The following is a 288,358-nucleotide window of genomic DNA, read 5'->3' as shown; positions in this document are numbered from 1 at the left end:
CAGCCCACCGCTAGACACAAACCAGACACACCACAGCCATACCAGGTCCCCGTCCACCACCACCGGGAGCTATACCCATCTAGCCTACCCAAACCCACAGGAGCCTCAGAAACAAACCACAAAAAAGGGAAAGCAAAAAGTAGAAAGAGAACAATGAAAGCCGGACATGACCGTAAGGGTCGGGGAGACCCTGGTAATGCCCCCCCGAATCCAGGGTCGGGGTAACCCTCCATCGGAGAACTGTCCCACAGAGTACCTGAGGTGGTAGAGCCCCCCGGCTCCCACGGGCTGCTGTTGAGGGGGCCTAAGCCGCAGAGGAGCTGTCCACTCGGCTTGATTCAGTCACCTGGGCCACCGAGGCCAAAGCATCTCCCCTTTCACTCTGGCTCGCCGCTGGGGATGGACCTTCTGCTGCGCCATGTCGGGCCACTCTCTGCCAAGCTGGAGACCGGGAACGGCGACGTCTTCTTGGTGAGGCGCTGGCGTCCGCCGACGCAGATGTTTCCTCCATTCCGAGCAAATCCCTGGCGGCCGCCACCGTTCGCACTTGCACCAGTCTATTTTGCCACCGGAAGATAAGTCGAAACGGGTGACCCCAGGAGTAGGACACCCCATGCTCCCTCAGGAAGGCCGTGATCGGGCGAAAGTCCCGTCGCTTTTGCAGGGTGGAGGCCGCCAGGTCTTGGAAAAGTTGAGGGCTGTGCCCACGAAAAAGCAAATTGTTAGTGTCTCTCGCCTTCCGCAGGATCGCCTCCTTCAGCTGAAAGTCGTGGACACAAACCAAGATGTCCAGAGGCGGCGAGCGTGCGCAACGCGGCAGGCCCACCCGGTGTACTCTGTCCATCTTGACGTCATTGCGATCGTCCTCCGCCAAAATGTGCAAAAAGAGAGCCTCCACATATTCCCGCAGGTTTCCACCGTCTCCATCCCAGGGCACCGCTCGTATTCGGATGTTATTGCGACGGGACCGGTTTTCCAAGTCCTCGCAGTGGGTCTGGAGGTCCAGATTCTGCTCGCGAAGCTGGAGCAAGTCTTGCTGTAGCTGATGGACATCCCCACTGAGGCCCAAGTCGTGGTCCTCCAAGGTCGCTACACGCTCGCCGATGCCGTCTACATCACGGCGGACCTCACGGAGATCGGAGGCTAATTGTGCTTTCAGCTCCGTGATATCCTCCTTGATGGAGGAAAAAAGCTCGATCAGGAAGGCCTTCGTGACCAGGTCATCAGCGTCGTCTTTGGTCGGCGACTTGCTAGGACCGGGAGGCGATCCAGATGCCCCCTCACCGGGACCATCCTTCCCCGGTTTATTCAGGCGATTCCTCGTCGACATGATGCGACGCCTCAGCTCAGATGGTGAGAGGCAAGATGGCACCACCTTCTCCGCCCGTTCGTCGTCTGCGCTGTCCAGCAAAGCTCCAGACAGGCCGGGGCCTCCTCGTCACCTCCGCTCGGCGACAACCGCCAGCTAGGACGGCGGAATCACAGGCAGGCTCGTCACAGGCCCAGTGGGGGGACTCGCACAGAAGCGCTTCACTCTGCCACTTGCCAGAGTCCAGAGTCCCCTCTTGCGAAGAGTCGATGCCGACCAGACAAAGCCCCGTAGGCCTCTCCGATGCTCGTGCGTCACCAAAGTAACACCTCGGCTAAGTCCGCCGTCCCGTGTCGTAGCTAGACGGGAGAAGGGACAAACCAATGCTAGACGCCTCAGCGAACCCAGGAGAGACAAAAGCCGGGGCTGAAATCGGCCCAATGCCGCTAAACAAAGCTATGAAGGGCTCGGGGTGCCGTAGGAGCTCGCAGGCACGTCTTACTCCGTCGCCATCTTGGCCACGCCCCCTGAAGCATATTTTCAATATATCAAATGCCCGACCCAATGTAATCCTGGGCGATTTCGCCGCCCATGAATATTGTCCCTTATGTACCATTCTCTCGGATTCTATTCCCCCAATTCATTCTCAGATTATTACATATAATATCACGCAGGGTGACTTGTGCTTTTTCTTGACTTGTGATCCTAATGCAATTACTGAATGTGTAAAGCTGAAGCTTAAAGCCTCCACTTCTTTTTCGACTCATGAACGATTGCTGTGCTCACGAAGACCCCCAAAATCATGTGCTTCCGTTAAAAATAACATGACCTGTAAAAGTATAGTAGTTGCCCCTAGCCATTACCGTACAATGTTGTTACCTTCTGGTTGGTTGTTTTCATGCGGCAACACCTCTTGGCCCTATATTCCTGCAAATATTTCCGGAGGCCCGTGTGCCATCACCAGACTGTGTTTATTAATGTTTTCCTCACATCCTAATACCTATTCCCGTGTAGTTCGTGATGCTATGTTGTTACATGAGGACTGTGACTCTTCTCTACATCTTTATTCTAAATCGGAATACCTTAGTTTAGCTATTTCCATTATTGGTGTCCCGGCATTGGCTGTTTATAATGCCAAATCCATCGGGAAAATGGCCTGTTGGATGGTAAAATCAATTAATCATACTTCTACAATTTTATCTGATATGCTATTAGATGCCCAGGGTGAACGCAGAGCAATTCTGCAAAACTGTGCAGCCATCGACTATCTTTTGTTAAAGCATGGACACGACTGTTCTGACTTTGAAGGTCTTTGCTGCTTCAATTTGTCTGACCACACGAAATCAATTCAGGCCCATATTGACAAACTCCATGATTTGACTACAGAGGTTAGAAAGCACATTGATCAGGGTTGGTTTGACTGGCTCTTCAAGTGGTTACCTGACTTACATTCCCTACGACAGATATTAGGGGGTGTTATAATTTCTATTTGTATTTTAGTAGCTATTTGCTGCTTTATTCAGTGCATTACTTCTCTACTCCAATACTATAGATTTGGCAAGAGGAATAGATCAGTTAGTTTTGTTTCTTATTATTCTTCCACAGATGTTAGTTCCATATAGAGAATGATTAATAGACTGGAGTCAAGGGTGAAGTGTTCTGACTGACTTTTTCGGCCCTCCTTTGAGGGAGAATGATTGGAGGTGACTCCAGCCTATTATCCTTCTAGTGCAGGGATTCGAACTATAAACAGGGCCTATTCATAAGGCACAGTAATGCGCTTTCGTACCCTTTTCCTTAGATCAGGGCTTATAAACTTAAGCTAGGGGATAGATTCATTAGTATTAGTGATAATCCGTCCTTTTGCAAGAGTGTTAGTATACCTTCTATGGAGTTATGCTTATTTCGGGCCTTGTAGGCCTCAAACGGGAGAGACTCCATCTTGCTTTCTGCCCCGGCAGCTTGAGATGCTTCTAGGCCAAGTGTAATGTTTTAGTTTCGATGTGTTGTTCGCTTGGAGAGAACCGGCTCAGGCTGGCCCTTATCGAAAGACTGTAATTTTCTCCACTCCGAAGACACAACATCAGGCTGGCCAGCTGGGAACGTGTCCTTGGTACGGGGAGGTACAAGAATTTGGTTGGCGGCAGGTTACTGGCCGTAACTTTCCATGAAAGGACAAGCTTTCATATTAGCGAAAGCGTGAGGCAGTGAATGAGTCAGTCTGTAGGCGGCAGCTAGCCGTTAGCATCAATGCCATTAATTATTTCCAGGCAGACAGTCGCCATTTTGAAGCCAGAGAAAGATCATGAAGCTGATACTCTCTGAGAAAGATTGAGGAGGAGAGAGGAATAGTGCAGAGTGATCGGAGACAGAGAGAGACAGCAGCTAATAAAGAGGAAGGTTCCAGTGACTTGGAGGGAAGCGGAGGAGACAGAGCATAGCGGTGCAGACGTGTACCCGTGACTGCCGAGGTGTGATTCCGAGACGAGCCAAGGCACAGACGAGAAGGGAACCTAGATGACTGTCGAACCCCGACTTTGTGCTCATAAGGTGACCTCTGCCCCACTTTGCATAGTGTGCACATTCTAACCTTTCACTTTTCTGCGCAGGATATATGTTATAGTATAGTGCTGTGTTTATAATCATTGTAAAAAAATACCCTAGTTCTTAGTGAACCAACATGTGCCTTGTATTCTTGTTCAATCAGGGTAACCTGGCCTTCTAGTCAGACATCGTTTTCATGAACGGATGTAAATCCCGGTCAGGTAAGAGGTGACTGAATAATGAGGGAGAGAGGGACCATTTGATGCTGAGAGCAGAAGGTACATGATTCAATTTGGAAATTTGTGCTAATTTCTGTTATTGTAGTGTCACCCCGAGTAGCCAATGAGAGATTCCTTCCAAAGGTATTCATAGGAGAGTGATCGTCGTTGGTAAGCGACGTTAATGAGAACACTGGGGTGGATACCAGTGTCTAGATCCGCCGGATTGCGGATCGGGCTGTGAGTGAGAGAACACTGGGGTGGATACCAGTGTCTAGGTCCGCCGGATTGTGGACCGGATTGGAAGGAAGAGAGCACTAGGGCTCCAGCCTAGTGTGTAGGCACGCCGGATTGCGTGTCGAGTGAGCACTGATGGTGATCAGTGTGTAATGGTAAATAATCAGAACTGCCCCAGGGTAGATTAGTCTGGGCCCAAGTTGCCGTGAGACTAGCTGGTATGAGTGGGATATTGTAGAAAACCTATGCGTGCGTATAGCTATTTCCCCATCCTTAGGTACGAGATATAAATATATATATGTACATACCTATTGTAAATAGGTTCTAAGGAGGGAGGTGATTACGTTCCGACTGGGTTGGAGGTGCTCTGAGAAGCTGATCCCATCTGGTTCGAGAATCCGGTCGTTACACCCTCTCTCTCTCTCTCTCTCCCTCTTGCACTCCCCTCTCTCTCGCTCTCTCTCTCTTGCACCCCCTCTCTCGCCCTCTCCCCCTTCCCTCTCTCTCTTGCACTCCTCTCTCTCTCCCCCTTCCCTCTCTCTCTTGCACTCCCCTCTCTCTCTCCCTTCCCTCTCTCTCTTGCACTACCCTCTCTCTCCCTCTTCCCTCTCTCTCTTGCACTCCCCTCTCTCTCCCCTTCCCTCTCTCTCTTGCACTCCCCTCTCTCTCTCTCTCCCTTCCCTCTCTCTTGCACCCCTCTCTCTTGCACTCCCCTCTATCTTGCACGCCCCCTCTCTCTCCCTCTCTCGCACTCCCCTCTCTCCCTCCCCCTTCCCTCTCTCTTTCACTCCCTCTCTCTCTCCTTCCCCTCTCTCTCTCCTCCTTCCCTCTCTCTCTCTTGCACTCCCCTCTCTCTCTCTCCCTTCTCTCTCTCTCTCTTGCACCCCTCTCTCTCTTGCACTCCCCTCTCTCCCTCTCTCTTGCACTCCCCTCTCTCTCTTGCACTCCCCTCTCTCTCCTCTCCCCCTCTCTCTCTTGCACTCCCCTCTCTCGTCCCCTTCCCTCTCTCGTCCCCTTCCCTCTCTCTCTTGCACTCCTCTCTCTCTCCCCCTTCCCTCTCTCTCTTGCACTCCTCTCTCTCTCTCCCTTCCCTCTCTCTTGCACTCCCCTCTCTCTCTCCCTTCCCTCTCTCTCTTGCACTCCCCTCTTTCTCCCTTCCCTCTCTCTCTTGCACCCCCTCTCTCTTGCACTCCCCTTTCTCTCTCCCTCTTGCACGCCCTCCTCTCTCTCCCTCTGTCTCTTGCACTCCCCTCTCTCCTTCCCCCTTCCCTCTCTCTTGCACTCACCTCTCTCTCCTTCCCCCTCTCTCTTGCACTCCCCCTTCCCTCCCCCTTCCCTCTCTCTCTCTTGCACTCCCCTCTCTCTCCCTTCCCTCTCTCTCCCTTCCCTCTCTCTCTTGCACCCCCTCTCTCTCCCCTTCCCTCTCTCTTGCACCCCCTCTCTCTTCCCCTTCCCTCTCTCTCTTGCACTCCCCTCTCTCTCCCTCTTCCCTCTGTCGTATTCACTAGCTTAAATAAATACACCGAGTCGGAGACTCTGCATGAACATGTTACTTTATTCCCTGCCAGCCTCGCACTGGCTTACAGGCTATATCCCCTTCCTGTATCCTACTTCCTGTTCCTTCTTCCTGCTCGCCTGTCCTGTCCTAAAGCAAAGTCAGGCGAGACGACGTGACATCTCCCCTGTTTCAAAAAGTCTTGCTCCTACTACATTTCTTCAACCAGTCGTCGAGGTTTCCTTTTTAGACGTTGAGGACGTTTCTCTCGCCCTGACGTTTGACTCTGGTGGCTTGTGACTTCTATTGTTCGTGCAGGACTGTGGGGACATTGGTCACTGCTGTCATTTTGGTTGTGAGACTCACTTGAGGTTTGACTTGACGATGTCTCACGCTGGGTGTTCCGATTGCATCTTTTGAAATGCGAGATATTCCTCGTTATTTGTTTGTGGTCGGCCTTGGCCGTGATCATGGTTCCTTTCTTTTTGATGACTTGGAAGGGAATGTCGAGATATCGAATGTCTGGCTTGGCGCGCCGATCACTTCGGACAATCACCCAATCTCCTTCTTGGATGTTAGTGTCTTTGGCATGCCTACGCTGATCCGCGTATGTCTTCATTTTGTGTTTATTTTTGTGATCTATCTCGACTAGTGTGTCGTGGTCAACGGTGACATGTCGTTGTCGAGGTGTGGTGTCCACCATAGGTAATCGGGTTCGAGGTGTCCTTCCTAGCATCACAGTGGCTGGGCACTGGTTGGTGGTGCTGTGTGGTGTGTTTCGGTATGCTCTTAGCACTTCGTTTAGTGTCTGTTGAACATCTCTGTGGGTCAGTTCTGTCTGTTGAATCGCCTTTTTGAGTGTTCCCATAAATCGTTCCACCATGCCATTTGCCTGTGGCCATAATGGAGTGATTTTCTTATGTTTGAAGTTAAGATGGGTTGCAAAGTTTGCGAATTCATGGCCATTGAATGGCGGTCCATTGTCTGTGTTTACTCGCAAAGGAATGCCCCATGCTGCAAAGATTTCATCAAGCACCGGAATTACTGTCGTTGCTCGAGTGGATGTTATTAGATGTGCAAAGGGGAATCGTGAGTATTCATCCATGATGACGATGATATATTGTCCTGATTGCAGTGGTCCGAAGAAATCAACTGCTACTTGCTGCCATACTCCTTCCGGTAGGTCCGACATTTGTAGCGGTGCTGGGGGCTCTTCCCGACTGACCACCTGGCATGTCATACAGTCTTTCAGGGTTGTTTTTACCATGTGATCAAGTGTGGGGAACCACACGCGTTCTCTCAAGGCTTTTGTGGTTGCGTTGATGCCTCTGTGGCCCTCATGTGCCAAATTGATGACTCCTTGGCGCAGTTTGAGTGGAATCACGATCCTCCCCCCTCGCAAGAGAAGGCCGTTGTCACTAATGGAGAGTTCGTCACGCACGCGTTGGAACGCGGCGATGTCTTGACGCAAGTGGTCAGAGTCTTGCGGTGAATGTTTCTTGTCCCTCCAGGAGTTCGTGCGGATGCGAGTCATTACAGCTTGTATGAGTGGGTAGAGCGTGGATGCTTCCCTTATGGCTTCAATAGGAACCGTGGGTGGACATGCCGTGTCAACGACAAAGTGAAGGTATTCGTCAGCCACAGATAGTGCAGTCCGAGCTCCGGCTAGTGGATGGCGCGACATGAAATCAGCTGGGTTTTCAGCTTTTCCGGGTTTGTGGATGATTGTGAAAATATAGTCTTGCAGGCGCAGGCCCCACCGTTCGATGCGCGGCGGCATCTTTGCGTTAGGGTTTCCGAAGATGGTGATGAGGGCCTGATGGTCCGTGATGATCGTGAAGTGCTTGCCGTAGACGAAAAGGTGGAAGTGTTCGCAGGCCCACACCACAGCCAGGCTTTCTTTCTCTGGTTGGGAGTATGCTTTTTCAGTGTCCGTGAGGCTGTGGCTTGCGTACGCAATGATGTGACGTTGATCCGAGTTTTCGCGATATTGGGCCAGGATGGCGCCCAGGCCCACTGGGCTGGCGTCAACTGTGATTTCCGTTTTTTTCTTTGTGTCAAAGTATGCCAGATTTATGGCGGACCCAACAGCTTGTTTGATGATGGTAAATGCTTGTTGGCATGATTCAGTCCATTCAGATGGTTGGCCCTGGCGAGTGAGTTCACGTAAAGGGTAGCTGATTGTGGCGTAATCGCGAATGTAACGCGCACAGTAACTTGCCATTCCGAGGAAGGAACGACGGTCGCTCACATCTAGGGGTGTTGGGGTGTCAGCAAGTGCCGCTACCTTCTCAGGATCTGGTCTCATCCCCTCTTTGGAAAAAATATGTCCATAGAACTTCAGGGTGTCCTTGTGGAACTCACATTTACTGGCGTTGAGAGTCAGGTTTGCGGTCAACAACGCGTGGCAGACCAGGTCCAGTGCCGTGTCATGTTCAGTTTGATCTTTGCCGAACACTAGCAGGTCGTCACTATAATTGAAGGCGTTGGGGATGCCTTGTATGACCCGTCTGATGGCCTCCTGGAAGATCTCGGCGGCCGAGGAGATGCCGAAATTCAGGCGTTTATAACGAAATAGACCTTGGTGCGTAGTGAACGTTGTGATGTATCTCGATTTGTCATGAAGCTCCAGCTGGTGGTAACCTTTATTGAGGTCGAGTTTGGAGAATACAGTGGCGCCATTCAGCTTCGTGATCATATCGCTGATGTGTGGCCCAGGATGGCGCTCCCGCTCAATGGCGGTGTAGGGCGCGCGCATGTCGACGCACAGTCGGACTTTGTTGTCTTGTCCTTTCTTGGGAACCACCACGACTGGTGACACCCATGGCGTGGGTCCTGACGTGCGTTCAATGATGTCTGTCTGGAGTAGGTCTTGTAACTCATCATCAACGGCTTGTTGGAGGTGGAATGGCACCTTCCTGTTATATTGAGCGATAGGCGTCACCTTCTCATTGATGTGGAGTTTTACTTTGAAGTGGTTTAGTTTCCCGAGACCTTTGAAGAGGTTTGGGAATTTTGCTACGATGTCGGGAGCATCTTCAGTCATGTAGAGGAGTTCTACCAACTTGAGTCTTTCTGCCGTGGGTAGGCTGAGTAGGCAGTCTGCTACATCTGGTCCCTCTACCACATGGATGTATGCATCGACCGTCCGGTCTTTGAATGTAAGGGTGGTGTGAAACCGGCCTAAGCACGGTAGAGGTTTGCGTGACATCCACGTGAAAATGCGGACGGCGGCAGGTTCCAGTTTGGGTCTTTGCTTCATGTTGTAGTATTCAAGGGCGCAGATGTAGTTTAGCGAAGCTCCTGAGTCCAGAACAAATTTTGCAGGATATTCTCCTATCAGGATGTCCAGCTTCGGGTATCTTTTTAGGCGGTCGGGATCCGATACCATGCAGATGTATTCATCGCTGTCCTGAGATGTTGGGGTGCGTGATGAGGATGACTCACTGGATGTGTCTCTGCGTGACCGGTAGGATTCTGTCGTTTGGTGCCTGGTTCGGTGAATGCTCTCAGAGCGACCTCTTGACTGACTAGAGTAGGCTGACTGGACGCTGGAGTTTGATGAGCTGGAGGAACGTCTTTCCCTCCCTTTTATGGCTCTCACGTGGTGACGTGTGTCACGGCCTTTGGTCGAAGATCTGTGAGTTGACTGCTTGGCTTGACATGCTATCTCGAAGTGATTGTCTCTCCCGCAGCGATGGCACCGCTGACCAATTGCTGGACATTGTCCTGATTGCGGGTATTCTTGTCCACATCTGTAGCAGGTGGGCGCTGACTTGGTAGACCTGGAGTGTCGTGAGCTTCCTTTGGAGGGCGTCTTTCGGGAGTTATGAGATTTATAGGATTTAGACGTCGGTTTGGTCGACTTAGATGATCTGTGTGTCTGGACTTGCAGTGCATGGTCCTTCTGGTCAGATTTGTGCGTTCCCATTCGTTTGGCATAATCTTCCGCTTGATCATTTATCCGTGTTAGCTCCTCGATTTCCTCTAAGGTATATGGTTTCTTTAGAAGCCTCCGGCGGAGAGTCTCGGAATGACATCCACAAATGATGCGGAGTCTCAATGCGTCTTCTGTCTTGAAGTTGTCAAAGTCACAGTATCGTGCTAGTCTCCTTATATGCATGATGAAGTCACTCATGCACTCATCCTTTTCTTGAGTTGCTAGATTAAATATGTGTCTTTCGTAATCCACGTTGCGTTTGTGGAGGAATCGTCTATCAAGAGCGATTTTTACTTCTTCATAGGTAACGGTCGCTGCGTTGGGTAATTCTTTGATGATCTGCGCAATGTCCGGACCTATCAGGTTCCTCAGCGCCACTAGTTTTTGCTTGGGGTCCTGCACCAGGGAGCCTATCATATAGTCCTCGAAATCCTCACTCCAACTCTTCCACGTTGGACCCATACTGTTACCTGGCGTCAGTGGTAGTGGCTGTGGTTGGCGCATGAATGAGGCTCCAATGGGGTTGTTGGCCATGGTAGGTGCGTCGCCCGGATTGGATGGTCCTCCTGTATTTGCTTGTGGGGCTGGACCTGTTGTGTCGCTCCCACCAGACAAGCTTCTTGCACTCCCCTCTCCGCCCTCTCTCTTGCATTCCCCTCTCTCTTGCACTCCCCTCTCTCTCTCTCTCTCTCTCTCTCTCTCCCTCTTGCACTCCCCTCTCTCTCCCTCTCTCTCTCTTGCACCCCCTCTCTGGCCCACTCCCCCTTCCCTCTCTCTCTGGCACTCCTCTCTTTCTCCCCCTTCCCTCTCTCTTGCACTCCCCTCTCTCTCTCCCTTCCCTCTCTCTCTTGCACTCCCCTCTCTCTCCCCTTCCCTCTCTCTCTTGCACTCCCCTCTCTCTCTCTCTCCCTTCCCTCTCTCTTGCACCCCTCTCTCTTGCACTCACCTCTCTCTTGCACGCCCCCCTCTCTCTCCCTCTCTCGCACTCCCCTCTCTCCCTCCCCCTTCCCTCACTCTTTCACTTTCCTCTCTCTCTCCTTTCCCTCTCTCTTGCACTCCCCCTCTCTACTCCTTCCCTCTCTCTCTCTTGCACTCTCTCTCTCTCTCTCTCTTCCCTCTCTCTCTTGCACCCCCTCTCTCTCCCCTTCCCTCTCTCTTGCACCCCCCTCTCTCTCCTCCTTTCCTCCCTCTCTTGCACTCTTCTATCTCTCCCTTCCTTCTCTCTTCTGCACTCCCCTCTCTCCCCCTCCCTCTCTCTCCGCCTTCCCTCTCTCTCTTGCACTCCCCTCTCTCTCCCTCTTCCCTCTCTCTTGCACTCCACTCTCCGCCCTCTCTCTTGCACTCCCCTCTCTCTCCCCCTCTCTCTTGCACTCCCCCCTCTCTCTCTCTCTCTCTCTCCCTCTTGCATTCCCCTCTCTCTCCCTCTCTCTCTTGCATCCCCTCTCTCGCCCTCTCCCCCTTGCACTCCCCTCTCTCTCTTGCATCCCCCTCTCTCTCTCTTGCACCCCCTCTCTCCCCCTTACCTTTCTCTCTTGAACTCTGCTCTCTCTCCCCCTTCCCTCTCTCTTGCACTCCCCTATCTCTCCCTTCTCTCTCTCTTGCACCCCTCTCTCTCTCCCTTCCATCTCTCTCTTGCACTCCCCTCTCTCTCCCTCTCCCCCTCTCCCTCTTGCACTCCCCTCTCTCTCCCCTTCCCTCTCTCTTGCACTTCCCTCTCTCTCTCTCCACTATCTCTCCCCTCTCTCTCTCTTGCACCCCTCTCTCTCTCCCTTCCATCTCTCTCTTGCACCTCCCTCTCTCTCCCTCTCCCCCTCTCTCTCTTGCACTCCCCTCTCTCTCTTGCACTCCCCTCTCTCCCTCTCTCTTGCACTCCCCTCTCTCTCCTCTCCCCCTCTCTCTCTTGCACTCCCCTCTCTCGTCCCCTTCCCTCTCTCTCTTGCACTCCTCTCTCTCTCCCCCTTCCCTCTCTCTCTCTTGCACTCCCCTCTCTCTCGCTCCCTTTCCTCTCTCTTGCACTCCCCTCTCTCTCTCCCTTCCCTCTCTCTCTTGCACTCCCCTCTCTCTCCCCTTCCCTCTCTCTCTTGCACTCCCCTCTCTCTTTCTCCCTTCCCTCTCTCTCTTGCACCCCCTCTCTCTTGCAGTCCCCTTTCTCTCTCCCTCTTGCACGCCCCCTCTCTCTCCCTCTGTCTCTTGCACTCCCCCTTCCCTCCCCCTTCCCTCTCTCTCTCTCTTGCACTCCCTTCTCTCTCTCTCCCTTCCCTCTCTCTCTTACACCCCTCTCTCTCCCCTTCCCGCTCTCGCTTGCACTCCCCTCTCTCTCCCTTCCTTCTCTCTCTTGCACTCCCCTCTCTCTCCCCCTTTCCTCTCTCTCCCCCTTCCCTCTCTCTTTTTCACTCCCCTCTCTCTCCCTCTCGCCCTCTCTCTTGTACTCCCCTCTCTCTCCCCTCTCTCTTGCACTCCCCTCTCTCTCTCTCTCTCTCTCTCTCTCTCTCTCTCTCTTGCACTCCCCTCTCTCTCTTGCACCCCCTCTTTCTCCCTCTCCCCCTTGCACTCCCCTCTCTCTTGCACCCCCTCTCTCCCCTCTCTCTCTTGCATCCCCTCTCTCCCCTTCCCTTTCTCTCTTGCACCCCCCTCTCTCTCCCCTTCCCTCTCTCTTTTGAACTCTGCTCTCTCTCCCCCTTCCCTCTCTCTCTTGCACTCCCCTATCTCTCCCTTCCCTCTCTCTGTTGCACTCCCCTCTCTCTCCCTCTCCCCCTCTCTCTCTTGTTTGAAGTGTCACTCACATTCTAATCACCCCACAATATATATCGAGAGGGGCAGTGTTTCTGCCTTCTTCAGCCATTGCCTTACTTAATGTCAATGAACCCACACCACACAATTACACTCTACAGAACACAACATACACTCCACACAATACCACTCAGTGCCACATAATTATATTGTACATAATTACACTGCGCTCAACGCAACATACACTCCAAATACCACTGAGTGCCACATAATTACACACCACATAATTACACTCTACCGTATGCAACACACACTCCGCACAATACCACTCAGTGCCACATACTTATATGCTACATAATTACAATGCAACATACACTCCAAACAATACCACTCAGTGCCACATAATTACACACCACATAATTACACTGCACTCAACGCAACATACACTCCAAATACCACTCAGTGCCACATAATTTTATGCTACATCTTTACACTGCGCTCAACGCAACATACACTCCAAATACCACTCAGTGCCACATAATTACACGCCACATAATTACTCTATGGGTCAAATATGTTCTCTCAATGTTTCAAGCTTTATTACAAATGTCACAAAAAGGTGTTAATTTTTCACTTCTGTTCTTGGATTTTCGTCACAATAAAATACACTGAACATAATCTTCATAAAAGTTATTTACAAAAGTTTACGCTATTGCCATTATAAATTACAATAACTTTTATTTCAGTATTAATTATTGATAAAAAATAAAAGCCATTGTTATATCAATACATCGAAGTCACGTAAATACAACACATATTGCATTACAAATGCTATAGGTGTCACATTTGCGAAAGTTAACTATTGGCATTGTAAATGACAAAGCTATTAAGTTCGCTATTTTCAAAACCAACACATAAATTAAAAAATTGTCATTTACAATACCAATAGCTCAAACTTTCCTAATGCGAGACCTATTGCATTGCAAATGCTTGTTGTAAAAATGTGATGTTTTAAGGAAAATGTTGGGGGAAAAATATGTTAACTATATCTGTTGTTGAAATGTATATGGGCTAGAGCATAGAGTACCATCAAATGAAGGCTGTGTTTTCGGTAATATATAGAGCAGAGGTATGGTTTCCGTCTGCTTACATGAAACTTCTAAGAATAGAGAGCAAGATTTGGAAAGTATTTTGGGGCCTGAGGTAGGGAGCACCATCCAATGTGGTTTATCACAAATTTAATTCTCTCCACGGCTGCTAACGCACTGCTAACACACTACAAACTAAATTTTCTAATGATAATAAAACGTTTATTGCCTCATTAGGTTCTCCATGAAAGTTGTGACTCGTATCAGTCTCTTTTTGACCACTCCCTCGGAAACCTCTGTCATCTGACACTTGTTTGCACAAATGCGCAGGATAGTGTGACTGTGACTGACAGCAGACGCCTGAACGGACCCTCCACTGTCAAACACAGCATGATGTTAAGCACCTGGCAATTATTCAAATGAGCCCGGCTGAATAGCTCAGCTAGGGCTCAGATCAGGGATACCGAAGTGGCGCCTTGGCTGCCAGAGACACCTTCCACTCCAGCTCACCAGCACTCACAGCTAATAGTCCTACCTTTTCATGAGTACCGGTACTCTCCTCAGCATAAGAGAAGTCCTGGTATACAGAGTGATAAATCGAAGAAGTGCTGGTACTCAGTACCGGTGAGTACCGGACCATTTAAAGCATTGGCGGTGGTGGTGGTGGATGTGGTTGTGGTGGTGGACGTGGTTGTGGTGGTGGACGTGGTGTGGTGGTGGACGTGGTGGTGGTGGACGTGGTGGTGGTGGTGGTGGACGTGGTGGTGGTGGTGGATGTGGAGGACGTGGTTGGTGGTGGTGGACGTGGTGATGGACGTGGTGGTGGACGTGGTTGTGTGGTGGTGGTGGTGGATGTGATCGTGGTGGTGGTTGTGGTGCTGGTGGACGTGGTGATGGTCGATGTGGTGGTGGTTGTGGTGGTGGTGAACGTGGTGGTGGTGGACCAGGTGGTGGACGTGGTGGACAACTATTGGGTAGGAGGGTGCTGGCAGAATGCGGAAGGAGAGGTGGATCTTGAAGGGGGCACATGGGAGAGCAGAAAGAGGCCGAATATTAGAAACAAAAAACGACGACTAGATAGAACACGAAACATATTTAACGGGGTGGTCCCTTCTTATAGCGCATGTGAATGTTCCTTAGCACCCTGTTTTTAGTAAACATGGGGACCATGGGGAGATTAATTTATTAATCATGCATGATGATCGCGTGCGATTAATTGATTAATCACACATGATGATCGTGTGCGGAAGCTAGTGTTACAACATTTGGCTCCTCATGTAGGTAAATAGTATTTACCGATTCGTAAATACCGAATTTTACCAATTCGGTATTTACGAATAGGTAAATGCTATGTAGCTAAAAAATCGGTAAGAAATACCGAATCGTGAAGATTCGGTATTTACCGAATCGTTAATTACCGAATCGGTATTTGCCATTCATTCCTATGGGCCTAGAGGCCCATAGGAATGAATGTCAATTACAGAATTGGAAAATACCGATTCGTTATTTACCGAATCGGTAAATATGTCCCCTACATAGGAAAAGGCTTTTACCAGTCGGTAACGGCCGATTTTGACCGTTACCGACCGGTTAAAGCCTACCTACATCTGGTCCTTAGTCATCTAAACGTCAACAAATTAGGTACAAGGCTACATCTCACAGGAGTGTGGAAAAGCAGTTTTTCCCTCGATATCATCAAACACTGCTTGGCGTTAGTCGCCTCTAATTCACTTGGTTATTAGCTAGTCAAATAAAGAGGCAGGCGCTGGAACTGAAAAGCAAAGAACAGGTTTATTGCTCCAGAGGAGAGCACGTCGCTTCGGACACACAGCATGTCTTCAGGAGATGCTCTGACAACTTCTCCGCTGCTCAGTCTTTTATACAGTATACAGTTGGTTTATTGGTGGTAAAACATCCTAGGAATCCCCGCCTTAAGCTATTTCCCACACAAATACAACAGCTGTTGGCCCTCCCTCCCAAGTCTAACAGATGATCGATATCTTGCAGCTGACCATTCCGAGTCCTGCCGTGAGGGGGGCAATAAACTATGTCTGCAGGGGTCAGTTAGTGCCTGAGACCGGACTGAGTGCCCAGGTGCAAGGAAGGAGGTTATCAGGAGGTCTTGCTCATGTGCAGAGGATGAAAGGGCAAATGGGTTTAGGGCGGGAAGTGGCTCCGGGGCTTTGTCACGAGGATAAGGTTTTATGACCTCAGTGCGTTTGGTCATGCTTAGTCAGGGTGCTGGGGATGATTGCGAGGTCGGGGTGAATCATAGGTGACTAGCAGTGAATGAAATGGCTGCGATATCTAAAATGGTTGCTGCTTACGCGCACGCAAAGGCTCTGGTTAGGCAAGATGGCGCTGGCAATGTTTCACGATCTTCACTTTGCTTTTAACAGTGGCTGTGGCAAACATAAATGAACGCCGCTTATGTATACCTAAAAATTATCGTTTTCCACAGTCCCCAGTTTTTCTCATAAGTTAGTTCATTTCTGTTCATATCTGTTGTGATGATGTGTAAGTGGACATTATTATACACAAAAGCTAAGTATACAGCTGGGCTGGCCATTGCGATCTTTGGTAGCCTATATGTTTTACAGGCAGATGAAAACAATTCTGCTGTTAACACAAACAGTTTTGTAACAAGCGGGGAGACAGGGCATACAAAATGACATTTGTCGTATCATACGTTTAGACCGAGAGATGAGCATAATTCCTAGATGATGCAGTAAATTCGATCTAATACAAAAATGTTATCATACAAGTTGCTCTGGTAGGATAAGGACCATAAAGTGCATTATTTGAGGCCTAGACCCCATGGGTATCCAAACTCAAAGCATATTCATGAGGACAACTGGTATTCTACAATTATCATTATACACAGTTTACTGTTTCTTCTATATTTCTTCGTTTGTCATTCATACACAGTAAAAGCGACCGATGTAAGGTATCAAAGGGAAATCTTTTTCTTGTCCAATTGGGGCATAATCTATACGAAGTGATTGGGAGAGAAATTCAACCTAATTCAAGTGATGGTCAGGGAATGATAATGTTCAAAAGGTTTTTCTTTCCAGTGTCTTTTACAATGAGCCATTACTGGTAGGCTCCCATTGTTCTCTTCTTTCGTTGGCACTGTTGAGCACCGGCGGTGGAGCTATGCGTCCAGCTCTGATCCAGATTCCGCGTTGCAGGGCATGGCTGTTCTTGCTCTCGGACCACAGTTCTTTTTGCCCTGTTCCCTAACTAATCTATCATAGGTACCTTAGACAGGGTACCCGCACCCTATTCTTGATCCGTGTAGTCCATCCCTACTAACCCTATTCTATCTTTGTGCTGTGTTTCTTCATCAAGTCAATTACAAAAACCCCATAGGAAAAGGGGGCGGTGTTTGGGGAGGTCAAAGGAAGAGAGGGTGGAGTGGGATCAGATCTGAAATGGACCAAGGGGGGCAGACATTTCACGCAAGTGAGCCCACCAATTAGGCTCAATGGGCTGGGACTTCCGGCACAGGTGGATCAACAGGTTGGGGGCTTCTGGACAGCCCTTCATTCTTCAATTTTCCTTGTTGGGAATGGTGCCTCGTCCAGCATCTCTTTGCTCTGCGGCTCCACCTTGGTCGTGTTCATAGGTGTCCCATGATCTGCAGCCAGGCTGTACGTCGCGTCCGACCCCTCTCTTCCGAAGACTGTATGATATTTTCAATCTAGTAATAAGTATAAGACAATTTTTAGAGAACTGACAGGGGAAGACGTTTACGCAATTCAATTTCTCTCCCAACCCCAAGTATCTGGGGAAACATTTATTGGTTACTCAAAAATGACGATAGCATGGATACCCTCAATCTTTACATCTGTGCATATTATTTACTCATGAACCATTACTGTTGTGCTGGTCTGCAAGCATTTCTATAAATTTCCACCATACTTTTTATCTTTGGTGTCCATTCCTTTTATGTTCGTGATTGTGGCAAGAAATCTAATATCTATCAGTTATATAGTCTGTCAAATTCGAACCGACTCCTCTGACATAGACTTGTCGTTATAAACTGAATTCTGTTGAGCTATATTTTCTTCAAGGTCTGCTAACTACAAAAAGTGTGATGTTCTATTGTCATGGGCATACAGGTACCTTCCTAGCTATTGTTTACCATAAAGTACACAGGCTAAGCATTGTTCCATCCTGTCAATGTTTTAGCTTTAGTACCCATTCAGCAGGGCTTACTACAACATTCCTTTTACTTAAGTTCAAATCATTTTTTTAAACATTTTTCTCATTTCTACGATATCCTTTTCAACCTAGTTACTTCACTAGTCAATGAAGGACTTGTAATGTCGTTACAACTCGTATGTAGGGTGACCAGAATTCTAAAACCAAAATAACCAAGGTCATTTCACAAAATTGGGAGAAGGACTACTATGTTTCTTCGGGCGACGAGCGCGCTCCTTAGCAGAGAGCTACAGAACAGTCATCAAGAACATACATAAGTTGTGATTTTTAAATGTGGCGGTTTGCCTGCTAATCAAATTGTTTCCTGGGGACAACGGCTAACTATCCCTGTTGCGTAGAACGAGAAAAACACCTCCCACCAATTTTTGACGATTTTCTTTAAAAACCGGGACATGAGCTACATTTCTTGAAATGTTTCTGGGACAGCTGGTACAAAACTGGGACCATCCTGGCAAAACGGGGACGTTTTGGTCACTCTACTTATGTGCAATGTGTGTGGTAACATGAACGATGATGGCGTTGCTACTAAGGTATCTACAACAAAACGCCACTGACATATGGTTCCCTTTTTAAGGGCCAGATTAGGGGACATCAGTTGTCTTACCCGTCCTCTCATTTTCAGCCAATTAAATTCCATCATTTTTCACAGAAAGGAGGGGTATTAACATGGCAAAATATGGTATTTCATCTCTGTCAATTTGTTCAAACACTGTCGTGTTTAAAGCCAATTAGACGTGTACCGGTGAGGTACAGTGTCGTCATTTAATTCAAAAGCAATTCACAGCATTCTTGTGAAGTGAACTGCTAAAGGTGAGTCCACCCAGTTGTCATATGGAATTGATCCCAGCATGGTCATTCCTGGACTGTGTAGGTAAGCTCACAGAGAGAGAGAGAGAGAGAGAGTGCACAACAATAGGCTACTCAGTACACGTACAACATAGAGAGGTATAGGACGATTTTCATATTAACACCTTGGCTGCTAATGGTTTTCCCCTCCTGTGCTGAGCCTCGTCGAACCCCATTGTTCATGACGAGCTCAGCTCGTCATAAGCACAGCTCCACTGTGCCTCATGACGAGCTGAGCTCGTCATGAGCAGCGAAGGGGTTTAACACACAAGCCAAAGAAAAACATGAATGCATAGTTTACATACACACAAATACCGAATAGGACGTGAGAGTACAGACACCAAGTACAAAAACCGAAGACAAAACACAGAGTTATTTTTGGACAAAGGGACTTTTTCATGCACGTTGCGCATCTCAAAATTTAATTCAATTTTTACTCAGGGTCAGGCTCCTTCTTTCTCTCCTTCCTGACAGTCGATCATTTAGGCAGGCGACATATTTTGAAAATACTTACTCCTTTTAATTGGTCGGACACAAGCCCAGTCGCACTGATACTCACTGTGGGGTCCCCCAACATCTAGCAACGATAGTCCAAGTTGAGGTAAAGGAGGGATGCCAGTCGGACGTGCAACTGTATAATTCTTATCTTTCTATGTAGATGGAAGAAGAAGGGGTAAATCTAAAACACGACAATATCTCTAACTTCTGGGTGGAGGAGGATTTTGATGAATCCCAACCCGGGGGACTCATCACTTCTCTATTTGGTCAGTACATAAACCAACTCACTGATGCGGATTACTTTGGTCTAAAAGCGTTCCTAGAAAAGGTCGCACACTTGGGATATCGGTTGGAGTCGGGCTCGTTGTACTGCAATAATCCTTCAAGCCCCTGATGTAGACTACCCTCCCATTCACTGGCTTCAGAGAGACACGTTTCTAGTAAGGAATGTGCGATATTTTTAAAAAAAAGGGGCTGTTCGTCTTTCGCATGTGGGCACCATGTTCAGGCCTCCTTTCTCGCAACCTATTGACCGCTCGATCAACCCCTCAGTCATACAAAAGCGTTCTCAGCTCGATTCAGGCGCACATGACACACACGCATTCATACTATACAAATCAGGATACATACGCATTCATGCTATACAAATCTTTCACGCCTCCAGAGACAGCCTCTGCATACAACGTACTACCTTACAGTACTAGCCCATTTTTCGCGTGGAATACAGTGCGTTTAGGCCTTCTCCATTCTTCAGCTGAAACTCCGGTGTAAACTAATAGAAAAAGAAAGGAGGGGGAGGGGGCAGCATTTAAAGCACATCAACATGTGTTAAAACTAAAATATTTTTACTTACCATGTATCTGACTTATTTCCTGGGATGCAGTTCTTGGTATCTCGGCATTGGTGCACAGAGGAACTGTTAGTGCGGTAAAGGTATTCGAGTGCGGGATTGCGGACCACGTATGGAGAAAGGGGTCAGATGCCAGAGGTACTCAGTATTGAGGGGGGTGATGGATCAAATGCTTTCACTAAAGAAAAACGATCTACAGTGGCCTGGGGCTGTTCGTATTCGCGAAGCAGGGAAACTATAGGAGGTGGCGAGTTTCATTGGGTACATTTGTGTTTCCAATGGTATGCATTTTTGCTACACGGTAAGACCACTAACAGACTTGTCTAATGTCTGCATGGAGATCAGTTTTGCGGGCGGTTGGGGGACACAGCGCAGCTCTAGTTTGATAACGCGGGGGCACAGCTGTGTTAGATAATCACAGATTCGTAATTGCCACGGCTGGCAGACCTGTTACATGGGGTCCATAAACACGGACTAGGCCATGCCTGAAATGTTTGCGTAAGGCATACTAATCTATAATACACAAAAGAAGATGTGCCTTTCTAAAAACCGGTAATATTTTGCCTGACTGCTAAAATACAGTGCCTAGAAATGTTTTCCATATATAATCTAAACAGATGACCGCTGCTTTAAGAGGTTACAAGAGCTTAAAACAGAGCACGATTTTCCTAAAAATGTTCATTCTAATCATATAACTTGTGCAAGGACATCAAACGATAACATTTAAAACGAGCTTTCTGGCGATGTTTTTCGAACCCTGGCTGTGGCCATGCGGGCAAATATGTTTAGAGAAGATTCTTTCTTTCCTTCTTACGTAATACGGTTATATCTCATTTCTGCCTAATGTTAGACTGGGTGGCATTCCCCTGGTGAGGCTCAGGAGCGTTTGAAAAACTCCTCCGAAACATGTGGGGGGCAAAACAAAGATTACGATGTTTAGGACTCCAAAGACCAGCATGCACTTCGGGTTCATAGCTAACCAATTTCAGGCTAATCTACTTCCTTGGGAATCTTACAACCGTAATATAAACTAAAAATTCCTAACGTGAAAAAAGGCGCGTTTTTGCTCCTCCAAGGGAGCTGCGAAGTAAAAGAGGTTCGATCTACTGTCCTCTTCATTGATATATCTAAATGTCAGGTCTTTACCGATTGCTTACGTTGTGGGAGTGCAAAATAAAAAATATCTTGACTATTCTTTTGACGTTGTTTCTGCGTACTGTGTCTTTTTGACTTTTTCTTTAGAAGCGAGTTACTCATTTTATAGGCCATTTAAATTCGAGTTTCTTCTTTGCATATTTGTTCCACAATGAGTCAAATATTAGGGGACCAATACCATACTTTTTATTCGGCGAACGATCCAAGCTCAAACAACCATCTTCCAATAACTTCAGAAAAGACAGGCATGATGGATATCAGTCAAAACAAAGCTCTCAATTAATCCTAAATGCAGACAAGAAGTCTGCATTATCTGTCCTTTATTATTTGCAAATAGTAACCATTGTTCAAAAACTACCAATCAATCAATATTTTACGAAGCTAATTCCATGTTTCTTGTGAAGGGCTATTCCCAGCACTTCCATTTTAGCGGGGTCGAAAGATCCCATCAGTGGCCTACTGATTTTCTCGATTTTTCCTAGTGAGTTTTATGCCATAGTTTGCTATAAGCTACAGCGATTAATCCGTATTTCACATACATGTCCTTTTTAGGTCTTGTAGAGAGACCTAATGCAGTCAAACCACAAAGCTGACTTCACGATGAGGATTTGTAGAAGTGCACGTGCTCGTGAACGCGCTTCTATCCCCCTGCCTTGCTCTTCAAAGGCTCCCCTTACTATTTGCTCCTGCGTCCCCGCCCACTGCTTCACACTTCACGGCCGCCAGGCCGTGACTCGCATTTCTGTCCAGCCATCTGTTCCCCAGCTCCAGCACCTCCCTTCTCTCTACCCGCACACAGCCTCCCTCGGATTTCTCCTCCCCCTCCCCAGCCAGCTCCCCCAGGCCGTGTTCCCACCCACCTTTCCTCCTCTCTGTCCCTCTCTCTCGTATATCCAGCGCAGAATCCACGACTGTCACGTCAGTGCCTGCCACATTAGGCATTCCACCACATATCCGTGTTACGAGAAACCATGTCAATTTTTGAATAAGTTGCATTGTAAATGCTTGTTCACACCTGCGAGCTGTCTGTTTAGATACATGTGGGCCAGCGAATCCTGCTCAGAGAGCTGTAAAGCCAGCAGGTTTAGTTTGTCATAGTGGAATTGTATCTGAATTCATAAATGGTAGTGTTTCCTGCCATGCGTGTTCTCACGGAATACATTTTTAAATATGCATGGTTTCATTTCATCCTTTATTATGAGGAATCCAGTCTACCAGATGAGTCGTTCTGGGATACATGTTACTGAAAACGCCACTTTGACAACAGGATTGTAAAAGAAAGAAGGAAACGTGGTGTGGTGTTTCAGTACTTTTTGCTAAAACAATGAACTTCGACCCTGCCACTTAAGAACTCTGCATGTTGCTCACTCCCATCATGCAGTGAAGCAGCGTGTGTTTCCCCCCCACTCGCTTAGGAAGAACACTTGACACTTCTGCCCCTGCTTAGTGATAGTGATGTAGGTTTTACTAGAAATACATTTCCCATGTGATTTTTACCAGCACATAGTTTTCTAGGACCGTCTGTTAGAAGAGCTGCTTTGATGCTTTTTCTAATTATGTTCTTTGATTCAGTGGCTTGCCTTCAGGACTATTAAACTGTTAAGGAATGTGGCCATTGACAGAAGATGCAACTGATATTGGATAGATGCACAGCAATATTTTTGATCAGAGTTGAATTTGGGTTGAGAAGCGTTTTTTGGTTATTTTATGGTGCTCCGCAAGGAGGCGTCGAGGGCCCACCGACGTCGGACTAAATATTTGAAAATGTGAGGCTAGCCTCACATTTTCAAACATTGACAGAAGATGCCATACAGATTCATCTCAGTCATAATAGCAGTAGTCATGTGTTCCTGTATTGTCCATTTCATATGAAGCAGCCGTATTGCTCATGCTCCCTCCCAGAAAAAAAACAAGATCGAGGCTTGCTTTGATCTCTCTCCCCCACATCAACCGCTAGTGAAAGTCAGTGTTTTTGTAATTAATCATGGCATCATAATAACTACATGAGCCCAATGTCTTCTTGCCACAACTATATAATCAGACTGATAAGACTGGTAATGATTCTTGCTGCCTTTATTTGGGAAAAAAAGTGATCATCCTCAGCCTTTCTGTGTAATACTTTGGATTTGATGTTACAGTTTAAATCGCTTTATTGGCATTTTCATATGAAGATGGCAACAGGTAGAGCGCAGCACTACTGAGTCCCGGCCTCTGTCTCATCTCGGACCCCGACCATTGCCGGAGACTCGACCTCCGGCGCACTCACCCGCCTGTCACCTTGAGTCAGAGCGCACTCTGCTGTCACCGTCCCTGCACTCTCGTCTCAGTGTCAGACCTCTCTTACTCTCGTCTCAGTGTCAGACCACTCTCACTCTCGTCTCAGTGTCAGACCTCTCTTACTCTCGTCTCAGTGTCAGAACTCTCTCAATCTCGTCTCAGTGTGTGTCAGACCTCCCCCCTTACTCTCCGCTCTCATCTCAGTGTCAGACCTCTCTCCCCTCTCACTCTCTGCTCCCTCTTCCCTCTCACTCTCCGCTCCGTCTCCCCTCTCACTCTCCACTCCCTCTTCCCTCTCACTCTCCACGCTCTCTTCCCTCTCTCCGCTCTCTCTTCCCTCTCACTCTCCACTCTCTCTCCCCGCTCACTCTCCACTCTCTCCTCCCCTCTCTCTCCCCTCTCACTCTCCGCTCTCTCTCCCCTCTCACTCTCCACTCTCTCTCCCCTCTGACTCTCCGCTCTCTCTCCCCTCCCACTCTCCACTCTCTCTCCCCTCTCACTCTCCACTCTCTCTTCCCTCTCACTCTCCGCTCTCTCTTCCCCCTCTCCGCTCTCTCTCCCCTGTCTAGGCTGCTCTCTGACTGTCTCCAGTGGCCTCTGTCTGTCTCTGGTCACCCCTCCTCACCATCACACACCCTTACATCCACTCACCCTCACACCCTCACCCTCACCCACCCTCACACCCTCACCCACCCTCACACCCCCTCACCCTCACACCCCCTCACCCTCACTCATCCTCACCCCCTTACCCCCTCATCCTCACACACCCTCACTCACCCTCACACCCTCACCCCCTCACAACCCTCTCACCCTCACTCACCCTCACACCCCCTCACCCTCACACCCTCACCCTCACACACCATTACCCACACCCTGTCACCCTCACACCATCACCCCCTCACCCCCTCATCCTCACACCCCCTCACTCACCCTCACACACCCTCACCCTCACACCCCTCACACACCCTCACACACCCTCACCCACCCTCACACACCCTCACACACCCTCACCCACCCTCACACCCCCTCACCCTCACACCCCCTCACCCTCACACCCTCACTCACCCTCACACACCTTCACTCACCCTCACACCCCCTCACTCACCCTCACACACCTTCACACACCCACTCACCCTCACACACCCTTAACCTCACCCCCTCACCCTCACACACCCTCAGTCACCCTCATACCCTCACACCCCTAACCCTCACCCTCACCCACCCTCACACACCCTCACACCCCCTCACTCACCATCACCCTCACACCCCCTCACACACCCACTCATCGTCACCCTCACACCCCCTCATCCTCACACCCCTCACCCTCACACCCCTCACCCTCACACCCCCTCACCCTCACACCTCCTCACCATCACATACCCTCACATCCTCTCACCCTCACACACCCTCACACACCCTCACTCACCCTCACCCACCCTCACACCCTCACCCACCCTCACAACCCCTCACCCTCACACCCTCACACCCTCACACCCCCTCACTCACCCTCACCCCCTCATCCTCACACACCCTCACACCCTCACCCCCCTCACAACCCTCTCACCCTCACCCACCCTCACCCTCAGTCACCCTCACACCCCCTCACCCCCCTCACCCTCACCATCACACAACCTCACTCACCCTCACACACCCTCACTCACCCTCACACCCCCTCATACCCCCTCACTCACCCTCTCCCACCCTCACACACCGTCACACCCCCTCACACACCCACTCACCCTCACACACCCTCACCCTCACACCCCCTCACCCCCTCACCCACCCTCACGACCCTCTCACCCTCACACACCCTCACACCCCCTAACCCTCACACACCCTCACTCACCCTCACACACCCTCACTAGCATAGCATAACAAAACCTAGCATAGCATAGCAAAACATAGCATAGCATAACAAAACAAAACATAGGATTGCAAAACCAAACCTAGCATAACAAAACAAGAAATAGCATAACAAAACACAACAAAACATAGCATAACAAAACATAACGAGAGGCAAGATGGCGGCCGCTTGAGTGGCCGGTGCAGAGCTGTTGCGGCGAGGACGCTAATTTGGATGAAACCCTTGGTATAGCGTACTGTAGAGTAACCCACCAGTTTAATACAGGATAAAGGCTCATGCATGCCTTGCATACCTTGTGTCGAGGCGTTTTGGCGCTGGAGTGGAGTAATGTGGCTGACCCACGCACGGCTCGGGTCTTCGAGGCAGCGTCTAAGGGCTGTGCTGCGGGCGCTGAAAGCTGTCATTCTCAGCTGCTTCGAGCCGAGAGGTGGGCGGAATCAACTGCCGATTCGAAAACAGCTGTGGAGTTCGACTCGCCGTCGGCGGAGTCGGGAGAGGAAGCAGAAACCCTTCTACACCGGCAGCTGCGGTCGGGCTGATTATTGGCAGCAGAGGTGGCGCCTGCACGAAATGGCTCCCAAACAAAACCTCAGTTCGAAATCGGGCAATGCCAGGAAAAAGGCTCCAGGGGATGAGGCGGAGACTGAAATAACTGACTTAACGAGCGGAGAAGAGCTTTCCTCACAAGACCAGCAAAGAAAGAGACAGCAGGGTGCCCCCAAAACCCGATTGGCTACCACTACTGTTCTGGATATGCTGGTAAGGAGAAGGGGCAGAAGGTTTTGGGAGAAAGTGCTCCTTTGGTTGAGCATGATATACCAGGGAACCTTGTCGCACCCCATATTACCCAAGTACCTGTGGGAGTACCCGTGGAAGGAATGCCCATTGAAGTAGGTTGTGTAAAGGAGATGCTACCTAGTAGTAATAAAAATCTTGAGACCTTGAGTGATAGAGAGACTAGATCTGCGGGAGTAGAAGGTCTACCTGGCTCATTAGAAGTCCTGTTAGAACCCCCAGTTTCTGAAACTGAAGATGTGATTGATGGGGCAACAGCGGGAGCCACTGGTGAAAAGGAGCGTGAGCCCAGTGAGGCTTTCTTTTCGGTCTCTGATGGCGGGGGTGAGTGGTCAGAAGAGGATGAAGGACATAGCTCTTGTGAAGAGACAGATACTGACCCAGGGAGTGATATGCCAGCCACTGCCTTGAAAACTAAGAAGGCTGCCTGGGGACAAGAGCAAGCGCAAAGAAAATTAAGTTGGGACCACTCTTCCACCCAGCCTTTAATAGGTAGTCCCCTGTTGGAACAGACACAACTATCCCTGTTAGAGTCTATATACCAAGAGATTTTTGCTCACAGAGAGGAGACGCGCCAGGATAGTCGGAAATCGCAGGCTGCAATGAGGAAAATGCAGGGAGTGGTGCGGAAACTCTCTAAAGCCTGTGCCACTACAGGAGACAGAGTGTCAAACCTGGAGGAGCGTGTGGTGGCAACAGAAACTGAGGTGGCAGGTGCTGTATCCAAGGTCGATGCTCAATGCTCTCAGGTGATAGATATACAGTGGAAGCTGGAAGAGATGGAAAATAGGCTTCGAAGAAACAATCTGAGAGTTTTGGGAATTCCGGAGGGGGCCGAAGGATCGGACATAAGGGCTTATATCATCAAGCTGTTTCAACAAGCCTTCCCTGAGCTATCTAGCTGGGACTGGCCTAAAGAGCTACAAAGAGTGCACCGATTTCCCTTCAATCTAAGAAGGAACGCCAAGGAAGGGTATAAACCCAGGGCAGTACTGATTTTTCTGGGTAATTTTGTCCTTCGACAGGCGATTGCGGATAAGGCGAGACCTGATGCCAGGAGAAATGTAGATGGGGTGTCGTTCTTTGTCCGTCCGGACGTTTACCACGTAACTGTGGAAAGACGTTGGCGTCTTAGGGGGTTGATAAAACCCTTTCAGGATAAGAAACTTCAAGCCTATTTGATTAACCCTGCACAGTTAAAAGTAATTAACGAAGGGAAAACGCTGTACTTTTCCTCAGAAGTGAAGGCTAAGGAGTATCTAGACAGTCTGGGCAAATAAATCCAGATAAACTGACATCTTAACTAGTTCACAAATTCGTATAAGGGTATAATAGGCATAAATTAATGCATTGTTAGATCACTGGTAAGGGTTCTCAGTGCACAAAACTTTTTAATGTACTTTTTGTTTTTCTTTTTGGGTTTCTTTGGTCTTTAGGTACTTGAAAGGTATTTCTAGCCATCCTCGGTGTAAACTATGCACTTCCATCACATGCACAGACTAGATCTGTGCGCCTCACAGAGTGGGGGGTGGGGGGGAGAGGTGGAGAGCTCGGGGAGCAGGGGGGGCTGGGGGTTTGGGGTGGAGGGGCGCAGAAGGTCAAAAATGTAAAATGGGAATATAAAATGCATTACTGTTTTGATTGGTTTGTCCGGACAAAAAGAGCAGACAATCAAGGGTAATAGAACTAAGCAACAGGGCTCACAGGGACGTCAAACCTATAGTCAGGATGATAGACTGTAATATCTGTACATTGAATGTGGGTGGCCTAAATGACTGGAGAAAGAGACAAAGACTGGTCCACTTTGTTAAATTTAATAAGATAGATGCACTCTGTCTCCAGGAGACGCATCTCTCTTGGGCGAAGAGGCACCTTCTGTTCTTAAATGGTTTTGATCTAGTTGCCTGCTCCTCACAATCTACAATGATCAGGGGGGTTGCCATTTTGGTTAGGAAATCCCTGGGCGCTGTCAAAAGGGTGAAGGCAGATAGCTATGGGAGATGGGCCATCTCAGAGCTGGAAATTGGCCTAACTTTATGTGTAATTTATGGCTCTAACGGAGATGACCCAGAGATTTTTGATTTTTTGGAGATTGAATTAGCCGGCTGGCCGGGACCTCTAATAGTTTGTGGAGATCTAAATATCTCTGCTAACTGGGGCGATAATGCAAAGTATGTTGGTCGAAAACCTAGGGTTTTTAGGGCAATCAAGGCACTTATGGGATCGTTGGCTTTAACCGATGTTTGGGGCACTAAAGAACCACAAAATTCTGGCTTTACATACTTCTCGAATCCAGCCCGGAAGCATTCCAAATTGGACTATTTGTTTATTTCCTCTTCAGAAATCAATAGAGTTACCATCACTAGGCTACCGAGGGTGCTGTCGGATCACAACCCTTTGGTAATCTTGTATAAAAGGGTTGGTGGTCAAAGAATGAAATCCTCCTGGACCTTTGAGAGGAGATTATTGGCAGGTCCAAGATTTGTAGCCCATATGTAGAGCGGGTCGGAAGCATTTTTTGATGCTAATAGATATAGCGCCTCCCGTAATATAGTATGGGAATCTTTCAAAGCGGCTTTGAGAGGCGAGACCATTAGTTTTTGAGTAAAACTGAAAAAGGAAGATAGGTTGTAGGAAACCAAACTGTTGGAGAGATTATCAAATATTGAAGAAGAGCATGTCAAGATTATAGCATCGGGCGGGGATGGAAGCAATAGTTATAATGCCCTCTCTGCTATTAAGTCAGAACTAGAGAAATTGATCACTCAAAAGGCGTTAGGGGAATATCAAGCCACTAGAACCAACCGTTATGAATCAGGCGAACATGCCGGTAGAGCTCTTGCTCTCCGTTTAAGACAAGAGAGGTCCAAAAATGTAATCTCAAAATAGTGGAAAGGGTTAAAGAATATACTAAAGCTAAAGAGATTCTACATGTTTTTAAAGAATTCTATCAGAGATTATACGATGAGGAGAATAGGGACGGTGAACAGCAAGACAGTATGGAAGATTCAGGACCGCGCCTTGATACCTTATTACAAGAAGAATTAGACAAGGATATTACCCAACTGGAGATTAAGACTGCCCTACATGATTTGGCCTCAGGGAAGGCTGCAGGTCCTGACGGCATTCCCTTGGAGGTTTATAAATGCATAGAATCGGAAATCATTATTCTCCTTGTAGATCTTTTTAATGGGATTGTTTGTTCTGGCCAGACTCCGGATTCTTGGAAAGAGATGAACATTATTATATTCCATAAAAAGGGAAACCCATTGAGAATCCGGGGTCATACAGACCTATCTCGCTTATCAACTCTGATACTAAGCTATATTCTAAGATTTGGGCTTTGAGGTTGGGCAGGATCATAGGTGGTCTCGTTTCCCCGTGGCAGCATGGGTTCGTCCCCGGACGTGGCACGACGGATCATACCAGCAGAGCTATAGCTTTATTTGATGCCCATGCTGCCACGGGAGGGGAGATGGCCATGATCCTGCTCGACGCAGAGAAGGCTTTTGACCGGGTGGTTTGGAGCTACCTTTGGGATATCTTAGCAGGAAGAGGGTTTGGACAGAAAACCATAAGAGCACTCAGGGCTATGTACCAAGATCCAGTTGCTAGTGCGACGATTAAGGGTGAGAAATCGAATCTGTTTTCTATAAAGAGAGGAACCCGTCAGGGATGCCCGTGCTCCCCGATTCTTTTTTCCCTTTATATTGATCCGCTAATTCAGGCCATATTAGGGTGTCCGAGGTTAAGACCAGTGGTTTTTAATGGATATGAAAATAAAGTTTTAGCTTACGCGGATGATATTGCAGTATTCTCATCCGATCCCCAGCTGGCTATGGAGGTCCTGTCAGATCTGACAAAAACATTTGGTGCTAGGTCAGGGTACCTATTAAATGAAGCGAAGACCCAGATCATTTGCACAAAAAATATTGTGAAAGTTGATTCTAGATTTGTGGACGCAGCAGTATATCTAGGGGTGACAATCAATGCCACTGTAGATAAAATTGTGGAAGATAATTTTACACCACTTATTAAATCAATCAAATCCGATTTGAGAAGGTGGGACGGGTGAATGCTGTCAAAATGACAATATTCCCTAAAGTATTATATTTATTTCGAGCCATACCATTATTTCTCGAGGAGAAAATAATTACGGATCTAGAATCAATGTTTATCAAATGTATTTGGCAATTTGGGAAGGTAGGACGGTCCACTAATTTGTTGTCCCTCCCGAAAGAGGGTGGGTTTGGCTCTCCCTAATTTAAAGTTGTATCATTGGACCTGCCTTCTGACCCAAATGACTGTGCTTTTCCAGCCAGAGACATATCTTAATGACTTAACCTTAGAAATTGAGCGTCCTCCTTCTATATTCAAGTTATTGTTAGGAAGGAGGGCGCTGGGGCTAATGCTATGTGAAACTGACCGTAGATTTTACAAGAAGGCAAGGTATAAGATTATTGATGGTGTCCGGCGAAACTATTTGCATGGGGGGTTAGGACCAACGATATGTGTCCAAGGTGTGGGGATGGTCAAGCAGACCTATTACATATGTTTTTTAATTGCAACCTTTTAACCCCGGTTAAGAACGAGATTGAAAATTTTTGGGAGGGGCTGCTAGGTCATAAGATCGATCTATCCCCTACCTTAATGATCTTGGGCACGGATTCCAATTTAAAACTGGGAAGAGGAAGAAGCTTTGATTTTTATATCCGTGGCTGTGCTTAGGCTTTTAATTTCGGCAGGGAGGAATGATGCTGCGGCTCCCTCCTTCCAAATGTGGCTATCTAGGCTGCTTGGAATTCAAAATATTGAGTCCTGCCTATATGAACAAAAGGGATTAAAAACACGGGAGTTTGGAAGAAGGCTCTGGGCTCCTGTCATAGACTGGAGGAAGTATAAGTTGTAATAGCATAGATGAAATTTTGTCATTTTATGGGCTGTTATCACCCTGATTATCCTTTTCAGATCAAACTTTTATGAATTGTAAATAAGATGAATTTGGTCCTGTCGTATTGTGTTGTCAGAATATGTATGTATTGTCGTATTATCCATTGATTGTATACTTGTGATGAGTCTGACTTTTTAGGAACTGCTGCTTTTACCTCTGGATTTTATCAGTATTGTTTTCTATTCATTGTAATTGCACTTATATTCCCAATAAAAAATAGGGGGAAAAAACCCCATAACAAAGCATAGTAAAAAAAAACATAGCATAACAATACACAACAAAATATATCATAAGATAAAACATAGCATAACAAAACAAACCATTGCATAACAAAACATAGCAAAACACAAAGCATAGTATAACAAAACACAGCATACATAACAAAACTTAGCATAACAAAGCATATCAAAACATAACATTACTTACCATAACAAAACACAACAAAACATAGCATAACAAAACACAACATAGCATAGCATAACAAAACAAAGCTTAGCATAGCATAACAAAACATAGCATAGCATAGCATAACAAAACATAGCATAACAAAACATAGCATAGCAAAAGAAAGCATAGCATAATAAAACACAACAAAACATTGCATAGCATAACAAAACATAGCATAGCATAACAAAGCATAGCATAGCATAGCAAAACACAACAAAACATAGCATAACAAAACATAGCATAGCATAACAAAACAAAGCATAGGATAGCAAAACTAAACATAGCATAGCATTGCAAAAAAAGCATAGGATAGCAAAACAAACCATAACATAACAACACATAGCATAACAAAACATATCAAAACACAACAAAACATAGCATAGCTTAACAAAACACAGCATAGCATAACAAAACACAGCATAGCATAACAAAACAAGGCTTAGCATAGCATAACAAAACATAGCATAACATAGCATAACAAAACATAGCATAGTAAAACTAAGCATAGCATAATAAAACACAACAAAACTTTGCATAGCATAACTTTTATATATGGCTGATGGCAGAGCCCTGGGGCACACCATGCAGGACCGGGGAGAAGGGGGATTGAAAAAGGGGCATAGAAACCGCCTGCTGCCTGCCCTGCAAAAAAGAGTCGAACCAACTCAGAGCCGAGTCTCTCACCCCTGTCTCAAACAACCGCCTTAACAAGATCTTATGATTAACCGGGTCAAAGGCGGCAGACATATCAAGCAGAATCAAAAAAGAAGCCTGATTTCTGTCTGCATAACAATAACAAAACATAGCATAGCATAACAAAGCATAGCATAGCAAAACACAATACTACTCAGTGCCACATAATTATATGCTACATAATTACACTGCACTCAATGCAACATACTCTCCAAATACCACTCAGTGCCACATAATTACACACCACATAATTACACTCTAATGAATTCAACACATTCCGCACAATACCACTCAGCGCCACATAATTACATGCCACATAATTACACTGCACTGAATGCAACATACACTCCTAATGCCACTCAGTGCCACATAATTACACTCCACACAATACCACTCAGTGCCACATAATTATGTTACATAATTACACTACACTCAATGCAACATACACTCCAAACAATACCACTCAGTGCCACATAATTACACGCCACATAATTACAGTGCACTCAATGCAACATGCACTCCAAATACCACTCTGTACTACATAATTACACGCCACATAATTTCATGCCACATAATTACACTGCACTGAATGCAACATACAATCCAAATACCACTCAGTGCCACATAGTTATATGCCACATAATTACACTGCACTCAATGCAACATACACTCCAAATACCACTCAGTGTCACATAATTACACTGCACTCAATGCAACATACACTCCAAAGACCACTCAGTGCCACACAATTACACACCACATAATTACTCTGCTGAATGCAACACACACTCCATACCACTCAGTGCCACATAATTACATGCAACATAATTAAACAGCACTCAATGCAACATACATTCCAAATACCACTCAGTGCCACATAATTACACGCCACATAATTACACTCTACTGAATGCAACACACACTCCACACAATACCAGTCAGTGTCACATAATTATATGCTACATAATCACACTGCACTCAATGCAACATACACTCCAAATACCACTCAGTGCCACATAGTTACACGCCACATAATTACACTGCACTCAATGCAACATACACTCCAAATACCTCTCAGTGCCACATAGTTACACGCCACATAATTAAACAGCACTCAATGCAACATACACTCCAAATACCACTCAATGCCACATAATTACACGCCACATAATTACACTTTACTGTTCTGAATGCAACACACACTCCACACAATACCACTCAGTGCCACATAATTATATGCTACATAATTACACTGCACTCAATGCACATACACTCCACACAGTGACACAAAATCACACGCCACACAATTACACTCTACTGAATACAACATACACTCCACACAATACCACTCGGCGCCACATAATTAAATGCTACATAATTACACTGCACTCAATGCAACATACACTCCAAACAATACCACACAGTGCCACATATTTACACGCCACACAATTACACTCTACTGAATACAACATACACTCCACACAATACCACTCAGTGCCACATAATTACACGCCATATAATTCCATGCTTCTCAATGCAACGTAAATACACTCCACATAATACCACTCAGTGCCATATAATTACACACCTCATACTTACACTGCTCAATGCAACATAAATACACTCGATCTGTCTATCTATCTATCGCCCTAACTCTCTGTCTATCTATCTCTCTCACTCTATCTATCTATCTATCTTTTGCCCTCACTCACTCTATCTATCGATCTATAGGCCCTCACTCTACCTATCGCCCTCCCTCTATCTATTGCCCTCCCTCGATCTATCTATCGCCCTCCATCGATCTATCTATCGCGCTCCCTCGATCTATCTATCGCCCTCCCTTGATCTATCTATCGCCCTCCCTCGATCTATCTATCGCCCTCCCTCTATCTATCTATCGCCCTCCCTCTATCTATCTATCGCCCTCCCTCTATATATCGCCCTCCCTCTATCTATCGCCCTCCGTCTATCTATCGCCCTCCCTCTATCTATCGCCCATACTCTATCTATATATCGCCCATACTCAGTCTATCTATCTATCTCTCTCACTCACTCTTTCTATCTATCGCCCTCACTCACTCTATCTATCTATCGCCCTCACTCTATCTATCTATCGCCCTCACTCTATCTATCGCCCTCTCTCTGTCTATCTATCACACTCACTCTATCTATCCCTTCACCACAGCATCACTCAGCACCACCACAGCTTCACTCAGGGGAAATACAACATTACTAGGCGCTACCACAGCATCACTGAATGCCACAGCATCCCTCGTCGCCGCCACAACATCACTCAGTACCACCACAGCATCAATCTGTGCAACCAATCAACAACAACTGGTTCAAATATGTTCTCTATTTCACTTCTGTGGTTGGATTTTCGTCACAATAAAATACAATTAACAAAATCTTCACAAAAATTATTTACAAATGTTTAAGCTATTGCCATTATAAATTACAATAACTTTTATTTAAGTATTCATTATTAAAAATGTAAAAACCATTGTTATTTGTAATATCAATACATCTAAGTCACGTAAATACAACACATATTGCATTACAAATGCTATAGGTTTCACATTAGCAACATTTAAAACTATTGGCATTGTAAAGGACAAAGCTATTAATTTCGCTATTTTCAAAACCAACACATAAATAAAAAATGTGTCATTTACAATACCAATAGCTCAAACTTTCCTAATGCGAGACCTATTGCATTGCAAATGCTTGTTATTAGGGGTGCCCTCCGGTGGAGCCGGATGACTGACCTCTAATAAACGGTCCGGGCTGAACCAATTATCAATCAGTGGGGAGAAGATAGGCATGACGTATTAGCGGTCAATAAAAAATCTCAAACAATTGTGGACAAAAGTCTGCACTACCTACCCTTCGCTGTCTGCAAAGAGAGAGAAAATATTTCTATTCTTTGTTGTTTGCAAGCAGGGAATATCTCAAAAAATATTCTAAGAACCAAAAAGAGTGTAATACCAGTATTCAATCCAAACAATTCCAATACAAACAATCAATCAATCAGACGGATAAACCATCCTACCAATCAGACGTATAAACGTCCTACTTAACCTTACCCGGACCACATGGACAGTTCTTCGCCTTCCCCTTCCAGCGCCCGATCATCCTCTTACTCCAATTTTACAGCAGCACTCCTGTGGGATCCCAGTCAGGACCGCAGGTCACTCGAGAGAGGTCCGTTCGGAACCGGTGAAGTTTGGATGATCGGCAGCCAGACGAGGGTCTTTTTCAGTCAGGTGCACTTTCCCGATCGTTGCAGTCGTTCACTCCGTCGTTAGGACCTCTCTACCGGACCCACGTGTCGCTGACGGGCCCCGTGTTGGGACGGAAATTGTGGAAAAGCAGTTTTTCCCTCAATATCATCAAACACTGCTTGGCGTTAGTCGCCTCTAATTCACTTGATTATTAGCTAGTCAAATAAAGAGGCAGGCGCTGGAACTGAAAAGCAAAGAACCGGTTTATTGCTCCAGAGGAGAGCACGTCGCTTCAGACACACAGAATGTCTTCAGGAGATGCTCTGACAACTTCTCCGCTGCTCAGTCTTTTATACAGTATACAGTTGGTTTATTGGTGGTAAAACATCCTAGGAATCCCCGCCTTAAGCTACTTCCCACACAAATACAACAGCTGTCCTCCCCCCTCCCAAGTCTAACAGATGATCGATATCTTGCAGCTAGACATTCCGACAGAATCTGTAAATGCGTGGGATCGGTCAGATCTGAGGGTTCGCGCTAGTGATTAGATCAGACTTCTTTGTTAGTGCTACAAGTCCTGCCGTGTGGGGGGCAATAAACTATGTCTGCAGGGGTCGGTTAGTGCCTGAGACCGGACTGAGTGGCCAGGTGCAAGGAAGGAGGTTATCAGGAGGCCTTGCTCATGTGCAGAGGATGAAAGGGCAAATGGGTTTAGGGCGGGAAGTGGCTCCGGGGCTTTGTCACGAGGGCAAGGTTTTATGACCTCAGTGCGTTTGATCATGCTTAGTCAGGGTGCTGGGGATGTTTGCGAGGTCGGGGTGAATCATAGGTGACTAGCAGTGAATGAAATGGCTGAGATATCTAAAATGGTTGCCTCTTACGCGCACGCAAAGGCTCTGGTTAGGCAAGATGGCACGGGCAATGTTTCACGATCTTCTCTTTGCTTTTAAGAGTGGCTGTGGCGAACATAAATGAACGCCGCTTATGTATACCTAAAAATTATCGTTTTCCACAGGAGGTGAGGGAAGACCACTGCTTTCACTTTCAAGCACTCGCACTCATGCTTGCGTCGGCATCCACCTTGCGGGAGCAAGCAGCGGCGCGGCCACGTTAATTACAAACAGCACCAGGCCACTCTTTTACTGCAATCTGATTTGGGTCACTTATCACATTTGGTAAATTTCTGTTATGTCATGGTCAGTTTAAATGTCACCACCATGCAAATTATCATGTTTGACTTTGCAACCCGTTCCCTCCCCTATATATGAAACAAGTTGTCTTTCAGCTAAACAAAGCTCAATAAAGCCCCTCATGATGTCTTTAAAATCCCTACAAGTATCCTGTTCACCCAACTTCTCCAAGAGCATTACACATTGCACCTTGTCTGGAGTCCTACATTCTGAGAGCGTCCAGTTCCTCTGGTACTTAAAGCCTACATATGCATCTTCAAGATTTATAGTGCTTGAGTTACTAGGATCTCTCCGAAGAAACGCCTGCCATTCCAGCTTAAGGCCACACTCTTCTCCTTGTTCTAAAAAAGCACTCCCAAAGCATGTGGAAGGGACCAAGAAAACAAATTGTAATCACACAAAGGCCCGCTATGCAAAAACGCTCTCATGGACACCCAGTTCTTCCACGGCACTTTTTTGCAGTGTATATATTACAAAATATATGTTGCCTCTTGCTTCACATCTCACTCATAATGTACTACATTTGCTTTAATGGCATTTCAACTCATGTCTCTACTTATGGAACATATTAATACGTGTTTTGCTATTAATATGCATTTTTGGAGGAAGCACTGATTAATGAGAGGCAAATACAATGAACAGAGCTACAAGATACAGGGCATGTCTCACAGAAACTTCCCATAGAGGCCCACTCCTGCTGAGATTGATCTTGCTCCAGCTGAGCTAGCAGATCTATCAACATGGGTCTTCATGAGCCAGACTTTCACTATCCTCTTTCAGCCATTGACTGAGCCCAATCACTGACCCCCAGACAGTCTAGTTCACAGCATATCTTGACATGCCTTGATTTAGGAAACAGTTTTATTCCCATCATTTCATAGATGCCAACATGAGAGACATAAATACTTTGAGAAAGAAAGGAGACGCACAGTATGCATTATTCAATACCTCTCAGAAGCTACCATTCAACACCGTGGCAGGTAGCAGCATTGCTTCTGCTATTGAGCTTGGACCACCCCATTCCTAATTGGTGACAATGTGGAATTGGAGCATTGGCTGTTGCGCCCACTGAGAATAAGGTCAGTGCACCAGCTGTGTCAAGGAATGTAAGTAACAATGTTGGGCCTCACATCAGATGGGAGTTTCACTGTTGGAACCCAGAGACCCTCTTTTCCTGTGATTGCTGGCCAGAAATCCCTTATTTAGAAGTCAAAAGCTACAAATAGCAAAGATCAGGGGGTTCAGAGGATCACTGCATCCTCATCACTTGTGCCATCCCTCTCACAAGGGATGCACAAGGTAAAACGAAAATGCTATTTACACTGTAAGCATCTGTTCACACGCATAGCATACTCCTCCTAATGTTGGATTGGGGCATTTGCATGTTGTTTTTCGTCGAAGAATTCTTTTGAGTGACCAGATATAATGTGACTTGTCCTCTCAGTGTATCTTGCATATGGGCACTGACTCCATCTTCAATTGTTTATTGCACCCCGGGTGACAGTTGATATGGAGTGTGAATGGAGTGTGAATGAAAGGTATTGTGCAACAAGCACAATGTACACGGAAATAATGATAAGTGGAAGATGATCTGCATAACGCATACACCTCACAGGAGTGAATCTACAGCACTACACACTACGAACAAATGCTTAGAGGGTAAGTAGCGTTTTCTTGTAGCATGTGTGGCTGTAAATGTACTTGCTTAGCAAAGTCTTTATAACAATTCAGTCAAATCCTACTTTGAAGAATAGAGTTGACCTAACACACTGGAGTAGTCGAGGCAGGTTACCAATCACCACCAGGATTGACAGCTAGATTCTAGATTAGTAGTAGCCAAGAATGGTTGCAGTAAAGATACATATCTGGAAGAGTGTAAGTATTCTTTCTGCAGGTAGGAATATGAGAAAGTGGATTATTAGTTGGGGGTTGGGGTTTGGGGGGGTGGAAGGGTCAAAAACATAAAACAATAAGCCCCCCCACTCTAATTTAATGAAAATAGTATACATTTTACTTAACAAATAGAAACAAAACAACAAAAATCTGATGTGGGGAAAAGGAGATTTAGCAGTTAATTTTCTAGTGTATCTTGTTGCGCTGGGCGGGGTAAATTCAAAAGTTAAGACCAACAGTGATGGAGCAAGGTCAGATATAGGGATCAAGTTCGTCCTGGTTAAAAGTTTAACTTCTGACTTAGTCCTTTGTCTAGAGGATTTTTTTCATTGGCGGGCAGGCTACCGGCTGAATCCTTTGGAGGAGTGCTGATCAGCGTTGGTCCCAATGAAATCCTCATTGTTCGAACTTAGAAACTTTTCTGAAAGTCAAGCTGCTTTCAGCGGGGCAAAGCAGCACATTGAGTCCAAACGTCAACACGATATCAGTGGCAGTCTATGGTAGCCCCTGGTTCTTTTAAGAAAAAACTTTTAAGTGCAAACTTTTGCAATCTTGTGGGGGAGAGAGCAAACTCTACCACCAGCCAAGGGTCCAGGACCTTTTCGGCACTACTTGGTGAATTAGGACTCAATCTCCTAGAAGCCACTGGCAGGGTCCAGGGCAAACCCAGTTGGAACTGGTCAGCTGGGCTCTTTGTTGTATGCGTCCTGCAGCTTTTGTGTTCTTGGAGCATAACAGGAGGCTAGCTAACTAGCCCTTGGAGTCCACTCTTCTGTCCTGGGTTCATGTGAAGGCAGGTACAGGCCTTGAGCTTTCTCTCCACAGGTAAAACATCAGGCTCAGTCCTTCTTCTGAGCTCAAGTCCTTTGGTTCAGCCAGTGTAGTCCTTCAGTCTTCCTGAGGCCCAGCAGTGTTCTGAGGCTGGTATACGGGTGTACCACTTATGCCAGTCTCAAGTTTGTGAGTGGAGAGGATTCCCTAACCAATGAGGATACCATTCCTACTGGTAACCCCACCCAGCCATGAATCACTTCCTGGGGGATTGGCACTAAACAATCCAACTGTGCATTCTGCCCAATCCAAGAAGTCAAAATATTGACTGCTTGGGTGAGAGCTATGGGCACACCCCTCAGGTGTGGCTTGGGAAATGAGGAACTCCTTTACAAAACCAGTTCTGAGATGGAGCTTCTCCCCCACTGGCATTGATCCCACTCTGGCTACTTTGACAATGCAGGGTTGAAGTTACATTTGCCTGTGACGCAGAATGGGCGTGGGCGGGTGCAGAAGGACTTGCCTTCGGTGCATCCACAGCGCGATCCTTCTTTTAAGGGTAGTGCTCTTTCGTACTATATAAAACTTTATAAATAAAAATTACACTCCTAGGTTGTCAAGAAAGCAGTCGATCCTAAGATGGTCAGCCTAGGAAGTAAAATGTCAAACCAGATCAGCGCTCTCTCCGCAAATTGAAGAAGTGGACTGGAAAGTATCTGATGAGTAAAGAATGTCCCTTGAGCCCGAGTAAAATCCACCCAATTTCCAAAATTGCAATACAACGAAGGTTAGTTAAATCAATCAATTTTTAACAGTTTTAAAATTGTATTCAAATGAATTAATTCAAGTCAATCTGTACATACAGCTAAAATGCATATGCAGAGCTCAGTATTACTAATAAGTTAAAATACAGCCTGTACTAAATACACAATAAAACAGTAAGTAATCAAACTGTAAACCCGACTGTCAGCAAAATAATAGGGCTTGTCAATTACTATTTCTCTAGCATTTTTACACTTAACAGACCGTAAACAAATGAAACAATCCAACAGGCAAGTGGAATCAAAGTAGGGAAAACAAAAATAGCATAAGATAAGGAGGCTCACCCTATTTCTGTTAAACAAACAGTACAGAGCAGCCACCATTCAAAAAGAAACGAATTTTAGACAACATACAATATGAAAATCTGGAGACTTCCGGAAATCTCTTTAAATTCGTTTCCTCCACATTGAATCCCACCCATTAGGACACTAATCTTCTTCTTACTTTGACCTTAGGTGAATAACTAATTATTTTATTCATCGAGAAAATTGAGATTGTTAGAGAGAGGATGGCTACGACTGTTAAAGAGATCCCCTTCTCAGATTTTCTATAGAAAGTAGCAGTGACTGGATCTGGCAGATATTCTCACTAGAAAGAGTTTTTGTAGATGAAGCCTTATAGACTCTCAAACCTACAGACTGTTGAACCACCAGCATAGCTTCTAAAAAAATATCCAATCCTTTTACCCTCCTTGACTGCAAATCTGGTCCTCCTATCCTTTTGCCAGAGGTTTACCCCAGCATTATTCAATAGTCTTTCTACTGAAAAAAACGAATGTTGATCATTCCCTTCTATCAAATGTTAGACCCATTTCCATTCACACGTCTGATTTAAGGAACATCTAGAAGTTCTTCAGTGGTTATCACCCATCCGGTCAGGATTCTGGCCTAGGTCTGGAGCTCAGACCGCCCTTTCATGTTTCTGTCCAATAGGGTGTAGAGCAGGCATCTCCGAGTAGCTCTCCAGTTACCTGTAAGTAGGTCTCATGTCTACATCCCAGCCCACTACATGTGAAGCTTTTACTTGTCTGAAATAATATATGTACACCAAAAATGAACTGAATTCGAGACAAAATTGTGCATATTGTTAAAACGTATAAGCTGAACTTTTTCACACAAAAAAGTTTGAGATTCCAAAATATATTTAAAGCTGATATTTTGATATTTGAGTGATAAATAATGGGGCGTTGGGGAGACTTGTTACTAATATCATTACCTATGTGCCAAGGACATTGCATTAGCATAGATCGCCATCTAGTGTTGGGTCTGGATGTTTGCACTTTGTTGTTCTTCGAAGAAGTCTTTCCAGTCATGAGGTAGGTGACTTCCTTTCGGTTATGTATATGTTATATGTTAAAAACTAGGCACAGGACGGAAAATAAGGGGTCCCCTGCAACTAAGCCATAAAGACGTGTACGCTGTCAAGAAAAACAATAAAAATATACTTTTAAAAAAATGATAGTGCGCATAGGCATCGACTCCATCCTTAGATTGTTTTGCCGTAGAGGGTGATGATGGAGTTAGTAGGAGTAGTAAAAGAGATGTCCTTGTATAAGGTATCTAAGTAAGATGGTACTGCAACAGGTAAAGGTACCCGGGGAGGCAGGTGGGTGCATATGATTCTACAGCTCTATATGCCACAAACAGATCCATACTGGGTAGGTAGCATTTTCTGTTCGAGGCATATGAGCTATAGACTACACAGCAGTTATCTCCCAAAGCGGTGGCTAACTTGTAGCTGTTACAGTAGTTTGAAATAGTGTTCGTAAAACTGCCAGGCCCACACTAAATTGTTGTCTTGCTAACAGATCTACACAATAGTGTTGTGTGAGTGTGTGTGGTGTAGACCATGTTGCAGCCCTACAGATGTAATCTAAAGAGTATATTCCCTAAGAATGCCATAAACGCCCCTAGTTTGCGTGTAGAGTGTGCTCTGGGGGTAACTGTTAATGTGCGCTTAGCTTTAATGTAACACATTTGAATACACTTAACTATCCACCGTGCAATACCCGCTTTTGATATGGGATTGTCTTTATATGGTGGCGCAAAAGCAACAAAAAGTTGTTTGGTTTTCCTTAAGGGTTTTGTCCTTTCTATGTAGTATAGTAATGCTCTTTTGACATCTAATGTGTGAAGAGCACGCTGTGCCACTGAGTCTGGTTGAGGGAAGAATACAGGCAACTCAATCAATCAATCAATCAATCAATCAGAGCATTTGTAAAGCGCACTACTCATCCGTGAGGGTCTCAAGGCGTTGGGAGGAGGGGGAATGCTGCTACTGCTCGAATAGCCAGGTCTTGAGTAGTCTCCTGAAGGTTAGCACGTCCTGGGTCTGCCATAGGAGGATGGGGAGGGTGTTCTAGGTCTAGGCGGCGATGTGGGTGAGCGTCCTGCTGCCGGAGGTCGCTCTTAAGATGCGGGGGACAGTGGAGAGGGCAAGGTCGGCGGAGCGGAGCTGGCCGTTGGAGGTGTAGAAGGTGAGTCGTCTGTTGAGGTATGCCTGTCCGGTGTTGTGGAGTGCCTTGTGTGCGTGGGTGAGGAGTTTGAAGGTGATCCTCTTGTTGACGGGAAGCCAGTGCAGGTCTCTCAGGTGGGATGTGATGTGGCTGCGGCAAGGGATGTCAAGGATCAAGCGTGCAGAGGCGTTCTGTATGCATTGCAGTTGTTTCAGGAGTTTGTCCGAGGCTCCAGCGTAGAGGGCGTTTCCGTAATCCGACCTGCTGTTAACAAGGGCCTGGGTGACCGTTCTTCTTGTTTCGATGGGAATCCACTTGTAGATTTTGCGGAGCATGCGGAGGGTGTTGAAGCAGGAGGACGAGACGGCGTTGACCTGCTTTGTCATGGAGAGAGTAGAGTCGAGGATGAACCCCAGGTTGCGTGCGTGGTCTGTGGGTGTTAGTGCTGTTCCCAGTGCGGTTGGCCACCAGGAGTCGTCCCAGGCCGAGGGGGTGGAGCCAAGGATGAGGACTTCTGTCTTGTCCGAGTTCAGCTTCAGACGGCTGTTCTTCATCCACTCGGCAACGGCTTTCATGTCTTCGTGGAGGTTGGTTTTGGCGGTGAGGGTGTCCTTGGTGAGGGAGAGGATCAGCTGGGTGTCATCTGCGTAGGAGATGATGTTTAGGTCGTGCAGTTGGGCGACGTGGGTGAGCGGTGCCATGTAGATGTTGAACAATGTCGGGCTGAGGGATGAGCCCTGGGGTACACCACAGATGATCTCGGTGGCTTCGGAACGGAACCGGGGGAGGCGAACGCTCTGGGTTCTGCCAGAGAGGAAGGAGGTGGTCCATTCCAGAGCCTTGTCTCAGATCCCAGCGTTGTGGAGGCGTGTGCGTAGTGTGCGGTGGCAGACAGTGTCGAAGACGGCTGACAGGTCCACGAGGATGAAGGCCGTGGTTTCACGGTTGTCCCGAAGGGCCCTGATGTCATCAGTGGCGGCGATGAGGGCAGTTTCTATGCTGTGGTTGCTGCGGAACCCGGACTGGGACGGGTCCAGGATGCTGTTCTCCTCGAGGTACCGGGTCAGTTGTCTGTTGACGGTCTTCTCGATGACCTTCGCGGTGCGTGGAGATGGGTCGGAAGTTCTTGAGGTCTTTAGAGTCAGCCTTGGGTTTTTTGAGTAAGGCGTTGATCTCAGTATGCTTCTAGCTCTCCGGGAAGGTCGCTTTCTCGAAGGAGATGTTGATGGCTTTGTGTAGATGGGTTGCGATGGTGGCGCTGGCTTTGTTTAAGATGTGGTGTGGACATGGGTCTGAGGGAGAGCCGGAGTGGATGGTGGTAATGATTTTGTTGGTGTTGTCGTCGTTTATGTTGGTCCAGGAGAGCAGGGGATTGGTGCAGATGGTGGCTGTGGGGTCGGAGGTCTCAGTGGCTGTTAGGCGGTCATGGCGTTGAAGCTGTTGCGATCTTGCGATGGAAGAAGCAGGCAAGGGATTCGCACTGGTCTTGCGAAGGTGGAATGTCGTTGGTTTTGGGGCTGGGGTTGGAGAGTTCCTTCACAATGTTAAAGATCTCTTTGCTGTTGTGTGCGTAGTTGTCTAGGCAGTCTTTGAAGGAGGCCCCTTTTGGTGGATCTGATGAGGTGATGGTGTCTGCGGGTGGCGTTCTTGTGAGCTGCGTAACTGTCCGGTGTCTGTTCACTGTGCCATTTCTTCTCTAGTTTTTGGCAGGTTTGCTTGGAGGCCTGGAGGTCCTCGTGAACCAGCTGGCTTTCTTGTTGGTGTGTCTGCTGGAGGGTTTCTTGATCAGGCGAGAGTGTTGGCGCAGTCGTCGATCCACTGTCTGAGGTTGCGGGCGACGGTGTTGGTGGGGTTGGCAGGTGGGCTCCAGGCATGGGTGGTGGTTAGCTGGAATTTGCTCCAGCGGCAATGAGGGATCTGTTGGGTGCGGTGGTAGGTTTCTGGAAGGTGAAGTAGATGCAGCAATGGTCGGTCCAATGGAGTTCGGTGGTATGGCTGAAGGAGACGTGGGAGCTTACGGAGAAGATGGGATCAAGCGTGTGGCCAGCAGAGTGGGTGGGTGTTGTGACAAGCTGTCTGAGTCCGAGGTTGGCGAGGTTGTCAGTCAAGGTGGTGGAGTTGGTGTCCTCAAGGTGGAAGTTCAGGTCCCCGAGGAGGATGTAGTCTGTAGAGGCGAGGGCGTGTGTACTGACGATGGAGTCGCTAAACTGTGGCTGGGGTCCGGGGGGGTCTGTAGACGAGGGTTCCTCTGAGGGTGGTATTGGGAACGGTATGAATCTGGAAGTGCAGGTGTTCGGCGGTGCTGTGGGTGTCGTCGGTGCTGGTCGAGACTCTGAGAGTGTTCCTGTGGACGATGGCGATTCCTCCTCCTGTTCCAGTGGAGCGGTCCCTGCGGGTGATCTTGTAGCCGTCTGGGATGGCTATGGCGATGTCGGGTGCTGAGGAGGGGGTTCATCCAGGTCTCCGTCAGGAAAGCGACGTCTGAGGAGGTTGAGTCGAGTAGGTCCCAGAGCTCGACGTCGTGTTTGCTGGTGGAGCGGGTGTTGAGTAGAATGCATCTGACGTTGTTGCGTTCTTTCACGGTGGGTGGGTTGGCGGGTCGGATGCTGATGAAGCTGCAGTTCCGGCAGCAGAAGGGTCCTTGGGTGTGTTTCGGGGTGGCCAGGAAGCAGGTGTGTGATCGCCCGGTGTTGTGTGCGTGGAGGGTGCTAGCATCATTGCTATGACAGGCATTCGTGGGGGCCAGGGGTTCCGGCGCAGGGTGCGGTCAAGGCGCGCCAGATGCATGCCCGCTGCCCGCGGACCCGCATGGCTGCACTATGAGGGAGGTGGGAGGGGGGAGCAGCTGGGAAGAGGGAGTGGGGCAGCGAATGGGCGAGCAGGGGGGCGGGGCCGCAGGGACAAAAGTGGCGGGAAACGGGTGGAAGCAGAATACAGAAGGCAAAAAAAGGGACACAATCAGGAAAAAACAACAGGGAAAATAACAGTGCAAGAAAATACAGGAACAGAGCAGTGGCGAAATACCAAAAATAAACAGTACCAGGCAGGGCACAGATACAGCCGGCAGAACGAGTGCAGAGAGCAGCGGGCCTCGAACTGCCAGCAGCTGGGATTGAGGGCATGACACACAGGTGGTGCTGTACGGCGTGGGGAGCAGCCTAGCCTGTAACCAGGGTCAAGGGTCCCTCTTCTCACTGCACAAAGGCCACCATATAAGGGAGGTGGGAGGGAAGAGCAGCTGGGAGGCGGGAGCGGGGCGGCGAATGGGCGAGCAGGGGGGACGCAAGGGCGGGAAACAGGTGGAAGCGAGATACAGAAGCTAAAAAAAGGTACACAATCAGGAAAAAACAGGGAAGAAAACAGTGCAAGAAAATACAGGAACAGAGTAGTGGCAAAATACATAGAATAAACAGTACCAGGCCGGGCACAGATACAACCGGCAGAACGAGCGCAGAGAGCAGCAGGCCTCTAACTGCCAGCAGCGGCAGCAGCGGGGCTTGGGGGGCACGACACACAGATGGTGCTGTGCGGCATGGGGAGCGGCCTAGCCTGTAACCAGGGTCAAGGGTCGCAACTCAACAGACTGGTTGATGTGAAAGGCAGAGACAACTTTGAGTAACAATTTAGGATTAGTCCTAAGTACCACTATGTTTTTGTGTATTTGCAAAAATGGCTCTTGTATAGTTAGTGCCTAGAGCTCACCCACTCTTCTTAGAGACGTGATGACGATAAGGAAGGCTACCTTCCATGTGAGAAATTGTAGTTCAGATTTGTGCAGTGGCTCAAAGGGTGGGTCCATGAATCTTGTAAGAACTATGTGCAGGTTCCACACCGGAGAGGGTGGAAGGGTGGAAGTCTAGGAGGAATGATTCTTTTAAGTCCTTCCATGAAAGCTTTAATAGCGGGCACTCTAAACAGAGACAAGTGCTTTCTGTTTTGCAGGTATGCAGCTATTGCAGCAAGATGTACGTGTATAGATGTATACACTAAATTAGAATGCTGTAGGTGTAACAAATAACAAATTATGTTTTGTATAGAAGCATCTAGTGGATTGATTTGATTGTTGTAACAATAAACTACAAATCTCTTCCACTTTTCTGCACAGCATGCTCTTGTGGTAGGGCGTCTAGCCTCTTTGATAACATTCATGCAGTCTGGCGAAAGATTGAGGTAGTCAAACTCTATGACTTGAGGTGCCAGATCACATGGTTGAGATGACTTGGATCTGGATGTCTTATCTCCCCATTGTTCTGAGTGAGAAACCAGGACGAAAGGTTTCGTTTTTTGTGAGGAACTATTGATAGTTCCAACAGGGTTGTGAAGGAGTAGTTTCTTACCTGTAACTCCTGTTCTGTTGTAGGGGTATCTCTGTTATAGTCGTTATCTAGCGAATAATCCCACCCATTTGTGTGGACCCCGGAGCAATCGAAATAGTCTCTTAAGTTGTCTTCTTCTACAGTCCTGCATTGACACTTAAGAGAAAATCAAAGACAAATAATGCCGCCTAAAACTACAAGGCTATTGTTTTATACATCAAAATTCCACAAGTTGACCATGCACACCAAAAACAATGTAATGAACACAATATTAGTGCTTAGTAGACATTTGTCTTGTGACGAAGATGGAATCCAATAGTTCTCCCAAGAAAGTTCCAAGTCAATTTTCTTCTTTATTCTTTCTTTTATTATTCAAAATTTGCAGATAAAAACAATAGCCAACGCGTTTCGTCCAAAACCGGACTTCTTCAGGGCTACATTTAAAAGAGATACAAAAGTATATATAAACATGTGTATAAATACAAGAGTACGTGCGCAGATCGATGAAACATACAATTTAAGCACAAAGAGAACATTTATAATGCACCAGATATTTTTGAGATATACATTATTTGAAAAAAGGACTTGGATCAGATGTGTCTTCATTCCAGGGAGAACATATATTGTAACCAAAGAAATTCAAGAGACCAAATAAAGTGCTTTATATAATAAATATTAGTCACCTAACCATTAAAAAAAGGTTAAAAAAGAAAGTGAATACGAAAATCTTACTTAATTAAGCATATAAATATCTACAGTGTAGCTATTGGATCACAAAATGGTCTTAAATACCTTAACACAATGTATCTTTATACAACGCGTCCCATCCGTCTTGATAGTTGTATATCCAATGGGGCTCTATAAGTAAATATATCCATGTTTCAATGATATGAGCATAGGCATATTGGAATCCTTTTTAAGAAGGGCCATTTGTATCTTCGAAACTTTAAACATGTTTTAATGAGAGAAGAATCATTGTCTAATTGTTATGCCTAACCTGTTGTGCTATTTATAAGATTATGCTTTAAAAAACAATAGAATGGCAGAAAGAGCCTCCCTATTTAAAACACCAAATTTTTTCAGGGTTTGAACAATGTTAGAAGTTACAGAGATAAATAATAAACACTTACTTTAATTATATTGTTGGCGGGTTATGCAAATTTTATACCGTCGGTTCGTTATATTTCAATCAGGAGGAAGAAGAATAGAGTATATGCCTGAAAGAGGGATTTATGGAATATTAAAGTGAAAAGTGAAAGACCATATGTGTTGTAAGTAGAAACGACCATTATTATTGAAAAAGCAGTGATTGTAGGACAGAATTACTGTTCTACACTTATCATAACTGTAGTCAAAAGTTAGGCATACATGATGTTAGGCAAGTTATCAAAGTTCGAGAATTCAATTGAATGAAGATCACCATAAGAATTGTCTCCTCCTTAAAGTTAATTAAACATTTGGTATTTCGAAAAAATGGAGATAATTCGTGCAGACTAAACATCCTTAGTCTTACACTGTCAGATACTGAAAAAATCACGTCATATGTTATAGATAAAGGGAAAGGGGAGATGACCGCTAGTTTGGACTTGTTGCCGTATAGCCGGTCCACTTTAAAATGAGTACAGTTATAATGCAGAATTAGCGATGGTAAGGTATCTACATAAACATTATATCAATGAAAGATATATCACAAAGAGCTATCCTATAATGCACATGAAATGCACAAGTAAAACGGCAAAAAAATGTCGAGTTTGACGACTACGTAATGTGATAGTTGAAAAATAACTTCAAGAGGGTTTCAAAATAAACCAAGTACGAACCTATCTGACAGGTTCAAAAAGACAAGCAAAAGTGACCGCCATCTTAGAGTGTTAAGACGCATGGCCAGTCCCCTATGTTAAACGCTACACAATAAAAGATTTTTAGATTGAACCCTCAGGGATTGAATAACCAAAGAAGGATTACATGAAAAAGTCGTCTAAATAGACAACTGGAATCCCCATATAGCGTATTCCTTAAAACTCACCATGTATCCGGCGTCGCCGTTTCGTACGTGTGCGGTCGTCTGGTCTGCTGGTATGTTCTGAAGGCTTTTTTAGTTGTTTCCAATTAGTGATGTTAATTGACAATTACATAATTTCGGAGGATATATATAGCCTCCCTGGAATGCCTTCAGAACATACCAGCAGACCAGACGACCGCACACGTACGAAACGGCGACGCCGGATACATGGTGAGTTTTAAGGAATACGCTATATGGGGATTCCAGTTGTCTATTTAGACGACTTTTTCATGTAATCCTTCTTTGGTTATTCAATGCCTGAGGGTTCAATCTAAAAATCTTTTATTGTGTAGCGTTTAACATAGGGGACTGGCCATGCGTCTTAACACTCTAAGATGGCGGTCACTTTTGCTTGTCTTTTTTAACCTGTCAGATAGGTTCGTACTTGGTTTATTTTGAAACCCTCTTGAAGTTATTTTTCAACTATCACATTACATAGTCGTCGAACTCGACATTTTTTTGCCGTTTTACTTGTGCATTTCATGTGCATTATAGGATAGCTCTTTGTGATATATCTTTCATTGATATAATGTTTATGTAGATACCTTACCATCGCTAATTCTGCATTATAACTGTACTCATTTTAAAGTGGACCGGCTATACGGCAACAAGTCCAAACTAGCGGTCATCTCCCCTTTCCCTTTATCTATAACATATGACGTGATTTTTTCAGTATCTGACAGTGTAAGACTAAGGATGTTTAGTCTGCACGAATTATCTCCATTTTTTCGAAATACCAAATGTTTAATTAACTTTAAGGAGGAAACAATTCTTATGGTGATCTTCATTCAATTGAATTCTCGAACTTTGATAACTTGCCTAACATCATGTATGCCTAACTTTTGACTACAGTTATGATAAGTGTAGAACAGTAATTCTGTCCTACAATCATTGCTTTTTCAATAATAATGGTCGTTTCTACTTACAACACATATGGTCTTTCACTTTTCACTTTAATATTCCATAAATCCCTCTTTCAGGCATATACTCTATTCTTCTTCCTCCTGATTGAAATATAACGAACGGATGGTATAAAATTTGCATAACCCGCCAACAATATAATTAAAGTAAGTGTTTATTATTTATCTCTGTAACTTCTAACATTGTTCAAACCCTGAAAAAATTTGGTGTTTTAAATAGGGAGGCTCTTTCTGCCATTCTATTGTTTTTTAAAGCATAATCTTATAAATAGCACAACAGGTTAGGCATAACAATTAGACAATGATTCTTCTCTCATTAAAACATGTTTAAAGTTTCGAAGATACAAATGGCCTTTCTTAAAAAGGATTCCAATATGCCTATGCTCATATCATTGAAACATGGATATATTTACTTATAGAACCCCATTGGATATACAACTATCAATACGGATGGGACGCGTTGTATAAAGATACATTGTGTTAAGGTATTTAAGACCATTTTGTGATCCAATAGCTACACTGTAGATATTTATATGCTTAATTAAGTAAGATTTTCGTATTCACTTTCTTTTTTAACCTTTTTTTAATGGTTAGGTGACTAATATTTATTATATAAAGCACTTTTTTTGGTCTCTTGAATTTCTTTGGTTACAATATATGTTCTCCCTGGAATGAAGACACATCTGATCCAAGTCCTTTTTTCAAATAATGTATATCTCAAAAATGTCTGGTGCATTATAAATGTTCTCTTTGTGCTTAAATTGTATGTTTCATCGATCTGCGCACGTACTCTTGTATTTATACACATGTTTATATATACTTTTGTATCTCTTTGAAATGTAGCCCTGAAGAAGTCCGGTTTTGGACGAAACGCGTTGGCTATTGTTTTTATCTGCAAATTTTGAATAATAAAAGAAAGAATAAAGAAGAAAATTGACTTGGAACTTTCTTGGGAGAACTATTGGATTCCATCTTTGTCACAAGACAAATGTCTACTAAGCACTAATATTGTGTTCATTACATTGTTTTTGGTGTGCATGGTCAACTTGTGGAGTTTTGATGTATAAAACAAATGCCTTTTTGTTTTATGTTGGGATCTAGGGGATTGTATCCCAGACCATTTGCACCCACATTACAAAAACAGTAGGAACTTGACCCTCGGTGCGGCCTTAGCAGCCTCATTCCCCTTTTCTGCTTGAATACTATATTTTGGGCTAGCCTGCACGTAAGTGTCATCCTATAAAATTTATTGCTTATACTGTCCATCTAAAAACAAAAATGTTTGAGGACAACAGAGAGGAGTTATTATGTGATCTCTTTAACAAGGATAAAACCACTGCTCGACCTCCAGCTCCCCCGATCCAAAGGGATAGTCTTAAAAATAAGTTTATCCGACTTGAAAAACTGCGCAAACAAGAGCTCGCCAAATGGTGGGATGGTGCGACACTTAAAAAATACTTAGAGAATAAACGCATCCCCAGAGGGCTTCGCATTCTCATTTTTCCAAATTATGAGGATCTAGAATTGGACCTCTTGGGCGAGTGGGAAGAAGGTTTACATGCCGCATCATTTAAAATGATGGATATTTTGGTTCGCAATGCTGAAAGGAGAGGCAAAAAAATAAGGGAAGAGATACTGGCACTAGAAAAAGAAATTAGTGAAATGAATTTACCTGATTTGACCCAAAAAAACTATGAGATCTTAAAAAAGGAATTGACTAGTTACCAATTATACATCAAGGGTAAGAAACAACAAAAAATAGAGCGAGACCGTGGGGACTATGAAAGGGGCCGTATATTTACCTTTGCACGTAAATTTGATGATGTAGCCCCAAGAAATACTACAGCCCCTAGTACTGTAATACGCACACCAAGTATATCATCAAGCAGCACGTCTATTTCCTCCATTTCCTCAATTGAAACTGACCCAGGGGAGGGAACTAGCACTGCCACCTCTAACCCAATCCCAGAGTCTGATTTTTTAAAGGAGGTACAGAGGTACCGCCTGGGGAACAACAAAAAAAGGGCACAAAACGAAGAACCAGGCGGGGTGGCCAGAAACACAAGATCCACAACAAAGGCAAAAATGGGAAACAACCAATAGGCCAATGTAATAAGATTGTGAACCATGAAATGGACAGGACTATGGAAAATGACAAAAGCAATAATGTCAGTGTGATTAATTTGTCTTCTAGAACTTTTTCTGATTCAGAAATGTCTATTCTGCAAAAAGGTTTGAACTTTTGTGTAACTGAAAAACAGATGTTGGATAAAGTACATGTTGATCTTTTTCGTTTCACCCGCAATTTGAAATTAAAAAAATACTTTGCTGAGCAACCATATGTACGTGTTCCTATTCAATCTGTAAAGAATGTTTCAGAATTTACCATTGCTGAAGTTGATACTTCCTACACGATTGCAACGTTAGACGAACATGATGTGGTGGGTGATTTGATCATGCATGCCCGAAATCTTGATATCTATGAGGACACGACTATAGATAGTGGCTTAAAAAAACGTTCAAAATTTATACCCCCTAGCTCCAAAACTGCCATCGATGAGTTCTCTGTTAGAGTGACACAGGACCTTTACAGATTAGAAGACATGCATTATCCTAATAACAAATGCAAACATCCCTATAACATCAGCAAATCTGATAAACTGTTTCTACAGACCATACGTGATGATTCGTCCCTGGTAGTTCGTGAGGCTGACAAGGGCGGCAATATTGTCATAATGGATTTCATGGATTTTTCCAATGAAATAAAAAAGCAGCTGAGTGACATTGCTTGTTATACTCTGTTACGTAAAAATTAAGCATGGGCGGAAAATCCGTTTCGCTCGCGGATTTTGCGGATTTTCGGTAAATTCGCAATCCGCGAGATTCGCGAATCTCCCGCAAAATCCGCAAATCCGCGAGCAGCGGATTTTGCTCGCACTGTTCGCACTGTTCGCGTGAGTTCGCGGCTTCCCAGTACAACTTTGCGCCCGCGAATAAGTGCAAAATTGCAGAAATACGATCTTAGCAAAACTGAAACTACTTACCAGGTTCAAAAGTTCAGGCTCATAATTAGTAGCCATTTCCTGTAGTGCTTCCTGAGGGGCCCCTCCAGAGTTCAGTTGCCAGTTGCAACTATTATGTGACCCTGCTCTGAACCTCAGAATAGTTACACATATGCCACAAAGGTCCTGAATTACAGCTAAGGGAGACAAGCAGGAGCCAGGCTAGAAGTTCAAATCCATTAATCAGCCCCTAATTCATTATTGTCAGTTGGGGCAGGGCAGGTGTTGTAACTAATTTTGCAACAATGAAAGCACTTAGCAAGTGCAAAAGATCACTAATCAGGAAGCACTAAGGAAGCAGGTGCCAGCTAAAAAAATATTCTGTGACACATTAATCAGCCCCAAATTAATTCAGGTCACTTGAGGCAGGGAAGGTGTGCTTGCGTTGCCACAATAATGTACACTGACTGGACAACCAGAGGGTGCTGTGATGAAACAGAGGGTGGCATGGGTGGGCCAGAGGGTGGCATGAGTAGTCAGAGAGTGGCAGTGGTGACAGAGAGTGGCAGTGATGAAGAAGAGTGTCCCAAACAGGCTGGACACGTAGAAACAACAAGTTCGCGAAACTTGCGACCCGACAGGTAAGTTCGCAATTTGCGACATTGTACAAAACCCTCGCGAACTGGCAGAAACCCGCGCAAACACAAAAAAAATCCGCAAATTCGCGAGAATTCGCGGATTTTGCGGATTGCGAGTTCGCAAATCCGCAAAATTCGCGAACGCGAGATTCGCAAAATTCGCCCATGCTTAGTAAAAATCCCATTAAAGATGTTGAGTGTAAGATCAACTCGAGACTAGTTGAATGGAGGGAATCAGGACTGATATCTGAACCAGAATACAGATATTTGAGGGCAGACAACTCACGTTTTCCATGCATCTATGCCTTCCCAAAGTGCACAAGGGCGGTGCGTTTCCTCCTGGAAGACCCATTATATCGGGTAACGGAGGTCCAACTGAACACCTGGCTGAATACATAGATTCCTTTCTCCAACCGTTTGTACGGAACCTGCCTTCATACTTACAGGATAGCAGGGAACTTCTCTGCAAACTAGAGGATGTAATTTGGGAGGATGAACTTTTCACATTCGTAACTATGGACGTGGAAAGTTTATATACCTGTATAGAACTGGAGAATGGGATGAGATCTCTAAAGTATTTTCTTTTCAAACGAAATGCGTGTCACCTTGAACACACCCAGATGTTGTTAGCCATGGCCGAATTGATTTTGACACACAATGTCTTTCTACATGAGGACAATTGGTACTTACAGACACAGGGGACTGCCATGGGCTCCAGGTTTGCTCCATCTTATGCAAACCTTTTTATGGGTCTGTTTGAGATGGAGCATGCCTGGGGTCATGGAGCAAGTCAATGGATGGATGACATAATTTTTTATGTACGTGACATTGATGATATTTTCCTAATTTGGAAGGGTAGTACTGATGGCTTGACTAATTACTTTCATTTTCTTAATAGTAATGATCGCAATATTAAGCTCACTATGAACTTCTCTCAAAGGGAAATTGTGTTTCTTGACTTACATCTCTATATAAAAGAAGGTACCATTCAGAGCAATATGTACAAAAAACCAACTTCCTGCAACAGCATACTTCATGCGGACAGTTGTCACCCCAGAAACACTATAGTGGCGATCCCCTATGGCGAGATGATACGTGCTCGCCGCAATTGCAGTGTAGATGCCAACTTTGAAAACACCATAGAAAGAATGAAGAATGACTTTTTGGCGAGGGGTTATGTTGAGAAAGATGTTGCCAGGGCAGAAAGCAAGATTAGAAAAAAGAAACGCTGTGAAACCTTGCTTAAACAACCCAAAAAGAACACCAGTGTATCCCTTAATCAATGTGCTTTCATAACTGAATACGGAATGTATAGCAATCATATCTATAACATCTTAAGGAAGCACTGGCATCTCTTGAAATCAGACATACTACCGACAGGCAGCATTCCTGATAAACCTAAGGTGGTTTATAAAAAGGGTAGAACAATTAAGAACATTCTCTGCCCTAGTTATGTAGATCCCCCAAAGAAAAGTGGCTCTGCATGGCTTACAGAGAAACCAGCTGGCTTCTTTGTATGCGGTAACTGTACAGTGTGTGAATATGGCATAAACAAATTGGTTGACTACAGCTATAATAGCTTGAGGACACATAGGGTCACTTCTTTCATAAACTGCAATACAACTTTTGTAGTTTACGTAATTATTTGCCATTGCAACATGATCTATGTTGGTAGCAGTACCAGGTGTTTAAAAACACGTATTCAAGAACACATTAGAAACATCAAAAACAATGATATTCGTAGCCCAGTGGCACAACACATTTCACAAAACCACCCTGATGAAAAAGAAATCAAATTCCATGCAATTGATAGGGTGGCGCCAGGAAAACGTGGTGGTGACAGGATCACGTGTCTCAGACAACTTGAGGCCCGTTGGATATGTAGATTGAGAGCTGTAGATCAGGGATTAAATGTGAATAATGAATTCCATCATTTTTTTATAGATCACTTAACCCCTTCTTAATTCTCTGAATTGTCCTTGCAAAATTATTGCTGACCTAGGAGTTCCTTTGACGGTCTCTTATAAATACATCAGAGACTCTCCTTGTATTTGACTGGGTTGTTATCTCTACATAAGACTTTTTTCAGCTGTCTTTAGTTTCATTTTTTGTCTAAATTAATAATACAGAGTAGGATCTTTGTGTAATGATTGAAATATTCTTCTTAAGAAAACGTATCTTCCCACACGATTGTCCTAGCATCACACTTGTATAATCGATGTGAGCATCGTTGTGAGCACTCCTTTAAATCAGCACTTGACCTTTTTGGTTATTATCCCGCAAATCTATTGCTTAGTGACTAGTGAACATTCAACTTGTGACGTGTGATCACAGCATCGTGATTTCACATTTAGACGGCTGTAAGACAAATGAGCCCGGTTGGTGACTAAGACTATATTTGCGATGTGCGGTCATATCGCTCTGACATCGCTTACATATGAGTGCAAATAAATGAGATGGTTCTTAATTCCTAATGATTTAAATAACGCTAACGAATTCTGGGCATTCTATAAAAAATGTGAAAATATTCACATGCGCTTTAAATTTACCCTAAATATAAACCAGACACTTGTGAGTAACTGTAAGTCCAAGTACGTTATACTTGATGCCTACTTACTATGTATTACTGGCATCTCATCCCAATTTTTACTAGCACAAGATGTCCGCTCGTATGAATGCCCTATGCGGCTTCGGTATATGTGGCTTACCTTCTATATATATTCTACAATAAGGCCTTTCTAGTCTGAGTTCACTTAATGAATAGGACGCTTTTCGCCTGCGACAATCTTTAATCACACTATTAGCCTTCGAACACTCCTGCATTCTTGCAGAAATGACTAAAAAGCCTTATCTTTTATTCAACCTCGGGATCCCTTCCGTGATTCTTTTACTAGACTAAGATGGCGGCCAAGTCTACATTGACTTTCACGTTATCAGGGATTGCCCGCTTTTTTAGTTGTTTCCAATTAATGATGTTAATTGACAATTACATAATTTCGGAGGATATATATAGCCTCCCTCGAATGCCTTCAGAACATACCATGGAACAGAGAAGGTTTTGGATCCTACGTCTACCCAGCCCGGATCTCAACAACAGAGTAAACAGAACAAGGTGGCTGGATAGGGAAAATTCATATCATGAGTAACAGCAACGCAGTCAATATGTACTACGTAACCACAGTCTTATGTACCAAAGCAAATTTATTTTCTTTTTATCTGGTTTTTCAAAATTTCAAAAACACAAGGGCAAACCAAAGACTGTCACGACAGTGAATTCATGGGTACAATATCTACACATATACAAAAGTACAAATATACAGTATTTACAAAATGAATGAAGCACAACGAATAAGGACAAATAGAAATGACACACCAAAAACAATGAAGTAATTCAGTATTCAAAAATTAATTGCATTTATATACAGTGAAAAATTTGTGCAAGAAGCAAGGGTACAACCAGTCCATAGGAATATGAAACCAAGGGACAGGCGGGGACAGATGGAATGGGACGCCTGCCTGCCTGACAAAACTGTGGTTCAATGTTTATATTGGGTTGCACAACTAGGATCCCAAGTGGTGGACAATTTCTTTTCCTAGATGCACCCTTTTGAGTAACCACAGGGTGGAAGTGTCGACGCGTTTCGAACCGGAGTATTAAAGGTTCTCTTCAGGACGGGGACTGGGAACAGTGAGTCTGTAACAATATACAGAATAGGTGTCAGGGTTGTATACCATAGTATTGTAACAAACAACAGTGACTCCACACAGTGAAGTGGACTTTTACCTGCACGTGGCAAGGAGTATGCCGTGGTGTCGGTAATTCGCAAAGGAATGGTTGTTTCTGGAAAGACATATACAAAGGGTGCTTAGCACACTGGTCCATTAAGGAATATTAGGAAATCTAGGCTAGTACATGTCACCTAAGGCCATGAATAATGATAGCTCATACCTGTGGTTAGCCGAGTGTAATTCTTGTTGATATGTTGCCCGCCGCGCGGTACAAACTCGGAAGGGAAAACGGCTCACATTGTAACTGTATTGTCTTTGAAAGGCTGGAGAGTACACATCAAATTGGGTATGCAAGGTTAGCCGGATTTTTTAAGTAAACCGGTTGTGGCGATTGCGGGACAGAGTGGCAATTCCTACCTTGGTACGTAGCTTTAGTGGAATAGGGCGTCTGATCACAGAAGCCAATTTTGAGCCGGCGGGCGGTGTCTCAGTGAGCCGGGACCTGCATTTAAACAAAGCGAGTGTATTTTTGAGAAAGCGTTCCCGTTAGGCGGGAGCCACAGCGGTATAGCGCTTAACACGGGTTGCAGAAAACCTGCAGCACACTTACTTGTTTCGGAGGATTCAATCTCTCTCAGCCGAGTAAACACACAGTCTATCAGTGTGTCGCGAAGCTCAGCCCGAGTATTTGGAAACTACCGGGTCGGTTGGCTGGTGGGAGTGTCTGGGGGCGGGGTTAGTAGAGCATCATGGTACATGTAGTTTGGGCCTATTTTTGTGGACAATGGAGTATATCAGACTCCCAAAATGAGTGTTGCATTGGACTTTGATGGCGCCTAACAGCCACTAAAGGCTCACGGGTGCAGCTATAAACCCGAACTCAGTCCTACCATGGCATAGATCTTTGCTTACAAGGCTAGAGCTACAATCATGTGTACAACATAATTACTAGGCACTATACATCGACACAATCATGGCATGGTAAATTGAAAGTACAATAGATCCTTCCTAATGAGAGCAGAGTGCCAAGAAAGGTTGAAAAAGCAGCGGGAGTTTGTTCAGTATGTCAGAAGTAGGAGAAAGAGAATTCTAGACAGCAGCATAGCCAAACTCAGCCGGGCAATTAAATTGTAGTTCATAGACTAGAAGTTTCAGACATTTCATTCAAGCCTGTGTTGGATGTGTCAAACTTCAAAATGAGGTACGCTTCTTTCTGGGACAGGCGGAGATCGGGGTCTCCACTGCCACCCCTGATGACTGTCAGGACTGTCCATCTAATGTCTTGACTGGAATGTTTCTTTTGTGAAAAATGTACAAGTGGAGCTGTCATGGTTTTAATGTTGATTCTTGAGCGATGTTGGATGATACGCTGGCGGACCTCCTGCGTAGTTTTGCAGATGTACAGCATGTTGCATGGGCATTGGATGGCGTACACGGCGTATTTGGTTTTACAGTTTGTATGTTCATTGTGACGCCAGAACTTCTTCCCATCTGTGAAGAGTGACCCCTCTATTGTAAGTTCGCAGACGGAACATGTCCCACATTTGCGGTGCCCCGTGACTGGGTTTGCTCCAAAGATTGTATTTTGAAGATCCCTTTTCGGTGGAGGTCTGGTAGATGTTATCATTTGCCCAATGCTCCTGTTCTTTTTGAGAGCAAAGAGAGGGGCACCTATGTCAGGTATTTGTGTGTCTTCTTTATACACACAAATACCTCAACAAGACGGATTGGATGTCATGGAACTCTACCTGGAGGGTCGACCCCGTCCCCACAGGGTGCCCACAGAACTCATAATCTCTCTGGCAACAGTGGCCCTCAAGAAAAATTTCTTCACTTTTGAGGATGAAATGTTCTTACAAATTAAAGGCTCGGCAATGGGCTGTCCCTTTGCCCCCGAAATGGCCATTTTGTTTATGGGCCAGTTCGAAGAAAAATTCGTTCTGAACAACAACCCCTACAGAGACTTCATTGGACAATGGCTCCGATTTATAGATGATGTGTGGTGCGTGTGGAATGGTACATCTATATAATTGGAAGAATTTCATGTGTGGCTGAACAACAGAAGCCCGGATATCAAATTCAGTTTAAGTTACCATGAAAAAACTCTCCCGTTTTTGGATGTTGAAATTTCAGTCAAAGATAATGTGTTGTCATGTTCTCTGTACCAGAAAAAGACGGACAAGAACAATGCTCTTCATTACAAGAGCTACCACCCGCGAAGCCTAAGGGACAATCTCCCTTATGGCCAATACCTCCGTGTGAGACGCAACTGCACCACCATCGAGCAGTTTGAACTACATGGTCAAGGCCTGACTTCCAAGCTACAGGAACGTGGCTATCCCCAGAAACTTTTGAAACACTCTATGAAGAGAGCGAGATGGACACCCAGGGAATATCTCCTTGAAAAAAGATCCAAACCTGCGACGGATAGGATGGTTTGTGTTTCCACCTTTGGCCCCCACACCAACCAACTGCAAAAAATTATCAGGAGAAGTTGGCATCTGGTCAGGGAAATTCTAAAGACACACAAATACCTGACATAGGTGCCCCTCTCTTTGCTCTCAAAAAGAACAGGAGCATTGGGCAAATGATAACATCTACCAGACCTCCACCGAAAAGGGATCTTCAAAATACAATCTTTGGAGCAAACCCAGTCACGGGGCACCGCAAATGTGGGACATGTTCCGTCTGCGAACTTACAATAGAGGGGTCACTCTTCACAGATGGGAAGAAGTTCTGGCGTCACAATGAACATACAAACTGTAAAACCAAATACGCCGTGTACGCCATCCAATGCCCATGCAACATGCTGTACATCTGCAAAACTACGCAGGAGGTCCGCCAGCGTATCATCCAACATCGCTCAAGAATCAACATTAAAACCATGACAGCTCCACTTGTACATTTTTCACAAAAGAAACATTCCAGTCAAGACATTAGATGGACAGTCCTGACAGTCATCAGGGGTGGCAGTGGAGACCCCGATCTCCGCCTGTCCCAGAAAGAAGCGTACCTCATTTTGAAGTTTGACACATCCAACACAGGCTTGAATGAAATGTCTGAAACTTCTAGTCTATGAACTACAATTTAATTGCCCGGCTGAGTTTGGCTATGCTGCTGTCTAGAATTCTCTTTCTCCTACTTCTGACATACTGAACAAACTCCCGCTGCTTTTTCAACCTTTCTTGGCACTCTGCTCTCATTAGGAAGGATCTATTGTACTTTCAATTTACCATGCCATGATTGTGTCGATGTATAGTGCCTAGTAATTATGTTGTACACATGATTGTAGCTCTAGCCTTGTAAGCAAAGATCTATGCCATGGTAGGACTGAGTTCGGGTTTATAGCTGCACCCGTGAGCCTTTAGTGGCTGTTAGGCGCCATCAAAGTCCAATGCGACACTCATTTTGGGAGTCTGATATACTCCATTGTCCACAAAAATAGGCCCAAACTACATGTACCATGATGCTCTACTAACCCCGCCCCCAGACACTCCCACCAGCCAACCGACCCGGTAGTTTCCAAATACTCGGGCTGAGCTTCGCGACACACTGATAGACTGTGTGTTTACTCGGCTGAGAGAGATTGAATCCTCCGAAACAAGTAAGTGTGCTGCAGGTTTTCTGCAACCCGTGTTAAGCGCTATACCGCTGTGGCTCCCGCCTAACGGGAACGCTTTCTCAAAAATACACTCGCTTTGTTTAATGCAGGTCCCGGCTCACTGAGACACCGCCCGCCGTCTCAAAATTGGCTTCTGTGATCAGACGCCCTATTCCACTAAAGCTACGTACCAAGGTAGGAATTGCCACTCTGTCCCGCAATCGCCACAACGGGTTTACTTAAAAAATCCGGCTAACCTTGCATACCCAATTTGATGTGTCCTCTCCAGCCTTTCAAAGACAATACAGTTACAATGTGAGCCGTTTTCCCTTGCGAGTTTGTACCGCGCGGCGGGCAACATATCAACAAGAATTACATATCAACAAGAATTACACTCGGCTAACCACAGGTATGAGCTATCATTATTCATGGCCTTAGGTGACATGTACTAGCCTAGATTTCCTAATATTCCTTAATGGACCAGTGTGCTAAGCACCCTTTGTATATGTCTTTCCAGAAACAACCATTACTTTGCGAATTACCGACACCACGGCATACTCCTTGCCACGTGCAGGTAAAAGTCCACTTCACTGTGTGGAGTCACTGTTGTTTGTTACAATACTATGGTATACAACCCTGACACCTATTCTGTATATTGTTACAGACTCACTGTTCCCAGTCCCCGTCCTGAAGAGAACCTTTAATACTCCGGTTCGAAACGCGTCGACACTTCCACCCTGTGGTTACTCAAAAGGGTGCATCTAGGAAAAGAAATTGTCCACCACTTGGGATCCTAGTTGTGCAACCCAATATAAACATTGAACCACAGTTTTGTCAGGCAGGCAGGCGTCCCATTCCATCTGTCCCCGCCTGCCCCTTGGTTTCATATTCCTATGGACTGGTTGTACCCTTGCTTCTTGCACGAATTTTTCACTGTATATAAATGCAATTAATTTTTGAATACTGAATTACTTCATTGTTTTTGGTGTGTCATTTCTATTTGTCCTTATTCGTTGTGCTTCATTCATTTTGTCAATACTGTATATTTGTACTTTTGTATATGTGTAGATATTGTACCCATGAATTCACTGTCGTGACAGTCTTTGGTTTGCCCTTGTGTTTTTGAAATTTTGAAAAACCAGATAAAAAGAAAATAAATTTGCTTTGGTACATAAGACTGTGGTTACGTAGTACATATTGACTGCGTTGCTGTTACTCATGATATGAATTTTCCCTATCCAGCCACCTTGTTCTGTTTACTCTGTTGTTCAGAACATACCAGCAGACCAGACGACCGCACACATACGAAAAGGCGACACCGGATACATGGTGAGTTTTAGGGAATACGCTATATGGGGATTCCAGTTGTCTATTTAGATGACTTTTTCATGTAATCCTTCTTTGGTTATTCAATCCCTGAGGGTTCAATCTAAAAATCTTTTATTGTGTAGCGTTTAACATAGGGGACTGGCCATGCATCTTAACACTCTAAGATGGCGGTCACTTTTGCTTGTCTTTTTGAACCTGTCAGATAGGTTCGTACTTGGTTTATTTTGAAACCCTCTTGAAGTTATTTTTCAACTATCACATTACATAGTCGTCAAACTCAACATTTTTTTGCCGTTTTACTTGTGCATTTTCATGTGCATTATAGGATAGCTCTTTGTGATATATCTTTCATTGATATAATGTTTATGTAGATACCTTACCATCGCTAATTCTGCATTATAACTGTACTCATTTTAAAGTGGACCGGCTATACGGCAACAAGTCCAAACTAGCGGTCATCTCCCCTTTCCCTTTATCTATAACATATGACGTGATTTTTTCAGTATCTGACAGTGTAAGACTAAGGATGTTTAGTCTGCACGAATCATCTCCATTTTTTCGAAATACCAAATGTTTAATTAACTTTAAGGAGGAGACAATTCTTATGGTGATCTTCATTCAATTGAATTCTCGAACTTTGATAACTTGCCTAACATCATGTATGCCTAACTTTTGACTACAGTTATGATAAGTGTAGAACAGTAATTCTGTCCTACAATCACTGCTTTTTCAATAATAATGGTCGTTTCTACTTACAACACATATGGTCTTTCACTTTTCACTTTAATATTCCATAAATCCCTCTTTCAGGCATATACTCTATTCTTCTTCCTCCTGATTGAAATATAACGAACGGACGGTATAAAATTTGCATAACCCGCCAACAATATAATTAAAGTAAGTGTTTATTATTTATCTCTGTAACTTCTAACATTGTTCAAACCCTGAAAAAATTTGGTGTTTTAAATAGGGAGGCTCTTTCTGCCATTCTATTGTTTTTTAAAGCATAATCTTATAAATAGCACAACAGGTTAGGCATAACAATTAGACAATGATTCTTCTCTCATTAAAACATGTTTAAAGTTTCGAAGATACAAATGGCCCTTCTTAAAAAGGATTCCAATATGCCTATGCTCATATCATTGAAACATGGATATATTTATTTATAGAACCCCATTGGATATACAACTATCAAGACGGATGGGACGCGTTGTATAAAGATACATTGTGTTAAGGTATTTAAGACCATTTTGTGATCCAATAGCTACACTGTAGATATTTATATGCTTAATTAAGTAAGATTTTCGTATTCACTTTCTTTTTTAACCTTTTTTTAATGGTTAGGTGACTAATATTTATTATATAAAGCACTTTTTTTGGTCTCTTGAATTTCTTTGGTTACAATATATGTTCTCCCTGGAATGAAGACACATCTGATCCAAGTCCTTTTTTCAAATAATGTATATCTCAAAAATGTCTGGTGCATTATAAATGTTCTCTTTGTGCTTAAATTGTATGTTTCATCGATCTGCGCACGTACTCTTGTATTTATACACATGTTTATATATACTTTTGTATCTCTTTTAAATGTAGCCCTGAAGAAGTCCGGTTTCGGACGAAACGCGTTGGCTATTGTTTTTATCTGCAAATTTTGAATAATAAAAGAAAGAATAAAGAAGAAAATTGACTTGGAACTTTCTTGGGAGAACTATTGGATTCCATCTTTGTCACAAGACAAATGTCTACTAAGCACTAATATTGTGTTCATTACATTGTTTTTGGTGTGCATGGTCAACTTGTGGAATTTTGATGTATAAAACAAATGCCTTTTTGTTTTATGTTGGGATCTAGGGGATTGTATCCCAGACCATTTGCACCCACATTACAAAAACAGTAGGAACTTGACCCTCGGTGCGGCCTTAGCAGCCTCATTCCCCTTTTCTGCTTGAATAAAACTACAAGGCTACACTGGCCAGTACTTCAACTTGAAGTGACAAAAATAATATTACATTTTACACACTTTGTAAAGTTTCACACCTCGAGAAACTCCCCTTCCCAAAAATCCTTTGTCATGATAGAGAGGAAGGGTTGGACAGACAAGCCCCATAGGCTGCCATTATGTGTGTGAAAAAGAGATACCGTACCTTTAAGGAACTCTCCAGAGACTCTCGGTATCCCAGGATGCACAGCCAAAGGCCTTTTACTTTCAGTTCTTTTTGAAGGTGTATAAAGCTAGGCCCGTAGCATTCAGTACGTTATCATTTCATCCACCGGGGAGGAGGGTGGGCGCTTATGACTATAACAGAGATACGCCTACTACAGAACTGGAGTTACAGGTAAGAAACTACTCCTTCTGTAGTAGGGGATCTCTGTGTATAGTCATAATCTAGTGAATAGAATGGCAAGCCCATCCCAACAAACCAAACCATCGGTGGAGGAAACAGATAAAACTATTACTGTGCAAACAGATTCCTCAACGAAGCCTGCCCAACCTGAGCATCTGCTCTGGCATCAGAGTCCAGGCAGTAGTGTTTGGCGAAGGTATGGACCGACTTCCAAGTGGCAGCCCTGCAGATCTCTGCAATGGGAACATTACGTAGCAAAGCCGGTGTAGCTGCTTTGCCCCTGGTGGAATGGACCTTAGGCTTACCCCTAAGTTCTTGTTAGCCTTCTGGTAACACAACTGTGTACAGGACACTATCCATCTAGAGATGGACTGTTTAGAAGTGGCAAGACCAGTCCTGACCAAATCATAATTGACAAACAATTGGTCTGACCTACGAATGTCCTTAGTCTTATCTAAGTAGAACTTCAACACCCTTCTTACATCCAGGGAATGAAGAGACCTCTCTGCCGGAGAGGAAGGATGTTGAAAGAACGTAGGCAAAGTTATCGTCTGATTGACATGAAAATCAGAAATCACTTTGGCAGGAACTTACCGTGGGTCCTCATGACAACCTTAGAAGCATGAAACACTGTATAAGGCTCGTTGCAACTCTGCGGACCGATGTTATAGCCACAAGGAAGGCCGCCTTCCAGGAAAGATGCTGCAGAGAAGCCTTATGAATGGGTTCAAAAGGTTCCTGCATCAACCGAGAAAGCACCACATTCAGTTCCCATGAAGGCAACGGACGCCTAACAGGGGGAAAAACTTTCTTCAATCTTCTTTCTTCAATCCCTCCAATTACAGGAATCTGGAAGAAGGATGTTTGTGAAGAGCATTTCCTATACGCCGTTAATGCTGCAAGGTGAACCTTAATAGAATGGAAATTAAGGCCAGATTGAGCCAAATGCAAGAGATATGGAAGGATGACATCTTCTTTGCAGGAGGTAGGATCAGCGTTCTTGGACGTGCACCAGATGCAGAACCTCTTCCACTTATGGGCATAGGAAGTCCTGGTGGAAGGTCTCTTAGCTTCCTTGAGTATCTCCATGCAGTTGTCAGGCAAGTTCAAGTGTCCATACTGTACTATCTCAGGAGCCATGCCGCCAAACTCAACAATGAGAAGTTGGGGTGCACCATCTGCCCCCCCGAACTTTGTTAGAAGGTCCGGCCGACATTGAAGCCGCAGGTGGGGTTAGAGACACCGGTGGAGCAGGTCTGTGAACCACCACTGTCAAGGCCACTCCAGAGCAATGAGGATAATTCGCGCTCTGGACTGAGACAGCTTGATGAGCACTGCCGGAATCAGGGGAATGGGTGTAAAAGCGTACAGAACGCTGTTCAACCAGCTGATCCATAGCACATTCCCCAGAGTCCCCGGTTGGTAAAACTCGGAGGCGAAGTCTCTGCATTTGCCGTTTTCGGCGGTGGCAAACAGATCTATGTCTGGAGTGCCCCATCTTTCGAAAATGTTTCCTAGCACCTCATCGTTTAAGACCCACTTGAAGGTTCTCCTGAACGAGCCTGCTGAGTGCGTCCACCTGAGCATCCTGCACACCTGGTAGATGGGTCGCCGTTATCATCAGTCCTTTGGCTAACAGCCAGTGCCAGATCGCCTGCGCTTCTCGGGACAGTGTGCGCGATCTCGAGCTCCCCCTGCTTGTTGAGGTAATACATTGTGGTCGTATTGTCCGTCTGTACAAGCAAGGAGTTGGTCTGGAAGGACGGATGAAAAGCTTTCAGCGCCAAATGAACAGCTCTGAGTTCCAGAAAGTTGATGTGGTACGTGGATTCCGTCAGGGACCACGTTCCCTGGATCTGAAGATGGTCTGAATGCGCTCCCCAGCCCTGGAGAGACGCGTCCGTCACAATAGTCTGTGTGGGAATGTCCTTGTGGAAAGGGACCCCCTTCAGGAGATTCTCTGCCGAACACCACCATCTCAGAGACTGCTGAGCGTGTGGAGACAGTTGGATCCTGTCGTCCCAGCTCCCTCGTTTCTGGTCCCATTGATCCTCCAAACATTCCAGCAGCGGTCTCATGTGGAGGCTTGCATGTGGTGTGAGGAATTTGCAAGAGGCCATTGAACCCAGAAGAGAAGACACCGTCCTTACTGTCGTTGATGGAACAGACCGGAGAGCCCGAGCCTTCCGAAGGATCGATAAGCGTCGCTCCTCCGAAGGAGACATGCTTGCTCTGATAGTATTGATGGAGGCACCCAAGTACTGCAGGTACTGAACAGGAGTCGGAACGGACTGTGACATGTTGATGTGCAAACCCAGCTGATTCAACAGAATGGCCGGCCTGTTGAAATGCAATTGCGTTCCTGGAAGGTGGAGGCTTTGGTCAACCAGGCGGCCAGGTACGGGTAGACAAACACATTGTTCTTTCTCAGGTGCGCTGCCACCACTGCCATGCATTTTGAGAAAGTCCTGGGTGCAGACTTCAGTCCAAACACTAGTACGGTGTATTGATAGTGATTGGTGTTGACTAGGAATCGTAGGAACTTCCGGTGTTTCCATGTAATGGGCACATGGAAGTACGCATCCTGCAGATCTATTGCGCAAAGCCAGTCTCCTCGTTGCAGCTGAGGATAAATCTGGTGCAAGGACAGCATGTCTGAGGTCTAATATGGGCCTGACAGAGCCGTGCATTTTGGGGATTAAGAAATACAGGGAGTATACCCCGGTCCCTTGATGATGTAATGGGACTGGTTCTATTGCCTGTTTTCCCAAGAGAAAGAGAACCTCTTGTTTTAAGAGGGTGAGATGTGCTGGTGACATTGTATGTGTTCTTGGAAGAATAGTTGGGGGACTGCTGGTAAGCTCCGGGCAGTAACCATACTGGATAATTTGTAGTACCTACTTGTCTGAGGTGATTGAATTCCAGACAGGTAGGAATTACAAAAGACGTCCCCGACAGGAGTGGAATGATTACGCGTAGTAGAAGGAAGTCACTGTTTGTTGGGAAGTGAAGTGCGTGTAGAATTACCTCTGCCTCTTCTCTTATTATTGTTTCCTCTATAACCTCCTCGAAAATAACCTCTGGAAGAGGGGGATTGTTTATTACCCTTGTAAGAGGGGGAAGGATTTTCAGTGGACACCGTTTTTGAACCACCCCTGTAAAAGGAGCAGAGAAAGGAACCCCTATTAGTAGGTAATTGTAAAGCCTCCATAGACTTTGCTACCTCAGTGTCCTTCTTCATTTTCTCCAATGAGGTATCGACAGCTGGTCTGAAAAGATGGTCTTTATCAAAAGGCTGGTGAAGTATGGAGGATTGTACCTCCTGTTTAAATCCAGAAATCCTCAGCTAAGTGTGTCTTCGCAATAGCACACTAGTACTTATTGCACAAGCTACTGTGTCTGCTGCATCTAGTGCACATTTAATGGAGGAATTAGCAATGAGTTTTCCTTCCTGTATAAGGTCATTAGCCTTTGTCTTGTACTGATCGGGTAAGTGTTGCATGATTTTTTCTAATACATCGTAAGGAACCCTATCATAGCGTGCTAGTAAAGCCTGAGCATTTGCAATACGCCAATGATTTGCAGCCTGTGAAGCCACTCTTACCTGAGGCATCAATGAGCTTGGACTCCTTGTCAGGAGGGTCAATTGACCTTTGATGTAAGGAGCGGGTGAATATTTCTTGTATACTCTGGGTGTGAGTATTCTTGCCCTAACCGGGTCTTTAAATACCTCATCTGTGTGCTTTAGCATGCCTTTTAGCATTGGTAAAGTGTGAGTAGATCTTTGGGAATAAGTGAGTGCCTCAAAGAGGAAATCATCTTCTAAAGGCTCTTTATGCAGCTCCACCCTGTGATATTGAGTAGCTCTCTTAATGAGCTGGACGTATCCAATGTTGTCATTAGGTGGGGAGGGTCAGGGATAGAGGTCAGGGTGGTTGTCTGTATCCGGTTCCTTATCAACATTTTGCCAAGGGTGAGTGTCTTGTGGTATATCCTGAACTTATGGTATATCCTGGTAATCATCCTCATCCCCATCTCCATCCTCATGATCTTCATCCTGTGTGTCAGGTGAAGGTGGGGGTAGTGGTGAATTTGATGGTGTGATAATCACATTAGGATTAGGAGGAGGAGTGGGAGGTGATATGTAAGGGGAAGAAGGGTAAGTACCCATATCCTCTTTCTCAAGAGGTATAGGGGAGTCCTCTGAGAGATCAATCTTCCATTTCTTTGGGAAGAGTGGTATGAATGTGACCTGTTTGAGGGTTAATGACAAGTCTTTTCGGTTTTGGATCCAAAGGTGGTTCATCAGACCAAGGCTCTTTGGATGGATTGTCCTTTTCTTTATGTGCCGATTTCGGCGCTGAAGGTTTTGGCTCCGGTCCCTTGGGTGTCGAAGGTTTCGGCTCTGAGTCTTTGTGTTTGGTTGGTTTCGGATCTGAGATTTTCGGGGCTGAAGATTTTGGCTCTGATTTTTTAGGTGCGTGAAGTTTCGTCTCCGAGCCTATAGGTGTGAAGACTTTTGGCTCCAAGGTCTTCAGCAACTTCAGCTGGATGTTGGATATCGGAATCTTTGGCGAAGTTGTCCAGTAGAGAGTCGCTGTGATGTTGCATCACGTGGCGTTGAGCCCGACGATCACAAATTATCTTTTTCGATTGGAACGATCGTTACGCATCACAGTCTTTTTTATTGTGTTCCGGGAATAAGCAGAGGTTGCAGACCTCGTGCAAATCGGTGCGTGGAAACTTAGCACGACACCAGGGACATTGTTAAAATGGAGTCTGTTCCATCGACTGCTAGTGCAGTTGGAATGGGTAGGCCCAACGGCGCGCCCCGAGTTTCTTGATTGAAGGTTTTCTCAGTTGAAATGATGCATCGTTGAATGGGGAACCACGATCGACACACGTCACAGTCTTTTTGGTTGTGTTACGGAGATAAGCAGAGGTTGCAGACCTCGTGCAAATCGGTGTGTAAAAACTTAGCACGACACCCAGGACATAGTTAAAATGGAGTCTGTTCCATCGACTGCTAGTGCAGTAGGCATGGGTAGGCCCAACGGCCCGCCTCGAGTTTCTCAATCGAAGGTTTTCTCAGTTGAAACGATGCACGTCGAATGGGCAACCATGGTCGATGACAATACTGTGGAGGGTAGTGGATTGCGCGTCGAAGGATTTTAAAAACGATACCGAACTGGATCGCAGCAATACACATCCGAACCCAACAGCGGAAAAAAATAATCTAAGGATGGAGTTGATGCCCATGCGCACTATCACCCAAAGGAGGAGTCACCTACCTCGTGTCTGGAAAGACTTCTTCAAAGAAAACAAAGTGCAAATATCCGGACCCAACACTAGATGGCGATCTATGCAAAAGCATATGATCTACAGCTCATATGCCTCGAACATCTATCTTTTATCAGGGCCCCACATGGTCAAATTTAGTATCTCTACACACGCACAAAATGACCCGCCAATGGCTTTTCGTAAGGTTTTGAAGACAGTCTTGCTCTGTAGATCAAGTGCTATTTTTAAGACATCTGCCAGAGGACCGATTTCTAAAGTGCAAGTACAAGTGGTACCAATCATTCAGTCAGACAGAAATGACAGCACAAACTTTAGACAGAGTCTCACCGTAAGTATGTAAACTTGACAACAGGGAACTCATGTGGACAAGAACTTCTTAGAATTTCCAAGTTGAAGTGAACCCTTTCCAAGGGGTCCCAGTGCAGTCAGAGGTTACTGGACAGTAACTGTTATTGCTTCTGTTATTTATTACTGGTGTCCTGGAGCCACAATATTGTTTCAGTTAAACTGAATGATCAAGGTTTTTTTTAACAACTTTATTGGCATTTCATATAACCATCCTACACACAATATTATTGCAGAAATATCCACGATGATGTTGTAACCAGAGGGAGTGTTTGCAGTACTCAAATATAGATTTGTGACATATATGTGAAAAAATTATTTACCTTCCTTGCTTTTTCAGCTATGACTAATCCCTCGGGGCCCTTTCTTCCTGGTATTTATTTTGTTGCTTATCCATTATACCAAATAGCGCTGTTTCCCCCAACCTCCCCCCACCTCCCATCGGACGTTTAATATACATTTGAGAACTAAATGATGCGTGGTCTGCTGCTTCTCTTAGGTTATACTTATTCAGCATATGTCAGGTGTTATACACAACCCATCTCTCACTGTTCGTCTGTTGGGGGCTGTAGATCATTTATCATCCCCGAAACATGGCTTTCTGAATCCTCGTCCCCAGTCTTAGACCTGCTGGTGCCCCCGCACTATAACATAATGAGGCTTGACAGACAAAAACAGTCAGGAGGTGGTATTGCTTGTATCTACAGATCAAACTTAGAAATTGGCCAATTTCAATCTGACCCTCTTGAATCATGCGAATACCTAGGGCTCCATGTAAGATCGGCTAACAAACAGATCTGCAACCTACATGCCATATATCACCCACCAGGAAATAATATGAACTTCATAGACCAACTAATGGAGATCATCACTGCCAACTCTAGCAAAGACATCAAAAATATATTTCTAGGTGATTTTAATCTACACTGGAATGACAACTTTGACAAACAGGTCAACGCCTTTAAAGATTTTCTTACAGAGCTAAAATTATCACAAGCCTGTCTGGAACCTACACACGAAAAAGGAGCAACACTAGACTGGATTATTTCAAAGGATAATGACATCTCAATCCTCTCAATAGTACCATGTGACTGGTCAGATCACCACGCCATAACATTCTTGATACCATCAAGGGAGAAGATAAAAACCACCCAACCTAGCAAAATGAAAAGATGGATACGTGAAACCAGAGATTCAAACATGGATCTGCTAAGGGAAAGTTGCAAAAAAGACCTCATCCTACCTGACAACGTACAGAATGTGACGGATCTAACGAACCACTACACGACCACAATATCGCAAATTGTCAACTCCACTTTACCACTCAAATTGAAAAAAATATCGGAGAAGACTAAAAACCCATGGTTCTTGAACGAAGAGAGGCAAAAATTGAGACATGCAGAAAGAAAATGGAGACAACACCCATCCTCCCCGGAGCTGAAATCCCTCAGAAGGATCAGAAAGGAATATAATAAAAAGATCATCAATTCAAAAAAGGAATTTATCAGATCTGAACTGGAAAACGCCAAAAACAGACCTCGGAAACTGTTTGAGATTATAAAGATACAATCTAATAAACTGGCAAAATCTGCCCAAGGAGTCTCAAAAACACAACTAAGCTGCGAGGACTTCTCAACCTTTTTCAACAACAAAGCCAACGAACTGGAAAAAGAACTTAGGATCGCTGCAGATAACCCCAACCACAATACAACATCTTCACAACCTGCACTGCACTCTGCGAACAACGAGACAAAAAACAAGGCATAGTGGGGCACGTTCAAATTACTAAACCAGAATGAGGTTACCAAAACGCTCGCTGCCACGAAACCAAACAATCACTTCAACGACCCACTACCTACAAAATGCCTGAAAGAAATCAGCCGTATAATGATTCCAATTTGGACTGAAATTATAAACGCTTCACTTTCCCAAAGGGTCCTCCTAGAATGTCTCAAGACAGGACAAGTAGTCCCGATCATCAAAAAACCCACGGCAGACCCGGCTGATCCAAATAACTATCGCCCAGTGACCAACATCCCTTTTCTTGCCAAATTAATAGAGAGATGTGTACAAAATCAGTTAAGCAGACATATAGACAACTTCTCTCTATTGGATGATTGCCAATCGGGCTTCAAAACTGGACACAGCACGGAAACCGCAATCCTTCACATAGTCGATGATGCTCTTCAAGCACTAGATCGTAACCAATCCTGTCTACTCATCCTCCTAGACTTGTCATCAGCGTTTGACACAGTTAACCACGAAAAACTTCTAACCAGACTTCAGAACAGGAAGGGAATTTCAGGCACTGTATTGAATTGGTTCAAATCATTCTTACAGAATAGAACTCAGAGATTCCTAGTAAACCAATCTCTTTCCAATTCTTGCCCTAATACAATCGGAGTACCCCAAGGTCCGACTCTATCTCCTTCACTGTTTAACTTATACATCGAACCACTTACAGAAATTCTATGAAATTCTAAAATATCTTACCATATGTACGTGGACGACACGCAACTTTACATCAAGATCGCATCGCGGGAAGACACTACCATTATGAATGAGGCCCTCAAAATGTCGCTAAAGTGGCTATCTTGTAATCACCTTAAGCTAAACGTGAACAAAACTGAATTCTTACTCATCGCACCTCAAAAGAATCAAGCCGAAGTGAAAGAATGGTCCAAAATGATCACAGCACTAAACTGCACCCCGACGCTAGTTGAATCAACTAAGTCTCTCGGAATCACACTAGATGAACACCTTGATATGAAAACCCACATCAAAGTAATGGCAAAAAACGCACGCTTTCATCTGAACTACTTAAGAAAAATGAAGTCATTTCTATCAGAGAAAGACCTAAAACTAGCAGTGCAATCATTGGTGAGCTCAAGAATTGAATATGGATGCACAACACTTGCAGGCCTTCCAAAAATCTCCACTGCTCCCTTAAAAGCTTGCCTCAATGCAGCGGCTAGACTTATCACAGGATCGAGGAAATTTGACCACATCTCCCCTCCCCTGAAAGCATTAAACTGGCTACCCTACGAAGCTAGAATACAACTAAAAATGGCATGTATCGCCCATAAAGCGATTCATTATAACACACCCAGATATCTTGCCAAGAGAATAAAAATTGCAGGAGGAAATAGACCTAGCCGGAGTGCTAATCTACTGATGCTGAGACCATCTATCTTCAGGAAGAAAAAAACTTATGAGAGATCTTTCTCTGGTGCAGCCCCTAGAATATGGAACTCCCTTCCTGCGAACATCAGAAAGATCTCGAACACGGCAACATTCAAGAAGGAAACTAGGACGTTTCTCATGAACAAATTCCTCCAGTAGGTAGTCAACTGGCCATCGGCGACTCTACAGCGAGGGTCATCTGGATTACATATTGGGAAGCATAAAGAAATTGACCCTCAGCAAGAAGTCATTGCCGGTACTCTTGCATCTGCCCTTTATGTGCTCGTTTTGATATATACTTTATTTTTTAAAGGCTACATATGTGCGTGTTATTATCATTGTTGTTCTTATTTATACCATATGTTAAGCGCTCTGCTACCCAAGGGTCTAGTTCGCGCTATAGAAAACTGTTTATAAATAAATATAAATAAATAAATAAATGCCAACAGATCCTCCTCTAATTTATCATCCTTGCGGACTTATTTCATTCTTACTCTTTCAGCTGTTGCCCACTCACACATATCTTTAACCCATCTATCACACTTCGCTGTTGCCCGCTCACACATCACACTTCGGGGAGGTCGACTTACGCCACTCAATCTCAATGCGTCTTTTGGCAATTATCAATCCCAGCAACACAAACTTCCTTTTGATTTTCTTGTTTTTTGGCAATGGGAAAAGACCCAATAGAATTAACTTCACCTCCTCGGTATAGCCAACCGGGAAGCCTTTCTGAGGCGCTGCAATACCTTGTCCCAAAATTCTGCCACCCTCGGACACCTCCACACAACGTGCATAAAATCCGCATCGGCCTGCTAGCATCTAGTACACCAGCTGGATCAGTCTGTGTATATTTTGCTCAAAACTTTTGGGGTGAGATAGGCTTGGTGTATGAGGTTGTATTGTATTAATTTAAAACGTGGATTTGAGCACACCTGCTTCACCATTTTGTGCAGTCTACTCCATTCTTTCTCTGACAATTGGGACTACAATGTCTCCTCCCATCTGCGTTGTATGGAGAGTGGGCTCAGAGGGAGATCCTCGCGAATCACCTTATATAAGTGTGTTATCAAATGTCTTCCTTGGGACATATACAGTATCACTTGTAATGTTTTGGTTACCAGTGGTTCTCCGGAAATGCCGGTCATAATACTCTAGCCACACTGGAGATTTTTGCTTAGTGAAGATACTGCCCACTACCTAGCTCGAAGGCTGCGTCAGCTTCCTCCCTCTTTATAAATTGACCATCCTGATAGAAATCACCCATTATCTGTCATCCTCCCGTTTTCCACTTCTGAATCGGCATGGATTCTGCGATCTTAGCGAACGGCGGGACCACCCACAGGAGCGCATCTGGTGCCTATGGTACATGTCTAACCACTTTTCTGACTGCGTTGTCGCGGAACTCAGCTATGTTTCTAATCTGTGTCTCTCCGGGTACCCCCCTTCCCCTCATCAATAATTCTGGTAGAGAACCTCCTACATAAGACCCCTCAATAAGCCTTTATTCCCAGTTGTCTTGTTCATTCAGCCAGTGTATGGCATGTTTTAATTGTGCCGCCATGTAGTAATATTCAATATATGGGACCTCTACTCTCTCCAGTGACCAAGGTCTTTGCAGTGTAAAATAGCTAATCCATTTGAGTCGGGGACCCCACAGAAGATTTATCACCAATGTGTCCAGTGTTCTACAGTAACTTGACAGGATCTTATAGAACAAATTCTGTAGTATGTACAGGCATCATGGGAGAATGACCATTTTAGTGATTGCTACCTTGTCCATAAGGGACAGGTCCCTCCAGAAACGTACGTAGCCCCTAATCCCCTCCACAACCCTCGCTATATTATGTTGCAGACAACTCTTAGATTTTTTCGCTAGTTTAATTCCCAGGTATCTGGGAGCCGTCATGGTCCACTACATCCCCAGGTCGGGAAGGTCATCAGCTGGCCGGTCAGCTAATCTCCCAATAGGTATCAACATAGATTTGGTTTGATTGGTGCGAAGACCCGACGCCTCACCAAATTCCGTAAGGATATTCAATAGTAGCGGAACCGACCTCCTAGGCTGTTTACAGTATACCAGAGTGTCATCGGCATACATAGAGACCACATGTTCTGTTTCCCCCACTGTAATCCCCCAGTCTTTTAGTCAGGTCCTGAAAGTTACTGCCAATGGCTCCATTGCAATTGCAAATGGGAAGGAAGACAGGGGGCAACCCTGCCTGGTCCCCTTTTTCAATTGGAATGCCCTAGAGCTTCTACCCCGTCTTAATCCTGGCGGGGGGGGGGCGTATATAGCAATGTAACCCATTGAAGAAATATCTGGTCCACCCCCATTTTGGGCCAGGCCACCGTGCAGTCTTCCGTTATTAAACTCGGGTCATGACACACATGCACTAGTCTTCGTAGATTGAACAGTGTGCTGCGGTGTGGAATGAATCCTGCCTGGTCTGGGTGGATCAGATAAGGCATGTGAGGAAGAAGTCTATCTGCCAGAATGCCTCTCAGTAACTTTACATCAATATTGAGGAGCAAAACTTGGCTTATATGAGTTCGGTAACTGTGGGTCCCTGTCTTGTTGGGGATCATTAGAGCCTCTTGCATATAATCTGGCAGCTCTAGCCTCTGTAGGGCTTCATTGTATACCTCCAATAACCGATCCACCAGTTGTGGAGCAAATTGTTGGTAAAATTCCGCCGGGAAGCCATTGTTCCCAGGCGACTTCCCTAGTTTTAGTCCTTTAATGGCTCCTAACACCTCCTCTTTCGTGACTAGGGCCCCTATACTTCCCTATATTTCCCTCTACCCCCCTGGTCCAATTGAGGCAATTCCACTGCAGCCAGAAATTCTGCTATCAATCCTCCAGATACCACCCCACCGCTGTACACTTTAGCCAGTAGAGTGGCGAAAATCTCCAGACACCTGTGTTTGGACTGTATTCCCATCCGCATCCTCTATTTGCAGTACGGTCTACGTGGAAGCTTCCCTCTTCAATGGCCTAACCAGCATAGCTCCAAATGTATCTCCCTCTCTATGGAGTTGTTGCCTATATACCGTATAATCATATTTTTCTAGTTATTTCCATTTCTCCAGTTATTCAATTTGGGTCTCACACCACTCCATCCTCTTCTGCTGGGCCCCGGGCAGCAATGCTTCTAGTTTGAACAACATATGTTCTGCAATGTCCCTCTCTAGTTGTTTCCTGATCCTATATGTTGTGTGCATGCACACCCCCCCCCCCCTTAGCACTACCTTCATGGCATCCCACTCATGGAGAGTGCTTAATGACCTTGACCTTTGCATGGACCTTAGTCAGGACAGTGGATTAAAACTGCTTTCTCTCTTTATCTCAGTTTTTCCTTCTTTCTCTTCCTCCTTCTTTCCCCCATTTGCGTTTTTCTCTTCTTTGTTCTGGGACAAAGTATGACAAGCAAAAATAAGTGCTGGTGCCCAGAATTAAGCGCCGGTGGGCCCACCTGCAAACAGGTTCAAATTAACCACTGCTCCCCTGAAGCATGGCCAAAGTACTGTGGCCTTCCACTGGCCTGCGTTTTAGGTGCTACTTTTTTCTTTCCATTGAAGCACTCCATGACAGAGCATGTGTTTTGAAGCTAGCTCGCTTATGTGCTTCTTCCCATCCGTCCATGTTGCTGCTTGACCCATGCTGCTGTCCAGGTTGTTGATACCCACCACCGCCCCCCCACCCACCATCCTCCTGCTTTTGCTTGCCTTCACCTGTTTCTTTTTTATTTGTGTTTAAACACTCCATAAGAATGCATGTTTTCCAGCTGCACTCCTTTCCTATGTATTGTCTCCTTCATGTTCCCTCAAACCTGCAGTACCAAAAAACAAAAAATACTCTATGACACGGCCACGCTGGCAGGTCATAGCACTTTTTTTCACAGGCCCACCGCTGTACGTCCTGCCCACACCTGCCCTCCCTATGTGTGCTTACCTTCCTCTCGGTCCAAACAGAAACAAGCATTTGCAATGCAATAGGTCTCGCATTAGGAAAGTTTGAGCTATTGGTATTGTAAATGACAAATTTTGTATTTATGTTTTGATTTTGAAAATAGCGAAATTAATAGCTTTATCATTTACAATGCCAATAGTTTTAACTTTCGCAAATGTGACACCTACAGCATTTGTAATGCAATATGTGTTGTATTTACGTGACTTAGATGTATTGATATTACAAATAACAATGGCTTTTAATTTTTTTAAATAATTAATACTTAAATAAAAGGTATTGTAATTTATAATGGCAATAGCTTAAACTTTTGTAAATAACTTTTGTGAAGATTATGTTCAGTGTATTTTATTGTGACAAAATCCAAGAACAGAAGTGAAATATCAACATCTTTTTGTGATATTTGTAATAAAGCTTGAAACATTGAGAGAATATATTTGAACCAGTTGTTGTTGAATGGTTGCACAGATTGATGCTGTGGTGGCTCCGAGTGATGTTGTTGTGGCGACGAGTGATGCTGTGGCGATCAGTGATGCTGTGTGATGTTGTGGTGCCCTTGAGTGATGCTGTGGTGGTGCGATAGATAAATAGAGTGAGGGTGATGGATAGATGGAGTGAGGGCGATAGAGTGCGGGCGATAGATAGAGTGAGGGAGATAGATAGATAGAGTGAGGGCGAAAGATAGATAGAGGGAGGGCGATAGATAGAGTGTGGGCGATAGATAATGTGGGCGATGGATAGATAGATAGGAGGGAGGGCGATAGATAGATAGAGTGAGGGCGATCGATAGAGGGAGGGCGATAGATAGAGGGCGATGGATAGTGTGTGGGAGATTGATAGATAGATAGGAGGGGGCATTAGATAGATAGATAGAGTGAGGGCTATAGATAGATAGCTAGATAGATAGAGTTAGGGCGATAGAGTGAGGGCGATCGATAGATAGATAGAGCGAGGGCGATAGATAGATAGATAGATAATAGATAGATAGATAGATAGATAGATAGATAGATAGATAGATAGATAGATAGAGTGAGTGAGTCCTATTGGCTATGTCAATGCTTGTTTATTTATTTATGTACTTAACTCGGTTCGGCCATATGCCGGAGTTTACTACCCCCACCCTGCCTCTCCCCGCAGCACTCCCTCGAGGAGCCGCCACTGTCCTGCCTCTGCTGCAGTACCTTACTGGGAGCCCCTGCTTTGCACCAGCTGTCACATTGGATTTCAACAATTTTAGCACATGTCCTGAGTTTTAGAGAGAGTCGACTAAAGACAGAGGGAGGCACGTTTTTATGTGTTTCATTATAGGGCAAGTTAACAGCTGTTACCAAAAAGTAATGTAATGAACATGCAAGATACTGGGTTTAAAAGTTGCAGTTAATTTAGTCCCTCGGTTCCACATTGTCTGTATTTCTGTGTAGATCAGCGTTGTCATTTAAGTCATTCTGTGTGCCTGGCTGATGTAAAATTGTAGTCCTTCTTCTATGTTTGTTAAACATCCTGGTCTTTTAGTTTTCAAAATGTGGTCCCACGTATAGGCTTCATATGCCAGCCTCACATACTCAGTATAGCCTCAGTTGCCCATGTATGACTTTACATCCCGAGATGTAGCCTCGCGTGTCCAGTGCGGCCTCACATGCACAGTACAGCCTTCATTGGCATTTCGCACCCTGTACCCCAGCAAAGTTCCTAAGAATGTTAGAAAAAAGAGAGAAGTGGGCGAGAGTGCCCATTGAAGAGTGTCGGTGTGAGTCAAGGAGGCAAAGAACAAGAAAGGTAGAGTTAAAGGAAAAGACGGTGAGGTGAGCGGAGATATGAATCAAAGGCGAAAATAAAAGTAGACAGAGCAAAAGTCAGTAGAGGGGAAAGAGAAGAGGTAAGAACAGAAAGACGGAGAAATGAAAGAGGGAGCAGTCCGAAGAGAGGCTGCTTGAGAGAACTGGGAAGAGAGGGAAAGTATTAACAAGAGGAGACAAGCCAGTCAGAGGCAGGACAAGCCAAGACGAAGAAATAAAATGAATTGCAGGACAATAAAGAAAAAAAGGCAAGTTCGGAATAAAGGATTTTAAACGGGGAAAAAACACGTGAAGGTAAAATAAAATGATGGTAAAGAAAATCAAAACACGCTAGATGAATTATAAGTCATAAATAAACCCCTGAACAATCAACACCCTTCAAAGGCAGCCGAGGGCATTTGTTAAACAACTACCCCCAATTTTATGAGCAATCTTTTTGTCAATAAATAGAACCCAGCTCACGGTTTAGCATTTCCAAGCTGAAACAAAAAGAACTGTTGTAAACGCAAGTGGCTGTAGGTCAAATTCCGTTAGCTCGCAGAGCATGTAAGGAAGCGATGAAGGCAAGCATCGTCAGTTGTATAATACATTGCTACCACTAGTCTCGTCCTATTGGTGGTGCGCACGTTAGGTGCCATCTTGCCCTCACTATTTTTAAGTTCACATATAGATTGTTGTGATCTGTTTCTGATACATCATTCACAGCTACACTCCTTTATGTTTTATAGGGGTATTTTAGCCCAGTGACTGTCATCTGTAAAACATACATTTTAGAAATTTAGAGGCAATAAAGTGGGAGGTCACTACCTCTGGTTGCAAGTGAGGGATGTATATGGAGAAAGAGTTATGGAAACCCCCACCTCCACCTATATAATTATCCTAAAAAGAGGTGCTTTTGATGAACATGTCTTGGTGTATTGATATTACAAGGTGAGTGGAGGACGACCTGTTTGTCTTTTTCCCTCTGTAGCTTTTTTTGTTTGTGTAATGAGCAGGCTAGCATTAATCCTCACTTACTTTCTAGCTGAAGGAAGAGAAACAGACCGAATGGAGAATAGAATAAAATTACAAAAAAACGTGACTGTTGTGAGGAACATGAATTAATTTCGAGATAAGGAGGGCAAAAAGAGGAAAAGAGGGCAGTGCAAACTTTAATGCTTCAGAACAGTTAAAATAAGAGGAGCAGCTGACAGTATTGTAAAGTGGTAAGTGGGGCCTACCACGTGCTCATACAACACAGCTAATAATGACACACGGACACTAGATGACAGTTGGCTGGAAAGACCACGAGCGGACTTCCGCCCGTTTATTTATACCCCGGCGCGAGCCCGCCCCGGGGTTGTGCGTGCGTGCGTGTGTGGGGGAAAGTGAAACATTGTAGTGGAGAGCCCGAGTGGCTCTCTACATCCCTCCTTTATTTTAGTTTTCACAATTCACGGAGATGTCCATGCAAAGTCCCTCAGCCGTTGGCTCGGCACCGGATTGGGCCTCAGACCGTAGCGACGACTCCGGATCCCTGATGGTTCGGCAGCCCCGGCCGGGGTTGCTCTCGGATCTTCACTCACGTCCGAGGCCCTTGGCTGACTCTGCTCGGCACCGAGGCCGGATGGCATGGGCCTCGGTTGACTCTCTCCGCGTGTCGGTCCTGGCAGAGGACTAGGGGACCTGGGGCAGCTTGCATCTTCCAGCACCAGCTCTTCTTCCTCCGCTTGCTGGGGCCCAACGGCTGCTTCGGTTGCCTTCCTGAAACATGATACGTTTCGTGTGACGGTTTGCCCATTTCTCCTGGCTGTGACCATTGTCCCTTGAACTCTTTCAACTCTCCACACCTCTGGTTCAAACGGTGTTCGAAACTTCCATCCTGGGTAGCGATCCTTGACGACCACTGCATCCCCTTCACGGATTCCCGGCTCCTTGGCGTGGCGACGCAGACTTGCTTTGGCGTTGGTGGTTCGTCTCCTTGCTTGTGTGGCATCTGCATCTCTCTCGGCCGGCATCCATGCACTCACCGTGGGTATGCCGTCTCTGGGGGCCCGTTTAAACAGTACGTGAGCTGGGGCGCACTTTGTCGTCGAGTGCGGCGTTTGCCGATAGGCTCCTAGAAACAGATCCAGTGCTACCTCCAGATCTTCGCCATTGTCCACCGCTATCCGAAGGGCTCGGTTTATTGTCCGCATCAACCTCTCCACTTCTCCGTTAGCTTGAGGCCATAACGGAGTGATCTTCCTGTGGGTGATTCGGAGAGATTCCAGGTATGATTGGAATTCTCGACCCTGGAAGGGAGGTCCATTGTCTGACTTAATCTCCTCGGGGAGTCCCATGGTTGCGAACACTCGGTTTAGCACCTTTCTGACGTGTGGGAAAGCGGTGGATGCTATGACTTCCACGATGGGGAACTTCGAGAAGGAATCTACCAGCACCAACATCTGCCTCCCGTCCGGGAAGCTGCCAAAGTCAATGCTTAGTTGGGTCCATGGAGCCCGGGGCGCATCTTCCGTGATTACAGGGGCTGGAAGGGGTTCGCCCCCGGTGATCGTGCACGCATGGCAGGACCTTATCATTGCCTCTACTTGGGTGTCCATCGCTGGGAACCACACCTTGCTTCGTAGGCGCGCTTTCGTCTTCGCCATGCCTTGGTGTCCCACGTGAGCTAGGCTCAATGCGCGCTGTTGGAGGCTTTCCGGCATGACGAGGAGGTGTCCTCGCAGGATCACTCCTTCTTCTCCCACACTGAGTTCACTGCGAATGTGCCATAGCTGCTGTCTGGCATGGCTGACCTCTGGACGGAGGCTTGCGGCGCCATCAAGGAAGCGGGCCCATTGGTTCTCCTCCAGGGCTCGGCGGACTTTCGTGAGGGTTTCATCTCCCGCCGTGGCTTCTCCGATCTCCTTGAGGGTCATGTTGTCGGGACACGCAGCCTGCGTGATCATGTGCACGATCTCTTCTACTTCCTCTCCGTCCTCGGTGGGTGGCAGTTGCGAGGCAACATCCGGGTGTCTTGACAAGTAGTCGGCGGGATTGTGAGCCCCAGGCCGGAACACCACTTTGAAGCGATAGCCCTGTAGCTGGACGGCCCAACGCTCGATCCGTGGAGGAGCTAGTCTTGAGGTTCCTGCAAAAAGGGGTAGGAGAGGCTTGTGGTCTGTGACCACGGTGAATTCCTGTCCACAGAGGTAAAGATGAAAGTGTTGGCAGGCCCATTTGATTGCCAGGGCCTCCCTTTCTATCTGTGCGTATCTGGTTTCCGTGTCTGTCAGCGCCTTGCTGGCATAGGCGACTGGTCTCCATTCTTCCGGACCATACTCTTGCAAGAGGACGGCTCCGAGTCCCACGGGAGTGGCGTCCACAATCAGTTCGGTTTTCCGCCTTGGTTGAAAATAGGCCATGGTGGTATTATCCAGAAGACCAGCTTTGACGTTGTGGAACGCTTTGTTTGCGGCCGAGGTCCAGTCCCACTTTTGATCGGTGCGGGTGAGAGCCCGGAGGGGTTCCGCGATGGCAGCCAGGTTCGGGATGAACCGGCCGCAGTACGTGGCCATGCCCAAAAAGCTGCGCACTTCCGTTGGATTTCGAGGTGTGCTGGCCGCTTTGATCGCCTCCGCTTTCTTTGGGTCTACTTTGAGGCCTTCCCTGGTAAATGTGTAACCGAAGAAGTCCACTGCTTCCTGGTAGAAGGCACATTTGGCTCGATGCAAGGTCAACCCGCTGTCGGCAAGCCTCTGCAGGGTCGCCCTCAGGTTGGTGTGATGCTCTTCTAAGGTTGAAGAATAGACAAGGATGTCATCGCTCAGGTTGATGACACCCGTCAGTCCTGACAGCACCTCACGGATAGCGTTTTGGAAAACCTCGGCTGCTGAGGATACGCCGAAGCTGAGCCTTGTGTAGCGACGCAGCCCCACGTGCGTCGAAAAGGTGGTAATGTATCGACTGGCTGTCTCCAACTCTAGCTGGTGATATCCGGAATTAAGGTCCAGCTTCGAAAACCACTTTGCCCCGTTGAGGTCTGCTATGATGTCCTCCATGGTGGGGGTGATGTGCCTCTCACGCTTCACGGCCGTGTTCGGGAGTCTCATATCCACACATAGGCGAATGGCTCCTGGTTGCTTTGGTTTGGGGGCGACGACCAACGGGGAGACCCAGGGTGTCGGTCCCGACACTTTCTCAATCACCCCCAGCTCTTCAAGCTTCCGCAGCTCTTCCTCTACTTGTGGCCGGAGGTTGAAGGGCACCCGCCTATGCCTGAGTGCGACGGGCCTCACGGTGGGGTCTATGTGAAGTTTGAACTTTCGCCCTTTGAGCTTACCTAGTCCTTTAAACAGTTCTGGGAAGTCTTTGAGCATGAAATCCGCGTGTGCTTGATGCACCTGGTTGGCGAAAAATACCAGGCCGAGATCTTCCGCAGTGTGACAACTCAGGAGGGTGCCTTTCTTGCCTTCGGTGATATGGAACTTGGTCTCGGTGGAGTATTCCCCATTGACGACTGTGGTTTGTATTACCCCTCGGAGGGGGAGCGGTTCCGTGCTTCCGTAAGTATATATTCTTGCCGTGGATGGTGCCAGCGTCGGCTTCGGGGACATGCTGTCGTATTGTTCTGAGTCCATGACGTTGACGGACGCTCCGGTATCAATCAACGCGTTGACATTCGTCCCGTCCACGGTGATGGAGCACATGGGCGGCGGCCTTCTCTTTGTAGACGCCCGGCTGACGTAGGAGACGATGTATACCTCGTCATCTTCATCGTCCTCGTACCTGGGCCGACGGTCTTGTGCTTCGGTGTCCGGCGGGGGTCGCTCCTGGTCGAGCGATAGCTGATGGATCCGCTGCGTCACCGCACGAGCACGTGGTCCTGCTGATTTGAATTTGCCTCCTCGGCAGACGGCGGCAAAATGGTTGAGGCGCCCACACTTGAGGCACGTCTTGCCTCTTGCGCTGCACGTGGCGGTGGTCGGGTGATCTTCTCCGCAATACCCACAGCGGTTGGTCCGTGGAGGGCCTTGTCGCTGCCTTGCCGGCGGGAACCGCCTGTGAATGGCGTCCACACGCTCTTCCTTGATGGCCGGGGACCGCGCTACCGTTGGAGCAATGACTGGAGTGCGCAACGCCACCTCCATCTCTTCGGCCCTCGCATCCGATAGTTCATGCGATCTGGCCAGGACGAGGATCTCGTCGAGCGAAATCCCTGGTTGCCTGAGGATCAGTTTTCTTAGCAGCTTCGACTTGCATCCGACAATTATTTGATCCCTTATTTCTTCCCTGGGGTCAGTGAACGGGCACGTGCTTGCAAGTCGACGGAGCCGCGCATAATACATGTCGACGGACTCAGATTCAGTCTGCCATGCGCGCTTAAACTTGAATTTCTCGAAGTCGTTGTTTAGCTGTGGGTCAAAGTGGGCGTTTAGGGCCGCGACCGCGGCGTCGTAGTCGTCCTCAGCACCGGTGTTCGGGAGCGACTCGAATAGGTCGTAGATTTCTTGTCCCCCATAGAGGATGAGGAGAGACCTTTTCACCGTTCCATCAGTTTCTCTAGTTCCCTTGAAGTACAGATTGAGGCGCCCGACCCACGCTCTCCATCGGAGGGCGGCAGTGGCTGGATCCGACGTTTCGCTGAACGGCGGGATGGGCGCTGCGCCGGCGTGCAGGTGGGCAGGCTGTGCAGGTGTAGTGGGCCCAGCAGGGGCTTGGTTCCCCGCCTGGGCGTTGGCCTGTGGGGGAATCGCAGGTGGCGGTGGCTGGACAACGCCATCTTGTACTGCGCCGGCGTCCAGACTCATGGTGACGCTGTTGGTGAGGGTGTATGGTGCTTTCCGGGGTCTGTTGCTCGCTGGTACCCCTGGGTGCAGTGACAGTCTCTAGTGTCCTCCCCTCCCTTAGTTAGGTGCCTAGTCCACAGGGCTGCAGGCCTCGCAAATATCCCTCTTCAGAGGCAGGAGCGGGCTGAAATGTATTGGCCAATGCTTGTTGTCCTGTTAAGAGGCCTGTGCCCCAGGCAGATGTAGGCCAGAGTTGTAGCTGCCAATGCTTGATTCGTTGGGCAGGGCCAGAGTGTGCCGAGGGAGAGGGAAAGCAGTGCGGAGCCCAGCGCGCACACGCAGCGGAGGCGTCTCCCTGGAGTCTCCTGACGAGAAGAGGAGGCGGGCCTGCTCCGGGCCGCGAACACGTGGTGTAGCCGGTGACGCTTTTCTTCTCGCCGGCCGGCGAGATGCGGGGGCGCGGTGAACGCGCGCAGGCGGGGCAGAAGAGTCACTCACCCGCAGGAAGCGAAGGCAGCGCCTTGGCACCACGAGTCCCTCCGGCTGAAGGCGCACCCTCACGGGTGACGCGTAGGCGGGTCTCGACCACAGGGCGCCGCGTGCAGGAGCGGCTGGGCGCCGCGGCCGGAGCACACACAGCAGGACGTGCAGGAGGCGGAGGGCACGCGTGGCATACGACCGCCTCGTCGCCAATGTAAAGTGGTAAGTGGGGCCTACCACGTGCTCATACAACACAGCTAATAATGACACACGGACACTAGATGACAGTTGGCTGGAAAGACCACGAGCGGACTTCCGCCCGTTTATTTATACCCCGGTGCGAGCCCGCCCCTGGGTTGTGCGTGCGTGTGTGGGGGAAAGTGAAACATTGTAGTGGAGAGCCTGAGTGGCTCTCTACAAGTATGACCCCAGATTACCCGTTTTGCTACTTGTCTAAATGTAGTTACTATTTCTTTAAATAGGGACTAGAGAAGCAAAGAAGAGTAACAGGCCGTTTTCATATGTATCTTTGGTTTTCTGTCTTAAGGCTATAAGTGTTTACGTAGCTTGAATTACCCTACAACTAGTGTATTACTTTCAAAGTGCTTACACATGTATACATGTTTTATGTTGACCTATAATAGATGCTCTGTATTCTTGTTTCCCTTGAAGCTCATCTCTATTTGCACCCTCTGCACATTATGCAAAATCAACTTAGTTACTATTCTAGCCCATCTTTAAAAGGTTTTTTTGCTAATTAATTTATACGTCAGATTTACCTTTCTCTCAATTGCGATAAATTGGTATCTCTATGGGTGGAAGCTTTGGTGCAGATACAGTAGCACAAAAAAAGGCTACTGTGAGTGCAACATTTGCATTAACCAACGTAAAAGTATTTTTTTGTGGTACAAACCTGTTGCAAATGCCCGGCCAATGCCTCAGAGATTATGTCGGGATATATTTAGATTACCCAGTCTTTCGAATTAAAGCACTGCCTTAAAAGTAGCAGACCGAGGCAAAAAGGGCTGTTGCTCTCAGGGAACATTTGCATAACCACGACAATCCGATGTGCTTAGAAATACACAGGCAACACACAACTGATGCTGTGTCTGCTCACTGGGAGTTAGTATGGGCGGAAAATCCGTTACGCTCGCGGATTTTGCGGATTTTCGGTAAATTCGCAATCCGCGAGATTTGCAAATTTCCCGCAAAATCCGCAAATTCGCACGCAGCGGATTTCTTTTGCGGCGCGCGGCGTTGGTGATACAATTTTTGCGGCGCGCAGCATTTATCATCGTTTGCCGAGTTGTTTTTCTCGATATTTTGCGAGTGCTGCGCCATTTTGGATCTTGCTGTGTGATCCCGCGGGAATTTGGCGAGCGCGATTACGTCATCGCGGCTTGCCAACTTGCACAGCGAGAGTTTGTCAACGCGAGTACTGCGAGATCACGTCTCGCGGTACTTCGCAATTGCGAGATTTGAGATGCGGCGAGCAGCAACAATCTCGCACAAGCGAAAATATAAAATTTGCAATTCTGCACAAGAAATCCACCAGCAAGCAGCATAAATAAACCTTCTTGAAATGATGATTTTTATCTGAATAACTCCTTAGGTTGACATTTGCCTGCACTTTTTTAGCGAGGAGTCCATTTTGGGGAGGGGGTGGGAGGAAGGAAGTGCCCCACAGTCTTCAACTTCCTGTCCTGTCCAGCAGGCTCCTCCCAGTGCTTTGTCCATCTCCTGGTCACTTTTCATTTGGATCTGGAGCTGGAAGGATTACTTTTTGTGGATGCTGCTGGATATTTGGATTTGAGGCCTTTTTGACTTTCTTTGGATCACTGTTGGATTAGAAATTTTACAAGTAAGTTTGTTTGGGGCATTACAGTTGCTGCAACTACAATTTTGGAATTTTCGATTTTTGGGCTGTTTTGGGGCCTTTTGCCCAGGGGTACTCAGTGGTGGGTGGACTGAGTCTTTCTGTGGGTTGTCTTGAACTTAAACATCATGGAGGGCATGGATGGATTGGGATTGTGCTGATTTTTCAGTGATTTTCGTTTTTTGGGGCTGTACTTGTGGCCTTTTCACCAGGGGTATTTGAGTCTAGCATGGGCCTAGTCTTTCTGTGGGGTGTCTTGAACTTAAACATCATGGAGGGCATGGATGGAATAGGATTGTGCTGATTTTTCAGCGATTTTCGTTTTTTGGGGCTGTACTTGTGAGTTGTGGCCTTTTCACCAAGGGTATTGAGTCTAGCATGGGCCTAGTGTTTTTGTGGGGTGTCTTCAACTTAAACATCATGGAGGGCATGGATGGAATGGGATTGTGCTGATTTTTCAGTGATTTTCGATTTTTGGGGGTGTTCATGGGGAGGGACAGGCCATGTGGCTGGGGGCCATTTTGAGTGCTGCTACAGGCCCTGGCTATGTGCAGGGAGGCAAGTGGCCATTTTGAATGCAGGCATTGTTGTTAGGCCTGCAACCATTTTGCCTACTTTTCAACCTTTATGCCCAGGGGTAGTGAGTCTTGCATGGGCCTAGTCTTTCTGTGGGTTGTCTTGAATTTAAACATCATGGAGGGCATGGATGGAATGGGATTGTGCTGATTTTTCAGTGATTTTCGTTTTTTGGGGCTGTACTTGTGGCCTTTTCACCAGGGGTATTTGAGTCTAGCATGGGCCTAGTCTTTCTGTGGGGTGTCTTGAACTTAAACATCATGGAGGGCATGGATGGAATGGGATTGTGCTGATTTTTCTGTGATTTTCGTTTTTTGGGGCTGTACTTGTGGCCTTTTCACCAGGGGTGTTGAGTCTAGCATGGGCCTAGTGTTTTTGTGGGGTGTCTTGAACTTAAACATCCTGGAGGGCATGGATGGAATGGGATTGTGCTGATTTTTCTGGGGGGTTTTTCGATTTTTTTGGGGTGTATAACTGAACTGATGTTCCTCTGTCTTCCATTGTTTTTAGGTGCACAAGACTCAAGAGAACCACCAGTGCCAGGAAGAAATCCTGCAGCGGTGTGTGTGTGCAGCATAACGTCACGCGACGTCACGTCTGGCCTCAGACAACTCTACAATTCGTGCAACTGCGGCCTGCTGTCTGACCTGCTCTGAAGAAGATGGCCCCAAAAAAAGGTCTCCGTAGCTCCTCTAGCAAGAAAGTTGCTAGTAAGGAGCAGAAGAAGCAAGTTACCAAGGAGGCTGGTGTGCCAACCGCCACGTTTTTTGGGAGCAAAAAAAAAAGTACGCCTGCAGCAGCAGGATCTGCTGGGGACCAAGCTGGGAGCAGCACCCCCGCTCCATTGGGTTCAGTGCCTCCACCACCACGCCAACTTAAGTCAAAGCCCTTGAGTGCTTCAGAGGCAGTCAGTGTACTTCTCCAATCACCATCGACCAGTGATGTTGGCTCATCGCAAGAAAGTAGCAGCAATGTCCCTGAATCAACACAGGTTGTTGTAACTCATCTGACAAGTGTTGAACAACCACAGCCGCAACAACAACATGTGCAAGTAGTACAAGCCCAATTACATGTGGAAGGAGAGGCAGCGCAAGGAGATGCGCAAGCAGAGGTGCATGGAGGGTCACAACAAGTTCCCACAATAGTTGTCCCTCCCGAAGTAGGGGCACATCAGGAAATTGACAATCAGACCGAGGTATCATTTGAGGAAGCCACTCCTCCTGATGATCATTCATTGTCTTCCACATCCCTAGCAAGGAAAAGATCAAGGGGGGTGTCTACATCTTCTTCAAGCCCACCTCCTACTGATGATCTGGATGACGATTGGGTACCACCACGGCAGCCTGAGAGTGAGGCACACCATGATCTGACAAAGATACCTAAGCGTAAAAGGAAGGTCGTCGAAAAACTCATAGCTATGGAGTGTGATGAGGCTCAACACGAAGTGACGCATACTGCTGCTGATGAAGCCCTTCACGACGACGATCCAGTCATCATAATGGTCACTGCAGCCCCAGCGGGCATGCAGCAAAGAGATATTTTGACCCTATCCCGAGAAGCTGCTGAGCGTGATGATGATGTCGACGAGGAGGCAATGGAAGAAACACCACAATCATTGGAGTTAACTAGTACACCAACACCTACCGCTTCCATATTTCTTAGTCGCCAGAAGGGACCTCCATCCACCTCAACCTCAATTCGTGGTGGTGAAAGTGCAAAACGTACTGAAGTTCGGCAATCCACATCCTCCACTTCATCTGGCATTAGCAGCAGGACCACCACCACCAGTATCGCCGCCTCCTCCGGCCCCCCAAAGACATTTCAAGTCTGCAGTTTGGGACTTCTTTAGTGTTTGCCCAAAAAATGAAACCGTAGCCATTTGTAGCATGTGTAAGCTTCGAGTTAGTCGTGGTAAGTTGGGTTCCAACTATGGTACCGGAGGCCAGAGAGGTCATCTTGAAAGAAAGCACGCTGTCAAATGGTTTGCGCACCTACAGGCGATCAAGGAAGCCCGAATTGCACGTAATGCTGTTTCATCTGATGATGACGAGGAGGAAGAAGACGTGTCAAACCCTTCACTTACACCCAGTACCCCTGTCAGCAGCACACCCCATGTGAGCCACACTAAGAGTGTGGGAGAGAGTGATACACCATTGCGAAAAAGTTCATCAGCGAGCGTAACTGGGTCGAAGATATCATCATCATCCCGTAAATCTTTGGTCCAGGGCAACATTAAAAAGATGTTGTTTACAGAAGCGCAATATGAACGCAACCACCCACTGACGCGTCTGTATAACACTAAGCTGGCTAAAATGCTAGCTCTGGACCTTCTCCCTTTTTCTTTTGTAGAAGGGGTTGGTTTTTCTAGAATTAGTGGCAGCGCTCTGCCCTAAATGGAAGGTTCCTAGCCGGTTCTATTTTGCCCGAGTTGCGGTTCCAGCACTACATGAAGATGTTCTGAAGGTGATTGGGGCAGCTTTGCAGAAGAGTGCTGTTCACACTATACATCTGACAACAGACATGTGGACCAGTGGCGCAGGCGCTGATTACATGTGCATCACTGCACACTGGGTCTCTTTTTCAGGGGCTAAAGCAAAGCTAAACACAGGTGTTGACTCGGACATTGTGTTTAAAGCTGCTCGGAAACATGCAACACTAGCCATGTTTGGTTTGGAGAAACGTCACACAGCAGAAAACATTTTGGATGTCTTTAACACAAAGGTCCTTAACTGGCTGTCCCCACTAAAACGCCAGGTTGGTTATGTTTCCACGGACAATGGCGCCAATATAGTTAAGGCCATGAGGCAGGGTGACTATTTCAGAGTGCTGTGTTTGGCGCACTGTATAAACCTGGTTGTCCAAAAATTCTTGGGTAATAAAGGCAGTGCAGCGTACAGAGTATTGGACACCTGCCGAAAAATGTGCAACCATTTCAGCCATTCTTTTAAGGCCCGGAAGCAGCTGAGGAGCCTGCTATATCAACGTCAAATGCCAGTGAGAGCACTAATCCAGGAGGTGGTAACACGTTGGAACTCAACCTTCTACATGCTTGAGCGTCTGTATGAGCAGTATACGGTACTCGATCAATATTTCTTTACAGAGGGTACAGAGGACCTGAGGATGGATGCGGCGCAATGGAACATAGTTCAAAGCCTGACACGCATGCTTCGTCCTTTTGAGTTCTTCACGCGTGCAGTCAGCAAGGAGGACTGTAATTTGGGAAAAGCTATCCCATTGTTGTACATGCTGGAGGACCAACTGAAGGAGGTGTGTTCTGTGTTTGAAAAAGATGTAAAAAACCAAGACTCTTTGTTCTGGCTGAGAAATTATTATAGCTCCTACAAGGTGATGAACGTCTTAAAAAGATCCACTCAGAAGAGCATTACACTTGTGCTACTATTCTGGATCCACGCTACAAAAAGGCGCTGGCAGGCCAAGCATTCTTTCCTTTTGATGATGAACATGTTCCAAAGTACAAACATTGGCTAGCCTTGTCAGCCAAGAGGTTTGAAAGAGAACGGCTGAAAATTGAAGGAAATGGCAGTACATCAGCAGGCCATCCCCAGTCAAAACAATCCACTTCTGCACCTGTGGCTGTGGCACAAGTGACCTCTCAGCCGTTAAAGACACCGGCAACCGGATCATCTGCACCAGACACAACAGAAACATTGGAGGCTGAAGAGGATTGGCTAGCTCTGCGTGGGTTTGGTTCTCAAAAGGTCAGAGGCACAGCAAGAGCTAAGCAAAGTGGAGGAACCTTGGATGAGGACCTTGAGTCGATGGTGAAGGACTATCTGAATGACTCAACAGAGGTCTATGTTAATTCTGACCCATTGGCGTATTGGCATGGGAAAAAAGAATTGTGGCCACAGCTCACCAACCTGGCTTTAAACTACTTGTCTTGCCCACTCGCAAGCGTGTCTTCTGAACGTGTTTTCAGTGCTGCTGGTGGCATTGTAACTCCCAAACGGAGCCGCCTCTCGCCCAAAAATGTGGAGAGGTTAACAATGATCAAGATGAATCAGAACCTCATACCACCAGATTTCAGAGTACGAGAAAGCGCGCCGGATGAAGACGAGGTGGCCAGCAGCATAGATGAGGGAATTTCTACTCTGTCAGGTGACACTGAGCTCACCCTGCCTGAATTCGCAGAGTATGATGACGAAGCCTTATTCTCATTCATGGACCGTGATACCGAGCCCTGAAAATGAGACAACGAATCAATAACTTTCTTTTTCGTCCTTATTCACTTTTATTCCTGTGTGTCTGTCTTTCTTTGTTGTGCACAGTTAATATATTTCAAACTTTAATCAGATAATCACAAAAACAAGCCCATCAGCAGAACTGTCTTCACTGGTTTGCTAATTGATTTGAAGTTGCTGCAGTCTGCATTCCTCAGGTTCACAAGTTCAGAAGAACATGCTCCTCTATCCTCCTCCTCCAGACTCCTATTTCCATCAAACCAGAGGGCTGGTTTACGCCCAACGAAGAAAGACTCAGCACGTGTGGGGGTGTTGTTCTACCTCTTTGCAGGTGAGTTGACGGCGCTGGGGCCATTGCTGGGAAGCTCTAATACCGGATAAAAGTGGTTTGGACCAAATCCCAGGCGGAAATTTTTTTGTGTTTTTGATGACTTGCTTGCCTTTGAGGTGCTTTTAGGGGGGTTACGTCTGTTTGTGGGTGAGTTTCGTGGTCTGGGAGCACTGCTGGGACACTCTAATCTTGATTGCATTTGCTTTTCAGGAAATCCGTGGTGGCAACCCCGACTTATGGCCTAGCTACGCAGCGCGTTTGGACCGAAGGCCGAGAAATATTGCAAGTATGAGATTTTGCTTTTGGCCTGTTTGGGGGTGTTATGCTTTTTGGCGGGTGGGTTGGCGGGTCTTGGGGCATTCCTGGGAAGGTCTAATACCGGGTAGAAGTGGTTGGGACAAAATCCTCGCGGAAAAGCCTTTTGGCACTTTTTGTAACTTAGGGTTCGTTAGGGTTAGCCCTAGCAGCAGGATTGCATGTGTTTCGGGTTGTTCTAGATTTTTGCAACTGAGTTCTGGGGTCTTAGAGCACTCGTGAGAATGTGTAATTTTGGTTGCAAGTCATTTGAAGAAAATCCATGGTGGGAAAGGGGGGATTTGGCATAGTTAAAGAAAGCCTTTGCCACTATTCTTAACTTAGGGTTCGTTAGGGTTAGCAGTATTTCGATTGCATGTGTTTGGGTGGGGGGGTTTTCGAGTCTTGGAGCGATGCTGGCTATGGATACTTTTGCTTGGTTGCTTGCAAGTGGTTTGAATGCAATCCACGGTGGGTAAGGGGTAATTAATAAGGGGGTACTTCGGCCTACTTTTACTTTCAAAGTAAGTTTTGTCACCAGTTTTCTGCTAGGCCTCGTTTTTTGAGATTTGATTGGGGGTCTTCTACATTTTTGCGACTGGCTTTAGTAAGGGTCTGGGTGGGAGCACTGCTGGGAAGATCTAATGTTGTTCTAAAACACAGTTTACAGTACACCTAGCTTGAGGGGAAAGATTCGCTACATTAATTTGCCCCTACTTATTTATCTTTCAAAAGGTGACTCAGACAGAGTACGCACTTTCAAAAATATTGTACTGTCTACTAGAAAAATCAAAGTGTGACTTTTTGCACTCCACAGCCTACATACCTTATATTTATTTATCAGTGGTGTTGTAATATTATATCACTTCCTGTTTTTCGTTGAATAATTACAGGCCGGGTTTCAGTCTCTGCAATGGGGAAAAAAGGATGGAGTCAGGCTTCACATTATCGAGCCATAATTCAGCATCAGGCAGGCAGTGGACAGGGTGTCTTCTGGTCACCAACATTGATGGACGAAGCGTCAGCTGCAATGGAGGAGTGCCGCTAATGAGAGGAATTTTTTTCTGGATGCAACTTACTTACCAAATTCAACAGGACAACTACAATAACATACAGATACAGTATCCTTAGTGTTTTTCTCTGACTGTGACTGCATTTCTTGGATCTCTCTCTGCTTCTAAATTGATCCCTTAACACATCACTTAGTCCACTCCACTATCACATCTGCACCACACATAGTCATTTGTAAGTGCTCCTACGTAATTCGCAAGTCGCAGCACGCCCCAGCCCGTAGAGGACTGGGATGGCCCCAATGATGAAGCATGTCACCATGGGGCAACCCTGGTGAGTGAGGGGACACCTAGAAAAAAAGCAATTTCTCCTTTTCTATCTACTATACCTTCCAGACCAATACCAATGAGTGTTGTGAATGGATTTATAGTGACCAGCAAGGCTCTCAGGTATCTGGCTACAGAGACCTTATGTTGAATATAGTTATCAATATTTCCACACACGCCCTGTACTGTCGCATTCTTTCTTCCACAGTTGTCGAAAGTACTACTTACTTTTCACTGACATGCATGCAGTAGTGCATGCACTTTCAAAGATTGATGGATAGGTTTGTACCCAAAGATTTTTTTATGTTCAATTGTTTGTCCATGCTGTACTTTTTTTACAGGGTGTCTTCTGGTGACCAACATCGATGGACGAAGCGTCGGCTGCAATGGAGGAGTGCCGCTAATAAGAGGATTTTTTTTCTGCAAGCAACTTACTTACCACTTTCAACAGGACAACTACAACAACATACAGATACAGTATCCCTTGCCTTTTTCTCTGACTGTGACTGCATTTCTTGGATCTCTCTCTGCTTCTAAATTGATCCCTTAACACATCACTTAGTCCACTCCACTATCACATCTGCACCACACATAGTCATTTGTAAGTGCTCCTACGTAATTCGCAAGTCGCAGCACGCCCCAGCCCGTAGAGGACTGGGATGGCCCCAATGATGAAGCATGTCACCAAGGGGCAACCCTGGTGAGTGAGGGGACACCTAGAAAAAGAGCAATTTCTCCTTTTCTATCTACTATACCTTCCAGACCAACCCCATTGAGTGTTGTGAATGGATTTATAGTGACCAGCAAGGCTCTCAGGTATCTGGCAACAGAGAACTTATGTTGAATATAGTTATCAATAATTCCACACACGCCCTGTACTGTCGCATTCTTTCTTCCACAGTTGTCGAAAGTACTACTTACTTTTCACTGACATGCATGCAGTAGTGCATGCACTTTCAAAGATTGATGGATAGGTTTGTACCCAAAGATTTGTTTATATTCACAATTGTTTGTCCATGCTGTGCTATTTTTTCTTGTCTCCCAAAACCTTTCCCAAAAACCCCCGTACCCATCCATTTTTCAAACCCTAACCCTCTTCCCCCGGGCTGTGTGGTTTTGATTGATGTGTGACTAAATTACAGCAATAAATCCACACACTTGCTGGGGAGGATAAGGTGATAGCAACAGGCTGGTGAAGAAATCCGAGGATATATTCTTACTCTGCTTGACAAAGACCCATGGCTAATGTCAAAGAACTTCAACCGAATTAGTAGTTATACTTTATCATTTGTTAGGCTACAATGTGGCACTGTTCTAGTGTACTTCTGTCACCTGCTATATTCTCTATTGTACCTGTTGGAAATGGGATCCCCGGCTGGCCAGGGCTTTCGCCAAAGTCAGTCAGAGACCACCATACCCAAGTCAGGGCAAGGGAGTTACACGCCAAGATAACCCCTACTCGCCCTCTAGGTAACGTGGCACGAGCAGCAAGGCTAAACTTGGAGGCGATGTAAGTTAAGTATTTGCGCACGCACCCCAGCAACAATAACCAAAGGCCCACCACAAAGGAAAACTCCACACAAGGTTATATAAAAATAGCCTTTGTATTATAATAAATATACATCAGATAAAACACACATCTTGTTACACTGTGCCAACAGGCACAGGCGGAATTTACAAGGGATATTTGTACAGGACAGGGCCACTTGGACCACTGTCAAGGGTATCAGCACTTTTAGAAGCAATACTTTCAGAAATAGCACTTTAGAAAGTAAAATCAGTGTAGCACACAATATAACATACAACCAGTCACTACTGGTAACCAGGACCTCACTAGCACCACCTGCACTAGGGAGAAAACAACCACCTACACATCACAATACCTGTAGGGGTGTAAAAACAAAACACATGATGCATTAACATTCAGAGGTGTAGCAAAGACATTGCGCAAAACTTAAATCAGTCACCACCTGTGACAATCCCTGTGTCCCAATGTCAGGGCCTAAACGTAGCAGTTGCCCACAAAGTGCTGGGCAACTGGTGCAGGGAAAGTTAGGGCAACGTTGGAGCCTCTCTGGGCTCAAGAACCACCACTGTGGCACTGCGGAGCCTCTCTGGGCTCCTGGACAAGAAATGGCACCCTCAGAGCCTCTCTGGGCTCGAAGACAACGGACTCTGCCTCACTAGGCAGGGGGGGGGGGTCCCTCACGGGGGACCCAGGCACAACTGGGGAGCCTCTCGGGGCTCAAAGAACAATGGCCACGTTGGAGTCCCTCTCGGGGGACTCGGAGCAAGGACAAACTGGCCTCGAGCCTCTCAGGGCTCGCGAAACAAGGGTGCCGGCAATCGAGCCTCGCAAGGCTCGAAAACAGGAATTGCCCCCAAGAGCCTCTCAGGCTCTAAACACAAAGGCGCGAGGTCGCGCTGCTGAGGGGGCAGGGGGGGGGGGCGGACACCGACAATGTGTCCCGGCGCCCCTCCCTCCAGAACTGCCACACTCACCGGCTCTGGCCTCCAGCGGAGGCGGGTCTCTCCCTCTGGTCCCGGGGCTCTCCTCTCCACTCGGGGAGCCGTCCGGCAGCTTCTCTCTTCCCGGCTCGGCTACAGAGGCGGGACTTCCGGTCGGCCTCTCCTGGGGCCGCGCTGGGATTGGTCGGACCCCCCAACCACTTCCGGGTCGCCGCGGGCAGCGCGGCGGCTCGCTTCTTAGGCAGGCAGGCGGGCTCCCATGATCCGAGGAGTGGGCTCCCTCGTGAATCAAACCACAACCACGGGCAAAAACAAAGCGACAATGAGCGGGGTGGCACCCGCGCCGCCAAATCACCACACGGGGCGATCAGATGCCGGGTGGGCACCAGCTGTGCACACCAAGCGCTAGCAGCGCTAGCAACGAAGGACAGGCGCTCCCAAGCGCTTCCAGGACAAAATACAGCGCTCACAGCGCTAGGGGCAAAATCAAGCGCTTTCAAGCGCTAGGCAGGCAATTCCAGCGCTCCCCAGCGCTGAAGGGCAGAGAGCAGCGCTCTCAGGGCTGCAGGCAAGAAATCCTCAGTGCTCCCCAGCACTGGAGGACAGGACAAGGCTCCAGCAAGGCTGGAGGCAGGCAGGGGGGCAAGGCTGGGCCAGAGCCAGCACACTGGGTCTCCAGGCAGGGAGACACCCCAAGTGGCGGTCCTCCTGGCCCAGCAGCAACAGCCCCCTCTGGCAGGATCCAAAAGTAGAACATCTTCAGTGGGGACACAGCCCCTTCTTATACTGTAAATCCTTTGTCTAAGGGTGCAGGGTGGGGGAGAAACCAGTCGCAGCTGGTTCTGGAGCACTCTTGATGGCCCAACCACCCATTTCATTCACTGGGGCGGCTAGGGTCGTTAGACACACCACAGGGGGGCGGAGCCAGCATTGTGTGGGGAAAACCCAGCCCATCCAGGACACAGGTACACTCCTCCCACACATCACTCATGCTAATCTCCCACTCACCACCGGGCAGACCCATCCAGACTTCCTGGAGCCTGTCATGCCAGCCAGCTCCAGCCAATCACGCTCCAGCACCCTCACTGCACACATATCTCAATGTCCAGAAGTAGCACTTCCCTTCTAGACACATACATGCCGCAGACACCATCTCGCAGCATTCACTCTCACGAGTTTACACATACTAAACTCGAGCCTGCACTCCCCGCGCATCAGGAACTACCAGGGACACACACATTCCCCATGCATTCCTATGGGAGGGCAGGCCAGCCATACTACACGCACGCACTTTCACTCTGGGGCCCAGGGAAAAGTGCGCAGAGACCCAAAAATCACTGACACAGGGTCACACATGAGGCAAAAAGTCTAGGGGTGAACCTGCCCTAAGGGCCAAGTCCAACACAACCCCCTTCCAGCCAAAACGCAGGGGAGAACAATCACCACCGTGATGGACTTCCCTGCTTGGGGCGATAGAACACGGACGCAGGCCCGCCACTGCCGGGACACCCTCCTGTTCTATGCCACGGTGAACCCCTAGGGTTCCTTCTAAAGCTACTGTAAGGACCAACTGGGCTACCCCACTGGTACTCCTCAGCTGTCCGCGGCCAGGACCATGATCCGAGGAGTGGGCTCCCTCGTGAATCAAACCACAACCACGGGCAAAAACAAAGCGGCAATGAGCGGGGTGGCACCCGCGCCGCCAAATCACCACACGGGGCGATCAGATGCCGGGTGGGCACCGGCTGTGCACACCAAGCGCTAGCAACGAAGGGCAGGTGCTCCCAAGCGCTTCCAGGACAAAATACAGCGCTTTCAAGCGCTAGGCAGGCGATTCCAGCGCTCCCCAGCGCTGAAGGGCAGAGAGCAGCGCTCTCAGGGCTGCAGGCAAGAAATCCTCAGTGCTCCCCAGCACTGGAGGACAGGACAAGGCTCCAGCAAGGCTGGAGGCAGGCAGGGGGGCAAGGCTGGGCCAGAGCCAGCACACTGGGTCTCCAGGCAGGGAGACACCCCAAGTGGCGGTCCTCCTGGCCCCAGCAGCAACAGCCCCCTCTGGCAGGATCCAAAAGTAGAACATCTTCAGTGGGGACACAGCCCCTTCTTATACTGTAAATCCTTTGTCTAAGGGTGCAGGGTGGGGGAGAAACCAGTCGCAGCTGGTTCTGGAGCACTCTTGATGGCCCAACCACCCATTTCATTCACTGGGGCGGCTAGGGTCGTTAGACACACCACAGGGGGGCGGAGCCAGCATTGTGTGGGGAAAACCCAGCCCATCCAGGACACAGGTACACTCCTCCCACACATCACTCATGCTAATCTCCCACTCACCACCGGGCAGACCCATCCAGACTTCCTGGAGCCTGTCATGCCAGCCAGCTCCAGCCAATCACGCTCCAGCACCCTCACTGCACACATATCTCAATGTCCAGAAGTAGCACTTCCCTTCTAGACACATACATGCCGCAGACACCATCTCGCAGCATTCACTCTCATGAGTTTACACATACTAAACTCGAGCCTGCACTCCCCACGCATCAGGAACTACCAGGGACACACACATTCCCCATGCATTCCTATGGGAGGGCAGGCCAGCCATACTACACGCACGCACTTTCACTCTGGGGCCCAGGGAAAAGTGCGCAGAGACCCAAAAATCACTGACACAGGGTCACACATGAGGCAAAAAGTCTAGGGGTGAACCTGCCCTAAGGGCCAAGTCCAACACAACCCCCTTCCAGCCAAAACGCAGGGGAGAACAATCACCACCGTGATGGACTTCCCTGCTTGGGGCGATAGAACACGGATGCAGGCCCGCCACTGCCGGGACACCCTCCTGTTCTATGCCACGGTGAACCCCTAGGGTTCCTTCTAAAGCTACTGTAAGGACCAACTGGGCTACCCCACTGGTACTCCTCAGCTGTCCGCGGCCAGGACCATGATCCGAGGAGTGGGCTCCCTCGTGAATCAAACCACAACCACGGGCAAAAACAAAGCGGCAATGAGCGGGGTGGCACCCGCGCCGCCAAATCACCACACGGGGCGATCAGATGCCGGGTGGGCACCGGCTGTGCACACCAAGCGCTAGCAACGAAGGGCAGGTGCTCCCAAGCGCTTCCAGGACAAAATACAGCGCTTTCAAGCGCTAGGCAGGCGATTCCAGCGCTCCCCAGCGCTGAAGAGCAGAGAGCAGCGCTCTCAGGGCTGCAGGCAAGAAATCCTCAGTGCTCCCCAGCACTGGAGGACAGGACAAGGCTCCAGCAAGGCTGGAGGCAGGCAGGGGGGCAAGGCTGGGCCAGAGCCAGCACACTGGGTCTCCAGGCAGGGAGACACCCCAAGTGGCGGTCCTCCTGGCCCCAGCAGCAACAGCCCCCTCTGGCAGGATCCAAAAGTAGAACATCTTCAGTGGGGACACAGCCCCTTCTTATACTGTAAATCCTTTGTCTAAGGGTGCAGGGTGGGGGAGAAACCAGTCGCAGCTGGTTCTGGAGCACTCTTGATGGCCCAACCACCCATTTCATTCACTGGGGCGGCTAGGGTCGTTAGACACACCACAGGGGGGCGGAGCCAGCATTGTGTGGGGAAAACCCAGCCCATCCAGGACACAGGTACACTCCTCCAACACATCACTCATGCTAATCTCCCACTCACCACCGGGCAGACCCATCCAGACTTCCTGGAGCCTGTCATGCCAGCCAGCTCCATCCAATCACGCTCCAGCACCCTCACTGCACACATATCTCAATGTCCAGAAGTAGCACTTCCCTTCTAGACACATACATGCCGCAGACACCATCTCGCAGCATTCACTCTCATGAGTTTACACATACTAAACTCGAGCCTGCACTCCCCACGCATCAGGAACTACCAGGGACACACACATTCCCCATGCATTCCTATGGGAGGGCAGGCCAGCCATACTACACGCACGCACTTTCACTCTGGGGCCCAGGGAAAAGTGCGCAGAGACCCAAAAATCACTGACACAGGGTCACACATGAGGCAAAAAGTCTAGGGGTGAACCTGCCCTAAGGGCCAAGTCCAACACAACCCCCTTCCAGCCAAAACGCAGGGGAGAACAATCACCACCGTGATGGACTTCCCTGCTTGGGGCGATCGGACGCAGGCCCGCCACTGCCGGGACACCCTCCTGTTCTATGCCACGGTGAACCCCTAGGGTTCCTTTTAAAGCTACTGTAAGGACCAACTGGGCTACCCCACTGGTACTCCTCAGCTGTCCGCGGCCAGGACCATGATCCAAGGAGTGGGCTCCCTCGTGAATCAAACCACAACCACGGGCAAAAACAAAGCGGCAATGAGCGGGGTGGCACCCGCGCCGCCAAATCACCACACGGGGCGATCAGATGCCGGGTGGGCACCGGCTGTGCACACCAAGCGCTAGCAACGAAGGGCAGGTGCTCCCAAGCGCTTCCAGGACAAAATACAGCGCTTTTAAGCGCTAGGCAGGCGATTCCAGCGCTCCCCAGCGCTGAAGGGCAGAGAGCAGCGCTCTCAGGGCTGCAGGCAAGAAATCCTCAGTGCTCCCAGCACTGGAGGACAGGACAAGGCTCCAGCAAGGCTGGAGGCAGGCAGGGGGGCAAGGCTGGGCCAGAGCCAGCACACTGGGTCTCCAGGCAGGGAGACACCCCAAGTGGCGGTCCTCCTGGCCCCAGCAGCAACAGCCCCCTCTGGCAGGATCCAAAAGTAGAACATCTTCAGTGGGGACACAGCCCCTTCTTATACTGTAAATCCTTTGTCTAAGGGTGCAGGGTGGGGGAGAAACCAGTCGCAGCTGGTTCTGGAGCACTCTTGATGGCCCAACCACCCATTTCATTCACTGGGGCGGCTAGGGTCGTTAGACACACCACAGGGGGGCGGAGCCAGCATTGTGTGGGGAAAACCCAGCCCATCCAGGACACAGGTACACTCCTCCCACACATCACTCATGCTAATCTCCCACTCACCACCGGGCAGACCCATCCAGACTTCCTGGAGCCTGTCATGCCAGCCAGCTCCAGCCAATCACGCTCCAGCACCCTCACTGCACACATATCTCAATGTCCAGAAGTAGCACTTCCCTTCTAGACACATACATGCCGCAATCACCATCTCGCAGCATTCACTCTCATGAGTTTACACATACTAAACTCGAGCCTGCACTCCCCACGCATCAGGAACTACCAGGGACACACACATTCCCCATGCATTCCTATGGGAGGGCAGGCCAGCCATACTACACGCACGCACTTTCACTCTGGGGCCCAGGGAAAAGTGCGCAGAGACCCAAAAATCACTGACACAGGGTCACACATGAGGCAAAAAGTCTAGGGGTGAACCTGCCCTAAGGGCCAAGTCCAACAGTACCGTTGAATTGCTCAGGGGGACAAACCAGATTTAATTTTCTTTTTTTTCATAGGCATGCAACTGCCACTGTGTCACACCACTAGTACCACCGCTATGAGGAAATTTTATCCGACCAAGATTGCCAACCTTATTCACTGTTTCCCGTGGAGCCAGCCCTGGGTCTAGCCCTACTTTCAAACACAAATTACAGGTAAGATAAGCGTTTGGGGGTATAATGGAGTATTAGGAGGAGAGACGAGAGACTGACGGTAGTACTACTAAAGTCCTAGGACTCTTGAATTCACTTCACTTACTCTGTGAGAGGCACTTAGTGTTGAAAACATTTGGGCATTTACACTTAAAGGAAGAAAATGGAACTAAACTTTCAGGAAAACAAAGTCACTGTTAAACCCCCACCCACCAGGCAAGCAGTAAAAAATAGGTATGCTCAGATAAAGTTTGAAAAAGTATATTTATATCCCTAACAAAATAATCTCCCGCAAGACCCTCCCTAACCCCAACGATTGTCCTTCAAAAGTCCCCAAAAACCCAACTCCCAATTCCCACCCCCCAAAAGTCTCTAAAAAAGGGGCAAGGGACACTATGGGTGGATGCTGTCTACTTTGTGGGCCAGGGCATCATGCTCCTGGCGGAGCAAGGCGTGCTCTACGCGGAGCCCCTCCAACACGTTTGAAAAGTGGTGGAGCTCCTGCTGAAGGCGGGACACCATCAGGGTACTGCGGCGCAGGCGTGCCTTCACTGCCTTGCAGGTGCAACGGCTGTAACAGGAAGCTGTTGTCCTTGCTGCTCGGCGGTGGCGTTTGGCTTTGGCAGTCTGGGTGGACCACTGTGCTGGGTGGTAGCCCGTGGGGGCACGGAGGCCGATGCAGACGACGTTGTTGTGGTCGACTGCACACTTTCTTCGTCCTCCAGGGCCACCAGCCGCCGATATTCGGCCACAGTGGCATCGATCCTCCGTTGCCGGGCCGCTCTAGCCAGCTCCTTCCTCCTTGTTCGTTTGGAAGGAGCATCTATATGAAGAAAGAAAGACATAGTCTGTAACCAATGCTCTTTAAGATTAACTCAATCATTCAGCAGAAATTTGTGTTGCAGTATAACTAGCAACTTGCAAGCGCATTACATAACTATTGAGGCCAGTATCTATCTAACCTCACACTTCTTCATCCTTGCTCTAACATTAGTGGGAGTTTAAGGAACAAATTCTACGAGCACTATGGACTTCCATTGGAGTCGACTATGAAAGTACACCAGTCTTATTCTTCTTCTTGTCTCTTGTTTAGGAAAATTGGTACGTTATCTTCTGCAAGCCGGCATAATGCCAGCGCAGTAAACTTGCACCCGAGAAAAAGAGACGCACGCCATGACCATGATGAGTGACCTAGACTTGCGTTGCGTTACTGTACCCGTCCAGTACATGCAGGTGGTGAAGCTCTTACTTTTCTATTACGGGTGGCACTGAGAATACTCTGGTACAAGGGCTACTGCTTAATTAATTTAACTTTCACCCTACAGTGCAAATGAGTACTAGAAATGGAAAATTGAAGAAGATAAATAATCTGATTATCTATCACTTCACATGGGATGTTTTTGCTTATATATGGGATGACTTTAGGTGCTTTGCTTTTTATTGAGTGACCAGTGATACATCCACACATGAATGACTGAGTACTACTAAACTTATTAAGAGAGGTAGGGAGTGGCCACTGTAATAACCGGATCTATGCTGTGCTTGCAATACAAACTACTGCTACTATTGATGGTAGTATTTGGACAAAATTAAAACTTCTTTTCCTTGCCTTTCCTACACTGGAACGGACGTGCGGGTGCAGTGTTACATGCTCTTCAAAATTACACTTAGTTCATCCACTGACCGTCTACTCTCTCTAGATCATGGGCACTCACAAACTTTCTCTCAGGGGCTAAATTTACAGTGTAGTTTGTGGCCGAGGGCCGCACTGGTGGGGGCGGAGTCAGAGGGGGCGGGGCTAAAGCAAAACGAAAACTTGTGACCATGAGGTTGCACACAGGTCCCTGCAGCAGATGCCTTCATCCACTGAGCCACCAGACCCAGCATTTACATACATCTCTCTCACTCATGCTCTCCCTCCTGCCCTCCCTCTCCATCTCCCTCCTGCCCTCCCTCTCCCTCCCCCTCTGTCATCTCACTGTGTGTGTGTCTGTCTGTGTCAGCCTTCAGCCCGGGCTGAGACAGCTTCCTCAACGCGCACACACAGACAGCCACACCAAAGTACTTAACAGGTCTTTAAAAGACCATTAACATATTATTGAGGCTTTGTTTGTTGTAGCGCCCCTGCATCTCCACCCTGACAATCACTGCTTGCCCGGCCCCACAGAGCAGAGGCTTTGTTCTATTTCACTTCTTTGTGGCCCTGCATCTCCACTCTGCTCTGTGGGGGCCTGGGGAGCAGTGATTGTCTGCAAGGTCTGCACACCGCCAAGGAAGGCTTGCCGGGCCGCCACCGGCCTGCGGGCCGTACTATGAGTACCCCTGCTCTAGATACACATATGCTATCTAAGAGTCAGATAGTAGCATGATCCAGGTACATGGACACATACAGTTTCTGTGTCACCCACCCAGGCTGTTGTCCTTCCACCAATCATTGCTTCATCATTCACCCAGCCATGCATCTCATATTCTTTCCTTCCCAGCCACGTCTTCAATCTCAATAAGTAAGGAATATATAAGAGCTTACCTCTGCCCGCCACCACCACCGTCTGAACTCTCACAGCCGGCACTGGAACCGCCGCATCCTCCCCTGAGGAATTACCCTCCGCCTCCGTGTCGAGCACCACCACCTCCGCGTTGGCCCCGCCACCAGATGTTCCACCTACAAAGTACATTTAAGAATGTTAGAATAAACCACTCACTAGTATTTGGTCTAGGAATGAAGACATGTGAAAACAATGTAATGCAGCACTTTTTGGCACAACTGATGAAGGCTGGCTTTTTAACACGCACCATTTTTTTCCACACAGACAGAAGATGGACTTCTAACAACAAGATCAAGTTGAAACGAGGTGAGAGCTCGGCTCGACCACAAGAAATGTCTTCAATTAATCGTCAGCACTAACCACTTTTACATTCTCAGTTAAACGTTTCGTTTTTTTATTATGACTTCATTTTAATAAATGTGTTTACTTTTAATAAAGCTTTTAAACTTAGAGAGACTCTGTGTTTTTTGGTCCAGAGTGACTAGAGTGACTGAGCGAAAGGTTTTGCAATTTTTGCAAGCATGAGTCCGTGCCTCTGACACTTCTTGACTCTGACTCCGTACTCTTCAGCTACGTTGGATAATAATCATCATTGGGGATCAATGATCGATGAATTTGGGAGGTAAATGACTGTGCCACACTATGTAGTCAGTCAGTAACGACATTGGGGGTTCAAAGTCTGTTATCACAGAGGTATGTGGAAACTCTAACAGCGCCTATTATAATTGATAAGCAATGCACTATTTATTGTCCATAGTTCTGTTTCTGCAGAAGAATTGTCTGCGCCGCTGTAGTGGTATGGATTGTCCTCCTATCCAAACCAAAAGGTAGTATCTTATTCTTTCTTGGTGGTCATTCACATTTTATAGTTGGGATTTTTCAAAGCAGATAGAACACTTCAAAAGACATTATGGACAATCCCAGAGGACTGCACTAAGTTGATAGAGCTATTGCTGACTAGAATGGGAGTTTCGCCAACCGTGCAATCTTAGTTAGCTACACAGACAGACTAATAAGAATAATCTAGTAATACCACAGGGAGTCATAGTAGAGGCAGGATAAGAATTTAGATACAGTCTACAAGAAGATCAAAGACGATTTTGAAAAAATCAAATGAGGAACGCTAGGAAAAATAGGTACTAATCTAAAATGAAAACTTACTGGGGCCAGCAAAGGAGCCCTCGCCTGCCCGATCCTGGCCCTGTTCAACAGCATCCGCCGCCTGCTGCTCCTGTGTCCTCCCCTCGCCCCTGGGGGGAGCTGACGTAAAACATGAAAGAAAGAACAGAAAACATGGATGATTGTTGCTTGTCAATGTCAACCAAATCAAACATTTCAAAAGAACAATAACAAAATATTTCCGCGAAATTATATTGATTAGGGTTAGTTTTCATTTATTTGCGGACCTGTGACTTCGAAAGTCACGTAACTCACTAAACAAAGTACTGAAAGGTTCACCTAGGACTGGCAGGCAGCAGTCCGCAGGCAAGACGCAAAGTGACAGACAAACTCCATTGTGATTTCAGTCAGATCAGTGACAACACTAACAGTTGCCTGCTACATTACCAGTCATTTAAATAGTCAAACTATCAATCCACCGCCACTATTTTTCTGATTGTCAGGGGTACAAAGGAAGGGGCAGATTTAAGCCCCTTGCGGCTCTTTTGCTCCGTTCTTGCGTGACTTTTGTGACGCAGCAGCTAAACAAAAAAGGGCGCCATGGTGCGGCGTATAATATTATAACAACGTGACGCATTTGGGAGATGCATCCAGTTATAAAGCCCTGCGCCATCAGGGGGCGTTCCGGCGCAAGGGAGGGCATTCCTGCGCTGGAACACATCCTAAAAGTGGCTGAGGGAAATCTACAAAATTTCAATCAGTCACCTTTAGGACAATGATGCGTCACACAAACCCTGCACCTGCTTGAAGCAGACGTACGGCTTGACCCAGCATTGGGGAGATAGGGTACCCCAGAGCATTGCTGGAGCTGCGCCATCGTTGCGACGCAACTCCAGCAGTAAAGCTTCGGTGACGTTTTGGGCCCATGGTGCGCCGCATTGCAAATACGGCGCACCATGTTTGGTGGTGGTAGCGGGCCGCACAATTAATGGCGCATCCCTGCTACTTTGCAGGGATGCGACGGTAATTGCAATTCTGCCCCTTAGGGGCATACTTACTTTCGCGTTCTGGCGCAGAGATGCGCCAGATCAAATGCGTCACGCAAAACTACCCTTGCGGCGCGCCCTGGCGCAAGGGTAGGCACTTGCGTGATGCATCTCGTCACGTAAGAGCGGCGCATCGCTGGAGTCACGTCGCCAACGCAATGCAACTCCAGTAATGCTCAGGGCCACCCAATACTTAACATGCTGTGTCAGTCCTTACGCCTGCTTCAAGCAGGCATAAGGAATTGAATTGACGTAGCAGCGTCGCAGAAATGCCTGCGTTAAATCTTGTAGATTTCACGCAGGCAATTTTGCGAGGCGCACAGCCGCCGGACCGCCCACCCTGCGTACTAGGATCGCACCCATTGTGGTGCAGGCCCATGGCTTTATAACGTGACGCATCTCCCTAGATGCGTCATGCTGTAAATGACTCGCAGGGATGCGCCACATTTACGCCGCTGTTGCGTCACGCAAGGCAACGTAAACGTGGCGCAAGGGGCTTGTAAATGTAATCTGCCCCCTAGTGTCTAGCATTACGCAGTTCTGTAAAGTAGACTCATACATAATAGTTACTCAGGCCAATGAGACCACAAAATAGAAAACAAATAAGCATAGTAGCAACGCCACTGAGAAGGAGAGCAGTGCACCTGAAATGCACATAAGATTTTGAAATATAATTTAACTACAATGTAATCGTCATCAGCGGCATTATTGGCTTGCTCCATGTAAAAAACAAATATTTGCAATACAACAACACAGAGCAGGAGAATACATCATAGTAGTGAGTGATGAAATAGCTACTACTACTCACCAAGCCCGGGGATCTCCAAGCCGAGCTGGTCCAGCAGGTCGTGCTCCCGGTCCAGGAGGTCCGTCCAGCAATGGGTGACCTGGCTGTATGTGCGCTGGACCCCGTAGAGGTGGGATATGGCCCAGCACACCTTCTCCCACTGCTTCCGGCGCTCCCGGATGTTGTAGCCGCCGGCTGCGATCCTGCCGCCTCCCGCGATGGTCCTGGGCAGGCGGCGCTGGACGAAGTAGACCAGCGCGCCCACTTCCTCCGGGCTGAAGATCTCCCGTCGCATCACCTGCTCCCCCCTCAATCGACCGCATGGTGTCCTGGCACGGGGTCCAGGACTCCTCCTCCCCGCCGCCGCCCTCAAGTGCCTGGGCAGCTTCACGGCGCCTGGCTTCACCATGGTCTGGGCAGGTAAGGTAGGAAGTAGAAAATTAAGAAGGAATAGGATAGGGAAGAAGAAAAGAAAAGAGTTTAAAAAAGTAGTTTAAAAGTAAAGAAAAATAGCAGAAAAGACAAAAATATACAGCTAGGAAAAGAGAGGGATAGATAAGAAGCAAAATCGTTCAAAAAAAACTGAAAACAAGCAAAGGATGGCAAAGATAGCAAGAGGATTAAACACCATGCCCAGACACAGGAAATGAATGAAAAACAAGATGGCCGGCGCCCGTTCACGAGCGCGAAAGTAAGTTCGCACAAGATTTTCCTCGCGATCTCGTGCGAACTTGTACTCGCAATGCTCTTACTGCGCGAGATTATACATAGCGGGCGGAAACGGAAATACGTCACGCAAACAAAATGGCCGCGCCCGTACTCGACCTTGGGGTAAATTCGCGTGTTGCGCTGCAAGCGGCTCGCGAATACTGCAAAAAAACTCACGAAACAACAAACCGCAAAAAAATATAAATCTCATTCGCACGAATTGGCGGCTTCCGCGGTCGGTTTCACACGACGCCGCGCCCCGCGAATAGCGCGAAAAAAACGAAAAACGATTTTTGCAAAAGCAAAAGCAATGAGCAGGTGCAAAAGGTCAACCTCATGATTTGTAATGATTCCCTGTAGTGCTTCCTGAGGGGGCCCTTCAGAATTCGGTTGCCTGCTTGCAACTATTGTGTGACCCTGCTCTGACCTTAACTGTATGCCACAAAGGTCCTGATTTACAGCTAAGGGAGCAGACAAGCAGGTGCCAGGCTGGAACTTCAAATTCAGTGACACATTAATTAGCCCCTAATTCATTATTGTCAGTTGGGGCAGGGCAGGTGTTGTTAATAAACTAACCCCAAATTAATTCATGTCAGTTCAAGCAGGGCAGGTGGGCTTGCTTTTCCCCCCCATCTTCTACAGTGATGATGAACCAGAGGGTGGCATTGATGTAACAGAGGGTGGCATGGGTCAAAGAGAGGGTGGCAGTGGTGAAACAGAGGGTGCTGGGAGGCTGTGATGATGAACCAGACGTAGAAACAACATAGTCGCGACCGTTGCGAGCCGACAAGTAAGTTCGCAATTGCGAACTAGTACCAAATCCTCTCGAACTGGCAGAAACACTTGCGAACACAAAAAAAAAATCCGCAAATTCGCGGGAATTCGCGGATTTTGCGGATTGCGAGTTCGCAAATCCGCTAAATTCGCGAACGCGAGATTCACAAAATTCACCCATACTTAACTGGGAGTATTCAAAGATGGTTGTGCGGCGCCGCCCTGACAACGATCAAGAAGAATAGGTTCTCAGAATAAAAGCCCAAGGTTATGAGGACCAGAGGTGATGTGTGTAGAAGGCCGGCCATGCAGCGCCATGGGCAGATTAATCACATCCGTCCCCATCAATATGCATTTTTCAGTATTTCACAGCAGAAAGAATACGAGCGTTATTAAAAGGTTTTATCTTCGGAAAGGAGGAAACAAAATATCCGGGCAATTCCTGCTTATTGAGCTTATCAGCAATGTAGGTAACACATGGGAATACAAGCATTTGCAATGCAATAGGTCTCGCATTAGGAAAGTTGGAAGGTGGAGTTGGAGGGTAGAGTTGCAGGGTGGAGTTGCAGGGTGGAGTTGAAGGGTGGAGTTGCAGGGTGGAGTTGGAGGGTGGAGTTGCAGGGTGGAGTTGCAGGCTGGAGTTGGAGGGTGGAGTTGCAGGGTGGAGTTGCAGGGTGGAGTTGGAGGGTGGAGTTGGAGGGTGGAGTTGGAGGGTGGAGTTGGAGGGTGGAGTTGGAGGGTCGAGTTGGAGGGTGGAGTTGCAGGGTGAAGTTGGAGGGTGGAGTTGCAGGGTGAAGTTGGAGGGTGGAGTTAGAGTTGGGGGGTGGAGTTGCAGGGTGGAGTTGGAGGGTGGAGTTGCAGGGTGGAGTTGGAGGGTGGAGTTAGAGGGTGGAGTTGGAGGGTGGAGTTGGAATTTGAGTGGTGGGTGGAGTTGGAGGGTGGGGTCGGAGGGTGGAGTTAGAGGGTCAAGGTGGGGTTGGAGGGTGGAGTTGGAAGGTGGGGTTGGAGGGTGGAGTTGGAAGGTGGAGTTGACGTTGGAGGGTGGAGTTGGAATTTGAGTGTGAGTTGGAGGGTGGAGTTGGAGTGTGGAGTTGGAGTTGGAGGGTGGAGTCGGAGGGGGGTGGGAGGGTGGAGTTGGAGTCGGAGGGGGGTGTGGGAGGGTGGAGTCGGAGGGGGGAGTTGGAGGGGGGAGTCGGAGGGGGGAGTTGGAGGGGGGAGTCGGAGGGGGGAGTTTGAGGGTCAAGTTGGAGGGTGGAATTTGAATGTGTTGGAGGGTAGAGTTGGAGTGTGGCGTGTCAAGTTGGAGGAATAAGTTGGAGGGTGGATTTTGAGTTGGAGGGTGGAGTTGGGAGTTGGAGGGTGGAGTTGGGAGTTGGGAGTTGGAGGGTGGAGTGAGAGTTGGAGGGTGGAGTTGCAGGGTGGAGTTGGAGTGGGGAGTTGGAGTGGGGAGTTGGAGGGTGGAGTTGGAGGGTGGAGTGAGAGTTGGAGGGTGGAGTTGGAGGGGGGAGTTGGAGGGGGGAGTTGGAGGGGGGAGTTGGAGGGTGGAGTTGGAGGGGGGAGTTGGAGGGGGGAGTTGGAGGGGGGAGTTGGAGGGTGGAGTTGGAGGGGGGAGTTGGAGGGGGGAGTTGGAGGGGGGAGTTGGAGGGTGGAGTTGGAGGGAGGAGTTGGAGGGAGGAGTTGGAGGGGGGAGTTGGAGGGTGGAGTTGGAGGGTGGATTAGGAGGGTGAAGTTTGAGGGTGAAGTTGGAGGGTGGAGTTGGAGGGTGGAGTTTGATTTGGAGGGGGGAGTTTGATTTGGAGGGTCGAGGTGGAGTTGGAGGGTGGAGTTGGAGTGTGGAGTGTGGAGTGTGGAGTGTAGAGTTGGAGGGTCAAGTTGGAGGGTGGAGTTGGAGGGTGGAGTTGGGAGTTGGAGGGTGGAGTTGGGAGTTGGAGGGTGGAGTGAGAGTTGGAGGGGGGAGTTGCAGAGTGGAGTTGGAGTGGGGAGTTGGAGGGTGGAGTTGGAGGGGGGAGTTGGAGGGTGGATTAGGAGGGTGAAGTTGGAGGGGGGAGTTGGAGGGGGGAGTTGGAGGGTGGAGTTGGAGGGGGGAGTTGGGGGAAGTTGGAGGGGGGAGTTGGAGGGGGGAGTTGAAGGGGGGAGTTGGAGGGGGAGTTGGAGGGGGGAGTTGGAGGGTGGAGTTGGAGGGTGGATTAGGAGGGTGGAGTTGGAGGGTAGAGTTGGAGGGTGGAGTTGGAGGGTGGAGGGTGGAGTTGGAGGGTGGAGTTGGAGGGGGGAGTTTGATTTGGAGGGGGGAGTTTGATTTGGAGGGTCGAGGTGGAGTTGGAGGGTGGAGTTGGAGTATGGAGTGTGGAGTGTGGAGTGTGGAGTTGGAGGGTCAAGTTGGAGGGTGGAGTTGGAGGGTGGAGTTGGAGGGTGGAGTTGGAGGGTGGAGTTTGAATGTGAGTTGGAGAGTGGAGTTGGAGTTGGAGGGTGGGGTTGCAGGGTGGATTAGGATGGTGGATTAGGATGGTGGAGTTGGAGGGTGGATTAGGATGGTGATGTTTGAGGGTGGAGTTGGAGAGTGGATTTGGAGGGTGGAGTTGGAGGGTGAAGTTGGAGGGTGGAGTTGGAGGGTGGAGTTGGAGGGTGGAGTTGGAGGGGGTAGTCGCAGGGTAGAGTTGGAGGGGGGAGTCGCAGGGTGGAGTTTGAGTAGGAGGGTGAAATTTGAATGTGAGTTGGAGGGTGGGGGTGGAGATGGAGGGTGGGGGTGGAGATGGAGGGTGGAGTTGGAGGGTGGAGTTGGAGGGGGGAGTCGCAGGGTGGAGTTTGAGTAGGAGGGTGAAATTTGAATGTGAGTTGGAGGGTGGAGTTGGAGGGTGGAATTTGAATGTGAGTTGGAGTTGGAGGGTGGAGACGGAGGGTGGAGTTGGAGGGTGGAGAGTGGAGGGTGGAGAGTGGAGTTTGAGTTGGAGGGTGGAGTTGGAGGGGGGAGTTGGAGTCGGAGGATGGAGTCGGAGGGTGGAGTTGGAGGGGAGGGGGGAGTCGCAGGGTGGAGTGGGAGGGGGGATTGGAAGGGGGGAGTCGGAGGGGGGAGTTTGAGGGTCAAGTTGGAGGGTCAAGTTGGAGGTTGGAATTTGAATGTGTTGGAGGGTGGAGTTGGAGTGTGGAGTGTCAAGTTGGAGGGTGGATTTTGAGTTGGAGGGTGGAATTTTAATGTGAGTTTGAGGGTAGAGTTGGAGGGTGGAGTTGGGAGTTGGAGGGGGAGTTGGGAGTTGGAGGGGGGAGTTGGGAGTTGGAGGGTGGAGTTGGGAGTTGGAGGGTGGAGTGAGAGTTGGAGGGTGGAGTGAGAGTTGGAGGGTGGAGTTGGAGTGGGGAGTTGGAGGGTGGAGTTGGAGTGGGGAGTTGGAGTGGGGAGTTGGAGTGGGGAGTTGGAGGGGGGAGTTGGAGGGGGGAGTTGGAGGGGGGAGTTGGAGGGTGGAGTTGGAGGGTGGATTAGAAGGGTGAAGTTTGAGGGTGAAGTTGGAGGGGGGAGTTGGAGGGGGGAGTTGGAGGGTGGAGTTGGAGGGGGGAGTTGGAGGGGGGAGTTGGAGGGGGGAGTTGGAGGGTGGAGTTGGAGGGGGGAGTTGGAGGGTGGAGTTGGAGGGTGGATTAGGAGGGTGAAGTTTGAGGGGGGAGTTGGAGGGGGGAGTTGGAGGGGGGAGTTGGAGGGGGGAGTTGGAGGGGGGAGTTGGAGGGTGGATTAGGAGGGTGAAGTTGGAGGGTGGAGTTGGAGGGTGGAGTTGGAGTTGGAGGGTGGAGTTGGAGGGGGGAGTTGGAGGGGGGAGTTGGAGGGGGGAGTTGGAGGGGGGAGTTTGATTTGGAGGGGGGAGTTTGATTTGGAGGGTCGAGGTGGAGTTGGAGGGTGGAGTTGGAGTGTGGAGTGTAGAGTTGGAGTGTAGAGTTGGAGGGTGGAGTTGGAGGGTGGAGTTGGAGTTTGAGTAGGAGGGTAGAGTTTGAATGTGAGTTGGAGAGTGGAGTTGGAGGGTGGAGTTGGAGGGTGGAGTTGGGGGGTGGGGTTGCAGGGTGGAGTTGGAGGGTGGATTAGGATGGTGATGTTTGAGGGTGGAGTTGGAGAGTGGATTTGGAGGGTGGAGTTGGAGGGTGGAGTTGGAGGGTGGAGTTGGAGGGGGGAGTCGCAGGGTGGAGTTGGAGGGGGGAGTCGCAGGGTGGAGTTTGAGTAGGAGGGTGAAATTTGAATGAGTTGGAGGGTGGAGTTGGAGGGTGGAGACGGAGGGTGGAGTTGGAGGGTGGAGTTGGAGGGGGGAGTCGCAGGGTGGAGTTTGAGTAGGAGGGTGAAATTTGAATGTGAGTTGGAGGGTGGAGCTGGAGGGTGGAGGTGGAGTTGGAGGGTGGAATTTGAATGTGAGTTGGAGGGTGGAGTTGGAGTTGGAGGGTGGAGACAGAGGGTGGAGAGTGGAGTTTGAGTTGGAGGGGGGAGTCGGAGGACGGGTGTTGGAGGGTGGAGTCAGAGGGGGGAGTTGGAGGGAGGGTGGAGTCGGAGGTTGGAGTTGGAGGGAGTTGGAGTGTGGAGTGTCAAGTTGGAGGGTGGATTTTGAGTCGGAGGGTGGAGTCGGGGGATGGAGTCAGGGGATGGAGTCGGGGGATGGAGTCGGGGGGTGGAGTCGGGGGGTGGAGTCTGGGGGTGGAGTCGGGTGGTGGAGTCGGGGGTGGAGTCGGGAGGTGGAGTCGGGGGTGGAGTCGGAGGGTGGAGTCGGGGGGGTGGAGTCGGAGGGTCAAGTCGGAGGGTCAAGTCGGAGGGTAAAGGGTGGAGGGTAAAGGGTGGAGGGTAAAGGGTGGAGGGTAAAGGGTGGAGTTGACGTTGGAGGGTGGAGTTGACGTTGGAGGGTGGAGTTGACGTTGGAGGGTGGAGTTGACGTTGGAGGGTGGATTTGACGTTGGAGGGTGGAGTTGACGTTGGAGGGTGGAGTTGGAGTTGGAGTGTGGAGAGTGGAGTTTGAGTTGCGGGGGAGTTAGAGGGTGGATGTAGGAAGGGGGAGTCTCTAGTTGGCGCAGTGCAGCACTGGCGACAAGCAGGGACTCTCTCTTCCTTGTCAGGGCTGAGGGTTACCTTCAAGACAACCTCTGCTTACCCTCTAGGTAGTGTGGCTTAAGCAGTCTTAGGCTAATCTCTGGGGCACATAGGGTTAAACATTTGCAATATTACACCATCACCACCAACCCACCACACAATGACACCAAACTGTATTTTGTAAAAAATATATATTCTTTATATAATCTCAAGCAGGCTTGTAAATACAGTTTTTTCAGGTTATTTTTCAGGATTCCAGTTTACTCTTCGACATATACCACAGTTCTTGTTCAGTTTGTGATCAAAAGCAGTCTTTACCCTTCAAAAAGAGTGTCACAGTTCCTGAATGCGATCTTTGGGGTCTTTTACCCCGTTCCAGGACAGTACAGCGCTTTCTAGGGCTTCTGGGCGCTGTACCCGGCTTTGGATGCAAGTCCCTATCAACCCTCACGCCTTCCGCGTGAGCAGGGGTGCGCGGCGTTCACTCCGATGGCCGAGAGGAGGCGTACCGGCCTCCCAGTCACCGTGGTAGGCGCACAATTCCTAGCGCACAGGGTTTGGCAGCCAAAGAGCGGACCTTCGAATGTGGCACTCTCAGGGAAGGGGCCCTTCAAGGATGGGGCAAGGTTGGCAGAGTACCGACTCCCCTTAGGGCGTTAGGGCACCTCGTAGGCTGAGAGGCGTTCCGCTGGCAGTGCGTCTCGAACTGAGCTGCGGGACGGCTTCCCGGAGTCTCGCAGTTCAGAGCGCACAGAGCGGGGGCCAGCAGGGGACGAGGGGTGCGCGCCTCACGGACTCCGTGTCCAGAGCGCGGCGCACTTTAGCACAACAGTACCTTGTAATCCTTGAAGGCGGGGGTCCGGGTCAGACGATGCCGGGGTTGATTGCAGGTCCCTCGTCGCGGTGTCTTCCTCGGTCGATCCGAGCGGCGGCTAGGCTCAGGAGGGCGGCGTTGCGGTGGGGGTCAGATCTTCCGGCGAGGTGCTCCCGGCCTGGCAAGAGGGGGGCAGGGCCCCGGGCAGCAGTGAGAGGCGCGAACACAGCCTCTGAGCGCACAGCGGGTCGTCTTTCTCTCCCCACGCTGCTGCAGCTTGCAAACGGTGGCGGCTGGGGCTTCAGGGCAACTTCTTCTCCTGTGAAGCAGGCAGGCACAAGGCAGGGTCCGTTCTTGCGGTGCAGACCACAGTTAGGCAGGCGACAGGTACGGTGCTGGGGCCAGCGAGGCTGGTCCTGGCGATGCCAGCTGGGGCCTGCCAGATAGCAGTTGCGGTGCTCGGCTGGACGGGGGTGCCAAGAGCCTTTCAGAGGGCACAGTGATTCTCTCACGGCGCACTCCGCTTCTCCTCAGTAGTGGTGCAGGACAGATGCACGACTCACGGCAGCTTTCTCTTCCAGGGTAGCGCCCACTGTTCCTGGGGCGCTGGTCAGGGGGCAAGTTCACAGCAAGCCCTTGGAGATCTTGGTAAAAGTTTGGCACAAGTTGAATAAAGGCAAAGTCTTTCAGTCTTTCTTCTCCTGCTCTCCTTCAGCAGCAAGGCACCCACCACAGGCCAGTCTCTTGGGGTCAGAGTCAGTACTTCTCCTTGCAGCTTCCAGGGTCCTTCTCTTCAGGCAGAGCTTCTTCTTTGCGCAAACTGGATCTAATTTACAAGGAGCAGGGCTCCTACTTTTATACCCAGTTTCTTTTGTTCTTACAGGCCAGGGGGGCCTTTGCATAACTGTTCTCAGTCCCTGAGCACTTGTGGTGGGTACTTCTGCTTCTGCATTCAGTGTGAGGTCAGGCACATCAGCCGCTCCCCAGGGGGGCGGAGCCAGCATTGTGAAGACAGGGGCAGCTTGAGCACTTTGTTGACAAGCTTCGGTCCTTCCTGGTCCAGGTGCAGGCTGAGTCATCAGTCGCTCCCCAGGAGGGCGGAGCCAGCATTGTGGAGGCAGAGCACAGCCTGATGCATCACTCAGGGAAACTCCCACCTCCCACTAAGGTGTCATCCTGCCATTCACCACCTGTCGACACCCAGCCCTGTCACTCACACACTCAGACAGTCAGATACACACAAGAGCAGAGGCGGGCTGAAATGGTTAGACAAGCAAATGCTAACTTTCTAAAAGTAGCATTTGCAAACCCAGGATATTAAAATAAACTTTACTAAAAGAAGTATTTTATTATTCTGAGTTCAGGCATACTAAACATGACTCTCTACCATGTTCCCTGAGCCTGCTGGGATTATAGAGTGTAATAATTCCAGCAGCCCATTCTGGCCTAAGGGGAGCAGGTAGCCTTGCAATAGTGAAAAACGAATTTGGATGTAATTCATTACTAGGACATGCCACACACATCAGGGCTTGTCCTACCTTACACTTACAATGCACCCGGCCCTCAGGCCTACAATAGGGGTGACTAATATGAAGTTAAGGGAAGGTTTAGGGGCTGGCAAGTGGGTGCACTTGCCCAGCCAGCATGACAGTACCAGACTGCACGCAGGTTCTGCAATGGCAGACCCTAGACACATTTTAAGGCTGCTTCTGTGGGTGGCGCAACCAGCGCTGCAGGCCCACTAGCAGTATTGGCATTTACAAGCCCTGGCACTCCTGTTGCCCTTTACTAGGGACTAACAGTAAATCCAATGAACCAATCATGGACATCAATCACATGTACAATTTTCAGTAGGGAGCACTTGCACTGCGGCACAGGTTGGCCGTGGCGCAGTGCCCTGAGTAGCGGAAACCAGCAAAGCATCTGAGGCACAACAGCAAAAAGTGGAAGGGAAACTCACGCCAAGGTGCCAGGTCTAACAGTGGAGTTGGAGGGTGGAATTTGAATGTGAGTTGGAGAGTGGAGTTGGAGAGTGGAGTTGGAGGGTGGAGTTGGAGGGTGGAGTTGGAGGGTGGAGTTGGAGGGTGGAGTTGCAGGGTGGAGTTGCAGGGTGGAGTTGGAGGGTGGATTAGGATGGTGGAGTTGGAGGGTGGAGTTGGAGGGTGAAGTTGGAGGGGGGAGTCGGAGTGTGGAGTTGGAGTGTGGAGTTGGAGGGTCAAGTTGGAGTGTGGAGTTTGAGTAGGAAGGTGAAATTTGAATGTGAGTTGGAGGGTGGAGTTGGAGGGTGGAGTCGGAGGGTGGAGTCGGAGTCGGAGGGTGGAGTCGGAGGGTCAAGGTGGGGTTGGAAGGTGGGGTTGGAGGGTGGAGTTGGAAGGTGGAGTTGGAGGGTGGAGTCGGAGGGTCGAGGTGGAGGGTGGAGTTGGAGGGTGGAGTTGAAGTTGGAGGGTGGAGTTGGAGGGGGGAGTTGGAGGGTGGAGTTGGAGGGTGGAGTTGGAGGGAGGAGTCAGGGGGGGTGGAGTGTGGTTGAATAAAGTAGGGGGTGTTGGAGGGGGGAGTTGGAGGGTGGAATTTGAATGTGTGTTGGAGGGTGGAGTTGGGAGTTGGAGGGTGGAGTTTGAGTAGGAGGGTGGAGTTGGAGGGTGGAGTTGGAGGGTGGAGTTGGAGGGTGGAGTTGGAGGGTAGAGTTGGAGGGTAGAGTTGGAGGGTAGAGTTGGAGGGGGGAGTTGGAGGGGGGAGTTTGAGTAGGAGGGTGAAATTTGAATGTGAGTTGGAGGGTGGAGTTGGAGGGTGGAGTTGGAATGTGAGTTGGAGGGTGGAGTTGGAATGTGAGTTGGAGGGTGGAGTTGGAGTTGGAGGGTGGAGTTGGAGGGTGGAGAGTGGAGTTGGAGGGGGGAGTTGGAGCGGAGGGTGGAGTTGGAGCGGAGGGTGGAGTTGGAGGGTGGAGAGTGGAGTTGGAGGGTGGAGAGTGGAGTTGGAGGGGGGAGTTGGAGCGGAGGGGGGAGTTGGAGCGGAGGGGGGAGTTGGAGCGGAGGGTGGAGTTGGAGGGGGAGTTGGAGTCGGAGGGTGGAGTCGGAGGGTGGAGTCGGAGGGTGGAGTCGGAGGGGGGAGTCGCAGGGGGGAGTCGCAGGGTGGAGTCGCAGGGTGGAGTAAAGTAGGGGGGGTGTTGGAGGGGGAAGTTGGAGGGTGGAATTTGAATGTGTGTTGGAGGGTGGAGTTGGGAGTTGGAGGGGGAGTTGGGAGTTGGAGGGGGAGTTGGGAGTTGGAGGGGGGAGTTGGGAGTTGGAGGGGGGAGTTGGAGTTGGAGGGTGGAGTTTGAGTAGGAGGGTGGAGTTTGAATGTGAGTTGGAGAGTGGAGTTGGAGGGTGGGGTTGCAGGGTGGAGTTGGAGGGTGGATTAGGATGGTGGAGTTGGAGGGTGGATTAGGATGGTGATGTTTGAGGGTGGAGTTGGAGAGTGGATTTGGAGGGTGGAGTTGGAGTTGGAATTTGAGTGTGAGTTGGAGGGTGGAGAGTGGAGTTTGAGTTGGAGGGCGGAGTTGGAGTCGGAGGATAGAGTCGGAGGGGAGGGGGGAGTCGCAGGGTGGAGTAAAGTTGGAGGGGGGGTGTTGGAGGGTGGAGTCAGAGGGGGGAGTTGGAGGGGGTGGGAGGGTGGAGTCAGAGGGGGGAGTTGGAGGGGGGAATTTGAATGTGTGTTGGAGGGGGAAGTCAGAGGGGGGAGTTGGAGGGTGGAATTTGAATGTGTGTTGGAGGGGGAAGTCAGAGGGGGGAGTTGGAGGGGGGAGTTTGATTTGGAGGGTCAAGGTGGAGTTGGAGTGTAGAGTTGGAGGGTCAAGTTGGAGGGTGGAGTTAGAGTTGGAGGGTGGAGTTAGAGTTGGAGGATGGAGTTAGAGTTGGAGGATGGAGTTGGAGGGGGGAGTTTGATTTGAAGGGTCGAGGTGGAGTTGGAGTGTGGAGTGTAGAGTTGGAGGGTCAAGTTGGAGTGTGGAGTTTGAGTAGGAGGGTGGAATTTGAATGTGAGTTGGAGAATGGAGTTGGAGGGTGGAGTTGGAGGGTGAAGTTGGAGGGGGGAGTTGGAGGGGGGAGTTGGAGGGGGGTGGGAGGGTGGAGTCAGAGGGGGGAGTTGGAGGGTGGAATGTAGAGTTGGAGGGTTAAGTTGGAGGGTGGAGTTAGAGTTGGAGGGTGGAGTTGGAGGGTGGAGTTAGAGTTGGAGGATGGAGTTGGAGGGGGGAGTTTGATTTGAAGGGTCGAGTTGGAGTGTGGAGTGTAGAGTTGGAGGGTCAAGTTGGAGGGTGGAGTTGGAGGGTGGAGTTGGAGGGGGGAGTTGGAGGGGGGAGTTGGAGGGGGGAGTTGGAGGGGGAGTTTGAGTAGGAGGGTGAAATTTGAATGTGATTTGGAGGGTGGAGTTGGAGGGGGGAGTTGGAGTCGGAGGGGAGTCGGAGGAGAGTTGGAGGGGAGGGGGGAGTTTGAGAAGGAGGGTGACATTTGAATGTGAGTTGGAGGGTGGAATTTGAATGTGAGTTGGAGGGTGGAGTTGGAGTCGGAGGATGGAGTCGGAGGGGAGTCGGAGGGGAGTCGGAGGGGAGTCGGAGGGGAATCGGAGGGGAGGGGGGAGTCGCAGGGTGGAGTCGCAGGGTGGAGTAAAGTTGGAGGGTGGAGTGGGAGGGGGGGGTGGGAGGGTGGAGTGGGAGGGGGGAGTCAGAGGGGGGAGTCGGAGGGTGGAATTTGAATGTGTGTTGGAGGGTGGAGTCGGTGGTTGGAGTTGGAGGTTGGAGTTGGAGGGAGGAGGAGTGTGGAGTGTCAAGTTGGAGGGTGGATTTAGAGTTGGAGGGTGGATTTGGAGGGTGGAATTTGAATGTGAGTTTGGGAGTTGGAGGGTGGAGTTTGAGGGTGGAGTTGGGAGTTGGAGGGTGGAGCTGGAGGGTGGAGCTGGAGGGTGGAGTCGGGGGGTGGAGTCGGGGGGTGGAGTCGGGGGGTCAAGTCGGAGGGTCAAGTCGGAGGGTGGATGACGTTGGAGGGTGGAGTTGACGTTGGAGGGTGGAGTTGACGTTGGAGGGTGGAGTTGACGTTGGGAGGGTGGAGTTGACGTTGGGAGGGTGGAGTTGACGTTGGAGGGTGGAGTTGGAGTGTGGAGAGTGGAGTTTGAGTTGGCGGGGGAGTTGGAGGGTGGAGTTGGAGGGGGGAGTCGGAGGAGAGGGTGGAGTTGCAGGGTGGAGTGGGAGGGTGGAGTCGGAGGGGGGAGTTGGAGGGGGGGTGGGAGGGGGGAGTGAAAGGGGGGAGGCGGAGGGGGGAGTGAAAGGGGGGAGGCGGAGGGGGGAGTGAAAGGGGGGAGGCGGAGGGGGGAGTGAAAGGGGGGAGGCGGAGGGGGGAGTTGGAGGGTCAAGTTGGAGGGTGGAATTTGAATGTGTGTTGGAGGGTGGAGTTGGAGGGAGGAGTTGGGTGGAGTTGGAGTGTGGAGTGTCAAGTTGGAGGGTCAAGTTGGAGGGTGGATTTTGAGTTGGAGGGTGGAATTTGAATGTGAGTTTGAGGGTGGAGTTGGAGGGTGGGTTGTGAGTTGGAGGGTGGAGTTGGAGGGTGGAGTTGGGAGTTGGAGGGTGGAGTTGGGAGTTGGAGGGTGGAGTTGGAGTGTGGAGTTGGAATTTGAGTGAGTTGGAGAGTGGAGTTTGAGTTGGAGGATGGAGTCGGAGGATGGAGTCGGAGGGGGGAGTCGCAGGGTGGAGTAAAGTTGGAGGGGGGAGTTGGAGGGGGGAGTTGGAGGGGGGGTGTTGGAGGGTGGAGTGGGAGGGGGGAGAGTGGAGTTTGAGTTGGCGGGGGAGTTGGAGGGTGGAGTTGGAGGGGGGAGTCGGAGGAGAGGGTGGAGTTGCAGGGTGGAGTGGGAGGGTGGAGTCGGAGGGGGGAGTTGGAGGGGGGGTGGGAGGGGGGAGTGAAAGGGGGGAGGCGGAGGGGGGAGTGAAAGGGGGGAGGCGGAGGGGGGAGTGAAAGGGGGGAGGCGGAGGGGGGAGTGAAAGGGGGGAGTCGGAGGGGGGAGTTGGAGGGTCAAGTTGGAGGGTGGAATTTGAATGTGTGTTGGAGGGTGGAGTTGGAGGGAGGAGTTGGGTGGAGTTGGAGTGTGGAGTGTCAAGTTGGAGGGTCAAGTTGGAGGGTGGATTTTGAGTTGGAGGGTGGAATTTGAATGTGAGTTTGAGGGTGGAGTTGGAGGGTGGGTTGTGAGTTGGAGGGTGGAGTTGGGAGTTGGAGGGTGGAGTTGGGAGTTGGAGGGTGGAGTTGGAGTGTGGAGTTGGAATTTGAGTGAGTTGGAGAGTGGAGTTTGAGTTGGAGGATGGAGTCGGAGGATGGAGTCGGAGGGGGGAGTCGCAGGGTGGAGTAAAGTTGGAGGGGGGAGTTGGAGGGGGGAGTTGGAGGGGGGGTGTTGGAGGGTGGAGTGGGAGGGGGGAGTCGGAGGGGAGAGTCGGAGGGTGGAATTTGAATGTGTGTTGAAGGGTGGAGTCGGTGGTTGGAGTTGGAGGTTGGAGTTGGAGGTTGGAGTTGGGAGGAGGAGTGTGGAGTGTCAAGTTGGAGGGTCAAGTTGGAGGGTGGATTTAGAGTTGGAGGGTGGATTTGGAGGGTGGAATTTGAATGTGAGTTTGGGAGTTGGAGGGTGGAGTTTGAGGGTGGAGTTGGGAGTCGGAGGTTTGAGTCGGAGGGTGGAGTCGGAGGGTGGAGTCGGGGGGTGGAGTCGGGGGGTGGAGTCGGGGGTGGAGTCGGGGGGTGGAGTCGGGGGGTGGAGTCGGGGGGTGGAGTCGGGGGTGGAGTCGGGGGTGGAGTCGGGGGTGGAGTCGGAGGGTCGAGTCGGAGGGTCAAGTCGGAGGGTGGAGGGTGGAGTAGACGTTGGAGGGTGGAGTAGACGTTGGAGGGTGGAGTTGACGTTGGAGGGTGGAGTTGACGTTGGAGGGTGGAGTTGACGTTGGAGGGTGGAGTTGACGTTGGAGGGTGGAGTTGACGTTGGAGGGTGGAGATGACGTTGGAGGGTGGAGTTGACGTTGGAGGGTGGAGTTGACGTTGGAGGGTGGAGTTGACGTTGGAGGGTGGAGTTGACGTTGGAGGGTGGAGTTGACGTTGGAGGGTGGAGTTGACGTTGGAGGGTGGAGTTGGAATTTAAGTGGGAGTTGGAGGGTGGAGTTGGAGTGTGGAGAGTGGAGTTTGAGTTGGCGGGGGAGTTGGAGGGTGGAGTTGGAGGGGGGAGTCGGAGGAGAGGGTGGGAGGGTGGAGTTGCAGGGTGGAGTGGGAGGGTGGAGTCGGAGGGGGGTGTGGGAGGGTGGAGTCGGAGGGGGGTGTGGGAGGGTGGAGTCGGAGGGGGGAGTGAAAGGGGGGAGTCGGAGGGGGGAATTTGAATGTGTGTTGGAGGGTGGAGTTGGAGGGAGGAGTTGGGTGGAGTTGGAGTGTGGCGTGTCAAGTTGGAGGGTCAAGTTGGAGGATCAAGTTGGAGGGTGGATTTTGAGTTGGAGGGTGGAATTTGAATGTGAGTTTGAGGGTGGAGTCGGAGGGTGGGTTGTGAGTCGGAGGGTGGAGTTAAGAGTCGGAGGGTGGAGTTAAGAGTCGGAGGGTGGAGGTGGAGTCGGGGGTGGAGTCGGGGGGTGGAGTCGGGGGGTGGAGTCGGGATGGAGTCGGGGGTGGAGTCGGGGGTGGAGTCGGGGGTGGAGTCGGGGTGGAGTCGGGGTGGAGTCGGGGTGGAGTCGGGGTGGAGTCGGGGTGGAGTCGGGGTGGAGTCGGGGGTGGAGTCGGGGGTGGAGTCGGGGGTGGAGTCGGGGGGTGGAGTCGGGGGTGGAGTCGGGGGGTGGAGTCGGGGGTGGGGTCGGGGGGTGGAGTCGGGCGGTGGAGTCGGGCGGTGGAGTCGGGCGGTGGAGTCGGGCGGTGGAGTCGGGCGGTGGAGTCGGGCGGTGGAGTCGGGGGGTCAAGTCGGGGGGTCAAGTCGGGGGGTCAAGTCGGGGGGTCAAGTCGGGGGGTCGAGTCGGAGGGTCGAGTCGGAGGGTCGAGTCGGAGGGTCGAGTCGGAGGGTGGAGTCGACGTTGGAGGGTGGAGTCGACGTTGGAGGGTGGAGTCGACGTTGGAGGGTGGAGTCTACGTTGGAGGGTGGAGTCGACGTTGGAGGGTGGAGTCGACGTTGGAGGGTGGAGTCGACGTTGGAGGGTGGAGTCGACGTTGGAGGGTGGAGTCGACGTTGGAGGGAGGAGTCGACGTTGGAGGGTGGAGTTGACGTTGGAGGGCGGAGTTGACGTTGGAGGGCGGAGTTGACGTTGGAGGGCGGAGTTGACGTTGGAGGGCGGAGTTGACGTTGGAGGGCGGAGTTGACGTTGGAGGGCGGAGTTGACGTTGGAGGGCGGAGTTGACGGAGGGCGGAGTTGACGGAGGGCGGAGTTGACAGAGGGTGGAGTTGACAGAGGGTGGAGTTGACAGAGGGTGGAGTTGACAGAGGGTGGAGTTGACGGAGGGTGGAGTTGACGGAGGGTGGAGTTGACGGAGGGTGGAGTTGACGGAGGGTGGAGTTGACGGAGGGTGGAGTTGGAATTTGAGTGGGAGTTGGAGGGTGGAGAGTGGAGTTTGAGTTGGTGGGGGAGTTGGAGGGGGGAGTCGGAGGAGAGGGTGGGAGGGTGGAGTTGCAGGGTGGAGTTGGAGTGGGAGGGTGGAGTCGGAGGGGGGTGTGGGAGGGTGGAGTCGGAGGGGGGGTGGGAGGGGGGAGTGGAAGGGGGAAGTTGGAGGGTCAAGTTAGAGGGTGGAATTTGAATGTGTGTTGGAGGGAGGAGTTGGGTGGAGTTGGAGTGTGGCGTGTCAAGTTGGAGGGTCAAGTTGGAGGGTCAAGTTGGAGGGTCAAGTTGGAGGGTGGATTTTGAGTTGGAGGGTGGAATTTGAATGTGAGTTTGAGGGTGGAGTTGGAGGGTGGGTTGTGAGTTGGAGTTGGAGGGTGGAGTTGGAGGGTGGGTTGTGAGTTGGAGTTGGAGGGTGGAGTTGGAGGGTGGAGTTGGAGGGTGGAGTTGGAGGGTGGAGTTGGAGGGTGGAGTTGGAGGGTGGAGTTAGAGTTGGAGGGTGGAGTTAGAGTTGGAGGGTGGAGTTAGAGTTGGAGGGTGGAGTTAGAGTTGGAGGGTGGAGTTAGAGTTGGAGGGTGGAGTTAGAGTTGGAGGGTGGAGTTAGAGTTGGAGGGTGGAGTTGGAGGGTGGAGTTGGGAGTTGGAGGGTGGAGTTGGGAGTTGGAGGGTGGAGTTGGAGTGTGGAGTTGGAATTTGAGTGAGTTGGAGAGTGGAGTTTGAGTTGGAGGATGGAGTCGGAGGATGGAGTCGGAGGGGGGAGTCGCAGGGTGGAGTAAAGTTGGAGGGGGGAGTTGGAGGGTGGAGTGGGAGGGGGGGTGTTGGAGGGTGGAGTGGGAGGGGGGAGTCGGAGGGGAGAGTCGGAGGGTGGAATTTGAATGTGTGTTGAAGGGTGGAGTCGGTGGTTGGGGTTGGAGTTGGAGGTTGGAGTTGGGAGGAGGAGTGTGGAGTGTCAAGTTGGAGGGTCAAGTTGGAGGGTGGATTTAGAGTTGGAGGGTGGATTTGGAGGGTGGAATTTGAATGTGAGTTTGGGAGTTGGAGGGTGGAGTTTGAGGGTGGAGTTGGGAGTCGGAGGGTGGAGTCGGAGGGTGGAGTCGGGGGTGGAGTCGGGGGGTGGAGTCGGGGGGTGGAGTCGGGGGTGGAGTCGGAGGGTCGAGTCGGAGGGTCAAGTCGGAGGGTGGAGGGTGGAGTAGACGTTGGAGGGTGGAGTAGACGTTGGAGGCTGGAGTTGACGTTGGAGGGTGGAGTTGACGTTGGAGGGTGGAGTTGACGTTGGAGGGTGGAGTTGACGTTGGAGGGTGGAGATGACGTTGGAGGGTGGAGATGACGTTGGAGGGTGGAGATGACGTTGGAGGGTGGAGTTGACGTTGGAGGGTGGAGTTGACGTTGGAGGGTGGAGTTGACGTTGGAGGGTGGAGTTGACGTTGGAGGGTGGAGTTGACGTTGGAGGGTTGAGTTGACGTTGGAGGGTGGAGTTGGAATTTAAGTGGGAGTTGGAGGGTGGAGTTGGAGTGTGGAGAGTGGAGTTTGAGTTGGCGGGGGAGTTGGAGGGTGGAGTTGGAGGGGGGAGTTGGAGGAGAGGGTGGGAGGGTGGAGTTGCAGGGTGGAGTGGGAGGGTGGAGTCGGAGGGGGGTGTGGGAGGGTGGAGTCGGAGGGGGGTGTGGGAGGGTGGAGTCGGAGGGGGGTGTGGGAGGGTGGAGTCGGAGGGGGGAGTCGGAGGGGGGAGTGAAAGGGGGGAGTCGGAGGGGGGAGTTGGAGGGTGGAATTTGAATGTGTGTTGGAGGGTGGAGTTGGAGGGAGGAATTGGGTGGAGTTGGAGTGTGGCGTGTCAAGTTGGAGGGTCAAGTTGGAGGATCAAGTTGGAGGATCAAGTTGGAGGGTGGATTTTGAGTTGGAGGGTGGAATTTGAATGTGAGTTTGAGGGTGGAGTCGGAGGGTGGGTTGTGAGTCGGAGGGTGGAGTTAAGAGTCGGAGGGTGGAGTTAAGAGTCGGAGGGTGGAGGTGGAGTCGGGGGTGGAGTCGGGGGTGGAGTCGGGGGGTGGAGTTGGGGGTGGAGTCGGGGGTGGAGTCGGGTGGAGTCGGGGGGGTGGAGTCGGGGGGGTGGAGTCGGGGGGGTGGAGTCGGGGGTGGAGTCGGGGGTGGAGTCGGGGGTGGAGTCGGGGGGTGGAGTCGGGGGGTGGAGTCGGGCGGGAGTCGGGGGTGGAGTCGTGGGTGGAGTCGGGGGGTCAAGTCGGGGGGTCAAGTCGGGGGGTCAAGTCGGGGGGTCAAGTCGGGGGGTCAAGTCGGGGGGTCAAGTCGGGGGGTCAAGTCGGAGGGTCAAGTCGGAGGGTCGAGTCGGAGGGTCGAGTCGGAGGGTCGAGTCGGAGGGTCGAGTCGGAGGGTCGAGTCGGAGGGTCGAGTCGGAGGGTCGAGTCGGAGGGTCGAGTCGGAGGGTCGAGTCGGAGGGTGGAGTCGACGTTGGAGGGTGGAGTCGACGTTGGAGGGGTGAGTCGACGTTGGAGGGTGGAGTCGACGTTGGAGGGTCGAGTCGACGTTGGAGGGTCGAGTCGACGTTGGAGGGTCGAGTCGACGTTGGAGGGTCGAGTCGACGTTGGAGGGTCGAGTCGACGTTGGAGGGTCGAGTCGACGTTGGAGGGTCGAGTCGACGTTGGAGGGTCGAGTCGACGTTGGAGGGTCGAGTCGACGTTGGAGGGTCGAGTCGACGTTGGAGGGTCGAGTCGACGTTGGAGGGTCGAGTCGACGTTGGAGGGTGGAGTCGACGTTGGAGGGTGGAGTCGACGTTGGAGGGTGGAGTCGACGTTGGAGGGTGGAGTCGACGTTGGAGGGTGGAGTCGACGTTGGAGGGTGGAGTCGACGTTGGAGGGTGGAGTCGACGTTGGAGGGTGGAGTTGACGTTGGAGGGTGGAGTTGACGTTGGAGGGTGGAGTTGACGTTGGAGGGTGGAGTTGACGTTGGAGGGTGGAGTTGACGTTGGAGGGTGGAGTTGACGTTGGAGGGTGGAGTTGACGTTGGAGGGTGGAGTTGACGTTGGAGGGTGGAGTTGACGTTGGAGGGAGGAGTTGACGTTGGAGGGTGGAGTTGACGTTGGAGGGCGGAGTTGACGTTGGAGGGCGGAGTTGACGTTGGAGGGCGGAGTTGACGTTGGAGGGCGGAGTTGACGTTGGAGGGCGGAGTTGACGTTGGAGGGCGGAGTTGACGGAGGGCGGAGTTGACGGAGGGCGGAGTTGACGGAGGGCGGAGTTGACGGAGGGCGGAGTTGACGGAGGGCGGAGTTGACGGAGGGTGGAGTTGACAGAGGGTGGAGTTGACGGAGGGTGGAGTTGACGGAGGGTGGAGTTGACGGAGGGTGGAGTTGACGGAGGGTGGAGTTGACGGAGGGTGGAGTTGACGGAGGGTGGAGTTGACGGAGGGTGGAGTTGACGGAGGGTGGAGTTGACGGAGGGTGGAGTTGACGGAGGGTGGAGTTGACGGAGGGTGGAGTTGACGGAGGGTGGAGTTGACGGAGGGTGGAGTTGACGGAGGGTGGAGTTGACGGAGGGTGGAGTTGACAGAGGGTGGAGTTGACAGAGGGTGGAGTTGACGGAGGGTGGAGTTGGAATTTGAGTGGGAGTTGGAGGGTGGAGAGTGGAGTTTGAGTTGGTGGGGGAGTTGGAGGGTGGAGTTGGAGGGGGGAGTCGGAGGAGAGGGTGGGAGGGTGGAGTTGCAGGGTGGAGTTGGAGTGGGAGGGTGGAGTCGGAGGGGGGTGTGGGAGGGTGGAGTCGGAGGGGGGGTGGGAGGGGGGAGTGGAAGGGGGGAGTCGGAGGGGGGAGTTGGAGGGGGGAGTTGGAGGGTCAAGTTAGAGGGTGGAATTTGAATGTGTGTTGGAGGGAGGAGTTGGGTGGAGTTGGAGTGTGGCGTGTCAAGTTGGAGGGTCAAGTTGGAGGGTCAAGTTGGAGGGTGGATTTTGAGTTGGAGGGTGTGTAGGAGAGTAGGGTCTGCAATCCTATGATCACCCAGATTTTTTTGCTTTTGTTTCACTGGTTTACGACTTTCTCTGGCTGTGGGCCTGCCAATCAGACCCACAGCCTGGCTGTTCTCTTTCTAAATTACCTCATGTACCCTAGGTGCATCTACCAATTGGTACTGGGCCACCTTATCAGACCCTGTAACTCAGGGCATAGGTGTACCCAGGGCTGCCAGGGGCTGCAGCATGTATTATGCCACCCCTGGCTGGCCTCCTAAATTTGACACAACTGGCTGCATGACAGCTGGGGCAAAGTCGTGTAATCACCCTTTGCTGTAGGTGTAGTATACCTATACCTAACCCTAAAATGGACACACAGATTCCTATCAGTCACTCCTATGGCAGGCCTTGACAATCCTGAAGGCAGAGTGCTTGGAATCGTGTGAGATGGTGCTCTGGCACGAGCTGAGCCTGTCTGCAGCTTGCGGAATCAAGTCCTAATAGCTGTTCCATGATATCGCATACCATATACTCTTAAGTGCATTATAATCCTCGCGGTTAAATGCTATCTTTGGTATTGCTTTATCAAAACATGTCGAGTAAGGTGTCATACGAATTGGAATACTAACCCCTCGCCAATTCTGGCGACGGGGTTAGCATTCCACCCTTCTAGAGGGACACGACATGTATGTAACTGTGAACCCCGGTTAAAGTTAACTGAAGCCTCAGCTCCACAAAATGGATGCTGCCACCACAGACACAAGTCTGACCCCCTACAGCTGGGAGTCCTTCCAGCGAGGGGAGCCTGGACAAAGGGTTTCCTGTCAGGGGCGGTGCTAGCACCGTCCCAGACATGGTTTTGTGTATCCTGGGTAGGCAGGGCTTTACAGGAAGGTGACTGCTGAGTGGCACCCCGGTGCTCACTACGCATAGGCCGGTCTGAACCAGTTCCAGGGGCACACCAGCCCCTGGCCTGGGGAAGTCCGGCATGGCTGAGGGGTGTAACCACCCCCCACCTAGTCCCACCCATAGGCAGGACCTAGTCACCGGGTCAGCCCCCTTTTTTAGTATAAAGATGGGAGCGGGCCCCCTGTTAAAATTAGATCATCTTTGGAATCAAGATACCACTTTCTTCGAAAGGACTTCACGATTTCTTCTTCAAGATTCTCCCTTGTGGCTAAGGAGTAGTCACCCTGCATCCGCAGGCACCATCCTAAAGAACACTGCGGTCTGCTGCAAGTCCTTCATCACGAATCCGACGACCCAGCTCGACGAGACCCGGCTTCCCTGGCACCTCTGACCTCTACTCACCTCTACAGCCCAGCTGAGAACCGTGAGTGCGACGAGACCTCAAGGGACCGACGATCGCCAAGACTGCACGACATCTTTACTGCAAGCCCACCGTGTCCTCCACTGGTGAGTGCTTTGGGGTCCGAGAAGCCCCGACCCTGCGCAGCTCCAGCACCCAAGATCAGCCCCCCTGCATCTCCACGATCTGCGTGGGGCCCTTCTGCTGTTTGCTGTGCACCGCGTTGTTTGGCTACTAGCCGGCTGGCTTGTGGCCCTCTGAACGACGCCCAACGACTTCACGACTGCTGGTCTGGTTGCTCCAGGCTGGCCTTTGCTTCCTTCTTCAAGAGAGGCACCCCGGACCCTCCTGGTCCACTCCAGACGCCATTTTAGGTCCACCGCGTGGGCTTGAATTTTGCCAAGGCTTTGTTGCCCAATCCTGGGTCCAGCGACGCCGACAGCTTCTATCTTCGTGGGACAGCTCGATCCTCCATCCTGGTCGCCGACAACGCCTCCTGGTCCGTGAGATCTTCGAGTCAAGCGTCACCCACTCACCTTGTCGAGGTGGCTACCATCCGGTGCCCTCCTGGTGCCCACTGACTACTGGCTAGTAGTCTCGAACTTGGTCCCCTCTGCTTTCAGGTGTCATCTATCTTCGAGATCCAGGCTTGGATCCAACTGAACTTTCTTCACTGGTCACCGGCCAGCATCTTTTCTTCCGGCTCCTGGTCCGTCTACGAGGATTCCCGACGTCTTTTCAGACCTATGCAGCTGCAGCCCCTGGGCTAGGTAACTTCGGCATTTCGGTGCCCCAGCATAGCCTCACTATCCAAGGGTCAGAATCTACTTTCGTTTTCTCCCTACCAGGTCGGGTTCGCCCGAGAACACTAACTTTCTAATTCCTAGCTACCATAGACTTTTGTCCCGCATCTCGCGTGAGAGTGCACACACTGCACCCGAGTCCCCTAGGCCTCCTAGAAGTAATCTAACGATTCCCTAGTCAAGTCCTAGCGATTCCAAAAGCTATTAGTACTGTACTTACCTGCTAGGAATTTCGCATTCCACTTTCAGAGTATATGGTTTTCCGTGCCCCTCGGGCATTTGTATATACTGTGCTAACTTAAGTATTTTTGTAAGAGTTTTGGTTTGTGCTTAGTACCCTGTCCTCATAAAGAGTACAGGGCTGTTGTGATCTTTAAATAAATAACTGTTTATTTTCATAACACTTGTGTGGTGTCCTTTCACTTGGTATTCGAGGGGTATATGTGTGGTAAACAGCTGGCTTAACGCGCCCTCTCGAGTCTTTAGCCTTAGACTGCTCGTATCCACGCTACTAGGATAGCTGGTCTATAAGGTTGACTTACAACCAATCATCAATAAGGGTTGCTGGACTGATACATAGTGTTCACTAGAATAGTGAGCACTGCATATCAGGCCACCTTCTCACATTGGTGAGCAGCGGTTGGGATTTGAGCTTGCTGTTGTTTTACCACACGTATCCTAAGAATATCTTGTTGAAAGATCACATAAGTACTGTTAGGTACATATAACTAAAGCTTAGAATACTCTGAGTCCTACTGAACCAGCTGTTGTAGCTCCTCAAGGATTAGCACACCTTGGCTGCAACTCTTAGCAAGGGCAACTCTTAGCAAGGGATCAGTAGGTAAACACATAGTGTAGGTAGGTGCATCACTTACACCACACTAGAAACAGTATGTCGGACAAAGGAGGAAACACTGAGGTTCCCCTTGTGTCAGTTGACCCTCCACAGGTCATCCCTTCAAGATATACTGCGCTTAGCTTCCATGAGTTACGACAAGTGTGTACCTCTAGGAAGATTAAGCAGGGGTCTAACCCCACAACTGCCTTTCTGATTGGTCTCTTAGAGACTCATGATGCAAAGAGGGCTGGTAACCCAGACCCTTCTAATTCAGATGGCAACATGCCCTCCTTACAGGGTCCCTTTGATGCCCAGGACCATCCTCTTCAGGAAGCAGATGATGCTGATGATGAGGATGATGATTTGGTATCAGGGGATGAGGCAGAAAAGGAACAGGTAGAAGTCAGCAGACTAACCAGGTCCAACTTAAGCAGACATGAGGTGGGCACTAGGGGACCCTTGGGGCCACTCTCAGGTCAGCTTAACATGGGGAATGGACGAGATAGATCTCTATCAAGAGGCTCTATCAGATCCCTTCATACCAATGGCTCTCAACGTTCCTCTCAAAGGGGAATGACATCTCCCCAGAGGAGAATGTATGAAGCTAAGGAAAAGGCAGCCAATCTGAGGATTGAAAGGGAAGAACTTGCCCTGGCCAAAGAGAGGCTTGCCTTTGCTAGAGAGCAACAATTGAGTGGGACAGTCCCCACTGGTGGCAGCATTGTACCTAGCAATAGGGAAAGGAGTTTTGATACAAAACACCTTGGTAAGATAGTGCCCCCCTTTAAACAAGGGGATGACATCCACAAATGGATTACTGCTTTGGAGAGGGCCTGCACTGTGCAAGGTGTTCCCCCAAGTCAGTGGGCAGCTATCTTGTGGCTCTCCTTTGAGGGTAAAGGAAGAGACAAGCTCCTCACCACAAGGGTGGAGGATGCTAATGATTACCAAGTCTTGAAAAATGCACTGGTTGATGGGTTTGGCCTAACCACTGAGCAGTACAGGGTGCTGTTCAGGGATACCCAGAAAACTCAGTCTCAAGATTGGGCTGACTTTGTAGATTGTGCCACTAAGGCTTTTGAGGGCTGGTTGCTGGGCAGTAAGGTTACTGATTATAAAGGATTGTACAATTTGATGATGAGAGAGCAAATTTTAAACAATTGTCAGAACCAGTTGTTGCATCAGCATCTTGTTGACTCAGATCTGACCTCTCCCCAAGAATTGGGAAAGAAGGCAGACAGATGGGTTAGAACAAGAGTTAAACAGAACCAGGGCCAGAATCAAGGTGGTCAGAAGAAAGCAGACCAGAAGGGTAAAGATTCTAAGGGGGAACAAAATGACCAGAAGTCTTCGACAGGTCCCCAACAACCCAAAGAGGGTGGGGGTCAGGCTCCCCAAAAGAAGAAAGAAGGCCAATCTAAAAGGTGGTGCCAATACTGCAAAAGTAAAACTCACTGGTTTAGTGAGTGCACCAAGAAAGGAGGAGGGCAGACTCCTGCCACTGCAGCCCCTAAGGCACCTGTGCCCCCTAGTACAGCCAGCAGTGGTAGTGCACCTCCCAAGGGTTTAGTAGGGTTAACCCTGGGTTCTGAGGGGTGTGACAACTTAGTTGGTACACTCACTCAGGCTGTCCTTGTTTGTACAGGGGATGTGGATATGTCCCCTGATATAAGTCCCAATACTTTGGGCAAATACAGACAGACACCTTTCATTAATGGAAAGATGGCTCAGGCCTATAGGGACACTTGTGCCAGTGTCACAATGGTGACACCTAGCTTTGTGGACCCTGGACAGATCATGCCAGGTACAGAATTCCTGGTGACCAATGCAAGCAATGTCACTACCAATCATAGTATGGCAATTGTAGCTTTCTCCTGGGGAGGAGTAACTGGCCAAAAGAAGGTTGTAGTTAGTTCAGACCTCCCAGTGGATTGTTTGTTGGGCAATGATTTGGAGTCATCACAATGGTCAGAAGTGGAGCAGAGGACTCATCTGGAAATGTTAGGTTTGCCAGCACATGTGTTTGCTGTGACTAGGTCACAGGCCAGAAGATGCCCCACTGAACAGGTGCTGGATCCTGGAACAATGGACCAGACACCTTCCAAGAAAAAGAGCAGTAGGGTTAAGGCTGTGCCTTCCCCCTTGCCCCAGGTTGTGGATCAAGTCTCAGAGGAGGCTGACCTGCAGGAATTGAGGGAAACTGAGCCTAGAGAGTTTGAACTTGATCAAGTTGAATTCTTGGGTTCAGGGGGACCCTCAAGGGAAGACCTGGGGAAGGACCAGTTAGGCTGCCCTTCTCTTGAACCCCTCAGACAGCAGGCTGCTGCTGAGGCTGCTGGGAACGCCACAGGTACCCACAAGGTATACTGGGAAGATGGACTCCTGTACACTGAGTCAAGAGACCCCAAGCCTGGCATGACCAGGAGGCTGGTTGTACCCTTGTCTCAGAGAGGTTTCCTCCTTACCTTGGCCCATGAGATTCCCTTAGCAGGTCACTTAGGCCAGACAAAGACTTGGGACAGACTTGTCTCACACTTTCACTGGCCTCACATGAATGAGGATACCAAGGAGTTTTGTCGCTCCTGTGTCACTTGCCAAGCCAGTGGTAAGTCAGGTGGCACAACAAAGGCCCCCCTTATACCAATGCCTGTGGTGGGGGTGCCCTTTGAAAGAGTGGGGATTGACATTGTTGGTCCAATGGAACCCCAGACAGCATCAGGGCACAAGTTTATACTGGTGGTAGTGGATCATGCCACCAGGTACCCTGAAGCTATTCCACTTAGGACCACCACAGCCCCTGTGGTGGCAAGGGCCCTAGTTGGAGTGTTCTCCAGAGTGGGCTTCCCTAAGGAGGTTGTCTCTGACAGAGGTGCAAACTTCATGTCAAGCTATTTAACTGCTATGTGGAAGGAGTGTGGTGTCAATTACAAATTCACTACACCCTATCACCCACAATGCAATGGGCTTGTTGAAAGGTTCAACAGGACCCTAAAAGGGATGATTCATGGACTACCTGAAACACTCAGGCGTAGATGGGATGTCCTGATGCCCTGCCTTCTGTTTGCTTACAGAGAGGTCCCACAAAAGGGGGTTGGCTACAGCCCTTTTGAACTTTTGTATGGGCATCCTGTGAGAGGCCCCTTGTGTTTGGTGAAGGAAGGATGGGAGAGACCTCTCAAAAAGCCTGCAACCAACATAATGGACTATGTACTTGGTCTCCGCTCCAGGATGGCTGAGTATATGGAGAAGGCATCAGAAAACCTTAAGGCCAGTCAAGAACTTCAAAAAGCTTGGCATGACCAAAAGGCTGTCCTGACTGTTTATCAGCCTGGACAGAAGGTGTGGGTGCTGGAGCCAGTGGCCCCAGCAGCACTCAAAGACAAATGGTCTGGGCCCCACACAATCCTTGAGCAAAAGGGAGAGGTCACCTACCTGGTGGACCTTGGAACTCCCAGGAGTCCCCATAGGGTACTCCATGTCAACAGGCTCAAAGCATATGTCGACAGGAAGGACATGAGCTTGCTCATGGCCATAGATGAGGGACAGGAGGAAGAGAGTGACCCTCTCCCAGACCTGCTCACTCAGAATCCTGATGATGGGTCAGTAGATGGTGTTGTCTTTTGTGGCAGCCTCTCTGAACATCAGCAGAAAGACTGTAAACAGGTTCTTCAGTCTTTTAGACATATGTTCTCTCTGACACCCAGTCAGACCAATTGGTGTACCCATGAGGTTGACACTGGTGACAGCCTGCCAGTCAAGAGTAAAATCTACAGGCAGCCTGATCATGTTAGAGACTGCATAAAAACTGAAGTGCAGAAAATGTTGGAATTGGGAGTCATTGAACCCTCAGATAGCCCTTGGGCTAGTCCAGTAGTTCTAGTGCCAAAGCCTCACACCCAAGATGGTAAGAGAGAGATGAGGTTTTGCGTAGACTACAGGGGTCTCAATGCAGTCACTAAGACTGATGCCCATCCAATACCAAGGGCAGATGAACTTATAGATAGATTGGCTTCTGCCAACTACTTAAGTACATTTGACTTAACAGCTGGGTATTGGCAAATCAGGTTAGCTGAGGATGCCAAACCCAAAACAGCATTTTCAACCCCTGGTGGGCATTATCAATTTGTGGTAATGCCCTTTGGTCTGAAAAATGCACCTGCCACCTTCCAAAGGTTGGTGAATCAAGTCCTTACTGGGCTGGATGACTTCTGTGCAGCATATCTAGATGATATTGCTGTCTTTAGCTCCACCTGGGAGGATCACCTGGTCCACCTGAGGAAAGTGTTAGAGGCTCTGCAAGCAGCAGGCCTCACTATCAAGGCCACCAAGTGCCAGATAGGGCAGACACAGGTTGTATACCTGGGCCACCTTGTAGGTGGAGGCCAGGTTCAGCCACTGGAGAGCAAAATACAGTCAATCAGGGACTGGGCTCCTCCAACCACCCAGACTCAGGTTCGAGCTTTCTTGGGCCTGACTGGATACTACAGAAAATTTGTCAGGAACTATGGTTCCATTGTGACACCATTAAATGAACTGACAAGTAAGAAAATGCCAAAAAAGGTTCAGTGGACAGCAGGCTGTCAAAAAGCATTCGATGACCTAAAGCAGGCCATGTGCACAGCACCTATCCTTAAGAGTCCAGACTACTCCAAACCATTCATTGTCCAAACAGATGCTTCTGAGTTGGGTGTGGGAGCTGTTCTTTCTCAACTGAATTTTGATGGTCAGGATCAGCCCATTGCTTTTATAAGCAGAAGGCTGACCCCCAGAGAGAAGAATTGGTCAGCTATTGAGAGGGAGGCCTTTGCTGTGGTTTGGGCCCTGAAGAAGCTGAGGCCATACTTGTTTGGCACTCACTTCAAGATTCAGACCGACCATAAGCCCCTCTTGTGGCTAAATCAGATGAAGGGTGAAAACCCCAAACTGCTTAGGTGGTCCATTTCCCTACAGGGGATGGACTTTACAGTGGAACATAGACCTGGTACTGATCATGGCAATGCCGATGGGCTCTCCAGATATTTCCACTTAGAACAAGAAGACTCACCTGGTCAAGGTTAGCTTATTGTCCCAAAGTTTGGGGGGGGGTCATGTAGGAGAGTAGGGTCTGCAATCCTATGATCACCCAGATTTTTTTGCTTTTGTTTCACTGGTTTACGACTTTCTCTGGCTGTGGGCCTGCCAATCAGACCCACAGCCTGGCTGTTCTCTTTCTAAATTACCTCATGTACCCTAGGTGCATCTACCAATTGGTACTGGGCCACCTTATCAGACCCTGTAACTCAGGGCATAGGTGTACCCAGGGCTGCCAGGGGCTGCAGCATGTATTATGCCACCCCTGGCTGGCCTCCTAAATTTGACACAACTGGCTGCATGACAGCTGGGGCAAAGTCGTGTAATCACCCTTTGCTGTAGGTGTAGTATACCTATACCTAACCCTAAAATGGACACACAGATTCCTATCAGTCACTCCTATGGCAGGCCTTGACAATCCTGAAGGCAGAGTGCTTGGAATCGTGTGAGATGGTGCTCTGGCACGAGCTGAGCCTGTCTGCAGCTTGCGGAATCAAGTCCTAATAGCTGTTCCATGATATCGCATACCATATACTCTTAAGTGCATTATAATCCTCGCGGTTAAATGCTATCTTTGGTATTGCTTTATCAAAACATGTCGAGTAAGGTGTCATACGAATTGGAATACTAACCCCTCGCCAATTCTGGCGACGGGGTTAGCATTCCACCCTTCTAGAGGGACACGACATGTATGTAACTGTGAACCCCGGTTAAAGTTAACTGAAGCCTCAGCTCCACAAAATGGATGCTGCCACCACAGACACAAGTCTGACCCCCTACAGCTGGGAGTCCTTCCAGCGAGGGGAGCCTGGACAAAGGGTTTCCTGTCAGGGGCGGTGCTAGCACCGTCCCAGACATGGTTTTGTGTATCCTGGGTAGGCAGGGCTTTACAGGAAGGTGACTGCTGAGTGGCACCCCGGTGCTCACTACGCATAGGCCGGTCTGAACCAGTTCCAGGGGCACACCAGCCCCTGGCCTGGGGAAGTCCGGCATGGCTGAGGGGTGTAACCACCCCCCACCTAGTCCCACCCATAGGCAGGACCTAGTCACCGGGTCAGCCCCCTTTTTTAGTATAAAGATGGGAGCGGGCCCCCTGTTAAAATTAGATCATCTTTGGAATCAAGATACCACTTTCTTCGAAAGGACTTCACGATTTCTTCTTCAAGATTCTCCCTTGTGGCTAAGGAGTAGTCACCCTGCATCCGCAGGCACCATCCTAAAGAACACTGCGGTCTGCTGCAAGTCCTTCATCACGAATCCGACGACCCAGCTCGACGAGACCCGGCTTCCCTGGCACCTCTGACCTCTACTCACCTCTACAGCCCAGCTGAGAACCGTGAGTGCGACGAGACCTCAAGGGACCGACGATCGCCAAGACTGCACGACATCTTTACTGCAAGCCCACCGTGTCCTCCACTGGTGAGTGCTTTGGGGTCCGAGAAGCCCCGACCCTGCGCAGCTCCAGCACCCAAGATCAGCCCCCCTGCATCTCCACGATCTGCGTGGGGCCCTTCTGCTGTTTGCTGTGCACCGCGTTGTTTGGCTACTAGCCGGCTGGCTTGTGGCCCTCTGAACGACGCCCAACGACTTCACGACTGCTGGTCTGGTTGCTCCAGGCTGGCCTTTGCTTCCTTCTTCAAGAGAGGCACCCCGGACCCTCCTGGTCCACTCCAGACGCCATTTTAGGTCCACCGCGTGGGCTTGAATTTTGCCAAGGCTTTGTTGCCCAATCCTGGGTCCAGCGACGCCGACAGCTTCTATCTTCGTGGGACAGCTCGATCCTCCATCCTGGTCGCCGACAACGCCTCCTGGTCCGTGAGATCTTCGAGTCAAGCGTCACCCACTCACCTTGTCGAGGTGGCTACCATCCGGTGCCCTCCTGGTGCCCACTGACTACTGGCTAGTAGTCTCGAACTTGGTCCCCTCTGCTTTCAGGTGTCATCTATCTTCGAGATCCAGGCTTGGATCCAACTGAACTTTCTTCACTGGTCACCGGCCAGCATCTTTTCTTCCGGCTCCTGGTCCGTCTACGAGGATTCCCGACGTCTTTTCAGACCTATGCAGCTGCAGCCCCTGGGCTAGGTAACTTCGGCATTTCGGTGCCCCAGCATAGCCTCACTATCCAAGGGTCAGAATCTACTTTCGTTTTCTCCCTACCAGGTCGGGTTCGCCCGAGAACACTAACTTTCTAATTCCTAGCTACCATAGACTTTTGTCCCGCATCTCGCGTGAGAGTGCACACACTGCACCCGAGTCCCCTAGGCCTCCTAGAAGTAATCTAACGATTCCCTAGTCAAGTCCTAGCGATTCCAAAAGCTATTAGTACTGTACTTACCTGCTAGGAATTTCGCATTCCACTTTCAGAGTATATGGTTTTCCGTGCCCCTCGGGCATTTGTATATACTGTGCTAACTTAAGTATTTTTGTAAGAGTTTTGGTTTGTGCTTAGTACCCTGTCCTCATAAAGAGTACAGGGCTGTTGTGATCTTTAAATAAATAACTGTTTATTTTCATAACACTTGTGTGGTGTCCTTTCACTTGGTATTCGAGGGGTATATGTGTGGTAAACAGCTGGCTTAACGCGCCCTCTCGAGTCTTTAGCCTTAGACTGCTCGTATCCACGCTACTAGGATAGCTGGTCTATAAGGTTGACTTACAACCAATCATCAATAAGGGTTGCTGGACTGATACATAGTGTTCACTAGAATAGTGAGCACTGCATATCAGGCCACCTTCTCACAGGGTGGAATTTGAATGTGAGTTTGAGGGTGGAGTTGGAGGGTGGGTTGTGAGTTGGAGTTGGGAGTTGGAGGGTGGAGTTGGAGGGTGGAGTTGGAGGGTTGGAGGGTGGAGTTGGAGGGTGGAGTTGGAGGGTGGAGTTGGAGGGTGGAGTTAGAGTTGGAGGGTGGAGTTAGAGTTGGAGGGTGGAGTTAGAGTTGGAGGGTGGAGTTAGAGTTGGAGGGTGGAGTTAGAGTTGGAGGGTGGAGTTAGAGTTGGAGGGTGGAGTTAGAGTTGGAGGGTGGAGTTAGAGTTGGAGGGTGGAGTTAGAGTTGGAGGGTGGAGTTAGAGTTGGAGGGTGGAGTTAGAGTTGGAGGGTGGAGTTAGAGTTGGAGGGTGGAGTTAGAGTTGGAGGGTGGAGTTAGAGTTGGAGGGTGGAGTTAGAGTTGGAGGGTGGAGTTAGAGTTGGAGGGTGGAGTTAGAGTTGGAGGGTGGAGTTAGAGTTGGAGGGTGGAGTTAGAGTTGGAGGGTGGAGTTAGAGTTGGAGGGTGGAGTTAGAGTTGGAGGGTGGAGTTAGAGTTGGAGGGTGGAGTTGGAGTGAGTGATGGTGGGTGGTTGGTTTGTAGCCTAATGCAGCCTCTGGTGATCCAGAGAGATGACAGGATAGGGAAGAGAGGGCGGGCAGGGCCTGAGTCCTTGTTGCGGACGAACAGCTTTGGGGTCAGAGATGAGAAGGCATGCGAGTTGTAAAAAAAATAATCGCAGGGTACTGTGTTTAATAAAGAAAACAGAATGCGCGCCTCCTGCTGTGGGCTGACATGGCAGTGTGCAGCGGCAAAAAGCATCAATTAAAACAACAAGATTAAGTAAAGCATCTCCAATGCAAGCAGGAACAACATGGTTACCTTAACACACTGGCAGCTAGCAATATTACAATGAATGACAAACTGGTCGAAGGAGGGCACCCCACAGGGAGACGAAGTATGAACTAGAACGGGGGTTGGGGACAAGGCAGTTTTAGAATGTGATGTAAGCGGCATTGCTGTGGGGGCAGGGAAGCTGCAGCCTTTGAAGTCTGATGCCTAGGCAGAGACAAATGGTGGTGCGCGATGTGTACGTGGGGCGGCAGCCTTTGAAGTCTGATGCGAGGCACAATGGTGGTGTGTTATGTGGCTAGCGTGCACGCGTCTATCTCACATGAACTGTATGGGATCCGCAGCAGTTTTGGTAGACTTTTCTTTTCCATGTACTATAATTCTCGCGAGCACATTGGCAGGCGAGACCTAAAAATTAGGCAGCAACGGTTCAGAGAAGATTGTCCATAAACTTGACTCGAATCGAATTAAAGCTCTTAAAAAACACTTCAAAACAATCCCATTCAGGAAATGTTTTAAATTAACAAATTTCACAAACTCTAAAACCAGGACTGTTACGAACTGTCAAGAAATGCCTCTTTTCGTATGCACACCCTGTGAGAAAGTGGCTCTATATATATGGACAATAAGGCAGTACAGTGTGTATAGAGTCCACAAACCCCAAAGGTATAACAGAGGTTATTAACCCCTTCGAAGCTAATGACGAGCTGGGCTCGTCATGGCGCTTACCTGCCGTGCGCGGATGACAAGGCCAGCTCGTCATGTTTTATGATGTTTTTGTTTTTTGAGCGCAGGACGGGAAAACGCCTAGCAGCCATGTGGTTAAAGTCAGAACTGACCTTACTCTCCAAAGTGGTAGCTTGGTTGAGCAATAAGACAGTACCAGAGGACAGTGTAAAGCATTTGTTGTACACACTGTCAGAAAAAGGTTTCACACACTCAAGAACTGAACTCTAGGCCAATTGTGATATCCTCCGATATAGTTGTATTATTTTTTGAACCAAGTTATAAAAATATACTTTGAGGTACGAGTACTCTCATGTATGTACTTTGAAGAGGAGGAATAAGTTTGTACACAATAATTACAGGGTATCTAATAAGCAATAGTTCTGAAACACACTAGCATTGAGCTCAATGGGTTTTTCATAGGCAAGTACTGTTGATTGCTTTATGGAATACTTTGGTAGTTCCAGGACTAGATCTTAGATTCAGTCCTGGTGTCTAAGCTGAAATCAGATTAGCAAAAATGTTTTAGTTACTGTGATGAATTTTCCTGAATATAAAGCGGTTTTAAAAGTTCACACTTAGAAACTTTTCAAGGTGTATCTGACAAGGTTATCCAATGGGAGGAAATTCAGGTTAGAGGTAAAGTACGATCGAGTTACTTTTGTAACTCAGCACTAGTCTCCTAGGGCCAGCACTGGGGGCTTAACTCAAAACAGGTAGGTAATTGCGTTTCAGTATTTTGTACGATTTTAAAGAATATTTGCAGTTTTCAAAAGTAGACAGAAGAAATTTCATAGAAAAGCAGCCAAGGGGTTCCTATGGAGAAAATACAGGTTACTAGTAAACCCGCTAGGGATTACTTTTGCGGTTCAGTACTGGGCTGAAAGGTACAGTAATGGCTTCTCTCCTGATCACAGATGAGTATTTTCGAATTCGGACTTTGGCTGATTTTATAGGAATATTTTCAGTTTTAAAAACTTCACACTTCAAAAATGTTCAGAGTCAAAATAGATCAGTTATCCAAAGGCAGGTAAGTGAATTACTGGTTTCCAGGTGTACTTGGTTGGTGAAGTTAGGGTTCTGGGCGTAGACTTAGGGGTCCCCCAGGGTCAGGTGAGTACAAGTTAGTTCCGGCCGGGTGCAGAGAGGTAGGTAGGCCCAATGAGGGAAAGGGGGCCTTCGGTTGGTAGCTGCCGACTAGCAGGCCAAGCGGCTCTGGGAGTCGGCTCCTGGTCACTTGCTCTGGGCAGGGGGGGGGGGGGGGGTGAGTGGGGGGGGGGGAGGGGATGTGGGAAAGGGCAAAGAGGTCACAGCCAGCGGCACTCGGGAGGCTGCGTGCAGGGTGCTTTAGAGCAGTCATGTGCTTTAGAGCCGTTGGGCGCTCAATGTTATCCAATGAGGATCTTGAAAAAGGAACAAAGGCTGCAGGCTCGAGGACGGTGACTCCAGGGGCGACCAGCACTTAGAGGTAAATTAGGATGATGGTAGGTACCCCAAAGGGAGGCTCAGGGGGCTGCGGGGCGCCGGGGTGTCTTTGGGGGTCAGAAAAGCTTACCCTCTGCTGCTTGGGGTAGCCTGCAGGCGTCGGCTGCTTCGTCGAGGAGGGTCTTTGGGCACTGGACTTTGGGTCCCAGTCGCCGGGGGGACGTCCTTGTGGTCTTGGTTCGGGTTGGCCCGGCCCGTGCAGAGTGGGCTGGTCCGGAGCTTTGCCACTGGGTTCAAGCAAGCCGGGCTGAAGACGGCTGGAATGCCAGAAACCGGTCCTCGGAAGCTTGTTTCTGGTCCAGGGAAAAATTGGCTTGGCAGTTCGGGCTGGACTGTTCCCATGAGGCACAGGGTCAGACTGATTTGAATATGGCCATGTCTGAACTGGGGTGGCAGAGTGGCCTAAAGAACGGTGATGGATTAAACCCAGATCTTTTGACTGGGTGCGAGTGATTGATTGATTCAGATGCTCAGTCCATCACCACCCCCTTTTGTACCGTCTTTTTAAGACGGTACGCAACTGGCCAATGGCGAGTGCATGTCCTGCCTTCTCTGTTGTCAGAGCCTAGGGTCTGTGGAAGCAAGTGCAGTTTTCCACCCATTTCATGGCTCATTAACTTTCAGCTCCAAACATGGCAACTTTTGCGTACCACGCTTAATATATTTACTAGACCGCCGTAATGCCTTTCTGCACAGAACACCCCTCTCACCTCCCAGACATCAGAGTGATGCAGTGGCACCATCACTGCAGGGGTAGTAGTGCCAACCCCGGCTGACCATGGGACAATTAAGGATGCATTGGGTACGAGAAGTCTGGAAAAGGGGCTAGAAGTATTACACCAGACCCAAGATACATTTTAAAGAGGTGCAATGTCGCAGGGTCTCCTATAATATTTTGCTGGATGACTTAACACTTATAAGGTCCCAAAGGCGATACCTATTGGCTACGCCAATGCTGGTTACTATATCAAACTCACGCCTAAGGTAAGCCGAACAAACGTTAAGGTTGGGTATTGCCTATTAGAAAGTGGAACATTTATTTTTACACGTTCCAACAGTAAAACCCTGCAATTGCTGTTTTTAATGTGGAGAAGGCTACAAGCCCGTGTCGAGTGGAGAGTTACAAACTAACCTCAACCATGTTAATTTGCCTGGGATTGCTAAAAGTGGTATTACTAAAATTGGTACGGGACACAATAGAAGCCTACCATCAGGGAGAGGTGAGGTGCTACCTCCATCTGGCAAGAAGCGACACAGGTGTTAGCACACAAGGCGAGCTTCAAAGGAGCCCCCTTTGGCAAATGGGAAAAACTTGGGCGGGGCTCCTCTACTGTTCAGTCAGACAAGGGACAGAGTGGGAACAAGTTGACTAACTATTTGTCCTGGGCATAACCCCCTTGGTAGCCACATCTCATGGTTGGGTTAGGTACCTCTACATGCAAAGAGGGGTTCTGACATCTTGAGTGGGCAGAATAGAATATTCTGGGATTATCAGGTGGTAAGGAACCAGGTAGCCCAATGGGAAATGACAGCTACCTTTGAGAACTTTTTCTGAGCATAAAAGGACACCCCTGGCACACAGAAATCAGATCTTGGACTAGAAATTAGGCCCAAAGAACTGCCCTATTGCACCAAGGACACAGCGAAAGAAGCCTGCTGGAGGGAGTTGATAGCCCAGATTCCCTCACTGCCTTGCAACCCAAGACAAACCTTGTCCCCAAGTATGCTAGACCAAGGGTTGCAGACTTGGGGACAGGCCAGACTGCAACTAGGTTACACAAGGCAAGTTACCTTCCAAAAATAAGAAAAAAAAGCTGAAATAGCTGCACCGTATGTATTGTAGCCCAGTGGCAACAGCTTGAAAGAACTTCGAGGTACATGGCCCTCTGTGGCCAGCATCACCTCACCAAGGCGGTGGACTGGAGAGTAGCCCCAGGAAGACCACCACTGACCACAGAGCTTCTTCAACATCTTGTATACCTTGCATAACTATCGCTCCTTAGAAGTCTATGGCAAGCAGCCATTGACACTGGAACCAAACTGGTAACTACTTTTCTTGGAGGTAACTTTCTGTGAACCTTGCTGCTCCCCCAGAATGATCCCGTCAGTCAGTCACCTAAAGTACCTTGAAGTAACCACATTGATACTTACCAAATGAGGCTTCGAAGCGTAGTGCCCTCAAAACTAACCGAGACATGTCTTGTGACAATTGTTCTAACACGTGTTAATCTAAGGTTTGAATCACATTACAGTATGCAGATATTTGTACTTTGATATGAATTAAGCACGTTGATTTTAAAACTCATCCTTTTGATCCAAGTATAATTTGTAGGTTTGGTAATGTAAGGTATTTTGTTTCACAATATTTGATGTTTTGGAGAATGCTCATTCGACTTCAATTTTATCAAATGCGTCTACATTTGCAGCCCTGATGATTCCTCGCCAAGTGAAATGAGTTTGCGGCACTAATTTGAAAAATACAAAATAAGGCTATAGATCGGTATAGACCAGTGGTACACATAGTACGGCCCGTCAAGGCCTTTATTGGCGGCCTGCGGATCTTGCCATGCAGTGGGCAGACAGTAAACCCTGAAAAGTTAACCGAAGCAGCACACGTAGTAAATACGTATTAAATACAGATTCACAACGTATGCTCCTGCAGCCATCCGTGTTTACCGCCGGCCTCTGCGACATCACATGGTAGCCGAAAAGCTTCCTAAAAGGCCATTTAAAAGTCCGATGTAAGTTTTTTCACAGCCGACTTTTCTAAAGGCCTTTTGGGAAGCTTCCTTTGTACTGCCAATGATGTCTTCTCCCGCATTCGCTACTTGGCCCACAGAGAGAAAAAGACAGAATTACCGAGACAGACAAGCACACTTGGACAGATTGACGTGTGTATGCTGGGTCTGGTGGCTCAGTGGGCTAATGAGTCTTGCAGGGGCCTGTGTTCGATCTTATGGTCAGTTTTTCTCAACTCCCCCTCCCAAGGTGCGGCTCTCTGCTCAGACTATCTACGATTGACGGCTATTAATTCAATGTGAAATTTTTGCCGCTGAATGGGTTGCATCTCAATGTTGCCTCATTCTTACTGTCTTTTGCCAGACAGCAAAAAAGGCACCATTACCCACAAACTCCATGGTCCGAACTAAATACCAGCCATTTATAAACCAGGCACTGACCTATAGGGACATCATTGCTATCACCACCAAAAGCCCCGAAACTCTCCAGTCACCTCAGAGCTGAAACGTCTCGACTGCAGATCTTCAAAATACAATGGAATCCTAGATACCACCAACTACAACCTTGACCTACTTATATGACACTTCACACCATTGTCGCTCGTGCACCCCTAAACTATTCCATTACCGGGAATGATAGGCCAGGTAGTCGTGAAGGTTTGTGCCATCTCCGGAAACTCCATAGTATCTTTCTATACATTTGAATGCCTTACTATGGAACTATGTGCAGCACAAGTCTATCAAGATTACAGTTTACCACCCACCAGGTGAAAACTCCACACTTGCTGAGGTATTCATTGATTTTGCATGTGGCTTGTCTTCACAAAGCAATACGCAGATCTTACTACGTCTTAACCCTCACTGGGGCACCTCGGAAGACAACTGCCAACCATCTTGCCAATCTCTCTCCAGGATTGTTTTTACAACTCTAAACCAACCCACTCCATGGGGCCTGACCAGTCCAAAGATTAGCTCACAGGAGAGCATTCTATAACTGTAGACTAGGTCGACCACTATCTCGCATGTGATTCTAAGCCAAACTAAAAGGGCAACAACCAGGTTTGACAACAGCACACCTCACTCAGCAACACAAATAAGATACACTAGACAGCCTAAACGATATCTATAACTTCACTGCTTGACCAGAGTATCTGTTGTGAAAGAATCAATGTAGCTTTACTAAAGCAGGAAGAAAAGGCACACATTCTGACCATGGTTCACCAAGTCCCCCCTATGATGGAAGGAAAGCTAAGAATTCTGCAGAAAAAGTCATCCTCTAGCAACAACCTTGCATACCCGATACACATGATCACGTTATCATTAACATTAGTGAAAAATCAGTTTAGAACCCTTCGACAGCAAAGGACAGACCCAAAAAACATTGACCTATGAAAACCACCAGCTACCCCACCCCCTCATCTTCAACCAAATTTGACGACCCACACAGAAAATATTCAAGTCTTCGATGCAAAAAAGAACGCACTCCTATGATACACATCTAACCAACCACACGAGGTATGCAAAAAAGAATCTTTAAAACCATAACTTCGAACCACTTTAGACCCTATCCTGAGACACTGCAATAGACGTCTACACACCACTATTGGACAAATCTGGTCAACCACAGCCAAAGGTCCTTACCGAATGCCCTCTAAATTGTTAAGGTGACCCTTACTAAGGATACCCTCTGCTGATGTGAAGGACCTCAACTCCTACTGTATCACCAACCTCCCTTTCCTCAACCAAATCCACTGAAAGTCTAGATTTTTTTTCAACAGGACTTCAGCACTGCTACAAGTTGACTATGCCCTTTAAGCCCTCGACTCTTGTAGCGGATGCTTCTTGGCCTTTCTGCAGTCTGATACTGCAAACCATTACACAACAAAGAATCTTACCACGCAAGGAGGCCTCAGAGGATTAACTTTGAAGTGTCTCAGTTAAGGTTACGAGGTGTCCCTTAATGCTTCTGCCACCAAATATACGTGACCCCATTGGCACTGACCCACTAGGTTAAGACCAGGATCTCTGACCACATATACGCTAACACCCAACCCTATTGCAAAAGCACATCTGACCTCGCGACTAGCCTTAACTCTAAAGATCGGACGGCAATTCGCCCAAAACTACATTTCTCTAAAAAGGATTTTAATTCTACCATAAACACTGCACCTTTTGTCGTATGGATAATAACTACATAAATGACTGCCAAATGTGACACTGAACTCACCATGAGCAATCAACGTTGTGATTAAAGTGTAACATTCTTTCGCTCTATGTAAATGTGAACATTTGGGCCCCACCAGGCCGCAACTATGCAAGATCGGTACAAGTATTACGAATGTTTTGCCTTGTTTTGTATACAAAATTTTACTTTTCAATAAAAAATATTCTGAAATAAAAAATAAATAAAAAATGCATAAATAAATCAGTAGGTATTTTAGCCCAGTCAGGGAGCGGATATGTTACGGGAGGAGTAGGCTGGTGTACTTAAATGTGAAGCAGGATTCTCCCCCCCCCCCCCCCCCCCACGAACTAGTTATCATTAACGTTCAAGGGGTAGATTTTTCTGCCAAGGGACAATAGTATGGAGGAAGTCCAATCCCACTTCGGAGGCTCGTGCGGAACAGAATAGAAGCAAGTTACCAATAAGCAACAGGATCGACAAGTGTAAATTAATGCCCCCCTAAATATAAAAGTGGCTTTTTAAGACTCCAAGTGGCCACCGCCAGGATCAAGAGCAAAATATGTTCGAACTGTTCAGCTACACTGCTGTAGGCACCTTACATCTTCTGCTCCAACAAAGTGCAAGCCTACTTGTCCTTGGAGTCTGTTCTATCCTGGGATCAAGTGGGAGCAGATTCATCCCTTCAAGTTTCTCGCCATGGGTATATAAGAGTAGCTAGCCTCAGTGCAGAGTTCTAGCCCTTGGTTAAGCAGGTGCGCTTATTTTCTTCAACAGTACTCCGGCCAATAGCCATTTACCAGTTAATGCCATGGTAAGAGACAAATCTGCCTTGACATGTGCTGGTCAAGGTACAGATGGACTAGGGTCCGTTATGGGCTTGGTCAGTTAATGGGCTTTTTATTTTGCTTCAGCCGAAAGAATTCAAAGCGTGACAACTTCTAAACACGCCGAGAGCTGAGCCAATTATTAAATGAGGTATAACCGAACAGGGAGGAGGTGGTTCAACATCTATAGTAGCAGTTTAGACTATGCATTTCTAGCTTCAAACACGGTCAAATGACTACTCACATTAAGTAGGGAAAGCAGAAATAACATGCTACTGTACAGCGGAGTCCAAGAATCACGGAAAACTAAGCCTCGGACTATTTTTAACAGCGAGTCAAGATTTGCTTGAGCAGGTCAGATTCTCTCGCCCCTTTAAGCGTAAGCATAGACCACTATAACCCTCTCCCTAGATAGTTTTACTACCAGTCAGTTCGGACATCAGGTACGTTTGGCCGTAGTTACTAATTCACACCAAACAAATGTATCAATTTTAAAACGTAATTGTGTAAACCAGATGGAGTTGTGCCAATATTTTATTCAGAAATCACAGACGGGGAATAACCAGAATGTAAGTCACAAAATATTAGAACATCAGAACAAGCGCCAAGTCCAGCCTCCCTTTCCTGCGGAGGCTCTTGTGATGGACCCTAATGCTCAGTAACCAGTCCCTGATCATAGAGTGCAGGTGGCGATCCGAGACCAGAGGATTCTGGGTACCCAGTGCCATTAGGGCAGCTGGGTGTGGTTGGCGCTACTTCTTGCCACCGGCCTTGATTGCGGACTTGGTGACTTTGCCAGCACTGGCAGCCTTTTTCTCAACCGCCTTGATAACTCCGACAGCTACCGTCTGCCTCATGTCGCGGACAGCAAAACGACCTGAAAGGCAAGGGACCACATATTAATTCACGGAGTTACCGATCAGGAAAATCTCTAGCAATTAGTACGTGCCTGGGCCGGTGTAAATCGAAACACCCACAGCCCCCACTTGCGGCGAAAGGATGACTGTGCTAGTGTCGCCATGCCAATGAATGTCAGCACGAGTTTTAATAGGGTGAAGTAGAGTGCAAAACGTACTCTGGCCAACCCTACGTATCTTTAAATGAGGCAGGGTAACTCACCAAGAGGAGGGTAGTTGGAGAAGCTCTCCACACACATGGGTTTGCCTGGAATCATCTCCACAATGGCTGCATCTCCTGATTTGAGTGCCTTCGGTGCATCTTCAAGCTTCTTGCCAGATCGTCTGTCGATTTTTTCCTTCAGCTCAGCGAATTTGCAGGCAATGTGAGCGGTGTGGCAATCCAACACAGGGGCGTATCCCTGGCTGATCTGGCCAGGGTGATTCAGAATAATGACCTAGAAGAGAAACAATTTTACCATGGGTGGAAAAGGACTAATTCGCACTGTTACAATAGCACACCCAACTAAATACGATGTACTGCTTGATCTCGTATGGCATATGGACATTGCAGCCTTCTCTGGGTCTGCCCAATCGGTTCGAGCAAACAGTCCTATTCAGGTTCACACAAATTACTGGGCAGAACTAGTAAGCATTGCACGTGGCATGGGGCAGACTTATCTGGCCCTTCTTACGAGGCACATCTATGGCATATCGTTTGGGTTCACGCAAAGTACTGGATAGAACTAGCCAGCTTTGCACGTGGCAGGGAGCAGACATATCTGGCCCTTCTTACGTGGCACATCCATGGTTGGCACTATACTCTATCGTATAATTAAACGCAGCACTAAACTCACCTGGGCTGTGAAGCACCCAGCCTCCATTGGGGGATCGTTTTTGCTGTCACCAGCTACATTTCCTCTTCGGATATCTTTCACAGACACGTTCTTCACGTTGAAGCCAACGTTGTCACCGGGGAGAGCCTCCACCAGCGCCTCGTGGTGCATCTCCACAGACTTTACTTCAGTGGTTACGTTACTGGGGGCAAAAGTCACCACCATGCCAGCCTTAATGATACCGGTTTCCACACGGCCCACTGGGACTGTGCCAATACCTGCAAAGAAAATTGCAATAAGATTTTTGCAAACAATGATAGAGCCCTGAGGTACAGTTGAACAACTGCTTTATTTATCACTCACTCAGCACCCGCCACTCACCTCCTATCTTGTAGACGTCCTGCAGGGGCAGACGCAGGGGCTTGTCGGTGGGACGGGTAGGCGGGATGATGGAGTCTAGGGCTTCGAGCAGGGTGACCCCACTGGCGGATCCCTCCTTGCGTTCCACCTTCCAGCCCTTAAACCAGGCCATCTAAACAAAACAATGTGTTAAAATTGAAAATTGGAACAGATAGTCAACTAAAGGCAGGTAAAAAGTGCCACCTGGCTTTGTCCACACTTACCATAGTAATATCCTAACCTCCCCCCACTAGTCTACTAATGCAACCAGCATCCACGCCAAGTCAATACAGTACACACCCAACTGCTACACATGCGGGGCTAGCAAATCACTGCCCTAGGAGCGCCAGACTACCTAAAGGCCGTCCTCTAAATTACAAACCCCCATGAGAATAGTAAACTCACGTTGGTGCTGGGCTCCAGCATGTTGTCCCCGTGCCAGCCGGAGATTGGCACAAATGCCACTGTGGCTGGGTTGTAACCGATTTTCTTGATGTAGGTGCTGACTTCCTTGGTGATTTCTTCGAAACGCTTCTGGCTGTAGGGGGGTTCGGTGGAGTCCATCTTGTTCACACCAATGATCAGCTGCTTCACCCCCAGGGTGTAGGCCAGCAGGGCGTGCTCGCGGGTCTGTCCGTTCTTGGAAATGCCAGCTTCAAACTCACCCACGCCGCCAGCAACAATCAGCACCGCACAGTCAGCCTGGGGAGAAGCCAGAGCAGTTACAAAACCGTAACACATTAAATATAAGTTACTGCAAGACCCCATGCGCGAATCTGATCCACCGTGAATAAAGGCATAGAATGTAAATCGGAATTTAAAGGAATCGTTTCTAGGAGCAGACGCTCGTCTATAAAGCCCAACTACATTAGTAAAATGTCAAAACCTTCCAAAATGGAATGGACGCGTCTACGAACCGAATATGTTGGGCAAGAGGTGCGAGCCAGAGCAGTCACAAAACCGTAACACATCAAATACAAACAAGTTACTTCAAGCCCCCATGCGCGAATCTGATCCACCGTGAATAAAGGCATAGAATGTTAAATGTTCCTTTAAGGCCAGGAAAGAACTTTCTACCCACCCCCGGTATGAAATCAGATCAATATAAAGGAATCGTTTCTAGGAGCAGACGCTCGTCTAAAAGGCAAAACTACATTAGTAAAAGGTCAAAGCCTTCCAGAATGGACGCGTCTAAGAATTAAATATGTTGGGCAGAAGATGCGAGCTGGAAAGTAAAAACGCTGCCTTATTAAAAGCCACGTACCTGCGAGGTGCCGGTGATCATGTTCTTGATGAAATCCCTGTGCCCGGGGGCATCGATGATGGTGATGTAATACTTGGCAGTCTCGAACTTCCAGAGGGAGATGTCGATGGTGATACCACGTTCCCTCTCCGCCTTCAGCTTGTCCAACACCCAGGCGTACTTGAAAGATCCTTTGCCCATCTAAAATGATACACAGGCGTTAAATAGACGTAGGCCTACCAGGGTAAAAACTTTATGCAACAAGTAACGTGCTCTAATAAAGATCTTTTATGTAAACACGTTACATAAGATAAAGGATAACCGGTATCTTAAGTGCCATGTGTAGTATCTAAACATGGCTGCTAGCAAAACCAGCACACAACAGCATCCCAGAAACCGTAGACCTTAAATTTTAAGAAACCAGTCACCGCAACAAAGCCAACTTCGAATCGAAGCCATGCACACGTTTGACAGGTTGCCAAAGCCAACACCTTAAAGTTTCCACACGGTTGTCTGCAAAGTGGTCTTTATCGCTTACCTCGGCTGCCTCTTTCTCGAACTTCTCGATGGTTCTCTTGTCGATGCCCCCACACTTGTAGATGAGGTGGCCGGTGGTGGTGGACTTGCCGGAGTCCACATGGCCGATAACCACGATGTTAATGTGGATCTTTTCCTTTCCCATTGCGGCAGAGTACTATGCTGGTGTCTGGAAAAACAGGAGTAAGGCCGAGGTACATTAAAATACATGACACAGGAACGAACGTGGACATAAATAAAACCAGTTGTTGAAAGGAAAATATGTCGTTAATTTCTAGCGAAGGGACTACGGGTGTTCGTATTTAGTGCGCTTAGCAGAAACTACTCTAGGTAGGGTAAGACAACAGACAATTGCGTTGTGCGCCGATCATACGTCATTCATTCTAAATCTGCTTGAGAGCCGGGGCGCTGGAAACCACGTGTCACGGGGACGGAGCTCCCCCGGGCGGCGAGACGCAGCATGGCCCAGTACACGCGACGGCGCCTCCACCCCTTCAACGACGTCTCGTAGCTTTACGGAAAGGCCCCCGTCGAACCACTGACGCACACGATACCCTTTCAACGTGGAACTATCCAACCAATTCCCCACACCCACGCCGTAGGGGCATGCGCCGTTCCGGCCTAGGAATCCTATCACAGCAGCACCGATCGGAGCCGCTCGGTGGCGCGTTCACACTACAACTAAATCGAGGCGAGTATTCAGAATTCATCCGCCATTACTTCTTTTGTGGAAATAAACCTACATGTAGACCCTGCTTGTGGCCAAGGGTCTGTTTAATGGCAAACAATACGAATTTACTAATTTATCCCGGTCAGAAAGTTCCTCAGAAAGGAAGCCATGTTTAACCGCTGTGTATCACTACCTCGCTTCAAATACAGACGTACTTTTAATACGAATGATTTCCTCTCAGTTTCCCAGGGAAGTTTCTACTGCGATAATATTCCCAGGCGGAGTATTCCAAGAGCGCATCCTCACGGCAATATTCTACAAGCACTGTGAGAAAGGCCTAACCTACCGGTTAACAGCTATCCACCATCGGTTACAATTTATACAAATACCATACACGCTCTGAAATGTAGATCTTTTCTCGGTCGCATTCGTCAGTCAACGCAAACATCGGCAAAAAGAAAAACGCAAAGGACTAGGCCTCACCTCCCGGATCGGGCTGCGCTGCTCTCAGGTCTGGAGGCGCCGCGGGCGGATGTGCAGAGAACGGGCGGCCGGCAACACGTGCCATATAAAGGCTCTTGGAGGGTGGGGTCAACCGACAGCGCTGTTCTATTGGACAGGTCGAAAACGTCCTGGAACGTAATCACGCTTCTACATGATAATTGGATATCATTGGCTTGAAAGGGGAGGGGCCTGGAGGGGGAGGTCTTTGGAGGTTAGCTGTTGGGAGGGAGCACCGGAAGTACAAGCGGAGGAAAGAAGAAAGCAGTGACGCCTAGAAGGCGGGGTGTGGTGGACTCAGTAGGTCAGAGCAAGTCCCGGCTAATGAATAGGAACATTAATTAAAGATATGTGTGTGTCTTAAGACCTGCCCGCTGAACATCTCCCCCCAACATAAGCCTACAAACCCAACCTATCTCTATAAACAAGCATTTGCAATGCAATAGGTCTCGCATTATGAAAGTGTGAGCTATTGGTATTGTAAATGGCAACTTTTTTAAAATATGCGTTAGCTTTGAAAATATATAAATTAATAGCATTGTTATTCACAAAGCCAGTAGCTTACACTTTCCTAATGCGAGTCCTATTGGCTATGGCAATGCTTGTTGGTAGCAAGCAAGGACACTGCTGTTGTGGTGCTGAGTTATGCTGTTGTGTTGCTGAGTGATGATGTGGTTGGGCTGAGTGATGTGGTGGTTATTAGATTGATGTAGTGGTGTCCCAGAATGATGTGGTGGTGCCCCAGAGTGATATGGGTGTCCCAGAGTATGTGTGTCCCTGAGTGATGTGGTGGTGCCCCAGAGTGATATGGGTGTCCCAGAGTATGTGTGTCCCTGAGTGATGTGGTGGTGTCCCCGAGTGATGTGGTGGTGTCCCTGAGTGATGTGGTGTGCCCCTGAGTGGTGCCCCTGAGTGATGTGGTGGTGCCCCCGAGTGATGTGGTGGTGTCCCTGAGTGATGTGGTGTGCCCCTGAGTGATGTGGTGGTGTTCCTGAGTGATATGGTGGTGTCCCTGAGTGATGTGGTGGTGCCCCTGAGTGGTGCCCCTGAGTGATGTGGTGGTGCCCCTGAGTGATGTGGTGATGCCCCTGAGAGAGTGGGAGAGAAGAGAGCGAGAGAGAAAGCTGGAGAGACGGAGGGAGAGAGAAAGCTTGGGAGAATGAGATGGAGAACATGAGAGAGATAGGAGAGAAAAAGAGAGAGAGAGAGGGAGAGAGAAGAGGAAATGAGAGAAAGAAAGAAAATGTGAGAGGGAGACAGGGTAAAAGTGAAAACGATGGAATGAGTGAAGAAGTGACATAAAAGGGGGGCAGTGAGAGAGGAGAAAAGGGCAGTGAGAGAGGAGAGATAAAGTGAGAGTGGGCTGCGAGAGCAAGAAGGAAAGTGGTGAATAATTCAGAGGCTGTGGAATGGAGCAAGAAAGAGACAGATAGAGGCGCACAAATTTATAAATACGCGTTTGTGCCTGAAAGGTGGTAAGAAATCTGCAGTGGCCTCAGTGCCCAATGGGCTCTTTTCTCGTTTACCAGCAGTGGTGCACTAAACTCATTCACCTTTCTTGAAGTAGGGCCTATGCACTATCACACGCCACTGCATGCATCACTAACAAAATGCACTACCAGTTCGAAATCCTACAGCTTAGCAAACCTGTTAGCCGCGTCTTGAATTAAGAGGAACTTTGAAACTGCAGTGTAATCCAGAGTTTGCTCGTCAATGCCGCCCAGCTCCAGACATTACCTTTAAGTCCCTGTCGTTTCACACCCTGACAGCCCCAGGAAAGGCCAGACAAAAGCCTAGAGATAGGCAGTGCCATTAGGATGTGTGTGCTAATTACGTGCCAAGTGCTTCTCTGCAGGGGCGTGGCTGGCACGGAAGCTGCCGCGGTGGGGGAGGGCTGCATGGGTGCAGGGCTGGGAAAGGTGCTTTGGTGTCAGGGCGGCTGCTCCCAGGCCCAGGGCTCTGAGGACAAGAGGGGTTGGCCAGGTCATTTTGCTGGAGATCTATCTAATCCCGAAAACTGTTTTTTAGCGCTAGAGTTAAGTGAATCAACATTTCTTCGCTGTTTATTAATAAAGTTTCACAGCAGCCAATTAAAATCTACAATATAACAAGGATTTACAATGCAATAGGTCTCGCAGCATTAAAGTTTGAGTTACTGGCATTGTAAATGACAATGCTTTGCATTATTTCATTTTTTAAATTTGCAATTGGTATATAAACATTGTGAATGGTTAGCTGTTGCTTATGCAAAGCAAAGTTGGCAGTAATATTGAGTGCTAGTCTTGCTTGTTATAAGCATGCTGATTTAAAGCGCTCCGATACGTGCGGGTAAAGTTTGCGCTGTATAAAAGTGAAAACTAATAAATAAATAAAAAAAAGCCTACCTGTACGACGTCCGTTCTTATTCTGCGATGCCACATATTTGGTCCCTGTATTTATTAACTGCACCCGGCTGTGGGAAACCTCCATGGCAGGAACAACGTGTTGCGCGGCAGACACTTGCAATGTAGCCACTGTCCTGTGGCTGCACCGCGGGGTAACAGTGTAGGGGCAGGAAGGCAGGCAGTTGGTAGTGCTGTGCCATAGCAGTGTAGTTCTTTGTGTATGCTGGGCATGGGGGTTGCTATTGGCTGAGAAAAAGTGGTGAGGAGGTGCCGGTTTGGTATGCCTGCTTCCTGATCTTGGGCTGGCGACAGTTAAAAACAAGTTACAAACTAATGCAGCCTACGACTTTATTCACGCTTCATAGTATCAAAGCGTGCTGGGGCTCAAAGTGGCTTATTTACATCTTATTGTGTGTTGTCGCCCTACATGGCACGTGTGTGTGTCCTGCGCATGCACACCGCTGCGCTCTCCTGCAGCCGAACACATGTATGATGCACACATACAAGATACACATTTGTCTGTGCTCTAGTCTAAACAGTCGTGAACGGATATGTGCTGGTTTCTGATATAATGCTCTAAATGTTATGGTAGGTTTTTAAAGCGCTGGTATCCTGGAGTTTCTTGGCACTATAGAGGGAAGCAACATAATCAAATGTTTAAACTGCAGTGGACTTTAGTCCATAACAAATGACTTTTATTAATGGAAACCCCGTTGCTAAACATTAGCGCTTGATAGCTTTAAGCATTAGCGTGCATTTTTTAATATTTCTCTTATTAATTTAATGTTTTATGTTTATCCATGACCACGAAACAAAGAAGGAATTGTATGTTTTCTGAAACGTATTACAAACAGAAATATGTGTATTTCCAACCAGAAGTTAGCCGAATTAAATGTTGGAATTCTCCAAATTTTAAATCCGAAACCAACTTGTTTTCCTTCCTTTTCTTATACACCCAGTGCAATTGCAAATACCTTCCAGCATTAACCACGATTTTAAAGGAGTTCCGCCTCCTGGATTGAAGCCAGCTAAGGTGGTTTCTTAAAGGGGCAGGCACGGTTTTAGAGTTTCCTCTCAGAAGTCATAGTGGAATGAATGAATGTTCTTGGGAACACCACATGTAATTCAGTTGCCCAGGAATGCGCCAGGACGTTAAGCAGTCAGTGGGGCCCTCGCAGAAACATTGTAGGGCAGAGTACCACCCCACATTGCAGCGTGCACTGCAGCAAGTGACCAGAGGACTGAAGTGTACTCCAGGCTGCTGACTAGAGCGAGGCTGAATTCCTTATCTGCCGTCCTCGATGAACACCTCTCCGCCCTCGTAACGTGCTTGCAGTATTTCACGTAAGTCACTTTTAATGTTTTTTAAACACAGAAACAGGTAGAAACCTCCCACAACATTCGCTCGGAAAGGCAAATGCATCCACAGATAGTATGCACAGCGTTTAAATTAAGATTTCCAAAGTTTGAGCTCCAGAAGCTTTTTTAAACCTGTGGAAGCCCAAAGTTTTGTATTCCATGTTTCGCATTCGTAGACTCCCTCTGTACACAGAGTGCCCAGATAAGGACTTAAAAACAAGGAAAGAAGCAGGAAAATGCACCAGGTACTGACATAATACTGCATGGGTCCACGCCTAGATTGACTGCCCCGCAGGCATTGTGTCAAAATGCTGTATTTGGTGCAGTGCATAAATAGGTGCAGAATTGAATCTGAGTGGCCAGTATACTTTTATGAAATATCAGTAAACAAAATCGTCTAGGTGAAATACCATACGGTCATGTGTTATGAGTCACCGCTAGTACTATAGTTATGTTAACAAATTCGTGACTCTCATCTAGCACATTGTGTCCGCTACCACTCATTGTAGCACCGCGCATGGTCTACCCAGGCTGGTCAAAACTCAGATACTGGTATTGTATTGTAACAGCAACTAATTATACAGCGCAGACTCCCCCCGATGAGGCATTGAAGCGTTTTATCAGCAAGTGCAACGCAACTGACGGAAACAGGAAGCTTCGGGTGTGAGATACTTAGGAATGTATTATTACTGTTGTAGCATTGTGTAAGTGGAGAGATCAGAGTAAGAATTATCAAATGGGCTTGATTAAAGCAGCAGTAAGAGGTATTCTGTGATAATTTGTATAAGACTGGATCGTATTGAGGTAGTGAGGTGATGGGAATAATAGCCTATACTCCCTTTGCTTTCCTTCCCCGTTGCCCAGGTTTCTCACGTCGTCCTCGTTCTTCTTCTCGAGTACCGGTAACATGCTCGAACCTGGCAAGGAATACTTCTAAAATGAATGGCGCTGATGCAGTGAGTGGGGCTTAGTTGGAGGGGGGATGGGGGGGTGCCGGGGGTGTCTCTGTGCGCTCGTGTGTGTGTGCGGGGGGGTGGTGTGTGTGTCTCTGTATGTGTGCGTGCGTGTATGTGCGCTTGTGTGTGTGTGTCTCTGTGTGCGCATGTGTGTGCGAAAGCAGGGGGAGGTGTGGCTGTGTGTGTTGGAGTCTTTCAAGGGAGACAGGAGATGTGCACACGCGTGTGCGGCCCGCTCCGATCCGATTCTTGAAGATGCGCATGGCCATCTATTGTCTCCTGGGAAGCTGAGCCGGTGACTATAGTCTCTGGCGAGACAGCGCTGTAATCGCCACAAGACCTAAAAAAGTAAGTTTCCCAACATTCTCTTCACACAACATCATCACAACTACAACAATCAGGCCCAAGTATGCGGACAAGACACCGAAGCGCCATCTTTGTTCCTCTAACTTTTCTGCTCTGGCTGAAAGATAAGTACCTTTTTTTAATGTATGCAATGTTGCTCGTGCTTTTTGATACAGCACTGGCAGCGCGTGCATTAAACGCCCCATGTGGGTGCTCTGCAAGCTGGAAGTGAAGCATTTGTCGCCCGGACCTATGGCCGTCCGCGGGTTTCCCGAGCAGCAGGATATCCTGGCAAGAACAAGGGGGCAGGGTTTAAAACGTATGTGGTTAGGAATTGGAGCCTGCAACAAGTGTGTGTGTTCTTTTGCTGTAGCATCCGTGAGACAGTGCCAACAGTAGGGGGTTAATCATAGACCAGCGGTCACACAAAAGTATTTTGGCTCCACCTTGCGGTCTTTATTTTGGATCCCTCATCTGTTTGGACAAATACTCACTCTCATTAACCAGCCGGGACGGAAGTACAACCAGCAGAGAGATACAAAGGTCTCTTTGTCATTGCCTCAAGCCCTGAAGAAGTCTTGGTGTACTTCCCCAGGCGAAACACGTGTTGGCTGGGCAACCGTTCATGGTTATTACATTTCTGTACAATTGAATGTTACATTTGAGAGAATGTATGGCACAGAGTACTTACTCTGCAATTGATATTGACGTGTGCACAGGCTTGCAGCAATCCTGGCGATATCGGGTGGTGCGAGCCATGCAGCTTTGCAGGGTGAGAGTCTGCCACAGCGTGCTGAAAATAAATATTGCTGAAGGGCCTATCAAACGCTTGTGTGGGCAAGATACACGCTACTACAGGCTTTGCCCGAGGGGCTTCTTTGTCACCTATTGTGCCTTCTGTGGCCCACCTGCTGCTTCTAGCTTTTATTATTTTTTTTTATTACATTTTTGAAAACCTTTATTTGAGAAAGTGGATGCATACAAATACGGGCCTACAACCCGGGGGCCAGCCACGGAGCAAAACTGGAAAGCACCATCCTCAATTAAAGGCACAGAGTGGTTAGACGATATTATCAAGCGCAGCAAGTCAATATTATCGGCCAACTAGAACCACTCGACACAGGATTAGAGGAGGTTAATTTTATATATTTAAAGAATAAAGGATCGGACGTATAGATAGCAACCTGGAGTACATGGCGGGGAATAGTCCAACTGTGTTGTTGCAGTACAACAGAAAAGCAGTAATCAGACAGGTCCATAGCATGCAAAACATAGGTCGGCTTATAATTCCACAATGGTAGTGTCCACGCCCAACCACATGTACCCAGAAACGAACTGAACAGCAATTCCGCAGTAATAAAAACCATCAGGGAAACAGATAGGCTGCAATCACTATACATCCCAACCCCAGAAATAAGAAAACGAGAAAACGAAAGAAGAAAAGGAGTAGGGGGACTCCACGTTATTGTACCCGCCCCTCAAAGATAATGGCGAGCAATAATACAAATAGCGAACGTGCTTGGGGGCGGAGCAATAAATCAGGGGGAAACAGTGCCATGAGTATCATGTGTCGTAAAATACCTATTCCTCCTCTCACAGTAACTCACCCCTAGGGGTTACAAACAGTCGTGGAGACCCAAGGAAAGGATACAAAAGAGCCATAGAAACAAAGAACTACCTAATAGACCCTACTCCACCCATCCCACCCTGCACCCCTGCAGAAGGCTACGGCCTACCCCCCCCAGCAGCGTGCCTGTCGCCCTAATAATGAACCCGAAATATAGAAAAAGAGAATATAGGGAAACGGAAAAGGAAAGGGAAAAAGAAAGGGCCTGGGGAGAGGAACCATTAGCATATGGTACGGCCCACAGGTGTCAGGAGTGCACTGAGTGATGCAGGGGTTGCGCTGAGTGATGCAGGGGTTGCGCTGAGTGATGCAGGAGTTGCGCTGAGTGATGCAGGGGTTGCGCTGAGTGATGCAGGGGTTGCACTGAGTGATGCTGGGGTTGCGCAGAGTGATGCAGGGGTTGCGCTGAGTGATGCTGGGATTGCGCTGAGTGAAACAGGGGTTGCGCTGAGTGATGCTGGGGTTGCGCTGAGTGATGCAGGGGTTGCGCTGAGTGATGCAGGGGTTGCGCTGAGTAATGCAGGGGTTGCGCTGAGTGATGCAGGGGCTGCGCTGAGTGATGCTGGGGTTGCGCTGAGTGATGCTGGGGTTGCGCTGAGTGATGCTGGGGTGGCGAGGGGAAAAAAACGAGTCTAACAGAGGGCAGAAGGGCACAAAAAGCGAGTCTAACAGAGGGCAGAAGGGCAGAAAAACAAGAGAAAAACGAGTCTAACAGAGGGCAGAAGGGCACAACAACGAGTCTAACAGGGGCAGAACGGCACAAAAAACGAGTCTAACAAAGGGCAGAAAGGCACAAAAAACGAGTCTAACAAAGGGCAGAAGGGCAGAAAAGCAAGGGAAAAACGAGTTTAACAGAGGGCAGAAGGGCACAAAAAACGAGTCTAATAGCGGCAGAAGGACAGAAAAACAAGGGAAACTAGAAGATTGATGGGAAGGAACTGAGGAGGTCGTTGTGTGAGCTAAGAGAGAAGAACCGTGCAGAGGTTGAAATGGAATAAGAATCTCTACGCTCTGATGCCATTGTACTGACCCACCTCAGGTGTTCAACTGTTTTTATGTTGGTCGAATAACGGGTATCACCGTTTCCTGCTGAATAGATTTACGTAAATATAATACATATGTGTGTGGCTTTTAATGGAGAGCGCGTTGTGGGTAGGGGCCAGGACCGACTTAATTTACCACTGTGTCCCTGTGACAATTTCTCCGAACAATCATTTTTACACCTTTTATTTTTTTTGTAATCTTTATCAGGTGCTGAGAAAAAGTACATTTTACCTTTGTTGAAGGATTATATATACCTCCAGCAGTTGCCCTCAAACTTTATTTGTCTCTCTGTAGCCAGTTGTTTAATGTGTGTTGTTAGGATATGGAAATGCATTTTTCTTTAGAGACCCTTCCTGAAATTGGGTTGTAATGATCTTCAGAGAGCCTAAGTTGCTAACGGTTTTATCACAATGGATATTTGCCTTTTTAGTTATTGGTGGCCTTATTGACTAATGACTATTTACAATTTTTGTAAATGTGTTGCATCTTATCTATGGATATTTGCATCTTTTATAGAGACATGTTTGCACCAAGTAAAGATTATTATGATGATGACTCATTTTCACATTCACTCAGTCTCCAGTCCATCTGAACACAAACACGACAATCAACAAAGAATCATTTTCACGCATAAAACAGCTAGAACTGTTAGGTTTACTAGTGCCTGTTTGAATAATGCCTTTTTAACCTTGCTTTGTTTTTAGTTGTAATGTCAAAGAAATTCACCAGGCCGCTGAGTATTTAAAAGTGGAAGAAGTGATCTCTAAATGTAAAATGAAGATGGAAGCCAGAGCTGGTATTCCCATCCATGCCACTGCTGAGATGCCTGAGCTTGGAGCTAGCACCGACTTGCCTCAGCAGCCTTGCTTTCTCCATTTTGGAGATCAAAATAACAAGAAGTTGGACAGTGCTTGCACAGATGTCCTTCGCTTACAAACAAAGAGGCTAATTTGAAAGAAAAAATCGTCCCTGGTCGGAAACTAAAAGACTCTTCAGTGTTCACAAAAAGCTACAAAATAAAATTGCATAGCACCACCAGAGGGAAACACACAAAAACTCATCGATAGAAATGCACTTGCATATAGGACTTTAGAATTACAAAAGGAGTTATACAGTTTTAAAATTGTCCCCGGCGACCATCTACCCCCTAATCTATGGGCATAGCTTGTAATTGCTCCAGTAGACTTTATCAAACAGAGACACTTGCCCTATAATAACTGTTTAAAACTGAGTTTATCATTAAACATGATGCCTAAGTATGAGAAGGCTGGTACTTTCCCCACGATATTTGTACCAACCTTATAGGTATTAGGCTTTCTACCCCTCTTCCCTAATTCCATTATATAAGATTTTGTTAAATTAGGGGACTTACGAGTAACCCACTGCCATAACGTTTTTGTGTTCAGTTAATGTGGTAAAAAGCAAATGGGAGCTAATTTGCCAAAATGGATTTTACAACAGTCAAACTTTACAAGAATGAAATGTATTATGTTGTAGGTGTATGTATCGGTTTTGGATAGCAAGCCTGTAACTGAGCAATGGTTGGACAAGATGTGAATGGAGAATCCTTTAGAAGAATAGGAGTGCACAATTTAGGGTGACTTTGAGTTGATTTTTCCCTTGAGAAACGACAATTCCTGTGCTTGGCTGTCTGTGACCAAAGGATGTTCAGTTTTCTAGGTTGCCCCTCGGCAACACATGCGCTGTTTCTTCGAGATATGCTGTGTTCACTATGTAGGCTTACATCCCGCCTTGCCACCCTCCGTTGTCTATCTGCCTCTTCCCGGGACCACCCTCATTGCAAGTCTCGGGCAGCAGGGTATCCTTTGGAAAATGTTTTAAACTGTGTACTTTGGTTGATACACTTTACATTCCGTGTATCAAGCAAGCATACATTCCTGAATCAAGATCCAGTGTGTAGTAATTGTATATAGCTATTCAATCCCTGGCAGCTCAACACCCAGGATAGTGTGCTGTATGGCTAAACACTTATAAGTGTAGGGTCGGGCCCTAGGCTCTCATGCTGGTAATGAGTGATACACACAGGACACACTGGATACTGAGTGCAACTGGCCACGAGCACATGCGCTCGGCCACTTTTATTAGAGCTGTGTCATCTGACCAGTGACATCAGTGGTGGGTGGGTGTTTAGTGTAGTTACATACAAACAATAGAACGCTGACTGTGACTCTGGGTCCTTACAATAAGGTCCCAAAGGCGAGACCTATTGGCTATGCCAATGCGTGTTTCCTTTGAATTTGAGGACTTGCAGTATTGTTTTATAAGACTGAAAATTCAAAGAAATAACCTGGACTGGAGCAGCACAACCTCCCAATTTCCTCTTCTAAAATATTAGTATGTATGCTGCACATATCGCAATTTTAAACCTTTCAATATTTATCACAGGAAAAGTGTCAGGCATTTACCGAAACGTGGATTTCGGTGGAGAAAACAACAAAATATCTTATTCCTCTTAAACTCATGAGGGGTGATATTTATCACACCCAATAAATAGCGAACACTTCGCTGTCCATTGTTCACGAAAATAATTTACAAAGTAACTAGCATTTGAATTAGAAGTGTTTTAGATGGGGCAAATGTAAAATATATAATTTTTTGCTTACAGCCTAATTCGGAAGGATTGTTATGTATGAGTACATCGTGACACAGCATACTCCGAGCGTGTCAGAGGTTCCCTTCCACCACCACCCGCCCCCCACCAAAAAAAACACCAGGCTTCCTCAAGTAAAGGTGACGTCACATGCCCCGCAAGGTCCGACCCATTAGGCACAGCCATGTGATCCGGAAGTGTATCGTCTACTGATTAGTGATTACTGAAGATGGCGTCGCTGTGGCTTCTTCTGTTCTTAGCTGGTTTCGGACTCAAGGGGCTCTGCTCGGGCACTCCACTAGTGCTTTGGCACGGGATGGGTAAGCGGAAGGGAGTATGAAAGATTGGGATGGGAATTGAAAGCGATTAAAACGAGCCCAAGAAAACGGAAAAAAAATCAGCTGACACCTGTCATATGACTGCATGAATTTCTTCCGGGTCACGTGGTAGCTCCCAATTGTATCTGTCTGATGATGACTCATTGAAAGTGCTTTAACCTCCGGCGAAGGGGTTTATGAGTTCTTTTGGTTGGTGAACCTCAGTAGTAGCTTTCCGAACTTCACGAGGAGCCTCGTTTGGTCACGTAGACACCCCTTGGTTCTTTTCATTTTTTTCTCCTGCATCACTTCCGGTGAAAATTAAAACATGTAGCTTGTAGGTGGAGGGTGTAACATTCGATTATATGTTTCAGGATGTTTTAAGGGTAAAGCGAAATGTTTGGAAGGCTTGTGCTCGGGACGGCGTTTTAACTACTTATACGTACCTTACAAACGCACAATCCTTTGCAGGGCCGTGCCCTCAACTCGACGCTGCAAAAAAAGAATTATGAATAGGGATATCAGACTGTCAAACTAAAAAGCGGGAGGGCCGCACATATGAAATCTAAGGAGCGTGCTGAAGGGCCACAGTGTCACCTACTACTTAGGACATTTTTTATTTATTTAATGCGATTTTATATATCGCGAACATTACCCGAAGGTGTAAGAGCGCTTTACAAAGGAACCAGTTGCGTTACATAAGGACTTTGGATTACATGAGTTACATAAGAGATACAAACAGGAACAATTTGCAAATGTACACGTTGTAAAGTCACACAACGAAGAGATACACAGAAAAAAATGGCAAATGTACAAGTTGTAGTCACTCAAGGAAGAGATACACACGGATAAACTCTAAACTTATAGGAATGGTAGTAAGTACAAATGTCTACTACATATACTAGTGGTTAGAGTTATATATAAATACATCTTCCAAAAACTTATATAAACGAGCATTGGCAAAGGAAATAGGTATTGCCTTTATGACCTATTCGCTTTGCCAATGTTTTTAAGCGAGGCAAGCGTGGCTGTACTTTAAAAAAGAAAAAGACTTTGATACATACACCTGCATCATCTTTTTAGTTACCAACCTGATCAGTATATTAGTAACTCAAAAGAAAATGCACAAAAAACGGTCTTTTTCATTTAATTGAGCAGGTTGGGGGTGTTTTTTTTAATTTTTAATTTTAAACGTTTTGTATAGCGCTAGCTAGACCCGTAGGTATTAGAGTGCTTCACATACACATTTTGAAAAACAGAAGGGCCTTACATTACCCAGAAGGCTGACAGTAAGTAAGCAAATCACGGATAAAGAATACAGCATGAACAATAAATAACTGCAAAAAACAAGGTGATTAGCATAGTCCGTTCACCAACAATTCTTGAATGGGAGTCAACTCAGAATATTGAGGACTATGTTAGTTGACGTAGTTCAGAAAAGTATTTGTTAAGGAGATGGAGTTTGAGGTCCCTTTTGAAACAGGAGAAGGAGGGGTTGCATCTGAGAACTCCAGGGAGAGTGTTCCATATCCTGGGAGCGTTGCCAGAAAACGATCGGAATTGGGTGGTTTTCTTTTTCATTTTTGGTGGAATGAGAAGGAGTGAGTTGGAGCTTTTCAGGGTTCTGGTTTGACCTGCTCTTACTAGTTTGTTGTTCAGGTAGTTGGGGGCCGGAGAGTGGAGGGTTTTGTCTGTGATGCAGGCCAGCTTGTAAATACATCTCCCTTCCATGGGAAGCCATTTGAGGGAGTTGAGAGTTGGAGTGATTTGTTCAAATCTTTCTACTACAAGACGAGCGGCCCTGTTCAGCACTGCCCTAAGAGGAGGTAGGTGAGCTTTTGGGGTCCCTATAAGGATGGTGTTCCCGTAGTCGATTTTAGAGAGAACCAGGGATTGAACTACTGTCTTGAAGTCCTCATGGGGCAGAAAAGGTTTCAATTTCTTGAGGTGTTTTAGAGAGAAAAGAGCACTTTTTGCAGAGTTTTTGATGTGGGCCTCCATAGATAGGTTCTTGTCAAGGGTGATGCCTAGAGACTTAACTGAGGCGGATAGAACGAGGGGGCAGTTTAGGGCAACCAGATTCTTGAGCCACTCTTGGATAGGACAATGGTTGCTTTTTGGATAGAATAGGATCAGTTCAGTTTTATCTGGGTTGAGCTTTAAGTGGTTGACGTTGAACCAGGTTTGGATGTCCGTTAGAGTGGAATTGAGGTGTTGGATGTCATCGGGGGACTTGATTTTGAAATAGATTTGGGTGTCATCCGCGTAAAGGTGGTGACTCACTTCAGCTTTTTCCAAGACGATTGTGAGGGGATCCATGAAGAGATTGAAGAGGGACGGGGAGAAGATCGAGTCTTGTGGTACCCCAAGTGTTACCTTTGTTGGCTTCGAGTGACAGGAGTTGATTTTAATTTGTTGTGAGCGATGCAGGAGGAAAGAGGTGAACCATTTTAGTACAGTGCCATTTATGCAGTAGCGCTTCGACAAGGTCTCCAGAAGCGCTGGATGATTAACCATGTCGAATGCCGCAGATAGGTCAATAAGGATGAGCAGGCAGGCATCACCATCATCTAAGGCTTTGCGAATGTCGTCTGAGACATTGAGTATGGCTGTTTCAGTGCTACCGCCTTTCCTGAAACCTGATTGAAAGGTGTCGAGGAGGTTGAACTCATCAATGTGTTTACTGAGTTGGTGGAGAACACATGACTCCAATGTTTTTGCCAGGAATTGGAGGTTTGAGATAGGTCTGAGGTTGTTAAGATCCTTAGGGTCGGCCCCAGGTTTCTTGAGAATGGGCGTGATTTGTCCTAGTTGAAGGGAGTCTGGGACACAGCCTGAGGTGAGAGAGGCTTTGATGATTTTTGTCCACAAAAGGGAAATGGTGTGGTTGAGTTCTTTTATGATTGTGGAAGGGAGGGGGTCCATTGTGTAGGAGCAAGGTTTTAAATGAGAAATTATCTTGAAGACCTCGTTTTCCGCCATTAGCTCAAAGTCGGACCAGTGCACATTGTTTTTTAGCTGGAGGCCAGTCTAATTGTCCTTATACAGAACTCTTTCTGCGTGGTCAAGGGAAGTAGAAGGGGGCAGGTTATGAGGGAACGGGTGATTTGTAAGAAAGATTTATCAATTTTAGAGACTTTATTAGTGAAGAAGGTGGCAATTTCTTCACATCGCTCAATTGTGGCTTCGATATCTTGAGAGGGGGTGCCGTTAGTTTGGCTTTTGACAATGCTGGAGAGTTCTCTCTGTCTGTTTTTCGCCAGTTTCAGTTGGCTGCAGAAAAAGGGCGCCTTTTCACTGAAAATTTGTTTTTGTATATCTGCCGAGCAGATCTAAGTTGTGTTAGGTGTAAGGTCGATGGGTTAAGCCTCCAAGCCCTTTCCGTTTGTCTGAGTTGACGCGGTTCATCGTTTAGCTCCACGTTAAACCAGAGTTTCGATTTGTTTTGCCTCTGTTGTTTGAGTTTGAGTGGAGCTACTTGGTCTAAAACCTTTGTCATTTTAGAGTTGAAGTGTGTAGGAAGGTCATCAGCTGTCCATGATGCGGGATAGAGTTGAAGATGGGGATGAATCATGGAATCAAGTTCGGATATAGGGACTTTTTTGATGTTTCTGGTCAAGAGTTTAGGTTTGACGTCACAAATAGGTTTGTGGCTGACAGGTGTGTCAATCCGTAACAGAATGAGGTGGTGGTCGGACCAGTCAATGGGAGAAATCGCTCTGAAGAGACCAGTTTGTTGTTGGTAATGATCGCATCTAGTCTTGCACCTTTGATGTGAGTTGGCTTATTGCAGAGTTGTTTGAGGTTATGTATTTCCAGAAGGTTGGATAAGTTCAGGACAGTGGAGTCTTTTGGGTCGTTCCAGTGGATATTGAGGTCACCCAGGAACACTTCTTTGGTATCTGTCAAGAAGAACCGTGTTATTAGGTCTGTTAGTTCTTCGGGAAAAAGAGTACGTTCTCCAGGCGGATGGTAGATGGTGTGGAATTTGATGGATGAGGTGCCCTTAGTGGTGAGTTCGACACCCAGGTATTCAAACGATAGGTATTCTGCAGGTTTGAGATTGGTAATCTGTATTCCAGCTTTGTGGATGATGGCTAGTCCCCCCTCCCCCCTCCCACCCCCGTTTTGATAGGCCTGTCTGGACTGATTATGTTGTACCCTGGGGGGGTGAGAATTTCAAGGATGGTGGTAGAGTAGACATTGAGCCAGGATTCAGTGAGGAAAGCAATGTCAATTTCTTCAGCGAGAAGAGCTTCAGCAATGTCAGAAGCGTGTTGTACTGCTGATCTGCAGTTTAGGAGCATACAAGAGAGAGGGCGGGGAACCTCGGTGATGTGGGGAGTTAGGTGGATAGAGGTGTAGGCAAGTGGACAGTATTAGGCATTCTGCTTGTGCCAGTAATGACAGGGAAGTGGAAAGGGGCAGACTTCTGTTTGGAAGCGAGGTAAGAGTCATTGATCTCATCTGGTTTCGGTCCCGAAAAGGGCTGGCTATCCCTGTTGGGACTAAGTGTCTGATTCGCTGCTTGACTGGGGGGGTCGAGGGGTGCTCTGGGGGGGGTCATTAGAGGTATATTGAGTGGAGCCATTGGAGGAGTATTGAGTGTGGTAGGGGCAGAAGTACCCAGGGGGAGGGAGCACAGTGGTTTGGCTCTGCTGAGGAGGTTTTGCTGTAAGTGAAGGAAATCAGCAGTAAGGGAGTTCATTTTCATCTCCATTCTGTTCAGTTGCTGTGTTATTAAGCTGAAAAAGTTTGAGGTTTTAGGCAGGGGTCGGGATTGACTTGGGTCTATGGAGGGAGATTTAACAGGGGTCAGGGATAGGATGGAGTCCCAGGGATTGGGAGAGGGGAGAGGTTGTACACAGGAAGCCGGATTAGTCATGTTCCCATTCGAGGAGTTCAGAGGAGGAGAAGTGGGACTAGTGTCCAGTTGAGGAGGGAGAGAAATTTTAGGCAGGGCGTCTGAGTTCTGGGTCATGTCAGAGAGATTAGCGGTGGAGGTAGGTTGTGTATGTGGGAGTGCAGCAGCGGAAGGGGAGTGTGCAGAGGAGGGAGGGGGGAGAGAACCATAGGGTTGGAAATGGCTTTAGACCTGGTGGGGAGTCAGGGTCAGGGGAACAAGGACTGTGTAGGGGGTCGGGGAAGATTGTGAGGGAGGGTTCAGATTATCAGGGGCGGGGAGGGGAGTGTCTAAGGGGATTTCAGTCGCAGGGCTAAGGTTAGAGACCGAACTGTCGATCGGCCTTGTGGGGATTGTTAGTTGTGAGTTTGTCACTCCTGGTGTGCTTAGTTGATGTGATCGTGGTGGGTGTTAGGCGACGGAGAGTAATGATAGGGGTAGTGTAATTGTAGTGTGTGATGGAGGATGTCCATGATTTGAAGAGAGGGTCTTCAGGGCAGGGAGATTGGATCATTTTCACGTTATTAGCGAGGGTGGTGGGGGATGGGGGAGATAGGGTATGATGGCTCAGTTGAGTTAACGAGGAGAGAAGTGTGGGGAAGTGGCATCAAAAGTGGTGTGGTGTGGGTCGGTAGCTTGTATGACAATGGTTCCAGTTCTGTAGATGGAAATGGTGAGTTCCCCTTTGAAGGTCGGGGATATGGTAGTGGAGATTTTTTCACCATAGGGAATGATTACTGACTTGGCGACTTGGAGGTGAAGAGAGAAGGCGTTTTTCCATTTAGCCGGGCGATTGGTGTAAAAAATGAAGTTCTTTTTCGTGCTGCCATTGGACGCTGAGTGGTAGTTATCTACAATGAGTGTTTCCGGGTGTTGTTTTAGAGTACTGTGTTTAAAGTTCTTTTTAGCGTTACTGGTCATTTTGTTAGGGTAGTTAATGGACCAAGAGTTGGGTTCGTAATGCACGAGCATAGAGTTTCGGGTGGGGTTATGCGGGCGCATGATTGAAGGTAGAAAAGTTGAGACGTAGTAGGTAAACCCTAATAAGCATAAAAGCACATCTATAAGCATAAATCCAGGTGCATAAAACATACTACAAACATTACATTTCCTAGCACCTATAAAAAGCACTCTAGGGCCTTGCGCCCTACAAATGTAATAGTCCCCTGGGCCAACTGGCCATCTGTAGGGGCTCAAATGCCCTCTGTCCAAAGTCAGGAAGCGCTGCCAATGCAGCGATGCTCACGGGAGCACACATGGCACAAACCGAAACGTGGCAGCTGCCCACTACTTGTTGGGCAGCTGGGCATCTTCAATGAAGGGCCTAAACGTTGCAGATGGCACTAAGTGCTGCTCAGTTGTGAAGGCCAAGTTAGGGGCGAAGGAGTGCGTCTCACTCCTAGATTAAGCCCATGTCCCCAAAAAGTGAATAAACCTAAACGGTGCAGCTGCCCACTACTTGCTGGGCAGCTGTGGAGTAGGGAAAAATGCGGCATGGGTTCTCGGAGGCCCTTTAAAAAAGTTGCACCCAACGTTGGAGCCATCTGGCTCTAAAATTAAACAGGGTGGAGCCAGCCTTACACCTTCATTACTTCCTGCTTTCAGATATTTGCGGTGGCATTGTTTGTCCGGTTATTTGAAAAAGACTGTTCTAAGATGGCCGCCGCTTTTTCTATGCTAGTTCAGGCCTCTTTTTCAGTCCTCTTCTCATTGTTCGTCCTTCTTTCACTCTTTCTCCTTTACTTTACCCTATCACTTTAGTTCGTAATTCTTTATTTCCTTTCAACTTCACTGCTTCCTGCTTTCCTGTTTTCAGATATTTGCTGGTGGTATAAATCTGTCCTTTTATTTCAAAAACACCATTCTAAGATGGCCGCTGCTTTTATCTATACTAGTTCAGGCCTCTTGTTCAGTCCTCTTTTTATGCTTATTATTACAGGGGAGCTGGGAGTCCCCGAGTCGAGAAAGGAACCCAAAAATGGCTTATTATTACAGGGGAGCTGGGAATCCCCGAGTCGCGAAAGGAACCCAGAAAGAATTCTGTTGACACCAATTATGCTGATAGTAGTTTTGCAACAACCATAAAAGAAAAATCTGTTTTTGTTACAGAACGATGGCAACCATTACGTTACTCGCACGACCTTCCATAAAATGTGAAGAGGGTTAAGATCAGGACTGAAATTGACCCAGTGCAAGAACAGAACGTTATTGTGAAAAATACATGTTAATTTGTTCACATATTGATACAGACGTGCTATTTCTGTAGTGAAATTGGATGAAGAGTTGACGACAGATTGAGCTTGTTGAACTGCCTCAGTGTCAGTCAGAGGAGCTGCTGCTTTCCGTTAAAAGCCTGCAGAGAATTCAATGAGGACGCCTGGTTCCTCCCTTCCTAACACGGGTACCTGTGGCACAAAACATACCTGCTGCACATCCCCACCTTCCGTCAGTCAATAGGCGCTCAACTTTTTACTTGATGACTTATTCCACTCCGACGGCCTCAGTGAGTGGCATCCGGGCTTCAGATTCCTCTACGTGTTTGGGGGGCGCTCGCTCTGGTTCGTCCCTTCTGTCCAGGTCTGCCAGGCCTCAGCCCCCCACCAACACTCGCTCCAGTCTTCAGGCGATAACCTCCGAGGTCGTATCCGAGAGGTAAGCAGCACTGTTATCACAGTCCGGTGATAAAGGCGTTGGATTGTTTGAAGGATGGGGGTGGATGGCAGGGTAAACCAGGGATAAATACCGATTTGGTATTTCCTAACCCAGGAGCCCCAGAGGCGAGCTTCTACTCGGCGGGCATATGGTGAATATACCTTAGCCCCAATACCTGCCAATGTGTATCTGGAATAATGCTCATCCCCTTCTCCCTCCTTCCACTCCTCATTTCCCTCCTCCTTTGCTTTTCACCCCTTATATTCTTTTTTTTTTTTTAACCTAAAAATGTAGTCTCTTGGGCGCTGGGGTGGGAGAATTACAATACCAGGCAGAGCGATTTCATGCAGGTTTACGGTCAGCACAATGTTCTCATTTCGGATGGCGCTCAGGAAATGAAGTCTCTGTGGAATGCACAACAACGCGGGAATACTGAGGTAAATGCTGAAGCAACACAGTAAATCGATACATACTTTAAACAGTAAATGTAAGGAGCATACACTCAAAAATTTGCTAGCATTCGCGACAAGAATTTTCAATTCTATTAAGGACACGGAGGCGAGGATTATGCTTCTCAAACTTTACTGCATCAACACAGCAGCCAATGAAAATATATTATTTTCTCAAGTAAACAATAAAATTACTACATTTCCCATGAACACCATGGTTATAGGCACGCCCCCACAGTCCATAAGAACCCCTTGCGTGCACATCACTTCCTCTTTCTTTGAGGCGATAAGTCCATAACGTGAACCAAACAAAACAGTCCATAACATGAACCAAACAAATCCTCCAACGTGGAAGAAGAACTTCAGGATGTCATCTCGACGTCAGTCGTCAGTCACTCCGACTTTTTCTCAGCTCCTGAAATAAAGGAAATAACACCACCGTAATCACTGGAATAATTGGGTGGGTAAGCGTTTGATATACAATACATTACGCCGGGTGGGATAATCCTCGCCTCCGTGTCCTTAATAGAATTGAAAATTCTTGTCGCGAATGCTAGCAAATTTTTGATTCTATTACAGGACCGGAGGCTTCAGATTATGCTTGGTTTAACGCTGAGTAAACACAACAGAAGTAATATCACCCACCGGCTTATAATAAAAGGTTTTAAATGTCGATTCAGACGACCAATCTGCACAACGCATGATATCTTGAATACTGGAACCTAAACCATATGATTTGGACGCCATAGCGCCTCTCACAGAATGAGCACCAAAAAGTTGCGTATCTACACCAGCTTCTTTCATCACATCACGAAGCCATCTCGCTATAGTGGCTGCCACCACCGGTTTAAAGGGTTTTTTAACACCAATCAACAACTGATTACAACCCTGCGGCCGCAAGGCCTTAGTACATTCCTCGTAGCATTTTAAGCATTGAACCACACACAATTTTTCATTTGCAGGAAAAGCATTGTATGAAATATGTCTAGACAAAGTTTTTGTGCGACCTGTAATATGAAAAGAAACCCCTTCCGGGGAAAACACTCTACCTGTAACGTCGAGCGCTCTCACATCAGAAGTCCGCCTGCAAGATGATAAGCACAGCAACATAGCCAGCTTTGCCGACAATTGTTTCCTAGAGAGGAGACTATTGACCGGCCATTTGTTGAATAAATCCAGAACCAATGATACATCCCATAACCCAGTATACTTGGGTTTGGGCGGGTTGGCCACCCTGACTCCCTTTAGGAGTTTGCACACCAGTGGATGCATACCCACCGGCTTGCCATCAATCTGACTATGGCCCGCCGAAATCGCGGAACGGAAGTTGTTCACCGACCTGTATGCCAGGCCGAGTCCCGCCTTTTCGGTAAGAAAATTCAAAACCTGGGACAACTCTGCCCCCACGGGATCCAGGTGTCGTCCCATGCACCAATCCACCCAGCCTTTCCAGGCCGAGGAATAACGCTTCCTGGTGGAAGGCGCCCATGCCTGCTTGATGAGCTCGGCAGCCTGTCCCGAAATGCCTGGCAAATGCCACTGTTGCCGGAAAGCCTCCATGCCATCAGTGACATCCTGCCCTCTACCAGTAACGGGTGTTGTTCCTGTTGAGGGCCCTGCAATAACCAACTCGAGTCCGGGAGCATCCTCGGACTGTTGCAGCTCCACTGAAGGAGCTTGGGAAACCACGCCTGTGACGACCACCACGGCGTCACCATGACAATTTCCGCCTCCTGCCTGATCACTTGCGTCATCACCCTGGGGATCAATAGGAACGGGGGGAAGGCATAGTGGGTCCCCCGAGACCAGTCCTGAAGAAAGGCGTCCGTCGCCGCTGCCAATGGGTCCGGCCTCCAGCTGAAGAACCGGGGAATCTGAAAAGTCAGTCTGGAGGCAAACAGGTCCGTCTGAAACGGACCCCAGATTTCCTGTAGCCAATGGAAGACACGAGGGCACAGCTTCCAATCGCTGTAATCCCTCAAGTGCCTGGAATTCCAGTCCGCCACCTGATTGGCTTGGCCCGGGATATACTCCGCTATCACTGATATTTGATTCTGCAGACAATAGTGCCAAAAATCCTTGGCTATCTGAACAAGCATGGATGACCTCGTGCCGCCCAACTTGTTGATATACCTCACCGCCGACACATTGTCCAGGCGGAGGAGGATGCAGCAAGATGTCTGCTTCGGGGATAACGTGCGAATCGCGAACGACCCCGCGAGTAGTTCCAAACAGTTGATATGCATATCGAGCTCTTGAGCCGGCCATCTGCCGCCTGTAGAAACCTCTCCACAGCGCGCGCCCCAGCCCCACCGGCTGGCGTCGGACTCGATGACTACCTCCGGTTGGGATCCAAAGATCGCCCTGCCGTTCCATGCATCTACGTGGCTGAGCCACCACTGTAGCTCTGTCCGAACTTCTTCCGACAGAGGGACCGAATCGGTATAAGAAAGGCCTCTTCGCAGATGTTGGATTTTGAGGCGTTGTAGTGCCCTGTAATGCAACGGCCCCGGAAATATGGCCTGGATGGACGATGCCAATATACCCACAACTCTGGCCAGCGTCCTGAGGGTCACCACCTGTCTGTCTAGCAACTTCATTATTTCCTGTTTCAAGTCCCGCAACTTGGCCTGAGGGAGGCGTAGTTGCGAGGTCTGGGAATCGATCATGAATCCCAAGAAGTCTACCATCTGTGTCGGAGACATCACAGACTTCTTCAGATTGATCACAAAACCTAAACTTTGCAGCAAGGCTGTAGTCATGTTCAGATGTCGTGAAAGAGTGATCTGGTCCTGTGCCATGATCAAGATGTCGTCGAGATAAATAATTAATCTTACACCTCGTTCCCTGAGGTACGCTACCACAGGCTTCATCACCTTTGTAAAGCACCATGGAGCCGAGGAAAGACCGAAGGGAAGAGCCGAGTACTCGTAACACTGGTTCTCCCACATGAATTGTAGAAACCTGCGGTGAGGTGGAAAAATCGGTATAGATAGATATGCATCCTTTAGGTCTAGGCGTGCGAACCAATCCTTTTCTTGCAGCAGGTCTGCCAGGAGGTGAATACCCTCCATCTTGAAATGGTTGTACGTCAAGTATTGGTTGAACTCTCTTAGGTTTAGCACCAACCTGTTGCCGCCCCCTTTTTTCTGGACAAGGAAGACGTTGCTGAGGAAAGTACGGGGACTTTGTCTGCAGCGAGATATCGCCCCTTTCATCAGTAAATCTTCCACCTGCTCGCTTATAAAACTGCGCTCTTGTAGGGAAAAATGGAGAGGTGGAGGGGGAAACGCCTGCGCCGGGCTGGAATAGAACTCTAGGTGAAAGCCCTGCACTGTCTGTAGCACCCACGCATCCTGCGTCAAAGTTCGCCACTGCGCCATGCAATGCTGCGTGCGCCCCCCCAATGGAAGAAGGGAAACATCTGAGGCACTCACCGGTATTCTGGTATGATTTGAAGTTGGCTCTATTGTTTCCCGACTGGAAACGTCCGCGGTTGAACTTCCTCTTGGACGGATAGAAGGTGCCGCCACGGGTGGAGTCCCACTCTCCACGTCCGCGGCCAAAGTCACCGCGCTGGGATCCTTGTTGGTAGCCTCGGCCTGACGAGCGACCCCCGCCTCGTCCGGCCCTGGTGAAAACCCCCTGTGTAAGGGCTCTTTTTATCCCACTCTGGGCCTTGTCCAGTGCGGTAAAAGTACCGACGTACTTTGAGATGTCTTTGACAAACCTGTCACCAAAGAGGAAACCTCCTGCCAGAGGTCCCGGCTCCGCATCAGCCAGCTCCGTCAAATTGCTGTCCATCCGGAGCAATAGTGATTTGCGCCTCTCCGAGGAGATCGCGCTGTTGGCGTTGCCAAGAAGACAAATGGCGCGCTGAGCCCAGCCCGCCAGGATATCCGGGTTCACTGTCCCTTGACCCTCCTTAGCCTTCAGGGCCATCTCCAAGATTTTTGCCAGGGGCCCCACGACGTCCAGCATCTTGTCCTGGCAGCCCCGCCAAGCCCTGTCCAGTCCCCTTTTGGGGTCCTTGGAGAATTTCCGCAAGAAAGTAAGCATACTTGCGTCGATTTCTGGAGTGTCTGCCACGCCGTCTGGAAGTTCAGGGCGTGGGCATTCCGACCGCAAGCGGGTCCGGACTTCCCTACTGAAGCCCTTCCGGAGATTTTCATGCAAGTACTCACAGACCGCCGGTGGCGGGATCCAATCCGAAGATCGGGGATGGACTATCTCCGTAGGGTCAAAATCGAATGTTCTGATCCTGTCCTCAGCCGGCTTAGGATCCACTTTGGCCTTTTTCGGGCGAGGAGGGAGTTCCTCCGACGTATCTGTATCGGTCCCCGTGTCCGTGTTGGAAGTGTCAGTGTCCACGGGGATAGGACGTTTAGCCTTGGCCTTGCCACCCACATACTGGGAACTATAAAAGTCTCTTGGCGGCAAAGAGGCCAATGATTGAGCGTGCGGCCATTGAACAATGTCAGCAGAGTCCGCCGCTGAAGAAGTGGCTGCCTGATTCTTCTTTTTATCTTCATAACCGTGTCGTTTCGCAAAACCCTTCAGTTGTTTTCTAATGGGTCGTAGTGCCTCCGCAAGTGCCTGCTGCACCGTCTGTGGGACTTTCGTCTCCATTGCCTTATTCACTGAGGCTTGGACCGAGGCATCCAAAGCATCGACAATCTTGTCCTCAAGTACAGCCTCCGGCTGTCCATCCATAAGTTCCTCCCCATCAGCATACTCCTCATCAGGATAGCGCACCCAACCTTCCATTGTGAAGGCACACACACTGCAGAGCAGTCCAGAACACAGCACTGGGTGAATGGGGGTAATGGGGGGGGTCAGCCCAAGCACACACAATTAACTGGCAACGTTTCCCAAACCCCCTCAGCAACGCTGTAGTCAAAAGGATCAAGATCCTGGCCCCTCAAGTCCCTGGAGCGTGTGCACACTCTGGGCCCACAGTTTATACAGCCAGCCGATCAATTAGGCAGGCGTTCACACAGGGGGTCCGCCGGTGTGCAGAACGCGCGGAAAATGCGTTCTGTGTAAGCTGGGGAGTCGGATCGAGGCGCGCCGCCCAAACGCTGCCAAAAACCTACTGAAAACAAGCCCAATTTGGCAGCGTTTTGGGGCGCGCGCGTCGACCGAGAGCCACCCGGCGCTAGCGTCAGGGCCGACAAGGGAAGCCACTGCGCGCCTCACAGGCTGCCGGTACCGGGCTCCGTGATTACGCGGCGGGCTCCCCGCCGGCCAAAGACCGTGAATTTCAGCGCCCTCGAAGCGCGAGTTCAAGCGGGCAGAACCCGATCGGAGGAAGTGGTTCGTAAGAGCAACGAGAACAGAGCTAAGTGCTGCAGCGCTCGCTAACACATCACTAGCGCGCATACAATAAGCGATAAACAAGAGATAATTAAGCCAAAATACAAGTATAGACAGTATACGGAGCGAGTCGCCCCAGCAAGCCAAAGCCCATAAACAGGACAGCAATCAATAAAATAGCCCCACAGGGAAAACCCAAGCACAAACAGAGTGAGGGGACCCAAGGGGAGGTGCACTTAACTCTGGCTTGAGCAGCAAAGAAAGAGGAAGTGATGTGCACGCAAGGGGTTCTTATGGACTGTGGGGGCGTGCCTATAACCATGGTGTTCATGGGAAATGTAGTAATTTTATTGTTTACTTGAGAAAATAATATATTTTCATTGGCTGCTGTGTTGATGCAGTAAAGTTTGAGAAGCATAATCTGAAGCCTCCGGTCCTGTAATAGAATTGAAAATGTGTTTTACTGATGCCTTAACCTTTTGAGTGCGCTGGCCGACGCAGGCAGTACCTCCCCAGTGTGTCAGCTAACCATTGGCTGATGCTGGGGAGGCTTGAAAAGGACCCTGGTGCATGTTTTTGGATGGGCAAGGAGGTTTGCCCCAATCTGCCTCAGCGGGTGAGGAGACTGAAATCCCGCTAGACACCAGGCATTTCAAAATGGTGGCAAAATAAACAGAAGGATGGGGTGGAATACTCTGACATCGAGCCATACCCCTACCCCAGAAGTGGCAATCGTATATTTCTGCCCCCAGTTTCCGAGGGAGCCTGTCCCAAATCTGCATCGGGTGGTTGGGGGGATTCTACTAGACAAGTGTTTCCGAAACTGGGTCGCGAATGACCAAGCAATAAAGAAAGATGCCTTTAAATTCTTTAGTATCTTATCACATCTGCCTCACTTCAAAAACAGAGGTCAAATGTCAGACTACTTTCTTCTGCTGATGCTTATTTTTTAACATGGGGACGGGTGCTTACAAACTCCTCTCACTTTTCAGTCAAAGAAATGAAAGTGAATTATGTGAAACTCTTGCTAGGGTATATGAAGTGTGAAAGGAAAGGCTGTAGGATGTCTTTTTTTAACACAACAAAATGTAAATACGTGTAAATGAACTGTACACAATTAGGAGTTAGGAAAACAAAAATTAAACACATTTTTTGTTCTGAAGTGTAATGGAAATACAGATGTTAATAGGGTCAGAACAAACCAAGACACTTTACTTGGTGATGAATAAATAATAAATATTCAGTGAAACCCGATTTGTACACATTATCACTTATGTGTGATATAGTTTTATCAGTAAAACTGTATGTTTGTGCAAATTTAGTGGCCATTTCAATGGAAGATGTGTTGTCTTTAAATGACAGTGAGCTACCACACAATGCTTTAGTTCCATAAACATTTGTTTTCCTTCCATGAAAGCTAGGTAGATTGTGAACGTTTCGGGGCGGCATGCCACTGACCCGCACTGCCAAACTCGACGCCACCTGCCTAATTAGGAGTTTTCTCCTGGTCTGGCAAGCGGTTCTTTGACGTGCCCACGGTGGTGCCTTTCAAAAAGGCACTGCAATGAAAACTGCAAAGCCCGTTCCTGCACCGCATGGACTGTAAAGTTCATGCCATGCAGGAAAGGGAGTGCATGCACACAGAGGCACACCATGCCATGTGCCTCCTGCATGCATTCCATAGGCCATGAGATACAAGGGGGCCCTTTCCTCGCCACCACCCTAACAACTGCAGTTTCACCCGCTTGTGCAAAGTTCTGCTCATGTGTTATGCCCATACCCTGCACTGACATCTGTGTATGTGTGTTTGTTGAGTGCATGTGATGACTGCTAGCAGAACTCCATTTTGGTCACAAATGTATGTATGCTTGTATGTTGGAAGGCAGTGGGAATAGTTTAGAACATGGCACAAGATGGAAGTGTTAATACAGCCTCCCCAGACAGTCCAAGTGGCTGCCTTCAGTCCTAAGCTAGAAGGTGTACCCACAGACATTAAAGGGTGGAGCGATAGAGAGATGGCTGCCTTCAGAAATTCAATATGACCTTTATAGGAAGGGGTTGCTGATTAGTCCTTCCTGAGCACTGCCATTTTGGTAATGATTGTGGAAAGTTAGCAGAATCTGTTGTTAGAAGGAGAGAAGTTTGTAGGCAGGGCCTAGGCCGTTTGCAACCCCTTGAGTGGCCTATCCAGAAAGGTTGACAACAGCCAGATGTAGAGCTTTACACTTTTTGTACTCATGTTATGGGTACTTCTGCATCATCAATACCTTCTGTGGAAGACATCATATTACACAAATAATTGTCTGCACTGAAGAAAGAAAAGGAAGTTATGAGAGTGAACCCCCCTCAACACCCAAATCGGTTCCTGAACTTTAGATATAGGATCCACATCCTCTGTCTGGAAATTCTATTTAAAAGTGAGGCCTAAACCTTCCCTCTTGGTTCTAGCCTACTCACTTCTGGGACAATTTCAGAGGAAGATTGGGATCTTATGTTGACTCTTCTTTCGCTGTACACAATCGCTGCATCTCTGCGCTTCGACCAGAGAGAACGGATTCCACATCACAAGTGCTGAAGCCGTGTGTCATTCGGCTAGGTTTTGCATCCGACACCGGCTGACATGAAGAGAAGGAGTCGCAGTGATGAGCCCCGGTGACTGAGAGCGTGACTACTCACCCGTGCAAAGATAATTTGCACAACCGCGATTGGATGATCCGAACGCACACTAATGAGCATCTAACACAAATGCCTAGAAAAAATTGATTGTGAATTGGCTAAAAAGACCGGCCTGGTAGGATTTTGAGTAACATCTGAAACCTGTATATTAGAACTGCCTAGTCAAGTTTACGGATTGACCTATGGGCCGCAGACTACAGGAAAGCTGCTCCACCTTAGCTAAAGTGACCCTGGAACTTTGCTTAATCAAGAACTTTCTGTTTTACTGTGTATTGAATCGTTTAGGTCCTCTGGGGTAGAGCTACTTCTTCTTACTATCTTGTATTACGTTTTGGTGTGATTAAAGTGCTTCTCTTTTCTAAATGAAATGCACTTAACTGGACATTTATTATGGCTATTATGTGATTGCTGAGTTCTCAATTTCACACACTACCTCCTTGAGGTACCTTTGACTGCTCGCCTTCACTACCTTGAGAATCAAGTGCTGGAAGGATGTACTTGCCCCAGTTTACTGCTGTCTAATAGGATGTAACCTAGGACATCAGTGGAAAACCACCCTAACCTCCAGGGTTGAGGCCCGGCAACACCTTATGCTCTGTAGCCCAGTGAATTAGTTCTGACAAGTCTGTAATGCATAATTCCAAAAATAATTTGATTTAATAGATTATATGATGCTTCATATTCCATGTTATTGCCCAATTACATATTTATCTGCACAATGGCTTGTCTCTTGGCGCACTCAGGTGAACAGTGCCGGGGCATTTTTCCTAAATCTTTGCAATCAAAGTAAAAAAATTCTAAATTTTAATGTATATCACCCAGATACAATAAAGTATTAATTGGATCCAATTATAAATGTAAACATATATATATATATATATATATATATATATATATATATATATATATATATATATATATATATATATATATATATATATATATATATACATACATATATATACACATTTTAATGATCTTGTCACATAATCAAATAAAAAAATAATAATATATATATATCATGTGACCAAGCTCCGTTCGCGGAGCGAAACGCGTCAGGGAGGGCACTTGCTCTGACACACTATTTGAAAAATAAATTTTGCACTGCTGGCACTTTGATCGGTGTTATGGCTTCGATGATTTAACCTCATGCGCGCTAGCGGAATTCCGCTCCTGCGCTGAGATTTTTCAAATCGCACTTTGCGTGACGAGCTGGGCTCGTCATCAGCGTGCGAGCGGGCTACGCCATGACGAGCCCAGCTCGTCATCAGCCTCGAAGGGGTTAACATCCATCTGATCTAACTGTGGAGTGGAGGTCTACGCCCGTTAAGACCGCAGCGAGAAGCGGTCCTGATTTCTTTCATATATATATATATATATATATACACATTTTAATGATCTTGTCACATAATCAAATTCTTACTTGGCATCATTTGTTGTGTAGCTCTCTTGATCAGTCTTTCGATGACTTGGCAGACAGATTAATGCCATAACAGTGGCTCAATTTGGCTTACAAATATGTTATTAGCTTATGTCTAGTACTGATCTGACCAGAGAACTGTGCTGTAGTGAAACAACTCTGGGTCTTATATAGTTAGCTGAAAGGGATGATCACAAACTTGGCTGATATCCCGTCCACCTTATTGCAAGTGCCATAGGCTATAACACATTTGTAATATAGCAGACAAGTTAGCTACCTTGTTTGTGATGGAATATCCCATGTGCCATACTCTAAGTAAGGCCATCATCTCCGGTTTATTCACACTGTCCAACTGCTTCTTAGTTTCCTGATGCGGATAGGACTACTTCGCATGCAGAGGCTGCCATAGAAATTAATACTTCTGTGTTATTTTGTCTTACCTTTCCAAAGGAGATAGTTGCTGCAACCCCTTGAGCATGGGATCAATCAAGAAAATGGTAGAAGAGAAGATCCCAGGCATTTATGTCTTATCTTTGGAAATTGGAAAGAACATGGCAGAGGTAAATGGAGTGGTTTGAATGCAAGCTTCATGAGTGTGGGATAGATGTACATTAAACAAGTGTGGGGTAGATATACATTGAAAAATCACTTCTTAGAATCCCCACCGCCAAGGTATTGTGTATGTGGAGAGATCTATGGAGGCTGCAGGCATGCTGAGTTTGTTTCATACTAACCTGCTTTTATTTCCTTTTCTCAAGGACATGGAAAACAGCTTCTTTCTGAACGTGAACAAGCAAGTAGCCCAGGTTTGCGAGCAGCTGGCCAAGGATCCCAACTTACAGCAAGGCTACAATGCCATGGGCTTCTCTCAGGGAGGACAGTTCCTGTAAGAGCCAGTGTGGCAGGCACTTCTTTGTTTTACTTATAGGGAGCAAGGCAGATGGGAAAGGGGCCTTTGCAGTTGGATCGTGGATGAATTTGCTAATATTTAAATCCAGGGATTATGATTTAAATGGGCTGCAGGAAATGCAAAATTAGGGTGTGCAACTAGCTACAGGAGTGAAGTTTATTGAATCAAGGTTGGGTACTGTACTGATAGTTGGGGAGGTTATGGTGTAAGACGGATATCTAGTATTGTATTGTATTTACATTTGTATAACACATGTTACCCATGGGGAGGTTTATATCCATGTCAATTGATGGGTGCCACAGTACTACATCAGTTGTGCTTGGTTGGTGAAGCTTGGATTTATATTGTGGCCTACATGAAAAGTGTTTTGTTGTGTTTCACAAGCAGAGGTGTGTTTTTATTGCTAGAATCGCTTGTGCTTGTAGATACATTTACTTGTGTATGTTGGAAGACTTGGGTTTTATAAAGTGATGTGTTTGGAAAGTATTTTGTTTTCATGCATTGGGACTAGAGACATGCACTTATTATGTTATAGTGGTCTTGTAGCTGTGCCTGTGTGTGGAGTGGGGTGAAGATGTACGAGCGTTAGCTCGGCTTATGTGGATGTCTATCATCTTTGTAAGTCTTTTTGATTCTATTTTGTGTTTTGATGTGGGTATGGGCTTGAGGTATCTGTTGGGAAATAACAAGGTATGTCTCACCTTTCTTATGCATTAGGCTTACAGCTTAATTGTGATGGTAGTTTTTAGGTCTCGCCTAGCGTTGCAGCACGTATTAGGGTAGGTTTTAGAAGTGGAGCAGAAGCACCGCTCATATTTTTCATTGGCTGGCGTCCTCGTCCATGGAAAAATGCTAGCTTCCGATTGATAATGAGGCTTCTTAGTCCCTCCTTGTTACCACCCTGTCTCCTTTTGTGGCCGCCCATCCGGACTTGATCTTTTATTTGCAGCTTTACACGGTCGCCTTCTTTTAGTCTGTGAGCACTTTTTTTCATTAGAGGCTTTGGCAAAGGCGTGCGTATTTATTTTTGCATAGCTGTTTCACTTTACAATAGCTGCCGCCCCACCCCGTGAGTGCTTTGTGAGGCGTCAGCTATTGTAAAGTGAAAGTGTGATGTTGTTGTTAAAATAGATTGTGGCTGCCTTTAAGCAATGCTGACAGCTTGTTTAAGAAACTGCCAGGACACGTAGTCACCGGCACGCTTTCCCTCAATGTGCGCTTCTAGCACGGTTAGAGAACTGTCTTTAAAAGAAATCCGGACAGAGCACAAGATACTTGGCCTCAGCTCATCAGGACAATCACCTGGTTTTCAAGTACAGTCGCAATTCAACCCCGACTGCTCTTCCTGGTTCCCTGTTGCCGTCTTTTCAGGCATTTCCGAAGTCCCGAGCCACGCACCCTTTTACACAGCATTGCATTTCTGCAGTCCCGGGCCACGCACCCTTTTATACAGCAACAGGGCCTACGTCCGTGGTTTCTGTGGGTCTCACAGCTAAAGAAAACAGAGAAAGGGCAAAGCAAATTGGTTAATAACTCGACCCGAAGGTATTGGTGCGCTTTATATGAGCACCAGTTACGTTACACAAGAACATGTTAATTGCTTGTAGGCACAGGGAGATTAAGTGATGTGCGTCATCACAGGGTGTTTAGCCTATGCTGAGACTCGAACCTGGTCCGTTTCATTAGCTCCATTAGCTCCAAAACTGTCAGCGCTGGCTGTTATGCCACATACTCAATCTGATGTCTCACTACTGCTCTCTCATTCTGTTCACCGCGGACTGCCCTCTTCTCCATCCCAGATACCTCGTATACAATTGAATCAGGCTTCTCCTCACCACTGACTCCGGCTTCCCCAGTCTCCTCCCTCCTATGGCAGCTCCCCTCCCCTCTCCAGCTGTGAGCAGACTGTTGCGCTTTCCAAATCCTGCGAGAGAGGCGGGATCCCTCTGCAGGGAGCATCCTTTAATGCGAACAACAATGATGTCCTGCTGGAACCGGAAGGGCTGTCCGAAGACGGGGATATCGGAGAGTAGACATCAAATACACTGCTGTCTTCTACGAACCACTTTCACAGAAGAGGGCGTTAGTAGGACTTTGAAAGCCTGTGGGTTAAGTGCTTTAAACTGGCCGGTACTAACCGGTACTGAGAACCAGCACTTTTAGGTCGAGCTGGTGTAAGCAGTGAGAAGCACTGCGTCCAGTGAAGCATCTTTTGTTACCCACTTCCTGGGAATGTGAGACAGGGGATGGGCACGCGCAGGAGAATCCCCCATGTGAGCGTGCACGTTCACCCACACGCCGTGCACATCTCCTGTCCCAGATTACGAGAAAGTGGATAACACACAGACACACACGCACGCACAGACACAGAAAAACGTGCCCCTCCCCCCGCCCCCCCACTCCCTGGCTCTGTCGGACTCCTCTCGTCCCGCGGTGGTGGCGGCTGCACAAGTTAGTAGCCCCTCCCTACACCGCATGAGTCGCTCAGCATTCCCGTAATTACGGCAGCAGATCCAGAAACCGCGCATGTGCGAGCAGCCCTTGCACCCCCACCCCCCGTCTCATCCCCGGCCCGGATGTGGGCACGAGCCGCAGATCCAGGGACAGCGTCTATACTTGTTTTAAGAGAGTTCATGCCAGGCGGGCATCTTTTGTTCTTTGCCAAGTGAAACCTGTTCCCTGCGCAGTCACAGACTCAAGGTTTCCATTTCACACCTCTCTGTTAGGAGTTGGGAAAGGGTGGCGCAGCTCGGTGACTGGCATGTAGGCCCGGCACTGCAGGGCTTAAGCTGCAGTGCCTGGGTCTACCTCTCGCTGTGACGATGAAGCACATCACAGGTGGGGCAGGGCCCTGAGAGGGGGCAGACACCGAGGAGGGAGTGCGGGGGCCAGTGCTGGGCTTCCACCGGGTCTGCATCCTCTCCGATGCCTGGTGCAGACTCTATCGTGCATCGAAGTGCCCCATCAGACAGGGCCACCCCTGGCTCCTGCCGTACTGCATGCTTTACTGTACCAAGAGTGAATTATAGATTATTAACTACTCGGTAGAACACAAGGCGCCGAGCACTTCATCCAAACGAGGCAGGAACGGACGACAGAGCCAGGGAGTGCTGAAGCTCTGCATCCGGGTGCACCTCACCCCCCCCCCCCCTTTCAGTAACTGCAGACACCAAGGGGTACTCACGGTACAGCATCAAGAATAGTTTAAAGGCCCCGGCAGCTCTTTAGGGCCACAAGTTGAGCAGCCGCGCCCGAGGGGAGTTTACCAGCGTGTGACCTGAGGCACATTGTCAATCAGCCGTGCTGCTGCTCCATGGTGGACGCTGAGAAGAAAATGACCTTGTCTGGGACTTAAAATCAGGATGGAATCATGCTTGGCAGAGAGGTAGGAGTAGGGTGGTCGCCTTTTCTATAGAATAATAACGGTCATTTGTTGTAGTTTTAAGAGTTTGCACAGGCCCGACGTGATACTAACCAGGACTCCAATCAACGCCATATATATAACATGTGGGCAATGATTGGATAGTGTGTGACTGGGATTTCCAAAAAATAAACTGCTCATATTATATGATAACAAAGGAAGCAGAAGACATTTTGAAGGAGCGGAAGAAACAAAATAACAGATACAACCCAACCCCACAACCGACCACCCCTCTCCCCCCGTCCATAAAACAGTAAAAACTGGAAAAAGGGGAAAAGGGAAATGTTGAATGTACGGAGAGTTATCGTTTGAAATTACGCTCCTGTGGGATTTGCGTGTCAGCGAGGCGGAGAAGCCTGAGGTAGCATATCAGTTCCCGTAATTCAGATATGAGCAAGGTCAGGAAAGGACACCACAGCTCTGGGAATTCAGCCCCTTTGCCTGCCAGTGTGAGGGTTAGCTTCTCCATTCCCAGTACCATCCAGAGTCTCTGTAGCCATCCAGAATGTGGTGGGGGCTGGGGAGAGCACCAATGCGCCAGTATATTCTGGGTGGCCCCTCCCAGGGCAATGGCGATTAGTCGGCCTTTCCGGGATTTGAGAGGATATGTGATCAGATTGGGCAGACCCAGGAGGATGTATGTAGGAAAGTGCAGGAGTAGTGTGTCAAGATGAGAATCTATTTCATCGAGGATTGGGGATTAATATGGTTGGATGCGGTCACAACTCCACAAAAGACGCTCTAGGGTGCCCACTTCCCCGCAGCCCCTCCAACACAGAACGTTTTGACAGGAATCAAAATGGTGAAGGCGCTCTGGCGTATAATACCAAGAGGTGGCCACCTTGGTCAGTGTCTCAGTAAGGCCTGTGTGGTATGCTGAGTGTCGGGCCCTATAACAGATGTCGTCCCATTCTTTGTGGGTTAGCGTCCTGCCCAGCTCCCGCTCCCAGCGTACCCGTCCTGCGTTATATGTGAGTGTAGTAGTTGTTAATAAGTGTTTATGGAGGTCAGAAATTAGTTTTTTATCAGAGGATCGGGTAATCAGCGATTTCTCGTAAGGGGTGAGGAGACACTGGGCCCCAGGTTTAACTTAGGGCTGAAGTGCCCAATGCCTGAGCTGTAAATAGGGCAGTTGTTCCGTTTCTGGGATACAGTATTCAGTTTTGAGTTGTGGGAACGGGATGATTCCGTCTAGGTCAAACAGGTGACCCAAGGATCGACATGGGGTGGGGCGCCAGTTCATAAAGGCCTTAGGGTCCATGCCAGGGTGGAAATCTGGATTATTAAACAGTGGCGTTATTGGGGAGGGAAATAATGTCAGCTCGTGGGTGGTGGCAATGTGGTCCCAGGCCTCCATAATCGTGCTTGTGATATAGGACGCGTACAGATTAGGGGGTCTATGCGTCTTCCGGAGGAAGGGAATACCCTGCAATAGCATAGCTGCAAATGTTTGGTCTTGGAATAACCAATGTTTCTCGGGTTCTAGGTGATTCTATTCCACTAAGTAGCGGAGCTGCAAGGCCTAGGAATAGAGCTGTAAGTCGGGGATCGACGCGCCTCCCCGTTTCGGGGGCAGAATCGCTATTGCATGTTTAAACCGTGGCTTGCGGCCCTGCCTTATGAATTCTGCCAAGTCCGACTGGGTTTGTTGAATCCAGCCAGCCGCGGGGCGAAGAGGGAGGGTCTGGAAGAGCTAGAGGATCTGGGGGAGTATAGTCATTTTGGTGGCCGCTATTCTGTCCAACCAGGAGAGGGGATGATGTTTCCATTGACCCAATTCTTTGCGGATGTGGGCGCGAGCCTATCATAGTTAGCGGTGATAGTGGCTTGTATGGTGGGACCTAATTTCACTCCTAGGTATGGGATCGTGGAGGTGGACCACTGTATAGGATGTTCGTCCTGTATGTGGGCTAACGTGGTCGAAGAGAGGGAAATATTAAGGGCGGTCGATTTGTCCATGTTCATTTTAAAACCTGAGACCTGTGCAAAACAATGTAATTCAATAAAGAGAGCCCGTAGTGCCTGGCTCGGGCTAGGGAGGGAGAGCAGGATGTCGTCCGCATATAAGCTGATCGTGTGTACATCTCCACCAAATGTGATCCCGGTTATGAGGGGGTGGTGTCTGACTCGCAGCGCCAGCGGCTCCATGTAGAGCGCAAAGAGGAGGGGAGAGAGAGGGCACCCCTGCCTGGTACCTCTGCCTATGGGGAATCGGGATGATGTCTGACCATTTACTCGGACTGTAGCTTTGGGTGAGCTATAGCAATTTTGGATTCGGGTGCGTAATTTCTCGCCGAAGCTGAACCTCTGCATGACCTGCTCTAGATAGGGCCAGTGCACCCTATTGAAGGCCTTCTCAGCGTCGATGGTCAGTAACATATATTCCCCTGGTGTGCAAGACACTTTTTCAATGAGGTGTAGGACTCGCTTTGTGTTGTCGCTTGTTTGCCTTTGTGGTATGAAGCCTGCCTGGTCCGGTTCCTCCAATTGAGGCATGTAGGGCGCCCATCGGCTCACGAGTATGCTCGTATAGAGTTTCATATCTATGTTTAGGAGGGAGATTGGTCTATACGCGCTGCAGAGAGTTTTGTCCTTTCTGGGGTTCGGGATGACTACAATCAACGCTTCCAGCATTTCCTCAGGGATAGCTCCGGTTTGTGTGAAAGCGTTAAACAGGTCCCGCAGTAGGGGGGCCATTTGGGTGCAAAAGGTTTTATAAAAGGCTGCTGGGTAGCCATCTGGCCCAGGCGATTTACCGAGCCGAAGGCGGGAAATCGCTGCTATAACCTCTTCTGTCCCTATGTCCCTGTCTAGATGGGCAGCCTGCACTGGGTTAAGAGCGGGTATCTGTGCAGCCTCTAAGTATTTGAAGCTGTGGAGTTCGTCTAGGGAATTGCCCGAGTTTGTCTATGGGAATCGCCAGAGTAAAGCTTAGCATAGAAGTCTCGGAAGGCTTCCACGATGGCCGCATCGTCCGAGGTAGGTACCCCCCCCCAAAGATCGGATGGCCTGTACCCCCTGTCGTTGCCTTGCTTCCCGTAATTTATTGGCTAGGAGACGGCTGCACCTGTCACTCCCAGTGTAGTAGGAATGGCGGAGGCGGAGAGCCGCATATTCGGCTCTATCTTGATCTAGCGCAGCGAGAGGTTTCCGCTCCGTGCATAGTTGGCACCAGGCTCTGGCCGCTCCAGTGCTATGCTGATGATACACAGTTAGTGGTGTCCCTTTCTCATCTGAGACAACAACCTGCGGACCTTTACAACTGTCTGACACAGATACAAGGATGGATGAACAGATCGTCTCTGAAACTTAACGGTTCAAAGACTGACATTCTCCTCCTTGGTCAGAAGGGGCCCTCTCTACTACATAACATCTGGCCACCCTGTCTAGGCCCGCTCCCAGATCCGAAACCAGAGGTAAAAAGCCTGGGTGTTTGGCTCGATAAGGATCTATCATTCGCAACACAAGCTAAAAAGGTAGCCGGGACGTGCTTTGGGCTGCTCAGGTCAATTCGAAAGATCCTGCCCCTACTCCCCCACAACTCTCAAAAACTGCTGATTCAAGGCCTGATACTCTCTAGGCTCGACTTTAGTAATTCCATCTACTTAGGGGCCCCAGAGCAAACCCTGAACAAATTACAAAGGGTCCAAAATGCAGCAGCCCGGATCCTCACTAACACCCCTGCCAGAGCCTCGGCCAAACCAGCTCTGAAGCGTCTCCATTGGCTTCCGGTGAGAGAACGTGTGATGTTCAAGGCCCTCTGCCTGGCACACAGACTGCTTCAAAACAATATCCCCCCAAGCCTGAAAAAAGTTATCAAACCATACAAAGCCCCTAGATCCCTCCGCTCCGACCAGGAACATCTTATCGTCACTCCCAGAGTCAAGAAGGCCCGAACAGGAGGAAGGCGCTTCTCGGTCCACACCGCACGCCTCTGGAACGCCCTACCTCACCACCTGAGAACTGAACCCAACTACCTACGGTTCAGGAAGCAATTGAAAACCCACCTCTTTCCTTAACCTGTCTCCCTCCCTGCCCCCGCTGACCCCCAGTTGTACTGATCTTAGCGCTGGGATACTTACGGGTGACTACACGCTCTATAAAATTAAATGATAATAATAATAATAAATGGCAATCTGGATATCTTTTAGAATAAACAACAATGGCAAATCCCATTCTATGCCCCCCCCACCCCTTATCCCACCCCTAGCCCCAAACTCCCCCCTCCCAGGTCCCTCCCCACCCCGCCACACGATAGCATCTCACTTGTCAAATACAATGCCCAATCGAATGTGTACAATCACCAACTATACCAGTCCCTTCATGTCATCCCCGGAAAATCCTCCCGATCCACACGGGGGTTCAGCCACAGGCCTCTGTAGTCTGCCCAACGCTTCCATATTTTATAGTGTTTCCTTGGGCATCCCCTGGCCTCAAATATCGGACGCTCCAATCCCATACAGAAGTCTAGCCCTCTCTTCCACACCAGTACTGATGGCGCCCTGGGATCCTTCCATGCCCTAGCCACATCCCTTTTGGCAATGGTGAGGCCTAACAATAATAGATGTCGCTTATATGTATTTTCCCCCACCCCTTCTAAAACGTGCAGTAGACCCAAGCGCGGAGTACATCCCAGAACTTCAGACAAGCTGTTCCACACCTCCCCCCCCAAAACCTGACCAACGAGCCACAGCTCCACACATTATGAATCAATGTCCCAACCTCCCGACCACACCGAAGACAGTCTGGGGATGCAATCAGGCTCGCCCGCCACAATTTTTCTCTTGTGAAGTAGATTCTATGTAAATATTTAAATTTACCCATTTTATCATTTTGACCTCTCTTAAAAAACCTGTGTCCTGGTTATTGCCCACTGACCCCATCTGTATCACTATCACTAGGTAAGGTTTCAAGTGATGTGGAATTTGAGCTGACCGGGGTAGTATTTTGTGTTGGAGTACCCCCCCTGTTTAGCACCTTTGTCCATTAGGTGGTCATATTTCTTGGCAAAGGTGCATATTCTTCCTTGTGCATAATGTATTTCATCCCTTTTGATCTTACAGGCTTTTGCTGCTTGATGTCTGACTGATGTTTGTTAAGCACATCCTTTAATATCTCTTAATTTTTTTCAGTAGCTTCTTTTAGGTCCTGCTCTTTTATTTCTAATTCCACATGTGCAATCTGTTGTTGTAACCTTCTAACCTTACGTGATGCATTTTCTATAAGAATATTCATAAGGTTATTTGAGTTAGAGGTTATGTTATGTTATGTTATGTTATGTTAATTGATTTGTAAAGCGCATCTGTTACCCAAGGGTGTCCTGGCGCTATCTGCTGTCCCTAGGGAGAAGTAGGGTGCACAATCATAGACCTAGATCTAGAATAACCAGGTTTTAAGCATTTTTCTGAACGGGAGTAGTTCGGTACAGCATCTCAGATGAATGGGGAGCTGGTTCCAAAGTTTTGCTGCCCCAACCATAAATCTCTTACCCCCCCACCGAGCCTTCTTCACCAGTGGTGCTCTTACCAATCTTTGCCCTGATGAACGCAAAGATCTAGATGGTGAGGACCATTGCAAGTGATCTTGGAGATAGAGTGGGCCCTGCTTCTGAAGAGATCCAAAGACAAGGCACAAAGCTTTAAAATGTATCCGTTGTCTTACCGGCAACCAGTGCAGTCTACGAATTTCGCTAGAGATGGGGAAGAATTTGGGTATGCCAGAAATCAGCCTGGCAGCTGTGTTCTGCAGCAACTGTAACCTCTGCAGCAACTGTAACCTCTGCAACAGCCTCTCTTGGATGTTTAAATAGAGGCTGTTGCAGTAATCAAGTCTTGACATGACAAGTGCAGTAACCACCGTCTGCCGACTCTCTTTGGGCACAAGGGGGAGAATTTTCTTAGTGGTTCTAATAGTAAACATCGTGGAAGATACAACCGCATTTATTTGTTTTCTCATATCCAATCTGTCATCTAGATAGATTCCCAGGTTCTTCACCTGTGGGGAGGGAAACGGTAGAGGACCCAGGGAGTTTGGCCAGCATTTTAGTGTCCAGATACTGATGTCATTACCAAAGAGGATGACCTCAGTTTTGTCTGAATTTAATTTTAGACAATTGCTGGTCATCCATAGTCCAACTGCTTCCATTCAATCATGCAACTTGTGGCTAACTGCTCCTTCTAATCCAGGGAGGAGGGATACCACTATCTGCGTATCGTCCGCATAAGATGTAAGCTGGAACCCGTAAGATCTTATCAATGGGGTCAGGGACGATACGTACACATTAAATAAGGTTGGACTTAGTGATGATCCCTGAGGGACCCCACAAGGCAGTTGGAATGGAGTTGAACAGAAATCGCCGAGGGCTACTATCTGCTTCCGCTCAGACAGGAAAGATTTTAGAACCTTCCAAGCAGCGTTCTTTACTCCGCAGGCTGACAAACGGTTCATCAACAATGAATGTCAAACGCTGCGGAGAGATCAAGCATGATCATTGCTGCTTTACTCCCCTGATCTAACGTTTTCCTTATCTCATCAGTTGATTTAAGAAGAGCTGTTTCTGTACTATGACCCTCCCGGAAGCCATATTGCGTACAGTCAAGCACCTCCGCCTCCTATAGGTAGCTATTCAGATATTTGTTTATCCATTTTTCTAGCATTTTGGCTGGAAAGGGTAGCCGAGAGATAGGCCTGAAGTTACGAACATCTGTGGGTCCAAGTTAGGTTTCTTTAGCAGCGGGATCAAGGACGCCGTCTTCCAGTGTGCTGGAAAGCTGCCCTCCTCCAATACCCTGTTAAAAAGGGGCGTCAACATTGACGTAACTACCTGAGAAGTCATTTTAGCAATTTTGACAGGGCAGGGGTCCTAAGGAGACCCAGATTTCACCTTATGCAGAAGCGCAACTGTGCCCGTGTCGCTCAGCAGGGGAAATTGCACTAAAGCGTATTGTGTTTGCGGGGTTAGGATTAGGTCCGTACCTGAATCATAAGACAGATTATTGTTAGCATTATTAAAAATTGAAAAAATGTCTTCCACTTTATCTAAGAAGTATTTAGCAATTTTATCACAGAATTCCTGACTCTCTAATACTTTAGGTGGGTGAGGATTGGCCAATTGACAGACAATTTTAAAAAGTTCCTTTGCTGAGTATTCTGCTAACTTAATTTGGGCCGCAAAGTATTCTTGCTTAGATGTCACCAGCAGTTGCTTATATGCCCGTAGGCAGTCTTCATATTTAATTTTCTCCTCTGTCTTATAACTCTTCCTCCATTCTCTCTCAGAGTGTTCACATAGACATTTCTGCGCTTTTAAATTGGGAGTATACCAAGGGGCAGAAGGATGAGTCCTTTTACCGTCAAAACGTTTTTTAGGGGCGAGCTTGTTGCAGGCTTTATTGATCCACTCATTAAAACTAGCAATAGCTACATCCACCTCACCAGACAAGGATGGTAGGGAAGATTCCAGTAAATCTGATAGTTCTTTCGCTTCAATCTTATTCCATGTGCGGTCAGTTCTTTCTCCCAAGATAATAAGAGATCCTCATCCAGGTCATCATAGGTAGGGAGTATTTGGGAACGGAGTCCTCTGGGCATTCTTTTCAGTCATATATATTGTTCAAGGGTCGCTCCATCCCACCATTTAGAGTTTTCACAGATTCGTAATTTCTCTAACTTGATAAATTTATCCCTCAGTCCTTTCTTTCTTTTTGTTTATGTTGCCACTAGCTGGGGAGGTGGAAACAGTTTCCCCTCTTGCTAGACTGTCAAACAGTTCTGCAGCTTCTTTGCCTCTATCCATGGTGTCTCTCTTTGAAATAGTACAGTCGGAGCTGCCCAACCAGGTGTGACCTTAATAGTAAGGGATGGGATGATTATATCCTGAACAGTTAGCGGCACTCTCAGATTTCGGTAATAATATGTGATTTACGTGTTGTATTGGTTATTGGGTGCCTAGGGAAGGGTCAATCATCCAAATTACCCTAAATAGGATCACTGATCCCTAACAAAGCATACAAGTCCCTATCATACCAAAAAATTTTGATTAAATAAGAGCTGAGCATGAAAGCTCAGGCCTACCTTGCGGATAACAGCACTTCTCGGTTAACCTATAAGAACACAGGGGTTTAGGTGTGAGCCAAATTGGCATCTATAAATATCAAATGCTAGTTCCAGGAGGTAGGGTACATACCTTCTGACTGGTTGTACTTCCGTCCCAGCCTTAAACTGGCTGGGTAAATATAAAAAAATCTGGGGTGCCGCAGCGTTAGGTGTTTGTGGCGTGCTTTTCCTGTTGGTGCTGTTTGCTGCTGGGCTAAAGAACTTGCTGTATTGTAAGGAGGGGAGCAGAGTATAGGCGCGAGTCAACGCGCATCTCCCTACCAGGACTCCATCTCCCAGGAGCCTCGCCGATACACACACCTGCAAAGGGGCTTGGAGCACCACCCCCCTGCCTACGCTGAAATACACCTCGCCGCACCTGCTTTGCGGGTGCAGCAGCGTTAGGAGTTTGTGGAGTGCTTTTCCTGTTGGTGCTGTTTGCTACTGGGGTAAAGAACTTGCTGTATTGTGAGGAGGGGAGCAGAGTATAGGCGCAAGTCAATGCGCATCTCCCTACCAGGACTCCATCCCCCAGGAGCCTCGCCGATACACACACCTGCAGAGGGGCTTGGAGCACCGCCCCCTTTGCCGTCTGGTATTTATTGTGTAGCTTCTTCCGCTGCACGGGAGCGCGCAGTAGCGTCCCGGGAGAAGCCCGGGACAAGGGCGGGACCGTTTGTGACCGTAAGAGGCCGGGTCGGGTCACCCCTCTTGGCCCTGTGGAAGGGGGTCAGACCATCCTCTGAAATAGTAAGATCTATTTCCGAATACTGCAGACTGATTAACTTTGCTGACCCCCGTCATTGTGCAATTTAAAGCGCAATTGCTCCAATCCTGGAGTTATTTCCTCTGGTAATTTTCGCATTTTAGCCGGGGGACTTAGCTTTTTGTGATGCCTGCCGCACCAACAAAGAAGCAAGTGGTCTCAAAACCCCCGTTACCCAGTTTGGCGGCGATCGATCGTATGCTCCAGAAAACCATTGGGGTGGTGGCTAATGCCATAGAGCATACAGAACGACGTCTCTCACTTCCTGCAGGGTCTTTCCCGCTTTTGCCATCCTCCAATATATCCACGACCACTATCCATTCTCAGGACTCACTTCTGGCCCCATCCTTTCTTTCCCTCCCAGGTCTTCACTTTTCCGCAAACACTCACATTACTTTCCCTACCAGAGGCAACGCATCCCTAGAGTTTCTTCCCCCGCCGACTAGATTATCCTTGACCCCCACCATTTTTCTAAACGAGTCGTTAATCGATCCCCTGCCCCAGGTCGACGACTCTATAGTTACCGGGCCTTGTGATCCACCTACAAGCCCAATTACGATCCCTGCCTCCCCTCTAACCACAAGGAATGTCACTCCGAGAGTTACAACTAGAGGGCAGAAAGCTAAGCTTAAGACAATGCCCTGTAACTTAGAACATCCAATTATAAATGTGAAGGGGAATGTAGGTGGTCAGAAGCAGAAATCCAAAATGGCCACTAATACACTAACTATAACAAGGAGCGAAAACATTAACAAGAATACGCCAATCAAAAAACACGCTCCAAGAAATTATAGCGGTCCCCAGGGTAGAACTAATGATATTCCGGCCAGCCCCTCATTTTCCCCTTCATATAATGAGGGCTTATTGAGCAAAATCGAGCACCTAATGAAATCCCTAATGTCCCCCCTCTTGGAAAGGGTAAGGCGCATAGGTGACAAATTAGATAAACTGGAGAAAGTACTGGCCGGCGGCCAGATTACCTCAGGGCAACCACTTAGCATAGCAAACTTAGAGCCCACTAAAAAGCAATTATGTCCTACCACCCAAATCACCCCCTCAAACAACAGGACCCAACTTTCCCCCGGCCGCAGACCTTTAGTTAAACATACAAAGACTAACGCAGACTCCATGGGTAGACCCCCACAGAATAGTGCAGGTACAGCTGAATTCAAGGGGCTGGAAAGAGTGGAGGGCCACATAGGACAGGGTACGAACCATGAGGGACGTACAAACGCGAACCCTCGTGCAGTAAAAGACCTTTCCCTGATTAGAAAACCAAGCTGGTCTTTTAGACACATCGACCTGCCCCCGCAATCACTACCATACACGGTAGTGCTAGTAGGTGTTCCGGAATGATCTCAAGGAAGACCAGAATCCTTACCCGAGCTACGAAATAAAGTGGCTCATTGGCTTAATAAGAACAGATCCCTGCCTCCTGACATGTCGGGGAAAATACTATTCGCAAGGAGGTTGACCTGGTTGGGACATAGAAGAAAGGATCATACGGGGGATTGCGTGGTTATAAATTTTGGGGACACGCGAGTAGTAGAATATATTTTTAACCAGCCTCCCCAGTTTAACAAGAGTAATATCCTTACTAGGTACCTGAGTTTCTTCTACCCCCAACTTCCCTCAGTACAAACACTTAACCACCACAGGAGCTTTGTAAATGGAGCTCACCCAGAGGGCGGGGGGGGAGGGCGAGATATAACATACCAACTTTCAACTATTTCGATAAGCTCTCGGATTTGGAGCAGGTGGATTGACTTGCTTCCAGGGTCCTGATTCAACCTGTAGTGGCCAACGCACCCGCCATTTCTTTGCCCCCAGATTATTCAGAACACAGTGGGGATACAAATAAAGAAGTACTATATAATCTTGCACAGGTCAGTCACCGGGTGGAACACGTGGAAGTAGCCCTTAAGCCTGTAACAACTCAGGCCGACCCCTCTCTGGGCATTTTGTTCTGGAATATCGCGGGTTTACGCCTAAAGGTTGAAAATAGCATTTGGTTGGATTTCATCCACAATTACAATGTTATAAGTTTACAGGAAACATGGGCAACAGCGGAGTTTCACATTTACGGTTATAGAACTTCTTTCTCTCCAGCTTTACCATCTCCCTCCGGCAGGGCAAAGGGTGGATTGGTTACCTACGTATCCAACATTCTTCAACTTGCAAGTATTGATTCTCTCAAGCTGGAGCCAAACTATCAAATAATTATCCTTCACCAAAGAAACGCTAGCGCCCTGGTAATAGTGAATTTTTATAATAATTTACCTGTGGGCGATTTAATAAATACAATCAAGGAAATAGGCCTATGTCTCCAGGAACTAATTATTAAGGCCCGCAAGGAATTGATTATAATTTGGGGCGAGGACTTCAACCAGACTCTTTGTAAACATAGTGCCAACTTGCTCTGCGGCATAGCGGACGAAAACAGTGATCCGATAACCCATTTCCCTCACACCGTTGTTGGGCAAATGTTTAATGAAACTTTGTGTGCCCTAGATCTTATTATTGCTAACAACCTGGTAAATCCTCCTGCACCAGTTGTCCCTACCTATAATGGCATAGGAAGGCTTAGCACAATAGACTTTATAATTATATCAGGGACAGTGGGAACGGCCCTTCTAAATTGCAAAACACATAATATTGCCATTAGTGACCACTACCCGAATAGCATCACTTTAAAAGCTCCAAAGAGCTATGTGAGGTCTAACATCGAAATTCTATTAAGTCAGAGCAATCTCTTAATGGATAGAACAAATAGCTATTCGCTGAGATGGGAAAAAGTGGAACCACTGGCAATTCCAACAAGCCTAGTTACAAACTGTTTGGATCCAGCAACTACTAGCGAGAGTATAATGGCAAATTTTTCAAAACTATTGATAGCAATTAAGGAAACCCTTTTCGTTAAAACGAAAACAGGTAAAATTAGAGTTATGGGGTGGTTCGACAGCTCCTGTACAGCGGCACACCGGAACCTCAAAGTAGCTTTAAATAACAAAGACAGAACCCCAAGGGATATTGCGGCTCTCAGAAAGACCTACAACCAGTCCCTAGAGTCCAGGAAGAACATCCTCAAACAGTAACTCTGGACGCAACTCCATAGATCTTGTACGTTGAGGGATAGCGCTGTCTTTTGGAGGGTTGTGAAGTCCCCTTTCTTATTAGATACAACGGACAATCCCAGTTTTGATGTTGCAATTGGCGAGTAGTTGTGGGTTGAATATTTTGAGCGGATATTCAGCCTTCCTTTTACCGCAAACAGTCCTACATCATCTGGGTTAGACCAAACGCAGTTTCCGCTACCCATTCATATAACTCACAAGGAGGTAGAACTCGCCCTGAAGGCCAGCAAGAATGGCAAGGCGCCAGGTCCCGACGGGGTTCCAATTGATCTTTTTAAGTTCAACTTGGATCTTTGGTCCCCAATTCTAACTAGGGTCCTTCAAGCAACATGTGATTTGGGGCTCATAGAATCCTAGTCACAGTCAATCCTCGTTCCTATCTTCAAGAAAGGGGATCGCCAACTCCCATCCTGCTATCGTCCAATTTCCCTCCTGGACTCGTTGGGGAAAGTGGCAGGCTGTGTTATCTTAGAGTGCCTCCAACTGTGGGCTTTAGAAAATAAAGTTCTTTCTGACCTACAATTCGGGTTCTGCGAGGGACTGGGAACTATAGAGCAAGCCTTAAATGTATCCCTGTTGATAGGGAAATGCGTAAACGCTAAGGGAGGGGCTCTTTTTATGGCCTACGCAAGCCTACGTAGACCTCTCAGCAGCATTTGATTGCGTAAACCACAACATGCTGTGGACCGTCTTGGCAGACATGGGTATAGAGCCATGCTTTTTAACGTTTTTGCGTGAACTATACTCAGACGCCACAGCTAGAGTCAGATACGGTACGGGGGGTGAAATAACAAAATCGAGGGGTGAGGCAGGGTTGTGTCCTGGCCCCGTTTTTATTTAATTTGTATACTAATGGCTTGGAAAAAGCCATGTTGACGGGAAGCCAGGACCTCCCTATAATAAACAAGCGCCCAATCCCGGTCTTACTCTTTGCTGACGACACCATAATTTTGGCGCGTACCCCCATGGAATTACAGCGTGCTCTCACAAGATACTACACATTCATGGCCAGCCTCGACCTAAAGGTTAACATCAAGAAAACGTTTGTAATGGTTGCAGGGTCGAGGATTAATAACATCAAGCCTGTGTATGTCGATTCACAGAAAGTAGAGAACACACACACGTATCCTTATCTGGGAATTACATTCGACCACAAATGCTCTTGGAAGTCTGCCATAGAATCTAGGTAACTCTCTCTTATCAGATCAACTGCCGCGTTAGTCAGGTTTGCGAATAAATTGGGCAGGCGGCCCACGGTAGAACTATTAGAAATTTATAGAGCAAAATGCATATCAAGTGCACTTTATGGGGCTGGTGTTTGGGGACATGCCAAGATCGCGGAGATGCAAAAGGTGGAAAACACTTTTCTACGATTCCTTTTGGCAGTGCCTCAGGGCACATCCACTTATGCTTGTCACTTGGAAGTGGGTATGCCCTATCTATTAGACCTGATCCGGATTCAACCCCTTCTCTTGTGGCACCGCATTTGGACGTCACGCGAGACAACCCTTTGACGGGGAATCATAGAGGACTGTCTTTCCCCAGACATGGCACTAGGGATTGGCTGGATCACTTACATACGAAAATTCTTCTGCGACCTTGGCATGATTCAGTATTAGAACTCCCCCACATTAATAGCCGTTATCTCGAGGAAGAAGTTTAAAAAGATCTGCCTGGCCCACTTAGAATCTCTCCGACTTGTTAGTGAGGTCTCAAAAGTTACGGTCCAGCACTCACTACAGATTCAAACATCATTTACTGTTCAGCCCTATTTAACTTACAATATTACGGGCTAAGAAAGATTCCTGTTAACCAGGTTCAGATTGAATATTTTTCACCATCTGGTCACTTTTCCTAAATCCAACATCTGGAAAAAAAACTTTCAAACTTGTCCTTGTGATGACCGCTCTCCCCAATCGACAATCCACATTATATTGTTCTGTAAATTCTATCAGGAATTGAGATACCATTGGCTCTTGCCAATCCTTTAGGTCATGGGCCTACGAAGGTGCCGCCCAGCTGATCTTGCTCTGCAGTTCCTGGATGCTGAACCTTTTGCTAGATTGGTAGCAATATTCCTGAAATTAGTTATCAAACATAGGCAGAACTTGGACTGAACTAGGGCTGTATCCCCTCTAATTAGCGATCTTTTTTGTAATCTGCCTGCGGCACGTAACTATGAATTTTTCACTTTTTTAATTATGTTTTTATCTGTTTTTAGCTATTGTCTTTAAAAAAAAAAAAAAACCTTTATTGCACCTTGCATTATTACACAGCTTTTGGCCTACAACCCGGGGGGCCGGCCGCCATACATAAACGTTATTATCGCGTATTGTGCATGATTCCGCATCTCGGGCTCCCCTTCAGGGTTCAGGTATTCTACAACACTGTATTGGTGCAGCAATCACTATTAAATTACTGATCTGAGCAGGTTTAGGTTTTTTCTTTTTTTGGTTTTTTAACAACATACAACATAAAAAGAAAACAAACAACAAAGGAATCACATTTTAGGTCATCAAGTGTGACAGTGAATCAGTATCGATTGCGTCTAGGCAGGTTCCTGGATGTTATGGGTGGCCACATGCCCGCAGGGCTATATAATACTTCCATCCCTGGGTGTACTTGTATGTGGAGATCCATGCTGTGTACCTGTCCCCTTCTCCCCGTCTACCTACCCCTCCCCACTTCCAAGGTCTACCCAGAGTCGTACCCCTACTTCAAGACTCCCATCCCCGAGTCCGCTAGTCCTCCTCCCCTTCCTCATCCGATGTTATTGGTTCATCTTCCGGTAAGGTGTCACAAATATCCCCTCTATATGTGTTCCATGGGGTCCAGATCTTGTTCCATTTCTTCGGGCATGCCCTGCTAGCGTAAACCGCCCTTTCCGTAAGCATTACCCTGTCCATATTCTCACACCACTGTGTCTTCGTCGGTACCTCTACCACCCCCCATCTCTGTGCGATATCCCTCTTTGCGATTGCCATGCCCAGAGTGACCCACTGCTGGCCATGTCTGGACAGGTCGGTGGGTTCCCACACATTGAGTATACATTTTCGTGGCTCAGGGACCAGTGAGGTCTCTATAGCCTGAGAAATCGTGCGCATTATCCGCCTCCAATATTCTTGAATGCGTGGGCATTCCCATATTGTGTGGAAAAACGTACCCTCCACACCACAGCCTCGGCGGCAGTATGGGTGTTGTGCTCGGCCCATGAGGTGCAAGGTCGTTCTTGTATAGTACACTCTTTGTAGGATTTTGAGTTGTACAAGTCGGAATTTAGCCGAGATGCCTACTTCTTTAGGCGATGCCAGTGCTTCAAGCCACTCGTTATCATCCATCGCTGCCACGTCTCCCTCCCATTTGTCTTTAAGTTTGGTCATGGGATCTGGCAAATTATTGATCAGTTTACGGTATGTGAGCGAGGTTGCCCGTTCGGGCATAAAATCCGTAAGCAAGCAATCTACAAGTGGGGAGGCTTCTGGCACTTCTGTCTCCGGGGGGATGGCTCTGAGCAGTGCGTGTCGAATTTGATTGTACCGGAACGATTCTCTCGGTCCCAGTCCATATTGTTCCCTCAGTTGGTCAAAGGGAATTACCGTACCCCGTTCCCACAGGTCCCCCACCGTAGATCGGCCTATCTCATCCCAACGTGAGAAGCCCCGGCTATTTCGTAGGAGTCCCAGGGCCCGGGAATCCCACAGAGAGGTGAGTTTAGTCATCCTCCCTTTCCATCCGAGCGCCGCCAATGCGATGTGCCATATCGTTGCCGTGAGTTTAGTGGGTCCTGTTAGCCTACGTATCTTCCGCTGGTCGTACAGAGGGGCAAGCAGGGTGTTAGTTCCTAGTTGTGTCCTATCTGATCTAAATGCTGGGTCGTTTTGGGGGGCATGTATCCACTGATTTATGTTTTTCAGTTGCGCTGCCCAATAATACAGTTTGAGATCTGGCAATACTATCCCCCCGTCATACCACCCTCTGTGCATTTTAGCCTGCGCAATGCGTGTTGGACGGTTGCTCCATAAGAGGCCGGCCACCAGCGCAGACACCTTCCTAAAATAACCCGGTGCCACCGAGTACGGTGTGTTCTCCAGAACATATAAGAAGCGCGGTAAAGACATCATCTTGTAGAGTGCCGCTTTGCCCAACATCGTCAGGGGTAGCCCGGCCAAAAAGACGACATCTTGCTTAAGCCGTTCTATGGGCGGCAGCAGGTTTTTCTGTGCGAATTCTACAGGATCCATGGTGACATGAATGCCCAAGTATTTAAAGGATGACCCGGCCTCTTTCAAGGGGCACTCTGCTCCACTTATTGGGAGTGGGCCTTTCAACACATAGAGCTCCGATTTAGTCCAATTCAGAGTGTAGCCCGACACTTTCCCATGCTCATCACATAGGGTCAAGAGCGCCGGTATACTGCGTTCCGGCTCTGTGAGGTACACCAGCATGTCATCAGCGTACAGGGAGACGCGGTCTTCCCATCCCTCAGTCCAGGAAATCCCTCTAAGCAGTGGGGTGGTCCGTATCAAGTGTGCCAGGGGCTCCAAGGCGATTGCGAAAAGCAGTGGCGACAGGGGGCAGCCCTGTCGGGTACCTCTCTCCAGGGGGAAAGTTCGCGAAATATGGCCATTCGCTACCACCTGCGCCACTGGTCTCGTGTACAGCAATCTGACCCATGCTAGAAATTTGGGTCCGAACCCTAAGTGAGCCAGGACTTCAAACAGATAAGTCCACTCCACCAAATCAAAGGCCATTTTCGCATTGAGTGCCAATATCACCGCCGGTTCGGAAATCGAGTCCGCTCTTGCCAGCACTCCGTGCACTCTCCGCAGATTCAGTGCTGTATTTCTGTGCGGCATAAACCCGGATTGGTCGGGGTGTATGAGATCCGGCAGGTGTGTCATCAAGCGGGTGGCCAGGAGCTTGGCCAAAATTTTAACCTCTGCATTGAGTAAGGATATGGGACGGTAGGAAGTGCACTCTTCCGGCGGGTTCCCTGGTTTAGGTATTGCGACGATGGTCGCTAACCTCTGGTCCGTTGGGAGTTCTCCAGTCTGTATACATGGCAAGCAGGTGGCCACTGAGCCTCTCCGATGTGGCCTGGTACCATTCCATCGGAATGCCATTTGGACCGGCCGCCTTACCGGGTTTTATTGCTCGTATCGCTGTGTGGATTTCCTCTGCAGTTATGTCCATTTCCAGTTCAGCTACCGCCTCAGGTTGTAACTTCGGTGTCTGGATGGGTTCTAACGCTGCCCTAGCCATGTCTGTGGTAACCACTCTGTCTGTTGTGTACACACCCTCAAAGTGATCTGCAAGGGCCTCCACTATTTGCTCGGGGCTCGTGTGTAATGTCCCGCTTTCATCTTTGATCTGTTGGATACCTCTGGTACTTCCCCCCCTTCTTGTCCAACCATGCCAGCATCCTGCCCACTTTGTCTCCTATATCATAGATCCTAGTTTGAGTGTCAGTGATCTGACCCCTCACTTGGTGTCGCAAATGTTCCGTGTATAAGTGTTGTTTGACGTGCAGAGCGTGGGCTGTGTCTGGCGTGGGGTGAGTTTCGTGTGTCTTTGTCGCTTGCTGTAGCGCTAGTTCCAGCTCGGCCACCTCGTGTGCCTTTTCCCTTCTGTGACCTGTGATTGTGGTCACCGCTTGCCCTGTCAACACCGCCTTGTATGCTTCCCAAAGGGTCGCAGCGGACGGTACGGAGGTGGTATTCTCTGCAAAGTAATGTACCGTTGCGGTCTTAAGCGCTTTCCTGATCTTGGGCACCTTAAGGTACGCTGCCCGTATGGGGTAAATGCGTTTTCGTGCTTTTACCTGGGTGGAGAGTGACAGGATAATCGGGGAGTGATCTGAAATGCCTCTAGCTTGGATGTCAACTGTGTTGACGTGTTGTATGCATTCCCCTAGTGCCAGGAAGTAATCTATCCTTGATAGGCTATTGTGCACAGTAGAGTGGAAGGTGTATTGTTTCAGTTGAGGGTGGGTGTGTCGCCATACGTCAACTAGACCCATAGCTGTCAGGAAGCGCTGGAGGCGTGAAGGCCCCCCGGTAGGGCTCATTGCTGGGAACTTATCGATTAGGGTGTCTATAGTCGCATTAAAGTCCCCCCCAGTATAACATCCCCCTCAGGGAGGGTCAGGAGAAAGTCTCCCAATGCCGGTAGCGTGACTGAATGAAGTGCCGGGGGGATATACACCGAGACTATGTTAATGAGTCTCCCTTCCCATTGGCCCTGTGAGGCAGCAAAGCATCCCTGGCTATCTGTCTTCGTGCCCAGTGGTATAAAGTGTGAGGACTTCTTCAGTAAAATGCCAGTCCCACGGGATCCCGACGTGAACTCCGAATGTGCTAACATTTTATATCCCCTCCTGTCTAACGCCTTGGTAGTCCCTCCCTGTAAATGCGTTTCCTGAAGGAGCACTATGTCTGGGTTCTGTCTTTTTAGAGCGGTGAGTACCAACCCACGTTTGACTTTGTCTCCCAGCCCTCTTACATTCCATGTCATTAGGCGGAGGGGGACGCTCTGTGTTCTGGGCACCCCTTCCTCCCGACTATGTGATGGAGAATCTGTCATAAAACGTCATGTGGCTGTGCAGGCACCGAACATGCCATTCGTTCCATGCGGACCTTCTCCGCCTGCCCTGTACGCAACGCAAATGCCTTAGAGTACAGCGTGACCCTTCGTGTAGATTCCTTAAAAACTTAACTGGTGTCCCCAACCCCACCCCAACTTGAACTTGGTACAACGTGTGTTGTGTCTTGGCTTGTGGTGTGCATTGAACAGTGAAACATCCCCCCAGTCCACCCCCCTCCCTGCCATTCGGACCTGAAACTGCCCGCCTCCCCAACTCAGCAGAGTGCTTCGCCCAACCCATGAACAGTACTTGCTTGCTGGGGTGAAGTGCTCCCCGGAGTGTCCAGGTCCCCTGCCCTCTCCGGTCTCACCCAGATCAGTGTCCAAGCCGGGTAATCGCCCACGAAGTCTCTACATTGTTCATTTAGCTTGCCTCCGGGGAATTATTCCTCCACCTCCCCCAGCGTGTCGGCGTTTTCTGGGGCATGTGAGTGCATCGAGCCCTCCATTCCTGATGCGTGTGATCTCGGTTGACTGTCTCCGCGCTGATTCTGCTGTGTCCTGTACGAGCGGCGGGGTGGTCCCACCTGGCGCCATCCCTCTAGCCAGTCACTTGCCGACTCCGGTGTATCTAAAATCCAGACCTTACTATCTGCCACCACTCTTAGTCGTGCTGGGAAGATCATGGAATATGATAGTTCTTTGGCCCTCAGGTCTCTCTTAATTTCTAGGAAAGTCCTTCTCCGGCGTGACACCTCAGCAGTATAGTCTGGGAAAAAAGCCAACGTGGAGTTCTGAACCCGTATCGGTGCGGCCACTCTTGCCGCCTGTAGGATCGCGTCACGGTCGCGAAAGTTTAAAAGTCTCGCCAGTATGGGCCGAGGCGTTGCTCCAGGCTTGGGTTTTCCTCCTGGGACCCTGTGCGCTCTTTCCACGGAGAAGAACTGCGACAGACCCTTAGGCTTGAGTTGCGTCTGAATCAGGTTTTCCATATAGAGGTCCATGGCCTTATTGCCTTCTTTCTCCGGAACTCCAATAATTCTCACGTTATTGCGCCTAGAGCGCCCTTCCTGGTCGTCCAGCTTTTCCTTCAGAGTCTTGTTCTCTGCTGCCATCTTTTCCATTGCTAGTTGGAGGTCTGACACGTCTTCTACTAAGGATTTGGCGACCACCTCGACCTGCTTCACCCTCTCGCCCATCTTTTGAAAGTCAGCCCTCAGAAGAGAGACCTCGGTGGCCGTGGACCCCACAGTCGCCTGTACCAGCGCCAGAGCCTTCATCACGTCTTCAAGTGTCGCTTTCTTCGCCCCATCGGTTTCCGGGGTCTTCCCTGTGGATGTGCGTGGCTCAGCCTACCTTTCGAATGCGTATTTCTCCAGCTTGGATTGCGATCCGTTATGTCTCGGTCCTTTACCCACCATGATGTCTCGGGTGAGTCTGCTGGGTTCTGTTTCTGTACTCAGGAGGGAGGGATTCAACACGCGGGGCAGTGGCGTTTCCCACTCGGTTCCACAGATCAGTGACAGTCCCAATGGTCAAAGTAGCCGTGCTATTCTTCCTTGCACCTCAGCTCCCACAGTCTTACCCTTCCGCTACTATTGGGTGTGGTAATGAGTCCCACTCATGCGCTGACGTCAGCGTGTCCCCCGCCCGCTCGGTGGGGCAGGTAAGTCTCTCCCCGGCCCTCGGGCACTCCCGGGGGTCCCGCAGCCGCCGTGCTCCTCTGTCCCGCTCTGTCCCAGCCCCCGCTCCCCCTCTCTCCGTGCGTGCAGGCAGATTCCTTCACTCCGGCCCAGCGTGCGCAGCAGCGCCGGGTGAGCAGTAATTGCAACGGGACCTGCGGAGCCCTCAGACAGCTACGCCAGCACTCTGTCTCTTGCGCCCCACCTACCGGACAGGAAACTGCCTCGCCCGGGTCCTCTCCCGAACACTCCGCTCTCCGCCGCCAGGGAGCTCAGCCAGGGGGGGGGGGGGGACTCCTCACCGCGCTCCGATGTGTGTTCCAGTCGGCGCTGGGACCCGGGGGCACCCGAGGGGGGGTCAGGGGAGAGCTCCGGTTGTTGCTCCCACCGGGGTTCAACGGGGGGAGACCGGGTATCGCACACTTCCGGCCGCCTTCTACCGTCCTGCCTTTACTTCCGGCCGGCCTCAATCAGCACTAGAGCCCGGTGCTGCTGATCCGATGTGGGCCCAGTTGCGACGGGAGTCGCAAATCCACTCCCCAGTGCTCGATTCTGACCGGCTTTTCTTCGGGAGACTCCCGCTCGGTCCTGGATCCAGGTTCCTCCGTGCAGAGGTTGGTATTGAACGGATAAATGGTCGGATTGACGTGGGGACACTGCTTCACTCACGGAGCTCTACTGCTATGCAGCCGCCATGATTGGCCGCTTAGCCACGCCCCAGCTATTGTCTTTTTAAAAGATTTTTATTGGGAACTTTGTACATGAATTATACTGTGCTTTTATGGATGTTTTCCACACACCCAAATAAAGCTTGATTTGATTTGATTTGATATAAAAAATCTCCAAGCGTCCATATTGCACAATGAATTGCTGTAAGAAGAATGAAGGAAACTTGGTCAACCTACAGGGGACCATTTTCCCTTTCCTAAAGGGTTTCTCAGAGTCAATGCGGTAATATCAGTGTATTAATATCTTATCACAAGTAAAAGCATGATCATATAGTAGTCCTATAATTCTAAAAGTTAATCTTGTGATAAAGCTATATGTTTCACCTTCCCAATCACCGTGTTTGTCAGTGCGAGGAAAACAGCTTACCCCAATCTGACTGTACATATGAGTACACCAATAGTCATTGTTCCTCCGATTTGCACAATTATCGTGTGCCAGTATGGACTGTATTGACGTCCGTAAATTGGTGCTAAAGAGATAAGGAAATGAAGAGATCAGAAAATGGGGACCGCGGTAAGTATCCACGTTTAAGGATATGTGGTCAAGCAGCGAGCAAGACGGATTGCGGCGTGAATTAGAGTGCCATTCTCACCTTATTTGGCACCACCGATGCTCCCCTCGTGATTATGTAGATCCGTGTATCTGTGCGTACAATGCCGGAAGTAGGAAGTATTATGGAAAATGTGCTCGCCGGTCAGGGACTAGACCAACCTACCCTGCACGCCGCAGCGTTTATCGGCGCCATATTGGGTGTATATTTGGCGTTAATTCCGGGTGTTCGAATCTTTCATGGAAAAATGTAATGTCTGGTAAATTCTAATTCAGACATTATGTGCTATTATAAAATCATAACTGCTTTTATATTAAAACCGTCAAATTACACGGTTGAAAGTATGATGCACTCTGCGTAATGTGCTAGCCGTCCTAGGACTAGATCGACAAACCCAGAACGTCGCAACGTTAGTCGGCGCCATGTTGGGTGTATTCATGGTATATATACGAGGTGCTAGAATCGTTTACGTATAAATAAATGGCTGATGAATTTTATTACAGACACTAATATTTGCAATTTATAAAGATCAAAAATTATAAAAAATTCCGAGTAAGAGAAGAAAAAGTAAACCAGATAATTGAAAGAGTCGGGGGAAGGGTGAAATTTTAGTCTGTCCTTCTTGATCAGGATGTAAACATCTTATATAGAATAAAGAGCATGTAGAAGCAGTGAGTAAAGAGAATTTACAGTTAAGTGTTAGCAGCGAGTACATCAACATATTAGTTCGCTTAGAATATTTTACCATAAGTCTTCTGTTATATATAATGTACCAACACTTACCATCGTAACTTATTTATTGTATTTTATACTAAATTATATTAAATAGATATGCAACATTAAATACATATATTTTGTATTCTTGACATGGTAGTGCATTGTCAAAATTCTAGAACAGTAAAGCGCTATTTACAATATCTGACATTATAATTTATATTATCATGCACAATTAGGTGTGTCTATTCAAAAAGTATATATCCGTTAATGTCTTGCGTCCATTTGTGGGATAGCACGTTTGTGATGCTGCTCTTAATAAAGTATCTGTCACCACAGGTCGTTTCATCTACACAATCCATAATGTCAGATAGCATCTACATAAGTGTATAGTTGGGAAATGATCTGTTCATTGTAAGCGGGAAAGTGATGGGCTCCTATCATGATATTTAGTCTCCATAATTTCATTCACCTAGAAAGTAATGTAGTTCATGATTTGAGTTCATCCCATGTTCCACCGCCTGCATTTTCAGAATCCAGAGGGCTTCTGAGTCTCAGATGTAGTTCTTGGTTACCACCCCTTGGGTCACTTTTGACTTGATCTATGCCACAAAACCAGATAGTTTTCTTGGCATCCTGGGACTTACAAGTATTGACATGTGATGCCGTTACATATCTGGTATCATTGTGTCTGATTGCCCTCAAGTGTTCATAAATCCTTTCTTTCAATGTTCTAATAGTGCTGCCTATGTAAAAACTGCCACATTTGCACTTGATCATGTAGATCACAAAACGGCTGTTGCAGTTCATCATCTGTCTGATTTTAAACTCCTTTCCCATATGACTGTGGAATGTTTTGGTGTTGTGCTTGGCTAGTGGGCATATCTTGCAACATCCACATTTGAAAAAACCTACACACTTTTGTGTGAGCTAATCTTGAGTTTTCTCCACATGTTTAGGGTAACTTGGACTGATCCAAGATTTGATATTTCTACCACGTCTATAGGTTATTTATGGATATTTAGAAATATATTTATTAAGTGTTTTGTCACTACTCAGTAGCCTCCAATGTTTTTTCATACTGTTTCTGAGTCTCACTGCCGCATGATTGTAGTCAGTGATCAGTCTGACCTGTTTTGGATTATTACCTTTGATACTTTTCTCTTTGAGAGTCATTTCTTGCTGTAGTGTATTTGTATATTTTGTATATTTATAAAGCGCAAACAATCGCTCCGAAAGGAGCATCCTGGCGCTAACTACAAAGTGTGCAAAAGATCGGAAACAGAGAAGAAACTAAATGAAGGACATTACATAATCATCAGAAAGGGAATAAATCCATGTTTTAAGTTGTTTTCTGAATTGGTTTTCCTGGGTTAGAGATCTGAGGTGGATAGGAATAGAATTCCACTCTTTCCCGGATAGAAAAGACAGAGACTTGCCTCCTTTGGTCTTGAGTTTGAATTTTAGTGTCTTGATCAGGTTCTGACCTGAGGATCTTAAAGACCTTACAGGATTGTAGTGAGGGAATCGTTTGATGAGATAAATCGGGCCAATGCCATTGAATGCACGGAATGCTATTATTAAGATTTTAAACCATATTCTTTTAGGGAGTGGTAGCCAATGCAGGGTTTTAAGAGCTGCCGAGGCAGATGATCTCCTGGGTAGCTTGAGAACAAGTCTGGCCGCTGCGTGTTGCACGCCTTGGAGTTTTCTGAGGGTGTTCTTCTTTTTAACGCGTGCCATCAAACCGTTACAGTAGTCAAGACGTGCAAGAATTAAGGCCACTGCCACTGCCTTTCTTGAGTCTATGGCGAGAAAGTCGAAGAACTTTTTCAGTGACTTAATGATATTGAAGCAGCTTCCTGCAACATTCCTGACGTGCTGGTCAAAAGATAATTCGTCGTCGAATAGAACGCCAAGATTCCTCGCTGATGTAACTACTTGTGGTGGCGCAGGGATGTTCTCGGGCCACCATTTGCTGGGACAGAATTGGGGATTTCTACCCATGGGCAGAATTTCCTTCTTACTGGTGTTGCATTTAAGATGGTTTTGCTCCATCCAGCAGAAGACATCTTTTAAGCACTTCTTAAAATTCGACTCAGCATTTGTAGAATTGTTCTCCAAGGGGACAATCAGCTGAGTGTCATCGGCATATGATGTTACTAATATGCCGTATGACTCAATTAAAGAGATGAGAGGGACCATGTATATATTGAACAATAAGGGGCTCAATATTGAGCCCTGGGGGACTCCAGAATGTATCTTCTTCTCTTTGGAAAGAAAAGTGCCCAGGGAGATGGTCTGGGACCAGTCTGTCAGGAAGGAAGTTATCCAATCCAATGCAACATTCGTGATTCCTATGTCCCTAAGTCTATTGATCAATATAGAATGGGAGATGGTGTCGAACGCCGCTGTGAGATGAATGACTCCTCAGCACCCGACATCGCCATCGCCATCCCAGAGGGATACAAGATCACCCGAAGAGACCGCGTCAAACAGACGGGAGGAGGCATCGCCATCATCCACAGGGACACCATCCACATCATGACCAACACCGACGACACCCTGACTACCGCCGAACACCTACACTTCCAGATCCGCACCGACCCGAACACCACCCTCAGAGGCACCCTGATCTACAGACCCCCGGGACCACGCACACAATTCAGCGAGGACATCGCCGACTTCATCAGCCCGCATGCCCTCCCCTCCGCTGACTACATCCTCCTGGGGGACCTCAACTTCCACCTGGAGAACAACAACGACCGCAACACGATCACCCTGCTCGACAACCTCGCCAACCTCTGACTCAAGCAGCTGGTGTCCACCCCCCCACCTCGCCGGACACACACTCAACGCCGTCTTCTCATCCAGCAAAGACATCGCCTTCAGCCACGCCACTGGACTCCACTGGACGGACCACAGCTGCGTCCACTTCACCTTCAGAAAAACGACGATCCACCACCACCAGCAACAGGTTGCTCGAAGAAGCTGGAACAAGATCACAGCCGACCAGCTCGCCGCTTCCCTGAGCCATCACCCTCCCGCCAGCTCAGCGAACCCCAGCCAGGCCGCCGACAACCTCACGAAGTGGATCAGCAACTGCGCGGACGAACTCGCCCCACTGAGGACCCCGCCCAGCAGACCCGGCAGCAAGAAGGCCCCATGGTTCACCGACGAACTCAAGAGCTCCAATAAGAACTGCCAAGCCCTCGAGAAAGCCTGGAGAAGGGAACCAACACTGGACAACATGACCACCCTCAAGCTTGCCACTCGGAAGCACCACCAACTGATCCGCGCCACCAAGAAAACTGCATTCAAGGACCGGCTGGACAACAACGCACACAACTGCAAGGAACTCTTCAACATCGTGAAAGAGCTCTCCAACCCCAACACCGGAAACAACGACTTCACCCCATCGCAAGACCTCTGCAATTCCCTCGCCTCCTACTTCCACAACAAGATCGCGAACATACACAACAGCTTCAGCACTCAACCGACGCACGCCACAACCGAACCACCGCCCCCCACCACCACCCTCCGCGCCTGGACCCCGATCAGCACCGAAGACACCGTCCGCATGATGAACTCCATCCACTCCGGATCTCCGACCTACCCCTGCCCTCACCACTTCTTCAACAAGGCCGACGCTGTCATCGCACCCCACCTGCGGGACATCATCAACACCTCCTTCGACACCGCCACCTTCCCTGAGAGCTGGAAGCACGCCGATCTCAGCGCTCTTCTAAAGAAACCAACAGCGGACCCCACCGAACTCAAGAATTACCGCCCCATCTCGCTCCTCCCGTTCCCAGCCAAAGTCATCGAGAAGACCGTCAACAAGCAGCTGGCCGCCTTCCTCGAGACAAATGGATCCCTCGACCCCTCACAGTCTGGCTTCCGAGCCAACCACAGCACTGAGACCACCCTCATCGCTGCCACCGATGACATCCGAGCCCTGATGGACAACGGAGAAACAGCGGCCCTCATCCTCCTAGACCTCTCCGCGGCATTCGACACTGTCTGCCACCGCACCCTAGTGCAGCGCCTCAGCAACGTCGGAATCCAGGAGAAGGCACTGGAATGGATCATCACAACCTCAACATCATCTCCTACGCTGACGACACCCAGCTGATCCTCTCTCTGACCAACGACCCCGCCGCCGCCAGAGCCAACCTTCACGAAGGGATGAAAGACGTAGCCGAGTGGATGACGACCAGCCGCCTGAAACTGAACTCAGACAAGACGGAAGTCCTCATCCTGGGCTCCTCGCCCTCCGCCTGGGACGACTCCTGGTGGACCCCCGCCCTGGGCACCGCACCCAAACCGAAAGACCACGCACGCAACCTGGGCTTCATCCTGGACTCCTCCCTCACCATGACCAGACAAGTCAACGCCGTCTCCTCGTCATGCTTCAACATCCTGCGCATGCTACGGAAGATCTTCCGGTGGATCCCCACCGAGACCAGGAAGACGGTCACCCAAGCCCTCGTCACCAGCCGACTGGACTACGGCAACGCCCTCTACGCCGGAACCACCGCCAAGCTCCAGAAGAGACTCCAGCGGATCCAGAACGCCTCAGCCAGACTCATCCTCGACATCCCACGACACAGCCACATCTCCGGACATCTGAAAGACCTGCACTGGCTCCCCGTCAACAAAAGAATCACCTTCCGTCTCCTCACCCACGCACACAAAGCCCTACACGATCAAGGCCCGAGCTACCTCAACAACCGCATCAACTTCTACGCTCCCAAACGCCATCTCCGATCAGCCAGTCACGCCCTCGCTGCCGTCCCCCGCATCCGAAGAACGACAACAGGAGGAAGGTCCTTCTCCTACCTGGCCGCCAAGACTTGGAACTCCCTCCCGACCGACCTGCGCCGGACCCAAGACCACCTCTCCTTCAGGAAGAAGCTCAAGACCTGGCTGTTCGAGCAGTAGCAGCACCCCCCCCACCCCCCAAGCGCCTTGAGACCCTCCGGGTAAGTAGTGCGCTCTATAAATGTCTTTGATTGATTGATTGCTTGATTGAGATCTAGTAGAATTAGGACGGCGTTCTTTCCCTGATCTTGCAATAGCTTTATTGAATCAGTGAGTTCAATCAGGGCAGATTCCGTGGAATTTTATGAACGGAAGCCCGATTGCTGAGGATGCAGAATGTGATGTGTGTCTACATAATTTTTTTATTCTTTATGGACCATTTGTTCAGTGATCTTGCCCAGAACGGGAAGGAGTGAAATCGGGCGTAGATTAGCAAGATCTGTTGGGGATTTGTTTGCTTTTTTCATGAGTGGTCTCACGATAGCATGCTTCCATTCGCTAGGCACAACGCCTGTGCTCAGGGAAGCATTAACAATCTCATTAATGATAGGATTAACAACCTCAATTAATTGGTGGAGGATTCTGGGTGGACATGAATCCGAGGGGCCACCCGATTTACATGACATAATAGTTTCCCGGGTCTGGAGGAGCGTGACCGGGGTAAAGGTTCTAAGACAGGCCTTCAGATTCTTTTCACAATCCGATGGAGTGGCAGACAGGACATGACAGGGAGCTTGGAAGTCCTTTTTTATCAGTAAGATTTTTTCTTCAAAGAAGTCCGCAATCTGATTGCAAAATTCTAAAGAAGGCGGGATTTCTGATTGTAGAGCTCTAGGATGCGTGAAAGACTTGACGATGGCGAATAACTTTTTTTGCTTTTGCTTGGCGGTATTAATAGCATTGGTATAATAGGTCTTTTTAGCTAATTTGATCGCCGTGAGATACATTTTTCTCTGCTGAATATACAAGCTTCTTTCTGTCGGGTCATAGGTTTTTCGCCAGCTACGTTCCTTTTTCCTGCACAATAGATGAATTTTTGCTAGTTCAGCCGTGAACCAAGGGGCATTAATCTTCCCTTTTTTCCCTTTGCTTTGAGGGCGTTTCTGTGGAACTCTGTCCTTGATCTCTTGACGCATCCATGTATGGAAGCATTTGGATCCCTGGGCAGCATCACCAGGCGTGGTGGAAATAGGTGCGGTAGCAATGGGATTAAGCTTCAAGTTAGCTTCAACTCGCGTCCAATTAACATGGTTCCCTTAATTTATGAGTCAGTTTGGTTAGAGATTGGGGCTGTATGAGCTTAATATGAAATGGGACCAAGCAATGGTCTGACCAAATCTGTGGGACCGGGGGCTGCGTCTCTGAGGGGAAAATTAGAGAATATTCTGTCCAAAGTGTGACCTGCTTGATGGGTGGGCAATGTGACTATTTGAAGAAGGTCGAAAATCTCCAAGGTTTGGAGGAAATTCAGTACCTGTGCGTCAGATGTGGATTCCAGATGCAAATTAAAATCACCCAAAAGTGTGAAATGTGGATATCGGACTAAAAATTGTCCTAAAGAGTCACTTAGTGAGTCTAAAAATGCTGAGGGGCTTCCTGGAGGGCGATAGATCAATCCGCCTGAGAAGGAAGATGAGTCATTTAGCTTGATGGAGAAGCCCAAGCCTTCAATCCCTTTTAGGGAACCTAAAGTAAAGGTGTGACATTTTATATGGCTTTTAAGCTCAATCGCTACTCCTCCTCCTTTTCATTCTGTCCTGTCGGAAGATAGTGTAACCAGGTGGAAGGGCAGTTGCTACATCTGGATTGCTGCACTAGTGGTGATTTTACGTTCAGCCTCTTTGATTGTGTGAGTGCTGTATCCCCTTGCTCTAAATCTTAGTTTCATGTTGTTCTTACAGGCAAGAAAATCACTGTCTTTACTACAATTTCTTCTAGCAAGTGTAAGTTCCCCAAAGGGGATTGATTCAATTTGATGTCTCGGATCGGAGCTTCCAGCATGCAATATCGCATTACATGATGTCGGTTTGCGATACAATTTACTCTGTATCTGACCATCTTCAACGAAGATTGTCAAATCCAAGAATTCAATTTTCTCGGTGCTCAGAGTGTAAGTTAGATGGATTCCCATCTTATTAGAATTCAGGTATTCACAGAACTGGGTAAGCTTGTTCATATCTCCAGACCAGATCATAAGGCAGTCATCGATATATCGACCCCAGTAAATAATGGACGCATTCCAAGGCGTGCCCCCCGGGCCCCAGATCCACCCCTCCTCAAAGCCACCCATGAACAGGTTGGCATAGGAAAGAGAGAATCTGGAGCCCATGGCCACACCCTGTTTCTGTCTGTACCATCTTGATTCGAAAAGGAATACATTATTTTCCAATATCACTTCTATCATCTTGATGATCATCTCAGTGTGTGCCCATTGTGTTGCTGGTCTTTTACTAAGAAATGTTCTCGCTGCCTTTATGACCAGGTCTGTTCTGATATTAGTATAGAGGGAGGTGACATCTAATGTTGCCAGTATCATGCCTTCCTCCCATGTCACATCCGATAAGATACTAAGGATGTGCTTAGTATCCCTGATGTAGGCCGGTAAGTTCCGTACCAGGGGCTGCAAAAATGTGTCCACATATTGCGAAAGTTTTTCGGTTGGGCCTCCCACGCTGGAAATTATGGGTCTCCCTGGGAGTGATTGTGAATTTTTATGTATCTTAGGTAGTGCGTAAATGCACGGGAATTTAGGCTTGTCTACCTTAATATACTATTCCTCCTGACTGAATAACCAACAACTGAGCCATTCCCTTAGTTGTGTATTGATAAGGATTGTTAGTGGTCCAATGGGGTTACCTTTGAGTTTCTCATAGTAGGTCTGGTCTTCTAATTGGGACAAGATTTCTGTATTATAGTCACTTGTATTCATTACCACAATGTTACCACCCTTGTCGGGCTCTTTGATGGTAACATTGGGTAATTGACTGAGATCTTTAAGTGCCTTCATTTCATTGTTAGTCACGTTATCAGCAGATCCTGTCCTATGTCTGGTAACATTGTGGTAATGAATACAAGTGACTATAATACAGACATCTCAGTTGTGGGTTAATCAGTCAGGAGTAATATTTGTATCTTAAGGTAGACACCTCCCTCTATACTAATATCAGGACAGACCTGGGTATAAAGGCAGCGAAGAAATGTCTTAGTAAAACACCAGCAACACAATGGGCACACACTGAGATGATCATCAAGATGATAGAACTGATAATTATTAATGTATTTCTTTTCGAATCAAGATGGTACAGACAGAAACAGGGTGTGGCCATGGGCTCCAGATTCTCTCCTTCCTATGCCGACCTGTTCATGGGAGGCTTTGAGGAGGGGTGGATCTGGGGCCCGGGGGGCACGCCTTGGAATGCGTCCGTTATTTACTGGGGTCGATATATCGACGACTGCATTATGATCTGGTCTGGAGATATGAACAAGCTTACCCAGTTATGTGAATACCTGAATTCTAATAAGATGGGAATCCATCTAACTTACACTCTGAGCACCGAGAAAATTGAATTCTTGGATTTGACAATCTTCGTTGAAGATGGTCAGATACAGAGTAAATTGTATCGCAAACCGACATCATGTAATGCGGTATTGCATGCTGGAAGCTCCCATCCGAGACATCAAATTGAATCAATCCCCTTTGGGGAACTTACACGTGCTAGAACAAATTGTAGTAAAGACAGTGATTTTCTTGCCTGTAAGAACAACATGAAACTAAGATTTAGAGAAAGGGGATACAGCACTCACACAATCAAAGAGGCTGAACGTAAAATCACCACTACAGCAAGAAATGACACTCTCAAAAAGAAAAGTATCAGAGGTAATAATCCAACACAGGTCAGACTGATCACTGACTACAATCATGCAGCATGAGACTCAGAAACAGTATGAAAAAACATTGGAGGCTACTGAGTAGTGACAAAACACTTAATAAATATATTTCTAAATATCAACAAATAACCTATAGACGTGGTAGAAATATCAAATCTTGGATCAGTCCAAGTTACCCTAAACATGTGGAGAAAACTCAAGATTGGCTCACACAAAGGTGTGTAGGTTTTTTCAAATATGGATGTTGCAAGATATGCCCACTAGCCATGAACAACACCAAAACATTCCATTGTTCTATGGGAAAGGAGTTTAACATCGGTCAGATGATGAACTGCAACATTTGTTTTGTGATATACATGATCAAGTGCAAATGTGGCAGTTTTTACATAGGCAGCACTATTAAAACATTGAAAGAAAGGATTTATGAACACTTGAGGGCAATCAGACACAATGATACCAGATATGTAACGGCATCACATGTCAATACTTGTAAGTCCCAGGATGCCAAGAAAACTATCTGGTTTTGTGGCATAGATCAAGTCAAAAGTGACCCAAGGGGTGGTAACCAAGAACTACATCTGAGACGCAGAGAAGCCCTCTGGATTCTGAAAATGCAGGCGGTGGAACATGGGATGAACTCCGATCATGAACTACATTACTTTCTAGGTGAAATAAATTATGGAGACTAAATATCATGATAGGAGCCCATCACTTTCCCGCTTACAATGTACAGATATTTTCCCAACTATACACTTATGTATATGCTATCTGACATTATGGATTATGTAGATGAAACGACCTGTACTGACAGATACCTTATTAAGAGCAGCATCACAAACGTGCTATCCCACAAATGGGCGCAAGATATTAACGGATATATACTTTTTAAATAGACACACCTAATTGTGCATGATAATATAAATTAAAATGTCAGATATTGTAAATAGCGCTTTACTGTTCTAGAATTTTGACAATGCACTACCATGTCAAGAATACCAAATATATGAATTTAATGTCACATAGCTATTTAATATAATTTAGTATAAATACAATGAATAAGTTACGATGGTAATTGTTGGTACATTATATATAACAGAAGACTTATGGTAATTTATTCTAAGTGAACTAATATGTTGATGTACTCGCTGCTAATACTTAACTGTAAATTCTCTTTACTCACTGCTTCTACGTGCTCTTTATTCTATATTAGATGTTTACATCCTGATCAAGAAGGAAAAACTGAAATTTCACCCTTCCCCCGACTCTTTCAATTATCTGGTTTACTTTTTCTTCTCTTACTCTGAATTTTTTATAATTTTTGATCTTTATAAATTGCAAATATTAGTGTCTGTAATAAAATTCATCAGACATTTATTTATCTGTAAATGATTCTAGCACCTCAAATATATACCATAAATACACCCAACATGGCACCGACTAACGTTGCGACGTTCCAGGTTTGTCGATCTAGTCCTAGGACGGCAAGCACATTACGCAAAGTGCATCATACTTTCGACCGTGTAATTTGACGTTTTTAATATAAAAGCAGTTCTGATTTTATAATAGCACATAATGTCTGAATTAGAATTTACCAGACATTACATTTTTCCATGAAAGATTCTAAAACCCGGAATTAACACCAAATATACACCCAATATGGTGCCGATAAACGCTGCGGCGTGCAGGGTAGGTTGGTCTAGTCCCTGACCGGCGAGCACATTTTCCATAATACTTCCTACTTCCGGCATTGTGCGCACAGATACACGGAACTACATAATCCCGAGGGGAGCATCAGTGGTGCCAAATAAGGTGAGAATGGCGCTCTAATTCACGCCGCAATCCGTCTTGCTCTCTGCTTGACCACATATCCTTAAACGTGGATACTTACCGCGGTCCCCGGTTTCTGATCTTTTCATTTCCTTATCTCTTTAGCACCAATTTACGGACGTCAATACAGTCCGTACTGGCACACGAGAAGTGTGCAAATCGGAGGAACAATTACTATTGGTGTACTCATATGAACAGTCAGATTGGGGTAAGTTGTTTTACTTGTACTGACAAACACGGTGATTGAGAAGGTGAAACGTATAGCTTTATCACAAGATTAACTTTTAGAATTATAGGGCCAGATGTAGGTCGCCAATTACCGGTCGGTAACCGCCGAATTCGGCCGTTACCGACCGGTAATTGGATTTCGAGATGTAGGGCCCTTAATTTTACAAAATCGGTAAATTTACCGATTCGGTAAATTTACCGATTCTGTAAAATACCGAATCGGTAAAATTACCGATTCGGTAAAACCCAGATGTAGGTAGCATTGTTCACAGTGCTTCAGGCCTTCAGGATTTTACCAGCCAATCCAATTGGGTGTTAAAATACCGAATTCAGGTGTACATGCACATCTGTGCATGTACACCTGTGCCATGTGACACTCAGACATGCCCTTAGGCATGTATGTGTGCCACATGGCACACAAGCCCGGAATTGGGGTGCTAGAGGATGTCCAAGTGACACCCCCTGCACCCTTGCAGGATTCGGTATTTACTGATTCGGTAAATACCGAATCGGTATTGCCGAATGATTCCTATGAGCGTCATGGCCCATAGGAATCAATGGGCAATACTGATTCGGTATTTACTGAATCGGTAAATACCGAATCCTACCGATTCGGTAATTCTAAAATTAGAATTACCTACATCTCCCCCCTTCCTATTTACCGACTCTAAAATACCGAATCAGTAAAATTCGGTATTTAAGAGTCGGTAAATAGGAATTACCTACATCTGGCCCATAGACTACTATATGATCATGCTTTTAATTGTGACAAGATATTAGTACACTGATATTACCACATTGTCTCTGAGAAACCCTTTTGGAAAGGGAAATGGTTCCCTGTAGGTTGACCAAGTTTCCTTCATTCTTCTTACAGCAATTCATTGTGCAATATCTACGCTTGGAGATTTTTTATATTTACCCAGCCAGTCTAAGGCTGCGACGGAAGTACAACCAGTCAGAAGGTATGTACCCTACCTCCTGGAACTAGCACTTGAAATTGATGGATGCCAATATGGCTCACACCTAAACCCCTGTGTTCTTATAGGCTAACCAAGAAGTGCTGTTGTCTGTAAGGTAGGCCTGAGCTTTCATGCTCAGCTCTTATTTAAGCAAGGTTCACGGCAAAGTGTGATTTCACTCACAAAAGCACGCAATTAATCATACACTTACCCCGTCCCCCTTCTCTACCACTTGCACCTTATCTTTCTGTATGTCCCTTTTTTTTCACTACAGATTTTATTGATTGATCAGGTAAAAGCAGGTATACAGTACTCCACAATCAGGAGGTCACTGTAAATTATCAACACATATATACATTGTATCCCAATCAATAAAAAGAAACGTTTCTCCCTAACCCCCCCAACTCCCACAGCCTCCCAAGAACCCCACTACCCGCCCCTTATCCCTCCCTAGCCCTGTACACGCGATCATGTCAAGCCCTCTGTACGTGCTATCTATAAGTCCAGCGCCATGCGCACTCTAGGCCTGGCGTCGATCACCCAAATCTAGATCGTCGTCAGGCTCTGCCGGTGGATCAAGAGTCAAACCCCTGTAGTCTGCCCACCGCTTCCAGATTTTATAATGCTTCCTGGGACAACCTCTGGCCTCGAACACTGGGCGCTCCAACCCCATAAAATATAAAATAATCCAATAATCCAATCCAGCTTTCTACGCACTCGGGGGCGGGGGTCGCTCATGCTTCCACGCTCGAGCCAAGTTCCGCTTGGCCACCACTAGGCCCAACAGCAAGAGATGACGTTTGTAAATATTTCCACCTACCCCCTCCAACACATGTAGGAGACCCAGACGATGGGTGTGGGGGAGATCCCAACCCAGCACTTCCGACACACAACTCCAAACACCATTCCAGAACCTAGTCAAGCCAGCACACGAACACACAGTATGGATTAGGGTACCAGTGTCAGCTCCACAACGAAGGCACTCCGGGGACCCGATCAGGCCCGCCTCCCACAGTCGCTCTCGTGTATAGTGGGCCCTGTGCAAGTATTTAAATTGGATTAGTCGGAGTCGTACCGCAATAGCCGTCCCACGTGGGGACTCCAGTGCCTCCCTCCAGTCATCTTCATCCAGGGGCCCTACGTCCTTTTCCCAAGCATCTTTCAGTGGGAGCAGGGAGGAGGAGCAGTGGGTGACCAGCATCTGATATATGCGGGATACCTTTTTATCCCCAAGATAGCCCATGAAAACCTTCGCTTCCACTTGGCTGAACTACGGTAGCGACTCCAACCCAACCTCTGTATGTCCCTTTTGAATCGGATTATACTAGTTTACTACCCACATCTGGTCCTGATTGGAACGTTGTAGGTCTTTACTGTCCGTCACCCTTTCCTGTTTACCACCTCCATGTGGTGGCGGGATATATAACTGCTGATCACCTCGTTTAAGTATTTGAAACATAAGCCAACCCACTGTCTATGTATCACAGTGTAAATACCCAAAATATTTTGGGTCTACATTATGTCTTCTCTGTATTTTTTCCCAGCCATGAGGAAGTTGGGGGTAAATCCTATACGATGAAACGCATGTTGGTGGGAATCATTGCAAGATACCATACATTAAAGATTTCTTGAAGAAAATATTGTGCTCATTTAAATGAAAAAAGTATTATACTTGTAACAATCTGTATTTTGGTGTGATAGGAATGGCATAATAGCTGGTGTACACACCCCAAGGAAGGGGGCCATTGGTCCCAACCTTTACCTGCCTGTAACGCCCCTAAATCTAGTATTTAGGGGCAACCCTGAACCTTGCCTCCTCAGACAAGAACCGACCAAGAAGAAGAGAAGAAGAAGCTCTGTGCTGAAACTAAGAAGAGGAGGACGCCCACTGACTTGGCCCCAGCCCTACAGGCCTGTGCCCACCTCGAACCTGCTCCTACGGAAACCCAGTCTGTCCTGCAGCCACCAACCCCGAGGACCTGCCCTGCCTTCCTCAAGAAAGATTTTGTCTCCCGTGAGCACAGGATTTGCTCACCCACAGACTTTTTGGCTCTGGACAGAACCACGAGTCTGCACCAGACATCCACTCCCGAGTTCGAGTGGTCCAACACCACGAGGAGGTCTCCTCGGCATTCTTGACCTGGGACGTGGTGAGCTCTGACCTGCCTCGAATCTCCGAGTGAAGCCTGCTTTCTCTTTCTGGAGGATCCTCCGACCGCGACCGGAGCTGGTAAGGAAAACTCGACGCCTAAAGACACCCCTGCATCCGAAGCCCTATGGCCTTGGTGGCCCAACTGACAGTGTCCCAGCATCCAGAGGCATCTCACTTTGCCTCTTCATTCGGTGGTCACCTCCAGAAGATCTTCGGCCCGAGCCTGCAGTCTTTGTTGCAACCGGAGAATCCCTTTTGAAATCAACAGGGCACCCAACGCCAAACCAGCGCCCTGCACCCAGCCGCCCCTGTGCTGCTGTGTGTGTACTTTGGGTGCTAACTCAGATCCCCCTTTGCCCTGAGCCTAACACCAGGAGTTTTGCTCGCAAAACCTTGTGGCCGGCTCGTGAGCAGCCACCAACTGTGAGTTTTTCCCCATTGGATAACATTGGGCCTCAGCACTCTGCACCCTGCTGCCCTAATGCCACTGAGGGTGTTTTATTTTTGCATCCTTGACTCTGGGTTAACCTTGGTTCTAACCCCAGAATACCAACTCCCACAAACTTGTACTTACCTGTAAACTGATAACTCAATTTCTTTCCATAGGATTGCCTCGTCTGTTTTTCTCGAAAATTATTCTGTGTGGAGTTGGTTTGTATGGAACAGTGACAAAACTGCAAATGTACTAAAAGTGATATACTTATCTTTTGTCTAGGAGATGTCTCAGTGTGATATCTAGGCATATCACACTGATTAGCAAAAGTAATCTGAAAAGTAATCCATTAAGTAATTCACAAGGTCATTTACAATGTGGAAAAAGAGGCTCTGGGCACAATTATAGTCACAGCACTTTCTTGTGCCCATGACCTGGTACACAGTCTACAACCATAGTGGTGCAGTAAAGCTGAAGCCATGCATAGCTCTGCTTAGATGGTATGCATGTATCCCTGCATTCTACAAAACTCAGGCATCAAAATAAAAAGCAACCTGGTAAGTTAACACCCGGCACGTGATATCTCAATAAAGTGCGCAATGGGCACTTCATGGTGCAGATGATAGAGTGTAAGAAATAAATGTTGAGCCTGCAGGTATGAACTTAGGACAGGCTGTGTGGGTGTATGGTAAATATGTGTGTAAGAGTAGCTGCCAGCATTTCACTTGTGGTAGGAAGGGAAGTGACCTTTTAGGTGGTAGGCTCTTGCATCCTAAGGTATGATGTTAGGGTGTAACACTCTAAGCATAGGGGAGGGCTTGTGGGAGCCAATATGCAAGACAACATTTCTGGTAAGGGAATGAGTAGAATTTAAGGCTGCCTGCCAGGTGGCTGTATTTTATGTTGGAACATTGTCAGAGAAGAGATGAAATGGAGTGGGAGACTAGCACTCTGTTGTCTGGGGGAAGTAAGCGAGTTGGCCTAGAAGCAGAGTGGCAATTGTAAGTAAGACTGATGTAGTGTAGAGTATATAATATGGTTACCAAATGCCTTGATGCTGCGAGGGTACCTAAAAAGGTGTGATTTGTAAATGGGAACTTAAGGGCTGGAAAAGGCGCATCTAAGTTACATTCAGCCATATGGTATTTCAAGTGTTGGACCTTTTTAAAGTAATTGTGTTGCACTGGGAATTTAACACTCTTATTCAGATCTCACTCACATGTAACTTCGTTTTATTCTAGGAGAGCTGTAGCTCAGAAGTGCCCATCTCCACCAATGTTCAACTTGATATCGATTGGAGGGCAGCACCAAGGTAATGCAATAGTAGCATAGCATGGCTTACTTATACTGTAGTCAAAAATCAAAGTGGAATGAATCACACATCCTGTTCTTACCAGGGTCTAGCGTTCTTGTATGGTGAAGACCCTCATTCACAATATGCCCCCCGGGGGCACGAAGGGAAGAGTCGGCACAAGTGCAGACGGGACATCGTGAAGAACGAGTCCTTCCTCTCAACCCGTAGAAGTAAAAATTGTATCCACTGTAAGTAATAGACAGTAGAACCTCTATAACCCATACATAAACATGAGCGAATGGGCTCGGTGATGAAGCAGGGTGAGTAAATTTGCCTACCCTCCATAAGCTACCTCTAATGTAGCTTACTTCGATTTTGTCCTGAAGAAGGCCCACAGGCCAGTGAGGACTACGAAGGGCTGAAACATGTCGACCTATTAAGTAATTCACAATCAGGCGCAGTGAGACATTGACACTTCCACTACAGCGCCACCAATTCACCTTTTTAACCTTGCCCCATCTTGGTAAAAAAAAGATTTAACTGAGGACAGGAGGCATTTTTAACTTCACTCTTCACAACACACCTTTGCACGTACTTTTCAGAACTGTAACAATACCAGATGGTATACCTCCTGGTGGAGGATAAGGAGATCACTTGGAGAACCGGGCACTCAAGTGTTAAAAGACCCAAGATGATACTACTCATTTAAACAACAGAGCTGAGAATCAATATATACCGCACTTTATGCTTAATGTGAATGAGGGTCTTCACCATACAAGAAACCTGGACCCTGGTAAGAACAGGATGTGTGATTCATTCCCCTTTGATTTTTGACTATATCCAACGGAAGTTGAATAAATCTCTGCTTCTTTCTTCCTCCTTTGATTAACCGATTACATGTACTGTTGTCAATAATTAGTATGGCCAGAGCCATTGCGTCCAAACCTAGTTTGTTTAGATCTCTGCTCAATAATTAAATTGTGATTGGGCTTAGGGGCTACTACAACTTTTTTGCTGTGAGTTCTCTGCATATCATTAACTAAAGGGCAGTTAAAGTTCTTGAATAGTAATCGTAAAGTGCAGTCAAAGCCCAGAGAAAGGCAATTATTTATTTGCATCTTATATAGCACCATCACTAAGTATGTCACTTCGATCTCCAGAAATATCATTAGGTATTTTTTGGTGGTACACTAGTCTTGTTGGATGATTCTTAGGTGGTTAAGCTGGAGAGACTAGAGACTACCCGAAGAATGTGATATCAGATTTATTCTTGGTTACCCTGGGGACTGATTACAACTGAGAACCATGTGTGGCCCTTTCACTCGTCCAGAGCAAGGGTTGGTAATGATAAAAAAAATTCCTAGTTACATATTGCTCAGAGTTATGTATGAGATCAGTTCAGGTAATGAGACCAGTCTCCTGCACTAACTACAGTTGGTTTGGTCAGAACAGTTAGTATGGTCACCGCTGAAGGTCCTTACAGTTAAGGTGATGTATGAGCCCTGGGTCTGTAGTGTGCGGTGAACATTGTGAGCAAGGTGTTACAAAGTGGTTAGAGCTCTATGGTGAGTACAGTATGGTCAAAGCTCTAGATCAGTGGGTGGATCGCCAGACCATTTCTAGTGGATCGTATAAGAGCATTAAATAAAGTTGCCTTAACATTTTGCATTTATCTTCTCACATTTGCTGTGCTTTAAAGACAGAGGTCAAATATCCGTCTGAGTCTTGGCTAAGTTGCAGCTTATTCTTTTAACATGGGGATTGGTGTTTATTTTTTTTCTCAGCCTGCAAAGTGAGAGGAGTATTTTTTAAAACCAACTATGTGACACTCTTGCTGAAGTGCATGCTATGTGAAAGGAATGGAAGTAGAATGTCATTTACTTTTAACACACCAAAATGTAATACATATTTTAGTCTATATCAGCAGTTACAAAAGCCAAAATGAAGCACTATTAAAAATAATTGATCGAAATATAGAGTTAAATGGAATCAAACCAAATCAAGACACTTTTACTGATGTGCGAATGATAAATATTCACTTAAACCTGATTTCCTCATGTTATTATTTGTGTGCTATATAGTTTTATCAACTGTATGTCTGTGCACATTTAGTGCCCATTTCAATTGAAAATATGACGGTGCTCTATCGCTAGATGCTTTAATAATATATTTGTGGCCATGTGCTCCAAAATACACCACCAGCTACATCATACAGTCTTACCACTCACCTGCTGAATACATTGGGAACACTGTTCCAGCATCACTGGTGCAAAAGTGTTAAACTATTTCCTTTTGCCCAGATTTAAAACAAACCCTTGCAAGCACTCCCAAGAAAGACTTCAGGTGGAGTTTCCAGTATTTTCTGCTGCTGTGTTTCCTAATTCGCAAAGACATTTCAACAGAGAATGCTCTCACTATATATGATCATTAACAATGGTCACTTGTGTATGACTTTCACACATAAATTGAGACATATGGATGTGGCCTAATGACCAGAGCTGCTGTCTTTGACTCTGGAAACCAGGTTCACGTCCCAGCGTTGGCTGGGCAATTCACCTAATCTTGTGTGCTTAAAATAACATGAATCTGACCATATGAAATTTAATCTGGTGCTTATGTGAAGCCCCCCAATGCCCTTTGGCAGTGCTTGCGCTATATAAAACTGATATATATATATATATATATATATATATATTTTTTTTTTTTTATTTATTTATTTATTTATTTTTATTTATTTTTAGACACTGACGAAGCCTTGAGCGAAACGCGTCTGTCGGGGGTGTAGGGGGTTCGGAAACCGAATAAAGGAAAAAGATCACATCATCTGTGTGCTGGCCGTTCTTTCCTGGTTTATTGTCAGGAATCGTGTGATGATATATATATATATATATATATATATACACCCCCACATTCTGATGCATTCAGGGTTTTTCAAATTTGCTAAAATCACTGGTAGCAGCGCAGCGCAGAGCCTGTGTTCAGGCCTGGTCGCCCCCACGCTCCTGTGCTGCTCCTGCCTTTGCCTGCTGCCGCTTCCTGTGCATTTCGTGATCGGGCGACCCAGCCGCCGCTGAGCCGCCCGCCCGCACCAGCTTCTTCCCGCCGCTGCCTCCCTGCGGCCCCGCCCCCCGCCAGCCCATTCGCCGCCCCGCTCCCGCCAACCAGCTGATCCGCCCACCCGGCTCCCTTCTTAAGGAGACCGTGCCACCTGATCGGGAGCGACTGCAGAGCCTGTGTTCAGGCCTGGTCGCCCCCACGCTCCTGTGCTGCTCCTGCCTTTGCCTGCTGCCGCTTCTTGTGCATTTCGTGATCGGGCGACCCAGCCGCCGCTGAGCCGCCCGCCCGCACCAGCTTCTTCCCGCCGCTGCCTCCCTGCGGCCCCGCCCCCGCCAGCCCATTCGCCGCCCCGCTCCCGCCAACCAGCTGATCCGCCCACCCGGCTCCCTTCTTAAGGAGACCGTGCCACCTGATCGGGAGCGACTGCAGAGCCTGTGTTCAGGCCTGGTCGCCCCCACACTCCTGTGCTGCTCCTGCCTTTGCCTGCTGCCGCTTCCTGTGCATTTCGTGATCGGGCGACCCAGCCGCCGCTGAGCCGCCCGCCCGCACCAGCTTCTTCCCGCCGCTGCCTCCCTGCGGCCCCGCCCCCGCCAGCCCATTCGCCGCCCCGCTCCCGCCAACCAGCTGATCCGCCCACCCGGCTCCCTTCTTAAGGAGACCGTGCCACCTGATCGGGAGCGACTGCAGAGCCTGTGTTCAGGCCTGGTCGCCCCCACACTCCTGTGCTGCTCCTGCCTTTGCCTGCTGCCGCTTCCTGTGCATTTCGTGATCGGGCGACCCAGCCGCCGCTGAGCCGCCCGCCCGCACCAGCTTCTTCCCACCGCTGCCTCCCTGCGGCCCCGCCCCCGCCAGCCCATTCGCCGCTCCGCTCCCGCCAACCAGCTGATCCGCCCACCCGGCTCCCTTCTTATGCTGCCCACATGCACGCGCAGCGGGCGCGCCGATTGTGCGCCGAAGGCGCGCCAAAGGCAAGCCCGTCTGCGCCCGTCCGCGCCTGGACCGCGCCCAGCGCCAGTACCCCTGGTCCCCACCGCCGATGCAAGACTACACGACAGACTTACGACGCCGCCACTCTCAACGCACTCAATGCCAGCCGGAACCCTGCCTGCTACCGAGCCACCCGGAGACGCACCCACGGACCCTTCGCCTGCCAAGCCTGCCGATTCACCTGCTACCGGACCTGCACCACCCCCGCCAAGTCCAGCACCAGCAGCAACCACCTGAAGTGCATCCTGCTCAACACCCGCTCCGTCCACAGGCACGCCGTGGAACTCTGGGACCTGCTCGACGCGACAGCACCGGACGTCGCCTTCCTCACCGAAACCTGGATGAACTCCTCCTCAGCGCCCAACATCGCCATAGCCATCCCAGACGGATACAAGATCACCCGGAAGGATCGTGTCAACCAGACGGGAGGAGGCATCGCCATCGTACACAAGAACACCATCCGCATCTCGACTAACTCCGACGAAACCTTCACCGCCGCCGAACACCTGCACTTCCAGATCCACACTGACCCCAAGACCACCCTCCGAGGCACCCTCATCTACAGACCACCGGGACCACGCACACAATTCAGCGAAGACATCGCAGACTTCATCAGCCCGCACGCCCTTCCCTCCGCCGACTACATCCTCCTAGGGGACCTCAACTTCCACCTGGAGAACAACAACGACAGAAACACCACCGCCCTGCTGGACAACCTCGACAACCTCGGACTCAAGCAACTGGTGAACACCCCCACCCACTACGCCGGCCACACGCTTGACCCCGTCTTCTCATCCAGCAAGCACATCTCCTTCAGCCACGCCACCGGACTCCACTGGACCGACCACAGCTGCGTCCACTTCAGCTTCAGAAGAACTACGACCTACCACCACCCGCAACAGGTTCCCCGCCGAAGCTGGAGCAAGATCACCGCTGAGCAGCTCACCGCCTCCCTCAGCCAGAACACTTCCACCAGCACAACGGACCCCAACGAAGCAGCCAGCAACCTCACCAAGTGGCTGACCGCCTGCGCCGATGACCTCGCACCACTAAAGAACCCTCCCAGCAGACCCGGCAGCAAGAAAACCCCCTGGTTCACCGACGAACTCAAGGAATCCAAGAAGAACTGCTGCACCCTCGAGAAAACCTGGCGGCTCGACCAGACCACAGACATTAGGACCGCCCTCAAGCAGGCCACCCGCAAACACCATCAGCTGATCCGCGTCACCAAGAAGACGGCACTCAAAGAACAACTGAACAACAATGCCCACGACAGCAAGGAACTCTACAGCATCGTCAAAGAGTTCTCCAACCCCAGCGCCGGAAACAACAACATCACTCCTTCGCAAGACCTCTGCAACTCACTCGCTTCGTTCTTCCACCGCAAAATCGCCGACATACACAACAGCTTAGACGCACAGGCCACGCACCCTACCACCGAACCAACGCCCGCCACCACCACCCTCTGCAACTGGACCCCGATCAGCACCGAAGACACCACCCGCACGATGAACTCCATCCACTCCGGATCACCAACCGGCCCATGCCCACACCACGTCTTCAACAAAGCCGACGCCATCATTGCACCCCATCTCCGAGACATCATCAACTCCTCCTTCCACACCGCCACCTTCCCGGAGAGCTGGAAGCACACCGAGCTGACCGCTCTCCTGAAGAAACCAACGGCAGACCCAACCGACCTCAAGAACTACCGTCCCATCTCGCTCCTTCCTTTTCCGGCCAAAGTCATCGAGAAGACCGTCAACAAACAGTTGCCGCCTTCCTCGAGACGAACGGATCCCTCGACCCCTCGCAGTCCGGGTTTCGGGCCAACCACAGCACCGAGACGGACCTAATCGCAGCCACCGACGACATCAGAACCCTGATCGACAACGGGGAAACAGCAGCCCTCATCCTCCTGGACCTCTCTGCGGCGTTCAACACTGTCTGCCACCGCACCCTAGTGAAGCGCCTCAGCAACATCGGAATCCGAGAGAAAGCGCTGGAGTGGATCATCTCGTTCCTCGCCGAAAGAACCCAGAGAGTCCGCCTCCCTCCGTTCAGATCCGAGGCCACCGAAGTCATCTGCGGCGTACCACAAGGATCTTCACTCAGTTCAACCCTCTTCAACGTCTACATGAGCCCCCTCGCAGCCATCGCACGCCAACACAATCTCGACATCATCTCCTACGCCGACGACACCCAGCTGATCCTCTCCCTCACCAACGACCCCACCACCGCCAGAGCCAATCTACACGAAGGGATGAAAGACGTACCTACAGGATTAGGAACAGCCGCCTTAAACTGAACTCAGACAAGACGGAAGTCCTCATCCTGGGATCATCACCCTCCGCCTGGGACGACTCCTGGTGGCCCCCGGCCCTGGGCACCGCTCCCAAACCAACGGACCATGCACGCAACCTGGGCTTCATCCTGGACTCCTCCCTGTCAATGACCAGACAAGTCAGTGCCGTCTCATCTTCGTGCTTCAACACCCTGCGCATGCTCCGCAAGATCTTCAGATGGATCCCCACTGAAACCAGGAAGACCGTCACCCAGGCACTCGTCACCAGCCGACTGGACTACGGGAACACCCTCTACGCCGGAACCACAGCCAAACTTCAAAAAAGGCTCCAACGCATCCAGAACCCCTCCGCACGACTCATTCTGGACATCCCCCGACACAGCCACATCACCGGACATCTGATGAGCCCTGCACTGGCTCCCCGTCAGCAAGAGAATCACGTTCAGACTCCTCACCCACGCACACAAGGCTCTCCACGACCTGGGCCCCAAGTACCTCAACGACCGCTTGACCTTCTACACGCCCACCCGCCAGCTACGATCGACCAGCCACGCACTTGCCACCGTACCACGCATCCGCAGAGCCACCGCCGGAGGAAGATCCTTCTCCTACCTGGCAGCCAAGACTTGGAACTCCCTCCCCACCCACCTTCGGCGAACCCAAGACCATCTCTCAGCTCAAGACCTGGCATGTTCGAGCAGTAACATACCCCTCTCCCCCAGCGCCTTGAGACCCTCCCGGGTGAGTAGCGCTCTTTATAAATGCCGTGATTGATTGATTGATTGATTGATTGTGATTTTAGTGAGCAGATGCCACATTTCAGCACCCCACTGTGAAAAGTGTTCCAGTTTCAATGTCGTTAGAAGTCTAGCACTTTTATGGGCAGGTCAGTATTTTGTCTACAGTCTGATAAAGTCATATCAAAGGGCATGGTCAAGGTTGTGGCATTTACAAGCCATTGCAGTTAGGGAGGAACAAAAAAAATGTAAAGAGTATATTGTTGCATATTGAAAGCATATCTACTATAACTTTTAAAAGCGCCCGGCCCTCCATGTATGTTAAAGCTAGCCGATCGCCAAACTCATAAAAATTAGGTCATGGTAATAAAAAAGTTTGGAAAGCACTGCTCTTTATGACTTCATCCACTGTGCTTCCTGAACCACGAATGAGTATCTTTCAGTCTGTGGTCTGTGCTTACAGTGCCCCTCTTGCATCCTACAGGTGTCTTTGGGTTACCTCACTGCCCAAGTGTAATTTCTACCGTCTGCGACTGGATTAGGAAGATATTGAACACTGCTGCATACACCAAGGAAGCACAAGAACAGTAAGTATATGGAGATAGTACCCCAAGCAGAGAGAAGGGATTGCACCCTTCAAAAATATAGCACAAAGTATGAAGAGTGGCCTGCGGGAATTGCAATTGCAAAGCAGGGATTATTTGCAAAAACAATGAGCGCAAAACTGGGAATTCCCCTGCAGCAGCTCATCGTACAAAGCAGGGAGAAAGGCCTGGGGCAACAGATAATATGGAGTATGTCCACCTGGACCCAATAGCAAAGATCATGGAATGCTCCTTGGTGCAACGAGAACCTATAGCAAGGTGTTTATCTGAAGGAACAGAACTTCTAGTAGGCTTCAACTGCTGCAAAAACAGATTAAGGCATGTAACCATTCTGTAGAGTAAGTGTAGAGAGCCAGTGCATCATGGAGGACCAGACAAGGCAGTGAATCTTGCAGAGTGCAAAGTAGATGTGCAGCTGAGTTAATAGTACATTGCAGGTATGTATCATGCAGGACTAGAGATCAAAGAGCATGGGGTGCGCCCTACAGGTCCAAAAAGAAAAGATCAGACGTTTACTCTTAAAGTACCAGAAGTGCAGACCAGGGCTCACTTACAACCTTCAAAGAAGTTTCTGCACAGGTTTCAATGATGCCCTAGCATCACTGCAAGAATGTGAGCCAAGAGCTGGCTGTGCTGCTAAAGCATTTACATGTTTCTTGACTGTAAAACGCTAAATAGTTTCTCTGCAAGGCAGACAAGTACATCATCTGCTGACGCTGTTGTAAAGATTTTTAGGTGGAACACACCAATGTCACCTCTCTCAAATTAGTTGCTCGCTTTGTTTAGACTGGACTGCTGCGTCTCACAGCTTGTCTGCCTTTAACTTAAAAGAGTCTAGTGGAACCTGGAACATTCCAAGATTCTTGTTGCTCTAGTCCAGACTTGTCCTTGCACTGTTCATCTAAGTGGACGTTTTTTGAGTGGGGTACCTTAGTAAGCATTAGCTGAGCCGTTAGGTCTCACTTTGGGACCTGTTGACTTTGCCAATGTTTTTTGGCCGATGCTGAACAACACTGGGACAAAAGGAGAAGCACAAGGGTCAGAGAGCAACACAAGCATGGCATGGGTGGGAGAAGCACACGAGGGAGACAGCTGGAAAACACATACAATCACACAGAGTGCTTAATCTAAAAGAAAAACTAGTGGAAGGTATAAATGCCAGCCACTCATAGAGATGGTAAAGAGCCTATGCTTCATTGGGGAGATGAACACAACATTTACAAGATGCAGCATGGTAAGCCATTAAATGAGAAGCAAGCAAATGGGAGGGACAATAAAGCCAACCTATGATAAACAAGCTAAACGTCTAGGTAATCTCAAAATAGATCTTTTGCAACTAGACAACTGTGCTCTCTCGTAGGCTTGTCGTAACAACAGGCTGGTTGGAACAACTTTCTTGAGGAGGCCCTTGCTGGTGCTACCAGTCACTCAGTGTCCTCTAAGCCACTAACCCTGAAAGGTTGTGGGCTTCAAGCAACAGCACCATTAGTCATGTAGGAGAGTGTGCACATTTCTCAGTAGAGGGGTAAATAGCACAGTGCGCAATGACCCCTGCTCTCTGGCTCTACATTGTGATAAAGATGCCCTTGTCTGTCCCTGCTACAGTGATGGGTTCTCTATCTGGTATTATAAAGATCCAACTACATTTCTGTAATTGCTCATTAACTTTTTAATTTATTACCTCTAATTTAATTCTGCAGGCCACTTTAGATCTGATATTCCTATGCCCGTAGTGAGACATTTTTCTCCATTTTGACTTCTCATGTCTTTGCAGTTTGCTTTCATCTAAAGAAAAGATTTAGGGGCAGAGTTAGAATCCTAAAAGAACATATCACAAATCCTATATTAAACTGTAAGCCCGATACTCGTACCTGCTGAGTGATTGCACCGCAACTTGCCGCCAACGCTGGAGCGAAGGAGACCCTGCCGCGCCACTTCCCTACTATCTGTCACCAACGCCGGGGATAGGAGGCTGCTGCAGGGGGCCCGGTTAGATAGCGCTGCACACGGTTTGCCGCACATGTGTGGGGACTACATTTCTCATCAACCTGCGAGGCTCGCACACCGCGCATCATCATCTGAGCGCCAGGAGGTGCTCAAAAGGAGGGCTGGGCTCCCGCAGCGCAGGACGCGGGCGGGCCCTTCTGAGCCCGTTGGAGACCGGTGGAGGCTGGGCTAGACCCCACCTCTAACCCCTGCAGACTGAAGGTCAGTTACCAGCCACACTACTGCCACTACGAACTATAGACTTAAAATGTTAAATACAGTAATCAATTTGGTCATAATGCCTGGTCGTGAGGGAAAGGGTAGGAAAGCTGCTATGGGTGGGCATGTAGTTGGGACTTTGAACCAGTTTATTACAAGGGCTACCTCTGTGCTGGCCCACGAAATTGCTTTAACTGAGCGTTGTGTCTCCCAGGAACTTGAATTTGCAAAACGCACATCCATGGGTGATTTGATCCTGGCACGAACCCCAGAGAAAGTTAGCCCTAAGGCCATACCCCCCGGAGCTCCACGCCTAAGTGGTAATTCTCTGCCGCAAGAGGAAGTGTATGTTTCGACTGATGGGGAGCCTGACCAGCAAAGTAGAATTGCATGCAAGAACATACGGGCTACTACCAGTGACGAACAGGTAACCACCAGCGTACCACTGGGGGCAACCCCGAAAGGCTTGTCCAATCAACCTGCTCAGAATACGGGGGCAATCTCAAAGAGAAAGCGAGGAGAGGTCCACTGAGGGGAAAAAAGCCCAAAATGCCTAAATTGAACAAACATGGAGATTCATCCCGTGTGAACCCCCCAAGCCCAGGTTTGCCAAATGTGGTCACACCCTTTGCTGTCCCTTCACTTATGGCCCCTCTTGCTGGCCTTTCATCGTTAATGGATGATGGTCTTTTGGTAAAGATTGGCAGCCTTATAACCTCTTCCCTACAACCTCTATTTGATAGGCTTACATTGATTGAGGATAGGTTGGTGAAATTTGAAAACTCCATAATGACCAACCTAGACGGCATTCAGAAGAACCTCCCATCGAATGGTCAGGTTAAGAACACAATAACTGATGGATGTAGAGGCTTGGGTGGCAGAAACTTGACCACCGATACCCATGCCCCTGAACCAATGGAACATAAGGAAGGTCCTACTACTGACAATGGTAGAGTACCTATGGAAAATTGAGACTCTATCAGGGGTGGTAGAGAACACCATCGACTATTGGAAGTGAGTACGGCTATAACGACACAGGAGTGCACAAAGGGATCTGACAATCATGTGAATACATTACCACACATTGATCTTTCCCCTGAGTCAGTACCCTATGTGGTTGTTCTGGCAGGGGTCCCAGATCTAGCGGAGGTAAGATCTGAATTATATACTGAGTTAAAGAACAAAACTATTCACTGATTGAATACTAACAGACAACTTCTTCCAAATGTACATAGTCAAATTCTGTTTGCCCGTAGAGTAAGCTGGGTAGGGTGGAGGAAGAAAGATATTCCAGGTGACTGCATAGTAGTCAATTCTGGGGATTGGCGGGCAGTGTCTCATATTTGTGAGGGTCCGCCTCAAAACTTGAGAACATCCTTTCGGGCATTGGACCTCAGTTATTTTTATACTACTATGCCAAGTAGGGAACTGTTAGGGTACCAGGAAAGGACACGGGAGGGGCGACCTTTACATGGAAATTCCACCAACAGTATTGTGTTGGTTGGCTTGGGTTTTGCCTCTAACATCCCTGTTAGAAACAGATATAGTGTCTTGGATATGGTTGACTGACTAGTGCCAAACCGCATACTCCACCCCACCTGTTTTAACTATCTGGATGATTCTACTTTGGTCCAGGGGGTTGACCTTCCGGGACAATTGCTAGAGCGAAGGGGTGACACGGGGTGTGAAGAAAGTGAGAGAAAAAGCACCTCCGGTCTATGTGAGGATGTGGGCAATATGGCAGCTGGGTTCAAACCCAATAGTGTAACAACTTGTGAGAAGGGATCCCATCCTCAAACCCCCATGACTATTTTTAACAACTCAGGAACAACAGAAAATTTACACAGGCGAGAAGTGGAGTTGGATCGTTTTTTTATTTTTTTTTAATTCTTTTTATTAAGGCTTAAGGACCAAATAGCAGTCAACACAGTTGCATATGAGAGTCACTTAGACGCACCAGAGATTATACAGGGTTCACAGCATTTCGCCATTTTCATGGCAAAGAGACAATATAGCAATTAACCATTTACCCATCTACCTCAAGTACTGAGTGTCTGGGCTGAGGGGGCTCACAGATGTTGCCCCTGTAGTTGTTCCATTTAGACCACACCGCCCCCCTTTTTTGAGAGCACCCCCGTTTTGTGTACACCATTTTTTCGTGGAGCATGCACCAATCAATGTCCTCCTTCCACTCGGTGAGTTTTGGAGGCGTGTCTGCCCCCCAAAGTCTTGCAATGTTACGCTTTGCCACTGTCTGTCCAAGCGTTACCCAGAGCCTCCCCTTCTCTGGTAGGTCTGTTGGCTCCCAAATGTTCAATACGCATCTTTTTGCCTCAAGGCGCAACTCTACCCCCCACACGTCTTGCTTGCAGCGTATCACTCTTCTCCAGAATTCGTGCAGTATCGGGCACTCCCAGAACATGTGAAAAAAGGAACCAACCATCCCGCACCCCCTCCTACAAAGATCCTCCTCGCTTCCACCGATCATTTTCAACCTGGTGCAGGAAATATATACCCTGTGTAATATTTTGAGTTGGATGAGCCTTAGTCTGGACGATATAGCCACCTCCTTAGGGGCGGCAAGCGCACTCCTCCACTCCTCATCTATCTCCAACCCATCCGCCTCCCACTTCTCTTTGAGGGCCAGAAGTAAGTCAGGAAGGTTATTGATCAGTTTTTTATGTGGGAGGGAGATTGCATGTTCCTGCATGTGGCCATCTAGCAGCCTATCCTCCAGGGGGGAGGCCTGTGGGGGCGTTGTACCCTGTGGAATGTTCTTTTGGAGGGAGTGTCTGCAGGTACCTGAAATACTCCGTTTGTGCGAGGTCAAAGAGGCGAAGGATTTGACCCCGCCAGAGCCCCAGAGATCTTTGACTTGGGATTTACCGATAAGGTCCCAGTTTCCGAACCCCTTGGTGCGCCCCAGGTGGCCCAGGGCCCAGCCGCTCGGAGGCCCAGAGTGAGGTGGCTATTGTGAGGGTATTAAGCCAGCCCATTTTACGTTGGACAATGTGCCAAAGTTGTATCGAGTGGCGAGTCGGCCCAGTGAGTTCGTACCTGGCGGGCTTCGAATAAAGTGGCGCTTCAAAATTCCCACTAGGGAGGAGCCACCTATCCATTCCGTACCCAGGATTGTTGCCGTCACAGTACGTGCCTTGATTAATAGCAGAGAGGTGTGCAGCCCAATAATACCTACGAATGTCGGGGAGGGCTATCCCCCCGTCGAACCATCCCAGTGTTAGTTTTTGCAAGGATATCCTGGGCGTGCCGGACCATAGGAGATCTCTCTGAGCCGCCTCAACCGCTGCAAAGTACGACGGCGGTACCAGATCGGGGTAGTTTTGCAGGGCATAGAGGTATATCGGCAGCGCCATCATTTTAAAAAGTGCCGCCCGGCCCAGCAGGGACACCCGGAGCTTTTGCCAAGTAGCGGAGTCACGTTTAAGCCGCTGAAGGGGTGGGAGGACGTTCCTCTCATACATGGCGGTCTTGTCTTTGAACGCCCAGGTATGTAAAGCCTTCAGTGACAACCGTAATGGGGCAATCTCTAGGCAGCACCGGGGGGCTACCATGGAGGACATAAAGGAGCGATATACTCCAGTTGATGCAGTATCCGGAGTTCCTACCGAAGTTAGTGAAGATGTCAAGTGCTGCAATTAGGGACCTCCGGGGTCGTGAGGGATAAAGGAGGATGTCATCGGCGTACAGCAAGATCCTGTCCTCCCAGCAGTCCTCCCACCGAAGCCCCTTCAAGGACACGTCCTGTCTAATCTAGGTGGCTAGTGGCTCCAGGGACAGGGCAGACAGAAGGGGCGAGAGCGGGCATCCATGGCGTGTTCCCCTCTCAAGGGTGAAAGCCTCAGAGACTTTATTGTTAACTACCACCTGGGCTAAGGGCTCCGAGTAAAGGAGCCGCACCCATGAAATGAACCTTGGGCAAGAGCCCATTTTGCGAAGCACCGCTATCATATATGGCCATTCGAGAGTATCGAAAGCCATAGTGGAGTCAAGCGATACCACTACCGCATCTTCACGGATCGTATGGCATCCCCCTATCACACCATTAAGTCGACGGAGATTGAGTGCTGTGTTCCGGTGGGGCGTAAAGCCCGATTGGTCCGGATGGACAAGTTTGGTGAGGACCGGCTGGAGCCTATTGGCCAGGACTTTGGCCAATATTTTGGGCTCTGCGTTTAACAAGGACATTGGCCTATATGAGGCACAGGACTCACTGGGTTTTCCTTCTTTCGGAATGGCCACAATTGTGGCCAAGCGTTGACCGTGTGGCAGCACCCTCTTAGATTTGCTTTCGTCGAACATACGCTTGAGGTAGGGGCTGAGGCCATCGGGTTTGAGCTTGTAGAGCTCGATCTGGAGACTGTTGGGCCCAAGCGCTTTACCGGGGCGGAGATCCCAAATAGCGCCTCCAGGGTTTCTCGCTCGAGTCCGGAGAGAGCCGGCATCCGAATGTCAGCTAGTAATGCAACTGAGTCTTCCTCCGGGCGGTCAGATCCCCTTCTATACACTGTTTGGAAGTGACGAGCAAATTCAGCGTCAATCTCACGGGGTTCGGTGACCGTGCTGCCCGCAGGCAGTCTGGAGCTCGGTCACCACTTTGTTTGCTTGTTGCTTTTTGTCGAGCCAAACAAGAAGCTTACCCGCTTCATCGCCCTGGTCGTAGATCCTGCCCTCCCTGGTTCTGGCCATTGTTTTAGCCGCTTCTGTCGCCAGGGCCTGGTACTCCGTGGTCTTAAGGAGCAGCCGATGGTGCGTCCCGGGCCCCCCATCAGTGCCCGCCGCTTCCTCTAGCGCTCTGAGGTCAGTCACAACCGTTTCCATCTGCTCCTCCCTTTCCTTACACCGGCCGGCAATTGCCGAAAGGGCCTCCCCTCTGAGGACGGTTTTAAAGGCTTCCCACAGTGCCACAGAGGAGGCAACTGATCCGTCGTTACTCTCGAAATAGCGATCCATCGAGAGGGTGAGCAATTCAGAGGTCTTCATTACGAAGATACCACGCATTGATATGCGCAGTGCACCCTTCCCGCCTATTCCCGATGGTGAGGTGGGCTAAGACCGGTGAGTGGTCGGAAATGCCCCTCGCCAGATGCGTGACGCCCTGCACAGTATTACGGTGTAGGGGGGTAAGGATGTAATCCAATCAGGAGAAGGAGCGATGTGGCCCGAGAAGAAGGTATATTGTTTGTCCGTCGGGTGTGCAAGACGCCAGATATCGGTAAGACCAAACGTCTCAAGGAAGTCCCCCAGCCATCTACGCCCTTGGGGAGTGTCTCTGGGTGGGTGCCTGTCCAAGGTCCCGGACACTACCGCGTTGAAATCACCCCCCACCAGCAGCTGCCCATCTGGGAGGGAAAGGAGAAGTTTGCCCAGGTCGGTATAAGACTGAGTTTGGAGACCCGGCGGGATGTAGGTAGATACTAGAGTCAGCCTGCACCCCTCCCACCTCCCAGAAATCGCCGCAAAGCGACCCTGTGGATCAGTTTCAGTGCGATCTAGGAGGAAGGGGAAGGTACGCCGGAGAAGGATTCCCACTCCCCGGGACCCCGAGGTGAAGCCCGAGTGGACTGCCAAAGAGTACCCCCACCTATTTAGGGCGTGGCATGTGTTACCCAGCAAGTGTGTCTCCTGTAGCAGTACAGCGTCAGGGAGGTGGCGCTTGACGAACTGCAATACCATGGTTCGTTTAAGCTTGTCCCCCAGCCCATTAAAGTTCCAGCTCAGTATCTTGAGGTTCTTGTCCCATCTCTTAGCCATATTCACGACTCACTGCGGACAGGGCCCTGTGAACTCCGGCGCGCCTCATGACCCCTCTCGAACCCCTTAAGTGCGACAATAACAACATATCCCTCGCACCCCCAATCCTCCTGTCACCCCACACTGTGTACTAAGGAGTAATCATACATTTACTGTGTAACCAATCCAAACGTCCCCCCACCCCTCCCGCTCGTGGCATAGCAAAACAGTAATAGAGTCGCTGGGCAGTTGTAAGTGCCGCCCCCTAATAGTCACAAGTTTGCAATCCCCACAGGTACATTATACATTACAGTTCAGCAGGATCTAGTCTTGTGGTCGTCGTCGTCAACGTGCTGCAGTGTCACGGAGAGACTCCCACCGGGGGCTGGCCGACCTAGAGCGCCACGAATGCTGGCTCTGCGCATCCACTTCCGATCTGTCCGCCACGGACCCAGGCGATGCGGCTCGATTTTCTCTCCACGAGCCACGTTCTTGCTGTGGTTGTTCGGCTGGAGCTGCTCTGTCAAGCCAGTTCTGGACCTCCGCTGGCATGGTGAAGAACAGGGATTTGCCGCCCGCGATGACCTTCAGTTTGGCCGGAAAGAACATAATGTATTTTATGCCTCTTTCTCGGAGCGCCGCCTTTATGCCCACGAAGGATCGCCGTTCCTGCTGGACTTGCAGCATGAAGTCAGGGAAAAACCGGATTATAGCCCCTTCATGATGGAGGTCGCCCTTTTGCCTTGCCGCCTGGAGGATGGCGTCGCCGTCCCTATAGTGCAGGATTTTAGCAATGATGGTCCTAGGCGGCGCCCCTGGCTTAGGTTTAGGGACCGGCGCGCGGTGTGCACGCTCAACCGTAAAAATGTTGGACAAACGCTTTGGCTTAAGGTGGGTGAGGATAAGGTCCTCGAGGAACAGTTCCACGCTGGGCCCCTCCGTCCCTTCAGGCACAGCTACTACTCAAATGTTACTTCTCCGGGCCCTCCCTTCCTGATCCTCGAGCCTGAGGGCCATCTGGCGATGCTGGTGCACAAGATCGTTGATCCGACTTTTCAGCTTTTTCAAGGAAGCGTGCAACGCTGTAATTTCTGTTTCGTTGGCTTTTGATCTCTGTGGTCTTCCCCAGATCCGTTCGTAATAGGTTCACTTCAATGGAGATCTTGTCCATTTTTGTCTCTAGGTTCGTGCCCAGCATCTGGATCGCAGCCATTATGGAAGTCAAGGATGGCTCTTTCTGGCCCGCCTGGTCGTCAGCTGCTCCTTCGACTGTCCCTGCCCCAGTGGCACTGCGTATTTATCCAACTTGTTGATCTGGGTGTTGGCACCACCTTTAGGCCTTATGGTGAAAGGGTCGCCACTCATGTGGCCCACCACCCGACTTGCTGGGATCTTTTGGCCTAGTAGGCTCCGTGCACAGGCTCCCCCGCGTGTTCGCCGTCTCCCTGAGGGATTAGGCCCCCCTTCAACAGGGAAGCCCCCCACGCACCGCACTCCCGAAGCTGTCTGCGGAGATTGAAACACCACCGCTGGGCCCCAACCCGCCAGCCGTCACCTCCACAGTTCCATGAAGCCCCGCCGGGCCCGCCACACGTGGAGTCCGAGGTGGCTGTGTGCACGCTCAGTTCGCCTCTGCTCTTGTGGGCGCGTGAAGCACTCGCTGTGGGTCTGTATCCACTCTGCCAGCGCAGGACTACTCGCGCGCCCTATAATGGGACTCCCACTCCTCCCGGGGTCCAGATTCTTGCCCCAGCACACTCCAGCACTTTGCCAGGGCCTCAGCACCTCACCTCCAATGCTGTAAGGCAGGCCTGGGGCCCCCTCCTCCGGGGCCCAACGAGGCAGGAGCAAGGCCCCCCCGGGGCACCGCCGCGGATTCCTTTTGCTCCGGCCTCAAGCGCTATTTCAGTCCCCGCCGCTGTTGCGGGGAGCACGACAGTCTCCTTTCCAGGCGCCGAGCACCATGCAGGCCCCCAGAGCGTTGATCCGGTCTGCTAGGCCCCACTGGGCATCCGGCCCGGCTCCACACCTCTCACGCCAGCCTCTGAGGAGCCGTGGCAAAATGGCGCCCCAGCAGCTGCTCTCCGCACCTCCCCGGGCGCCTGATGCCTCTGGTGGAACAGGCACGCCTCCTCACTCAGCAGGACACCAGGGCTCGTCGGATGTTCTTCTGGGCCACACCCCAAGCTTTACAAGGATGTCAGGCCTCCCAGGCGGTAGGCCTCCTAGAGCGCCCTCCAGATGACCAGGCCCCAAGCCGGGGCCTTAGGTCTGTGCACGCCCGGCCTCAGAGGTCCGGGCGAACTCTCCTCTGCGGCCGCGGAGGTGCGGCGGGCTGCGACTCAGGCTCCAGGCAAAATCGGGCCCCGAGATTTGCGCCAGCCGAGAGAGCTCCACTGTAGGGGCCCAGGGCGCTGCTGGAAAGGCGCCCTGGTGCGGATGTTGGACGGATATCTGCGGGGACAGTGTCAGTCCCGGCCGAGCTCGCGTCCTAGGCGGCCATCTTCATCGGCGCCTGGCCACGCCCCCCTGGAGTTGAATCTTGAGGGTGAGACGGAAGCAAGTCCAAACGGGCTTAAGGTTATGTCATGGAATATAGCAGGACTGCTGGGTAAACTAGAGCAGCTGGATTGGGGTAATTTTGTGGATGCTCACAAGATTTGTCTCTTTCAGGAAACCTGGGCCTCAAAAACCTTACATAGAGTTGGTTTTGTATCATACAGTGAGCCAGCAGTGAAAGGTGCAAGAGGTAGACCATAAGGGCGTCTATGCATATGGGTGGGTTCACATTTAGGTTACACTGTGAAGCATACACACACCAGACATTCTTTGCCTTCTCCTATCTAATACTGATTTTCCCAATCTGGCCGTTATTAATGTCTATTCAAGGCCAGTTAAATATGGGTATACATCGCCAACTCTGGATCATTTGGTAGTTCTACTTGCTTCACTCTCGGGGAAAGCATTTTTTATAATAGGTGGCAATTTTAATTGCCACTTTGAACCCCTTAATGGGTTGCCATTACCGATTACATCCGAGGAGGATGCAATACTATCAATCCCTGCGGCTAATGCTTATCCAATAAGGGGATGGACCCCTTTGGGCCTCCAACTGACCTCCTTAACACTTACACACTCGTTGAGGGCGTTGAGGGCCTGTAATGGCCGGTTCGCTGATGACAATCCAGGCCTCTTCACTTACAATAAACCTGCCCAGGAATCTATAATAGCCTACATTTTAATTAATATTGAAATGTGGCATAAAGCACTAAGGTTTTGTGTCTTCTCCGGGGCAGAAAGTGACCATAACCCTTTGGTCCTGACACTGGAAGCACATGTATTAGAATCGGGGCAAGCTTTGGACCACAACCAACATGATAATCTAACAGTGGTAGAGAGAGGGCGGCGTATCCATTGGGGTGTGATATCCCAGTCCCAAGACACGATAGCGGAAATGTACTCATGTGTTATCCCAATGCTGGAAAAGGCAAGCCTTTTTTCAGGCATTGGATCCTGCGAGAACGACAATATAGAGCTGCGAAGAGTCCATCAAGACTTGGTTGCAACCCTTGCACCTTTTTTTTATAGTAACAAACTAATCGAGAGTAATCGACCAAGAGGAAAAAGTCTCTGGTATAACTCGGCATGCAGAGACGCGAAAAGAGTGCTTTTGACATGCCTTAAAAAGGGTGACAGGATAAGTATTAGGGAAAGTAGGTCTTTTTTAAAAAAACTATTCTATACGCAAAAACAGAATGGGAAATGGAAAGATGGCAGGCAATAAAAAATGCTTTAGACCACAAAGATACTAGAGGCTTCTGGAACCTGGTCCATACTGGACGAATTGAAGGCAAGACTACCATTGAGCCCAATATCAGTGAGGAAGCCTGGCGCCTTCATTTTAAAGATTTATACTCAAGCCAAAAAGAAGACCAAAGCATGAACGGGAACGTATGTAATGCCCAAACTTCAGCCTTTCACAGTGACTCACCGATCTGTACCTTGGTCGAGGTGTCTGCTGCAATCGCGAAGGTATTACCAAACAAGGCCCCTGGGCTAGATCGAATCCCCGGGGACTTGTACAGAAGCGAACAGGCAGTGTGGGCCCCATACCTTCAATTACTTTTTAATGCCATCCTTAATGGGTTGTCGCCCCCCTCTACATGGGCAGGGGCAGAGATCATCCCAATCTATAAAAAAGGGTCTCCAATTGACCCTGTAAATTATAGGCCTATTAGTCTCATTGATGTGTCCCAAAAAATGTATGCTAGAGTCCTACTGGCCAGACTCCATAAATGGATGGAGGATAATGCTTTCCTAACTCCCCTTCAAGCTGGGTTTAGAAGCAAAACATCAACTATAGATCAGTTGTAAAGGTTACAACTAATACTGGAAGCATATAGTCCTTGAGGGTGGAAGTTTGTACCTCACTTTCTTGGATTTAAAATCTGCCTTTGATATGGTGGACCGCGATCAGCTGTGGGGCATCCTGTTAGATATGGGAGCCCCACCATATTCATGCCATCAGTTTAGGCACCTCCATGAGGGAACCTTTGCAAGGGTGAGGTTTGGCAAGAATGGTAAATTGACATCTCCTTTCCCTGCAGAAAAGGAGGTGAGACAGGGCGGTGTGCTCGCACCAACTCTTTTCACCCTCTCCCTTAATGGGTTAATTGAAGACCTTCTTACTGTTAAAGATATTGACCCCCCCCCAAACTGGAGACCCGCAAATTTCCTGCATTAATGTTTGCGGACGACACTCTGCTCCTCTCGAAATCACCAATGGGGATGCAGCGTGTCCTAGAGGAATTTAGTCCGTTTTGAATGAGGAGGAACCTGGTGGTTAACATCACAAAGACAAAATATATGGTTTTTAACACAAATTCTATCAATTGCCCACACCCCATAATGGATGGTAGCCCTCTAGATAGGGTCTCCATCTTTGAATATTTAGGACTTACTCTAAATGATAAAATGGGGTGGGGCTCACAAATCAATAAGGCTAATTTAAAACTAACCCAGGCCATTGGAGGGATTCTAAAACTCCATAAAACCTCGGCTCTAAAGGCCATAAGTCTGCCACTAGACATTTTTTAAATACAAGCTATGGGATCTACCTTATACGGGGCAGAACTGTGGGGGCACTGTGCAGCGAATGTCCTCACAGTAACTGAAAATAGTTTTAGGAGACAGATTCTAAGTCTGCCCAAAAATACACCCCTAATTCCGCTCAGAATGGATCTGGGTATCTGCCCCTTAGCGGATCTAATATCGTCACGTCCATTGATGTACGGGCTACGTCTTTGGAGCACCCCAGAACTGGCCCACTATAGGGACGAATTAAAAGCGGTACTGTCCACATTGGGGGCGGGTAGAATCCCCTGCCTGGCTTTTAGGGACACATTTAGAGCAATGGGCAGGGAAGTGGACTACACCTGAAATATCATGTCCGGGAATTTCAAAAAAGTCCCTAGCATGCTCTATGAAGGAATATAATTTGTCACGCATCGTACAGACGGTTGACCCTTCCAGCCTAACCTATGGGTTTCTCGATTTCAAGTGCCAATATAAGTTTGAGCGAGTGATAGACACCATGCAACCCGTTTTAGTTAAAAAATTGTACCTTCAATTTAGATATGGGACCCTCCCACTAAACGCCTGAACAAATAGGTGGGCAGGCAGTATAGGCCGCCCTTGCCCTGGGTGTCTAGTGGAGGAAGAAACAGTGATTCACGTGGTTTTCTTCTGTCCGGCGTATAAGAGCCCCCGATCTAAGTGGGTGATCCAACTTTGCAGAAATGTGGGCATTAGAAATTACACAGTTTCTATTTTGAAGCCTAATGCACTTAATTAGCCAAGTCAGTGAGGAGATAGATGAGGATGTTTTGACTTTGGTCTAAGTAAAGGGCGAGCATAAAGTCCTCAACATACTGGACAAACGTAGAGCTCCTGGGAAAGATCCAAATATTTCTTAAAAGCTTAGGGAAAGATTTAAGGAGATCTCTATACCCTTGAGGAAGTTTCCGCCACAGCAGCTAGGATATGATGAATGAGCATGCAGAGAGAAACGGACTCTTCACAGATAGATATGGAAAAAAAGGTGGAACACAAATCTGCTTTGGTGCATTGGGCATTTGCAGGAATACCAGCAAGGATGGTAGCACAGTTGTGAAGCATAGGGAAAGGAGGGCTAAGCACATTGTTTCTGGCTCCCAAAGTTTGGACAAATCTGTACACATTGGACTTTCCTGCCTTTTTGATAGGAATATTAGATTAATAATATTACATATTTTAATACACTGCGCCAAAATACTTTGCTTGATAAAATATGGTATGACTGGTCAAATTCTTGGTTCAGCTTAAGGCTTTACAGGATACTGCAACTTTTTTGTAGGATTGATCTTTACTGGTTGACTTGATAAGATGCACCTGCATCGTTGGCCTGTGTGGACCAATCAGTTGGAGGGCATCTGAGCAACAATTCAGACCGATCAGGGTTATAAGCAATAGGGTTACAATTCTTATGTACAACAGGACAAGGACAATTTTGGCAGATGCCGTAGGTGTATAGAAAACAGGACAGTTCAATTTACATACAATATCACGACTGAATAGGTGAGCCGGTGAGCTTAAAACGAAAACATGCTTGGCTGTGAAGGGAACAAAATTATAGAAGTAGGATTTAAAATATGGTGTGAAACTTGTGCCTGTGTAAATGAGTCAAATGATGAGTTTTCAGTTTATCATACAACCAATGTAAGGACCTTTCTGATCTGCAGTAATCCGTGTTCAGGGTACCATCTGCACATCTTGTGTTCAGGATATGGATTTTGTGTAATTTAACTAAATTTAGGTGGGTTAATAGAATGAGACACATTTGAAAAAACATTAGGGCAATCTCTCTTCCAATTTCCTCAACTGCCTGTGGGCACAACAGGACCATCCTGCTTCTGAGATTTTTCCTCTACCTCTCCTGTTTTCTTTCTGCACTTGCCTTCCAGTAACCCTTCGTGTTCCCCCTTGACTGAGCTCCCTGTCACCACCGCTTCACTTTCTGTTGCATACTCTATTGTTTTAAAGACATCAATTTAGATTCTGTAGATATTTCCTTGCATACCTCTGACACCACAGATGACCATTACTAATTAAGCCAGCTTTTTAGTTTGTCATCCAATAGGATTTGATAAACTCTGCATAAAAGCAGCGCCTACTTCTTCCTGAGCTATTTCTGGTAGACAAACAATGCCCAAATGCCTTTCAGACTTACCCTTGCCCATACCTAATTTGAAATCTTATTCCAATCTGTCTTCACTGTTCACACATCTGCAACTGTATTCAATGAGGCATCCATTGCTACACTCTGGCCCCTGTTGCCGTCAACCTCCTTTCTCAATCATTCGATCTATTACCTCACTTGGCACCGTCAAATGCAACAATTGATTAACATCAGCCCAGTTAACTGTATACATCTCTTTTCAGAACTGTTTAAGGTTCTCTTCAAGGTTTAAGAACAGTTTCTTAATGCTCATTCCATCATAAGAAGTCTCCGGACTGGGGTAGTCTCTTAAGGGAAGGAGAGCGTCTGCGGCTGGCAAAGAGGGATCTTCATTGTCCACACAGCTGGAGCGAGGGGAGACCATTGCACTCTCTCTGTGAATCCTTCTCCTAACAAGTTATTCAGCTGTCCTTAAACTGTCTCAGATAATAGTGGGGCTGCAATCACAGATATCTATACGTCACACTGGAATGGAACACACTCCAAGTCTAGACCAGTCTTCGGTCATGGAGTCTGCATCTTGTCTTGGTAGCTAGGTGCCACCTAATGTCTTACTGTCATTTGTTCGGCACAGCTATGCTTGGTCGCTACCTCCTTTTGCTTCTTCTGTGGGGAGTTCTGCCCGATACACTGGCACACCATCCAGCATCATCTGGCATGGGGAAGTTTAAGATCTCAAGTAAATCCTAATCCCCTTGGATCTCTCTCCTTCTCTTTTTCATATGGTCTAGTGATCTGAGGAAATATATATTATGAGGAGGCGAGGCAGTAGAAGCAAAAGCCAAGCACTAATTGGTCCCTAAGGTGCTGACTTGCATGTCAGTCGCTCCTGAATCTTTTTATACCACAAACTTGGAATTCATGTGTGCGTTTGTTTGCTTCCTCATACCAGTTCAGAATCACAGGCCATTTTTCAGTATCTAATTTATTCTTAGGATCCTTCAATTTTTTTCAAATTATTCTATCTAGGCCAAAGGTACTGCTATTAAGAAGGGACTTAATCCCATCCTTTTTAGTGAGTTCCACACACGGTTTCTGAAATTTGCATGTGCCTTTACCATGCTGGTAGTAGGTAGTGTTGAGCGGAGTCCTTTTGGGTGGGGGTTCATTGTGCTTAGATATTTCTGCCCTCATTGTGTTTTTCATTCATTCATACAAGGAATACACAAAGTCGTATGCGGCCCTTGCGCAACAGGTCATTATCCTAGCTAGCGACCCACCGTGTAGAACACTGTTTCACCGGAGTGACTGGGTGACTGGAAACCTATTTTGCGACAGTTATTTGGACCAGGGATCAGTTTCCTTGATTGAAAGCGACGTGTGAGAGTGCACCTCACCGACGTATCACGCTATTTACAAGATTTGTTTCCTTTCCTTGGCATCTTGTGTAGGGTGCCGCGAGATTGGATCTACTGTTGTTTTTTCACCCTGTCCTGAGGAGGCCAGAGTTGTTGGAAGGCCGAAACGCGACTGCCTCAACACTTTCCATAAAGAGGAGTCTGATTTAAATTTGAAATTAAAGTGGAATTATACCTTTTTGACACATTCTCTATATTTAGGTTCCATATCTTTTGTTTTGAACCAATTGTGTCCGACTACCTCTGAGTGTACTTTCTAGAATTAATAGGAGGACACCTAGCTTTTTGCTTCAATAATCTTGTTTGGGTGATGATGGTTTTGTTTGTGTTACGTACTAACTGTCTGAATTGTGTGTATTTTGTTTTTTGTTGTATATAGTTTTGTACATATGTATGTATATTTGTATATAATGCAAATTTGAAATTTACTAAAACTATTGAACAATGTTTTCATGTTATTAAAATAATAAAAATGTATAATCACGTTCTCCATTTTTCATGATGGTATGCTCATTAATAAAAAAGTAAGGTATTGGACCAATGCCACCAATATAGGAGAAATAGCAATCCCCTATTATTTAATTATTCAGACATCTATTCCTCCTTTTCCATTTTCTGAGTTAGCCTACAGGTCATTATCCTATCATACTCCTTATCCTATCATACTCAGGGGCAGAATTAAGGGACATAGAGCACAAGACGCTCTCTCTGGAGCCACAAATAGGAGTCTACTCCTGGCAGAAGACCTCCTCATTACGCAAAGGAGAGGAGAGAAGAGTTCTACATCTCCTCATACCTAAGGGCAAAGAGCCTAGCCACAGTAAGCACAAACAAGCATTTGCAATGCAATAGGTCTAGCATTTGCAATGCAATAGGTCTCGCATTTGCAATGCAATAGGTCTCGCATTTGCAAGAGTTTGAGCCGAGACCTAAAAAACTAGAGTAGGATTTTGCAAACTAATAATGGGGCTCAAGGACATGGATGGGTATGAGGGGGGTTAGGAGCGCTTTCTTAATTGAAGACTTTAAGGACGGACACGGAAATAAATGCCTGTTTACTGCTAAGTCAGCGAAGGAAAGGGTTCTAGGTAAACGCAGGGTTTATGGCTTTAAATAATAGCAGCTGCTTAGGGGACCGTGGAAGCGGGCTTGAGGGGGCAGCGCTGCTAAATGAGTCTCAGTTGCAGTCAAAAGACGGGTCCACCTCTTTGGGTGAAAACGTATAGCGGATGTCGAGTTGGGGGCGCACAGTGGCCACTGGTGCTTCTGCACATCATGCCCGAAGGTCAGCGCTCCTCCAGGAGGCTGGCGTACAGCACCTGGAGTCCAATTACATTTGGGTTTCTCCCCTCCCGCTATCCTCATTTCTTTTTGGCCTCAGGTTGAAGGGGCAGGGTGGGCTTCCGAGGAATCTCTTGGCATTCCTGCCACATCTGGAAGTGGAAGAGTGTGGGGGTTTGCAGTGCCAGGCACTGGTGAGTGCTACACCCACTGCTGGGGAGTGCAGTATTTAGGCCCTGGGTGACTGGGGAGAAGCGCAGTCTGGGGGGGGAGGAAGAGGCGCTATACTGGGAGCAATGCCTTCGGGTTATGCAGAGGGCCCTTGGGGTGGGTGATATGAAGGACACATTGGGAGGTTGATGTAGTCCTGTGGGTGGGGGAGGTTGGTGGTTTAGGGTGTGGGTGCCGTGGAACAGGAGAGGGGTGGTGAAGATGCGTGCAGGGCGGGGTTGTTGCAGCCTTGCCTGCAGGGGGTTTGCGGCTGGGCCGTCAGGATTGATGGGTGCGCAGAGATGTGATGCGGAGTGTTGGAGGGTAAAGAGGGGTATACAAGTGCAGTGGATGGGGTGGGGGGTGGCCACACCCAATGTTTGGCTCGGGTGCCACTTTACGTGCCCAACAGTAGCGCGCATTGCCCCCAGTTCGAGGTTCGTCCTGCAGCGGGGGTGTAGCAAGGTGCGGGAGATGGTGTGGGTTTATGTTGGGGCTGGGGTGTTGGTGCTGGCCTGGTGGTAGTGGTAGGAAGTTTACAGTTCGTGGTGGACACGGAGGGAGACAGGATTGCAGGAGATATGTGTGGGGAGGTGCGCATCCTGGGGTTGGAGGATGGGTGTTGTGGTGCTTGCCACGGGCTTGGAGCGTGGTGGGATATGCAAGGGGATCGGTATTGGCACAGTGGGGTTGGTTCCAGTGGGTTGGTGCGGGTGGATTGCTGTGAAGTGTGGGGGGTTTGGCGGGGGCGAGGTGAAATGCTAGAGTGCATGGGGGGCTGGAGTTTGAGAGGGAGGTCGGTGCATGGGATGCTGGATGATTTTGTGAGTTGCGGAGGGGTTAATGTGGCCCGCAAGGAACGGTAGGTCATGGCTTAACTGAGGGGGTAGAGGTGGCACTATGCGCAGAGCGGCCAGGTATTGAAGCGGATCAATTTGTGGTGATCCTGCAGTGATGATTTGGTCATCTCGGAGTGCCACAGACCGGGTGTGTGGGTTATATTGATACACGGAGGATCGGGAGGAGGGCGGATTTGATGTGGAGTCGGAATGGTGCATGGGAGTTGGTTGAGGGGAAGTATGTAGAGGAGAAGCACACCAGATTTTAACTATTTTACCTCGATGCATATTTCAGTTTAGCTTATGGATACTCTATGCGTGCTACAGTGGTGGCCCGTATGTCCTCACGTGCCAAAACTGACCCTACCTACCTCGATTGAAATCACACCCGACCGCTGTGCACTGTTGCAGAACACTTTTTTGTTTATTTGTTTAAATAAAGTTTTATCATTTTTTTCTTTTTCACAAGTAGATAAAATTAAACACATTTTTTCGGTTCAAAACTTTCAACAAAACATTCTCGATTATTTCAACAATTAGCAGATCTGACAGCAGAATTTGTAAGCTCAACAAACATATCACATTATTCATTGCATTTCATCATTTGATGCCCGATGCATTTCGAGCCGGACAAGGCTCTTCTTCTGGGGCCTGAAAACTAAACAGAAATGAAACATATGCGTAAGAAACAATCCGGCAAATGCGGGACCAACTCATTGGTGTATGGTATGTGTGTGTGTTCTGGTTGAGGGGCACACGAGTGGGAGCAGCGGGGGGAGGCTGCTGAGGGAGCCTCGGCTTGGGAGTGGTGTATTGGGTGGTTGGTTGAAGGAGTAGAGGGGCCCTGGGTTGACACCTACCGACATTGGAGAGGGGGAATTATGTTTGGATCTCGCCGTGTGGTCCTGGGCAGATTATTAATAACTCGCAGTATCGAAAAAAGAGGAATTTGGCCTGGGGTGACGCAACGGGTAAGGGAGGGCATAAGGGCGCTGCAAGGCCTGAGGCAGGGGAGCAGTGAGGTGGCCCTCATTGAGGGGTTTTAAGGAAGGGCAGCAAAGGGTAGGATTAAAAGGTAAGGCCGGGAAGCAGGCTCCGCAGGGTGAGTTTTTTGGCAGATAAGAATGGACTGGGTCTGTTAGAGTAAATTTGGTGTGCCCTGACAGCTTGGGAAGTGGTGGGGGGGCAAGGCACTACAGGGATCAACAACTAGAAGTCATTGGTTGGCGCAATTTCTTGCAATGACAAGAGGACTTGGCACACGGGGGTGTAAAGCGGGAGCGCACTGTTTGTTATCCCAGAGACTCCAAGTTTAGGGCAATCCTGGGTTGGGCGTGGGGTGGATCGCCACATACGCCCAACTCTGTGGAGCTGTGGCCAGCTGCACTCACCAGGAGGTGTTCTTTCTGGCAGCCCCCCTCATCGGATTTTGAGGCATTTGTGCTGGCTGTTGTGGTGGAGGCGGAGCACTCGTATGCCTAGGGCACATAGCTTGGTGGGAGGCCATGGGTTCAACCCCTGGTATCTCCAAGAAACTCATGTTTTCGTGTTGCCCGAGGGGGGGGCAGCACACGTGACATGGACTGCTGCTTTCGGGCACAGTCCTATCTGGTGTTCAGCCTGTTTGGTGCAGGGTGTCGAGCTTCCGCTGCTCGTCCCTCGCTGGCAGCAGGGCACGTTTCCTCCTTGTACAGCAGCGCTGCCCCGGTTTCCAGCCTCGTGGGGAGCCCAACAGGCGATGATTGTGGGTAGAGTGAAGCGGCTCATTACTCAGTTCGGTGACCGTAGCAATTGGGTTTTTCCGATCGCCAGGCTCCACTTTCCAGACCAGCTGACATGGGCATCTCAGGCTCTGGGGTTAGAGGGGGGGCAATATCAACACCAGTTGGGCAATATCATTTTCCCTTTTCTCCTTTCTTTTGTTTATATGTTTTTCCTTTCTCTTCTCAGAGTACCCGACTCCTATCCCCCCTAACAGCCAGTGTTCTAACTTCACACCCAGGGGTAGTCTTATCTGTCCGGCACTGACTTGGTCGAAGCCCCTGCTGCTCTAACCGGTGGTTACAAGGCTCAAGTAATGGCTGGCTGCCACTGCTGAGATCTGCTAGTCCAGGTCAGATCGGTGACTGCGCCGGCAGCTGAATTATTAATTGCCTCACTTATCTAGAAGTTAGTGTCAAATCTGTTTGTCACTGAAGTTCTTTACTCATGTCTCAACGCTTCACCAGCACGTCCACCCCCTCTGATAGTTCTGCTTCCATTTGCTACCTCTCTACGCCCATAAAGACTACTCACCTCGATCCATTACTGTGCCTTGCTGAAGGATGCCTTGGGAGCCGGCTCCTGTGGGTTGCTTCACAGTGAAATGGATCCAAAGAAAAACAGAATTTCGCAGGTGGTGCACGTGCCACAGCAAGCCATGGGGTTTCACTTATCGCGCCCGTGTCTGGGCACGATAATTGAATCCACATGGCCTATTGGTGTCAATTATGGGCACCAAGCTCGTAATAGACACCAATAGGCCATGGGCAGAGCAACGCACTCGCCTTTGGCCAATTGCGTGCAGTCTTTTATAAAAAGACGCACGCAAAGGCCTTTGGGGTAGCACAAAAGGAATCACACACGCACGAGCATGTGCGATTCCTAGGTCAGTGCTAAAACCCCGTTTTACACTCACGCAGTGCAGTGCAGGCACGAGACCTAACAATTCATGGTGCTTAACACACGCTCACTCCAGAAGCACTGCCTGGAGATATTCACTCTACTGCAAGAAGACTCGCCCGACATCCTCACACTCACTGAAACATGGTTCGACGATGACTCGGGGCCAAATATAGTTGCAGCACTAACCGCAGGCTATGAGGCCCTATGGCATAATAGGCCTGACGGGAGAAGGGGAGGGGGGGGTGGCGATACTGTACAATAAGCGGTTGATAATAAGAAAACCAGCGGGAGAAAATCAGGAAGGAGCTGATATTTTAATAGCCAAAGCTTGCATCAACACCTCAAGCTTGGCAATAGCGGTGGTGTACCGACCCCGCAAGTTCCCCCTCAGTTTATTGACCACCTCACCGAAATTGTCACTGACCTCCGCTCACGGTGTCACCAGCTTCTGATGGTAGGGGACTTTAACTTCCACTGGGGCCAGCAACCAAGATAGGCACAAGCCCAACAGGTAGAAGAAACTATGTCTACGCTGGGGCTGCAGAAACTTGTAGATACCCCCACCCACGAGAAAGGTCATACATTAGACCTCATGTGGCCGACTCTGCACCAGGTCAATTAGGGGGACACAATTTGCTGCGGGTGGTCTGACTACTATTAAATTAGCTTCCAAATCGCCCAAGCTATCTATTCCATGCGCCCTCCACCCAAATGGAAAATGGTGCGTAGTTGGAACAAACTTGAGGGAAAAAGTTTAGGGGAAACTCTGTGAGATAACTCACCAAGGAACATTTGGACAGGGGATCTTGAAGAAAGGAACACATTTATCTCCAACCAACTGATAACGGCCATCAACAGGCTGGTGCCAGCCCGTAGAATAAAAATTGAAAACAAGTGGAAGGGTGCCCCCGGGTTCACCGAAGAACTTAAGGGACTGAAGCGGTCCTCCCATCACCACAAAAGACAGTGACGCAAAGCCTATGAGCTGTAGGCGTTCACAGAGCGTAGGACCAGACTTACCAGCTACAAACAAGCCATCCTTGGAAGAAAGGCCAATTTCTATGAATCCAGGATTAGGGAAACTGACAATAAACAGAAAGAAGCCTTTAAAATCCTGAAGGAGCTTAGCCAAAAGCAGATGCAAGAAGCTCCCACCAGCCAGGAACAATGCAACAGGTTCCTGACCTTCCTAGATAAAGTTAAAGATATCTTAGTGGACATACACAAAACCCCCATTAACCAGCATGCCCTGGCAAGGGCAGAGCCACACAAAAACATGGCAGAATCTATCACCTCCTTCCTTGAGCTAGACCACGAATCTCTGGTTTTCAGGCAGGTCGCTCCCCACGCCGCGCAGCTCCACCGGACTGCACCCTACTCCTGTGACCAGTCTTTGCTCCTGAGGGTGTTCGAGGCCCACCTCCACCCGCAGGCTACCACCTGCGCCTCATCCCTGGTGGCCAGTGGTAGGCCTTAGGTTTGCTTGTGCCCGCTCGTTTTTCTGCCTGTGACCACTATTCTTGCACTGTGTGATATTGCTTTATGACCTTATTGTACTGTTGTTGGTTTTGCTGTATTTGCATCTGCCTTGCCACCTGCCTGTGCCTGTGCTCATTTCCCCCTCTGTGCCCGCTCCTGCCGCTTCGTCCCATGTGGCCCCGCCCCCCGACCCCATTGGCCCTCTCCCCCCTCCCAGCTGCTCCTACCTCCCATCTCCCCTTCTTATGGCGGCCGCGCGCAGCGGCACGAGAAAGGCAAGCTCGTTTGCGCCCGTCCGCGCCTGGACCACGCCCAGCGCCAGGACCCCTGGACCCCGGAGACCCCCCTGCACCTGTCTACACTACGACGCCAGCATCCTCCACGCACTCAACCCCGGATGAGAACACGCCTGCTTCCGGGCCACACCGAAGCGCACCCATTGACCTTTCTCCTGCCAGAAATGCATCCTCACCAGCATCCAGCCCGCCAAACCATCAAACAAGGATCACAACCACCTCCAATGCATCCTCCTCAACACCTGCTCCACTCGCAAACACGCCATCAAACTCTAGGACCTCCTCGACTCAACCGCCCCAGACATCGCCATCGCCATCGCCATCTCCATCCTAGAAGGCTATAAGATCTCCCGCAGAGACCGCACCACCGGAGTGGGAGGGGGGAATTGCCATTGTCCATAGGAACACCATCAGAGTCCCGACCAACACCGACGACACCCTCAACACCGCTAAGTACCTGCACCTCCAGATACACACCGACCCCTATACCACCCTCAGAGGAACCCTCGTCTACAGAACGCCCGGACCCCGACTACAGTTCATCGACTCCATCACCGACCTCATCAGCACCCACGCCCTCACCTCTACGGACTACATCCTCCTCGGGGACCTGAATTTCCACCTCGAGAACAACAATGATGCCAACACCGCCTCCCTAATCGACAACCTCGCCAACCTCGGACTCAGATAGCTCGTAACATCACCTACCCACGCCGCGGGACACACGCTTGACCCCATCTTCTCCGCAAGTCCCCACGTCTCCTTCAACCACAACACCAAACCCCACTGGACCCACCACAGATGCGCCCACTTCACCTATAGGAAACCCACCACACATCACCATGATACCAGATATTTAACGGCATCACATGTCAATACTTGTAAGGCCCAGGATGCTAACAAAACTATCTGGGTTTGTGGCATAGATCAAGTCAAAAGTGACCCAAGGGCTGGTAACCAAGAACTACATCTGAGACGCAGAGAAGCCCTCTGGATTCTGAAAATGCAGGCGGTGGATCATGGGATGAACTCCGATCATGAACTACATTACTTTCTAGGTGAATGAAGTTATGGAGACTAAATATCATGATAGGAGCCCATCACTTTCCCGCTTACAATGTACAGATAATTTCCCAACTATACACTTATGTAGATGCTATCTGACATTATGGATTATGTAGATGAAACGACCTGTAGTGACAGATACTTTATTAAGAGCAACATCACAAACATGCTATCCCACAAATGGACGCAAGATATTAACGGATATATACTTTTTGAATAGACACACCTAATTGTGCATGATAATATAAATTATAATGTCAGATATTGTTAATAGCGCTTTACTGTTCTAGAATTTTGACAATGCACTACCATGTCAAGATTACTAAATATATGTATTTAATGTCGCATGTCTATTTAATATAATTTAGTATAAATACAATGAATAAGTTACGATGGTAATTATTGGTACATTATTTAGAAGACTTATGGTAAAATATTCTAAGCGAACTAATATGTTGATGTACTCGCTGCTAATACTTAAATGTAAATTCTCTTTACTCACTGCTTCTACATGCTCTTTATTCTATATTAGATGTTTACATCCTGATCAAGAAGGACAGACTGAAATTTCACCCTTCCACCGACTCTTTCAATTATCTGGTTTACTTTTTCTTCTCTTACTCAGAATTTTTTATAATTTTTGATCTTTATAAATTGCAAATATTAGTGTCTGTAATAAAATTCATCAGACATTTATTTATCCGTAAACGATTCTAGCACCTCGAATATATACCATAAATACACCCAACATGGCGCCGACTAACGTTGCGACGTTCCAGGTTTGTCGATCTAGTCCTAGGACTGCAAGCACATTACGCAGAGTGCATCATACTTTCGACCGTGTAATTTGACGTTTTTAATATAAAAGAAGTTCTGATTTTATAATAGCACATAATGTCCGAATTAGAATGTACCAGACATTACATTTTTCCATGAAAGATTCTAAAACCCGGAATTAACACCAAATATACACCCAATATGGCGCCGATAAACGCTGCGGCGTGCAGGTAGGTTGGTCTAGTCCCTGACCGGCGAGCACATTTTCCATAATACTTCCTACTTCCGGCATTGTACGCACAGATACATGGAACTACAGAATCACGAGGGGAGCATCGGTGGTGCCAAATAAGGTGAGAATGGCGCTCTAATTCACGCCGCAATCTGTCTTGCTCTCTGCTTGACCACATATCCCTAAACGTGGAAACTTACCGCGGTCCCCGTTTCTCTTTAGCACCAATTTACGAACGTCAATACAGTCCGTACTGGCACACGAGAAGTGTGCAAATCGGAGGAACAATTACTATTGGTGTACTCATATGTACAGTCAGATTGGGGTAAGCTGTTTTACTCACACTGACAAACACGGTGATTGGGAAGGTGAAACGTATAGCTTTATCACAAGATTAACTTTTAGAATTAACGACTACTACATGATCATGCTTTTACTTGTGATAAGATATTAGTACACTGATATTACCGCATTGACTCTAAGAAACCCTTTTGGAAAGTGAAAATGGTCCCCTGTAGGTTGACCAAGTTTCCTTCATTCTTCTTACAGCAATTCATTGTGCAATATCGACGCTTGGAGATTTTTAATATTTACCCAGCCAGTCTAAGGCTGGGACGGAAGTGCAACCAGTCAGAAGGTATGTACCCTACCTCCTGGAACTAGCGCTTGATATTGATGTATGCCAATATGGCTCACACCTAAACCCCTGTGTTCTTATAGGCTAGCCAAGAAGTGATGTTGTCTGTAAGGTAGGCCTGAGCTTTCATGCTCAGCTCTTAGTTAAGCAAGGTTCACGGCAAAGTGTGATTTCACTCACAAAAGCACGCAATTAATCATGCACTTACACCGTCCCCCTTCTTTACCACTTGCACCTTATCTTTCTGTATGTTCCTTTTGAATCAGATTATACTTGTTTTTTATGGTCCCACCCAACAGATGCCACGCCACTGCTGGGGCAAGGTCACCGAAGACCAACTGATCACCACCCTCGCCCTGAGACCACCCCCTGACCCCACCGACACCGCCGTCCTCAACCTCAAACAATGGATCAACGACTGCGCCGACACCATCGCTCCACTCAGGACCTCCGCTGCAAACCACTCCAGCTAGAAAGTGACATGGTTCACCGAAGACCTCCAACCCTCCAAACGCATCTGCCCAAAACTGGAAAAGAACTGGCTCCGCGAACGAACACCAAACAGCTACACGGCCCACAAAAACGCCTCCCGCAGACACCACCAGCTCATCAGGACCGCCAAAAGGACCGCTTTCAATGACCGCCTAGACAACAACGCACACAACAGCAAAGAGCTCTTAAACATCGAGAAAGAACTCTCCAACCCCGGCTCAAACACTATTGACATCCCCCCCTCTCAAGACCTGTGCGACACACTGGCCAACTTCTTTCACCGCAAGATCGCCGACATCCACAACAGCTTCAACGCCACGACCCCCACATCCACTGCCGAGCCCACCAACCCTGCGACCAACATGCGCATCAGCCGCCTGATCGCCTGGTCCAACGTCCGCGACGAAGACACCATCAAGACCATGAACTCCATCCACTCCGGATCCCCATCTGACCCACGCCCACATCACATTTTCAACAAAGCCAGCACAGCCATCGCCCCCCATCTCCGGAAGACGCTCAACATCTCCTTCGAGACAGCAACCTTCCCGGAAAGCTGGAAGCATGCCGAGATCAACGCCTTACTGAAGAAACCCAAGGCGGACCCCAAGGACCTCAAGAATTTCCGGCCCATCTCCCTGCTCCCGTTCCCGGCGAATGTCCTAGAGAAAATTGTCAACAGAAAACTGACCCGATACCTCGAAGACAACAATATCCTGGACCCATCCCAGTCAGGCTTCTGCAACAATCACAGCACCGAAACCGCCCTCATCCCCACCACCGCCGACATCGGGACCCTTATGGACAAAGGAGAAACAGACGTCCTCATCCTCTTGGACCTTTCAGCCGCCTTCTACGTTGTCTGCCACCGCACCCTAACAGCGCGCCTCCACGACGCCGTAATCCAAGAGGAGGCCCTGACCTGGACCACATCCTTCCTCTCCTGCAGAACACTGAGCGTCCGCCTCCCACCCTTCCGCTCCAAGACAACCGAGATCATCTGCGGCGTTCCGCAAGGATCCTCTCTCAGCCCAACACTGTTCAATATCTACATGGCTCCACTCGCCCACGTCGCCCGCCAGCACAGCCTCAACATCATCTCCTACGCCGACGACACCCAACTGATCATCTCTCTCACCTAAGACCCTCTCACCGCCAAAGCCAACCTCCACAGGGGAATGAAGGCCGTTGATGAATGGATGAAGGACAGCAGGTTGAAGCTGAACTCTGACAATACCGAGGTCCTCATCCTCGGTTCCACACCCTCAGCGTGGGACGACTCCTGGTGGCCCACCTCGCTGGGAACAGCCCCAGCACCCACCGACCACGCACGCAACCTGGGGGTCATCCTTGACTCCACTCTCTCCATGACCAAGCAGGTCAACGTCGTCTCCGCATCCTGCTTCAAAACACTCCGAATGCTCCGCAGGATCTTCAAGTGGATCCCCTCCGAAACGAGAAAAACCATCACCCAGGCCCTCGTCACCAGCAGGCTGGACTACGGAAACGCCCTCTACGCAGGAAAAAAACAACCAAGCTCCTGAGATGGCTGCAACGCATCCAGAACGCCTCGGCACGACTGGTCCTCGACACCCCCCGAAACAGCCACATTACCCCCCACCTGAGACACCAACACTGGCTCCCCATCAACAAGAGGAGAACCTTCAAACTCCTCATCCACGCACACAAAGTCCTACACAACACCGGGCCAGCATACCTCAATGAACGACTCAGCTTCTACACCCCCACCCGCAGCCTCCGCTCAGCCAGCCTCGCCACCCTCCCATGCATCCGGAAAACGACGGCCGGCGGCAGATCCTTCTCCCATCTCGCCGCCAAAACCTGGAACACCCTCCCAACCAACCTCCGACGAACCCAAGACCTGCTGACCTTCAGAAGACTTCCCAAGACCTGGCTCTTCGATCAGTAGCGGCGTCCCTCCCTCCCCAGCGCCTTGAGACCCTCACGGGTATGTAAAGCGCTCTACAAATTCCTTGATTGATTGATTGATTGATTGCGACCAGAATTAAGTCTGGCTTACCCGCGGAACCATGCCACCAAAGATTTTTAAATTAGCCCCCCCTGCGATTGAGGGAGAAGTCCTCTCCTTGATCAACCACTCTCTAGAAACAGGGAAGGTGCCCAGGAATTTTAAGGAAGTGAGAGTAAGCCCCCTACTCAAACAAATGGGAGCTGATACCACCAACATGGAAAATTACAGGCCCATCTCCAAACTTCCTTTTCTAGCAAAAAGTTTGGAACAACACGTCCTCAAAACGTTACTACTCGGGACAGGCAGGCAGGCTTCAGAGCCTATCACAGCACTGAGCTGGTGGTGATGTCAGTACTGGATGAAATCAGGCTCACAGCTGACAGCAAGAAGCCATGTGCCCTTGTCCTCCTAGACCTGTCGGCTGCGTTCGACACGGTCAACCATGATCAACTCCTAGCAAGAATCCGGGACATAGGCATCTGTGGGACGATACATCAGTGGATTAACTCCTTCCTGACAGATCGCACCCAAAAAATGTAAATGGGTTATTGTGTGTCTGACAGAGGGCCTATAACCTGTGGAGTCCCGCAAGGGTCTGCCCTGTCTCCACTCCTGTTCAACATCTATCTTAGACCGCTGGTGAGGGTCTTGGCCCAGATGGACTGCCAGGTGTTTAACTACGCTGATGACACAAAAATAATTTTACAAATTGACCGCAACCCTCAAGCCCACGCACGTGTGCAAGACATCCTGAGATCTGTGGTAAATTCACTTAAGGTTAACCCAGACAAAACGGAGGTATTAGCCATCACTACGGACAACAACCCATGGACCAACCCATTCTGGCCACAAGAGCTTGGAGACACTCCGTCTCCAGCACTGGTGGTAAAAAGCCTGGGTATTAAAATGGATGCCAATCTCTCACCGCCCAACCAAGTATCCACCGTGTTCAGAACTTGTGTGGGCCTGTTAAGGCAATTGAGGAAACTATCACCCTTCTTCTCATTCTCCACCATGTGAACTGTGGTGACAGCCTTGATCATGTCACGCTTAGATTATGGTAACTCGCTTTACATTGGGTTACTGGACAAGCTGCTAGGCAAACTTCAGGTGGTGATGAATGACGGTGCCAGGTTGATCTTTTAGCTCCCCAGATGCACACAGGCTTCTCCTCTGCTGCAACTCCCCATCAAACAGAGAGCCAGATTCAAGGGCCTTTGTATTGCCCACAAGGCCCTGCATGGACAGGCCCCAAGATGCATCAAAGAGCGCCTGGGGAAATACGTCCCCGGCTGCACCCTAAGATCTTCCATGAGGGACCAACTAACCTGTCCACGGTTTAACTACATGACTAAAGGAGGGCAAGCTTACTCCGTCCTCATCCTCCAACTATGGAATAGGCTGCCACATCATCTTTGCGCCGAAAAATCCCTCCTGTCATTTAGGAAGAAAGTGAAGACTCTCCTCTTCACCGATGCTTGGGCATAACACAGTTCCTTCAGGGGTTACACTCACCCGGGGGGACTGTAGCTACTCTTTTCACAGCGCTTATAGACCTGCCGTTATTAAGCGTTCTACAAGTCAATTAACATTAACATTAACGTTATGTGCAGGTGGGTGGGAAGGAAACAGAAAGTTGACGAAAGTGGGCTCTCATTTATTTCTGAAACTGATCTATTTGGAGAAATAGAGGAAAAGTATTGTGCAGTCACTCTCAAAGATCCCCTTGCTTTTGGCCAATCTTCAGTTGTGCGCCTGATTGTAGAGCCTTTCTCTTACATACATTCCTCCTTCAGGTGTCTGTGCTTCAGATCCTGGCTCTCCTGTCTAGCTACTCATTCCTACGCTATTCCCTAGAACCTGCTCACTCCAAACAATGGATTGCACACACACCATCTTCGCTGTCGGACACATCCCAGTCCTACCTACCCAACTAGTCTATTATCACATACTCTCCTACCCAGACAACATTTTGGTGCACCCTTTTAACACATCACAAAACATGTGTATTGAGAAAAGCAAAAAAAAACCTTAATATAGTTCAGCATGTTTACACTAGGTAGCCAAATGATGAGGCTAATTGTGCAATGTACAACACTGAAATGCAAAATGGTTGATCTTGTATAATGTGTGTTAATGCGCAATAATGCAAAGGCTTTGGTGGTACTTTAAGTAGACATAAATTGACTTTACATCTTCACTTCACATGCAGATATGAAATACATTACACTAGCTAGACTGGATCTAAGTATGGGACATCCTTTACAGTCACACTGCTTTTGTGACCTGGAGAGAGATAGGGGACTTACTTTCCTGACAGGTTGCAGGACTGTCGTCATCAAAAGGAATAACCTGATCCTAGAAGGACCTACAAAATGCCCAGCCAACTGGAAAGACGTACATGGAGGCCCCTTGATGTACTGAGCCTTTCCCAGATGCCAAATAATCACCACAGCCCATCTGCCCACGAGAAAACTAACAGTATACAGATCAAGGAGCTGCTGCATGGTGTGCCTTCAACACAACTGTGAGCCTGCACAAAGCATAACCATTCTGTACCTGAAGGGTGCCTGTATCCTAGCATTCTCCACAGCTGAGGGCCTCTAGAATTCATGGCAATGCGCTTTGGTTTAAAGAATGCTCTGCCACACTATAGCCAAGGTGAACCATATGCTACATTGCCTAAAATATAGGCTATTAGTTCTCCTCTGAAGCCACAGCAGCAGTGACATTTTTTCTCTCCATGGGGCTAGGGAAAAGGGAGCCAATTTCATTTTCAAGCCCCTCTCATCCTCCTTGTCCTCAGATGCCAATCTGTGAGCCTCCAGCTTGTAGGTGGACAAACTCCAACAAAATGCTCCAAGCCCTGTACATCACAGGCAAAGATGCTCTTCCAGGCATGACACCCCTCTGCACTTGTGCTTCCTCAACTTCCCCATCTTCAGTCTACTCTGAGGTGATGTGTACTCGGTGGCCCCTTGTCGGACCCAAAGAACTTTCTTATAATCCTCCTCCTCCTTGGATTTACGATTCCGCTTCCGCCTCTTCATGCATATGGCCATCATTTCTACAAAGCAAGGCAAACCATGGAAAAATTAAACAAAAACAAAAACCATGACTAAATAAACAAGCATTGGCTTTGCCAATACGTTTCGCCTAATCAACATCTATTAGCTTTGTCAGTATTTTTTCTTAGACCTATTGCACAGCAGTGCGATCTGTTGTGCAAGATGGCCTAAATTAAGTGGTGGGAAAGCAAGCGCGGACAGCAGGAGGAGGAGGAGAGGTTAATGGGAAAGGAAGCACAGACAGCGGGAGGAGGGTGGAGGTTGGTAAAGCAACAATGGACAAAGGGAGGAGGGCAGCAGTTGAGAAGGCAACAATGGACGAGGGGCAGAGGGTGGGGGGAAAGCAACACCTGGTAGGAAGCAACATAGCGGGAGGGGGCAGAGGTGAAGGAGAGGGACTGCAGGGACATGCACTTCAAGAGAGCATGCAAAAAGTAAACAAGCATTTGCAATGCAATAGGTCTCGCATTAGGAATGTTTGAGCTATTGGTATTGTAAATGACACATTTTTTATTTAGGTTTTGTTTTTGAAAATAGCGAAATTAATAGCTTTGTCATTTACAATGCCAATAGTTATAACTTTCGCAAATGTGACATCTATAGCATTTGTAATGCAATATGTGTTGTATTTACCTGACTTACATGTATTGATATTACAAATAACAATGGCTTTTAATTGTTTTTTAATAATGAATTCTTAAATCAAAGTTATTGTAATTTATAATTGCAATAGCTTAAACTTTTGTAAATAACTTTTGTGAAGATTATGTTCATTGTATTTTATTGTGACGAAAATCCAAGAACCAAAGTGAAATATTAACATCTTTTTGTTACATTTGTTATAAAGCTTGAAACATTGAGAGAACATATTTGAACCAGTTATTATTGAATGGTTGCACAGATTGATGCTGTGGTGGCACTGAGTGATGATGTGATGGCGAACGAGTGATGCTGTGGCGTTCAGTGATGCTGTGGTAGCGCATGGTGATGTTGTGGTGCCCCTGAGTGGTTCTGCGGTGGTGCTGAGTGATGCGGTATGCTATGCTATGTTTTGCTATCCATGGGGAAGTGTCATTTGATTTTAGGAAACAATACGGCAAGGTCACAAAGTGCAGAACTGAGAACTGTGATCTTGTTTTAGAGACTTTGAGGCTTCTGTTTTGAGCTCCACAAATTACTTTGGTTTTCATGACCTCAGATGTACAGTTGTTTGATACAGCCATTTTTAGTCCTATGGTATTTTTATCAGTAAACACTTTCTGAAACTGATATTATATAGTGTAAAATTGGGCAGTGTGAGGTTTATGCATGCATATTGGTATATGTTTGTATTGAACTGCAAATGTAATTAACATTTCAGCGCATTGACGCCTCATCTGGGGCTAGTAAGAGCTATATAAATACAATTACAATTTTGTAAGAATCTATCTCAAATCAGAAAAGCAGACATAATTAAAAACACCACAATAATTTAGGTGCATGTTTTATTGCGCCATTAATAAATGTAATAAACAGTTGGGCATTTAATGTCCACATAAAGTACAGCTCCACAGGGTGTGAAATCTTTACCTGCTGGTTCCATAGTGGGATTGTTGTACTATTTGGTAAATACTAGTTGTCTTACCTTTTGTGGGTTCTGCTTTTAATCGTGGGGTTCTCAAAGCGCACATTCTGTTAACGTGGGAAGGAAGTGACAAGACAACTTAGGGAGTTGTGTGCCTGCTGCTGAGCTCAATGGGTAACATACAAGTTACTGGTTCAGACCCTGGAAAAGACAACGTAGCATTTCATCCTACTGTTGTCCCTAGAATGAGTAACATTGAGATGGGTAATGTTTGCGCCTGGTATTAAGAGGCAAGAACAGTTTCACATCAGCATCTATATGTGCAAGGTGGCAAGTCAAGTGATTTATAAAGCACAAGGCACGAACATGTGCTAACTGTGCACAGAGCTATTAGTAGCGGTGGTGGCAAGTGGACCTATGCACAAAGTGGCAAGGTGTTTAGATGACGACTCCATTTCCTTGGTGACAGAACCCTACCGTTCTGCCCTTTCTTTTCACAGCGCTTTGTTCAGGGGCACGGAATTATAGGGCATCTTTTAAGAAACTCTTTTGCTAAGGGCAAAGTAATTAGGCGGCAGGGGGAGGTGTATGCGGCAGGATTATTCGTTTAACATCTAGATTCAGCAGTTTGTACCTGAAAGCTGGCCTGCCTCTGTGCAACAACGGGCTAGCCAATCCGCGGCAACATGCATGGTAGCGGTTTTAGTAACTTTGGATCCTTTTGAGGTAGAAACGATTTTTTGTGATTTCAAGTGAAAAATATACAGAGATGAATTATGTCGCAAGAGCAACAAATCCATACTCAAGAGGAAACCACTGTGGCCGCAGAATTGCATCTTTCCAGTGGCCCTGCCAGGAGCATAGCTATTACAGGCACTCCTGCTCGGCCATCCCCGCGACTAGGCCCAGAAGTTGGTGACTAATGATTAAAAACCTAAGAGAGCCGAGGATGCAATGGGTGCAGAGCGAGGGCGGCGTCAGTTTGAGCCTGTGGAGCTGGTCGCGGAAGGAGCCTTGCAGAAGCAGTAGTGAGCTGGGAACTGTGTGTAACCATAGGGAGAGTCGCCGTGGGTGCTGTCCCCGTGGGGAAGGAGAAGTGCGCCAGGCTCCTGCGGTTTCGCCGATGAGTGGTCATTGAAAAAAACACTGCCCGGGGTGCCGTAGGTGCTGCTGTGGAGGTTTCCAGCTGCTGGCACTGGAAACAAGTGCTGCGGCAAGTGCTGCGGAGCCGACTGCAACGGAGGAGTGGCACACAACCCCTGCGCGCACTACCGGAGGTGGGCGGTGGACAGGGCCGTGGCCGTGTGTGTTCCGCCTGGACTCATGGTGGGCTGCGCTGGTGGTGAGGCAAGGACGCTGGGGGTTTCTGCTGACAATCGGCTGTGGATCGGCTGTGAAATGCTGGCAGCCCTGCCCCTTGCAGCACTGAATGGGTGAGCTGCAGAGGTCGGATCAGAGAAGGGCCTCTGGTGCCATAGGCCGAACAACTTTACAAACACGGTGCCTGGCCACAACTGCCCTTGTCACTTTCTGATAGAGAGGCGGTCAGGAAAATTATAGTGCAACCCAAGTTTTTATACATGTTTAATAATATTCCCCTCCCACTAACGCATGCCTTCTTTAAAACCATCAAATCCTATATGATCACCTGATCAAGCAAGCTGCCTAGAATTAGCTGGAGCACACTCACCCGTCCATATGTGCAGGGTGGGTTCGGTGCCGAAGACCTGCACCTCTATTACATATGCGCGAAGGCACAGTTTGTCCACTTCTGGTATCATCTCCCCAAAATAAACACTGTATCTGGCTATAGAAAGAGATGATCCCCCACCCCATACCTCGCAGGGCCATTCTTCCACATGCACGCATAGATGTCACACAGGCAGAAATCAAATATTCTATACATAAATATCTCACCACAGCGGCCTGGCGTGCACTTAGTTTGCGGGCAAACAAGTCCCCTCTGTACGCACCAGCATTGCATTGCTTCACCGCCCGGCCGTCTCCGTTACACAGGATTGGTGACATTACCAACACCGGAGCAGCGGCCAATGGCGCGCTAGCGGGGCGGAGTCTCAGAGGCGGCCGAAGGGCAGGGGCTATGAATCCTGCGCAGCCGCCGTCCTGCCCCGCCCGTGCACCGCAGCCGCCGTTCCCGCAGCACACCGCAGGTCCCGCCGGAGCAGCAGAAAGTTAGCAGACTGGAAGTGGTCAGCCTGTCCCTGGTCTTGAGCCCCTGGCCGCGTCGCCCCCGCCCGCCCATCCATCGGGAGCTGAGGACCTGGTGATTGTCCCCAACAGCAGCGGTGAGGAGCGTGTGTGTGCCTGCGCGCGTGTGTGTGTCTGCCTGCGTGTGTGTGCATGTGTGTCTGCCTGCGTGTGTGTGTGCATGTGTGTGTTTGCGCACTTCAGGGAATCTGAGGCAGGAGATGTGCACGGCGCCGGCCTAGATGTGCGCGTCCACAGACACCAACCGCCGCGCGTGCCCGACCCCTGTCTCAGATTCCCAGGAGGCGGGCAACATTAGTTGTCGAGCTGGATGCAATGCTTCGCATTGCTTTCTCCAGCTCGACCTAAATAGAGTATCTGCAGCAACGTACAGCCAGTTGAAAGGCAGTAGATGCAGACAGGAAGCTGTACTTGCCCCAGGCACCACGGCAAGGAAATACACAAAGCCCCAGGAGGACGCCGAGGTGTCGGCGTTGCTCTGCCCAATAAAAAGCAAGGAAATGAGAGTGACTTTGGGGCGAACACATGGTAAGTAAGGGAAGGACTCTAAGTCCATTTTAGTCTTTTTTTTTTTAAAAGAGAGATTTTAGAGAAGTCCAGTTGAGGTGAAACCTACAAATGAATCACAAATAATTCTTACCAATTTAGAGTATAAAAATTGGTCTAAATCTAGAATTGGAACTTTCATTCTCAATTGTTAAAACTAATTGGTAACTTCTGGACAAAGTTCTGCATCCCATGCTCCTCATACCATTGTCAGATATAGGGTTATTAATTTGGGAAGGGGGTACCTTTATCACCTTACTAGGCATACTCTGGTTAGGCTACAGCACAGTTGTTATATAATCTCTATTCAATCCTTGGTAGAGCTGGTACAAGCTGCAGGCAGGTCCCCATAGTAAGGTAAAGTAGATCCTCCTGGGGCCAGGCCACAGCAGCCAGCAGTCAGCAGGACCCTCTGGAAGTCAAAAACCCTGTTTTGTGTTCCTGACACAGGAACAGGCACAGTCACTGCTTGATGTTGGAGCATAGCTCCACTCCCTGGGTGGAGCAGCCAGTCTAAGCACTCTTTCTTCAAGAGGTTTTATTCCAAGTTCTAGGATTGCTTGGAGCAGGTGGTAGTGAGGTCCCTGTTTTATCCTGTGTACTTGTCAGTGATTGAAGAATTTCCTACACCCAATTCTGACAACTCTCTTGTACTATTCCCACTTTGTTTTCAGCACTTCCCCTCATGGTTTACCACAAAACATCCCAGAAGTGTAAAACCAAAATTGCTGTCCTCCCTATCGGGTCCAAAGTCGGTTTCCCTCCTACTAAAGGTGCTCTCCTTTCTGTCTGGGTCCAAAGTGTTTTTCCGTTCTACTGGGTTTGAAGCAGAAAGTCTAAGAAGGCCCTGTGAACAAACAGGAGCAGGTCCCGCCAACCCCTTTTTGGCATCACCTTCTCAATTCTCTTCCCCTTTTCCAATGGCTAATCTCTGCAAGCGGCCAGTTGTCGACCTTACCTGGGCCCAGAGGCAAAGCTGAGAATGTCCTTAGAGCCTCTGGCGTAGGGCTGAGAAATTGGTTTTAAACCAATGTTGTGGCAGGTAGCACAAAGTATACTTTATTATTTACTTTTCCACTGCACTGAAGTTATCCTGTATCTACTTTCATTGTTGAATTTGGTTTTTGTATCCAGCTGTTATCAAACTCAAGTACCTTTAGTTGATTTGGTCCTTCGTAGGAGTGCTTTTTGGTGTGCATTTCCAAGGGATACTCTCATTTTTCACAATACTTATTCTCTTTGTTCGGATTTTTCAAGTAACAATGTGACCGGGTGGCACCCTTGCTCCTTTTAATCTGAATGTCCTCTGCCCCCTTCTACAGTTAGGACTGTCCCTGTTTTCATCTAGATTTGACAAAATGTCTTTCATTGTTTTAAAGGCTTCGATGCTTGGACTCTAATTACATATGTCCTGATGATCGTTTTTTTTTATCAGGTTGAAATGCCATTGACGCTTGGGGTTGGAAGATAATTCATTTAAAAAAGATAGTGATTACATAAGAAGTTTCTTGTTTATTGTATATATTGTCTGATAGCCTTTTATACTTCACAAATCATCACTGTGTGATCAGTTGAGCACTGAGCACTTAAGTTTTATCTGTTTCTTTCTGAAGAATTAAAAAAATATATTATTCTAGGTAATTGATGGCAGAAACTTTGTATCAGTTCTACTGTTGAGATAATGTTACATATCTCATATATACCTACATTTGGTGTCCAATAATACCACTGTAAGCCTTTGTTGTACCTACTGCTTAATGCCTCTGGTTTCTGTATAGCTGATTGGGCACCTCCTGTTCTGGATACACTGTGAGCTTACAGAGCTCCCTTTAAGAGTGACTTTCTAATGTATGAATATATTTTTCTACATTGAAAATGCAATTTTCATTGTCATGTGTCACTGCAATGATTTTAAATTGCAGCCCTACCAGATCACAATGGTGCTTCCGGCAGCCTTTAAATTTTTGCCACATATGTGGATGGAGTAAATTCATTCTTCAACCCCATATGTATTTAACTTCCATGCCACTTGGCCAATTCTGCGTAAATTACAATTTCTTTACTCAAAAGATAAATACACCAATTGGATGAAACCAATTTTACAGTGCCATTTTAGGGGAAGAGTACATGCACTCTGGCTCTGAATTACAGTATTAAAGCACATGGGGTCTCAATACCAGCAAAAAAAGTGTCCATCAACAAACGAAAAATCATGGGATACTGCTCGAACAAAGGTCAATTTGTCCATTCCTTTCCTTTCTCCCTTCATATGGATTGGCTGTACATGAGGTCGATCCTGTTACTACAGAGCTTTCCTCTATTGTCGCACATCTGTTAAAATGTGGAGCACCTCCAGAAACCTCCAATATTGACAGCTTCAATGAATTAAAAAACATAAATTAAGTAAGCCACAAACTAAACATGGTAGCATAGCTTTTTAGTCAATGCCTATGACATCTGTCCCATTATTTATCTGTGGTACCATTTTTTGTGTGTTTCTGTCTGGTTGCTAAAGACATGCAGTTGTCTTATCAATGACTTACATGGGCTTGTCTTCCCACTCTGCTAACCATTGGTTGGCGTTATTGTCACTCTAATCTGTTTGTTCCATATTTGATGTCCGCCTTCTGTTTGTCCCTCCCTTGGAGCATAACCAGTTTACTATCCTCTTGACCGTCTGACTTGTGTCTTTCCACTACTCCTTTTTAGAGAACTACAGGTTTTTTTTGGTAAGCATTCCATGAGAGTGTGTGATTCCCAGTTGTCTTCCTCTTGTGTTTTCTCTGCCCCTTTCCCACCAAATATCTGCCACCTACATCTCCAATGCTCTGTTTGATCTCTCCCTCAAGGCTCATTCTCTGTCCCATTACTCCCCCCTCTGCGTTGCCTACCTAATCTTGGCCTTGTTCTCATCCCTCTGTGTTACCTTTTTCGTAGCAGAAAAGCTCATGTGATGTAGATGTCTTGGTGTTTTGTATTTCCAATAATGAGCTTGTATTAGATCTGCCAAAATATATCCCATATTTTGCAAACATCTCCAAAACAGCCATAGGCAATGGAAATCAGCCCAAGCACACTTTCTGCTGCGTCCACCTCTGCTCTCTCTTTCCAGTATTTTTTCTTATTTTTAGGTCTTGGCTAGCGTAGGCTGCGCACATGCGCAGTCTCGCTGGCGAGATTTTATGTTTTTGAGTACCTTTCACTACCTGGGTTTAAGCCCCACCCCTCTTTTCAATTGGCTGGTGTTACCGTTCATGCTAATAGAGAAACGTGTACGTCGCTGAGATTATACCAAAAGGAAAGAAATATATGTTTTTTCTATTTCTTTACTTTTGGTATAATTGCGGCACCCCCGCTTTACTTTTATAATGTTATAAGTAAAGCGGGGTGCCACGATTATACTAAAAGTAAAGAAAAAGAAAAAACATCTATTTCTTTCATTTTAGTATAATCGGGACACCCGCGCTTTACTTTTAAAATGTTATAAGCAAAGTGCGGGTGCCGCGCTGTCTGGCGAGAGCTTGTTGTAATAAGGTGTGCGAGGCTTTTAAATCACCCAACATCCCGGTTTCAATCACTCTCTTTCCTGTTTAGCCCTCCTCTCTCTGTCTTTCATTGGGCTTTAAGTGACACAGAGCGTTCCGATTAGTTAAGAGTACATTTTGTGTCAGGGATCGTTCCTTCTTTACCTCTTGCGCAACCCTGCTCTGATTGGAGAAGCGACTAGCCAATTAAAGATTAAAGGGATATGACTGACTGCTGAGAATCCAAACCAGTAACCCTTGGGTGAGTTTGGGAGCTGCTGTATAGAGGTGGCAGTTACAGATGACGTTAGATTTAGTTCTTTCATTTGAAATAGTTAACTCTTCTTCCAGAAGTGATGTACGCGACGTCAGCGTGATGGTTTGTTTAGGACTTGTGCCTTGGGGCTGAGAAACAACACGTACTTGCCCCTTAATCTGACGGGCTGGTCAGCCTCATGGTTCCGGATTCCTCTGTCTCCTAACTTCCAACAGGACAACAGAGGTAGGCCCACGAGCTTTCACCGAATCAGAAGCCGGAACAGAGTGTGATGTACCGAGGTACACCGGATTTCTCTATTCCTATTTCTGATAGGATAAGAGGGCGCATGAACTGGCAAGAACTGAATCTCCATTATTTATCTGGCACGCTGCACTGCCTTAGCTAATGCAGTATGCCAGATATGTATTGGGACTGTGTAAGGCTGGGCTGTGTCGGCCCCCGCCTGGCACATACTCAATACAGTCAGCGAAGCCCTCACCTGCTGGCAATGCGATATGACAGCTTTTACATGCAAATCAACAATCCATGAGAGCCTTTGTTTTCATGTAAAAGCTGCACATTCCAAGCAATTGGTGAGAGCCAGGTGGTGGGTCGACGCCCTGGCGCCCCCCTATAGAGCAGTCGCTGCTGGTGCATGACGCAGTATTATATGTGGGCAACAGGGGCTTGAATGGAGGAAAGGGCCCGGGAGGCACATTGACTGGCGGCAGGCATCACTTTTCTACCTGTTGCTTGTAACTGTGTTGTGTTACTTTCTGCAAGAGACTAAGTCTAGTTCGGGGCCAAGAGTAAGAAAGAGAAGAGGCAGGCCTTTTACTTTAGACTGTCACTCAGCTATACAGAATTTCCAAATCTTGCCTCTTTGGATGAGACTAATTGTATGTAAGAATCTGGGAGATTTTGGAACTGCTTGGAGCCTCTATAGGCTAGCATGACAGACAGAGGGAGTCACGATTGTAGCCAGGGCAGACCAGCCGGACCCCAGGCAGAGCCTAACGCGAGAACTGATTAAAACAACCGGTGCATGGGCGCTTTTCGGAGCCTGCAGAGTGAGGGATAGAGAACAGAAAGCCCCCGGGCCCTCGCTTACCTTGGTAGCCGCTGCCGCCTCCTCACAGCCCTGGACTCTGCCCTTCGGTCCGCTGTCGTAAGTGGAGCGGTGGTGACAGCTTCGCAAGGGGAGATAGTGCATCTCCTGGAGGCCCGGAACAAAATGACAAGTGGCACTGGGTGATAGTAAGTGTACAGGAGGCAGGGTCATGTGACAGATAAGGGCATTCGACATATTACCAGTGCCACCCAGAGATCTTTCCATGCCCACGTCTAGAACTCAGCCTGCCCGCCAAGTTGTCTTTTCATGCTCACCTGACAACCCTCCTCCCCGTATGTTCTCTCCATGCCCACCTGTAGCACCGACCATGCCAACCACATGGTCCTTCTAGGGCCCACCTAAAGCTCTCATCCTGCCAGATGTGCCCACTGTGAGTGCCTCAAACTCTTACGGTGCTCATCGCTATTCTCGCCAAGCACAACAAAAGCCCTCAACACCGACAGTGTGTTTTTCTTTGCCCACCCCAAAGCCACCACTCTGCCCACTACTTGCTTTTTACATACCCACCGAAGCTCAAACTGTGTCCACCATGACATCTTCGCATTTGTGCACAAGCCCTCAAGGGATCCACCGGAAGGCCTCAAACTGCCCCTTACCATGACCGCCTAGTACTCTACATGCCCACCTCACAATTTCAACACAACCAAAACATGCGTCTGTTTTATCTCGTGCCTACTCTTCCTTTTCATGCTAAAGTAAGGCAAGAAGTGATTAATGGAATGCCCGGATTATTCTCAAACACTGGTAATTATTCAGGCGGCATTCCAAACCATCGTTATTTTGCATACCACATCAGTTTGGACCCAGCCATATGCAATTCAATCTGGAGTGTGCTCCAATCAGAACAGTCCAGTCCGAACTGCCAGGCCCTCCCTGAACCACCACACAAGCACCAGGGACCAGTTTCACTTTAGTTAGGGCTCTGCCGCTTACAGCTGGGCTGCGGTGACAGTGAGCACGGGACCCCCGCGGAGCACAAGTCCTGAAATCACATTATGGCGCACACCACAGCGCATGACATCACATATGGCATCACAGTAATTGATATCATAGAAAGTGGCATCACAAGCCACGACTTTAAAGAAGTGGCATCACAAGAAGTGACCTCAGATGTAAAGCCCTCACATATATGTTTAGCAGGTCTATCATGTGCACGTTTGAGCGCATTGCGAGGATAATAGCACAGTGAGCTATGGAAGAGGATATGTGACTCCTACACCTTGCAATCCCCCAGTTGTATGTAACATCCTGTACATTCATTTACAAACTTATATGATGTATTGTACATGTAATATGCGCATGTTGATGTAAAGCGCTCTGACACCCTGCATTGGGATGAGTAGGGCTATACATGAAACAAGCATTAAAAATGCAGTAGGTCTCGCCTTTAATTAAGTTAAAACCATTTGCTTTGCTATAAAATATCATTAGCAAAGCGGCTTTAACTTAACCGCTTCACTGCGGCGGCTATTCCGCCGCAGTACTATGGGGGCGGGGCGGAAATGCGGCGGGCGCATGCTGGTGACGGAACCGCTCCGTCAGCAGCGTCGGTTGCGCTGTGCTTATGACGGAGCGGTTCCTTCATGGCCCCGCCCGCTCAATAGAACGCTCAGCACAGGCGCGGAATCCGCGCCGCGCAGGAGCGTCGGGCGGGCCATGACGGAACCGCTCCTTCATCAGCACAGCGCCACCGCGGCTGATGACGGAGCGGTTCCGTCATCAGCAGGGGAGGGGTTAATTAAAGGCGAGACCTATTGCATTTTCAATGCTTGTTTATTTCTTTTTGGGGGGAGCTCAACAGCTGCAATTTGACACCTAGCCAAGTGGTTGCTACATCTTGATGTGTGCATATATACACATTGATCATCATGCTGGGCCTGCTGTAACAGTGCTACGTACACATGAGTGATGACACATGCGTCTGTATATGCCATAATGATTTTTTTTGCCATTGAGGTTCCACATTGGTAAAGAAACACTGTGTTTTCTTTTTGCTGATGTACAAAGTGCATCAGCAAAAAGCATAGCAAAGCCAAAAGGCTGGTAACGTAACAACATTGAAATGGAAAAACCTATTGTCTTTGCCAATGCTTTTTTCATTTGACTCCTAAATGTTTTCAATAGTTAGTGCAATTAAAAACCCGTTTTAATATAATTATAATTTATCAGTTGTGATGTGTTCTACATAAATAAGCTTTTTTGAGTAAATACTCTTTGATTTCCTGCTGCTGTTATACCGTACTTCACACAAACCCATCACCACCTGAAGCCGTTTGAACTTGTTGTTTGCGTTAGTTGTTTGTGTTAACTGCCAAATGTAAGGCAGCTGTTAATTGACGGACCCAAAATGTGATGGGAGGAATTCTTGCAAATAGTCACTGCCAATCACTCAGGGTAGCATTCAAACTCATTGCTTTTGTGTCTACTATGCCGCCTTAGATTAGGCCCAGGCCAATACAGATCAGCATTGGTCCTGTTCAAGTCGGGCATACCCTTAGCCGCTTACGGTGTTGCATTAAATATACAAAACAGTGATGTGAGTAAGGCTTGCAAACAGTCTAACCATTGGCAATCACCCTGGATAGCATTCCAACAAATTGTTTTGTTGCCCACTACAAAACAGTTTAGACCCAGCCACAAGCAAACCAGCCATGGGACTGAGCAGTGGGAATAGCCCAGTCCACAATGCTTAAACCAGTCATGGTTGCTTGTGTTTGGTTCAGAGAGGACCCATTTTCAGGTATTAAATGTAGCACAGGCCTCATTCCAGGTAGCTGCAGAAGGTTTTCCAGAGAACGTTTTAGGTGCAGTTCCCATTGCTACAGAGCAAAGCAGGTCATATTCTCCATTTTTAGTGGAGAGGCGGACATGTGACTGGAAGACTGTTTTGAATTTGGCATCGCTATTCAGGTTGGAAAACTTTCTTTTAGGTTCACTGAACAATTTTCTCCAGGACTGCTGCAGTGTAGGTCTTTCTGCCGTCCCCCCACTAGATAGCTGTGGCTTGGACACAACACCAAATGAGAGGGCAGGAGGCTTGTAACTTAAAATGTGTGAGCGGAGAGGGACCTTCTATTTCTTCTTGCTTATTGTTGGTTCTGCTCTGCCGACGCAATGTATCTGTTCTTTTGTTGATTCCTTCCTTGGACTGGTCATATTTCATGCTGTCTTCTAGCCAAGTTATTGGTTTGTTAGCGCTTGTATCTCTTTCCTTTATCATAGGGCTCCACTTACATAGCATGCACAAGATATTTAGGTCGAGCCTAGCTCAGGGAGCATGTGCTGCTCTATGGGAGGCTTCTTGTGACGCTCAAAACTTCTCTGTGTGGGTCGGACTCCTCCCACACATCTGATTGACCTTTGTGTGTGTCTTTTAATAATGAAAGCATGCAAGTGGGCAAAGGCGGGTGCATGTCCTAACTCTTCTTCAAATGTTCACTCCCACGGCGCTTTGCTCTCTGGAGCGAGCAGCGGCGCGCAGGCTGGCAGCTGCATTCCTCCCTCGTCGTGGATCAGTTACTAATTTGCAGCCTGCACTCCATGTTTGCATCCCTCCCACTCTTCTTTGTGTGTTCTTTGTAGCGCGGTCCGGTTTCACTTTAGGGACCGCGGACCGTGCTTGCTGAAAGTAACAATGTATTCCGAAAGTGTGACCTTTACTTTCAGTGCATAATTGGCATGGAGAGTAAAGACAATAAAGCAACCCCCCACCCTCCCCAATGCTGATCCACGTTTTTACCCGTTGTAACCTCTATACTGGATATAAACACCAATTTCATCACATTGCTCGAAGAGGCACACGTTTTGGGGATAAACAGGTTTTCGCATGTTTACATCGTTTTCAACCCATTATGTGTTATATTCATCTTTTAATGATTCCTTATCTAGTTGTGAGTTCCCTTCTAGTTGTGTTTCTTTCATTGTACCTCTCTCTGTGGATCCCTATTAAGGTTCTCTTGAAATATGGATGGATGTCTGGCAACAGGGGGGGGTGTTACTACTCTCCCTCTTATCCTACTAGTTTGCATTCATACTTGCTTCCTCTACTTCATTTTTTTGCCTGTTGTCGGTTCCCTCAGTCGTTCGTGTTATACTTGTCTCTGACTATGCTCTGTATTCCTTGTGGACTACCCATGTCTAAATGTACCTTGCTTTTCCCACTGTATATGACAGCACAACACTGCTTCCTGGGTGTAGTGGCATTTGTTTTTCTTCAGTTCATAACACCATCAATGCTGATGGTATTCCCCTCCTGTGCTGACAACTGATTTATTCCCATTGTTCATGACGATCTCAGCTCGTCGTGAGTGTACGAGAGGTGTACCTCATGACGAGCTGAGCTCATCATGAGCATCGAAGGTGTTAAGCAATATTACTGGTTTGCTGGGGCTAGTTACAATGAGACTCCGCACGGAGATTATTAAGTTATGCTCCATATATATTGTTTGTGATGCTGCGCCATTCTGTGACCCAGAGAGTCCAGCCCAGGTCTTCCACTATCTCACTGTCTCTCTCTCTCACTGACTGATTCTCTCTCTCACTGACTGACTCTCTGACTCTCTCTTACTGACTGACTCTGACTCTCTCACTGACTGACTCTCTCTCATTGACTGACTCACTCTGTCTGACTGACTCACTCACTCTGTCTCACTGACTGACTGACTCACTGACTTACTGACTCTCACTGACTTACTGACTCTCTCACTCTCTCTCTCACTGATTGACTGGCTGATTCTGACTCTCTCTCTCACTCACTGACTGACTCTGACTCACTCTCTCACTGACTGACTCTCTGACTGACTCACTCTCTCTCTCTCTCTCTCACTGACTGACTCTCTCTTTGCGGTGTGAGCTGGAAAAACTTTTAATGTGTATGAAATAAAGAATTTGAAGCCTAACATCTTGTTTGGATCCGTATTTTGGAAATCTACTCTCTGCAAATGAACTTTACACTTACCAAAAGTGAAGCACAATTGTCAATGAATAATTTACTCTATTGACCTTAGAACTTGTGAATGATAATAATAATCGTTTGAAATACTCAACAATTTTGAGAGTGCTTGATAGACCTGTTTTTTCCTTGGTTCTCTCTCTCTGATTGACTGGCTCTCTGACTGACTCTCACTGACTGACTGCCTCTCTCTGTCTCACTGACTGACTCTCTCACTGACTGACTCTCAATCGCTCTTTCACTTACTGACTCTCACTCTCTTACTGACTGACTCACTCACTCTCAGTCTCTCACTGACTGAATAACTGACTCTCTCACTTACTCTCTCACCGACTCTCTGGCTCTCTCACTGACTCTCTGACTGACTCTCACACTGACTGACTGACTGACTCAATGACTGACTGACTGACTGACTCTCTCACTGACTCACTTGAGAGTGCTTGATAGACCTGTTTTTTCCTTGGTTCTCTCTCTCTGATTGACTGGCTCTCTGACTGACTCTCACTGACTGACTGACTCTCTCACTGACTGACTTACTGACTCTCTCACTCTCTCTCTCCCTCACTGACTGACTGACTGTCTAACTCTTTCACTCACTGACTGACTCTGACTCTCTCACTGACAGACTCTCACTCTCTCACTGACTGACTGACTCTCTCACTGACTCTGACTGACTCTCTCTCTCACTGACTGACTCACTGACTGACTGACTCTCACTGACTGACTGACTCTCACTGACTGAGTGGCTGACTCTCTCTCTCTCACTGACTGACTGTCTAAATCTCTCTCACTGACTCTCTGACTCTCTCTCATTGACTGACTCGCTGACTCTCTCTCACTGACTATCTTTTTCTCTCACTGACTGACTGCCTCTCTCTGTCTCACTGACTGACTCTCTCACTGACTGACTCTCAATCGCTCTTTCACTGACTGACTCTCACTCTCTTACTGACTGACTGACTCACTCTCAATCTCTCACTGACTGAATAACTGACTCTCTCACTGACTCTCTCACCGACTCTCTGGCTCTCTCACTGACTCTCTGACTGACTCTCACACTGACTGACTGACTGACTGACTCAATGACTGACTGACTGACTCTCTCACTGACTCACTGACTGACTGTCTAACTCTCTCTCTCTCACTGACTAACTCTGACTCTCTCTCACTCACCAACTCTCTCTCCCTCACTGACTCTCTCACTGACTGACTGACTCTCTCGCTGACTAACTCACTGACTGACTCTCACTCTCTCTCACTGACTGACTGACTCTCTCAATCTCTCTCCACTGACTGACTGACTCTCTTTACTGACTGACTGACTCTCTCACTCTTTCTCTCTCTGACTCTCTCACTGACTGACTCACTGACTGACTGACTAACTCTTTCACTGACTGATTGACTAAATGACTGACTCTCACTCACTGACTGACCCAATCACTCTTTCACTGACTTACTGACTGACTCTGGCTGACTGACTCTCACACTGACTGACTATCTCTCCCTGACTTACTCTCTCACTCTCTCTCTCACTGACTGACTGACTCCTCACTCTCTCACTGACTGACTGACTCAATCTCTCTCTCACTGACTTACTGACTGACTCACTGACTCTGACTGACTCTCTACTCTCTCTCTCCCTGACTGACTGACTCTCTCTCTGACTGACTGACTGACTCGATCACTGACTGACTCTCTCGTCGACTGACTCTCTCACTCCCTGATTCTCACTCTCACTGTCTGACTCTCTCTCACTGACTTGACTCTCTGACTCTCCCTCTCACTGACTCTCTCACTGAATCTCTCTCTCACTGACTGACTCTCACTCTCTCTCACTCTCACTGACTGACTCTCACTCTCTCTCACTGACTGATTTTCACTGACTGACTGAGTCTCTTACTGACTGTCTGACTCTCTCTCACTGACTAACTAACTAACTGACTGACTCTCTCACTGACTGTTATAAAGGTACTATTTCCCAACCTTCACCCTCCTGTTATTTATGCCCCCATAACAAAAAAAAACCATAACAAGCAACCATTGGGACAGGCAGGTAGAAGTTGCCAGCATTGAAAGGACAAAAAAACGTAAGACATTTATTGTTAATACTTTTTAATATGGTCGTTCAGTTGTGTATAAATTAATGCTTTCTTGGTCATATATAATGTAACAAAAATGCTTCTGGCAATTCTTTATTATAACTTTTTAGCATGCTGCAGAATTCTGTACAGCACAGCTTAAAGACATAGGCAAAGTCAATATCCCTGGCTAAACACTTATAAGGTCCCAAAGGTGAGACCTATTGGCTATGCTAATGCTTGTTGTTCAAGGGGGTGAGATATCGCCTTTCTGCATTCAGGCCTCTCATGTCCTCCGAGTGTGTATGCCTTTGAGTGGATACATTCTCCTGAAGTGGCAGGCTCTCGCCTGTTGTTAAGGATGTACCACTTCAGTATCCAGCTGCTCAATGGCGCTCGTTTCCCAAGCACAGGACCCCAGAAATGATGCTTTGATCTTTGACCTCTTTTTTTCAGTCTGGTGCAGGCAGAATATTGGCATGACCCGCTGAATGAGGAGGAATATCGGAACTACAGCATCTTCTTGGCCGATCTCAACCAGGAAAGGGTGAGCCATGAAGGTGCTAATAGAGTCTTCAACAGGAGTAGGGTGGGCAGAGAGACTTTCTGAGCTCTGTGGCAGGATAGTCTTCGAGATGAAGATCTTGGGGGTTAGTTTACTATGGCTTTATCATACTAAGAGGCAGGTGCTGATGATTATCCTCCTCTCGGGCCACTAGATAAAGTGAGAGGGGCATGTACAGCTGGCCACCCTACTGCCTTTTCCAGTGACTTGCTGATGTTGATTGTGTGATCTAAGGTAGTTTGGGTGTAGCCATGAGGATAGGATAAATGCATGCGCTGAGTACCCCTGCTGCTTCCTGCAAGGTCCCAGGATTGGGGGAAGCGCGAGGAAAGATGGGGTCAGTGATGCAGATGCTGATGGTGACTCCGCTGCTTATGCTGGCGCTTCATGACAGAGGTTAGATGTTGGCACTCTGGGGAAAATCAATAGCTTCCAAAGGAGATGTAGGCTGTAGCTGCCTTTGCTGAGAGTGCCTGCCTGATGCCTCGTGCTTCCAGGATAGATAGGCTGGCACTGAGAATAAACCTACTGTCCATTGCAGCACCCAAGACTGGGTGTATGGTGCATTCTGGGAGGGTGGACTTGCTGCACTTTGTGGTGTCAGAAGAGGTTGAGGGAGTTCATGTGCTGGGAGACATACTGCCTGCTGTGGGGCTTTGGCATAATGTGAGCGATAGAGGTGCCACTAATTACCCCACTATGTGGTGCCGGCTCAGAGTAGATTTAGAGATTCAGGCTGTAGGGACTGATATGCCTGCGATTGGTGCTGATTTTCCCTCATATTTTCTGCTCCTGGTGTAATAAATATTCTGTGGTTTCTTCTCTAGTACACCAACGAGAGCTACAAGAAAAACCTGATGTCACTCAAGAAGTTTGTGATGGTGAAGTTTCTGAAGGATTCCATGGTGGTTCCCCCAGAGTCTGAGGTGATTACAGGAGGGTGGAAAGAGGGGGTCGGGGTGGTGTGGCCTGCATTCCTGATTGGAAATACAAATTTGCACCAAACCATGAACTACCAGTCCAACCCTTCCTGAAGTGAGGTTTACCCTGGACATGGTGGGCAGTGGGCACGCCCGAGAGAACACAAACCTGTTGGAGGAGACACGCTGCGTGTGCATGACCACGTGCACGCGTTGAATCCTCCGCAGTGCTTCGCTTCCTAGACGAGCCATCTGTCCTCCCACAGTTCCTGCACGGCCGTGCCCCATTTATTTATTTATTTATTTATTTATTTATTTATTTATTTATTTAAAACTTATAATGCGCGACAGCTACCCGCAGTGGGTTTCCCGGCGCAAGGGATAGACTAAAGAAGAAAAAAGGACATTACAACAGCATTATTAACAGCTAAAATGGCCGGAAATCTATTGGAAGAGTAAATTTTTCAATTTTTTGCGGAAGCAGAACATGTTAGTCTCGGATTTCAGGGCAGTGTGCCTAGATGGGTATTTACTACAGAAGTAACCAGTCCGCAGCAAGAATTGTACAGCACTCCCGTGACACGGGAACATCTGCCGGATCAGACCCCAGGTCTCAGTCAGTAGTGGAAGAGCAAAGCAGGGGTGTAACAAAGGCCCCTGCAGTCTCTGCGCGAACGGGGCACCCCAACTCTTGAGGGCGGCCTAACCCTACCAGGGGCCCCTGTTCAGTCCAAGGCCAATGAATATCTGTGAGACCTGGGAGACTTATGGGCCACTCTTCACATTTTGCGGGGGAGGAGGGGTGGGTGGGGGAGGGGCATTTTGCTTTATGCCACTGGAGCCAGGTTCTCACAGGCTGTCTCTATTCTCGCACCGCTCCTCTCCTTGCCTTAAGTCCCACGTTCAGTGCTTTAAGTCGGCCAGTACTCCCCCCCCCCCCCCCCCTCCTTTCAGTCCTTTCGGAGCTGGTTCTTCACACCGTGCCCAGTACCCTTCTAAACCGGGCAAATGTGCACAGAGCGCCGGTTGCATAGAAAGGACAGGGCAACTTGACCTGCTCCTTAAAAATGCAGTGTGCAGCACACCGATTTCAGAGGGTAACAACGCACATTATTAATTGACAATACATTTCCTGTACCACGTGTGTAGAGGGAATCTAGGCATACGTGATACTACTCACAAGGGCACAATGAATACTGGACAGGTGCCAGAAATGTTTTGTATCATCATGCCCCACTTCAGTTTAATTAGTACCTGCACTTATGTTAATGCCCATTAAAGCACTGCCCACGCTAGCCACCTCTGCGCCTTCCCAGGAGACCCTCGGGCTCCATCATCACCTTTCTCCCCCCGCCAACCTAGCCATTACACCTACACGGGCTGTGACCAGTTCCTATAGTATAGACTGTCCCTCAGCTGTGTTTTTGTTTCTTCGTTACAGTGGTTCGGCTTCTACAAACCAGGACAAGCCAAGGATATTATGACTCTACAGGAGAGCTCCCTGTACACAGAGGCAAGTGTCCCACTGCGAATGGCAGCGCCCTGAAGCCTGGGTGATGTATCGCTATTCAAGACATTTCAATACTTGTTTTGCTGGGCACAGGGTGTGGAGAACAATAGCCACCTGTTAGCTGGTGTGGGAGGAGGCTTGTACTGCGCAGGACAGGCTGCGCACAGATGTGTTCCATGTGATTGTCCGCTATAAGATGGTGTGTGAGGGTGAAGGGGTAGCATTCCCAACACGTCACTGCGGGAGCTTTATTACATGTTCATCGCTGAGATCCAGAGTGTATGTTGGTCACTGAGTTTGTCGTGGTAGTCAATAAGGGTGGTCTCATGCAGAGAACTCAAGTAAAGGTTTACTGAGGATGCCTTCTGTTTAAATCCTGAGCATGTGTTCGTGTTTGAGTTAGTTCAGTTGCGGAATTTCCTTGCATCTTGTTTACGCTGAGACCCTGAATATTGACACTGAACTCTTGCAGCATGAATGTTACAGACTAACATACTTTGTGCAACTTTGCCCCCTAGTGGTCGAATCCAATTATTTCAAATCATTCTCTTTCCCTGTTTACATTTCTTTGTCTTTATCTACTTTGTGTCTTGAAATCGACAGCTCTGTGATTCGTGGCTTCTTCAGAGAGTTACAGGTTACTTTTGATGAATGTTATTTTGTTTGACCCTTGTATAGCGCGCATCTGTCACTAATGTGCGATCGTGTTTAGGTTTTCCAAAGCGGTTACAGATGGACCAAATAGGTGGCGAGGCGTGGGGCGTAGAATGGTCTATGTAGAAGTAGTTAGTTGGTTGAGGTACATGAGTCCCTGACACGTTTTCTACTTGTGTTAAGGCGAACTTGGTGCTACTGGTGTGCGTGCAGTGTTTAATGGGGATATGTGAGAGGAAACAGAGTGCTCACACAACAGCACTTATTCTACATACTTGATGAACGGGTAGAAGCATGGTTGGGGTGCTATCCCATACTTATTGTGGTGTTGATATGACCTTTATGAAGTTAAGTAATTCAAGTCTATGTGTAATAATGGGGTCCACTCGGAAGCGCTGAAAAGCATTACCCAAGGGGTTTATGAGAGGAAGACGTGGACCCTAAACTACTTAATGCTGCAGTTTTAGCTCGAGGGACACTGATTGATTTAAAGGCTATTTATAGTATAGAATTGTTCAGGGGACTGTGTTACATACGCACACACACACAAACAAATAAACAGATACGTACACACACAAACACACTCGCACACATACATAAACACACACACACGCACATACATACATACAAACACTTCCTTTTGTTGCTCAACTCGCTGAGATTCATCAATGGCTTAGGTACTAGAGGGATACAAAGAACAAAAGTTTCTCCATCACTCCCACCAAAGCCCAGTGGCAGACGTGTTTACTTGCAACTTATACGGTTTGACCTATGCACACGCAACAGAGCGCTCATTGCAAGGTTGAGATCTAAGCGCTATGCTAGATAGCAGAGGAAGGTTGGAGATGGTTTACAAAAGGAAGGCGTGGACCTTAAACTACCTAATGCTGCAGTTTAAGCTCCAGGGACACGGATTTATTTATAATAATAATAATCCACATTTGTAAAGCGCGAACCATCACCCGTTAGGGTCTCTAGGCGCTGGGGGCCGTCGGGAAGATTAAGCAAGCTATTGCCCAGAGTCACATGGTCCTGGGCTAATCTGTCGCCGGCCCCGGGGATCGAACCGTGATCCCCAGATTCCAGAGGCAGTCACCCTGGCCGCGTCACCACACCTCTCCCTCAAAGGCTATTTATAGCATATAATCCTTCAGGGGACTGGATTTGCAAAAAATTAAGCTATTACTATTGTAAATAACAATGCCTTTTAATTATGTTATAAAACCAAAAAATATTACTAAAATGCATTACCATTTACAATATCAATAGCTTAAACTTGCATAAATGCTAGACCTATTGCATTGAAATGCATGCTAATTTACCCATTGCTGTGTTTCACTCTTCTATCTAAAGTAAACACCCCTTTGACTACACCATGGACTGTAAATACCCTGTCCTGTACAGCATGCTAGTATATTGTACCTAAGGTTACACTGTATACGTTATATAAACATATGCCGTTTAGAAATCATGTAAAATCATAATAGGTTCTGTGGTCAGCTTCATGACTCTCAAGGTTTGATTACAAACACTCTGTCTAAACTTTGAATGCATTTTTGTCTATTTGTGAGCCAACTACTATTTGGTAAAATCCAGCAAATAATGCATTTGACTTTGTAGTACACATCAAACTGTAGCATTACTGGTGCAACACGTGTTCTTGTCTCTGCTTGGGATCCCGAGTAGCCTATACATTTGTTTTCTCTCTATCTTCTATGAGATAAGGAGCTTGTTTTGGTCACTGAAAATATCCACTCTCCTCGCTGAGATTCAGTCTGTGTGTGTTTTGCTCACTAAGATTGTCATGTTTCACTTTACTGAAACACAGGTGTTATTTACTGCACTCTGATCCGTAGTATATGTTGTTTACCTAGATTGTACTTGCTGGGATATTGAGTGTTTTTATAGCCAAGGGTTTCTACTCTCCTGGTGGAATCCTGATTTTGTGTTGGTTAGTGGAGCCCAGGGTGTCCTTTCTCAGATCTGGAGTGTGTATTAATCAGAGAATGTGTCATTTTGCCAGGTATTGTTTGTGTGAATTGTACACTGAGATTGACATCTTTCCTTGCAGGACCGCTTGGGGCTCAAGGAGATGGACAAGTCTGGGCAGCTGGTGTTCCTGTCTTGCGACGGAGACCACCTTCAGTTCAAAGAGGAATGGTTCAATTCTAATATTCTTCCGTATTTGAAGTGATCTTGCTTTCCATCCGGCGACTATGCTCTAACACTCCATTGATCTCAATAAAAACTGCGGTGCCTCTGCTATGACACCAGTATCGGTCGTACTGACCGCATCTCCATTGAGCAACGCAGTTACTAGATTCCCCTTTCTGCTGCGGAAGCTCTCTGTGCTGTGTACACTCCATGTGATGCCCTTTTGTCTGCAGGTGGTATTCCTTCAGATAGAGTATGAGGCTGGCATCCATACTGCACCACTTATCCTCGTTGGCTTAATTATACCTTTGGTGTTTTCAACTTATAATCTCATTACTTTATGCACAGTTGTACATTTGTGGGCATTTCATTTCATTTCCAGCCGTGGGCGATGTTGGTAGAGGAAGGAGCAATTTAAAATGCCAACAGTTGATGTGAAGACTTCACCGTCACTGAGAGACAGGGCTGGAAAAAACCTCGACTATAATAGAAGTCAAAGCCATGACTCATTAAGGCAGCACAAGCAGCCTCAACCGTATGCAAGTTTCATATGTGTCCCACTAAGGTAACCTCAGATGTATTGCAAGTCCACAGTGTGACCTACTGAGAAAGTAAGGGCGCCATCAACTGTCCTGAAAGTTTAAAGAAATTGCCTTTTGCGACAACTGAAGCAGTGTAAGATTTATTGCAAGTCCAAGATGTGACCTGTTCAGACAGCAGAGACCACTGCATGTATGCTGACTGGCCACGATATGGTGCACTGTAACTTCTGGAGCAGCCTCTGTTGTAGTGAGGTTCTGCGAAGGGATACAGTGAGGTAGCATTGGCCCAATTTTCCTTCATAGCTACTCTGTTTAGATAGTTGTGGAGGTGGCCAGTGATGGAGAAGAGCCTAGGTGGCAAAAACCATGCCCTGCAGTCTCTCAGGAGGTAGTGCAGTCTCTTGACAGGTGACAATGTTTCTTAGGAGACTGCGCATCTTGCTCGGAGGTAGCACAGTGTCTTCGAGTTAGGCACGTCTTAACAGGGTAGTAGCTGACACATATTTCTCCCAGAACGATCCATCAGAACTCTGCTAATCACAGTAAGGCTCTTTTGAGTAACTGCAACAACAATTCTCTCTAATTTGCACTGTAATGTTTTTCATGACAATAAAATATTAGGATGCCAAGGTTTAAAGTCATTTGTTTTATGTCACATTTCCTTTGATCAAAATGTTGAACTCAATGCTACAGTAATTCTATTTTGTTCTCCTGTATTAAAGTGCTGCACTTGTCAGCGTGGTAGGAGTGGTTCCCATTCACATCAACGAGCATACATGCTTGCCCTTTTCTGGCACATGTTCCTAACAATATTGGCTCCTCATTCCAGTAAAAATATATGTGTAACACTAGGGTTCAAAAAGTCCACTTTGAAAATATTCATATAGAAGTGTTAGTAGAACAGGTATTCACTTGCCGATTCCACAGCTTTGGAGGCTGCAACCCGTTTAGCTTTATGAAGCATACTCTTGTCAACTTGTGACTTATTCAGATATAGTCATTAAAAGGTCTGGTCTGAGCATGGTTGTTATCTGCCTGACGTATTTTTGAAAGGTCGGTTCTTATTCATCTGTATCATCACATGAAGCAACTGAAGCTGAAAACAAATCCCAATTTGTACCAGTATAGCATCAGAACTCCTCTGACACCTTTAGCTGTATGGAATGGACAGCACAGTCTAACTAAAAGCATTGCTGCACAGACTTATAACAATGTACTACTACCAAATTATTCATACCAACACCAGTACCCGACATGAAATATCAGTGTCCTTCTATGAGAAAAGGGAATAATCACAGACTCACTGTGAAGCAGCAGAAGGCAAACACCACAGTCATCACCTTGAGGAAATTGGTGTTCTGTCATCCTGCTCTACATCAAGGACTAGGATGAGTAGTTTATGGAAGTTTTGGTGTTTGAGTGCAGTGGGCATAGCGCAATTCTGATATACTCCCTAGGCTATAGTACGATATTCTCTGTCCCATCAGTGGTTCCTCCACTGTCACAGAGCTCCAGATTAAATGGACTACGCTTGGTGTGAACAGCAAATGCAGTGTCCAACTTTGAATGTGAGTCTGGTTCATTGTCATCCAGTGTGGGGAAATCCTAAGTGCATCTAACCACCACACTAACCATCATGCTGCTTCGAAGAAATTTTTTCATCTTCCTCTAAGAACATCTCAAGAACTTCAGAGAATATTTAAGAGAACCTCTTGATCGTGTGTCTGAAAATGACCACCACATAAACAATGACACAGTAGCTCACATGAGCCTCAAAATAATAATATGGAGTGTCTGGCTTATCTCAAGAAATAAAAATGGAGAGCGGCTCAATTCACTGAAATGGCTGTTCTCAGAATCAATTGTCTTAAGGGCTAAAGGGAAAAAAAATCAAGTTATTACCTTGATCTCCAAACCCTCAATGCCGCAATCTTCTCTCATGAATCAGATTTCAAACGTTGCAAGGTATAGCTCCTATGAATATACCAAACCACATCACAAATGTATACACACACCAAACAACAAAGCAAAACAAGTTCTAGCAGGAGATCAACAGTTAAAACTCAACTCTTGTTAATAGGCAGATAATTCTAATATGAATCCAGCACTTGTGGTGTGCCACAACCCCAGTGATAATCATTTCAATAATCTGAAATTTTAGTTGGAGTGGCATTTCCAGCTGGAACAATATGCAAGAAGAAATCACGGCACTTTAAGTCTGCATGAATCTTCATGCGGAGGAAACCAGTCTCAAATAGAAGGCTCTGACCTCATATCTCCCTTAGAGGACAAGCCCAGGCATAAATCGTCTTGAAGGCCTGCAGACATCTAAAACTAATCGCCCACCATCAACGACTAGTGTCATTATAGCAGTACCTGCTTTCTGGAATGGATTTGCAATACATGTGAGACTATTCTACCCATATTGCCCTTGGAGTGTACCAGAGGAATATCCAGTTTATTATGGGGGCATTGATCATATTCCCCTCCCCTCCACTCACCTGAAAGTAGTCAAGAAAGAGTGGTCCTGATGATGGTGGAAGCTAACCATTCCCACCGAAACGTGTGTTGACCAGACTGCTGGGAACCCCCTAAAGACAACATCAAAGTGGATGAAAATGTGATTTAATCAGTCCATCATTTCCGTCATCTGTGTATGCCAGTGAATTATTGTGGGTCTCCCTCCATACGTTGTTGTGTGAGAGTTTACTGATAATGAGAGTGTGGTATGAGAGGTGAGTTTGTTTGATGTGAGGTCAGTTGACTGGGGGTTTTGTGCTTGTACGATTAGGATTAACACGCGTGTCTTTTCATGTATTTTATTGTGTAAATAATACATGTATATGTTAATTGCATTTGATAATGAATGGTTTATCATGATTTTGTTTACACTTTTACAAAAAGATATGCTATAATTACTAATATAAGAAAGAAAATGATTAATAAAAATGAATATATTTTTGCGCATTTGAATATTGCAAGACTGATTTTTGTGGGATAGCCTGATTTGAGCCTTCTCTTGACCACTAGAAAAATAGATACAGTTCTGACAGAAGTATTGGTTCATATAAGTTTTCTTTGTTTCTTCCCTCTGGCTCCTGGTCCTAAAAAGTATGTTGAGGTGGTACCTTTCTTTGAGAATTCAGTGACACCTTTTGGTTCATCAAAAGCTGAAAAGGTTGACTTCATAGTAATTTTACCCCAAGACAAAAATTCCTTCTGTGTATGTTTGATTTTTCTTAGGTAGTTATTTTTTCTGTAATTTTAAAATCCATTATGACAAAGATCCCGTTCATGTTATACATAAATTCCATCTGTTTCCATGCCACCACATGTTTTATGGCACTTGATTCTTTTTCAAGATTTTGCAATTCGCTATTTCCTTTCTATTGTTCTTTATCTCAGTCTTCATTTTTCCAAACTATGTGTTAGTTTGTTTTGAGTACTGAAAAAACATAGTTTCCTGTCCTTATGCGTGAGAACCTTTCTGCCGTGTTCTTAGTGGGTAAATGTCATTTTGCAAGTGGGAAAGACTATACCCAACACTTGTCTCAAGGTATCTCTGTTGGCACAGATGTGGCACAATTACATCTTAGCACAGGTTCAGCCATTAGAAAACCTTGTTTGGCTCAATATTTATCTTCAAAATAATATGGTCACTATATCTTTGGATGGTGGGCACTTGTTCGGTTGCCCTATGGCTGGAAGGATAAAAGTGTACGCTGATACTGATGAAGCAATGGTGACTTTGCAACAAAGAGGTTCTTAATGTAGGGACGCATCATCAATGCCAAAAACTTAAAATAGGGAACAATATAAACCTGGGGAATTCTCACAACTGCAGTTGAGTTGTGCCCCCCCCCCTACTAAGTACATATTGGCAACTACAGCCACAGAGGGAGCCCTTTCATGATAGACAAATGAATACACCAGAGCCCTAGAGGATGAAATACTGCATCAATGTGATTGTTCCACCGACCATACTGCCCCAATCAACGGACGTCTAAGATAAGTATACCACAACAGTGTGGGGACAACATCTCACACCAGGGGGTTCTGGGCATTATAACCCAAGATTACCGCATCAGATTTCTCAGTAACAGACCCGAAAAGACACTAAAACTGCATAACAAACTATTATTGATTGAGTCTCCACTTCAAAAGGAAGACTCTAGAGGAAAGTAATCAAGGAGCGTACTTCACCTATTTTCTTATCCAGAAGAAAGATGGAACCAAAACACCAATACCGACCTAAAACCCATTG

General features: G+C 48.0%; 2 protein-coding genes and 1 long non-coding RNA gene across 3 annotated transcripts; 1 reads left to right on the top strand and 2 right to left on the bottom strand.

Annotated features, from left to right (window-relative positions):
* Nucleotides 1-102,244: 102,244 nt before the first annotated feature.
* Nucleotides 102,245-105,714, bottom strand: LOC147730898 (uncharacterized). Its single transcript, XR_015308612.1, has 3 exons — nucleotides 105,627-105,714; nucleotides 104,447-104,581; nucleotides 102,245-102,742 (listed from the first exon to the last, which is right to left on the bottom strand). It is a non-coding gene; the product is annotated as an uncharacterized LOC147730898 (long non-coding RNA).
* Nucleotides 105,715-147,340: 41,626 nt separating this feature from the next.
* On the bottom strand, nucleotides 147,341-151,947 carry LOC147730897 (elongation factor 1-alpha, oocyte form). Its single transcript, XM_086955787.1, has 8 exons — nucleotides 151,889-151,947; nucleotides 150,737-150,904; nucleotides 150,220-150,399; nucleotides 149,361-149,657; nucleotides 148,938-149,088; nucleotides 148,578-148,834; nucleotides 147,944-148,178; nucleotides 147,341-147,701 (listed from the first exon to the last, which is right to left on the bottom strand). Exons 2-8 carry the CDS (start codon nucleotides 150,878-150,880, stop codon nucleotides 147,577-147,579), a joined length of 1,389 nt encoding a protein of 462 aa, XP_086811913.1. The 5' UTR covers nucleotides 150,881-150,904; nucleotides 151,889-151,947; the 3' UTR covers nucleotides 147,341-147,576.
* A 10,463-nt stretch (nucleotides 151,948-162,410) lies between these two features.
* PPT1 (palmitoyl-protein thioesterase 1) lies at nucleotides 162,411-287,061 on the top strand. The gene is made up of 9 exons (XM_086955786.1): nucleotides 162,411-162,552; nucleotides 180,416-180,525; nucleotides 180,724-180,851; nucleotides 222,100-222,170; nucleotides 229,723-229,825; nucleotides 278,206-278,296; nucleotides 279,142-279,240; nucleotides 280,676-280,747; nucleotides 283,470-287,061. The coding sequence occupies exons 1-9, from the start codon at nucleotides 162,462-162,464 to the stop codon at nucleotides 283,590-283,592; spliced, it is 888 nt and encodes a 295-aa protein (XP_086811912.1). The 5' UTR covers nucleotides 162,411-162,461; the 3' UTR covers nucleotides 283,593-287,061.
* The last annotated feature ends 1,297 nt before the right edge of the window (nucleotides 287,062-288,358 follow it).

The sequence above is a fragment of the Lissotriton vulgaris genome, chromosome 2_1, assembly GCF_964263255.1.
Source record: "Lissotriton vulgaris chromosome 2_1, aLisVul1.2, whole genome shotgun sequence".
Taxonomy (NCBI): Eukaryota; Metazoa; Chordata; class Amphibia; order Caudata; family Salamandridae; genus Lissotriton; species Lissotriton vulgaris.
This window is presented reverse-complemented; position numbering and strand designations above follow the sequence as displayed.

Excerpts from the sequence above, each read along its gene's own strand:
- PPT1 (XM_086955786.1), top strand. The coding sequence starts at position 162,462 with ATGGCGTCGCTGTGGCTTCTTCTGTTCTTAGCTGGTTTCGGACTCAAG. Across the intron at positions 229,826-278,205 it reads ACCAAGGAAGCACAAGAACA|TCTGGTGCAGGCAGAATATT; the intron begins GTAAGTATATGG and ends TCTTTTTTTCAG. Across the intron at positions 279,241-280,675 it reads TGGTTCCCCCAGAGTCTGAG|TGGTTCGGCTTCTACAAACC; the intron begins GTGATTACAGGA and ends TCTTCGTTACAG.
- LOC147730897 (XM_086955787.1), bottom strand. The coding sequence starts at position 150,880 with ATGGGAAAGGAAAAGATCCACATTAACATCGTGGTTATCGGCCATGTG. Across the intron at positions 149,089-149,360 it reads TGCTGGAGCCCAGCACCAAC|ATGGCCTGGTTTAAGGGCTG; the intron begins GTGAGTTTACTA and ends TGTTTTGTTTAG. Across the intron at positions 147,702-147,943 it reads CTCCAACTACCCTCCTCTTG|GTCGTTTTGCTGTCCGCGAC; the intron begins GTGAGTTACCCT and ends CTTGCCTTTCAG.